Below are 228,666 nucleotides of genomic sequence, written 5' to 3'. Positions count from 1 at the left end.
TGCCTGGTGAAGGGCAGTCCAAGGAACAGAACTGTATATAAGCAGTTAATGCAGTGTGACACTGCATTTAAATGGTTAAAGACATGGTGAAAGTTTCCATCAGCTGGGGTTAACTCTTGCCCCAGTGGGCCAACACTTAACCCCATTCCTGCCACTGTCTGTGCATTGAGGGTGTTCTTTAAAAACTAGAATATCACCTAACTGTACATTATTCTGCATGGTTATTTGACTTGTCATGTATATTTAAGAATATGCAACATATAACTTTATTTTGAAAGTGCCCCTAGGGTTTCAGGATGACATAATTGCACCACCCAACTAATGGCGTTGGTTAATGCTTTAAAGGTTAGGCACAACTGGCAGTTTAGTAGTCCAGTTTTGTTCACAACACTTTAATTTGTGACAGGAGAAAAGTGGGAAGGTAAAGTTCTTCACTTTGGAAATTCATTCAAATATTTATCCTGCTGCGACCCCTGGATGACATTTCGGCTAGTGTATGTGGGAGAGATGTACAAGCTGGTACCTTTTGACTGCTACTGCCTCAGACCACGAGATGTGGTTGAAAGCTAAAATAAGAGCTAGTACGTGGATTTTAAGTTACATTGTTTTTGTATCAAACCACAGTTTTCAAGGTCAAGGATGAAGTTTTGTTGTGTTCATCTTAATGGTGTATATGTGAGGTAGATGTCATCAGAATCATCCAGGATGAGCTGAAGGTCCTCCTTGCACATTAATGATCTTGAAGGTTAACATCTTTGGAGAGCACTGCGTCTACTGACCTGCCTGTGTTCATAAAATCAACAGCCCCTTACACTTGTTTCAGGTTCAACCTTTAACAGTGAGTATCGATAAGAGCAGCTGGTTGTTCTCTGTAACCCACTGTAACCCATTTAAGGTTTTGACTCATTGTCAAAAAAAAAAAAATCACAATCAGAAAACAACAGAACCAACAATACAAAGTGTTTAATTTTATACAAACGATCACAGGTGTAGCAGTTAAATGTGTACTTGAACCTATGTGACAACCAGCTGTCCAGACTGGGAATGATGAGACACTATGCGCTTAGTTTAAAATTCATTGAAGAGGATGATGGGAATGTAAAGCACCGTGTTCCTTCAGTATTCCAGACAACAACTGACAGGAAATTATTTTTTACCTACTGCTAACAGTGGAGAGAGATGTCTCCCTTGTCATTTGCTGTCATGTCACTGTCTGACCATAGGCAAGCAGAAATTTTTACCCCATTAAATTCTGCTACAACTACTGTATTAAAGACAGTAACTTGAAGAGCCAACGGAACACTGTATGACTGTAGGACATCCAGACGGATTACATCAGTGATCATGTTGTGGCAAAGAGTGTGATCAGTCCTTTCGCAAATGACACAATCTCGTTCCCTCCGAGTTTGGATTCTCCATAAACTCTATCCACAAAGGAAATGGGTACCTGTTGTTTGGAAGAAGAGGAAGAAAATTGTTTTTCAGTTAACATCCAAAATCATAGATGCAGGGTCATAACACTGGCTGCCAATTCAGAGGTTAAGGGGAAATTTAAGTAAAACTTAAAGGGATTTCTGGCCAGATTCTCTGTTTTTGCAGCACTTATTGTTGTAACAGAGTATCAAATATCACAGTGAAAGCCTCAACACAGTTTAAAACCCAGGTTCAGATTTGTGGAACTTTTTTTTTTTTTTTTTTTAATTATTTCTGACAACAAAACAAGAAAGGTGATTTAACAGATTTTTCTTCATCCAAATGCCATTACACCAGATCTTTTTAAGCTAGACTTGGCCACACAAATCTGCAACTGGCAGTCTATTTGTTACTGTAGTCCAGGTGAGATAAATCAAACTGTGGGGGTTTTCCAGCTAGACATGGACTGATGTAGTCTGGATGCAGTAAAAACAGCTGTAAAATTATAATTTTTTTGTTGTTTTTCACAAATAAAATGAATGTTTCACGAGCCTGACAAAGGATTTTTAACAGTCTTGCATGTCTATTTATCAATCTTGTCCAGATTTGACTATTTTGAGTAGAGTGGTTATTCAAAAATGTAAGTGAGGTAGAAAAGTAGAATCTAGAGAAATACCATTATTTAAAAGGTATAATATATAACATTTCCACAGTAAAATGTCTAAAATCGACAAGACCCATGATATATTTTGAAGAGTTATCTTTTTATATTATTCAAAATATTTCCAACAATGTTCAAACCCAGAGAAATCTGTAACTTCATTTAACACTACTGTGCGTGTCATTTGGCTGCCTATCAACGGCGTTACATGTACTTTACTCCCTCTAGTTGCCCTAACTTCCAGGGAAACACTGGTAACATCAGATGATGGGTCGTTGTAAATCAGACAATGCCACAGAATTTTTCTCAATAAACAGTAATGCAGCATTTTTCTGTTGTACAGCAACATTTTTTTCATTAATTGCATGCAAAGTTGCAACACCAGTAATCCACTAGAGACCAAATTTACTGATATGATATTTCAATATAGATCCAGCTAAGGATAGACTGATACATCGGCCGGCCGATATACCGGGCCAATATTTGAGTTTTTTACTTGTATCGGCATCGGCCGATACGTGCGTGGGTTCGCGGATTTATTTTTCCCCTGGCACTTTTTTTCATTTGAAAGTATGTGGTTAAGTTGAACAAAGCTGTTGAATCCTACTGTGTACAGTAGCTGCTGTTTTATTTATGCTTCAGCTTAAATATTTGTTTATTTTATAAAGACATTACTGGAAGATTTAAGAGCACTGAACTCTTTTTTTTTATTTGAATGTATAATAATAATAATAATATTCTACCTGTTCTACCTCAACTTTCCATCTTGTTTTAGTATTTTTTACTGTTCAATAAATGTTTCTTATTTTAAACTTGAGACCTGTAATATTTGTTATCATTGTGTCATTTTTTTTATGTAAATTGAGGGAGCAAAAGCAGTATCGGCCCCAAATATCGGCTCAAGAAAATCGGCAGTCCATAATCGGTCATCGGCTAAGGGTGATGGAAAAAAATCGGTATCGGCATCGGCCCTAAAAAATCCATATCGGTCTATCCCTAGATCCAGCTTACTACAATGTGCTACTATGACAAGTGGCTAATTTCAAGGCACAAAGCTAATGTGTGCGGAAATGTTGTAGCAGTTACAGTGTTTTCCATAGATTCATTTATTTGTGGAGGCCCACCACACAAAATCAACACTGACTGCCACATACTGATTTTTCTTTTTTCAGCTCCTTCTTGCCCCACTTTCGCGCCCTCTCTCTCTCTCTTTTTATCAGATCAGAAATCAGACAAGTTAGGAGACAAGCTATACGAGATACGCAAGCCAACGCACTCCCGCAATCCCTCTAACAGCAGCAACAGAAAGTCTGCTGATCTGGCAGGTGGTCTGTGATCAGAACCTTGGAGCTGGCTGAATTTGATTTGCAACAGGGCGCTAACTGAAGGATTGTGCCCCCACAGTCAGCTACCATCACAACTAAAATCCAATTCTGTCGGAAACACCATCCAACACACTTAGTTATTTTTGGTATGATTATAACAGTGCTGGGGTACCCTGCGATTGAATTTGCCACATAATGTTAGCTACAGTAGCTGTATGGGTAGTTGACTCATCTCATGCTAATAGTTTGCAAGTTAACGTTATCTTAGCTAACATTAACCTGCAGCTATTTCATTACAATGAAATGTCATTACATGAATGAACATAACATGAATAAAACTTGAATGCATTTTGTCATTCGTGAACATGATTTATGCCTGAGTAACACTGGATAGATTTTCATCAGCAGTGGTGGCTGTTTAACAATGAAGACAACAACTCCCATGATCCCACACTACTTCATGACATCATCAAATTCGGTCTTTGTAACTGTTTTGATTAGGAGTCCCCTGGCGACAGAAATTAAACATCATGCTTTTAATTTCCCCCCAAATCAGGAGCCAAGTTCAGTGTCAGTGCCGGTCCACATTATGGGAAAAAGGATTATAACAACATAACTATATGTCTACTCAGTAAATATATTTTACCAAACACGTAATTATAAGAATGACTACATTAGGGCCTCACCTCTCCGATTGTGTAGTTGAGCTGTCTGGCACGGACGATCATCTCCATCTGAAAGACGTAACCTTTGGACACACACCGTTCAACCAGACTCTCCAACACTGCCTTCTTATACAACCTGACATCAGTTAGAAAAAAAAAGCAGCGTGAGAAAACACACTCATACATTTCAAAAGTCAGTGGCATTTATTTCACAGCACTTGCACCACTTACCTGAAGCTGCCTGTGAGGTCTGAAGCACCAGGTCTCAACAACACTTGAGTCAAAAAGTTGGCTCCCCGACTGTGAACAAGAGGAGACAGAAAAGAAAATCAAACCTCAGCCTCTGGTCTGCTGTAATCAGGGTCAGTGCAAGATGGATAAGTGGAAATTGAAGACAGAGCAGTGTTGTTGACTTGCAGCTACCTGATGAGTTTCCTGCGCAGGTCCCAGCCGTATACGCCTCCGTTCCCTTGGTATCGAGTACCAGACACCAGGTCGTAATTACCTTCCTTCTGCTTTCTGAAAAACCAGACAAAACGGTCTTAAATTGAGGAATTCTGCACAATTTCTCTTCCGACTGTAGCTAAATATTACTGTTCAGATATTATGAAATTAATCTTGTGTATACAGATTGAAATATGATCCCAAAAAAAAATCACATGATGGAAAATGTAAATTTAGTAACACTTACTGAATAAATTCTGGGATGAATTTGGGCTGAAATAAAAAATGACAAAGAACGATCAAATACCATGCTGTTGAAAAGCAAAGAAATATTTCATCCTTCAAATGACCATTTGTATATTATTACTCACCTCATGTTACAATAAATTCATGAAGAAAACTTTGATTTTTCTCACATAAAAAAAGGATACAAAATCTAAGAAATTTCTTAATGAATGGGAGTAAAAGGGGACTGCATTTAACAACAGCAAAACTGTAACCTAACATCCATTTACAAACACACACAACTTGTAAAATATAATCCAAGTCTCATTATCCAGTCATAAGCTCAGTACTTAAACACATGCATTTTCACTAAAACTTTACTATTGAAACACTTCTGCATAAACAGTGCCATGCACCGACGAGAAGTGCACCTGTGCCATTTGTGTGGAAGTGTTTCAGTATAAAAAATGCATGTGTTTGGGAAGAACTGAGTATATGACTAGATAAATGAGACTTGGATTATATTGTATGGGATGTGTGAGAGTTTGTAAATGGATGTTTTCATATAGTTTTGCTGTTTTGGCTCTGTTTTCTTCATGAATTAAATGTAACACAGGAGGAGAAATTGATATGCAGATGATCATTTTGTGGGTGAAGTGCTCCTTTAAATCATTTGCAGAACCTGTTATATTTCACATTATATCACAGTTACATAAAAGAGTATTTGAAACATTAAAGATAACAGAGAGGAGCGAGTTGACCAGGAAGATAGATCAGATCCAAATACTACCTCTGATGAGAATTTTTCCCCCCTCTATTTTCTGACATTTTATAGACCAAATGATTAATTAATTATTGGAAAAATCAACAGTCAGACTTATCAATGATGAAAATAAATAATTGTTAGCCCTAGAATCAGCCTTCTGTGTTGATGTAAACACACAATGACACAAGCTCCACTCACATGATGGGAAAGATCTGCGTCCATTATGATGATGAAGTTTCCCGTAGCATGCTTCATGCCGTGGATGTAGGCAGTGCCTTTGAAAGGAAACAGGGCTCATTAGAAGTTGACAAAGATTACTACAACAAATACAACAATTTTAACACACACAACTTACCAAGGCCTAATTTTTTCGCTCTTGGCCGCAGAAGCTGAAACACAGAAAACAGAGATTAAGAGTATGTATAAAGAGCTCATGCACCATTCATTTACTAGAGCCAGCATTTACATAGGCAATCTAGAGAGCATAACATTGTAAATCATATTTAATCAGTTATTGTTTCTATAAAGACGTTACATGTTAATTAATTCTAATGCACACAGTTGTGAGAAATGCACTTGTTTCCTCTCAAGGGAGGTGTCTGCTAGGTGGGCCTAGTGCCATCACTGTGGGACTCTTCACTTACGATCTTGTCCTCTCCATATATTTTCTGCAGCTGCTCTGCCACCTCCAAGGTCCCATCTGGGCTTCCGTCGTCAATGACAATTACCTCGTAGTTATATCCACTGTAAACACACCCAAGTTGTAATTTAGTTTCTCTAACGCACGCACACAAAGTTGATAAGTAAATCAAGCTAGCTAGTTAGTTAGTTTGTAAATAACCAATTCCTACTGTAGCCTTGACACAATAAACCTCGGTAGTCAACGTTAAGAGCATCGGGCCGGTTTAGTGACAGCTCATCACTGACAGGTATTAGCTAACATTAACACAGCAGTAACGGTAGTTAGCACTAGCCGAGCAGCTTTGCTAGCTCCCCAGTACTCACCTTTCACCGAAATATTTCACCAAAAGCCACACTATCAAAGGCAGGTTCTCCCTCTCGTTATAGGTAGGTAATAGTATTGAGTATTTGTCCCCACTATCCCGGTTTGGGGGAGAAGTTTTTCGGCTTGCCATGGCGACGTGAACCTACAGTACCAGCTCTGCGTAATGTTAGAGAAAGAGTGCCCAACAACATCCTGTTTGTTATTTTCAAAATAAAAGTGATATCGGTCGTGTAACTGTTGGCAATTACAGTGTCATAATTACATTTTCCAAATAGCTATTCGCAGTTTATTTGCATTAGCTTTACTGACAGATCACGGAAAACCTGTGTAAAACATAAATACTGAACATAGTTAGCTCAGTTTTGTTCCTCTCAAGTATTAGCATTGCATTACAATGTCATTCTAATATTAACATATATCACATATACACAAACACAAATATAAAGTACATTTAATCTAGCACTGTACTTGAGCACAAATTCGAGGTACTTGTAAAAGACTTTCATGCAACTATAGCCTACTTCTACTCCACTACATCAAGCAGGCAAATATTGTACTTTTTATTTGACTGTTACTTGTCAGATTACAATTGTCATACCTGTCCCCCATTTCTCCCCAACTAATTGAAGGATAAAGCGTGCCTTTATGTGTTGAGAAAATCCTCCCACTTCTTTGATCAGCTGGACCATGCATAGTCACAAAGCTGAAAACAGGGCTGTTTTTCTGACACTATGAAAAGTTGACTTTGTAGAGATATGTGGATCTCACAGAACAGCCATGCTACACAAGATGAATATGATGCATTGCTGTAGATTAAACTACCCAACAATATTTGACATGGGCACAACCTTAACCATGTACAGCAGAGAAATGCAACAGTTATATTAATCCAAAGACATAATATATAATAGGAAACATCGACAGGGAACATTTTACTGCACAGTGAGTATTTTTACTGTTGATGTGTTAAGTTAAAACGTCTTTTCAGATCTGAATGGCCTTCTTCCACCACTCGTGTTATAGCATATTAACATTAATGTGATCTCACATCATGATTATAGAAACGTTGGTAAGTGATATTCTCACAAGCTCATTACGACTAACTTCGTTAAAGTGTTGTCTAAAAGTATCTCGCTCCACTGATTTTAACACCATCTGTAACTCACTGCCCTCATTTAATTAACATGGTTGACTTTATTCTGAAAAATAAACTAATATTTCTTCCAAAACCGGAAGTCAGTGGACCACTGAGGGTATTTTAACAAATCCACTGGCTGACAGGTTGGAACTTCCAGTGTGCTCTTCAAAATAGACACCACTGGAAACAGTTCTCTTTCTCCAAAGTTCCAACAAAGGACTATGACATTATATCCGTTTCATTATTGATTCTTTTGGGAGAAAATAAATAACTCTCTTTTCTACAGGGAGGTTGGGAGTCAGTTTTGGCCTCAGAACAGCAGCTTTAAGGCACAGATTCAGTGTCTTGCTTTGGGACACTTTAGAAGTACAGGCAAGTTATTCTGGAAAAAAACCCCACACTTCATTAGACACATATTAATGGAATTTTATTGACAAGATATATAAAAACAAACATCTCTGGCTCTGTCTCTCTCTCTCTCTCTCTCTCTCTCTCTCTCTCTCTCACACACACACACATGCACACACACACATCATGTATTGTTTATCACCCAAACCCCACTGAAACCAGAGCATGTAAACACGACTTTCAGTACAAATAGGTACAGTATAAAATATCATACACGAATAACAGTGTACAGTAAATATAATAAACATTATACAAATTATCATACACATGACAACAGACATTCTCACAGTATCATTTGTACCATGGAACAAAAAGAAGCTTTTACACCATGGATTACGCATTTTCATTATCCTTGAGGCAGTTAAGGTTAGAATGGCAAATGAAATAGGTAGAAATGTAACACAGATAGATAAACTACATGGCATTGATACAGTGCATGAATACATAAACATAGTAATAAAAGGTTTCAGTGCGAATATGGTGTATAAGACAGCACCTGACTGATCCCAATGTGAAAATATTTTCCTTTATGCTATTTTTCTGTTCATAAAAACACTACTCTAAATAAGAAAGCTTCCTACTGATTCTTAGTTTATTTCTCAGCCATTTTTCGTATGTCAAAGAGCACTGTAACAAGAGGACAAAGAAGAGAGCTCCTTCCTGTATTGTTTCCTTTTCTCACACATGATGTGAAGCTTCTGCATCAGTCAGTGACAAGTTCAACACACCAAACCTCTTCAGTGGTGCTTTAAGCTCCATTCCCAGTCTGTCATTCAGCTCCAAAGGAACCATAGTCATTTCACACAGACGTCAGTCTTCCTTACCGTTGCTGCCTGCTTGTTAATATCCACCTAAGGCTGGTAGCCATAATAAGGGTCTTCTGGATGAAGAGAGCAAACACAAAATGAAACATATTAGACCACTTCCACTTTGTATTTGGCAGTGTTGGTAAATTGTTGGGTTGATAAATTAATGATACAAAATACATATGTTTTCCCCACCTTCCAGCAAACACAGGGTTTTGCCAATAAATATGTTTCTAAGTGCTCTGATTAACCGCATTAACTGACCCATAACTTTAAAGCTCACATGACTGTAAGTAACAAAAAGGTTGTCGCTTTACAAATCCAGAGGATTTTCACCTGGGTTTTCAGTTCCTCTCAGCTCTACACAGCTTTTTAACATCTCATTGTTTTGGCTTTATGTTTATTGTTTATGGCCACAGCAAGCAGCTGTTTCTGCTCGACAAACCCACTGTGCACAACCTGCTTGGCACCAAACAGCGGACAGACACAGTTAGCAACTAGATGGTGAACAGAGTGGAGCATTTAACCACTACAGAGCCAGATATTTCCTCCAGGAGTGGATGGACTTACATTCAGCAGGTGGACACATTCACTAATAACGGTATATTTATTTCAACATAAACATGTCCTTTAAAAGACTTACATACCATACAAAATGAACAGATCTCTCTCTCTCTGCACACATGGTTGGTGCTAGAGTGAGAACTGAGAACATGCTGCCTCTTAGAGTGAGATCAAATGAATAATTTGTAAATTGATATGTTATTTGATAGCCTAATTTTTATACAGGCTAGGTAATATTCATACTGGTCTAAATAAACAGTTTGCATTCAGTGCAGTGACCCGGGCCGACACAAGAACTTGCGAGGCAGAAAGCTGTGGCGGTGCTGCTATTTTTTCTTAACAATCAAATATTAGTTTTCACAATGGAATGTCTGTTTCTTGTTTTTTTAAAATTCAATTTTAAAACTGAAATAGAATATTTGTTGACAGCCCTAGTGCTGGCAGTGATTCAGAATGAAAATGTGCAGAATTTAGTGAAGTGGTTTTTTTTTGCCTGTAACATGATACACAATATTTAATAAATATTAAATATTTATTAAATATAACAAAGAAGCATGGTCGTTAAAAATCTGTGAAAATCTGTGGCTCGGTTGTTGGAATACTGCGGGTGCAGATTTCATGTGGGTCTAGTGTTTAGGCAAGTGATTGCTAACACAATCACCATTATAACACATTATCATACATTATACACATTATATCCTACCGGCAGCCAAAAAATCACTTGGTGAAAAGTTGTAAAAGTAATGGTTTATTAAAGAAAATGGACAGAATGGGCTGTCTAAGATGTCTCAGGTAAACGTTGAGTAATACATCTGTATGGTTATATATAACAAGACTTGTGAAACTGTGAAATTCTTTACTGCCACAGAACTAAAATGCTTTCACAACCGAATTGTTTTTCATACTTTTACTGAATACTCATTCTACTTTCCTAATAGGAAATGTCATTAATATGTTACTCAACCTGTAACATTATATTTTATCCACCGCTGCACACACAGTGCCAGGCTCAGTGTGAGCTGCCTCTAATAGACCTGCATCATCATATCTTAATATTAGCAGGCTGTGTGTCACTTGAGTTAGTGGACCTTTCCTGGTAGCTTACCTGTTTGCTGGGGAACTCTGTGGCAGCCTCCACTGCTGTCACACACACCCGGTGGTCCAATCTCGCCCGGCTGTCCAGGAGGTCCGGTGATCCCTGAAGAGCCTGGCTTACCATCTTCTCCTTTGGAACCTGGGATTCCCAGCTTGGACTCACCTGGAGGACCTGCAGACACACAGGATACACAACACACGGATCAAAACCAAGTGTGTGTATTTTTTTTTTACAATGATGTATGAAACACATGACCCTTAGAAAGGTACCTGCAAATCCTTTGACACCTGTGGGCCCCTGGACATTGGTCCCTGCATCACCTTTCCCCCCTGGCATCCCTCTCCTTCCTGTAGAGAAGGAAGAGACAAATCAGCACAGCCAAAAGTTTGTATTATCACAATGGACAGAAATAATTGACAAATTTATAATTCATAAATGCTCCACGAGGTCCTTGAATTATTTTCATTTCAACAAACCCATCATGTATTTACAAGATGAAGTCTTACCCTGTTCTCCTGGATATCCAGCCTTGCCAGGTCTCCCCCTCGGGCCAACATGCCCCTGTGCGCCCCTGGCACCTGGAGGGCCCTTGGGTCCTGGTATACCAGGTTCCCCTGGGGGCCCCACTGGCTCCTCAACAGGAGCTGGCTTACGACTTATCTCGTTAATGAACATGTCAAGCTTCAACACCTCCTCTGGAAAACACACACAACACATAGCATGCACAAAAGAATATGTTTGCATCTGGGCCTTTTTTGAGTTAGGAGTGAGTTCAATATGCAGATATCATAATTGCAGAGTCCCAGTTTTTTCATGCTTGGTAACAGACTACTTACTATGCACGAGTTGCTCACAGGCCTGTGTGACCAGTTGGTAGATCATAGCCATAGACTGAGGCTCCCCCTGTTAAACATCAGCATTATACGCAGTTAAACAAGAGTGAAAGTAAGTATCATTTTGAAATTGTACCTCTGTACATACAGAAAAAAATGACAAAATGTACTACTGCAATAAGAAGGCTTTATTTAAAATAATGTCAGCATTAAAATAACAACAAAATTGTATAGCTATCACCCACCTTCTCTCCTCGCTCTCCTTTACCCCCCGACAGACCCTGTGAAGCAACAGATACATGAGCATTAAGATAAATAACCAGTGCATACAGCCTGCTTCTCCCTGCTCTGCCTAAACCATTTCTCTAACCTTTTGACCTTTTCTGCTCTCCTCATACACTGAAAGTGACCCACAGGATGCCGGTGTGTGTATGTGTATGTGTGTGTGTGTGTGTGTGATCTTTTTGGATCATTCGTCCTGCATTAAGAGTTCAGCTTCAAAAGCACTTAGTTCCAGGCCTCTGCTATAAAACCCAGTAACAGAGGCTTTAAGGGGTTATTCCCACTTCAGCATATGGTGCCAAACGCAGTGCCTCTCGAGCAACTGGCATTTTCCTGGAGTGCACTGAGGTTATTTCCTCAACTGTGCTGCTTTGATGTCATGGTGATTGCCCCAGTGGGAGGAGAGGAGCGAGAGAGGGGGTACCACTGAAAACCCTGCAGCATACTACAGTCCTGGCGCCGTGCATGACTGTGTCACAGGCAGTCAGCTGCCCACCTGCTCAGAGCAGGTTAACAGCTCAGCGCACTTTTGTTCCATAATACTTTGGTCACTTTACTTGGTGGAGGCACATCTAACAAACAACCTCAAGACTTTAATATCTCTAAAATTATACAAAGTCCTTCATTCATGTTTTCTTGTCTCCCTGATTTCATTTAAAGGCGCTGTATGTAAGAATGTGGCCAAAACGGTTACTGCATTCAAATTCAAAATACTGCTGCGAGTTGTGTCCGCCCCCCCTCCCCTACAGATTCGAGGTTGCTGGACAGCGGCACGCTGGAGACTGATTTGTTTGCCCACGGGTGGCTGCCGTGGCAGGGCTGCGTCGCCGCGTCCTTGATCTTCGGTTTTCCAGCGGACCGTTCCAGCAAGTCCAGCTTCTCTGCTGCTAACGCTGCTGCCGGGATACAGCTGAGGAGGAGCCAGCTGCTAATGCTATGTACCGGGACACTGCTAATGCTGCTTGCCGTGCTGCTGTAGCTCAGTCGTAACTGTAACTGATGCTGAGACTCTACTGACTGTGTGACTGGTAGACGGCGGTGGGTGGCGCAACAGGCCAAAACACAAATTCCAAGCATAAACATGATTTGCGGACTGTAAAAATGTTTTTTAAATGTGAATATTCTGGCTGTACTATTGTTGTCGGTGAGATCAGTATGTTATATGAACATAATTCCTTAGTCTCTGTGACATATTAGGAGGATTTTATGACTTATTTCTTTTCTTACATTTCTTACATATAGCTCCTTTAAGTTTTTCAACCAGCTGATGTTATCAAACAGACACAAAAAAAGTTTAATTCTGATTTTGGCATTAATTCCAGCCAGTCAGAATAAAGGTTAATGAGTGATTTTTCCAGCATCATCCAGAAGAGTAAGTAGCCTTTATTGAAGGCTTTTTTTTTTTTTACTGCGGAGACTCTCTTTACAACCATCTAAAGGAAGCAGGTATCTGTTCCATCTGCACTCTCTAACTACAGTGATGTCACTGTGGAGCCACAGTTATACACAACAGATCTGCTGATTACATTTTGTGCAACCAACATCAGACTAAAAATAACCAGAGAAACCTCTCTGCTTATGAGCACATCAAACTTGCTGTTTTGATTAATTATTCTACAGTTTTTAATGCAGTGTAATTCAACAGACAAGTTGGAGATGGATGCATTGAAAACATTTGACACAGTAAAGTCGTAAAACTTCTCCCTCTGCTATTAACTGCCTCAGGACCATCCATTCACGCATGTCCTACCCCAGTGTCTCCATCGAAACCACCTGGTAAAATGTGAAGCTCCACATTTTTAATTATAATATGTATAGATGTGTGGCTGTGATGTGACAGACTGTTCAGTCAAATTTTACACTGGTGTAGAGTGTCATTTTTTAGATTCTAATTCATTTGTGGACTTTTTCCAGAATCATGTTAATGAAACAACATGGAGGTTAAAGAGGCAACTATTTACTTTCTAGATTGTCAGAAATTATTATTGCATGTAAAACACTCTGTAGGATTCAAAATCTGCCAATGGTTCATGGAGGGCTGAGGTCTGTGCTTAAAAGGGGTGAAAGTAGCAAATGTGATTGGACACGATTGTCACAGTCTCTAGTGTATTCTTTCTAATTCCACCCAAGTGTGCTAGAGGTATGGTAGGTGAGCCCTGTCATGAAATGACCAAAAGGCACGCCCCCTGACACACTGCCCATGGTGCACTTTAATGCACCACCTTGTTCACAAAAATGGAGCCCCAAGACTGTAAGACTGAGTTGTGAGATGGCGATAAGTGATAATTAATGTCAGAATAACTTCCATTTCAACTTTGCTAGACATGTCATGTTTGATGTCATTTACAGCAATATAATAAATAATAACTTTTAATTTACATCTGGTACAACATGCATGATATGTCCAAATTCGAGTACAGGAACATCTGTTAAAAAAGGGTCAACATTGGGGTTCACACCAAGACTCCCCTGGTAACTGTCCCTTCAGCATTCTATTAGATTTGGACACTCTTTGTCAAGTCTTGTTCTCTTTTACGCTGCTCTTGTCCTTCTCTCCACATCAGTCTGCATAACTGACTTTTCCACTCAACTCAACTGAAGAACTGGAGTTTGGAAACTTTTGCAAGCCTGCACCAAACCAAGTGTCCCAACATTGAGCCATGTGAAGAAGAGACTCAGAATCTCTCCCTCTCTCTCCTGTGTCATCTCACCCTCCATGTGCTGCCAGCAGTGTTCTCATTTAGTATTAGTAATGATTATACTTGTCAATATCCCATATTCAACTATGCATCACATTTTATCTTCCCTTTGTGTTCACTATGTGTGTAAAACCTTTCCTTGACTTAGTGTGTGGATATAGCACATGGTGTATATCTCTGATCCCTGATCACAGTAAATACTGTCTTCAACAAATAACCAAGTATAAAGAAAAACATGGCTAATGATGCTATTTGTCCCTCTCGTCTTACCGTAGGTCCCACAGGTCCTGTGAAGCCCCTTTCCCCTGGAGGTCCTGGGTGTCCTGGCATTCCTTGGAAACCCTGTAAAATACAAATCAATGGATGTGTAAAACAGCAGACAAATGACAAAACACGACACACAGTCATAGATGCAGATTCCTGAGCTCCGGAAGCAATTTTGTCCATTCCCATATTAAACAGTCTTAGAGTCCTGAAAAGTCCCCTTTCGGTTTTGACCACTCTGAGGTTTCATAGTGTGACATAAAGTATCTGTGAACTGCTGCTGTCTGACCTGGTTGTCTCTAATAAGCATACAGTAACTGTCTCAGCCTCTTCAGTATGAACTAAATACTCAAGTTCATTGTTGTCACTTTATTTTTATAACTATATGGTGATTGGGAGGTCTGGGTGATGGGGTGTTCAGCTATGTCAGGCAGCTGCCATGAAATAATAAATTAAGTAGCAATGCATACAGCACAGGTACATGTACACACTGCAGGTTAGAAAGGGGAATCTTTGCTTCTAACACTATGACAACTGGAGGTCATAATTCAGACTCCACAGGTCATTACAGCAGAAAACAAAAAAGTGACGGACAAAATGAACACCAGCAGTGGTGCTAGATGCAAAGTTTATTGTTGTGTGGAACTACAGTAACATTTGCTTAGAAAGCAGATGGCTGCCCACCTAGAGCCTGGTTCTGTCCAAGGTTTCTGCCTCTTTAAGGGATAGTTTGGATCTTTAGAAGTGGGGATATATGAGGTACTTATCCATAGTCAGTATATAACCTATAGTAGATGGCAGTCAGCATGCCCCCAGTTTGGAGAAGCAGAAAGGAGTACCTGCAAAGAGGCCAGGCTACTGCTGTGGAGGGGGGGCAGCAAAACATGTATTTTAGCCACCCAAAAGTTTCAATATCGCTCTAAATCTACTTTATATTTAGAATAATTTCATAGCTTAACCTTGCACCAGACGGCGCTTTCTGAAAGGAACCTGAACTGAAACTAAAACTTATCTATACTCTCTTCAAGCCAGCAGACTCTTTTGACAGCAACAGCCATTTTACCTTGCTGAAGAGTGAACATAGGAGCTGCTGGTCTCCTGCTGCCTCGATCATTTAGTTAATGTTATTGTATTACTTTCGAGTTTTAAATGGCTAGTTTGGTCACACAATAGCACAAACAAATTAAATGACAGAGGCAGCGGTAGACCAGCAGCTCCTGTGTTTAGTGAGCTAAAAATAACTGTTTTTGTCAGTCAAGTCTGGTGGCTTAGAAGAGAGCAACAGAATGGCTTGAATCTGCAAGGGCTGTCTAACAGCAAGGTAAAGTGGGGAAACAGACAGTGCATTTTTTAGCTGGCTAAAATACTTTGTTGCCACAGCAGTACATTGCTTAGCTTTAATGTCCGTAAACCTACCTGCTTCAACTACTGTATGTAATACACTAGCTATGGATAAGTACCTCATATGACCCCACTTCAAAAAGTCTGAACTATCCCTTTAAAAGGAAGGTTTCTTCTCACTGCTGTCACCAAGTGTGTGCTCATGAGGACATTGTTGGGTCTATGTAAATTGAATTAAAGGGTATGGTGCTAGATCAGCTCTACATGAAAAATGTCCTGAGATAACTTTTGTTATGATTTGGTGCTATATAAATAAAACTGACTTGACTTTATTAAATGCCAATCTGGATTTTACTTAAAATACACTTAATATTTTGGCCTGAGGGTGGGGCTAGAGGAAAGCTCAAAATGTGTTCAAAATGGACTAAATTAATTCTGAGTAGATTGAATGTGTCTCAGTCCATTAGACTTGAATATTCTGTGTGAGTGAGAGTAAATTGTGCCCTGATGGTGGCACAAAAACACAAGGATTCATCCTCTGAGGGCAACACACATCCACAGCAGAGTTCATTGCCAAAGTCTCAGATTTTAGACACAGAGGCTCTGAAATGAAATCCAGTCTTACCCTGGGTCCAGTTATGCCAGGTCCACCAATGTTACCTTCAGGTCCCCTAATGCCCTGTGAAACACATTGCAGAGAGATAAGGACAGACAAAGAGGGAGAGACAGAGAGGGTTACTGCTTCAGCCCAACTGTATGTGGAACTGCTGACATTTACTGATCAAGCAGCTCACCTTGGGGCCTGGAATCCCCTCTTCACCTTTTGGACCCGGAGGTCCTGGTAAACCCTGCAGAGAAAGACATCAGCGAGGTTGGAGAGAGGACAATGAAAGGCAGATGAATGTGTGTATAGACAACAATAAGGAGAAGGACATTAAAAGTGTTTTCTATTCTACTTCTCTATTTTGCCGAGTCCACTATTTCAGTTTAGACTCACCTGGACTCCTGGTCGCCCAGCATCTCCTTTTTCCCCTCTTGCACCAGGCGGACCCTTATGGAAAAATATGACAAGTAGGCCCACATTTCATACAACATACTAGATTCATGAGTCCAGCTTAACAAATTACCTACCATGGTTGATAACACTATACACATGTACATATTCAAAGCTAAGAATGTTACCCACCACTTTACCCTGCACGGACATGCCTCGGGGTCCTATGCTGCCAAGGGGTCCAAGACCTCCCTCAAATCCAGCTTTTCCTGGAGGTCCTACCTCCCCCTGAAACAAAGAAACACTAACTTGAAGAAATCAATGTAGAGCTGCAAGGCATGTCTATAAATAAAACATGCACATTAATGTGTAAATGCCCTGCCAAATTTACATGATTAAAATCGACCTTGTGCATTTTTTTCCGTACATGTGTCCCTTTTAGAATTATAAAAACATTCAAGTGTGAATAAAAGCAGTCACATTCCCAGTAAAGGCATACACAAGAATGCAATGTTCTCATGGAGGATGCTTTTAATATTGTGCCTTGACAACTTTTCAAGCTACATTACATTATAAAATGGCTGAAAGTTGGTCAGACACAGGGATTAGAGGACTGCCCTTGCTCCATGATGAGGATGATATAACAAGAGAACTATTTCACACCTTGGACATTATACAAAACATCTATGTTGTCTAGTCTTGTCTGCCTGATACCAAATATCACACAAGCACTGCAGTTTTATCTGTAATGACAAATCATGTTTGTGGGAAAAAAAACAAAAAAACAAACAAAAAAAAAAAAAACAATGTGGAGTTTTTCTATAACAGAGAGGACTGGAGAAGTTATGTGTGAAAACACTGGCTTGATATTTTGTGTAATGAGACTAATAACTTTATATTTCACTGATAATAATTTATTCTGTCACTCTTGTCTTCATTAATAAAAAGCATGATTTGTTTGACTCTGCCCTCTGCCAGTATTTTTTATTTTCTTCTTATTTTGCTGTGTGCGGGGCGTTCCTGGGCACAGCCCTCAGGTGAGATTATAAAAAGGTAGCGACAAGGTGCCAGACCATAAGCAGCACACGTCCAAGAGGAGGCTATGAAAATCACAAACATAGTGCTGAAAAAATGCAAATACAGCAAGGCAAAACATCAATCTAGGGTTGGCTGTTTACTTTCACTCTTGCTGGCGATACTGTTTACAAACAGTAACCAACAACCTGCACCATATACCTTTAACATACATATAAGGTATTAAGTGATTTTAGAGAGGTCTGTGTGTGCATGTGCCATGTCATACAAAGCCAGAAAAACTGATAAGAGCTGGTTAAATGCAAAAGCAGTTTTGTGCCAAAAGTTGCTCTGTGCTGCCTAATCAGCATAAGCATAGGTTCAGCAAAACCTGTCCTCCGACATTTGTGCAAACACATTCATTTAGTACCAGGAAATGAACAAACAGGTGCGCTTAAGGAAAATGTATAAAATCTGTGTTTGCCCTAGTGCTGGACTTACACCTGCAGGAAACTAAAGCCTTACTAATAAACACCCTGCAACGCTCTCGAACTAAGCCTGAAGAAATATTTCCATCGTACCTTTTGGCCTTGTTCTCCCTTATCACCTTTCTCACCACGAGGACCTGGCTTTCCCTGGGTAAAAGAAAAATAATTAAATGTCAACATGTTATCAAACAGCTGGATCACACAAAACAATGACTCAGCTAACACTGAAAGCCTAACTGAGATCTCACTGTGACATACAGATGGTCCAGGGGAACCCGGAGCTCCGGGGATGTCAGAGGAACAGGTACAGGTGTACGCCGGGGCAGGACATCCCTCTTCATCTCTCTGACACACACAGACACACATTGACAATGAAGACATTAAATGGGCTGTATGCAACATTCAGAACATTAATATAGCAGCAAACCACTTTTTGCTATGTATAGATTTAGTGGAGTAATGGCATCCTGAGCAGAGAATGATGTCACGCTCTTTCTGTGTGTGTTGTGATCTGAGCCTCGAGCCTGCTGTGGTCGTCCATCAGGGTGCGCGTGTGTGAGTTCCTGTAAGTGTGTCCCACTGCCTAGCTCATCACCACCACTCTGCACTATGCTCATACAGTGGTTACCACTGATATCGGGACAATGTCGAAGTGTAGTGTAGTGCTGTAGTCATTGTACTTCATACACTGGTTCACACACAGCATCAACTCACAATACGCCAAGATAGAGTTAGATATATGTAGATATAAATAGTAATAGACTGACCACTCCAGGCAGGTCACAGCAGGTATCGTCTAAAGCCCATGTGGTGTTACAGACGATCTCAAAGGACTGCAGCTGGAACTGAAAACAATGAAGAACAAAGGATACATGTTGAGCACAGGAGGGATGTGTTTTTAATATATGCTCAGGGTGTGTAATTTACTGACAGGACAAACCTGGATTAGAATTGAATTATAGAATAGAATAAAAAGTACCGGCACAGATCCACTATTGGGTCCTCTGGTCTTCACCAGTTTTCCCAGCATCTCAAAACCATCAGTCGGTAGGTTGCCTAGAGGGCGGGCAGGCCTCTCACCAACGCGCTGGCAGTCCACAGATAGGGACACACTCACCTGGCTGACAGACAGGTGAATCTGCCAATCACAGAAGAAAGAGGACGGATCAAATGGAGCCACAAGAGAGAAAAATGTCATGCAATCCTAGATTCTTTTTGACCATGTAGTCAGATTTTCCTGTCACGCACCTGTATTTTTCACCTCGCATTTTCTTTGCCTCACATCTCTCCCTATTACCTTCTCCTACTTTGCTGTTGATCTTCATCATGTGTGTTTTCCTCAGCCCTTCTTGTGACAGCTGCTACAGACCTGAGATTATACTGTATGTGGAGTCTATTTCAAACCACATCTTTCACCTTTCCATCATGCTGTTTCCTTTTTACACGTTGTGACATTTTTGTCTTATTAGAGAATACACAAAAGTGACGAGGTAACAAGGTAGCTAGATGGAAATAAGGATATTCAACCTGATTTTCAAATATGACATCAATGTTTCTTTTTTTTTGCTAGATGACACTGAATGTTTAATTGTCTTGCTCAGTATATTATCTCACCTTGTGAAAACTGCCATAGAACAGTCGGTGGACCTGCGACTGGTCAAAGGTCAGTTCCTGCACTTCTCCCCTGTAGTCCAGACTGAAATACACCAGATGCTTGGTAGTAGCTGTAGAAAACACCAAAACAGAGGCAGATATTCAGTGATAAACTTCTGACTCGTGTGCTACAGATGCCAAAGTCTGCTGCAAGGTGTGTGATCTGGTGGGGTGTAAGGAGCAGACAGAGCCTCTGCTGGGGGTTCACACTATTAACTCTTTTTAAAATTATTTCTTAAGAAGTGCTGTGAAACACAGCTAGTCTACTTTCCAAAAATCTCTAAGGACAGTGAGAGATCTGATCTCAGTTACCCATAAATCCTTACAGAGAGGAGCAGAGAAAACATTTTGAGGCCAAACCCACAGGGTACGAGACAGCAGAGGTCAGTGATGGCATCCTGTGAATCCCCCAAAAACACTATGTTTCTCTATATATCTACATTCTTTATACAGTATCTTGTTAACAGATCTCATAAAAAGACCAAAACAATGAATTAACCCTTCTAAGAAGTATTGTTTGTTCATCCAAGCCTGATATATCTCCATGCCATAGGGTTCCACTGTTTTCCAAAAACTACAAAAGACACATCAATGCATTGTTGCACTGGGTTACCATGAACACACATACTAGTTTATTTTGAGGTGATCCTGTATACGCTGACTTGCAGCCAGAAATACTCATAAGTGCAACAAATGTAGATTAATCCATCTGAAAATAGTCCCCAACAGACTATTTCCTCCTGTTTAAATGTCTGATGAAAACTACATTGCTCAGCTATTTTAGGTACTGACTATACACGAATTGTTTTCACATCTTTAATAGGAACCAGTGGGCTTGGAAATCTGAGTGCCACAGACAAGGTTAGAAAATTCTTAAGCATTTGGTAAATAAATAAATAATTTTACCCCTTTTGTGGATTTTGGCTGTTTACAACACATATCAACTAATTTCATGTTTCATCTGTAGTTAGATTTTATCACAGTGAAATGATCTAACTTGTTTTAAGATACTGAAAAACTCCCAAAGCAACTTTCATAATCACTTATTTTCATTGTCAATTATTGTGCTGATTATTTTCTCAACAAATTTTTCTGCCTGTGAAATTTCAGACTTAGTGAAAAAATGAATTTTCTAAAGCACAAGACCTTTAAATGCCTTGTTTTGTCCGACAAACACTCCAAAATCCAAAGATATTCAGCTTATTATTACATTTGACAAAGACAAGCTGAAAGCCAAAAACTGAGAAGCTTAAATTAAACAATGTTTCGTAATGTTGCTTGAAATAAGACTTTTTATATCAGAATAATTATTTTTCTGTTGATTATTAATCAACTGATTAATTAATCATTTCAGCTCTTTATAAAACCATAACTTAGATGGAAATGTGAAGTGCTGTCCTGCTGTGGATTTCTGCTAAAGGCGGCTGCAGTGCGGCGCTGCTATGTTCAGAAAAAGTGAACCTGAGGCCGTCTTGTTGGGGAGTTGTACCTTGTATTATTTCCATGTGACAAATCAATGATTGACTGATTGAAATTGTTGTCCTAACACGTCATGACAGTTGGTCATAAAGTCTTTTCTGAGAATATGAGACTAAAGGGATGAAAACAGATGCAGAAATATAACTCACGGTCAAGCACCACTCCCATCTTGGGCTGGAAGTCGTTGTCAGTGAGCTGCCAGAGAGCGAAAGGCTCCCTGGGTGTTTCCTGCAAGACGCGAAATGCAATGCTGATGGTGTGTTCTGGAGAGAAACCTGCAGGGTGGATAAACCTGGAAGGAGAGAGGGACATAAAGATAAAATTGCATATTGATAGCTCTGTATCAGTCTTTTGAAGTGAGGTCCTCTTCATCACGCTCATTGACTATATCATGTGTCAAACACGCCTGGCTGTTCTGAGGGAATCCAGTAGACCTCCTTTTACCACTTTAATTTCACTGAAAACCTGGCTCTTGTTTCATCCAGCTACAATCACCTTCAACCAAAGTCACACCAACTCAGCTTGTGTACCAAACAGTTCGGTTTCTATAGAAACACCAGGAAAATGCAGGTCCTGTGTTTAAATACACCATCAACACCTCCAATTATGATCGATGGAGAGGTGCTGGAGCATGCTGAAAACTCTACTAATCTTGGGTGCATTACCAAAGTGACAGTGGAGCCAAGAGCTAGAATTAACAAAGCTAGTAGTGCCGTCTGTCCGCTCCACCCCATCTGGAAGTTTCAAGTCTGAAGCCTCAAGACAGGAATCAGGCATTACAAGAGCAATATGAAGTCTCTACTGCTGTTGGGCTCTGAGTGCTGGAGGATCATCAAAAATGTATTCCACAACACATCTGCTGAAACTGTCACTACATCCATTCAGTATTACACGAGTCAGATAGTCTGTGAAAAAATCACGTTCCTCCTCCTCGTGGTGTTTCTGATAGTATTTGCTAGAATCCACTGTGGCTGAACCAAAACAACCAATCAGAGCTGAGAAGTCTCTAAAGCAGCTGTCAATCACTGCTCATGAACTGCGGTCAAACTGAGCATCGTTGATCAGATATGAAACAAGATTCTGTTAACATATTGCCTTTTTCTCACCTCAAATGTTTTCAGAAACATATTTTAGCGTACTGTTTAGCTATGAAAGTTTGTTCCGGCCGGTGGGCAGTGCATTGTTTTGGCTTGACTGTTTCCAACATGGCAGCCGGGTCACAAGCCCTCTGCGGGTCACAAGGTCTTTCACAGATTATCTGTCTCATGTACTACTGCAGCAGTTCTGGTAAATATGACAAAAGTTATTTTTATAAAAATTACAAACTACAGCTTTAATTGTCTGTTGGTGTTGATTCAGTCACTTTCTGTGACACCCTGATGCCACAGTAGATCTCTAATCAGTGTTGGAGTAGCAGTTAGCCAGTGTTATTCTTACAAAGTGTTTCTTAATTATTTCCTGAGTAACTGCCATTTCCTTAAAATGATGCTGGAGTGAGTGAGCATGTTCCAGTCCTCCATCTTTATGTCTCTTCCTCACATCACTCTCTTTTCATGTTGTGAAAAACAACCTCTGTGGATCCACCATTTTTCTTCACATATATTTGGGACACAGTATTGACTCTTTAACGGATTAGGATTTGATTGCTTTGGCTGTATCTGGAATTTCTTTTATAGCCACAAAGGCTGCATGACATTGCATATTCAACTTTGTAGTATGCATGTAGCATGAACACAGCTGAACAAACACCACTCAATGAAGGTAACCAAGTCTGTATTGAAGGGAATGTTCACTGCACTGCAATCCTTATCAACAGCTATATAGCGGAATGTTAGTAATCATTCAAATATAATTATATTACTTAATATGGGGCTGCATTTATGGTTACTGGTGTATTAATACAAACAAAAATATGAAAAGAAGCAGAGAGTGAATAGAAAGCAGGAGGAGATGATCTCACTTAGTGCTCTGTGTCAGCTGGACGTCTCTATACAGAGTGTAGGTGGGGAGCGTGTTGAAGACAAAAGGCTCGGCTGCCACGCCCTCCACAGACGAGTGAGCTCTCTGAGTCAGACCAAATGCTTCCATCATGTCAAATCCTGAGACAAAAACCACATGACAGGCAGAAAATTAGGTGTATCATTCAACACTACATGGTGACAGTTTATTTTCCAAAATCTGATTTTATCTGAATGAGCCTTTTTTTGCAGTCATGTGAGAGGACAGCTTGCCTCACCTTTAACAATGTTGTTTCTGATGGTGACTTCAGGGCAGACTGTAACACAACAGGGTAGTGTTGAATCATTGTGAACAAGGCAAAGACACCATTGATTTAGAAGATTTTTTGCAGCTGAAAAAAAAATCTGAAAGTCTCACTATGGGCACCTCACTACACTAAAACAAATGTGAAAATTGATGAAGGACCATTTGATAAGATTACATCTCAAATAAGTTAATATGACATACAAAAGCACTGCATCACAATATGTAGCAGACTTACTCATATGAATGAATACAATTAGAATATGATCATGGGTCACCTTCATTGTGGATGGGGTACATTCTGGGATGGATGGGAATTCTGGCAGGAGCTGTGGCTGTAAAAGGAAGAAATAAAACCAGTCATTTAACACACAACTAAAATCTTCAGACTTTTACAGATTTTTCTTCAAGGATTATTCACTGACTGTATCAATCTAAACATACAATTACTTTCACAACTACTGAGTGATTTGATTACATTCCATTGAAAAGCAGCTTAGAAATAATTTATCTATAATCTATTTAATAAGATAATTTAAAAATAAGCAGGTTTTGGCATTTCTGGTAAACTAACTCTACCATCACTGTGATCAGGTCAGACCTGTTGGATGGAGAATGGAGACGGCAGTGCCCTCTGCTGAGCCCAGAAGTGAGTGCACGCTGATGCGATACAGAGTCTCTGGTTCCAGATCAGTGAAACAGTGGCTGCTGCTGGACTCATCGACAGTTTGTTCCTTTGTTTGCTTGTCTATACACAATGCACACACAAACAGACAGACAGGATGCAGATTAACTAATGTAGTTTCTGAGACAGCCATCTGTACCCAGAGTGTGACTGTTACTATGATATTTACAATAAGTTACCTTTAACAGACTGTATGACAATACGATATCCATCGACAGCAGACACAGGTCTCCAAGACACACAGATACTGGAGTGGTCTGACCTGACCACACTCACACTGCTAACCCTCAGACTGGCTGGATGGAGAGACAGACAGACAGATTGGTAAAATGGAAAGCTGATGAGCAGAAAGGCAAGAAATCAGATTTAAAGACACAACAGCCAGAAGAGAACAGCCTCATTTTACATTTGACTTTATGATATTCACCAGGGCCAGTATGTATGAAACCTCGAAGACATAGTCTTAAGAATGGTCAGAAACTAGTACTGAGAAGCTTTGTTTAGAAAAGCTAAGGTGTTGTAAAATAAGGACTGAACTTGAGGCAGTTTATCAGATTTTTTCAGCTCCCTATGGAGCCACAAAATTTCATGATAAACAGACCCTTGGCTCGCCCACGATAACAGAATGGTACCCGAGCCGGACCTGATTGACCATAATAAAATGTGGACCTGAACCTGTACAGGTCCCAGGTCTGGTCTCGCGTCTGGGTAGACCCATGAAGAGCTCTAATTTGATGTGTAAGATGCCCTTGAAGTATAACCATCATTTTTTATATCCTACACTCCTATGTTTCAATATATTGAAGTATGAATACACAAGAATAAAGTTAAGTATATATATTTTCTTTAATCTCCACTAGAAGGTGTTAACTTATAATCACAATATAATGCATTATAACATGATTGTAATGTATTGTAACTATAAGAATTATAACACAGTACAACCCCCTCCAAAAATGTCAGTGAGAAGCAGTTATGAAGTACTTTAATACTTGACCTTATAAGTCATTTTAAAATGCTTAAGACTGTGTTGTGATGATTGTTATAAAGCATTTTACACATATTTTTGAATGTTTATAACAACAATTGTACGGAGCAATAAACAGATTGTAACACATTATAAGTATTTTTATAATGCCTTATATACTTGGGCCTCATAAAAACTGTTGTTGTTGCTGTTTAAAACTCACCAGAGCTATTCTACAGCCCAGTAAATGCACAGCAATAAAGAGCTTTGTATTATGTGAAGATTAGGAAGAAGAATCCCACCAACATGCAGGCATTTCAATTTATTCATGCTGAATCTATCTTGTTATAACTTGAATGATTTCAGCTTTTTGCTGTTATGTTGTGTGGGTATTGGGTCAGAATTTATTTTTGTTGTCAAGTTATCATATTTTTTTCTTGAATATATTTTCTTTGTATGCCCTCTGCCTCTGTGCATGTGATGCTGCCATCTACTGGCAACTCCTTACTAACTTGGAAGACCTCTGGGGTCCTCTTAAATGATGCATGAATCGACCATTTGATGAAGGTGTGCATGGTGAACACTGGGGTGCAAAGTTGGAATATTCATGTTAAACGGTTTATCAATAAAATAGAGTAAAGAAGGGGTCAGACTTGGTAAGTATTCACTTCTACCTACTCCTTGGCAGACATTAAATACTTACTGTGTTCAATAAATATATTTGCTGGGTATTCTTGTTTTGTTTTCCTACTTAAAAAATGAATATTAATTTTTTTTTATGTGTGGAATAAAATTTAATTTAATTCTGATGCACTTGAGGTCAAAGTGTTACCCTGAGCACCTTTACACATACCAGCCCTGGCTTTTGAGAAATGAAATGTCAACATCCTTTTCTTGTCTTCCTGTGCGGTAAGGTAACATGGCAGGAGAAATTATGTTGACTGATATGAGGACCAATGAAAAGTTGATGGCGGGTTTTTATCATATGGACTGTGGCATAGTCAATAACAACAATAACATGTTAACAAAACAAGTGCATATGTTTATTTTTGTTTGTAGTTTAGTTGACTAAACACATGTATATTTTTATTGGGGCAATGTAGTTTTTTTAAGATTATTTATTTGTCACGTATGAAATATATATAGGTGTACTGTGATGTTTTCCCACCGTCTTCTAAGGAAATAGAACTAGTGATATTTTATATGTTCCTTTACCCTTACCTTACCCACCTTAAATATGACCTTTCTTCTTTATCAATCTACCAGTGTCTTACCATTTAGCATAAAATCTGACATAAGTTTAATTTAGTTATTATTATTATTTATTTACTTATTCTTTTTTTTCCCAAAAAGCCATGTGTTTTCTTTCAGTGTCTGACTCACTGGTTTTGCCCTGAGCTGAACCGCTGCCTCCTTCTCTGTTGCGGTACTCAGCAGTGACCAGGATGCTGTAACGTGTATCAGGCTGTAACGACTCCAGCACCACCCGCTTTTCACCACCTTGGACCAACACCTGTAAACAACAAAGCCACTTTTCAAAGTCAAGCTTTTAACGTGACACATCCATCTGTCGACACAGTGACAGAGTTAATTTGCAGTTTTTGGAAGTCTCTGTGACCCCTGGGAGGCACTGTAATTTACTGTCTAACAGGATGAAGGACAAAGCGGTCAAAGAGGTGGCGATTATGGCCCACTTACAGTGCTGTCCTGGGTTTCAGCTGCAGTCAGGGCAGTGTATGTCACACGATACTGAAGAACGTGAGCATTGGGAGGTACCCAGCTGACTACCATGCTGACCGCTGTCTCCTCTGAGACCGATATGCTGGATGGGCCTCCACCAGACACTGCAGGGACAAAATACAATATTACAGATATTCAAACTCACTACAAGGAAATCTTTATTGATGACAGATGAGAAATATGTCCATAATGAGGAGACATCTGGCTTACAACTGGTCTCTGCCTGTGAAACATTAAAAAAAACTAACAGACTGGGAATCTGATGGAAAGCAGTGGAAATGAAGAGCACAGAGCATTCTACAGAAGTTCAAGATAAAGTAATGTATAAATTAGGAAAAGGCTACAAAATATTATCCAAGTGTCTGGATATCCCAGTAAGCACTGCTGGATCATAGTAAGGTAATGAAAACTGCATTGCAACACCCTGGCACTGCCCAGATGAGACTGTCCCTCAAAACTATGTGTCTGGGCAAGGAGACTGTGAGGGAAGCCACCAGCAATCAAACAATCACTTTGAAGGAGCTAGAGTTCAGTCACTGTGAAGGTGTACCAGGAAACCATATCAAGAGGTTCACATAAAACTGGCTTTTATGGGAGGGTGGGTAGAAAGAAGCCATTAATCAAGAACTGGAATATCCGCCTCATGGTTTGACACCTCCACCAATCCTGTCAAGTTGCAGTTTACATCTATGTCTGTCCAGTCTCATACAATATATGGAGTGAAGACTCTTGACGGAATTTAATGCAGGACGTTAGATGTCTTTTTTTAGTGAAATTGAAATTGACATGTATGATCATTTCAGTGAAAAATTTTAAGTGAGAAACCTGCTGTCTTCACTTAGAAACTGTATTTACAGAAGAGGAAAGGAGTGATTGAGAGCTTCATCAGAGAGCTTCATCACATGGTGCAATGACAATCAGCTGAAGCTCCATATCAGCAAAACCAATGAGCCTCTCGTGGACCATTAAAGGAAAAGGGCAGAACACAAAGTTGTAGCCATGACAGGTGACAATACTTAAAAAATGAATGTTGCTGCAAAGTAGCTACAAATTATAAAACATGGTTGCTTCACACATGTCTTCAATCAGGCAGCACAGTAGAACCATACAATAAGCATAGTTTCAAGGTGAGCACCCAAGGTTAGTGTCACCAATTCAGTGTCTGACCAAATGTCTCTTCCTCTGTTCCTGAATTATGATGTTGAGTAATGGCAAGAAAAGTGTTTGCAGAACATTATGATGTCACAGTGGATTTGACCTTTGAACTTCTGGATATAAAATGTTATGTTGCCCTGATGACATCATTTGGAGCCAGAATCTGTGCAGTAGTGATCGCTGCAAGTACTGAGTTCCTGCCCATACACCCATCCAACCAATCATGAGCAGTGCCACTGATAGCAAGCATAGTAACTGGCACAAACAGCTGTCAATCATGACCTCTCGTTTTTAACATCAAATTACTAGTTATAAACAAAGTTAGAAAAACGAACACTCGAACACACATATCAGTGTGACAACAACTACCTAAAATGACAGAAACTATCATTGGGAAAGATGTATTTGATTTTTTAGTTTGGCCCATGTCTGTTCCAGACCCCTTGAAGGGGGCGGAGTTTATGACCTATACTGCAACCAGCCACGGGGGGGGGAGATCAAGATGTTTTGGCTTCACTTTTGGGGAGCTGTATTGTCATTCATCTTTATACATGGGCAATGTATTTAACACAGAACCAGGCAATGTATTCAGCACCATTATTTCCTTTTCTAAGTTTCTGTAGGTGGAGCTCTTTACTTTGTCAGTTTTGCCATGGAGAATATCAATGCTCTTCTGTTACATGCTACCCAGTTCTCTTTCTGTAAATTCAAAACAACCTGGACATGTCAAATGTATCTTTCCTTGTTCACTGAAGGAGTTTCTTTTAAAGAAAACGACATAGCCAGTTCATATTAAGGGACATAATTTATCTCTCCAATGCTGCAGACAGTATTTTAGTGTATTAGTGTATAGTGTGTGATTTTGTTTGTGTATGGGTGTGTGTGACTCACAGGTGCTGTAGCGTATGGCCACAGCTTCACTCTGAGCTCCATCTCCATAAAGTGCAGACAGAGAGATCTGGTACTCCTTTTCGTCCTCCACCCCCTCCAGGATTGCCCCCTCACTCTCACCACTCACCCTCAGCTAAAACAAACAGTAAAGAGCAACACTTCATTTATATCATATAGGCTAGTAATCAATATAACACATTTACTCAGTCTTATACTATCTTTAACGTGCATTTTCATGCTTTATTACGTAAAGTGCTTTGAGTTGCACTTGCTGTGTGAACTGTGCTCTACAAATAAAGTTATTATAATTATTATTATCATTATACACTCCATCCATCTCCACCTGTCTCAGGTCTCCCCCGCTGAGGGAAATCCACTTGATGAGATAAGAGACAACATCATCGGCTGCAGCTTCCCAGCGGACGGTGATATCACTGCCTGAGAAATTAGTCACCCTGAGGTCTGTTGGGGCAGGCACCTTCACTAGGAGAGAAGGAAAATGTGTCAGGAAAAAGAAAGAGAGACTTTAGTCTGATATGATTTTTTTTCATTCACATTTAATTCAATGTTTCCTCTCATTGCTGTGCTGTTACACAAGACTACATCCATTCTTCAAAGGAAATAAAAGATGATGTCTTTGAGCAACTAAGACTTGTGTGTGCATGTGTGTGTGTGTGAGTGAGTGTGTCTTACGTGTGGTGACGTTGCTGGTGAGTGCTGCAGAAAGGCCTTGTGGGTAGTGAGACTGGACTGAAACCAGGTATCTAGACAGAGAGGAAAGGTTCTGCACCAGCACTGAGTTCAGTCCTGTTACCTCCACCTGGAAAGAGAGCAAATGATACTGACTATGGCTGCACTTACATGGTCCATTCACACATAATGAATGTGATTGATAGTCCAAACAAAATTTTGAAAAAGACTGGCAAAGGTCCTGTACTTGGCACTACTATTGGTTTACTGTTGTAGCAACACTTCCATTGGAATGTAATGTGACTGAAGCAAAGTTATATCAAGTGCTTGTGACTGGCAAAGTATTAGAGAAGTGGGTCTTTTCAGATGAACAGCTATGGCTTGACTCAAATAGGTGATGACAGAGAGTAACGGTCTTTTAACTGTGCACACAGGTTAAAAGCCCGGGGGAACAGATAGATAAACATTATAGGGAAACGATATTTGGAGGACTGTTCTGTCAAGTTGCACTCAAGTGTAATCCTTCAGGTACAATAAAACTTCTGATATGGACTTCGGATCTTCAGAAAATAAGGAGTGGAGGTTAAATAATATTAAGGTAGGCTAGTTCCATTTGTTATTTATGACCACTGAATGAAAGAAGAGATTCATAATTGGTGTCAGAAAAATAGTTTACTGTAACACATGTCCTGTCCTGTACGCTGCACATAACAGAATGGCAGTCAGACACTCAGAGCTGTGTGTAAATGAGACACTGTTTGATGGTTAATGTATAACTCATATGATGAAGTACAGACGATATGTTTATACTTAAACAATCAAAGAGGAATTGTATAATGGCTAACATGCTGTGACTCGCTTGTTTTCAGTCTGCTGAGAACAGTACATGTGATACAATCATTGCTTTTTTGGCGCCAGTCATTAGTCTGTTCGTTCAATTGTTGATGTGGCAATACATTTCAAAATTTATGAACCAACATTTTTTCTGTTAGTTCTGCCGTACAGTGTTTTACATTTAGCAGTTACAGTCTTATTCAGATTATGAGTGAAATAAAAGGCTCCATGTAAACACAACTTGTGAGTATAAAAAGAGAAACAAGAAACAAAGGAAAGAATCCATTAAATGATTTTCGGCCCCATTTAAAAGTTCTATAGCACATGGTCTAAAGTGCATGGTGCAAATGCATTTAGGGCTTGTCTAACTCCACTTTGCTAGTTAAATGGCATATAATCTGGGTGCAAAATAAGGGGCAAAGAGGTTGTACTTAAGTCCCTTAATTAATCATAGGTGTGTTTTGATCATAACATGAATTCAACTAATCTGAATGTTGTCTTCCAATTCACCTAGACGAGATGGTGTATCATCTCTATGCAACAGCACAAGAGCTGTTCTTGTGCACAAATTCACACATATCCCACGAAACCATGAGCCAGTAATTCATGAATAGCCGTCATATTGTGGAAAGCTGTGATCACGCAATAAATGTGCTGACAGGAGTGAAGACGGATGCTGAGATTGTTGCAGGAATGAGTCCAAAAACCTGGAAATACCGACTCCCTCGTCTCAGTTAGGTCAGGGTTTTTTTGTTAGCTGCCTGAAATAAGGTCTGTGGTTAACACAAGTTTAGAGATTTCATGTTTTGTTCAACGATACTCGGCACTCTGTTAATTTTCAAACTCACTTTAGATTAAACCATGCCCACTTTTGCATAACGAAAGCTGGCTGCAAGACACCAAGGCTGGATAATTAGCTACCAGCCCACTTCTAGCCAGCATCATCAAAAGAAAGTGCTGATAACTAGCTTGTGCACCCATGGAAGTACTACATGGAGAAGTGAGCAGTTTTCTGCTGAGAGTATCGAATAATAGCAGTAATATCACTGCAGAAAATATTGTGGGGCATTTAAGCAGCAAAACCAAGAACTGTAGTTTTATTCTTGACAGAGGAAACAGAACAACTTTTAGCTTCTGAAATAATCAATGAAATTACGACGCTCCTTGTTAATGTGCCCAGCCTCTCTCTTAATGGGGAGTAGGACAGCAGCTCTGCCACCTTCACATTTTAAAGAATTAATATTTTCTTTATTAATAATTTATTATCTCACCCAGTGGCAAACCATCCATGTGTCCCTGTGTGTTTAACAAGCAGAGTGTATGAGCATGTGATGATGTTTTGGTCAGTAGCAATACACCAACAATGCACCTCACCACACCTCATTTTAAGACCTGCACACAAGTACATTTGCTAATTAAACAACATGGGCACTGGCCGTAAATATGGAAACTGTGTCAATCTGAAATTAGCAATGACAGTTGTGCTGTGCTGTGTGCCACTTCGGCCAGGCGTAAGATAGGGCTCTTTATTTCCTTGACAAGGTGTTGATGCGCAAGATTTAGTGTTGTGACGTTCACGAACGAACCGATTCTATTGAACGGCTCGTTAACATGAACGATGGGAACGGAGTCGCAGCTTTACACACATACAAACAGTTTGTATAAAGGGTAAATCCAAAATAGTGATGTCACTGTCAAAGCAGAGTGATATGGCGCAACCTTGTGGAATACTTACAATGAATCCAGATCAGACTTTAAAATCTAGTCCACACATGTCAAATGAGGTTATAATCAATATTTCAGAATAATTCAAACTCAGATATTGGTGGGATATCTAATTTTGTATTATTTTGTTCCAAATCTTACCCCATCATACCTCCCAGTGATTATTTCCAAGATAAAATGAGTTACCACCAGGCTGGCTTCTTAAAACTTAATAAATATAAAAATCAGTCCAATGAGCCAGTTTTTTGAACGGCTCTTTGAAAGGAACGGCTCACCAAGATCCGGCTCCCCTCAAAGAGCCATCCCATCTCTAGCAAGATTATCTTTGTTAAAAAAAAAAAAAAAGTAGTAGTACTGAACCCACTGAGAGACAAACTGCAGAATTTCAATCAATTCATACACATGTCTCTGAGAGTAAAGGCGCAATCTCAGTTCTAGGGACAGTTAGAGACAAAAGGCTTGTAATTTGACACCACTGTGCCCTGGAAGTTACCTGCTTGACGTCACTGCCGTGGTTGGTGCTGTAGGTGATTCTGTGGCCAGGGACGTCCACAGCTCCAGGAGCCCAGCTCACCTTTAGCATACTGTGGGTGACCATTGGGAACTGAACACTCACTGGTGGTGGGAGAGGGACTGTGGGGAGTGACAGTAGAATAAAAAGTGAGGGATGAAGAGGATGAATGTGATGAAAGACAAATGATTAGGGTACTTAATTGATTTATGAGTGCCACTGAGAAGTTACTGTGCTAGAGATGTTGATAACAGAGAAGCAAGAGGGAATAGTGATAAAGGAAGATCTGTAAGAACTTAAAGGAATATTTCATCCCCCAAACATTTGTGGGGAATGTCTTACATGTGGTGGCAACAGCAGTGACAGGGTCGCTGGGATCCTCATCATACAGAGCATAAAGAGTGACAGAGTAGTCTGTTGCCGGCAGTAACCCTGCCAGCTCCACCACTGTCTGGTCTGCACTGAATTTCTCCTGCAGCAACACAGAAACAAAATGCAAAGGTGGAGTTAGTAGTATGTTAGGATTCTCTCTGCCTGCATTAGTGTGTGGTGAAACAGTAATAATGTAATAAGCCTGCAATGCTATATGTGGCATGTGTACTATATCACATCTGTATTTAAGAGACAGATGACATTAGGCTATCTCCAGTGAGGTGCATACTTTATATTGCAGTTAACACATTGTTCTGAGTACATATCACATGTAAGCTGCTGCAGCATTCTTGCTCTTCTTTGCCCTGTACATTATGTTTTCACCTACCTCCTTACTTGTTGCCGATACGCTTTTCTGTCTGCTGACTACCCTGCTTATTGCTGGCTTATATTAATTTACTTATGATTAAAAATCACATTTGCGTGATACATGTGTAAACCATCATTTGTACCTTTCACTCTCCTCCCTGCACACTCATTCACTGCAGAAAGTAAAAGAGAGATCCAGTTCTCACCTCCTTGGCATCGTCGGGCTCTCCGTGGTTGAGTGCTGAATACAGGATCATGTACTGTGTTGCACCGGGCGCTGCACCCCAACTCACTCGCAGCATGCTGTAAGAGGAAGGAGTCACCTCCAGGTTGGCAGGCATGGCCAGTGGCACTGAAGTGGCACCAAGAGACAGGAAGCAATATAAAAAAGTATATGGTCAATATAGGTGATATTTGATTTTTCTGAAGTACCACACAGTCACAATGAGCAATGGCTTGATGAAAGCAGGGCACAAGTGTCTTGCTAAATGATATACATCTGTTCATAACTGTACATAGGCACAATACAGAGTGAGACTGTACCCTGTTGTGTCACAGACAAGCTTTCTAATCAGGAGCCCAGTTTGCCTTTGCTCACCTCTCCGGGTCACAACCAGTGCCATCATCAGGCCTGGGCGTCCAAAGTTTCAGCCCTGAATGTCTTATAAATAGCCATGGATCTAAATATATAGGTTATATATAGTTTTCAAAAATTAGGTCTAACTTTTTTTAAAAAAAAGCCTTGGATCAAATTATCTGTCCCTCTGTTCATATTTGTATGTACTTAGTTACATTCCACCACTGTTACCATCAATACATGCACTGTTTTTCCTGTACAACTACTGATATTTCTCTTATTACAATTAATCTGGAAAGAAAAAAGTTTTTGAGGGTAATCAAAGTGCCAGAGTGCATACAAAGCATCACAGAGCTTGTCTACCACACACAAAAAATCCTGTGAAAGGATCCCAGACTAAGCCCCCAGTGTCCTCAAATTTTAGAAACACCCCAGAACACCCAAACACTGCCAGAACAAAACTTGCAAAACAGTTAAAAGGGAAATATGCCCATTTTCAAAATTCATACATGCTATTCCCATGAGAGTCCAAAAATATTTAACATGAACAACTCCATTCCAAATCCAAAATCCAGAGTGCCAAATCTCAAATTTGTGATGTTATCATGTACAAATCCTGGAGCTGCTGTACAGATAATGAGCTGGGAAAGATAATAGAAATAGAAGGGGAGAAGAACAGACTTTCCCATTCAAATAAATGTTGCAGGATGGTTAGATTTGTGGGGTGTCTGTGGCTCTCAGCCCCAAATGAGTTAGTTCCTACTGAAAATGCAAATCTGTGAAAACAGATCATGAAAAAATACTAGATGATATCCTCAAACAGGTGGGCACATGAGGAGATGGAGCATTTGTTGGGGACTAACTTAAGCTGCAGACTTTGATGTAACAGTGAGTATTTGAGGCAGCAGGAGGTGCATGTGGGACTAAGACAATATAAACTACAGTGTGTGTTCATGCTAATGATACAGATGTGTCTTTAATAGTTATTGGACATCAATGGAATCTGTCACTCTATGACAGTGAGGAATAAGATACTAATGTAAGACGTGTTAGTAGGATCAATTGGTTTTGGTCTTTTCATGGAATTTTGATGAAAAAAAAAAAAAAAGAATATAATTCCACTCATCCTTTAACTGAAGCCTTTCATCCAGATGGGAAAAAAGGTGCAGAGATGCACCATTGCAGTAATGCAAGTACAAGTGATACACTGACAAACAAAAACGTGTGACGAATGACTGATCAACAAACAAATGAATCCCTTAAAGGGGTAGTTACCTGTAGTGCTATTTATCAGTCTAGATTTTTTGGTGAGGGTTGCAGAATGTTGGAGATATAGGCCATAGAGATATCTTCCTCCTTTCTAATATAATGAAATGAGATGGCCCACTGCTTGTGGAAAAGAAGGCAGACATCTCTATGGCTGATATCTCCAACACATGGCAACTCACACCAAAACAATCTATACTGATAAACAGTTCTACAGGTAAGAAGAAAAAATTGTATTTCTGATTTCGGGGTGAACTGTCTCTTTGAAATACACTATTTAGCAATGATGTCATTCTTACATGTAGTGACAGTTCCTCTGAGTGCCAGGCCAACATTGTTTTCATACACAGGAAAGATTGACACATGGTACAGGGTCTGAGAGGAGAGGCCTTCCAGCAGCACAGTGGACTCTGAGCCAGCCAACACCACCTGGGGACAAAGCATCACTTACAATCAGCCACAAAAATGAAGAGCACTTTTATCATTTAGTATATTGACATTAACTGGTGATGTGAAAATACTATATTCCCATTCCACACAGGACCACACAATTTTTCAGTAACGACACAAATTGTTTTGCTGCCTCTGTCCTCTGACAGCTTTAGCATTGTCTGCTGAAAGAACAGCCTTATACTGTTGCAATCAAGCTCATTTTCCTAGAATTGGGGTATAATGTATAAAACACTGAGGAGGCTGCTGGAATCTGCCATTCTTCATAGTGATGGTCTTGTTTTGCTTGTATCTGTTCATAGGTCTAAAACCTAATGTGATCATAATTCATGTAAACTAAGGTTGTGTTCTGACCTCCTGTGGACTCTGACCCTCGGCACTATGGTAGACCACTCTGTACTGTTGGACTGGCTTAGCAGGACTGGTCCAATGAAGCTTCACTTCTCTGGAGCCCAGTTCAGAGAAACGGAGATCAGTCGGACTGGGGTAGGAGAGGGCTGGGTCTGCTGTGGGTCCAGGCTCCATTCCTGGAGACACAGTCGCAAGAAATCAGCATATTAGACCTCAACAAGATATTTATAATTTGAAAAATGTGCTGCCTTAAAATAAAGTTTGCTTTCACCTATGTGTGTCTGACTAGTTGTTAAGAAAAGACAGCTTAAAGAAAGATAGACAGATAAACTGGTTACGTTTTGAGATGCCACGGTCCTCTATCCTCCCACACAGGATGTGGACCAGTCGCGCCACCAGTTTGCTGAGCAGAGGAAAGTCATTGACATTGTAGACGTTCAGATCCACTGGCTCCGATGCCACTTGTCTCAACTCCGCCTCATCAGCATTCTTTACACCTGAATCCAGCACAGGGAAAGGATGTGACTGGATTGAAGAAAACGCCAAGAAACTGCTAAAAGGTCAAAGTATTGGGCCTGCAAACCACCTCACCATCTCCTCTTTTCAGTCTCACCTACAGCGATGATCTCCACACCAGCATTCTTCAGCCGGTTCGCTGCAGCAATGGCATCATCCTGAGATTTCCCATCAGTCAACAAGACCAAGAAGAACGGTGTGCCTGACCTCGCGCCTGCCTCAGCCCTCATGTTCTCCTCCATGACATGGAGCAGCGCCTGGCCTGGGAGATGCATGCATGTTTAGACATACAGACATACAGTTCATGTACTCTACTGTGTACAGACTGTATGTACTATGTGCATGTATTCTAAAGACAAATGAACGCTAATAGTATCAAAGGTGCACTCTGTGAAGTGTGTTTACCTGTAAATGTGTTTCCTCCCTTATATCTAAAATTCCTTACTGCCTCCAACAGCTGGTCTTTAGTAGTGAAGTTGTTGAGCTGCCATTCTGTGCGGGGGTCTCCGCTGTATTGGGTCAGACCTGGGACAAAAACACATCATTAAACAACATTTTTTTTTATGTTTTTTTGTGGGGCAGACCATTAGATATGTTAAATCCATTATACTTTAAGTGGCTATTTTTTTGTCTTTATCTTTTGTTGCTACATCAGAGCTCTTTAAAACCAAAAGGTAGCAGACAGTATTTTAAAAAGCTCTGGAAGATCAGGAATTGATTGTATTGTATTATGTCACCTTCTAAGAGCAGCAAAAAGAGCATCCCCAGCTGGCCACCAATGTCGTTTTATTGTGATATTTCGTTGAATTTAGATTGTGGCCAAAATTTAATGTTAGAACAACGACTAATGCCAACGTAAATTTGATGTAGAATATGGACGACAGACGACTCTGTTGTTTTGCTGGTTTTAAGTTGTACTGTTCAGTAGCCAAAATCCAATGTCTTCCAAACGTCAGACACCACAGCATCTTTTAGTAGAATAAGCTACGGAGAAAAATTAAACGTATGCACAACGTCATAATGGGTGGCACAGTGATGCATTAGTTAGCACTGTCACCTCACAGCAAGAGGGTTCCTGGTTCAAACCTGAGGTGGGGGGTTCAAAGCCCAGGGTTAAGTTTGTAATAGGGGGTCATAAATATAGCTGTACCTAAGTCATATGAATGACATAATCAATGTTGCAAAGCAGTTGTCTGAAAAGAAAGCCATTACTTACATCATACATGTTGTCACTTCCAGTATAGAGAATGTGAAGTCATCACAACGTGTTAAATCTTTTGGATGGGGGCGCCATCTTGTGAGGAATGCGCTGTTACCTGTGCCTGTGACTGTGGATATGACTTGGCAGTCCAAGGCTGGACTACAGACCTTGATGCACTACCTCCACTTATATATCCTGACAATGTAAACTATTGTTGGTTTTTCTGGACTGAGCACATACACTTTGGTAACAGAGAACATACCTCACAAGATAACGCCCCCCTCCCACACTGCATGACGTACATTTACTTTCTCCATACCCCTTAAAGCCCAAACACAACAAACCGATATCAAAGAATTAGCAGTGACAAAGCTGAGTGTTGCATCGCCTCATGCAGCCTGTGTCTCACCAAAATGTCAAGACAACCAACGTGAACAATAACACAAATAATCCCGAACCATTTCTGCTAAAGAGCTCAATGGCTCAAAAAATTAATCTCGCCTAATACAACAAGTGAGTTTTGATCAGACGCCCTCTTGACTTTAGCAATTTGTTTGCTTTCCTCACTTCCGTTTCTCTTCTTGTACACTGAGCTGAACTGCCAATAAGAGTGATTTCATTAACCAACGGGCTCTGCTGTCTCCAATGACAATTCAGCTTGCTGAACCAGCCGAAAAAAGTCGACAAGGGCCAACTAGTTCCAACTGTATGGGATGCACTGTCAAAACTAGGACGACAGTTCTTACTGACAGTCTGACCAGTGACCGACTGTCAGTGTGTTAAGGCCCTTCAACAGTCTGAAACATGCAATAAGAATGATGAAGAGAAAGATGGTTCAGCTACCACACTCTGATCCTTACCGATCTGAATGTAGTTCGGCCCGATGTGGAAGGGTGTCATCAAGCCCTCCAAGAAGTCCCTGACCCGTCTGAAGTTAGTGCGTCCAATGCTCCAGGAGCCGTCCACCAACAACATGATGTCCGCGGCTGCATCAGTGTCACACTCAAACGGTTTCCTTGGAGACATTCCTTAATAAAAGGAAGCGTAAGGCAAATAGTGTTGAAGTGTTTAGAGCTCTAGAGACATGTTAAATCTATGCCAAAGACCACTGAAGCTCTTCTGGAGGCTCATGGTGGACAGACACTTTACTAAGTCACTTTAAGGTGTTTTTTTTACTTTTATTTGTCCTTCACCCATGCATTAGTACATGTGTAAATGTATGGTTATAAATCCGGAAACAGATGGTTCTGTGCATTTAGGCAGGCAAAAGGTAGGTATAGGTGTTAAGATGATGGTGTGTAAATACTATGTGTACATGTGTCGACATGGTGCATACATGAAAATGAGTGAGTTTCCATGTATGAGAATGTGTGTGTGTGTGTGTGTGTGTGTGTGTGTGTGTGTGTGTGTGTGTGTGTATGTGTGCTCCTTTGGATTATGAGGAGAGAGAAGACACATGTGCCCTGCAGCCTAACGAGATGGCCTGTCATTATCCTTTCCTTAACCTGTCACTCCCCTGTGCAAACACTGTCATCACATCTCAAACCAACACTTACTGCTCTCAAGCCTCTTGTTCCTTAACTCATAAGAGACAAAGATGAGGGTGGCCAGACATTCTTTAAGATAACCTTCTTAACTTCCTGTTTAAAGGGAGTTGTCCTCATTAGTCCCCTTATGTTTTGGCTTATTAAAATAACAAATGTCACTACAAATAGCATTTTAGACTTTAATGTCATGCTTCATAACAGTGAAGAGCAGAGGGTTACCTGTAACCGGCTGGGTAGGGAAGGGTATCTTTCGAGGTTTCTCCTCGGCTGCTTTGCCCTGTGTTGTCCCCTGCTCCTCTTTATTCTCCACCCTAGAACGATCCCGCTCTTTTTCTTTCTTCCTCTTCCTCTTCTCTTTGCTGGTTTTCTCTGGGGCCTCGTCAGGGAGCTGAGACGGGGTTTCTATTGCTGTGGGCTCTGGAGGAGAAAGCACATGGGTGGGGTTACAGTAAGATAAGCAAAGATTGCTTAGGGGTCCTGTTGAGGCTGTGCGTGACAGGAAATCTACTGTTGACATAAGATCAATCTGACTTTAAAAGTAATGGTGAGAAAACATTATTTCTATGTTGACACATTAACATTGTCTTGCTATTTATAGGCTACATCGTTTGCCTTTGCTTGATAGATACAGAATCAACCATCACTACCAAAACCCCCGGCACAGCATCCTTGTGCTCCTTCCATCTAGTTCCAGCGCTTGTTTCCTGTGTTCCACCTACTGTCGCTGGGCTGTCATTACAGTGTGTGTATTTGTCTCTTATGTGTATTTAGAGTAGGCGTGTTGTAAATACAGTACACTGTACTTAGTGTACACGTGTGTACTGGCTTTCTTGTGTGTGTGTGCAACATTTCCATGCCTTGCCCCCTCTCGGTCAAATAGCGTCGTAATGACAGAGGCCATGCAAGATCAAAGCAAAGAGATCAAGCTCTGTTCTAGGTTTTAATGTGCCATATTAAACAGACTGAAATAGTGGGTGGTTATTTCTGGAACAGCCTTGGAGCGGTTCTCATCCAAACAGAAAAGTTTTGTTGATTCATTCACGTCATCAACTGTAGAGATAAGATGTAGTATAAATTGAGGATCAATTTGCCAAACCCCTCTAAGTTCAACAACTTGGCACACCACATATTGTTTTTAGTGTGTGATTGTCTTTTTATTTGAATTTCACTCTGTGCTCCTTGCACAAATTAAATCATTACTTTCAATACTATTATACAATATCAGCACAGACAATGTAATTTGAGACAGGTAATATTCCAGTTGAATGTATTTAAAATATGTAATTAATTACTTGTACAGTATTTTGCTGGGTGGAAAAAAATAAGACGTAACAAAATACTCTAACAGTTTATATTTGTGTATTTGTCATCTGAAACTACTCTATCAACTGTTCCCAGCTGCATTTCAATTGGCTGTTCACTCAGCCAGTGGATGCTTTGACCAGATCACTATGATCAGACCCCTATTGCGGCTAAAATTTGATACCAGTTTATATGGAATGTATTTTTTGTATTTTTTAAATGATAAATTACTTGTATTTTAATGAAACACATTTTCTCATACAATTTTTTCTATTTTAATACATTTGATGATTAAGTATTTGTAATTTATTACAAGATACTTATTGATGTATCTGTGTCTATCTCTGAAGGTAATGAGGTTTACCACATCATTACTCTGCAAGGCTTATTTTAAGTCCCAGACTAGCTATGTGGGGAAAGCTCCTGAGATCTTAAAATCTGCCCAGCCAGCGTATCACTATCCCATGTTGCTCTATAATCATATTTAATTTCATATTCAAGGCCATACTGTGGGACATTTTGATGAATGGGGCTGGATGTTAATTACATCTTATTTTGCCAGATCCTGAGTCATGGTACTGTCATAATACCAAGATGTGTGTGTGTGTGTGTGTGTGTGTGTGTGTGTGGTTTTATTATCTAATGGCATGTGCTACCTGCAGTAGCTGCAGCAGCAGTGGTGGTGGGGTCTGGATACAGAATTGTTGGCAGGCCCAACAGAGCCTCCGTTACATCGTCTAGGTCTCCTGACCCCGACCCGCCTGGCAGCAACTTCTTCCTCTGCTCTCGACTGCCACTGCGGATCATTTCCTCCTCCCGCAGACCCTCCACTGGAAGAGGGAAAGTGCAGCCAAGGTAATTACACGTGAGTAATCTATTTAAAGGTGTGTTAAGGTCAAAAACATTACTACCAGTGGTGTAGAAAATCTGATACTCTTCAGAGAGTCAATCCCATAAAATCAAGCTACATGAAAACATTTATGCATGTTTCAAAACCAACTGTAGATACACCAATATATAGTAAATATGAAGCCCCTTTTACAAATGGCATACCTTTACCATCTAATAATGGCAAACCAAACCAATCCCTGTACATCTGTTAGAACTTTAGAAGACAAGGTTCATAACAAGGCTAAGGTTTAAGTTGGGCTACCATACAGGCCAGGACTTGCACTAAAGCTATTACAAAATTAAACAAACAGGACTGTTTTTCCACTGCACCTGTAACCTAACTCATAGACTTTTTAAAAGACACTGCTCTCACCAGCATCACACAAGGATGCCTGAAGTGAGTGCACAGTATTCAGATTTCTTGCTGACACCAGACCATATTGAAATGGCCTCAATTCAAGTCGAATACAAAAATTACCACTTAGTCTACAGTCAATTTAACGGATTAATGAGGCTGTACTTAGGCACAGCAGTGCTTTGAACTACGTAAATGCTAACATCAGCATGCTAATATCCTCCCAATGACAACACTAACATGCTGATAACAGGTATAATGTTAGAAGAAGATAGACTTTATTAATCCCCAAGGGGAAACTCACTTTTTTTCACTGTTGTCATATACACACAGGCCCAGAATACACACACATGCACACACAGGACCTTTACATGCATTAAATGGAGAGATGTCAGAGCAAGGGGGTTGCCTTGGACAGGCGTCCTAAGCAGTTGGACGGTCAGTGCCTTGCTCAAGGGCACCTCTGCAGTATCTAGGAGGTGAACTGGCACTTCTCCAGTTACCAGTCCACGCTCCATGCTTGGTCCTCACAGGGACTTGAGCTGGCAACCCTCTGAGTCCCAAGCCAAGTCCCTGTGGACTCATCCACGGCCGCCTCATGTTAACCATTTTAGCATGCTACTGCTAACATTTGCTAAACTTGAATTACTGCATCACGGTTGTATGTCTCCACTAATCAGTCAGGTTGCAGTTACAGTTTACATCCATGTCTGTCCAGACTCATATGTAGCCATCACAGCAGACAATGTTTCAAATATGGTCGTTACTACAAATTTTAAAACGTACATGCTTCACACACATCTTCCCCCTGGCAGCACAGAAGATCTATACAATCAGCACAGTTTGAAAATGGGCACCCAAGATTGGTGTCACCAATTCAGAATCTGACCAAATGTCTCCCCTTCTGTACCTGAGTTATGGCTAGAAAAGCGTTTTTGCAGAAAATTTCGATGTCACAGTGAATTTGACCTTTGTCCATTTGGATATAAAATGACATTGCTTCAACATTTTATCCTATTAGACTTTTGTGTGAAATTTTGTCATCATTAGCATATGAATTATTGGTGTATGGCCAAAAATACATTTTGTGAGGTTACAGTGACGTTTGACCACCAAATTCTGAGATGGACACAAGGTCACACTGACCTTTGACCATCAAATTCTCATCAGTTCAGCCTTAAATCCAAGTTGATGTTTGTGCCAATTTGAAGAATTTCCCATGAGAAGTTGTAAAGACACTGCGCTCTTGAGAATGGGATGGACAGACAGATGTACGTACATACGGATGGACCATCAATCCGAAAACATAATGCCTTCAGCCACAGCCATCAGTAGTGCGGAGGTATAAAAATGCAAAGATTAGATCAGGCTGATGGGAATGTCATTTGTTTTGCAGTGCAGGTACCTCTACTCTGTAAAGTAAAAGATCTGAATACTTCTAATGCCACTGGTTATCGTACAGCCTCATGTGTGTACGCGTATTTCAAAGTAACATAACATCATCACAGTGGGTAGAAACACTGTAACAGCAGCATCTGATCAGGTACCTGCCAGGATAATGTGTCAATAGTTGGGTTATTCTTGCTGTCATTTCTGTTACCTCCTGTAACATTTGAGATCAGAGACTCAGAACTGAACATGCTTGAGGTGAAGACAGAGCATGTTTGCTTCATGTTATATTACTTCACTGGTTCTGCTTCACCAGGTTCTGTGTGCAAATCCTTGCCTGGAGTTAAGAGACAAGGTCAAAAACAGCAAATTGAGGGTGAAATTTCAAAGGGCTGAAATAAGTAATGGGCCCAGAGGGGGTTAAAGCAAATGGGAAATGCGACGCATCAGGAAGGAATTCCCAGACTGCCATCATTCCAGCGAGACAGCCGGTGTTACGAATTTCCAAGTTAACATGTTTTTCAGACCTGCCTGGACACGCTCAACTCGACACAGTAACCTACTGGTTCGCAAGCAACCACAGCATATCATACAATCCAATATGAGGCCCAGGTGAGTATCAATCACACCCTAACAATTAAGTGTCAAATGTGAAAGGTGCTCACAAATCAACAGAGAGCTGTGATGGAATTCACAGCCACTGCTGTAGAAAATAACAATGCTTGAGACAGTGACAGAGATCTCTGAAATAACCTGAGGGACAGTAAGTGCCCAGACTTTGATGGTCAATCCAACACAGACCAAATCAAATCAAAAAGTCAACATCATACCATTTCTCTTCTCAGAAATTAACAGTAAACTCAACACTAAGACCACTGTTGTCCTCTCTGCAAGCTGCTTGTCCTAAAACACAGTCACACAGTGTGCGTTAAAAGAAAGCCATTACTGACTGTGCAATTTTGCCAGTAAGGTTACCTTTGTTAGACACAGTGGAACAAATGCTGATGGGCAGATTTACTACCCAGAAACATGCTGAACTCAGCTCAATCTACAGAGTAACTAAAGACAAAACCCACTTTCACCCTGTAATCTAGCTAGAGTAGTATTTATGCCCACTCACTCTGTGTGTGTTGTGTGTCTGTGTACTTGTACTGTAGGGACTTGGAGGAGTCACTGCACACTCTAAGAAAGTGTAAGAATGTCAAAAATGCACCACTTCCTATATTATTACTTTACTGCTTGCCAATATTATCTCACAATACCAACTGAGTAAACAGCACTTCTTTTCATCTCTGTTCAATGTTGTCCATCACATCATGCCTGTGGAGTTTTATGTCACTTTTTAAACCTCACATAAATCTGTAGCTTGTTTTGTGAATTCCATTAAATTTATGCAGATTTTTAAAAGAAATCCTATACTATATCATATCAGATGCCCCATATAGATATGCCATCATGTTCACGCTCGTTCATACACACACACACACGAACAACCTGCTTCATACCTTTTTATTGCTCCACACCCTACATCTGTTTCTCCTGTCCGTCTATATCTCTGCCAAGCTCTCCCGCTCAAGGCACAAACCAGCTTCTTCTTTTTAACAGCATAAGGTTATATATTTTGCAGGAAAAATACCCTAAAATATTGTGATTTTAGAGCCATATCACCCACCCCTAATTCATATAATCTACCAGCAAGACATTTTTTAACTTTTCTTATTTTTCTCTGACAACAGGCAAATACATCTGATTTACTATGATGTGCAAAGTATTCTAAAGTACTGGCAAGTAACCCACAAATCCATAATGGACTGTTTAACCTCAAAGTAAGGTACATTTACCGTCATTGTCTACAATAAGATTGGATTTCTGTTCTTTCAAACACTAAGGCCTTGACCTCAAAAAGCTCTTGAAGGTTATTTGTTCCTTTTGTGCTCATCTTCCTCCCTCCGTCCTCAATCTTCTCCTCTTCAGCCATCCTTTCTAATATCTCCCATCCATCACTCTGCATTTCTTACTGGTGAATCGTCGTTTTGCAAGAAGTTTCTCTGTCGTTCCATTGAGCACAAGGACTTGGAGGGCGTATTCCTGACTGGAGTCCAGTCCCGCCACTGTTGCCCGGCCCCGTGTGGTGGTCAGCATCAGCTCTGGCTGTGGCACCTCTGGAAAAGATGAGCATTTTGGTTGAGAAATGGCTGCCTTGGTACTGTACAGAATTAAATCTTAAGGGAAAGTCAAGGTTTCTGACATCTCCTCAGGTCTTGTTTTTCTGCAAGAGTATCAATAAGCAGGAGAGAGTCTGTACTTATGTTTTGGGTTGAGTTGATTTATCTTTAATGCCATAACATCAATGTAATAAAACCATAACATACATAAAACATAATAACATAAACAGAATACGACATTAAAACATATACTAACAAACCCTTAAAGCACCGCGGGTTTACAATTCAGGATTCAAATAACCTAAACATTAAAATTACACAGACAAACAATTACAAAGAATACTAGAGACCATCTTGCAATGGGATCATGCCAGCCACAACACCAAATAAGTATGTATGGTGCTATGGAACACATGGCATTTGGTGAAACAAGTGAATCCTGTTAAATTTTATTCAATATGCCCGAGACTGCACTGGATCTGTGGACTGGAATGATTGAAGTGATCTGTGACTTACACACCCATCTTTGAACTTCATTTTCATTTCAACTACACACCTGTTATGTTTTGTCTTGCATGGTTGTGATGCTATTGTGTTGACAAAATCTGTCCACAGACAGACAGACAAATAAACACATGGCAAAACACTCAGATCTGCTTCTGTGGTAATTCCCGCCACAATAGGTATCTCCAGGGCCACATATTGCCATGATGACACACACAGACACAAAGGGTGAATGCACTACCAGCCACATACTGTCAAATTGTTGAGGCTAACTAAAAACTAAAAACAGAAGTACCAAAAGGGTTACCATACTTTTGCCCCCCTTGTTTAGACCACACCCATCTTAAAACTCGTCCTTCGTTTACATCTTAACTACACACCTGTAAAATTTAATGACTGCATCTTGCACAGCTGCAATGCTATCATGCTGACAATATCTGTCCACAGACAGATAGACAAACAGACAGACCGATATATACAGACACCTAGCAAAATACTCCAAACAGCTTTTGTGGTAGTTCCCACTATAACAGGTGTCACCATTACCATATTTTGACATGATGACACACAGGTACAGACCATCAGGGTGTAAACAATACCAGCATCAATCTCTTTCGTCTTTTCCATTGGTTTGCTGGCAATTTGAAGAGGTAGTTCCCCACATTTCCCTCTGCTGCAGTCTATGAATCATGTCTTTAGTTTTTCCTATATTAAGCTGAAGGCTATCATCACTGCACTACTTACAAGATCAGACACCTCCCTCCTGCTGATTCATCGAACCCAACTACTGCAGTATCATCAGCAAATCTGAAGATTTCAACTGAGTCAGCACAAACAGATCAGCGACATGAGGAATAAAGCAAGGGAAAAAGGCAGCAACGCTGGCTAACTGTATGTGGCTTAGAGAGCGTTTAACAACTTATTTTTGGTCCTGCAATTACTTTATCACTTTATTCTTTACTTATTCCATTTTGAATGTCCTTAATTATTTTCAATTATTTTTTTTTACAAAGTTCTGATAATTTAATAATTGTAAGATACAGTACAGCTTTGTTATCTTCTTGCTGTCATATAGTGTGTCACAATTTACATTCAATTGTCTTAACAGGACAGATTAAGTGTGAAAGGGGGAAAGACAGGGGATGACAGTAAAGGGCTGCAGGCTGGAACCGAACCCACAGCTGCCGCGGTGAGGACATTTCCTTAGTACATGGGCCACCACTGGGCCACCACTACTAATGGCCCTCCCTCTCTAATCCACAGTCTACTGGCCTTGGATGTCTGGGTAAGATCCGTTTCTACAAACTGTTTTCCCAGGAGTTGAAGCTGCAAAAGTCGACATGTAAGCAATAAATAAGTGAACAAAACAGTCTAAATGTTCAGCATCATGCTGCAGAAATACTGCAGGTCTATATGTAGTTGTACTAATCTGAAGAGTCTATGCTACATTAATATTTTACAGTGTTATAGACAATATATATTATCATGCCCAACCTGCTCCAAGTACCCTAACAGACTATGCATACTATTCTCAGTACTTGCTTGATTAGATTGAATTAAATCCCAATAATTCTTAAAAGTGACAAATGGAATGCACCCTTTCTATCCATGTGGCTAAAATGAGCCTTAAATGCAGACTGTATTTAGATTTATATATTGCATGTATGTTCATAAATCTTAGCAGGGGAGGTTTTCAGCAGCTCTCTGTGTAATTCTTGTAAGTCTTTCTTTTCCATCTGGTCTTTTTCAACGTCTTCTTCTTTTCTATACAAATGATACACCACTTCCTCTTCTGTCCTTCAAAACGCAGATATATGTTGCAACCTTCTGCAATTCTTTTTAATGTATTTTCCAGGATAGTACTGCCATCCCTCTTTAATCTCATCTACACCACCTTTTCATCCTCCTACTGCCCCCCTCCTAGACCCAACACCTCAAGACTCACGTTGGACTGAATTCTTCTTCTAAGCCCCCCTCAGTCTCAGTTTTAGACGTGCCTGGACTTAGCTGCACAGTGTGGAATGGGAGATTAGATGGTGACAGAGAGAAAACAACGTTGAGGAAGAAGTTAGAGGAACAGGAAGAATCATAGATGTGAAGGAGAAGGCGAGGAGAGGGAGCCGCATTCTTATCCAAACCATCACCTGTGAAGCAAGAGAGTTGACACATTCATGGCAGTCTGGATCACAGCAAGATGAAAGGCTCTTTCACACCATATTTATATGCTGCTTCAAACTAGAGAAGAGGGAATTGGGGAAATATGCTGATATAAAAAGTTTATGATCAGACTGGGATTGGATTATAGCCAATCAATTTTAAAATACGCTTCCATAAATGGAAGAAAAATACAATGATTTACACAACTTATCTCTTTTGTAAATCAAATGCAAAAACACAGTATATTTTGATCATTCTTTTAACCAGTTTTAACAAATCAGGATACAGATTTCTCTGAAGTCTCAGCTCAGTATGAAAGGTTATCATGTCTTTTGAAGATAAGCAATGAAGTATTTTATCTGATGTTGCAATGATATCCTATATTTTCTTTTCTTTTGTTGTTATATTGAGCCAGAGGCAGAGCTGCTCTTGCTTATGATGGAATCCATGGTTCCAAAATCAGAAAATCTTAGACTGTGTCCATACTAAATAAAGAGTCTGAGATTAGTTTGTTAAAGTGGAAATAGCCAAGTTTTTGTTTAGATCTATCATTATGAAGTTAATGTTGATGCACAATGTAATGACTATAGAATGCATATACTATAGAACAACTGAGGGTCCAAGTCAGCCCCCAGCAGTAAACGGGAGGGCCGCAAGGTGAGTTAACTGGCTGGCTTGACTGCAGTGTTTGGACTAGACTGGTGTTTGAAACATGAGTGTGGAGCATGCGCAATTCACATGCTTGTTATGTGTACAGTCCACACAGTCATAAAAATCGGTGTGCACACGGATGTCTGCATGGGGGCCATGCTGGTGTTGGATGGGGTTCAGGTCAGGGCTCCGTGAGGGACAGTCAAGTCCCTCCCCAAAAAAAACAGGATTCAAGGGAAATTTTGGTTTATTTCAACCCGTCTCTTGTCCTAAATTTGTTTCAAGTGACTAGTGACATACAGATAATAGCTAGCATGTTAGCCGTTAGCCTAGATACAGCCGTAGCGTCAGACCTGTTAAAACGTAAGTGAACGGGCATCCCTTCAAGTGCAAAGTTAGTCCACTAAACAAGCTTTTTTTCCTCAAAGACCGTCTCATATCGTTAGGATTAATGTTAGAGAACATAGTAAAAACGACATGTAAACGTGTTGTCTTACCTTACCGGTGTGCTGCCATGTTTGTTTACCATCTAGCTCTGCTTTCCAAAGCGCAACCGAAATATATCTCGCCAGCTCTAGATAAAGCCCAGCTGGATACTAACGTTATTCCAGATGGAGGTGTCTAGTCCTCGGTCACATCCAGACCTTGAAAATAAGGCTGCAACCGGTCCCATTCCTTGCAACAGAGGCATTCCTCTTCTGTGGGCACTGGGGCACAGCATTCACAGGTACACCACCAATCTCCAGAGCTACGCAGCCTTGCGGCAGCCATTCCTCCCCTCTCGTCCTCTAACGTTACCTGTTGCGCCTCTCTCTCTCCTCCTCCTCCGTTCAGGCTACTCTCCGGTTCTGCCTTCCAGCTTTTGCTGCTTGTTCAGGCACGCTATGAGATCGCTGCTTGTTCTCGCGATATTTCGGTTGCGCTTTGGAAAGCATTGCTACATTGTAAACAAACATGGCAGCACACCGGTAAGGTAAAACAACACGTTTACATGTCGTTTTCTATATGTTCTCTGACATTTATCCTAACGATATGAGGCCGTCTTTGTGGAAAAAAAACTTGTTTAGTGGACTAACTTTGCACTTGAAGGGATGCCCGTTCACTTACGTTTTAACAGGTCTGACGCTACGGCTGTATCTAGGCTAACGGCTAACATGCTAACTATTATTTCTATGTCACTAGTCACTTGAACTAAATTTAGGACGATAGGAGAGGGGTTGAAATAAACCGAAATTTCCCTTTAACTTCTTTATTATCCCACTTTGTACACAGTGTCATGTTGAAGCAGGAAAGGGCCTTCAACAAATGGATGCCACAAAGACGAAAGCACACAGTTATCTGAAACATCGTAACATGCTGTATCATCAAAATTTCCCTTATTTGAGTGAAGGGGCCAAAGCCAAATAATAATAAGTTCAACACAGGCAGGAAAGTCTCACCTGAGATGGGTCTCACCCGGACCTTGTAGCCCTGAACGGGTCCATCAGCCTCCTTCCACTTCATCTGCAGTCTGTCCTCAGACAGGACCGTCAGCTTTAGACGACCTTGAAATTCACAGAAACAAAGGAAAGAAAACAAAATTAGGTTTTATAGTGTATGAGCCTGTTTACACCTGGTATTAACATGCGTCTTGGGTAATCTGATCACAAGTGGTGCTAAGTAGAAGTGTTAACAACCACCATAACGCATTGGGATCCACCACTCAAACCACTTGCAGGGGTGGTCTAAGTCACATTTGACAAGGCTCAACAGTAAGCACTGCCTGATTGCCTGGGGCAAGTAAAATGTCACATCAGGCTAGTAAAAAACATACACTTGCCCAATAAGGTAAGTGGGACAAAATACTGAATACAAAAACAATTAAATACATAGTGTTTTTTCTGCAGCAGATGACAGAAGTAGCTCTAAAAAAAGAGCCATCCTGCTTCCTTCTCATCTCTGTTGAGAATTGTACTTGCACAGTACTCGTATAAAATGGTGGTTGGTAAAGACAAAGTCTTATCTGCTGAAGCTCAAATGAACATTTTAATTATCTTGGAAACAGGAATTTAGTGGGGGCAGCAGGCTGAGCAAAGCACCTCAGATATCCCTCTACCCAGCAACACTTTCCAGCTCCTCCTGGGGGACCCCAAGGCGTTCCCAGGCCAGATGAAATATGTAATCCCTCCTTTGTGTTCTGGGTCTGCCCCGGGGCTTCCTACCAGTGGGACGTGCCCAAAACACCTCTAAAACACCTCTAACAGGAGGCACCCAGGAGGCATCCTGATCAGATGCCCGAACCACCTCAACTGACCCCTTTGGACGTGAAGGAGCAGCGGCTCTACTCCGAGCTCCCTCCCGATGTCTGAGCTCCTTACCCTATCTCTAAGGTTGAACCCAGCCACCCCACGGAGGAAACTCATTTCGGCTGCTTGTATCCACAATGTCATTCTTTCTGTCACTACCCAGAGCTCATGACCATAGGTGAGGGTTGGGACTTAGATGGACCAGTAAATTGAAAGCTTCGCCTTCCTGCTCAGCTCCCTCTTCACCATGACAGACAGGCGCAATGCCTGCATCACTGCAGAAGCCGCACCAATCCATCTCACGCTCCATTCTACCCTCACTCATGAACAGGACCCCAAGATACTTGAACACCCTTGCTTGAGGCAGTAACTCTCCCCCAGCCCGGTGAGGGCAATCCACCGGTTTTGGCGAGAACCATGGCCGCAGACTGGTTGTATTTCAGTGGCACGCATATGTTATTTGATAACCACAGATAAATAATACAATTTGTGTCTGCAAATTTGACTATGGGCAGGTAGATTTCTGATCTGCCTGTCCATCCAGGCAAGTGAAAAAGTACATTACTGTTGAACCCAGTTTGACAACATAGTTTTTCTAAATACGTCATCAGCGTAGTACGTGGTGGTTGTTTTGGTGACAGCGCCCCAGTGCTCTATAACTTCTGCAGTTTATGACAAGTTGAATGAAGTATTGCGTGACCATTCCTCCTTTTTGCCCTAAGGAGCAAGGCGTGTTGGCTTCTGCTGACAGTGATATCTCCAGCTGTACCGACACAACTGATAACAAGACTATTGAGCATTCTAGCCAGCAGCTACCATGCGGGTAGAAGTAACAACTGTGCATGTGGCCCTTTGACCTTTCAGTGTAAGTAAGGTAGGCAGTAACAGAACCTGAACACAAGTGGTTGGCTGGAAACACATGATAGATGGTAGACACAGATTAAAGTGGCAATGTGTCTCAACTGTCTACTTGTGTTTGTATCACAGAAACATGTTGATACCAGGTGTAAACATGCTCTAAGTGTGTGCGTGTTGACTAGTCAGGGATTTCTGTTCCAGAGAAGAGGAGGGCATGACAGTTGCAGGCTTTTCAAAGATCAAAGAAACAAGCTGTGAAACTCCCGTTCTCCAAGACGGCCTAACCCTTCTCACTTCCTTCTCCCCAAATCAAATCCATCTCTTGTTTCCACTTCATCTACATAATTTCCAGCAGGGGCTTCCCAACAAGTAATGTCTTTCATGTTTCTACCCTTCAGCCCTCCATCCTTCCCTCTCTCCAGCTGCCCCTTCATCCATCAAAGCATGCCCTGTCCTCTCGTCTGGTATAGAAACAGGAACAGGACGCTGGTTTAGGACTGGGGGGTCAGAGGTCATGTCAGAGGAACAGCACAGAGTTACAGTGTGTCAGGGTTTTGTATGTACTATGTGGCAGGGTTATAGATGGAGAGGAGGATGAGGGGGGAGAGGAAAGCGGAAGTGAAGAAGACAGAGGAGTGTAGACATGAACAGCATGAATCACAGAACTTTGTCTTCATTGCTTCTGTGGACGTATGACCCTCAACACTCAACAGATTCTTTTCTGACAACCATGTATGTGTGTATGCGTGTGTGTATGTGTATAACTGTGTGTGCAACTGTGTATTTGGGGCATGGGCCTCTGGAGGGTCCTTATCTTCTTGGGTGCCTGGCAGAAGATCAGATAGGGTCTGATGGGGATTTAGAGACTGGGGTCAAGGTCTAACAGACCCACTAACAACAACAACTTTTCCACAGAGGCGGGGAGATACGCAGACAAGTAGAGTGGCTGTTTTGTACTCCCTGATGTGTGGGATAAGAGCAGCTGGTTGTGGCCATCATTTTTTAGTTCAGCACTGAAATAATAAGCCCTTTGAGTCTTGCCAATTGTTTCTTTTATGCAACGTACAAAAAATTAACTATGAAATAAATATAGAAATTGCAAAATTCTAATAAGTCGGTGAAAATAATTGCAAGGCACTGTCATGAATTGTTTTTAATAACCAGCATCACAAAGTATATTTTAAAAATTAGCATATTAATTAAATGTGTTACTAATTCAATTTAAAAAATCATATCTTTATGATAATGTCATGTTCTTTAATTGCAGTGTAGTATAGCCTATGTGTTAGTATGAGTGATTGTTTCAGCAGTGTGTTTAAATCCTAATGAACTCTGCTAATAGGCTTTGCACATTGGGCCTCCATTTTCATATTCATACCCTAAACCCCTCTTACTTTCTTCTGTGAGGTTTACTCATACAAGTATTTCACGTCTGACTCATTAAACTCTCTAAACTGCACAAACCTGTTGTGAAATGCTAAATTCAGCCTGATGAATGACACCTGTTCATAAGGATGTGCATGTTAATGAGATTTGATTATTAGCATAATTGACCTAAACTGCCATGCAAGGTTGCCCGTTTTACTGTCTTTGTGGGCAAGTTTCTTTGACAAAAATGTCAAACTGTGGAGCTTTAAGTTGTGCTGTTGGAAATCAGCAGACAAAACGATAACTGTGTCAGCAGTGTCAGTGCAGTAGTAATAGAGGCACAAAACAATTAACATTAATAGTAAAGCTGCCAACACTGTGTCATCAGAGCTGTACTGTGACAAACAGGGAATGGTCTGCCACAAAATGTCTTTCTTAAGGATAGTGGTCTGTGACTAATATGAGAGGCAGTCAGAGGATGTGAAATATGCCAATAAAAATCTGCTTTATGGCAATTTAGTACAAGCAGCTCTGGCCTGATGTAGGACTGTAAACAACATAGTAAATGAAATAGCAGGCTAAACATTATGTATGAACTATTACAGTGAAAAATACACCAAAGCAAATATGGGTGCTTGCATTAAAATATAAGAAATGGTGAAATAATTCAAGATGTTATGACATTTTTTATGTTAACCTTACTGGTTATAGTAAAACATTTTCTTTTAAGATACAGCTAGCTAACAAGTTAGCACTGCTAACAGATTGTCTCCTTCCAGAAAGAATAAAGCTACTACATTATTAAATTGCTATGCATTTTCATAACATCTCACAATATGTTTTTGAAATTGTCTGACATTGTATTTGCTAACATAAACGTTACTAGTTAAGGTAAGAGAATTTCTTTTGGGACACAGCTAGCTAACATGCTAGCATCTCGAGCAGTTTGTCTTCTTACAAAAAAAGAAGAATGCTGTACCTGCTTTCTTTATTATTACTTTTCTAGGGATAATATAGTGTTATTAAGTAGGTTTATACCATGTAAGATTTTTTTTAAATTTAAATTGGTTACTTTATGGCACTACTACCATGTTAGCAATGATAACATTAGCTAAATGTAGCTAGTAGACAAAAAATATAACGTTACGTTACAGCACCAAAGGCTAACTACAATAACACAACAGAGATGTCTTTTTTCTAGACTTCACCATAATCTCTAGCTGTGCATGTGACATACTTTCCTATTATTAATAATTAAATGGTTGTAATGGTCATGAAAGGCACTCTACCTTGGCCATGGACCCCTGAAGACAGCAGCAAGACGACACTGAGCAGGAAACACAGCATTAGCCAGAAAGATGATGATGACGATGAAGCAAGGAGGTGCGGAGACATGAGTGGAGCCTAGAAACATGAAAAACAATACTATAAATATTTCATACACTTATTCATTTATATCTAAATACATTTCATTTTTAACACACACACACACACACACACATATATATATACACACATACATACTTAGTTTGAGTTATAACCTGCATCAAATAGCAAACCAACAGACAAAATTAAGACCGACCATGCAACCCAAAGTAGAGCAGCAGAGACACTATCAATGTGCAGCTGGCTGGTGCTTGAAAATCTTGTTTCTCCTGTCAATCGACAGAAAATTAAATGAATAATCACTTAAGACTTTTTCTTCCATTTCCATGATAGCAAACTGCCCATCTCACTTAAGAAGGAGTTGTCATCTTGCAGCATAATTCATAATATTCTGATATTTTATAAACCAAATGATGAATTCAGAAAATAATCAACAGATTAATCAATTATGAAAAAAATATTCTGGCATGGTGCATTTTACTGGCTTTTGCACAGGGTTCATGCCACCGTAACAGAAAAAACAACAACTAAAAAAAACAAAGAAACAAAAACAAAACCCATAACCTGCCTGCTTTTTTTAAAAAAAAAACCTGGCACCAACACATGTAACCTGTCATCTTTTCCCATGGGAACTCTTTTATGGCTGAGTCAGACTACAGGTGCTTCAGTGCTTGTCCCCATTACAGACCTTAAACTTCACACAGCTAATGACACATACACAAGGCTGTAATATTAACAAACAGGCAGCACTTTTAGAGGCCATAAAACTAACACGCCTCTGTCTGAGACCTCAAACATTTAACATGACACACAACGTACACTAAATGCCTCATATGCAAAGTACATACTACATAATCAGAGTGTTAGATGCTTATTCTTTCATGAAGAAAAAGCATTTGCAATCTCTGGATTATTAGTGCAACAGTTGTTTGGAGCCATGAGAGCCATTGTTTTCACTCCCCAATACATTATCATCATGATTCAGTATTATCTGCATTTAAGGGGGGTCACTGATCAAACAGTTAAATGTCAATGACTCATTTTTAGATTTTAGAGGCCTGACTCCAACAAAATAAAGCTAACTGTACTTTATAATTTTGAAGTAGACTGGAAAACTGCAGGAAAATTATTTAAAGTTGTGTGGGCAGATGCTCTTTAGAAAACAAGGGCATTTGTTCTTTGTGAATAAGAACATTGTTCAACAAAATGCCGGCTGGACAAAGCTACAATCAACGGTCTGGTAACTCAGCCATGACACTGGAGTTTACAGACCTGTGACTGAGACAATTGCTAGAAAAAATTAAATTATCCTTGGCTTAGTTAAAAAAGGGTTCAGTATGAAATCATGAAAGGGAAAAGGACGGACAGAAAGCAAAAGAAATACAAACATGTCGACAGTGTAAAACATTTGACAGCTTACTGACAGTGTGATGAACAGACACGAAGAAGCTGAATGTGAAACATGTTTGCTCATCAAAATGCTCTCATGTCATGTCACAATATAGAGTTGTTACTACATGTGCTGGTAGTCAAGTTTTAATTTTTAAAAGGTAGCATTAAATCTGTCCTATCAATCAAATGTTGAATGTTATGTTAGCATAATGCATTCAAGAAAAAGAATCTGCTTTTTTAGTGAATTACCAAGATAATTAGAGTCAGAACTCTGATAAAAGTTTTCATGGGAGAAATATTTGCCATCTTTCTCAATTAAGGAGATGAATATTTTTGTGATAATTATTTCCGTAATTCAAAAAAGCAGGAGAATTTTTTTCTGTCAAAATTTTCCCATAATTCTGAGATAAAGATGTAGGTAATTCAGAAGAACAAGAGCAGCGTTTTTTTCTTCATGATTTGTGATTTTGGATTAGCAGGGAGGGTCGATGGGTTAACTTTGAGATAGAAAATTTGAATCAAGGGCTTAGAGATGCAAGGGCGAAGAGGTTTATATTGTGATACTTTTGTTTCCATTGATTTGTATCTTCATATATTGTTAGTTGTTTCCTGCACAGACCACTTTGGTAATAAGTATTTTTAGTAATATTTAAGTGCTGTTCCCTGGGATTTTTCTGTCATGATACTCCTTTGAGTTACTGAGCTTTTAAATTCCTAATAAAAATCAAATCTAGTAGTATTTTATTCCACATTCAGTCTTTGCTTAATTTACGTGCTTTAACAGATGTTTTCATGAGTTCCTGTCTGAGCCTTCAACTTATATTTTAGACCTCATGACTAGACAGACCACCACTGAGGCGAGTTTAAGAAACACTTCCAGCCTGCCTTAAGGCTTTTCAGACCACCTGATGTCATCATGTACAGTATGTGATGTGACAAGAGCCCCTTTAGTATGTTTTCTCATGTTTTACAAGTACCTGCGTGCCTGAATCCTGCCAGGTCTGAGTTTGGACTGTACTTAAGCGGAAAAGATGGCTATTGTTATGCAATACATAACAATGAATCTTCTTACAGTGGATCTACATGCTAGGGGGATTCTAGAGTCTCTTTTGTTCCCCCGTTTAATTTCTAGATGCTTGCCATTAGGTCACAAAAGCAATACAACTCAGGACAACAGCACTTGGGCTGCACTATCAATCAGTCTTTTTCTTTTATCAAAGTGGCAATGTGACCAAGTACATTATCCATATTGCAGGAGCTGCAATTTTTTGATTAAGGTAAAATGTGTAGAAGCATACCATTGTTAATGAAGCATTGTGGTGCTACAGAGATGACCGGGCCTACAAATCATATTCCAGATGTAAGGAACCGTCCTTGTATGGTACAGAGCCCATCAAAAAAAAATCACACCACCATCATTTTTATATTATTTTCCAGTAAAAACAGAATTCAAAAATTACCATTTCCACTAAAATTGCAACTCAACATCACATTTGCCATCTCTGTCAAATTATGATATTTTTCTTCATATTGTGCAGCCCTAAACAACACTTAATTTTGGACAAGACTGCCTCTGCCAGTTTTACCACCACTGGCTGACTAAATAATACCAGCAACTTGTCCATTATGTTAGCCAAAATGAGAGTCTGTTTGAAAAGAGTCAGTTTTTCCTCTATGCACTGGAAAAAAAAAAATTACATTGCACTTTTATTTCTAACATTTGAGGATCTATCTATGATATTACGACATCCAGTGTAAAAGATGCTATATTGATTATTTAACTCTGATGCTGGTGTCATTATAACTTGAATTTACGTTGTGTCATGTATCATTGGTTTTTGGTGCCTTTATTACCCTTGGAGTGACCTCACCAGGGGAAAAAATGACACCAACGCAAAACAGCTTGAACTCCAATGAACCCAGATGGCCTCCTAATTTTTCTTTGAATAAAGACGCTAAAGTTGACTTAAAAGTGATCCTATATGGTACAGACACATTAAGTAGTATGAAAGTCAGCCACTACTAATTGAAAATCAATTAGTCGCTAGATCTGGAGTGTTTGACGCATAATTGACACAACAAACAACGCGGCGCAGTTATTTAATAAAAAAACTGCGTATCAGCTAGCTTGCTGCTTATAGTTATCCGCAATGCGCAGAGGGCAAGAGAATTTAATTTGTAATTAAACACTGAAAATTACATTTTAATGTGTATAAATTTCGCAAAGAGGTAGTAAATTAGCTCTGTCCCTCCCTCAGGTAGGCTGCTTAAGATAGCTCCGAACAATAGACGGCAACTAGACTTTCAAGATATAAAGCAAGCCTATTTCAGTTTTTTTACCTGTGAACACAGGACCAACAACAAAAACTGCTACACCACAGTGAAACAGATTTTTCTCGGAGCCAGGTGAGGTCTTACCTGGCTGTAGGTGAGTCCACGTTATTCCTTCAGAGAGACTGCACACTGCATTCCAGAGGAGGGATGTCAACAAGAGTCAGTTCCGCTAAACTGTGGAGCCAGCTCCCTTCATCAGGTTGTATCTGAGCTCCTCCGGGTGAAACTCGAGAAGCTGGGCCCTCCTGCTGCTCCAGCAAGGGCGTGGCACTCCGGAGAAGGCTATATAAGCCTCCGCAGCGCAAACAAGACTCGTGTAAGCAAGCAAACCCTGGTATTCCTACGCCCCAATGACCTGTAGCTGTCCCCTGCCATTTGCAGGATATAATCTGTCACTTCTATTGCAAAGAACCTCTGCTACAGTACATGTGTGAAAGCAGTATCTATTAGAGAACACTGGTCTATCTAAGGCATATCTTTTTCCATTCATCAGTGTGTGTTTCCATTATCCCAAACAGCTGTGTTGGAACGTGACCATACTCTGAGGCTACACAGGCTGGCAGGTCAACCAGGTGCAGGGTTGGCACTCATGCAGTGTATGTGTAACCTTATAGTAGTGGGCAAAACACTGGTAGTCTAATCACACACATTAGTTATTCCAGATTTATTATTTTTTCTTTTAATTTCACTTTGTATTGCAACAATGCTAAATTTTACAGAAAAAACTGTCAAAAAAAGGTTCACTTCTTAAATGGCTTTAATCTCAAGTTCTTCAGCTACATAATCACTGACTCAGTTATGATGGATTTTAAAAATAAGTCCTCTTGACTGCTGTGATGTTAACAAGGCACATCGAGGTATAGTCATATACACGTCTCTTCAAATAATAACTAGAGTGACTGGAGACCATAAAGTTTAGATTCAATAAATAGTCTTTGACCCTGCAGCTCAGTACTTGAACTAAAGGGGAATTGCGCCCATTTTCAGAATTTACACGTTATTCCTATGGTCTAAGACAGTCCAAAATTGTAAGCAAACATGAACAACCAAATCCAAAAACTAGAGTGCTAAGACTCAGTTTGTGATGTTACAGAATACAGAGCCAGGAGCTGCTCCATAGACTAGAATGAATTGGGAAAGAAAGTATGGATGACGCTGAGAGCACCCAGGGGAGTTTTAAGTATATGGATACATTTTCTGTTTCAGATCTGAGAACAATACAACAGAATAAAGCTCATTTGGGTATAAAGAAGAAAAACAAACATTCTGTGAGTCCACAAAATCAGTCTCCCATTCATTGTCTATGAAGCAGCTCAAGATTTAATACTTGATGACATCACAAATTTGAGACTTTCTTCTCTGGTTTCTGGTTTTGAGAGAGTAGCTCATGTTCGCTAATACTGATGGAACTTCTCCAGGCCATGAAAATAACACATGGGAATTCTTCATGTAGGTGATGCTCCCCTTTAAATAACTGCTATAGTTTTAGTTAGCAGCCTCTGAAGGAAATTTGATTAAAAATAATCACACTGTGACATGTCTCAATATAAAGACATACACCATAAAAAACACATTCAAAGAGCCTTTCTGTCATCAAACCTGACATTAATTAACTCTTTGGACGTAAAAATTAATCACAAATTAATTTAATGATCAATTTACAATTTCAGCAAAAAGGCCGAACATTCCGTTCATTTGCTTCACAAATGTGAGCGTTTGCTGCTTCCTTTATTTTCTGTGAAGGCCCCTGAATATCTTTGGGGTTTAGACCGTTGGTTGGACAAAACTCAAACGCAATCTGAAGACATAACCTTAGGGTTTAGGAAACTGTGATCGGCCTTTTTCATGTTTTCAGATTTTTTTTTAACCAAAAAATTATGTGATTAATGATAGTTGCTAGTTGCTGTCCTACCGAGCTCATTGATCTATCTGTATTACACTGTTATTAGCTTTGTTAACTTAGCCCACAGGAAGAGCAGCAAAGCCATCTGCAGACACAGGAATCTGGGGCTCTATATTACATCTAATATTAATCCATCCAGTTCATAAACAACAAAAAAACCATCAGAATGCTACATAATAAAAAGGAAAAGAAATAAGATAATCTGAAATGATGTTACCACTGCTCCCACTCTACATTACAGGGATACCGGGACACTTTAAACTATAGTCATTTTTTTTCAAAACCAGACACTTGTATCCTCATTAAATAGTTTCTACATTTCTCCTTCAGTTTCCCAACAGTTTATTTTGTAGGCACCCGTGCCATTTGACAAAATATTACTATTATATAAATACACATACGTACATATTAAAAAGTAAGAGGATATTCCTCCTGCGTGACAAGTATCTAGCAAAGAAAAATGACCCACTACAATTCAAGGTGTCATAGTATCCCTTTAACACCCTCTCTCTTCCCATACATCATACTTTGTTGACACTTGGATGTATTAGCTACATTTTTTAAGCTCCCCTAAGGCAAAAGATTGTAACTTGTGTCAAGTCCACAGTTAATATACAGCGAGCCAATGAGGCCCTGGCCTGGCCCGAAAACATGATTGGTGGAAGAAAAGAGCTGAAGAGGCTGCTCCCTGTTTTTGTGGCAGTGTGTCCAGAACATGACAGTTTTTGGATGCTCTAAAGCTTTGGCATCACCATCCAGTCAGTCTGTTGGAACAGTTGTAAAGGAATGAGCAGTATGAAGACAGTCTAGACTTCAGTGGCCTGTATCCTGGGATGTTAGTGTAGAGTGATTTCTTGTTCCTCATCTTCGTCATTGTATTCAGCAGCTGAATCGTCCCTTTCATCTCCCTTCTGCCGCAGTAATGGCAACTCAAGCTCTGGGCTCTTACTGTTGAGCTGCCTTAAAGACGGTCCCTTATCTGATGGAAAATATCACAAAATAGACACTGTCAACATTATTGTCTCTTATTTCCCCAGCCACGTAATCTCTTTGTTTATTGTTCCTTGAATAGAATATTTGAGCTTCATTGTGCATAAAGAATGTGCAGAGTTTGACAACAGGAGAACACTTATCTGCTGAAGAGGGAAAGTTCCTTTGTTCACCTTAAAGCTTGGGTTGGCAGTTTTATTTGGGCATCATTGGGCAAAAGTCCCATAAACTTTGAGCATGTTGTAATTCATGTGGTCTGAGCGAAAACCAGACTTCTGCATCTCCTCTTGGCTATGTTTTTGGGATTTAGAAAATCTAGCCCATGACAAGGGATCTTGCCCAATCACAGGTCATCTCAGAGAGAGGATATTCCTATTGGCTGTTCTACGAAAGCAGATGCATGTGCACATCCCTTCAGCTTGATTCAGTGGCAGAGAATCCTGCAGAGAAAGTATTCTAGCACTGGCAAAAACTGCCTACACTGCAAAGCAAACCCAAAAAAGGGAGATGGACTTACCAAAAAGATAGTCTGACACTAAACAAAACAAAACACTTGTTTGGATCGGCAAAGGAATGGAGAGAAAATGTTTCTAATACTTCATATTGTTGCTGATGTATTAATTTAGCATTCAGATGACTGGAGTCAAAGGCTCATAGCTGCAGCTTCAAGGTTATGTTAATGTAGCTAATGTTAGGTAGAGCCTCGAATCACAGTGTGTCCATGGCCTCAATCTCCTCGGAGAGGGGGCAGCAGTTCAGTGATGGACCCCCCTGTTAGTGGCCACAGCAACTCAAATTTAGCCAGCGCAAATCCCAGCCCTGGGGGACCAGACGACCCCCCCCCCCCCCCCCCCGCAGGATCAGCAAACCTTTTGTTGCTGCCATGATACAGGTTAGACCTGGCACTGTGGCTGGGTTTTTAAAAAAATATTTGATTGACTCTGGATACGCTGTCGCCAATAGAAAATATAACATAATTATATGTTTATGTAACATTGTATTATGAACAATACTAATGAAATGAATACTTACTTTTGGAATAATACGTCTTGAGTCCCACATGCAATGAAATGCCACACAGACATACAGCGAATCCCAGCCAATTAAGCATGCTCATTTTGTCTCCCATCACAGCTGCTGCCAAAAGCAGAGTACACACCTCCTGCAGGAAAACAAGACAATAAATGGAATGAAATGAAAGGGTGTATTAGATAGGTCTGAACAAGACTAGAACACTGCAACCATCCAAGACATCTGTGCTAAATACCAAACTCATAGAGGAGCACTAATCTGTTGTATTTGTGAATGTGAGAAGATGTAAACATTTTGGACAGAAGTAATAAGCATCATTTCCCAAATAACCTCTAAACCCATTCCTCTTCTTCCCAAACTCTGCATCTTGGGTCCATACTCTGAGTATGCAGCATTGAGGACATAAAGTTATAACTTTGCATGGGTGAACTCTGCCTTATTCACACAAAATGTCTGATCTCTTGCTGTTGAAAAAATGTGCCCTGGCCCTCGCTTCGGTTATTTACTTAAAGAATTACCATCCTTTTTTGCACTACTTACTCTGTGCTCTACATACACTGTAACTTTTTTTCCTCTCTTGTGGAGAAGAATTATAAAGTACCTTAAAGATCCCTGATATGGATAGCGTGAGGCTGGAGGTTCGAGAGACCAGCAGGAACTCTGAGAAGCCTAAACCATAGGCCAGTAAACCGCCGACACTCAGTGTGATGACTGAATACAGGAAAGGTGAGAGCTCCGTCACCCGGAATAACTTTTCTGAGGTACTGAGTCTCAGCCCTGAAAAGAAGACAGAGAGGAGAATTTACAGTGGTGTTTCCATCATGGGTCAATTGCATGTCATTAGTTATATCTGCACGTTTCAGGATTTTCAAATCAAATTAGAAATGACAGAGACACAGTGAAGCATCTTGCCAATGTTAGATCTTTAGCATGCAATGCCAAGCAATTGGATTGCTGACTAACTATGAGCATAATCCTATTAGCACAGTCAGGCTATGGTGTTTACACAGACTCCACCTCACACTCATAACTGCCAAAAATCACATTAAGCACATAACCACTAGATTATTGGAGTGCAGAAAAATGTAGCTGAGAAAATATTATATCTGCAGCTACTTGTTATATTGGCTATGCATCATGAAGCAAGAGTAAAGAAATATAAAAATATCTGAGAATAGGTGATAGATGGGTCTGTCTCAATACCCCTACTTAATAACACCAGGTAGTAGGAAGTCATGTCCCACCTCTGAAAAATGCCAACGTGCTTTTTACTCATCCCATATGTAATTTACACTATCCTTGAACTGCTTCAGAGTCCTTTTTTCACAGCAGACATTTTTAATCGTGACACAGCAGGAAAAGCACAGGTGTAACTGATAACATAAGACATGAACAAGCATCAAGGACTACGTTGACACTTCCTGTTTTAGGAAAATGACCTTTGGTCCATACAGAGGGGTCTGTGAAATCTTTCAATGAAAAATTCTGAAATACAATAATTAAGACTACAGATTTTAGTTTTCTGCAGTGACACGCGATGAGAGACAACAGAGTGAGGATGTCAAACCATAGCTTATGGCTTTACTAACCTTCATTATACAGGAAGAGGGGAAAGAGGCCAAGGAACATAAGAGGTTGTAGGTGGTACATAGCATCAATTGGGTTCTGAAGGCCTGGTGGAGAGTGCAACATGAAAAAGAAGATTGAAGAGGAGCAAACTGTGGTTTCGACTTTTTAAAATCAATTTCTCACAGTAAAGGCAAAACAAAAAAACACAAATTCAGATGTACCCAATAGTCATATCAGAGGATACAATATTATATATTGTCTGACCTTTCTCTAAGCTGCATGCTGAACACTGTTTTAATTGGGGTTATATTAAACATATAAAACATCTATCAATTCATTCAAGGTAAGAGGATTGCCCAGCGCATCACAAAATGACTGGACACTGTCAGTAACAGTATTGGTTGGATCGAGGTGTTTACTGAATGGCTAAAATGCCAAAATGCCGTTATACAGTCAGGTCCATAATTATTTGGACAATGATACAGTTGTCGTCATTTTGGCTCTGTACACCACCACAATGGGTTTTAAATGAAACAATGAATACCTGCTTAAAGTGCAGACTCTCAGCTTTCATTTAAGGCTTTTTTCAAAAATGTAGTATGAACCATGTAGGAATTACAACCATTTCTTCACACAGTCCCCCGACTTTAAGGGCTCATAAGTATTTGGACAAACTAACATAATCATCAATTAAACAGTCAGTTTTAATACTTGGTTGCAAATCCTTTACAGTCAATGACTGCCTGAAGTGTTGGACACATAGGCATCATCAGATGCTGGGTTTCTTCCCTGGTGATGCTCTGCCAGCCCTTTACTGTAGCCGTCTGCACTTCCTGCTTGTGTTTTGGGTGTTTTGCCCTCAGTTTTGGCTTCAGCAAGAGAAACGCATGCTCAATTGGATTCAGATCAGATGATATGACTTGGCCATTGCAGAACATTCCACTTCTTTGCCTTAAAAATGTCTTTGGTTGCTTTTGCAATATGCTTCAGGTCAATGTCCATCTGCACTGTGAAGCATCGTCCAATGAGTTTTGAAGCATTTAGTTGAATCTGAGCAGATAATGGTGCCCCAAACACTTCAGCTTTCATCCTGCTGCTCTTGCAAGCAAGACAAGACTTCACTAGAATAAATACAGAGGGTTTATCACAAGATGCAAACCATTGGTTAGCCTTAAAAATGGAAGGCCAGATTAGAGTTAGTCAAAAACCATCTAAAAAGCCTGTACAGTTGTGGAACAGCATACTATGGACAGATAAAACAAAGATCAACTACCAGAATGATGGGAAGACAAGAGAAGGAAGAAGGGAAGGAACTGCTCATGATCCAAAGCACACCACCTCATCAGTGAAGCATGGTGGAGGTACTGTTATGTCATGGCCATGTATGGCTGCCAGTGGAACTGGTTCTCTTGTATTTATTGATGATGTGACTGCTGAGAAGAGCAGCAGGATGAAAGCTGAAGTGTTTGGGGCACCATTATCTGCTCAGATTCAACCAAATGCTTCAAAACTCATTGGACGATGCTTCACAGTGCAGATGGACAATGACCTGAAGCATACTGCAAAAGCAACCAAAGACATTTTTAAGGCAAAGAAGTGGAATGTTCTGCAATAGCCAAGTCATATCATCTGACCTGAATCCAATTGAGCATGCGTTTCTCTTGCTGAAGCCAAAACTGAGGGCAAAACACCCAAAACACAAGCAGGAAGTGCAGACGGCTACAGTAAAGGGCTGGCAGAGCATCACCAGGGAAGAAACCCAGCATCTGATGATGCCTATGTGTCCAACACTTCAGGCAGTCATTGACTGTAAAGGATTTGCAACCAAGTATTAAAACTGACTGTTTAATTGATGATTATGTTAGTTTGTCCAAATACTTATGAGCCCTTAAAGTCGGGGGACTGTGTGAGGAAATGGTTGTCATTCCTACACGGTTCATACTACATTTTTGAAAAAAAGCCTTAAATGAAAGCTGAGAGTCTGCACTTTAAGCACGTATTCATTGTTTCATTTAAAACCCATTGTGGTGGTGTGCAGAGCCAAAATGACGACAACTGTATCATTGTCCAAATAATTATAGACCTGACTGTACATTCAACATATCTATACCTATTCATTTGTATTCAAAACTGCAACATTAAAATGTTTTAAAGGAACTGGTTTGTTCATCTTTTTAACTATCTCAATCAATTGCGGGTGGATTGCTGCAGGTCTGGAAAAGCAGACAGTCATATTTGAATTTCAGTGTTTATATAGCTAAAATGCCCACGAGCAAAGCATCTATAACAGGACTGCTGTACTTTTATTCATCATCAGTTTGACATGTGACTCAACACTGACCCAGCTCTGCTTTCTGCATGAGGACCTGAGTGAGGGTCCAGCGGATTCCGCCTATGAAGGATGCCAGCAGCACCATGATGAAGCCCTCCAGGTTGAACTGGGTCGACTCATATGTAAACATAAACAGACCACTGGAGATCAGCAGGACCACCAGGATCAGGAATGGGTTCTGTTTGAGTAGGAAAGAAGAGAGAGACAGTGAAAAACAGCAGGGGAAAAGAATTGTAGATGAGAAGTGATGGGAAATCGAGAGGAAAAAAAAAACAGAAAATATAAATAACAGGAAAAAAAGGTAAATACAAAAGAGCATAACAAAGAATGATGCTGATGGACAGAAATAAAGATTGCATAAAATATGAATGGAAAATTCCCAGAACATGGCAAAATAAATATTTTGGCCATGGTACTTTAAATCTGTCACTTACTATGACATACACTGCCTGGCCAAAAAAAAAGTCACCACCAAAAAAAAAAGGTCATACACTCTAATATTTCGTTGGACCGCCTTTAGCTTTGATTACGGCACGCATTCGCTGTGGCATTGTTTCGATAAGCTTCTGCAATGTCACAAGATTTATTTCCATCCAGTGTTGCATTAATTTTTCACCAAGATCTTGCATTGATGATGGTAGAGTCTGACCGCTGCGCAAAGCCTTCTCCAGCACATCCCAAAGATTCTCAATGGGGTTAAGGTCTGGACTCTGTGGTGGCCAATCCATGTGTGAAAATTATGTCTCATGCTCCCTGAACCAGTCTTTCACAATTTGAGCCCGATGAATCCTGGCATTGTCATCTTGGAATATGCCCGTGCCATCAGGGAAGAAAAAATCCATTTATGGAATAACCTGGTCATTCAGTATATTCAGGTAGTCAGCTGACCTCATTCTTTGAGCACATACTGTTGCTGAACCTAGACCTGACCAACTGCAGCAACCCCAGATCATAACACTGCCCCCACAGGCTTGTACAATAGGCACTAGGCATGATGCGCCCATCACTCTGGAACAGGGTAAATCTGGACTCATCAGACCACATGACCTTCTTCCATTGCTCCAGAGTCCAATCTTTATGCTCCCTAGCAAATTGAAGCCTTTTTTCCGGTTAGCCTCACTGATTAGTGGTTTTCTTAAGGCTACACAGCTGTTCAGTCCCAATCCCTTGAGTTCCCTTCGCATTGTGCGTGTGGAAATGCTCTTACTTTCACTATTAAACATAGCCCTGAGTTCTACTGTTGTTTTTCTTCGATTTGATCTCACCAAACGTTTAAGTGATCGCCGATCACGATCATTGAGGATTTTTTTCCGGCCACATTTCTTCCTCGAAGACGATGGGTCCCCACTATCCTTCCAGTTTTTAATAATGCGTTGGACAGTTCTTAACCCAATTTTAGTAGTTTCTGCAATCTCCTTAGAGGTCTTCTCTGCTTGATGCATGCCAATGATTTGACCCTTCTCAAACAGACTAACATCTTTTCCACGACCACGGGATGTGTCTTTCGACATGGTTGTTTAGGAAATGAGAAGCAACTCATTGCACCAGTTGGGGTTAAATAACTTGTTGCCAGCTGAAAGATAATCGCCCATGCAGTAATTATCCAATAGGAGGCTCGTACCTATTTGCTTAGTTAAATCCAGGTGGCGACATTTTTTTTTTTGGCCAGGCAGTGTATAACACACACACACACACACACACACACACACGGATCTAATATTTATATTGCCATTACAACCCTACAGAATGTTTGTGATAACAAAGAGGTTAAAGAATTACTACATATACTTGGAAGAGCAACTGATCCAAATCCTCTTACTGCAAACTTGTGGTATTCAGTGTGAGGACAGTCAATTGCATTGCTCATGTCAGAAGACTCATATTACTTAATTGGAAGCAGGCAACGATGATGATCATCATATTGAGCTGTTTTGGTGTCCCCTCCAGCACTGGTGCCTTACACAATACGCAGAGTGCATGATGCACTTGCCTGTTGTGGCGCCGCTGGAGGCTGGCATGACCGCAGTGTTTTGGGCTGGACTGAAGTGAGGAAAAAGAGATTGGAGCGTGCACAGTTGCCGTGCTTGCTATACGTAGAGTCTGCGTGGTCACAAAAACTGGGTGGTGCATAGATGACTGCAGAGGGTTCTGTGCGGACCCTCGCGGCCATTGGTGGATGACAACATTTACGTCACGCAGACCCTCAACCCCCCCAGGAACAGGTCTGGGCTTTGATGCCAATTTTACGTAGTGGACAAAAGTGGAATTACACCATTTGGGTCCATAACATGATGCTATGGGGGCAAACAAGACATTTTCCCATAGATTTACATTGTGAAAGAGACATCTGTAAATTAGTGGATACATATTTTTGAACGTCACAACATCCACATCCACAGTCTCTAGTGTGCTTGCTCTACAGATCCCACAACACACAAAATCCAGGTAATTTCATACTGCAGAAACTGAGCTTTTTTGGCTTCACATGCAACTGAACAACTTCTGTAGGAATGAACAGGGGCACGCCTTCAATACTGTATCCGGCTCTTTTTATACATCCATGGGACCCTTGCAGACATGCAGAAACTATAAATAAAATTTTAAAAAAAAGATTGTGAGTGGGCTTCATTGACGTAACGCATCCTCTGGCGACCATGTTTGCCTTTCTTTGCTGTCTTCTGATCATGACTGAGAACTGAATTTGACACTATTGACATCACCAGTTTAGCTTTTGTTAGCTTTCCATGGCTTTGTTGCTTCCTATTATAATCTAGCATTAATACAATAGGTATAACACTATGTGTAAATGTTAACTAATTAGGCAGACTACACAGCCCATATTAACAGCAGCCCAAATTACCGACTGCAGACAGAATGTACATGTTATTTTTTCAACTGTTTCCTGATTCTTGAAAGGGAAGGATTTTACAGATGCTCCATTCTTACATGAGAAAATGACTTTGTAATTGTGACTTCAAAAGGTGCTATGTAAATAACTATTATAATTATTATTTAATGCTAGCTTTCCTGTTACTCCTTTTAAATCCAGTGTTTGTATTAATTGTGGCTGTCAGCTGGAGTTCATCATTACTAAATGAGTTCTGCCACTACACCACTACTTGAAACTTTTTTGACATACATGTATTAAGTGTACTCACAGATGGAAAAGACAAAATGAGCCAAGGCACTTTTAGATAATGAGTGAGCTGTGCTTTGTTTTGATGAAGTGTGAGCGGAGTGAAGATAAAATCAATTGTATTGACCACAATGAGAACATAGCAAAGCTTTAGGCACGTTGCCTGACCACTTACTTTCACTACTGCCTATGCAGACAGTTTATCTGATTTAAAATGTCACTTCCTCTGTTACAGCGCAAGGTGCTTACCTTTCTGTTCTTCTTTTGTATCACTTCTTTTATTAACTCCAGAAAACAGAGCAAAAGCTTTTCCTCTTGCATGCACATATAGCCTGCATGCCAACCGCACCGTATTCTATAATGCTGCCAGTATGACAAGGGAACATGAATCAGGTAGAAACTATTCTATAATTCAGCAATGCCATAATTGTTTCTTCCATGCTACTTTAAAGATTGATTTAATTTGGACATTTTGTGGTTGAAATATTATTTCTACACGTGTTTAAAGTTGGGGGAAAAAAAAAAAGGTCACTCACCGGCTCCTCTAGTTTAAAGGCCAGGGAGAAAAACAGGATAAAGAGCACTGCTGAAGACTTGGTCATGGTATACCTTGAATGACACAAAATAAGAGTCACACAAAAGAATAGAACAATCCAATTACTGGGTAAATACAATACTGCTAACCTGAATTTTGTAAATACATATTTGTGGTATCTTCTATGAAAAGAAGGAAAGGCAACAAACTTACAAGCTAATGGTGATGAAGAGGAAGCTCCAATTGGAAAGTCCAATATCCAGTGCTGTGGCTAAAGCTGGGTAATAAGGACAGAGTTTTGGACTTTTAGAAGACAAACACCTTGCAATAAATTATGTTTTTGTATGGCTATGTTGCAACTATCAATTGTTAGTAAGAAGGTAGTTAATCAAGAGATGCTTTTTAATAGTTCATATTTAAATGAGTAGCAGTGAAACTTACAAATTATAGGCTTAAAGCTAGAGAGCTACATGGGATATTTTAATGTGTCTGTCACTGATTAAAGACAAACAGATAACGGGTAATCCTATCTAAAGTGTCCGCACAATGAAAAAACAACACTCCTCTCACCCATCTTAAATTATACCCCTAAGTGTGATGTAATGTCTGTATCAGTATGGACTTTAGTCAAAGTACTCCTCACTGAGAGCTTTGTCAGTCAGTGAACATGATAAGAGCTGACCATCAGCCCCTTTTCTAATTCTCTCTTTTCTGAACACTTTGTGTTGCTGTCTGAACAGTGAGGTAAAAGTCTCCACTAAAATCTCACCTGTGGGAGCCACTTTATAAATGTAATCTGTCCAGCTCAGAACAATGCGGGGCTTCCCTGTCCACCACTGCATGGCCCGTCGCGTCAGAGTCGACAGGCAGAAGATGATGGTGAGGTGAACTAATGTCATGAAGAGGGGATAGTGGAAGCCCTGAAAGAGAAACAGACAGGGTGATCTAGGTTGGCCTAGTGGAAGTAGATTGTGTCTCAGGGTTTTCTCAGGGCCCTGAACCCTGTGACACTAGGAGATGACCTACTTCAATCATGTCCAGAGTTCAGCCTAGGGGCCAACTGTGACCCACAGACTGACTTTAAACAGCCCACGGCTTTTGTTTTAAAATATACTATATGAATAACACAATATTAGTTAATCAAGCAAGATCACTTTGCATATTCTTTTCATTCACCTCACAATATCAGGACTATCATAATGTTTGTAGACATGCACCAAGTAGGAACTATGCTGGTGGACCTAATGTGTTTTCATAGACAGTAACAGAAACAAACAAACAGTTACCAAACACCAGATATATCCTGCTTAACAGTAGACATGACCACAGCACAGAAGAGTAATGTCAAGAGCGAGTGCTGCTACTTTCAGGAGCAGTGGAAAGTTGAATACTTTTTCACTTAAAGATGAAACAGCTGCATTTGTGTCATTTGGATGTGATTTCTTTTGATGATGTGAGAAACAGCTGACCCCCTGGTATTTACACATTATCTGATCCGGCCCAACTGAAAAACAGGTTTAAACACCCCTGGCCTATGTAAGACCTCCTCCAAGACATTATATCGGTTAGCCACATTTGATTTCCATTAATCATCCAAAAGAAATACCCCACGGTGCTTTATGAACTCCTTCACTTACCTTCATCAGCCATTTGTTATAAAAGGTGATGCCTATAGAGAAGACATAATAAAGGAGAACTAATCCAACAGTGCGAAGCCCCCGGCAAAAGAACTGGACAGGGAACGCCATCCAGGGCTGCCAGGATCAGCGGTAGAGAAAGGACTGCTTTTGTAAAACAACCATCACCAAAGTGAATCTGCATCCTTTCCTGACACCCATTGCGAACTGCTTTCAGAGAGGGAGAGACACCGTGAGGAAGAGGAGAAAGGGGGAAGATGGAGAGAGGGAAACAGCGTTAGTGTTTGGCTAAACCTGTACAGTAGTGTTACAGCTGATCAAGTGGCTAGAAAGTTAGTTATCAAAGTTATATACACGCCTGCTGCAATGTTAGCCCAATGGCAACATTAGTGTTAGCTCGAGTTTGACAACCACCATCTGCTAACGTTAAGTAAACTTAAACAACGTTAGCTAACTGTTAAGCCACCATTAAGGTACCCAATGTTGGCCACAGTTAGCTTACAAATTATTAAACAGGAACTGAATTAGTTTATTATCATTAATTAAACAGCCTTGGCCAATATTAGCTGATAAACTGACCAGTACGTGAGGTAACGGTTGCACTTACCAGATGGTTGTTGTGCTAAGTTTGACAGGTCCCATTGTCTACAAATAACGTTATAACCCGTGAGTTTACATATGCTTGCTATGTAAAGCGGAGTTGTATTGTTGATACGGGTTAAATAATGGCTGCTAACTGTATTAAAAATGAATAAGCCTTTACTTCTTGACCCCCAAAGTCTTCTCTGTTAGGCTGACAGTATCACTTGCTTTCTGCAAATAGTTAAAGTGCGCCCCTCATGGTTTCCGCCGGTAGAGAATTTGCGTATCTTTGATTAGTAAAGGAATGACCCGCCCTACTCTGCCTTACTCTGCCTCTGGTTGGCCATCCCATTCCTCTTGTCTAAATCTAACCAATCAAACCAACGAAAGGAAGGCGTACTAACCAATCAGAGGGAGAGTAGGACGGGTCATCCTTTCACTATCCTGAGAAACGTGTCATTCTCTGGCGACACCAACACGCTGAACTCCATTGATGAATCTCTCGATTCTTAGTGGCGATGCATATTTCGCCAATTCAGATCACTTGTAATGAAAGCTAAGACATTGGTCGAAGCATCGTGAACCATTCTTTTATTCGGCATCCACACTGCCCACACAGAAGTGGCATGATTTAATACATTACGACTTTTCTGTGTTGGTTGGTATCGCTTTCTACCGTCCCCGTGGCGTTTTTCCACTAATATAATACACACAAAGCGCAAAAAATTCTAGTAAATGCAGTTTATACACACGCGGATTTAGCTAGCGTAATAACAATTTAGATAGTTGGTGATCCACAGAGACACGAGTGTTTTAAATTGTCTTATTTTTAAACTGAGTTTGGCCCTATATGTCTCCAAACATGGCAGCACGTATCAACAGCAAAGGAACAACAATGCAATATGCCATGAAAGAGACCAACCGCTAGTCATGACAGTGTATATGGCTGTGTCATGTGCACACTTTGTGATACAACATTATTCTGAGATTACTCAGAGGGTAACAGTGCTGGAGAAAAATAACCACAGGGGGGCAGTATTTTCTACAACAAACGTTTGTTCCCCTCACATCACTTCCATGGTCGAGGAAACTCAGGCGGAAGTCAACAGAGAACAGCCTGTTGTGTTGTGTTACTGTGCGGAGCTACAAGGTAATCTTTTCTCTGCTATGCTCTAATTACGTATTATGTGTAACTTAACAGTATAACAAATTAAAGTTTATTTATGTAACTGTCCTATCCATGTATATTTGAGCAGAATGGCGGATGAGGACGAGGAGCCTGGCTTCGATGAGGAGTTGGAGGACGGGTCCAGCGGAGTGGATGTCGGCCACGGGAAGAGAAAGAGGCTTTTCTCCAAGGAGCTCCGGTGCATGATGTACGGATTTGGAGATGACCAGAACCCGTATACGGAGTCTGTGGACATTCTGGAGGACCTGGTGATCGAGTTTATCACGGAAATGACACACAAAGCCATGTCAATCGGACGCCAGGGCCGTGTCCAGGTGGAGGACATCGTTTTCCTCATCCGGAAGGACCCCAGGAAGTTCGCCAGAGTCAAAGACCTACTGACCATGAACGAAGAGCTGAAGAGAGCCCGGAAAGCTTTCGACGAAGCAAATTATGGCTCATAACCACATTTTTAACCTATATCTGTAGTAGTTTTCCATTTCATTTTAATTGCTGTTTAATTGAATTGTTAATTCTCAGACGTGTGTTCTTGAGGAGTTTGTTCAGATGTGACTTGCTGTCCCAAGTCTGTTTTTTGCGACGTGCTGTTTATTATTTTATATAGTGGTATGGCAGTGTCAGCGTGTTGTGCACAACCCTGATGTCATGCTGTCTGGGACTGTCTCAATAAAGAAACTTACATATTTGTTAAATATGCCCAGTCATAAGTGTTAATTTTAATGCCAGAATACCGAGACTGTTAAGAACATCTGGACAGTGACATTTATTACTCAACATCACAAGCACAAATTAACACAAACACAGGCTGCAAAATTGCATTATCATACTGCACTCACGGTTGGATAACGGCCAACTCACTTTTAGTTGCATCACCTAACCTCAGCTCTCAAAATTTTACATGTACCCCAGAAAGTGTGCAGCCAGTGTCTACCTCAGTTTAGCACAGTGTTATAGGCTGTAATGATAACTAAGGTTGTAGCCATAATTCAACTGACTGAAAATGAATTGCCAACTATTTTGATCATTTTTAGTGTATTTTATTATATGAACATCACAGTACCATTCAAATTGTACATTGATGCACAAGAACCAGATGAGCTGTGTTTAGTCTTGGTAGTGAAATGCTTATTTGCAACATCTGTCCACAGGAGGCTTTCTAAAAGTTAAAATAGTTGATGCAGAACAACCACAGCTCCTACCAGCATAGTCTTGGCAAGGTGCTGCCAACATCAGTAAGTTAAAACTTGTAGAAAACGATATCTGCACACTTAAATCTGTTCAGTGTTTCACTTTCTTCTGAGCTTTTGGTCTGTCAGAGCTTCACCAGAGCATACATGAATCAACAATGGACAGGCAGGTAAAAGCTTTAACCACCAGGGTTGTGCACAGGTGGGTTGCATACTGCCAGTGATTAGACTGGGATTGGTTTCATTTACCTGCCTGTCCATTGAAGTGAAGTGTAAGAAAGTTTTGTGTAATGCAATGCAACACTTGCCTTGTGTTGAGGCCTGTATGTTGACTCTGCTGGTGTGTTGATGTCTTCCAACAAATTCATTACGCAGAGATGGAGCATGACCATAGAGACATTTAAAAATAAGCTTTGGGTTAAAATAGTTCATGAAGCTTTTGAAGCTGAACATATTGTATTTTTTCAAGATGTGGCAGTGCTCTTTTTTGTCCATAATTTTTATTGTCTGGTCATACAATCATATGATAGGTTTTATAGTTGATTCAAAGGCTTGTGACCAGGTGCAGCATGATATGATAGATGTGAGATTATCACGGCATGCACATAAAGCTGGGCTGTACTGACGGGCAAACATTGTCTGACAAGTCTGAAGCAGTTAAGATTTGCATTAACTTTTTTGATTAATTTTTAAAAAAATAAAAAAAGGCTAAACTTTCTAGTTCCAGCTTTTTCAGTGTAAATTCTTGCTGTTTAGTCTGCTATAATTGCAAACATAATTTGGAGGTTTCGAGAGTTAGACAAAGCAGGACAGTTAAAGGTGTCACACTTTGACTATGGAAAAGTGACGAAATATTTTACTATTTTCTGACATTTTATAGACAATATGATTCATTGATTAATCTGAAAAACAATCTGCTTAACATTTGATACTGAAAATAGCCATTAGTTGCAGATCTTACAGTAACATTGGAAATTATTTGTGAAAGCAGATTGTACTATTTGTGCTGAGAATTTCACATGCTTAAACCCTTATTAAACTACATGATGACATTGTTAAACCACAGTCAGGGACCTAGCCAGGGCCTTACAAAAATACAAACACAAACAAAAAATAAAAAAGTGTGATAAAATAAAATATTTGTGGTAGAATTTTCTGTGTTGTCTCTATCAACCCCTAAAATACACATCACCTTATGACAGCAGATACCCAAATCAACACCTTAAAAGTCCACAGTATGTTCAGCACAAGATGTAGTGATAAAGACCAAACTGGCTGTGGTTCAAACAAAATGGACAAAAAGAAGAAATAAACAGATTTTATTAATATTCCTCAAAACAAAATTTTTACACAGACCTTAAATATGACAGACCAACTACAAGTGAGCATGTCTTAATTCATTTATTCTGTTCAAGCAAATTACTTCTTTGTACAGTAGTGGTTGAATGAATTGGTCTAAGCAGCAGGTAACAGGCTGCCAATCTATCTAGACTACATCTAGATCAGAGCTGTACCAACAGGAGGGGGCTCAACGCTTGTTAACGCAACTAAAAAGGTGTGTGCAGTGAATTTCCCCATTGCAGCCTTGCCGTCCTGTCACGGGGTACAGCGTCAGCGCAGCATCCATGGGCTGTGTGCATACACAAGCGGGCTGGGGAAGAGTGTAGCCCCTCCGCCCAAGCGACCCCTGCCGGGTGCCCTAGCTGTCTGTTGAGGTTGGCTATAAGGATGGAGAAGAGAGGCAGTAAACCAGGTGGACAGGAGGGGGAGAAGGAGTATGTGTGTGGGAGGGGGGATTTGAGTGGGTCAGTGGGTGTCAGATGTGTTCAGAATGAGGGCTCTAAGGGAGGAGGAGGAATGTCCATTGAGTCTTTCTGGTTTTACTGCACATTCTCCATCATCTTGAGGAATTCTGGAAAAGAGAAGAGAGATGGGATGGTGTTACTGAGATGGGAAGTTTCAGTTACCATGATCATCATCATCAGTGATACCTCAACAAACTGCAAATGTAGGCTACTGTATCCTATGTCACATGAGTGATTCAACTAAAAATCGTCTTTTCTTTTTCAAGGTTGTGTCATTTGAGACAAGTGGAGGCTGAAAACTACTTTTTAATTCACAAAAAACAATCAAACAGGCAACGTTAAACGTCACAAGTATAGGCCTATCATGTATTGGATTATTGAATGGGCCTACTGGTCACAGGCACAGGGACCCAAAGTGTCAGTGGCCCCTCTGATTGATATGTACCGAAGAGACACAAAAAGTCCACAAAAAATGCAAGGGAACTGCTAAGAGACACAAATGTACTACAAAGAGGAGCAAAACAATCACAAGGAGACAGAAAAAAGTCTGTGTGATTCTCTCCTATGTAGGAGAGTTAGAGGGGCCTATTGCATATCTGTGCCCAGGGGCCCATTATCTCATAATCACAACAGAAATACAGAAAATATGCTGCCAAAAATATCTAAAAAAATAAAATAAAATAAAAGATTTTAAAAATGTAATTTTAAATTACTATGGATTCTTTAGTGTGCCACAAACACACTCAAAGTCCTTTATTGGGATTGTTAATAACTGGAAAAGTGACGTTTTTACATTGACCCAACACGTCCCTCGTCGTTATCATCATCACCATCATGCACGTACCGTCAAAGTCCAGCATGCCATCGGCGTTTTTGTCTCCATCCTTCATCAGCTCATCAATCTCATCCTCTGTGATGGGCTCGCCGGAGCTGCGGATGATGAGGGCGAACTCCTCTCTGTCGATGTAGCCGTCGCCGTTCCTGCGCAAAACACAGAAGAGCATGGGAATGTAAACATAAACAAATAATTATATGAGAAAATAAAGATGCAGCTTTCAGAGGATGAGTATAGCATAGCCTACTAAGTGAACCTCGAACAGTGTAAACGTACTTGTCGAACACACGGAAGCACTCTGCCAACTCTTCCTCGCTCTTGCCGGCCTGGTCCTCCTTTAGCAGCCTCACCATCATGACCAAGAACTCCTCGAAGTCGATGGTACCGCTACCTGAGAGTAATAATGAAGCAACATAACTGATTAACAATGGTCAGCCCGAACAGAGGTCAAGTGTCCTGGTGGGACAGTGCGCTCGTCTTTGCGCACAATTTTACGCATGAATTACACCAAAAGATAAATCGGAATTAAGTGACCCCCGATCCGTAACATGTTATGATTATGAAATAATAAATCAAAGCAAAACTAAGAAAAAAGTTGTGTGTTTAGAGAACAAAAATAACGACGCTGGTTGGGTATATAGGATCAATACTCTCTCTCTTTGCGCATCTGCGCTCAAACTTAACCAACGCATAATTACAGTTTTGGTTCCAAATCATGCTAAAGTTACTTGGTTTATTTGAGCTGATGTGAAATAGCTATAAAGTGTCTGAGTCATGTATTGCTTGTGCGTAAAAACACTCATTGCGCACAATGTGCTCGACAGGCCTACTGTGTTGCTACCAGAGACAAACTGTATTATCCGTCGCTCACCGTCCTCATCGACCTCCTCGATGATCTCATCCAACTCCTCTCTTGTCGGGTTCTGGCCCAGCATCCTCATCACGGTACCCAACTCCTTGGTGCTGATATCACCGCCACCGTCGGTGTCAAACATGTCAAAGGCGGCCTTGAACTCTGGAGAAATCAGAGTTGACAGATCGTGGCTCGTTACTCAAAAAGTGGCCTCATTTCTCTGCATTACCTACTAGACGGTTCCTAAAAAACTACATAAAATAACCCCCCATATTTTTCTACAGAATGTAAAACAAATAAAATTTACCTCTGTGTGAATAACTTAAGTAACACCTTCTACCACCACTGTGGCACTATGCCAATCATCCCTTTGATCGTTAAAATCTAAGTAACACTGGGGGTTGATTTCACAAAGAGGATCTGAAATTGTCTGCTTGTTCTGTAGGAGCTCATTCTATATTCTATATTCATTCTAATATATTTCTTTCATATGATTAGTTACTCGTTCCTTTGCAAAGTAACGCCATTGCTAAAGTAACGCGTCACTGTAGCCTGTACTTACCAGCCAGCATTTCCTCGCTCAGGTAGGAGCGGGCCTCTTGTTGCGCGTCAGTCTGGAAGAAAACAGTGGCCACTGTGTCACTTCATCATTCAATACAGGCTTGATTCATCATTCCAGTGAAAACCCTGGATATTGCGTTTATAGTCTCAAATTCATAGTGTCACATAATGGCGACACTAACATTTTTTAATTTCATAAAGGCTGTCCGTTTGATACATAAACAAATATATTACTAACAACACTGTAAATGTTTAAGTTATCATTTTGAAATTCAACGCGTAAAAATGCCATTACGCGCAGAACAGATGATACTATCAGGACTATTACAGGAATATTCTAGAATTTGTTTTTATTGACGTTACTGTGTGATTAATGCTGGTGATGATAACATGCTGTCATAAGTCATGTGTTGCAGGATATAGTTGCTGCGTCTCAAACGGATTCTTGAGTTTGGTGCAAATGAGTCCGGCTATTTCAGGCTCAACACATTAAGCTCGCTGTATATGGCCTGCAGACATCTAATCCTCGGGAATCTGTCGCCTAAGCAGAATCCGCACCTTCCCAGCTGACACCCACACAGCTCCTCATCTTAACTTTCTACCATCAGTACAATTTGCAACAGATACCTGACTAAAATAGAAATCTTGTTGCAATCATTATGAATTCCACTAAAATCAACTAAAAAATATCACACGTTTACTCTACGAATTAATTGTTCAGAAAATAAGAGTCAAATTTAGCCATTTGAAAATAAATCAACAGATAAACATTTAAATCAAGAGAAGGAAACATGCCCCTCAACAATGCGCCTATTGATTTTTAGACTTTGACATGCCTTTATTACTCAATTAACTCCTGATTCACATGCTCTCTTTATTATGGGTTAATAACTAATGGCCTGTTGAGCGACCAACTTGGAATAGTTCAGCGGGTCATTTTGCGGCAATTGCTTTGGTCTTACCATGTTTGTGGATTAGCTTTTCCCCCCCAAATATCCAAGGAAAAACAGACAAGCCCAAAGGAGTGGTGAATCCGTGTGCACCCCAACAGAGACACTAGACGTCAAGTGAAGATTCAGACACACTTTAAACGGGACAGCCAGGTCCCGCCCCCTGCCTCTCACAGGCCTCCAGATTTAGTATCCTGAACTTTTAGGGTTCTGGGGCCACGGCAAGCCAATCACACTTTGGAGAGGAAAAGCTCTTGTTTCTCTAGGGTTAAGAATGTAAAAGAGGTAAAGCTGGAGTTTTTGTGATTCACGTCAAGGTAGGGAAATCTACAGGAAAGAATGGAGATGCAAAGTTAATAATGCTAGGTGTGGGGGATAATGCAAAGATAAACATATTCAGAATATTTCACTGTCATCTGATTTGTCAGAACTGAGAGGAACAGGGGTAGGATGTGAGGAAGTGGAGGAACTGTGACACTCTGCAAAGGATTCACAATGAAAAGCAAAACACACTTGAAGAAAAATCCAGTTAATGCACAAGGTTACTCCCTATATGACCCCGTAGCAGCTGTCAGTGGCAATCTCCCAAAATAACTAAAATGTAACCAAAATCAGTGAAGAAATAATCAAACTAGCACTGATGAGCTGCACGATCGGCCTTGTAAATAGAAGACAGTGGATGGGGAGCCTGTGATTTTAAAGTAGGTTATGGGTTTTGTGATGATGGCGTTTCAATCTGGGCGTGAAACTCAAAACCAAGAGAAAAATGCCTTGGAGCTGGACCCTCATCTCACCCAACCCCCCCACTCTGCCTCCACCCACTATAGCCGCGAATAGTAGGCAGATTTTAGGCTGAGATGGGGACAGGGACACAGGGCAGGCACCCACTCATCCCGCTGCCACATTGCCTGATAAACACAACCTGATGCTCCTTAAATGGTGGGTGGTTCCTGAAGGGAGGGCCTGAGGTGGACGACAGGAGAGGAGGATAGGATGCTGAGGAGGGGAGCAGCCATGAAGAAAGGGGAGGGATGTCGTTTTTGAAAAGTGGTGGGGGGCTAGCGGGCTATATACCCAGAGGGAGAGCTGTGTTTAGCAAAGGGAGATTGAACTCATCTGTTCTGTGACTGCGTCGAGCCTTTAGTGCTGGCCGGCTGCTCGGCCTTCATCTCTCACACTGGGACCACTACACGAAGACCAGTGACAGTTATGACAGATTTAGGCAGAAAACAAATTGGAAGAGATCACTTTAAACTAGATAAGTGAAAACTTTCTGAGATATGACAGCGTTGAATGAGACAGGGAGGTTGGTTTTCGGCACTAACTATGCAAATAGAGGTTGTTCAAAATGCAGCACGGAGGCTATTTGGAAGTTGGGACTGAAATAGGGAGATACAACCAGTTCTAGTTGGGCAAAAAAGTGTAGGAGTGCGTGTGTAATGGTAGGATGTTGGTGGTATAGAAAGTGCATGTGCTTGTGTGTCATTGTGTATGACCACTTTAAGTGTAGCCATGCATGTGTGTGAGGCCAGAGAGACAGCATTGATGTAGAAGTACCAGAAAGGTCACAGAAAGATTATCCAAAAAACGTAGCAGACAAAGATCAGGTGAGATAAGAGGTGTCAGGCATGCATGGCAGAATAATTTGCAAAGATGAACAAGGAGAAAGTGGATTTATTTAGAAAGCACAGAACAGGGTGGAGAAGATATTAAGTTTTGAGGAGGAGGAGGGTGGGGGGTTTAAACTATTGGTGTAGCATTTCTAGAGAGACAGCAGCTGCCAAGGGGACAGCTGGGTGGCCAGCTCAAGGAGGCAGTCAGGGGAGAGGGTCTTCGTCTTAAAAGGTTTGAACGGATATTTATAGAATTCCTCCCAGAGCCCCCTGGGTTTCATATGAGAAGGGGAAGGGGGGGTGGAGGTATTTCACTTGTATCCATTTTGACGTCTCAAAAACGTTACATTCGTAATTGCACTGGCTTTTATAGCATGTAGAGTTTGCTCTGAGCAGATCTCCAGCAGATAGCTTGCTTTGTATTCTCTCTGAGGAAGGGTCACCAAGGAATGTAGAGCTGGCCTCATTACTGGACGTTCTCCATCATCTTCAGAAACTCTGGAGAGAAAAAGATGGCAACAGTCAATCAAGCAACCCACCACCGAACTGTTGAAGTGTGGGCTGCACAGAGTGTGGACAAAACCTGAATGTGAGCTTTGGGTTGGAATCAAATCATGGAGAATGTGATTGTATTGCATAAATGCTGTGTATGTTGAGAAATGCTATAGTCCTGTCTGACATGGCATGCCTCATATTCATTTATATACATAAGGAAGCTGTCCATGTGTGCAGACTTGTTATGGTAGAAATGGTCATCCTTTTCAATTCCATATTTTGTGAGGAAACTGGTATTGTTGTTGAGAGTAACAAAAGGGAAGGTTAACATAATCATTCTGCCTTTTCACAGCACAGAGTGGTGAAATTATATCAAGATCTAGCTTATTCTAGATTGAAGAGGAGGCCAGTGGGGGCCATGACCACTTGATATAACTGATACAATTTCTGGGGGCACCACCAAGAAAAACTGAGAGTTAATGGTCTTACTATCAGACTCTCATCATCAGCATACCTGTGATTACTTTAAGACAGTGGTTCCCGACCTTTTTCTTTAACAGACTCCTTTTCTATTCAATGCACAACAAAAACAGTACAGAAATAAAAAAATAAAAAAATAAATATTTATAGAAACTGTGTTTTCCTCTTCCTTTTGTTGGCAAATGTTCTGTTAGCTCTTTGGTTGTTTCAACTAAGTACTTTTCTAACGCAGGACAAGTGAAAGCTCTGTGAATATAGCCTGTGTTCAGGTCTTCCTTGTATCCTGTGTGTTTTTTAATACATATGTATATATATCTTGAATAACAATCTAAACTTAAAAAAAAAAAACAGGTTGGCAACCGGTGCACCAAGACACATGCTGTATTTATACTAAATAATATTATACAACCAAAAAACATTTTATTTACAGGGACTCATGTAAAGGAATACCTCTGCATTCTAGAAAATGTGCTTATTTGCTCTCTAACCAACATAAGAAGATGAGAGACTGATTCCACTGCAGACACACATATACATATATATACATACATATATATATATATATACATATAAAAGGCAGATATCTTGATGTCATATCAAGCTAGTTGCCAGAGTTAATGTTGGCATTGTGCATTTCTGCAAACCACGGACATGTTACATTTGTACATTTTATATGGAGCAGATATGTTGAAACTCAATGTTTCCTTATGTTTCAGTTTTCATCTTATGTTGTGACAATGCTGTTAACATGTGGTTAAGTTTAGAGACAAAAAACACTTAATGTCAGGAAGAAAATCATGTTTTGGCTTACAAAAACCCGCTTTGTCTACAAACACAACTGGAAATATCCCATCATGTTGTTAAAGAACACTTTTGTTGTTTGTTAGTCTCCACAGTGGTCTGCTGCTGTCTGCTGCTTATAGCCGTCTCACCTTTCTTCAATTAAGCTAAAGCACTGAAAATGTAGTTAGTGGCTCTGAAAGTCCAACCTGTTTTTCTCTCCCTCTGATAATACAGCAAATATTATGAAAGACACTGTGTAGTCCACAGGAGTGAGGAAACGCTTCTTGCTCTATGTAGCTTAATCTTACCATCAAAATCAATCTTTCCATCTTTGTTTGTGTCTGCTTCACCGAACATCTCATCAATGTCTTCCTCTGCAACACTTTCTCCAGTCTGATGGAGGATATCACCAAACTCCTCCCGATCAAGGAAACCATCTCCGTTCCTGAGGATGAAAAATAATAATAAATTCGCTGTGTGAAAAGTAATCTCCTGCCTCGCTGCTCTCTTACATCACCACACAAACACACACTGGACATTAAAATGTGTGCTTTATTTTTAAATTTCAGGTCAATTTTCATCAATATTGTAATTTAGCAGCCATAACTGTGGCTTGTGGCTGAGCTAAAGTCCAACGAAAATAGATTTTTGAGGCCAATATGATAAAATATTTTAGTTTTAAACGGGGTTTAAAGCATCAGAATAGGAAAGATTCCCAAACATAACTTTATTAAATAAATGCATAACATAAACAAACATTTTTGATAAAGACCCTTTAAAATTGGTTGCTAAAGAACTGTGCACAGTATACTAAAGGGGACATTTTGCAGTTAAAAAATGTCAACACCTTATAGTGGACACAATCTAGTTTCACTGTTTCTAAATGACCTCTTTCTGTCCTGCAATTTTCTTGTAGTCAACATACACAGTAGGCCTATACAAAGATGCCACACCAGGATTCATTTTGATTTGTGTTTGTAGCCACCTGGTGAATGTCAGTCCAACATTTATTCTCCTTTTATCTCTGTATTTGGTCTCTACAAACACCTGATTAAAATATGTAACTGTCTGTCATTTGATGCTTGGCAGGTTGTGGGGTTATGTAGTGGGTTTTTCAGTGCTGTGGCTGGAAAACATAATGAGAGGTGAGTGTGTGGGCCAGAAAACCAAAACAATTAGCTGAAAAATGCTAAATTTTTACATGGAGCTGAAGAAAACCGCTGAGTCGGTCATAATTCCACTGGGTTTCTTCACTAGGAATGACCCCTTTCACATTACACATGGTAATTTGATCCAATTTCAACATAAAACAAATAAAACTGAGTGCAGCTTTAAAGTTCACTGTGTAGGAGTTAGTGGCACCCGGTGGTGAGGTTGCAGACTGCAACCAACAGAAGCCTATACTATGTGCCAAACATGTTGTGGAACTATGGTGGCCGAAGCGACAATGCACATGGCCCAATCTAAAGCCAGTATTTGGTTTGTCCATTCTGGGCTACTGTAGAAGCAACATGGTGGATTACTAGGGTATACATGGGTTGTTCTAAAGCAAAGGAAAACATAATTCTTATTTTCAAGTGATTTTTCACTAATGAAAACATAGTTACAAATACCAGTTCTGCCAACAGATGCCCCTAACAACACACTGGACCTTTAAAGCGACTATATTTGATATTTTGTATAATAACTTTATAGAATGACAAAGTGAAAACAATGTGACAGTGTGAAAGGGGTTGGCTGTACTGATACCCTCATAGAAAATTCTCACCTGAATTTGCAGTGCACTTCGGCTGTGTGGAGCTTTTTGGTGGGTCTTAGCTTATTGTTTATCTGTCCAGCCCATAGCTTTATTGTTCTGGTTGACTCTCAGTGACTCTCATAGTGTCATTTTGACCTCAGCAGGCAGCTATTTTCATCTGAAAAGCTGTAATAACCTACTGCACACTAACTACTCAGCACCAAACAGCAAACAAATAAACAAGAACAAACAAACAAATACTCTCAGCAACTATCTATCTAATATAGTGTATTCATTTTTATTACATATTGCACTTTAATTTAGTACTTATTGCACTGACACGCTAATACTGCTGCTCTTAACTTCTCAGGGATGTCTTGTATTGTTTTTAATGTGTGCCTTTTCTTAAATGTTTTTATTTATTGATATAGAGAGAAGCCAACACACTTTCATTGTACATGTTTTGTATAATGACAATAAAGTTTCTTTCATTCATTAATATATCTTTATCTGCTAAGGAGACAAATATTTTCCCCAGGAGTTGGTGGAGACCAAAAACAGAGCTAAAAGAAAATGAATATTGTCCACTGGATATCCATTCACCAGGTAACCAGAAACATGACTCCAAATAAATGTTAATATTGCTTCATAACTGTTGGATTTGTGGATAAACAACTGTTTGCTAACGAGTTAATTTAAAAGTCGAGTGTGTAGGATTTAGGAGCATCTATTGACGGGAATGGGATATAATATTCATAACTATGTTTTAATCAGTTTACAATTACCTGAAAATGACAAATGTTGTATTTTTGTTACATTACAATGAATCATTTATATCTACATGCAGAAGTAATCCTCGTCCATGGTGTCTGTCATGTTGGTTCTACAGTAGCCCAGAGCAGACAAATCAAATGTTGGCTCTAGATAGGGCCATTCTTGTTTTTGCGTTTTTACTTGCAACACATGTCCCTATTGTTTCCTAAATCAAAAATCAAGAGTCCTCCATGGAAGTGCAATGCATTCACATGAGACAAAAAATTATTTGATTTTTTGCTCTATTTTTCTTATATAACAAGATACTCATCTTGGAAGTGTGAGAAAAGTTTTCATGGAAAAAAAAATCTGGAGAATTAATAAGGTTATTTTGTTGATAATTTAGAAAAGCAAGAATTTTGTCTCCATGAAAACTTTTAATTCTGAAATAATAATCTTCATCAGAAAAACAGAGGAACTTTTCTTCTTTGCCTCAAGTAAATGCATTATGCTTCCACAGCCCTCTACATATATTAGTAATCATACTAAATATCCAACAACGGTGAGAATGTAGCAATGCAAAAAAAGGTAATACTTAAAGTGCTAGGATAATTTGTGAAAAATACGTTTTCTTTGCTTGTCAGTTATTGCAAAATGTAGCTAATTTGGGTGTTCATGAATGCATCGTCAATAGTGTCACATACGACTTGTAAATAAAATTGCATTGTTGATGCACTTTTCCAGTGTTTGATGTTTCTACTGGCATTAAAATTGTTGCCTGATTTTAAAATAGTCATATTTATAGGCTATTTAATTTAGCTTCAGTATAACAATACATTTTAGAATGTAGTAGCGTGGGGTGTTTGTATTTGTCTTTCTGTAAGTATTCGGTGTCATACTTGTCAAAAATACGGAAGCATTCTGAAAGTTCTTCTTCACTCTTTCCAGCCTGGTCCTCCTTTAACTGCTGCACCATCATGACCAAGAACTCCTCGAAGTCGATGGTACCGCTGCCTGTGGACAGGGGGGTGGTTAATAGGTGAGGAGGGAGCCAAAGCCAAAAGCAACACACACACACACACACACACACACACACACACAAATTAAGTGGACAGCCTGACCCCTTCAATCATCCTGAAACGTCGGTGCATTAAGAAACAAGATCCGTTGTCCTTGTTTTATTTGTGGATCACACAATGAACTCACCATCCTCATCGACCTCCTCAATGATGGCATCCAACTCCTCCCTTGATGGGTTCTGTCCCAGCATCCTCATCACGGTACCCAACTCCTTGGTGCTGATGTCACCGCCACCATCAGTGTCGAACATGTCAAAGGCGGCCTTGAACTCTGGACGAGAGAAGGAAATGGTTCAAATTCAAAACTGGCAAAACAAAATCAAGAGAAAAACTAATCCTGGATCTTATGCTTGAATGTTAGGTAGGATGACTCATTTACTGTAGTCTGAAAAAGTGATGCTAATGTGATGCATGCATTAAACAATAAAAATGACTAAAGGTAACAAAATTAAACTGGTGCAATTTCCAAGAGCAGTTTTCATAAAACCATGTCCAACTGCTCGTTAAGTGTAATCCAATAACTGTTTCATGTGCTGAAGAGATACAGAAGGACTGACCTGCAATCATCTCCTCCGTCAAGAAGGAGCGGGCATCGCTTTGGGCGTCAGTGGGCTAAAGAGAGGGAGATGAAAAAAGGTGGGAAGGACAGTGGTGGAAAAATGAAGAAAGAGGTAGACAGAGAGGGAGAGAGAGATTATCATGCCTGTCAGCTATTCACCTGCAACTGAATAATAATGTCACTGAACATGTCATTACTGCAACAGAAACAGCAGTCATTATGTCAAGAGTCAAAGAGGATAATAGCATGTCCATCAACTCTCTATAGACTGATCATCTGTCAGTGTGGTACTGGCAGATCTTCCTGTAGACGACATATGCAGCCGTGTATATGCCACACATAAGAAAAAATGATTTAAAAAAAAAAGCAAACATAATGACATGTATGTGGAGAGTGTTAGAGTAGGAGCAAATGAAAAAGCAAATGCATCCGGGGTGCTGTACAAAATAAAAGAAGAAGAAAAAATCTCATTTTTCTGATTATTTCATCACTACAATTCATACACTGTAGACTGTTGCTGCTGACCACTTTTCAAGACATACTAAAACCACTGGTTTCCAATGACTGTAAAATCAAGTTACAAGCTGAATCTTGTTTTACCTATCCATCACAGTTAAACATCATATCTGCCTTTAAAGTCTGACTTCACTATTTTTTTTAAGTTTTATTTATTTTTATTTTGTATATGTATATGTTTTAGCATCAAAACATTTATGTCTGAGGCTTTTTAAAAAACATTTTTCCATGTGAGTTAGGTTTCTGCTGACATTGCTTCTTATTAAGATGTTAATAGTCCTCCTGAAGTATACTGTATACTCCCCCTGAAGTATACAACATGTCAGTAGGTGGCGCTATAACTGTGATTTAAAATTAGTCTGTAGACATCTTAAGGTCGGGACTCTCATCAAATGTCAAATGTGTTAAAATTTTGAAAAAAACTGACCATGAGTTAAGTTACAACAGCTTCCAGTGTCTTTTTGAGACATCAAAATTCGTTCAAAAGTACAAGTAAAAACAAGAACAAGCAATGAACAAACATTTAAGTTAACTGGAATAAAAATAAAAAGAAGACTTTTAAAAAAAATGAAAATCAAAATGATATTGTGTGCTTTCAAAACTAACGAAAATAAAATAAAAATATACAGGAGATGTTTTTAGTTTAAGTCTTAGCCAATTTGGTCAAATATGTCGATATAACAAGCATGAGGAGGCATTGGTGAATATGTTTATTGAGACTGGGATGTCTACTGACTTTGAGTCAAATGCCTTCACAGTGTTGTGTTTGTATTGTTTTACCTATTCTGAAATTCTTAAATCTTGCCCCTGACAAATATCCCCATTATTGTAATTAAACAAAACAAAACAAAACTACAACTGAAACTAATAAAAACTGAACCAGAACATTAGAAAATAATATGCTGAAATGTTCAAACCCACTCTGGAGACTAACTGAAACTAAACTGAATTGGAAACAAAAACTGAAAACAAAGTAAAAATAAAAACTAAAGAACCATACAAAACTACAATAACTGCTGCATATAAACCCCTTAGCCTGCCTAGTTTGTCTCTTTGTGACTGAGCCAAGCCTTCTTTGACAATTGTTTGTTATCTATCTTATCCACCCAGTTTGGAGAAGCAGGCAGGAGTACTGGCACGGAAGCTAAGCTATGTGCTGCTGAGGATGCCATGTTAGTTTGGATCCAATAGTCACACAATAACACAAACTGAATGATCAAGGCAGCAGTAGACCAGCACCTCCTGTGTTCTGTGAGGTAAAATTATAGTTTCTGTTAAAGGAGTCTGGTGGCTTTGAAGAGAGCAAGATAATGGCCTCAGTTCTTCATTGGAAAGAGCCATCTGATAGCAAGATGACGAGACAGAAAAAAGGCAAAAGCAAGACAACCCCCAAAAAGGGAATGGTCTTACATGTGGTGGCCACAGACAGTTGCTCTCTCCTTATCCTTCCTGTCTGATTCTTCTCTAGTTTTGTGTTCTGCTCGTGCCCTTGTCACCACTGGTAGCGTGAGGCAGTACTTGCAGTCCCATCAGGTTGCACAGGTAGTTCAGCTCCTCCAGGATGGAACATCCATACATGGGGTCATAAGGAGGCTTGCTTTGTCCTCCAGCACAGTCTCAAGAGCATGGAGGAGATACCACGAGATCGGCAATTACATGAGGAGAGCTGGACAGGGCGGTAGAATGGCATCAACCCAGCAGCAGGACTGGTATCTGCTCCTCTGTGTGCGGAGGAACAGGTGGAGCACTGCCAGAGCCCTACAAAATGACCTCCAGCAGGCTACTGGTGTGCATGTTTCTGACCAAACTCAGAAACAGACTCCATGAGGGTGGCATGAGGCCCTGATTTCCGCTAGTGGGACCTGTGCTCACAGCCCAGCACCATGCAGCTCAAGTGGCATTCACCAGAGAACACCAGAATTGGCAGGTCTGCCAATGGTGCCCTGTTCTCTTCACAGATGAGAGCAGGTTCACACTGAGCGTATGCGACAGGTATGAAAGAGTCTGGAGACACTGTGGTGAACATTATGCCGCCTGTAACATTATCCAGCATGACTGGTTTGGCGGTGGGTTAGTGATGGTCTAGGGAGGCATATCCTTGGGTTAGGGTTAGGGATCGCATAGACCTCCATGTCACAGCCAGCAGTACCCTGACTGATGTTAGGCACCGGGAAGAAATCCTCAGAGAGACTATTACACGTTGCGCTGGTGCAGTGGACCCTGAGTTCCTCCTGGTGCAGGACAGTGCCTGGTCTCGTGTGACCAGACTGACTGACTGGCCCTCTCATTCCCCTGACCTAAATCCAATTGAGCACCAATGGGAAGTTATGTATCAGTGCATCCGACGCCACCGAGCACCTCCACAGACTGTCCAGGAGCTCATTGATGCCCTGATCCCGGTCTGGGAGGAGATCCCCCAGGACACCATCCACCAACACATTAGGAGCATGGCCGAACGTTGTTGGCAGTGCATACAGGCAGGTGGGGGCCACACACACTACTGAGTCACATTGTGGGCTCTAGTTTCACAGACCGAGCAAGGCGGGGGCGCAGCGCACCTGCGCTTCACCAACTGGGTGTGGCCAGGCGGATTTTGTAAGTTTGGCACACCGTGCGCCCTGGCGAAGCTACTCCTCTTTCCCACCTCTCCTACCGGTGCAAGTCGGAAAGAGGGCGGAGAGAAGGCGTGGAGTGGGTTTTACACAGCCCATTCACATCACACCAATCAAATGAGCCCTTCTCCTCGCCCTTAAATGCGCCACGTGAAGGCGTGATGAGAGTTTACTCAATTCGCCATTGCAGAAGAGAGCAGCAGCGTCAGACGGCCAAATTTCTCCCAGGAGGAAACTGATGTTTTGGTCCGGGAGGTCCAAGCTCGCAGAGTCCGAATATACAGAACTGCGAGCAGACCTCCACGGGCTGATGATGCAAAGGTAGCCTGGGAGGAGGTCACCATAATTGTAAATCAGTGTTGCGTTTCTCTCGTGCACGCACGCTCTCTCTTTCTCTCTCTCTCTCTCTCTCTCTCGCAGTCTCACTCTGTTTCTTTTCTTTTGACTTTTCTAAGATGACAGATGCTGAATATATACTATCTATCTGATGCTGTGGCTGTTTGTGGTTGGCTGAGAGGGATGTGAACTCATTAGTTTGCAGCTGTGTTAATCAAATCAGGTTGGGTTTCCATTCCGTGTGCCAAACGTGCCAAGCGGTGCCAATCCCCTTTGATCTGACATCAGATGTGATGGGACAGTCGATATAGAGATACATTTATGTGCTGATTGCAGATAGTTGCATTGAATAGTGGTTTTGTGGGTATTTATTGCATCGTTAATGTGCCTGATATTCTGGAAACCTGCCTATGAGGTTTTGGTGATGTGTGCGCACTGTCCGCCAGTCAGCCAAACTTTGACTTACTCTGGCTGCGCTCCCCCTGCGCTGACAGTAGACGTGGTTTCAGCTGGTGAGCTTTTAGCGCACCTTCAGCGAAGCCTTTTGGCACGAAACTGTCACTGCGCCAAGCTGGATCTGTCAACATCCCCCCCTGCTGCGCCGCCACACCCATCTCAGCGCACCTCGGTCTGCCAAGCTACCAAACTGAGCGTGCCTCGGGTTGCGCTGCTCGAAACTAGCTATGCGCGGGGTTCGCCACCCTGCGCTGCGCCGGGAAACTAGAGCCCTATGAGTTGCTGTGATAAAAGCCTGTGATTTCAATTTCTTACTTTGATTTTCAGTCAGATTTTGAATCCAGCCTTCAATGGGTTGATGATTTTGGTTTCCACTGACCATTGTTATATAATTTTGTTCTCAACGAATTATGCAATGTAAGTCAGTAAAGATTCTCAACTTGAATAATTTGTAATCAGGATCGGATGTGTGAATTAAGTGTTCCCTTAATTAATGAGCGGTGTACAAGAGTAATGTAAGAAAATATACAGTACAGGCCAAAAGTTTGGACACACCTTCTCATTCAATGCGTTTTCTTTATTTTCATGACTATTTACATTGTAGATTCTCACTGAAGGCATCAAAACTATGAATGAACACATGTGGAGTTATGTACTTAACAAAAAAAGGTGAAATAACTGAAAACATGTTTTATATTCTAGTTTCTTCAAAATAGCCACCCTTTGCTCTGATTACTGCTTTGCACACTCTTGGCATTCTCTCCATGAGCTTCAAGAGGTAGTCACCTGAAATGGTTTCCACTTCACAGGTGTGCCTTATCAGGGTTAATTAGTGGAATTTCTTGCTTTATCAATGGGGTTGGGACCATCAGTTGTGTTACACAGCCGACAGCCCTATTGGACAACTGTTAAAATTCATATTATGGCAAGAACCAATCAGCTAACTAAAGAAAAACCAGTGGCCATCATTACTTTAAGAAATGAAGGTCAGTCAGTCCGGAAAATTGCAAAAACTTTAAATGTGTCCCCAAGTGGAGTCGCAAAAACCATCAAGCGCTACAACGAAACTGGCACACATGAGGACCGACCCAGGAAAGGAAGACCAAGAGTCACCTCTGCTTCTGAGGATAAATTCATCCGAGTCACCAGCCTCAGAAATGGCAAGTTAACAGCAGCTCAGATCAGAGACCAGATGAATGCCACACAGAGTTCTAGCAGCAGACCCATCTCTAGAACAACTGTTAAGAGGAGACTGCGCCAATCAGGCCTTCATGGTCAAATAGCTGCTAGGAAACCACTGCTAAGGAGAGGCAACAAGCAGAAGAGATTTGTTTGGGCCAAGAAACACAAGGAATGGACATTAGACCAGTGGAAATCTGTGCTTTGGTCTGATGAGTCCAAATTTGAGATCTTTGGTTCTTTGTGAGACGCAGAAAAGGTGAACGGATGGATTCCACATGCCTGGTTCCCACTGTGAAGCATGGAGGAGGAGGTGTGATGGTTTGGGGATGTTTTGCTGGTGACACTGTTGGGGATTTATTCAAAATTGAAGGCACACTGAACCAGCATGGCTACCACAGCATCCTGCAGCGACATGCCATCCCATCCGGTTTGCGTTTAGTTGGACGATCATTTATTTTTGAACAGGACAATGACCCCAAACACACCTCCAGGCTGTGTAAGGGCTATTTGACCAAGAAGGAGAGTGATGGAATGCTGCGGCAGATGACCTGGCCTCCACAGTCACCGGACTTGAACCCAATTGAGATGGTTTGGGGTGAGCTGGACCGCAGAGTGAAGGCAAAGGGGCCAACAAGTGCTAAACACCTCTGGGAACTCCTTCAAGACTGTTGGAAAACCATTTCAGGTGACTACCTCTTGAAGCTCATGGAGAGAATGCCAAGAGTGTGCAAAGCAGTAATCAGAGCAAAGGGTGGCTATTTTGAAGAAACTAGAATATAAAACATGTTTTCAGTTATTTCACCTTTTTTTGTTAAGTACATAACTCCACATGTGTTCATTCATAGTTTTGATGCCTTCAGTGAGAATCTACAATGTAAATAGTCATGAAAATAAAGAAAACGCATTGAATGAGAAGGTGTGTCCAAACTTTTGGCCTGTACTGTAGGTTTAAATCAACGTGTTCTTATAAAATAGTTTGTATGATATCGCATGAAAATGGACATATCACGGTTTATGTACAAATTAACGTACCACGAATGATGTTACATACTTACACAGGTTAGATTTAGGCAAGTAGAGTTAAACGCCTGGGGTAAAGTCTCCTGTCGTACAATCCTATGTTTTGTGACCCATCCACCACCCGAGCTTGCCTCCTACTTCCTACACTGGTCATATGATCGCAGCCCTCCTTGTTATATGGGTTATATACAAATTGTGGTACATTACGTTTCACAGGTTTATGTTGGAACTTTGCATGACAAAAGCCTGGTTGAAATATACAATATAAATGCAGTATTATATCATAGTGAATCTCAGTGTGTCTTCACCTAGTTATATAAAGCTTTAATAGTAATTAAATAGCACCATTTTCCACCCCCAAGATCAAATTTTCCAAGCTAACACTTTCCTCTTTCTCCATGCTTATGCTGTCAGTGAAAGGCGTGTGCGGGGGTTGAACAGAGGGGAGGGCATCAGCACTGCAACCTACGTCACTGCTTTTTACTAACAGCTGAGTGGTGGGCATTTCCATTTGTAAAACCTAGACAAGAACGCAGATGGAGGCGGCTTTTAAGTTCCCTGACAGGGCTGGTATCCTTACTGTATCACTGTATTGTGATGGATTACCAATTTCAAGGAGGTTTCTAGTTCTTACAAATTGTTTTTCTGACTGATAAAAATAAATCAATACTTGCCTTGAAGCTTACAAAGCCATTGTTTAACGGGATAAAGCAAATATATATATTCTTATGATCCTCAAGTGGTACACTCCGGACACTCTACCCCCTTATCGTTAAGCCCTGTATCTCCATCGAGCCAGAGAAATCCAAAAGAGAAACCTAAAGCCAGAGACATGACTACCATTGACAAAGTGACAGCCAAGGACTGGAAATAGCCTTATGTCAGGTAAGAAGTCATGTTTAATCCTCTGCCAGCTGTCTGCACTTGTTGATTGATAGTTCTTAAAGGGGAACACCACTCACTGTAAAACATGTTATTACCAGATTTAGGACTTTTGTTTGATCAGGAAGAAGTTTTATACTGTTTTTTAATTTACTGAAACTGTTTTAATCTCTGCTGTTGCTGTCTGAACCCTACATTCCCATGGCTCTTCACACACTTAACATTTTCCTAGTTCATTCTCATATCGAGACCCTATGCTGTATGACATCACAACTTTGCATTACAATGCAAATCATACATCCAATAGGAATCTTTTTTGACAGTGCTAGCTAGTTCATATTCAATCCAAAATTGCAAGAACTGCCACTGGTGCTTTTACCAAGCATTACTTAAATTTGCTAAAAGGAACATTATTGAGAAATGTTGATTAGAGTTCCTTAAAGTATAACAAAGCATTCCTTAAATTGGTATTCCCCTTTAATTGTAATATAGATCCCTGTTCCAAGTTAGTACAGGAAGTCAGTTAATTATTCCCTCTTTGCTTAACAGAACCTCATCAATATCACAACATATAGAAGGTCACACACACCCACTTGTTAGTTTACTCTAGAGTTATTTTTAAGGTGAGACTTGGGAAGGATTTGAGAGGGATTTTCTCAAGGTGAATGTCCCAAATTAGGACACTCAGGAAAGGCAGTATGTCTTCTCAATTTACCCAGCTGTGCACTATCTATCTTTAGTAACTCCAATCTTAATATCAAGCAAAATCACATCAGTCTGGCAAACAAACAGCAAAGAGGAGTTACAGAATTCGATCATGTAAACTGAAGTTTCCAACAGCAGGTTACCACTCAGCAAGCATCATAAAAACAGCCAAAGTGTTTGCCCCAAATTAAAAAAAAATCAAGAATTCCAAGAGTTAAAACACCACTTGTAAAAAAAAAAATTAAAAAAAATCCAGCTGATATGGGTTATCAGCTGTTGGTGAGGACTTGCTGGGTGACTGTGGGTAAACAGAAGTAGTTTGATTTTGCATCAGGTAATAATCTCCATCTTCTGCCATCTGGATTTTATCCTCATCAGTTGAAAACAAAAGCAAATCCTCAAAGATTCATCAAAACTAAATTTCCTTTTCCTTCCCGTATTCTTTTTACCCTCTTCTCAGTTTTCGGTTTCTTACCATGGTGGCCGGCTGTGCTGAACAACAGACACCAGTAAAAACAACAGACGTCTGGGACAGAGAGTCTCGCAACTACAAAGTGGCGTCACTCCCCTACATAAGTACCCTCTCATCCCACTACACTTTTACTGAAAATGATCAGGATTGGGCAAGAGCCCCCCTCCTCAGACAAGAGACAGCCAATCAAATCCAACTTTAGTGTGTGCCCTCTTACAATGTCTTGATGGACATCCCCTTGTGCGGCACACTCTCCAATCCCCCATATTTAGATAACAGACAAGCTCAGTGACATTATTAAAAAAAAAAAAAAATAGCGGAAAAAAAAAAATCACAGTGCAGGCATCGGGCAGCTGGAGGTTATTTTGGCAGAGGATCAACTGAGCATCTCAGTGCAGACGGCACTTGATTTCATACACTGTACAAGAATGGGCACACACACACACACACACACACACACACACACACACACACACACACACACACACAGATTAACACCTCCCATCTATCTGCCCGTCTCCCTGTCCTTGCTGCCGTGAACTTGTCCTTGCACTTATGACATCTGTAACTTAAGAGGTGTGCAAGTAGGCTTGTGATCTCACACAGCTGTACCCCGTCATTAACTATTTTACCTATTGGTTTCTCACCCCATCAACAAATAAACAAACAAAACCCTCTTATGGAGCCACAAACAGGCAACACATAATTACTACGTCAATCAATCGCAAAGCATTATCCAAAAGTGAAAGAGCCAAGAGCCAAAGTGAATCTGGAACTTTATGGTTCTGTTCCAGAAGTAAAAAAAAACTTTGGTAGGTTTGGTAGGAATGGTAGGTTTTTTAAAAACTAATATCATTGTCTATGCAATATTTCTGTTAGCTAGTGGAACAGAGACCAGCCCAAACATGACGTCATGACTTTGGCTATCTCTCTCTATTATATTGCACACTATGCAGATTTCTGCAGCAAATTAAACACTTGCTGTACCGTACGGCAATCCACAAAGTAGTTGTTGAGATACTTAAGTTTGAACCACAGTGGTGGACTGACAGACATCCATATAGCATGGTTACAAAACAAATTACTATTAATAGGACAAAGAATGAGGAGTTTTATTTGTCAGAGAGATGCAATCTAATATCAGATGCACAACTCCAATGACAGACGAGTCAATCCAGAAGTCTCTGCTGATCTTGGTATACACTCTGGAATTTTAAGCAGTGAGGCTCCACAGTTTGTCAATTCTTTCACTGGAAATCTATTTATGCCTGGAGTACTGTCTCACTGGCATGGAAACAAGAGCAGCTGTTACTGCTCATGACTTCTATTAGGCCTCATATCGTCAGATCAAAACGCATGTGCACAAGACATTCAATTATTTAGAGACAATGCTCATTATTAAAAGGCGACAGAAAAAAGTAAAACAAATCTGATCTATGAATAAAAGACATTTCAGTTTCATTACAGAGACAGAGAGTCTTTTCCAGCTGCTAGGAGAATAAAAATGAAAAGAAGCTTCACCAGAATCCTTCTCCCCTGAAGCTGGTCACCAAAGCCAAGGGCTCCACCTGTTCTCTGGAGCCCATGCCCACTTCCTTGGTCAAGGCATGCCTATCAATCAAGGCTGACATCATCAACTCCTCCTTGGAATCTGGCATAGTACCCTCCAGCTACAAACTGGCAGTCACCCCTATCCTCAAAAAGCCAGGTTTGGACCCAGATGACCTTATAAACTACCGGCCAATCTGCAACTTTCTTTTCCTGAATTATGTCCTGTAAAGAGCAGTTGCCGCCCAGCATAATCAGCACATGTCCAACCATGAGGTCTATGAAATCTTACAGTCTAGATTCAGAGCACACCATAGCACAGTACAGAGACTGCCCTAATTATAATCACAAACAACCTCCTCATCACTGCTGACTTCAGCCAATCATTATCCTTATTATCGTCATTCTCTCTCACTGTCTCCCATTCCATATTCCTCAATTGTCTAATACCCTGACCACACCGGTGCAGCTCTCTTCTGGTTCCAGTCATATCTTTCTAACAGAAGACAGTTTATGACCATCAGAGACTGCAGTTCCACCTCAGTCCCAGTCAACCAAGGTGTCCCCCAAGGCTCTGTGCTTGGACCCCCCCCCCCCCCCCCCCCCCCCTTTACCATTTACATGCTCCGCCTTGGTCATGTCATTCATCACCATAGTTTTAGCCTCCACTGCTATGCCAGTGATGCCTAGCTGTACCTTAGCACAAAACCATCCACCCAGCTCCTCCTTAGTCCAATGTCAACTGCCTGCACAACATAACAACATAAATGTTGTCCAACCTACTCAAAGTAAACAGCAACAAAAAAGAGCTCATGGTTGTTGCTTCTAAGTAGCTCCAGAGGTCCGCAACCTGTGTCATTCCCGACTCCACCCATTGCAGTCACACATCAAATCCATCACCAAATCTGCTTCATCATCTGCCTCTCATCTATGTCTTCATCACCTCCCCTCTGGATTTTTGGAGTGAGGTCCTGGAGTACCCAGCAAGACCCAGGCTCCAGTATATACAGAACTCAGCTGCCAGGGCTCTCACCCACACAAAACCCTGGCAGCACATCACCCCCACCCCCATCCACCTTCACTGGCACCTGGTCAAGTCCCATATAAATTCTCCTCCTCATTTATAAATCCATGCCCTCACCCCCTGAGTACTAATCACATGTCCTCCATCCCTATACCTCATCACGGAATCTCCGGATCCTTCGACATGGACCTGCTAAGCACTCCCTACACCAACGTGCAGACTTTCAAAGACAACCTTCAGTGTGGCAGCCCCCACCCTCTTGAACTCTCTCCCAGCAGATATCTGTGATGCATCTTCATAAACTCCTGAGAACCCACCTGTTTATCATGACATATGGACTAAGTTAATCCTGTAACAAAATTACTTTAAACATCAACAGGCTATGTCAAAATGGTTCACTCCATGTGTCTGAAGGTAGTTTTTAACAACCAAAACAAACAAACACAACTTTTGTATTTGGTATTGGCTATAAGACGATCACTCCTCCGAGAACCGTCACCTTAATGTGGTGGAAGAGTTTGAGTGTCCTAATGACCCTAGGAGCTGTGCTGTCGGGGCATTTCGCCCCTGGTAGGGTTTCCCATGGCAGATTGGTTCTGGGCGAAGGGTCAAACGAAGAACGGTTCAAAAGACCCTTCATGATGGAAAATAACAAGAGTTGGCGTACCCGGCCCGGAGGGTTACTGGGGCCCCGCCCTGGAGCCAGGCCTGGGGCTGGGGCCCGTGGGCGAGCGCCTGGTGGCCGGGCCTTCGCCTTCGGGTCAGCAGTGATGTGGGCGCTTAACCGGTCCGTTGTGGTGAAGAGGGAGCTTAGCCAGAAAGCGAAGCTCTCGATTTACTGGTCGATCTACGTTCCAACCCTCACCTATGGTCACGAGATCTGGGTAGTGACCGAAAGAACGAGATCGCAAGTACAAGCGGCCGAAATGAGTTTCCTCCGCAGGGTGGCTGGGCTCAGCCTTAGAGATAGGGTGAGGAGCTCGGACACCCGGGAGGGACTCAGAGTAGAGCCGCTGCTCCTCCACATCGAGAGGAGCCAGTTGAGGTGGTTCGGGCATCTGGTAAGGATGCCTCCCGGACGCCTACCTTGGGAGGTGTTTCGGGCATGTCCAACCGGGAGGAGACCTCGGGGCCGCCCCAGGACACACTGGAGGGATTACATCGCCCGGCTGGCCTGGGAACGCCTCGGGGTTCCCTCAGAAAAGCTGACGGAGGTGGCTAGGGAGAAGATTGTCTGGGCTTCTTTGCTGAGGCTGCTGCCCCCGCGACCCGGGCCCAGATAAGCAGAGGACGACGAGTACGAGTACGATCACAGGTAAAACATCCAGCTCGACAGAAGAGGTGAGTTGAGGGGTTTCAGCCCAAATAATGCTTAATATTTTTGCATTTAGTTACATAAGCTGGAGCACCAGAGCTTAGCCAAGATGTGATGTCAGGACTTTGGTTCTCTATGTAATCAGTATGAATAATACAAAATCTGTATTTGTTGTCTATGAATGATTTAACTACAGTCACATTAATCTGTTTATGGTCACCAGGGAACAGAACCCCCCCCACCCACCCCCCCACACCCCCATCAAAATAAACTGAAGAACCACCAAATGACCATGTTAACAATATGGCAGATGCTGATTTAAATAGGCTACACAGCAGACACAGAGCAAGCTTGGCATTTATTGGGAATTTTGTTTCTCACCACTCCTTTCAGCTCTATGTCGCTAAATGCTCTACTACATTTGTCACCTAGCTGCTGTTTTGGTGCTGAGTTTCACACAGCTTTGTCTTTAAACAGTTGCCTAAAGGGCTTTGGATGAGGCTAAAACATTTCATAGGGCACCATGCTAAAATATGGTGTAACAGTAGAATGTAGCTACTAAGTAAGAGCAATAGTCAGTTATCTGACTCAGTAGCCTAATGTCTGTTATAGAGCATAGACTGCTGTATCTACCAAACAGTTTTTGTTTGAATGAATTTTAAATAATTCAGTGACCAGTGTTTATCATCAGCAACAGGCTACTGGAGGTTGTGCTAAATCATGTAATTGTGGCAAACATATACCAACTGGCATCTGACATTTGGCCTTATGTCAGCAGCCAATAATCAGAGTCTCATTCAGATGTTTGAAGTTACAGTGATACTTTGGTCAAATTTTGGCAGCCCAGTGGTCTCAGATGCATACCTACCACATAACGGCATCGTCCCTGGCTTGAGTCCAGCGGAGGACGTGTTACTTACCTTCTCCCTTACTGTCCCCTCAAGCTTTCCATCTCTCTTGTGATCACTATCCAGTGAAGAAAAAAAGTTGACAAAATAATCGCTGGACTAACTAATGTACAAAAAGAAAAAGATCTGGCCTTTGAACCAGCTTGTACAGCACAAGCATCAAACTTTGATATAAAAATATTATAATAATTTAAGTTTCTTATTTGATAATTCTGCTAATAATGTTTTATAGAAGGAATCTTACAGTCTAAAACAGTTGTTCTGAACTGGTGGGTTGCAGTCCAAAAGCGGGTCGTGGGTCCATTCTGAGTGGACCACAAGTGACCAACAAACGTGTCAAGTTTATGAAAAAACACACTTTGTTTTAAAGTGAAGTGAATTACTGAATTTAAGTGCTGTTTTCTGCTGTAGAGTGAGTGACTAATGGACAGCTACTTGACAGAGACATCACCTTAGGGACATGGCCAAACACCCTGAATGTATTAAATGACCCTGAATGTATTAAACTGTGTGGCTCTTGAACAAATGACTGGGGAGAAATCTGGACACCGTGGTTGGGAGCCACTGGTCTAAAAAATTAGGATGAATTCCAAGAAAGAGCCAGTATTAATCATAGTTTCCAGACATCTTAATGGAGATATGATAACTAACACAATTTTATAATACTGCTGTCACAATGAGAATGTTGAGATTGACTCCAGCGTTGTTTATTCATAAACTTCATTTTGATTTTTCTGTTCAGAAGAAAAGGTGCAGAGGTACAGCTGACATCTCTTGAGGTTCAGTTTAAGCAAAGGACAGGGTTCCTATGTATCTTATAAAAGGGGACCGGATTGTTTTATACTTTGTCTGAGATCCTCGCAGTGAATATCTTACTTTTTCTAATTTAAGAGTTCTCATCATCTCTCTGATCCATTGTATGAATGAAGGAATGAAGCTTTGTTGATTTCCAGTTGAGAAGAATGATCCAGTGGGCCAGGAGACATGCAAATGCAATAGCATTATTCTGATGGGCAGATAAGTTCAGTTCTGATTTGGTGAGAGGGATTCAAAAATACTGTACCTTGGAGATTAGAGCTGCTGGTGATTATAATTAGGGCAGTCTCTTGTGTGCTCTGAATCTAGATTGAAAGGTTTCATAGAGCTCATGGTTGGACATGTGCTGATGGTGTTGGGTGGCAACTGCTCTTCACAGGACATTATTGAGAAAAAGAAAGTTGAAGATTGGCTGGTAGTTTATAAGGTCATCTGGGTCCAGACCTGGCTTTTTGAGCATAGGGGTGACTGCCAGTTTGTCGCTGGAGGGTACTATGCCAGATTCCAAGGAGGAGTTGATGATGTCAGCCTATCTAATGGATAATTTATCGAGTTGACTTGGGGAGTGCAAGGGTAGGATGGAAAGTGCTTTTTGGCAAAGCTCTGGACTTGCAATAATTTTTTCATATGTAGTCAAATGTAACAAAAATAATATTGATAAACAAGTCAGAGAAAAGAACAAGACCCTTTATTTGCCACAACTTAAACACTAAGTTAATTTTTGATGGTAAGAAAAGGTGGCTATATGTTAGTAGAGAAAAAAATGCTTGTTTGCTTACTGTTGAAATGTCCTCTAAATTGATTCCATAACTGTATAATTTACAATGTGGATATCCAGATCTGGAGGTAGTGGAGAAGTCAGGAGTGATACTGGGGAAATTAGGAGGCTAGACTAACCAAGATGAGCCTACTTGGTCAGAAAATGCGATGATCCAGTATAGGAATTTAGATATGTTTGCTGCCAGGAAATAATGTAGGAAATTGGGTAAGTCTACCTTCTGGCTTTGACCTGTGTTATTTTTGTTTAAGGAGTAGTTAATAGATTCTTACTACGATGTCAATATGCTGGATACGTAAAGAAGTTGTGTTTGCCCCAGGAAGTTTTGTGTATTTAGCAACTTTCCCTCTACTCTTGTAGAGATACCCCATCTCATCTTATGCTAATATGCATTTTGCTTCTTCTTACAAGAAGCCTTGATTCCAATCCATATTTACTCCATTCAAATCCATTTCATATTTCTGTGCGACCTATGTGTCAAACTGTTTACATCATGGTCTTGTGGGTATTGGGACGTTGTCTCTGCAAAGCTGCTGTTGAGTTTCAAAGATCATTTTCATTGCTAAGGACCTCAAAGGAAATTCAGTGATACTGTGGACATGTAAAACGCAATGTTTGAGGAAACAATGATTTTATCTCCTCAATTTGTGCACGTCTATTGCTGCTCTGAGTAGTGAGCATGTGGTAAGGTTTTGCCTATGCATGCACATGGTTGGGTTAGGACAACAAAAGTACATGGTTAGGTTTAGACAAAAATAAAGGGTTTGGCTTTACAATCACATGTGAAGTACATGAATACCGGCCTCCCGGAAAAAAGTGGGTGTTGGAGGACCCATCTATCAACCCTTCTGCCCACCCTACTCGGACTTTCGGTGCCTTAACTTTCATTGTTGTCCTGCTGCCTTTCCCTCTGATGCCGCTGGTTGCTGTTAAAGGGGCAATAAGCGAAATCGTTTCACCGCTAGGTTCGCTGTTGTGCACTGCCTGTAGAGCAAAACAAAGTGTGTCATGAGCCACTCCTCCCTCTACCTCTGCTCTCTAACACCCCCCCCCACTCGCCTCGTCTGTGCTGACGAATACCGCAGCATCTCCACGGACTATCACATCCAGACGGTCCTGGTGTTTCTTCCACAGGCTCCGCTTCACTCAGCTTCACTCAGCTGCCCGATATACCTGCTGCTTCCTCCCACATTAACCTGAATAACAAACCAGGGCTCGGTGCTCCGGGTGGATCCAAATGGAAAGCCGCTAGCTGGGAAGCTAGCGGAGGCTAACTGGCTGTGTTAGCAGCTGAGTGAAGTGGAGCATGAGAAGGAAGCACCGGTTAGCCCCCGCTTTCACTGCAGGCAGATTCACTTGCCACAGGGGCGAGGAAATAAAACCTAAACAGCCAACTTAGTTTAGCAGTTAGCTATGTCTTTCACTCACTCTCGGTCTCTGCTGTGTTGAGCTATAGCACTACTCGGCTGCCACGCTAACGTTCCAACTCCAACTGAGCCAGGAGCCGGGCTCACGGAGAAGAGTTGGAACATTAGCATGGCAGCCGATTAGTGCTAACGTCCCCACGCTTCTCCGCCAGGCTCAGTGAGTCGGAGCCAAAAAGCGTGGGGACATTAGCGTTAGCACTAGTCGGCTGCCATGCTAACATTCTGGGAGCCTGCTTCTCGGCTCCGGCGAGCTCTAGTGTGGGGACGTTAGCGTTAGCACTAGTCGGCTGCCATGCTTACATTCCGGGAGCCTGCTTAAGTGTGGGGACATTAGCGTTAGCACTAGTCAGCTGCCATGCTAACGTTCCAACTCTTCTCCGTGAGACAGGCTCACAGGCTCCCGGTTCACGCCAGCTCACGCTACTACAGCTACTGGAGTAGCTTGCAGCTATGGAGCGCTTCTACCAGCTCTTCTAGTCACTGAGCCTCGCCTCCATTTCAGCAAATATATTACATTTATTACAGGTACCATCATCATTGAAGTAGGCAGGGGAATAGCTAAACACAGCCGCCAGGCTGCCCGCCGGGCTACATTTTACAATGCTAATTGCAAATGTTAGCTGGGCTGCTGGGCTACCTAACACAACCGAAACGCCTGACCCATTGCTGGGACCGAGCCGCTAATAATAAGAGCTCCGGACATTAACCCATGCTATGATTGGAACATTAAATTTAACTGAATCGACATAGTGACATGTGCTTAACGTTACTGTAACGCTAATTAAAACAGACATTTGACTTTATGTTGTACCTGTCCAGGAGAAGAAGAGCTAGCTCCGAGTCAGATTGTAGCCCCTTTAGCTCTCGCAGTGCTCTCCACCTTGGAAATGCAAGGCCAATGTTAATCCGGGTTCTGTCCCTTTCTTTATCCAACAACTTCTTCACCAACAACCGTTGTTTCTTTAGAGGTAATGTCAGCTCTCTGCCATTTCCTTTCGAAAATACGCGCTGCCATTGCTCACTGGCTGTAGCCTTTTATAGGTAGGGAGGGCCAAGGGCTCTGGGGGGGGGGCGGTTTCACATGAACGTACATGAACGCGCAGCCGGACCGGCTTGTAAACAATGGGCTGGAGATCAACACAGAGAGAGGGTGTGTGAGGTCATGCTATACTCCAGATGAAATTACACCTCTAGTTCTTCACATAGCAATTTTTTAATTCCTTCAATCTAGAAATGATGAATTTCGCTTATTGCTCCTTTAAATAATAGCAACCAGCTGCATATAGGGCCTAATGCTGATGTGAAAGGACCTCTTTTTTTCGTCAGTGTCTAACGCCCAAAGTCACTGACCTAGCGCTGGTTTGACGACTTTGGAGTTGGCTAAAAACAAAACAACAACAATGGCAGACTGCCGCTCTGTTCACATTTTGCTAGCACTACTTGGTCTAATGACTTCTTTACACTCAACCTCACTATAGCTGCACCACTTCACAGATGAACAGAGGCCTCTGCTGCGCTCAGTGTTTTTGCCCCACCATAGCACCTGCGGTTTAAAGTCCACCAGATTTTGGATCAGGCTTGGTCGAACCAGCAGGTGGTGAAACACTTTCCAGAGTGGGATTGTTGTCGATAAGGAATGGAAGGAAAACTTTAGCAGGTCCAGAGCATCACCTCTATGTTTTAGTGAGCTCCATTTATCCTTATATTGAACGGGAATAAATGGGGATGAAATCTCCAGAAGGTGTTTTGAAAAGGTAATGTTAGCCTGTACACTTTGCTGAAGACAGAGAGAGCATTTGGAGTCATTTTTGCGTCCTAGTGTGGATGGAGATATTATGTAAAACAAGGTTGTGTGGGAAGAGAAAAATTTTAAAATGGAGTGGAAAAATATCTATTTTCTAAAGTATTATTACCTGTGGAGACAGGGCCTTAGATAATAATCTTTGGATGATTGCTTTCCCACTGGAAGCTGCCCCACAATCTTTTTCCTGCCAGACTAAATCATGTGACAGAACACCACACAGCGTGCTGTTCACAAATTAATATGTATTCAGCAGGTACTGACACTTTATGATAAGTGGGATTTTTCTTATGAAATAATGCAGTGGGATCCACAGGGGATTGCAATGATTTGGAGACCTGGAATAGGGGTATGATATGTGATTATTACTTTATTCTCAGCAATTAGTTGTCATTTCAGATTTGAATCCATCATCCCCCTTCTACTTACAATCTGGCTCCTCTAGTCGTCCACTTTATTTTCCTCCCCCTTCATCTCCTTGTCTTTCCTCTCTTGTCCCATTATATCATCACACCCTACACATTCTTCTCCACTCTTTTACTGCTGACCCTCAATACAACCTTATCACCCTTTCACATTTCTCAATCTTTTGATCCACACCATCTCCTCTTTCCATCTTAAACTCATCTCACCCCTCTCAGTCATCACCCCTGCCTTCCCCTGAGGGCCACGGTGCAAGTTAGCGTCCATGCCGTCCAACTTATGTCACCACCTTCATTGAGTGCCTGTTTGGTGCCTGACTGACAGCACCAGCTGATGCTGTGCCCAGCTCAAGCTCTTTCTTTGGTTGCGTGAGAGAAAAGGTTTGGAAGTGTGAGACAATTTTGCGGGGGAGAAACAGAAGACCAAGAGGAAATTGTTTGTCCTTTTTTTTAATTGTTTTTCTCTGTCTTTTTCCTTTTTCTTTCTTCCTCCCCTTGTTCCACCTTCTTCTCCTCTGCCTCCTTCTATTCCTGGACATTCCCTGGGGGAGCAGCTGAACCCTGTAGACAAACACACCCTATATATGGCTGGAGGTATTCCGTCACTCCTCCCCCCCAGCCCTCTATCCCTTCATACTGATCCCTTCTTTGCTTCTCTTATGCCTCTCGCTGCCCTTCTTCTGTCCCTTTTCTGACTGTCCCTTTGCCCCTCCAGGCCAACGTCCATGCATTCTTGAGTTTTTCTGCAAACAGTGTTAAATATTGAACTTGATGCTTTATCGTATCTATCTGACATGAGTTTACAGATTTGCTCACATACTTGCAGTTTATGGAGCTGGGTACCAGGGTCAGTACAACGCCTGAAATGATTGAGCAGCTAAAATGTCAAAGGATAGAATAAGGAAATGTTAAAGCTTTGCTAAATCTTTCAAAGGGCTTATATCACTGTTTATCTTCAGAATGAATTGTGTTGTAATGATAACTCCATTTAAAGTAAAACTTTTATTTAAAACTGTTTTGTTTTTTTAATATCTTATCAAAACTAAAATTAAGGACATATTAGCATATTGAACAAATGTTCTCCCCTGAGCTAACTATATGTTAAATTTTTTAGTGTAGTTTAGGGGCAGCACAGTGGTGCAGTGGTTAGCACTGTCTGGCCAGCTGGTACCGTCCATGTGGAATTTGTATGTTCTCTCTGTGTTCTCCAACTTCCTCCAACAGTCCAAAGACATTCAGTCAGTGTCTTGTAAACCCATAGTGGCTGGGTGTAGTTGTATGCATGACAAATTCATTCAGTCACCACCAGCAGACAGCATGGATATTTGGCCTAGAGGTCAGTACAATAAATAAACAAATGTAATTAGAAATATAAATGTATATAAATAAACATATTATTATAATGTGTCCTAGTTAAAAAGCATAAACCCTGCTGCCCTCTGCACTGCAGTTACCAGTCTTTAACAGCAGGAGTCAGTCTGGCCCTTTGCTTTGATGAGTCAGAAGCACCTTCCAATACACTGTGGGACAGTAGTGTCCATCACGCACTCAGGTTTTTAGGTTGTTTAATTTCTGCTTTGAATACACTTTATTTTGTCGCTTTTCCAGTACAAAGACAGTCCATGCTCAAAAACGATCTGGAACTGATACACAAAATAAACATTCTTTATTATCACATGGCCCTTTTCGGGATCCTTTATAAATCTTTCTAGGTCTCTATCTTCAGATCTATGTTATCTTCAAATAGTTATGTGAGTGAAAGCAAAGCATCTTTCTGTTCTCTTTTCAAAAGCACTGAGGGAACTGTACTGACATGTGGAGCCTTTTTCTTATGAAAATAAAAGCTCAATATCAAACTGCTTTTCTTGTTAGATTTGTGTATTTTGATTATTTTCAATGAGCAGTGTGTTTAATATTTTGTGGGATTTAGTGTAGTCTAGGGATGAGGAATGCAGATTGCAACCAACTGAAACTCCTCCCAGTTAGAATTCCTTCAGTGGTCATTGTTTGGGAGACTTTTACCCAGCCTGTCTTATTTCCATGTCGTCAAATGCCGCCGCTTTGTCAGTGATCTGGGCATTAATACTGAGGCATAAAGGCACCTTTGTACAATATGTACCGGGAGGTGCCATGCAGTTATTGATGCTGTGGCTAACAAGTCCTCAAATACCAGTGCTATGTCAGTGGATGTCATTGTGTGCAAAGGCACCTTTTCTGGCATTATGAAACGCACCAGCGGCAGTTTGTAACACCTCCGGCAACTACTGCAGTATAATGATCAAGATAGTCCCCAAACACTGGACTTTTACCCAGGAGTCCACTGTTGGTGTGAAACCAAAGTTCAGTGGAGTTATTTTAATAACAGCACCAACAACAGTAAACCATGATGGTTTCTTTTTCTAAACCTAACCACGTGCTTTTGTTGCAAGGACATAAACATGAATATGACAATTGTCATAAACAGGGAAATTGATGAATGATGGATGGGTCCAAAAACCACTGACTTTACATGGAAGGCCCATATTCACATCCTGTATGAATGTGAAACCAAAATCTGTTATGTCTTTCTAAACCTAACCACATGTGTGTGTCGGCTAAACATAACCACATACATTTGCTGTTGGAGGTAAAAAAAAAAAAAACGTGAATTCGCTGTGTTGTACTGAGGCAGTACCTGTATTTTGAAAGAGACTGTAATCAAATTGTACATTTCCTGTGAAACAGGAGTGTATCTTGAAAACACACAATGCTTCTAACAGGCTAAAGTTCACATGGAACCATAATGTCAACGACCAACGCACCTGGGATACCTTGCAAGTCATATGTTCATGACTTTCATGTTCTTTCATGCTCGTGTTTATGACATATGTTCAGATCCATGACCTAGCATCAATATGTGACAAGGTTGGAGTAAGAACGTCTTGGTTTTCTGCCATTTTATATGGTTAATATTGTGTAGCATCTTTCAAGTGATACTGATGGCTTCAATTTTTAGGTACCACTTTCTGATGAGTAAGCCCCTGTAAAGGCTTTATAAGTATTCATTAATGACTTTATTAAAGGTTAATAAGTCATTTATGTTTGTGTTATAGATCATTTATATGCTACTAATAATACGTTTCGAAATGCCTCTATTTTCATCATCAGCATCATCATCAGCTAGCTCTTTACTCATCAGGAAGATGACTGTTTGACCACGTAGCTTCTGGAAAAGAGCTGCAGGTCACAACTTATTAACATTTACACCTGCAAAATGAATAGATTACTCCATGAATCATTTTTTTCATGGTTTATTAACAATTTTTTAAATAATTGCAGTTGACTGATGAGCTTTTGTTGATGGCTTATTGGAAAATGAAAATCATAAGACCACTGAGTTTACAGCATGGAAATATTTTGGTAAAACTTGAGCTGGATCGTCCACCTACAGATAGTTTGTAGAGTATGTGAAACATTTCAACAGCTTATTAGTTAAGATTCAACAATTCAGCATGTTTTGTTTGGCTTTTTATTCTGTAGATGTTTAACAGATTATCTGACATCTTATGAACATACCTACATATTCTCAGAATAATTAAGTCCAACTCAAACTATCCATTCAACCTATGCAGCACAGGTTAAGTAAATAGTCTAAGGTGAATGAAATTATTCTTACAATATGTGGTAAACTATCTCATATACTTTATAGATAAATATTGACTTACAAAGCCAAACAGTTGTTCAATCTCAACTAAGAAGCTGTTGAAATGTTAGATACTCTATAAACTATCTGTAGGTGAACTATCAAAATAAAGTGTCACAATATTTTACTTTGACTTCGATGTATCTGAATTTATTTAGTTTTTTATTTAGAATTTATTTATTAGTTTGTTCTGAATTCACCTCTTTGAAATTAAAATCTAAAATTTGTGAACACATAAAAAATTCAGTTTTTGAAACTGTAAAACCAGGAGGTGAGTTCATATCAAATAAAATCATGTTTTTACATTGTTAGTGTAAAAATATTCAAACGCTATGAATTCACTGGCATTTAGATTTCAAAATTAGGTATTTAGGGGTAGTTAAAATGACAGTAGGCTATTTAATTTTGTGCTAATGGCAGTTAACGATGTGTCAGTGAACTTTGAGAGCTCTGAAAGCCTCCAGGGTAAAACGCAGAAAAAACACAAGAGAGTCAAAGTTCAAATCTTACAGTTTCCATGATGGAAGTCAGTTGCGTCGCTTTTCAGTGAGTCTGTGTGAATCTTTCGTCCTTGTCAGGATGCAAGAAGTCCTCAGCACAAGCGATTCGTTTGAAAGAAGGCGTCAAGTTCAACTTGTGAAAAACTTTCTGACCGCAGTCTGTTTTGTTTGTGTTTCAATGAAGATCTTTTATAAGTGATGCACCTGGAGACAACCCATAGCAACCATGGAATCCTTCACGTCCATTTCATACACGTGCGTTTTTACAGTCAGGTTGGTTTAATCAGTCTGCAAAACACCTGAGATACAGTCCATAGCTGTCCATATGTAAAAATGTAGCCTCCATACCTGACTTACTCTATTATACTTTAAAATGCCCATCATCATTCTATTTGAATGTGAAAATTGAGGCAGGCAGATCATGTAATAGGTTAAATTGCGTTTTACCAAATCATTGTGCGTTAGCTGTTGTTTCACTGCGACTGTTTGTATTACGTCCCCCCCCCCCCCCCCTTTTTCAGATTTTTTTACACAGCAGCTGGGCCGATATGTGCGTCTCCACATTAAAGGAGGCGCTGTGCGCATTTTACGCACATGGCGCAGCACCGCTAACTTAACTAATTAGACCTGTTAAAAATCAACAAAAGAATCAGCGAGGATTTGACGGTAATTGACCTTCAGAGCTTTCTACACCGATACACTCAGATTCCAGCTTTATTTCATGAAAACAAGTGGAACACAGCAGCCTTTCTTAAGATGAATCCAGCTCCATTAAAGTTGTCAGGACATTTTTATTACGACTAAAAACTACAAAGTCAATTTTCCCTGATTAAATAAAACATTTTTTTCCCTGTCCTGTCCAGGTTATAATAATATGGAGTTTATAATGGTGTTGCTTAAATCCACACCGTATAACACCAGCTGTGGTGCTTTGCAGTGGGTCTACAGATTCTTAATTTGACCAAGGAGTCTCAGCAAGGGCAAAAGGCCACATTACAAAAATGTTTGTGAGTCAGTTTATTATCATTAGTGTTAATATTTAACACATCCAAATGTCTTTTGTGGAAAAAGTCTGCTGTTATGTTACAAATAGATTTTGGTGTGGATGCTCTGCAGCTGTGGTGGTTCAAGTGGTTCAGCTGTTCATTTGGGGAGACTTCCTGAGGATAGAAGGAAACTGGCAAAGCAATTATTGATCTGATAGTAAACACACACACACAGACTAAAACAGATGGTATAAAATGTTTGCAGCCCTAAGTTTCTGATCATTATCCCTCAAGAAATTTCTCTTCTCTATTAAGTTCATGGAATGATTTTAAGAAAAATGTACAACTCTTGAACAAATTTGATCAAATTCTTTGAGAAAACACCAAAGAACATCAGGCTGATGAGTGATATATTTTTTTCAGGTTTGGCTTCCTGGCCCAGGAGCTGGTGGGTGGAGAGGTCATCAGGAAACTCCCTGCACCTGAGTGGACAACAGCACCTCTAAAGCTCCCTCATTATTTCTCAATCCTCAATTCCTTAATGGTCCCTCAAAAGTAATTTTGATGTAATCTGTTACATAATTGTACAGGATTGGTTGGTGAAAACATACATGTACAAACATCATTGTTTTTGTTTGTTTCACATCTCAATAGGTGAAGACAGAAAGATGAAACGCAACCAAGTGGCAACGAAAAGTAGGTGCTGATTGTTTTCCTTGTGTTTTCACTGATTCCTTGTGGTGGTGATATTCCTATCTCCTCAATAGTTACATTATTTCAACTTTTCCCAACCAACCAATGTTGTTTATTCTGAGAATGTCAATTTCACAACATTAGTTATATAATGGCAGAAAAATGGTTGCCTTTGTACCTTAACAGACAATTTTAATAAACAAATGTTTAAAAGTCAACCTGATCAATCAGCGTAATTTTTCACAACTCACCTATGTGAGCTCCAGGCAGCATTTAAAGCAAATACAAGGAACTTTCACTTTGTGTTGACTTTGATGGCCCCTGTGGAAAAAAAGTGGTAGTGTTTCCTTGAGCACCACCTCTTCATGATGTGAAGATCTTGATCTGGCCAGCATATGCATTTCAATCAGGACAGACAGAAGAATTATGTAAAGATAATATTTAATACAGAATATGAGTGGACAGTCTTTGGCACTTGGACACCAGAGGGAAATATTTTGTGATCGAGAGACATCTGAGCAGCAGCAGGATAAATCCCCCCATGAAGTCCAAACACTGGTGCTGGTGGTGGCTGATGACTCAGAGGCTGCTGACTGCTGAGGTGTATGAGGCTGATGAATCCGTAAAGACTAGGTGGTGATGGAAAGGTGGAAGGCGCACATGACAGCAGCAAGGAAGAACTACAGCAGAGAAAGAACCATATTTAAAATGAGGAGCAGTAAGCTGATAGGCTGACAGAGAAGGTGAGTTAATGTGCTATTGGCTGATTGTGAATCAGCTGATGACTCAATTGACCTACCCAGACAATGACACTTAGAGATAGAGAGTGAGCATACATGCAAGCAGTGAATGGCAGGATGAGAAAGAAACTTACAGCCTGAGCATGAAAAGTACCGTCTTCCTGACTGAACTTTCACTAGAGTTTCATTTGGTTTGGAAGAAAGTGAAAGAAAGATACAACTTATTCTTAATACAGTTTTTTTTGTTAAACACAGCTGGTTTGCAGAACACATAGCAATGAGGTAATACATGTTTTAACAATATAAATTCATATATTGATGTAAAGCCACATTTTGTAATGTATTTCATAAATAAAACAGACATATTACAAACCTGTCTGGAGGAAGTGAAACAATTCTCTAATTCTCACCATCTGTTACATGACCGACTGAAGCAGCATTACACATGTATATGCCACTATTATAATACCTCAGTGACTGAAAAATGGGTCATGCTCAGCTACCTTGATATACATTGCCACAGAAAAATCCTCAAACTCCTAAATCATGGAAAGAGACTGACAGTCCTGTGACTGGTTTTGATGTTTTTACAGCACAAGAATTCAAAGGAGAACTACAGCCAGCCCAACTTCCTCTTCTAGGTTATTCTTCTATAAAGTACAATGCCACTGTACTTCCCTTTGATTCCACTTAATCAAAGGGAAGTCCAGTACCTACAACATTATACTAAATTCACAAAGATCTCTCTGTCAATGAAGTATTGACCTACTGATGTGCCAGGTCGCAAAATGTTGACTCTGAATGTTTTCTTAAATGTTTAACATATTTCACTTGTTTTCTCTACAGTGTCTAATACCAACTAAAGCATGATTCAGCTTCTGTATGGTTATGTTTAAACACTCACAACATTTGGTCAAAGGTACACTATGCAGGACTTATTGCTTACTGTTTGTAAACCAAGCCACCAGGAACAGTGTTGAGCTTTGAAACTAATTTTACATAATGGCCGATCTTGGAATTATAACTTCTAGGTCAGTCACATGATGCCATTGGACCTAAAAAAACTTGCCCCCATTGACTTACATTGTGAAAGAGACATCTGTAAATCAGTGGATTTAGTTTTTGAGCATCAAAAGCCCCATGAAATGACTTGTTTCACTGTCAGGATTTGATCCATTCGGTCCAATAACATTTCAAAAGTCTAGAAGAAGGGGGTCGGTGTATCAAAAAAAAAAAAAAAAAAAAGACTTTGTGCCAAATTAATGTAAGTAGCTATCTACATACTATACTTTACTTTCTCACTTTCAGAGTTTCAGAATTATATTGTGTCAGGTGTCTAGACAACAGATGAATGCTAACGTGTGTCTATGGCTTGGCATTTCAATGTAAGATGTCATAAAGCTATTATGTGAATGTTAGCTTACACTGCTCAGTCAAGCAGTGAGACAATGGATTAACGTAAGCTAGTTGTAGAGATAACACTACATTTTGACATCAGTAAAGCCCACAAGCCAAACAGTTTGGGGACCATTGGTTTAATCTTTAACAATAAAGAGTCATTTATAAGATTATTCAAGTAATATAAAGCTCTCAAATAAATGTAGTGGAGTATAAAGTACAATATTTCCCTCTGAAATGTAGTGGAGTAGAAGTATAAAGTTAACGTTACATAAAATGGAAATACTCAAAGTACAAGTACCTTAAAATTGTACTTAAGTGCAATATTTTAGTAAATGCATTCAGTTACTTTCCACCACAAAATATAGCGTATATTATTTAATTTTAATAGTCTTTTGAGTGGTGGTTTAGTTTTTGATATTAGCTTTTAGGCAACTCCTTACAGTAGTTTTCACTCAGGTATGCATGAGTTTAATCTGGTTGGGTAGTTGAACAACAAGGTGACTCATAGTGCTTTACATAAAAATATCAACATACAGTATCAATTTGGTAAAAATGTAAAAGCAACACAAAGGCAATATAAAAATATTAATAGGCTATAGAAGAAAGAGTTAAAAAGTTAAAATAGAAAAATTAAAACAAAGATACAATAAAATAAAATAAAACAGTTACAACAGAACAAAAGCCACAGTACAGTACATTTGATAGAATCTTTTGCATTAGGGTACTTTGTGCATTAGGGTACTTTGACAACTGAAACATTAACCTAGCTACTACTTAAAGGCATGGACAACCCCAAACTTAAACTTTGTGAGCTGTTTTCTTACCTTGAAAATAAAAATAAATCCTTATTACAGGATCCATATGTTTCTCACTTATGAATTAATGGAATGAGATGAGAGTCATTCTAGCCCAGGCTCCTGAGCCTATAGAGTGAGTCCTATCTTATCCATTCATTTCAATATTGGACCAGTATAGGTTCTACAATGTGGAATGTTGCTTTATTTTTACTATTAGACTATTTTCAAAGTAAGAAAACAGACACATTTAGATTATTAGGTGGACTATGCCTTTCATGTTAGTCAGGCACAGGTCTAGAGCCTGTATGGTAACACATCTGCCTTCCTCTTTGGCATGTTGACCCCCCCCCCCCCCAGTTCAACACAAAACAAGCCCACTCGACGTCACTCTTCATCCCCATCCTCTCCTACAGTGCCTGCCAGTATAATGAAAGACACCCCAAGACTCACTCTTGTTTTGGAATAAGCATTGTCTGCTTAGCATTGTGTATCTCCATATTTGTATTTTTTTGATGCTGTGTCCACCGTGTTCATAGCTTTTTCTTTGGATGTATGCTACATATGGTCTGGCACCTTGTTGTTACCTTTAAAAAAGTCCTTACCTGTGTGCTGTTATTGGCTGGGGGCTACATGCCCTGGAACATCAACACAGCAAAATTAAAAGAAAATAGGAAAATATTTTGTGAAAAAATGTTGTTAAACTTTGGAGCATTATTTGGCCCCCTCTCCGACAAGATAGCATAACATGGTTGGTACCAATGGATGTCTTAGGTCCTTTAGTTCAATATGATGAAAGTGTCTTCACTGTAGCTCTAAAACTTATTTGCTAAAAATGACTCTGCCTCACTCCTCACCATCAGCCCTGTACCCTGGCTTTTCTTTTAGAAGCCCCTTATTTTTGGTGAGGCATTCTGACTTTGCCAGTCAGGCAGCAGTCCCCCTCACATTTTTACATTAACGCATCACACCCCTGACCCCCTCTGTCAGATGGACTGAACCATTTCAAAGTACCTGTGGGGGGATCAGATGGCACATTGAAATGTGTTTTAATAATAAAAAATACCTTTATTTATCATATTAATACATGTAACTTGTTTTGTCAGTGATATAAGTCAGTAAGTATTGTTGTACTTGATCCAAATTAAAGGTCAACCATAGATCTTTGTATGCCCCCCCACCCCCCTTGGCCCTAGGAGGGACTCATCTGTACCCTTTCACCCCAACGGCAGGCCTGATGAATACCGTAAATAGTGTGGCACAAGTGCAGATAGCTTGGTGGTTGGTTAAGAGACACAGAATTACAGCAGCTGTTGAGGTAACAGTAAAGTGACTGGCAATGGCAAGCACCACTTGAAAATCCTCCCTGACATATTATGGCAACTGTGTGCCAAGACCCAGTAAAATATCACTGATTCCACCTTTCAGTTAAAGACAGGTGCATTTAAGGTGCATCCATAATCCATTTTACAGTGCCTCATCAGAGTAGCAAGCCAAACAACCCAGACTGGTTTGGTGCATTCCTGTCAGACATTAGCAGAGCTCCCATTTGACCTATTTGATAATGAACACTTTTCTCTTTGTTTTTATTACCATGGTTTTGAGTGCATGACAAATGCTGATTGGTAAACCAAGGGAAACACATTTCATTATGTATTGCATTTGTTTTAAAGTAAAATACTGTAAAAGTACTATGTACCTAGGCCTGTGAACACGTCCGAAAAGTTTACTGTAATTTATTATCGTAGCTCAAAAAGGGAACAAGGAAGTCAACCCCTTTACAATGCCAGTAAATGCTTTGTTAGTATTCATCTCTACACAGGTGTTTATGAAAGAATGAGGAAGTCCAACAGCAAACACAAAAAAGGAAACACAGAGTCTCACCCAGTCAAACAGGTACAGACTCACACACACTCCACCTTAGGATCTTAAGAAAGCAGCACCTGTCTTCCTCAGAGTTTTTAAATGATTTTCGGTAGTAATGCGCTACACCTGCAATGTCTTAATAGCAACCTGTGAATCATACTGCAGGAACTGGTCTGATAATCAGTTAGATTCAGAGGTTGTTTTTTTTTCTGAACTCCAGGATTGACTCTCCTAAGTATCAATGGATCCTACATTTCTCCGGCATCGGTCTGTCGTTCCACATCCAGTGGACCTTCTATCTGGAACGACAACTCAAAGCTGCTCCGAGAACAACCTGAGGTTTATCTGTGAGTTTAAGCCCCTGCCTGGTCCACTGCAGGTGTCTGTAGATGAGGATTTCAATGTCAATATGGACAGCGAGTCAGTATCAGTCATCCTCCCTGCGCAGTGCAGTGTCTACCAGCTGCGGCTGCGCATCTGTATACAGGTAGGTAAACCCCTTGTGTATGACCTACTGTTCAAATTTGCTTTTTCGGTTCTATTTCTGAAGGTTTTATGCATTTTTAAATATATACACATGCATAGCTGGTCTTTGCCACTGGGTACATCTTAGATTCCCATTGTAGTAGGGGACTGTGAATGGATAGAATAGCCCTTGTGATGCAATGCTAGCCTTGTGGTTTGAGTGATGGCAATGTTAGTCAGTCCACTGCTTTGTATCAAACTGAAATGTCTCAACATCCAGTGGTGGAAGAAGTATTCAGATCCTTTATGGAAAAGTAGCAATACCACACTGTGATACTCAACTACAAGCAAAAGTTCTGCATTCAGATATAGGAGTTTCCCAGTCCAGTCTCAAAGATCCGTACTGTACTGAGGCCAATTGAGTTATAGAGAGGCTGATCTAATCCTTTGTTTTACATCAGTGATCACTCAGTTTTCACTTGCAAAGCTTTCATGCACAGCAACAGAGTGCAGCCTTTGTTAAATCTCTGGTTCCCCGCTTTCTGTCTCTGCTTGATTCTGTGTGAGTGTGTCTGTGTGTGCAAAAACAAAAGCAAAATACAGTATGTTATGTCACTTACTGCAATTACAAGCACCCGTGTCATTTCAGCTCAGTGCGAGACTCCCTTGCCACCACTACTACACGAGGGCAGGACACACAGACTACGTTGTTGTTTCGTGTCTGTTTGATGTAGTTTGTGTCTTTTTTTGTCATTTTACATCTTTGTGTGGCCATTTTGAGTCTCCTCCTGGTTGGTATGTGTTAGTTTGACACATGGGCATTTTGCAAGTGAGGCCAGGGAAACCCCTGACACTTTGAGTGGAACACAGTTCATTCAGGTAACTCAGGCAAAGGATGCACTGAAGCAACAAACTCTGGAGAATACTCTCTTAAACTGACAGAGACATTCCCTCAAAACAGTGACAACGCCAAGAAGACTTAAGAGAAGGTCTGTTATTTTATACTTTATTTTGTAAAATAGATAAATAAATAAACATGAAAGAACAGCTTGGATGCAGGGATTTTTTTCTTAATGCATTGCAGAGCCAGTCAACTGTCAAGCGCAGGCTATACATTGGATTGATTTTAGTGTGCACTGTGCAGCTGTATTATACAGGATAATAGAAATATTGGATTGGGACTCAGTATCGGCAGATTCTCAATATTAAATGCCTCGGACTGGAATCGGGGGCAAAAGAAAATTGATCAGGACATCCATAATTACATATACATATATAATTTGTAAATGTAATAGTCATGCCATGTTACCATGAATTTATAAGGAAAACTTTGTTTTTCTCCCATGTCTCCATGGGAAATGGTGAAAATATTAGATTATTAATTGATTGGGGACCACTTTTAACAACAGCAAAACTATATCAAAACATTCGGTTACAAACTTGAAAGCAACTAAATAGGTTTCATTTTTAGATCAGTTTTAAATTGTACAAGCATCTTGAGTTTATACTAAAGTATAGTACTTGAGCAAATGTACTTAGTTACATTCCACCACTGTTGACAGCTATTGGGGGGATTGTTTGAAATTTGTTACAGATAGTCATGGTGCTAAGGGGGTGAATGTTAATGACCGTTGTGATCCCCTGACTTGTCCTCTTGTGCCACCATGAGGTTTTTGGGTTTTAATGAAATACCTTGACAACTACTGAATGGTTTCCATGAAATTGGGTTCACACATTTATGTCCCACTCAGGATGAATTTTGGATATCCGCTGAGTTGTTATTTAATCCATTATCCGATGAAAATGTTGATTTTCCTAAAACTTTGATGTCTCACCAAATACCTGCAAAACTAAAGACATTGCCACAGCATGTTAAACTAAATGGAGAAAATGGTAAATATTATATCTGTTAAACATCAGAACTAGCGTTTAGTGCCATATGCTATCAACACTTTATGATACAACCTCACAGGGCTGCTTGTGTCCTGTAGACTTTTATAATCAAGCTGTAACCATTAACATTTTCGACTATTTGTTTTTATGCTTTCAGGCACAGGAACAAAACTGCCATCCAGACCCACTTGCAATCCTGGACCCAGAGAAATACACTCTGCTTTATGCCAGGGGGGATGACTGGTATGAGGCCTACGATGACTGTCAGGTTATCAGGACGTTAGACATTCCATGGTCATATGACAACACTGGGCGTCTGTTGGCGCACATAGTGGTCACACCACTTGTGGCAGTTGACTCAGAGGAGAGGAAGAAACAGCAGCAGTGTCTGGCTGAACTGATAGGACACAACCTGGAGAAAGAAGCATCTGACAGGCTTGGTGAGCTCACATTCACCCGCAGAAAACTGGCTTCTCCGAGAAGACAAGAGCTGAGGGATCGGGATGATGAGTTATACGCCACAGAGCCTTGGATAACACACGCCCCCATTCCAAATGACCTACAGGACCAGCTAAACAGAAAGCTTCCTGTCACCCTTCATTATATGAGCAAGCTCAGCTTCAGCATACAGGTGGATTTTAGTGCAACTCCAAGTGTACTTCTTACGGTTTTTAGAAAGGTGATGGCAGATCAGGGGCTTGTTTACGACACTTCTGAAAGACTGGTGTTGAAGGTCTCTGGGAGGGAGGAGTTTTTATCTGGAGACTACCCCCTGAGCAATTTCCTCTGGGTTCGACAGTGCTTAAAAGCCATTCATGACCTCCACCTCTCTGTGGTCCCTGTGTCGCAGGTTGTCAATGAGACTGTCAGGTTTGTAGACTTGCCACTCGTTGATGGTTCCAGTGGCCAGTTTAGCTCCCACGATGACCTCCGCCTTGAAGGGAAGGATCTGGACGACATTTTCATGATATCCTTGTGGGACTGCAACAGAAGACTCAGAGTGAAGCTGCTTGGCTTTGACATCCCAAAACTTCCAAGCAAATGCCCTCAGTCAGTTTATGTAACAGCATCCATACTTTATGGTAACAAGGTTCTCTCTTCGGTGTCCTCAACTCCCAAGGCCTTCGCAGATGAAGTGCTGTGGAATGAGTGGCTTGACTTTGATGTTCTCCTCAGGGATCTGCCACGTGGAGCCAAGCTGGGCTTCACGATTAATGCTAGCGCTGGTGACATCACTCCAGACCGAAAGTCCACAATAATCAAAGACCCCAAGCCGCCACTGCCCTCAGTCACTAAAGCACCAGACCTGCTGAAAGGGAAGGGGAAGGTGCTCTACTTTGTCAATCTCCTGCTCATTGATCACAGGTCAGATTTTTCTTATCAGTTACAACGTTGTGATATACTTCAGTGTCTTTACAGTATTTAGTGTCAAAAAGGGATAACACAGTAACATGCGATTTCCCAGTAGCTGATAAAAAAGGTTGTGTCTTTTTTACTTTCAGTATGTCCTGCAGCTGCCCTTAAAAAGTATATACTATTGCATGCAGTATGCACACAGTCAGGACATACTGTACTACTCTCTCATAGCAGTATGCCCTGAACTTTGACTCTCTTGCTTTCATATCCGTTACCTTGGAGATAAAACAAATGCCAGAGAGCTCTGCTGTTGTTACTTTGCAATGTATGTAGTTTAACTTTTAAGTTAGATTCCAACATATTATCTATGCGACGCTAAAATTACATCTGCAGTTCTTTGTAATTGTTATTTTTATAGTTATGTCCTTCTGTTGTTCGAAATAGTCATGATTATTTTGTTGGCTTAATTAATAATTCTATTATTACTGTTCGACTGGTCATCAGTTACTTGAAAGTTCTGTCAGCCATCAATACGATTTCTGACAACTGTCAAACAGCTGCCAATGAGTTGTCAAGCTGTCATGTGTTTGCAGCTCAACTGATGTGACATATTGACCACTGCACTGTGGATTGTGGGTCAGAATAGCCAAAAAAATATGTCGGCCTGCATACTGCATAATCAGACCAGATGCAGTAAAACGTTCTGGTATTTTTGGCATCCTGCATTTGACATACTATGTATTGGAACATACTAAATCTTTTTCTGGCACACTATATAGTATGGCAGTATGGCCGATGGAATGTGCAGGGGGTCTGCAAACTTTAGGTTGCCAACAGATTTACCTAAAAGGATGTAAATATTTTGCGATTTCCTGTAAATTCTTTGAAGGCTGCTGGAAACTGTCTCTCCTGCTGCTGCCGCCTAATTTGATCCACTTTCCAGGCCAGGCACACTTCATCTCAAATGAGCCTAATGAGTATGAGCAGTAGTCAAATAGTCAGCCTGTCTAGTTGGTTGTGTCCAAAATGAATCACTATTCCCTAATTCGTATTTCCCTGTACAGCGGAATCTATCAAGGTCCCTAATTATTAGTTGTAACTCACTCAAATAAATGATGTGAATTTGGACATTAATCATGGTAGTGGGCTGGAGGAATGTAAACGTTCACATTCCTCCAGCCCACTACCTTTGCTAAGGCAACAAGTGGCAACTGACATTATCCTATTAGCTTAGCAAACAATAGCTATTAGCTTCCCAACAACAATAAACAACAAACAATACTGCAAAAGCCAGCTAACACAAATTTCATTAGCTATATGGCTCCCACTTGTCTACAAGATGATTCCTTTGTGAGCATTATTAAAGTTCATGAATTAGCTTTTCCTAACAAACCCCATATGCATGTTTCTGTTTACTTGAGAAGACCGCCGTTTGGCCTTTTAGCCCAACATACTGCGTGACGAGTGATAAGCGTAGATCTATAATAATAATCACGATAAGCAACAGCCATTGCTGCTGCTGACAACTGTCTATTTGTTGGTTGCTAGGTGATAGAAATTTGCAATGCATAATGATATAGTTTTAATATTGTAGTGAGCACAGATATAGAGAGGTGCAGGAATGAGTCATAAAACCCGGGAATGAGTCATAAAACCTGGAAATGAGTTAGCATTTTTGCAGTCATGGTTTCTTTGCCTCAAAGTCTGTATTTTTGGTTAGATGCCTGAAATAAGGTCTGTGGTTAACATAAGCTTCAACAGACTTTCATGGTTTGTTCTATGGTATAAAATATGTCAGTAAATACCCCACTCGTGAATTTTGAAGTTTTGATGTGTCTCAGGTGGTTGCTAACAAGCAGCTAAATGAGACTTCAGACTTAACATTTATTCACAAGGGAGGTCAGCATAAAAACTGCTCCCATACAGTTAGTAGTTAGTATTGCTACAATCACTGCAAGTATCATAACTTGATAACAGCACTGGTCTGTCACAACTTCATAACAAATCTTTTCATATTGCACACTTATTCATCTCTGCAGGTCCATCCTAAGTCAGGGCCCCTACACCTTGCACATGTGGTCCTACCCAGACCTGGATGATGAGGCCATCACCTACCAGGCAGACAAGCTCTCCTCTGCTACCAACCCAGACATAGCTGACTCCATGGCTATCAGCTTCCTTCTAGACCGCTACAGCTTCCCTGTGGTTCTGCCAAATAGCTTCAGCTCCTCTGAATGCTCCACCAAATCTACTGCTTCCCCCGATGCTCTCTCCTCCTTGCCCCCTTCCAACGTATCCAGCGCAGATTCTTCCTTTCTGAATGTGAAACCTCTCCAGAATTCAGGGACTGACACTGTGTCTCTCAGATCCCCGTCTCCCGTCACCAGCACCGACAAGTCTTGCCTCAGAAGGTTCCGGGAGGAGAGCCTCCGCTACGCCTCCAATCTGCCCCATTATCTGCGCAGTGTTAATTGGATGAACCGTAGAGCGGTTGAGGACATCCACTGGCTACTGGGAATGCTGGATCCTGAAGAACTGGATGTAACAGTGGCTCTGGAGCTGTTAAGCATGGACTTTGCTGATGTGACGGTCAGGAGACTTGCAGTCCAGAGATTGGAGTGCCTGTCCAATGACGATGTATTGAAGTATTTGCTGCAGCTAGTGCAGGTATGTGAATCGAAATAGACAATAGGCAAAAATGTGTGTGCTGTTTGTTGATCTGGAAAAAATCAAGACAAATTCAAAGTGTCTGTGAATGAACTGTGAATATAATAATAAGATTTGAATGTGATTTTGTATTGGAAACCCCTTCCAATATTATGCAATGCAGTGCAAAGACACCACTCCTGTTGCCTCAAAAGTAGTACAGATTTACTTCATCACCAAGTATGTAAATTAAACAAAAAATCCAAACAAATAAATATCTAAATGCATTCATTTGACATAACTGAATAATTAATATCTCAATAACTCAGCTCAAAAAAGTGTGACCATAGCTGGATTACCTCTGAGGCAAAGCAGACAGCTGTCCCAGGGCCCCCAAAGGCCCCTAAAGCTCCAGATCCACTGGCTTTCAGCTCGATTTGGATAATTGACAGTTTGCTAAGCCCCGCCCTCCACAGTTACTATTGCTATACCTGTCAGGTTTTCTGTTCCTGCACAGCGCACATACAGTTCACAATAAATTCGATCATCATCTTATACATTAACTTCCAGGCAGAAAACGCTCATGTCATCTACAAAGAATGGGCAGACACTGCCTCAATTAGTCAGCTTTTAGCCACCTAAAAAAAAATCAACATCAGTTTAAGTGTGCACTATATTTAAAATATTTTCACTGCTTTACCTTGACATCAGACAGCCTTTTCTAACAGGGAACATAAGCTGCAGGTAATGACTGCATTACCTACAGAAACTGAGAGCTGAAATACATCGCAAGAAAAGCTAGACGCTAAACTGTAATAAAAGTTGAATTGTAAATTAACCGAAAATCATAAAAGGCGCATTGCTTTGTACTTTTAAAAGCACAAGTTACTATGAGCAGGCACTTGAGATTTTTTCTTTTACATTAACCAAAGGACTCAAGTGTCAGTGGAGATGTATTGAGAGGTTGTGACTGTGGGTTGGTGTCACTACTTACAGTTTGTCTCTCTGTCCTGTTTATTCATACAGACCCTCAAAGTGGAACCATACCATGACAGTTTCCTCGCTCGGTACCTCATCCAAAGAGCCCTGCGGGTGAGTCATACAGCATGCTAACATTCAGTGTACACATATAAGGATGTTAGTGACACATCCTTTTGCTATTTTTGTTACCATCCCCAACATGTTTATAGCCCACAGATTTCATTTTGCATGTAGAGTCTTAACTTGGTTTTGTAGATGAACGATGAACTGTGTTTACTGACAGTAGTTTTCCAGAGTGTTCCAGAGCCAGTGTTGTAATACAATCAAGAAAGTTTTTAATGCAGTGCAGCCTGAGGGGTCAAAGGTCACAGGCATTTGATGTTGGTTTTCAACCTTGCCCCTTACATGCAGAGATTTCTTTAGATTCTCTGAATTTTTTTTATGATATTATGGATTGCAGATGGTGAAATTTCTAAATTATTTGCCATTGCACATTGAGACTCGCTGTTCTTAAACTTTTGGACTATTTGTCCACGCAGTTTTTCACAAAATGACCATCCATGCTTGTGTACAACTGAACAAGGAAGCCCCTTTCATACCCAGTAATGATACTTTAATCTGCTATTAACCTGTTTACCTGTGGAATGTTCCACACAGTTGTTTTTTAAGCATTCCACAACTTTCCCAGTCTTGCGATGCCCCTATCACAACTTTTTTTATATACAATATGTTGCAGGCATTAAATTCAGATTGAGTATATATTAAAAAAAAAAAAACAATTAAATTTATCAGTTTGAACATTAAAAATCTTGTTTCTGTACTGCATTTAATAAATATAGGTTAAATTGTTAACCTATTCATTGGTTAGGTTGAGATTAGAGTTGAATTTTTGTAGTTGCAACTTCGTCCAGATATACCAGAAAAGACATTTACATTAGTCCTGTAAGAATTAATTTCAACCTGTTGTGATTCAAAGTGGCCTCACAACAGTAAAAATGTGAACTGCAGCTACACCTGTGTCTGTGCCCTTCTCTCTGACTCACTCACCTCAACTGTCACCTCCTTCACTGCAGAGCAAGAGGATCGGCCACTTCTTCTTCTGGTATGTCCGCAGTGAGGTGGCAGGGTGTCCGTACTTCCGCCAGCGCATGGCTGTGATTCTGGAGGCCTACCTCCTGGGCTGTGGTCAGGCCATGCTCGACAGCTTCACCCAGCAGGTCCAGGCTGTGAAGGCCCTAGAGGAGGTTGCTATTATGATTAAGAAAATGTACCCTGACAAGACCGACCTTCCTCCTACAGGTGAGACACATCTGAGAAAGACTATTCTTATGGATTAGAATATTGTGCTTTTACTTTTACAGAATAATAAAGTCAATCCTCCACCGTGATAAGGTGGCAGTTCTTGGAGGGGTAAAATCAAAATTAATATTGTCATCCTTTTTTTCCAACATCAACAGGACTGAGCTGGTTAAATGATGATGACATTCATAAAATTGGGCGACACATGTAGAGACAGATTGAAAGAAAGAATTATCAAAATTGAAGCAGCAGAGAGCAAGACATCATAATATTTGGTTTCTAGTATTTGATCCCACCCTTCCCATAAGGCAACACACCAGCAGATTGAAATGTAAACCTGATGATGGAACCAGAGGAAAAGTCAGAGGATCAACAAAGTCATTTGGATTTATCCTCTGGGCAACATTGATATTTGTACCAAATTTCATGGCAATCCAACCAATAGTTGTCAACTCATCTAACCGAAATGGAAGGAGTCTCTGTCTGTCTGTCCTCCAGTTTTCTTGGCAATCATTCATCTGATCAACTTAGCATTTGTCAGGTGTATTGATGAGGACCCAGAGGAAGTGCAATGTTCGAGCTCTCAAAAATCAATGGGACAAACAGTTTTTATTCGTAGTGCGTTATATACACGCTGTGTAGTGTACTGACGTCCAAGAACACATGAAGAAAGAGAGACCGGAGAGACTGGAGATCATGAACACTTTTGTTCCTGGAAATAGCCTACTCCCAAATAGATAGCTGTTAGCAAAGACGCATATACTCTTGCACAGGGGACGCAGTTATGTCGTGGTATGTTGCTCAGGACCAAAGGAAGTGCAGTGTTGAGTGGTTCTTGGGAAAACTGCAAGCAAGTTAGTTACAAATCTAAAATTACCACTTTGTGGCCGAATGCCTCCTTGAACCAATCAAGTTGTACGTACAGTTTGTGTCCATGTCTATGAAGACATGAATGCTTCACACACATCTTCCCCACTGGCAGCACAGAAAAGCTATACAATCAGCACAGTTTTAACGTGGGCACCCAAGATAAGTGTTAACAATTCAGTGTCAGACCAAATGTCTCTCCTTCTGTTCCTGAGATATGACACTGAATAATGGCAATAAAAGTGTTTTTTTTTTTGCAGAACATTATGATGTCACAGTGATGTTGACTTTTGATCTTTTGGATTTAAAATGTCATCACTTTAATAATATATCAGAGATCGTTGATAAACCAAGACAGCCCACTTTAAATTCATCCCCTTTATCTGTGTCACTTGGCTTTGGCCACTGACAGTGGACCCATTTCTAACAAGTCCCAATCCTTCTATATATTCTGATACTGAAATGGCTTTTTTCAGACAGATAAATCAGGAGAAAATTAACTTTGCTGAAGACATGTCTCTGTTATAGCAACACACTCTCACGAGATCTGGCAACAACTGACATGATCTATCAGATATTTGTGTGAAATGTTGTCATGATTAGCGTATGAATTCCTGAGTTATGGGCATAAACATTTTTTTATGAGGCCACAGTTACCTCTGACCTTTGGCAACCAAAATCTATGTAGTTCATCACTGAGTCCAAGTGAATGTTTGTGGTGAATTTGATGACATTCCCTCAAGGAAGTCTTGAGATGTTGCACTCACAAGAATGGGTTGGACAGTGGACTGCAGACAGATGGACAGACAGCGGTATGTACGTGTATGTGCATACATATGAATGGACTCACAGACGACCTGAAAACATAATGCGTCCGGCCACAGCTAACGCTGTTGCAGGGGCATAAATACAAGTCAAAGCTTAAAGTCTAGAAAAACACCCAATCCTCCTGCTATCAGTGATTGGCTGATAAGCACCACATGTGGAGTTCCCATTAATACACATAAAGAAATCCACTCCACGATAAGTTTGCAAATGTTGGTGGTTGGGTTTCTTCATATTTTAAAGATTTTTTGTTATTTGCCAAGTAACCTGAAAGAAGCCATTTGGTGCGTCAGTAAACTAATTTTCCTAAGTGTATTTTTGTGTTTCTGTCTCTTTAGCTCCCCTCAGGCTTCAAGAGCTTCTTAGGAACTGTAATTTGCCAAATGAATTCCTGCTCCCCTTTGACCCGCGCATCAAAGCTGGAGGCATCCTGGTAAGCCATGCTCGTGCTGTTTGTGTGTGTGAGCAAATTCTAAGTGTGTTTGTGTTGAATAATAGTGTGTTGAAAAAAAAATGTAATGTGTCTTAATTTGATCTTTGCCTGATATGTTTAGTCTTTGTGTGGTTCATCCTAATGCATCTAATGTGGCCCTATTTTACATTTTTGACCACATACTTTCTTCACATAGTGTATATATGTACTTAGTGAGTTTCACCTTCTTATGAAAAGTATATATATATATACAGTACAGGCCAAAAGTTTGGACACACCTTCTCATTCAATGCGTTTTCTTTATTTTCATGACTATTTACATTGTAGATTCTCACTGAAGGCATCAAAACTATGAATGAACACATGTGGAGTTATGTACTTAACAAAAAAAGGTGAAATAACTGAAAACATGTTTTATATTCTAGTTTCTTCAAAATAGCCACCCTTTGCTCTGATTACTGCTTTGCACACTCTTGGCATTCTCTCCATGAGCTTCAAGAGGTAGTCACCTGAAATGGTTTCCACTTCACAGGTGTGCCTTATCAGGGTTAATTAGTGGAATTTCTTGCTTTATCAATGGGGTTGGGACCATCAGTTGTGTTGTGCAGAAGTCAGGTTAATACACAGCCGACAGCCCTATTGGACAACTGTTAAAATTCATATTATGGCAAGAACCAATCAGCTAACTAAAGAAAAACGAGTGGCCATCATTACTTTAAGAAATGAAGGTCAGTCAGTCCGGAAAATTGCAAAAACTTTAAATGTGTCCCCAAGTGGAGTCGCAAAAACCATCAAGCGCTACAACCAAACTGGCACACATGAGGACCGACCCAGGAAAGGAAGACCAAGAGTCACCTCTGCTTCTGAGGATAAGTTCATCCGAGTCACCAGCCTCAGAAATGGCAAGTTAACAGCAGCTCAGATCAGAGACCAGATGAATGCCACACAGAGTTCTAGCAGCAGACCCATCTCTAGAACAACTGTTAAGAGAAGACTGCGCCAATCAGGCCTTCATGGTCAAATAGCTGCTAGGAAACCACTGCTAAGGAGAGGCAACAAGCAGAAGAGATTTGTTTGGGCCAAGAAACACAAGGAATGGACATTAGACCAGTGGAAATCTGTGCTTTGGTCTGATGAGTCCAAATTTGAGATCTTTGGTTCCAACCGCCGTGTCTTTGTGAGACGCAGAAAAGGTGAACGGATGGATTCCACATGCCTGGTTCCCACTGTGAAGCATGGAGGAGGAGGTGTGATGGTGTGGGGGTGTTTTGCTGGTGACACTGTTGGGGATTTATTCAAAATTGAAGGCACACTGAACCAGCATGGCTACCACAGCATCCTGCAGCGACATGCCATCCCATCTGGTTTGCATTTAGTTGGACGATCATTTATTTTTCAACAGGACAATGACCCCAAACACACCTCCAGGCTGTGTAAGGGCTATTTGACCAAGAAGGAGAGTGATGGAGTGCTGCGGCAGATGACCTGGCCTCCACAGTCACCGGACCTGAACCCAATCGAGATGGTTTGGGGTGAGCTGGACCGCAGAGTGAAGGCAAAGGGGCCAACAAGTGCTAAACACCTCTGGGAACTCCTTCAAGACTGTTGGAAAACCATTTCAGGTGACTACCTCTTGAAGCTCATGGAGAGAATGCCAAGAGTGTGCAAAGCAGTAATCAGAGCAAAGGGTGGCTATTTTGAAGAAACTAGAATATAAAACATGTTTTCAGTTATTTCACCTTTTTTTGTTTAGTACATAACTCCACATGTGTTCATTCATAGTTTTGATGCTTTCAGTGAGAATCTACAATGTAAATAGTCATGAAAATAAAGAAAATGCATTGAATGAGAAGGTGTGTCCAAACTTTTGGCCTGTACTGTATAGAGAGAGAGAGAGAGAGCAGTGCGACAAGCTGTCCAACAATTGTTGACTGTAGAGACTGTGAAATTAACATCATGCTGTATTAAATTTTTTGAATAGGGGCGGGCACTATCTTGTGAGGAACATGCCGTGTTACCTGTGCTTTTTATGGTGGTCAAGCAACCGCATTTTGACAAATTAATCACAATAAACATTAACCACATGATGTGGCAATCCAAGGCTGGACTACAGACCATAGAGTTTTAATGATAATTAGATTCCAGACGCCAATACAGCGCCTAGTTATTCCAATGGATTTACTCATCTGGCACATGTGCCAAAAAAGTTGTATAGCTTTACTTTCGCAGTATGCAGCCCACTGAATATGCACTGTAGTGTTTCTCCTGCTGGCTCTGCCTGCAAGTTCCCACTTGCAAACAGCTTTCACACATTTCTTGGCTTGAGGAAAGTTCGACAAATAAAAACCCACTATGGTTTAAAGAATTCAAAATAAAAAAGGTCATGATTAATATCTTGTTTGCAGTTGTAGGTGTCCTGTCAACAGTTTAACAGATGTCTCTTTTACAGCAGAGATGCTTTTTGGGCCGCAGGAGATTTGTTTCTGCAATACTACGAGTAGCCATTGGGAAAAAATTGCTGCACAGCTGATTGGCTTTGCTGGGGTCCTACTACAGACCCCAATGCACTACCTCCACTCGCAAATCCACATATTGTAAACTATCTTGTTTTTGGACTTAAGGCTCATTTGTACTCCCTTTACGCACAAAAATAGATTTGTCCTTTTCAACCGCCCTCATACTTCCATTCATACTTCTTGATGGCAGATATACAGCCAATAGATGGCACCAGAGAGCATGGTCAAAAGTTTCACATCTCAACAAACAAGGCAAGCTGGTTACCCCTGTCTCTCCTGCCTCTCACTTTGCTCTCCTTTTACATCCATCTCCATGTCTTCCTTCTGCCCATTCCCATCATTTTCATGTTCTATTAGCAGGCCAGTGCAGCTACTCTGACCTACAGGAGTCAGAATGTTAAAATGTTTGCTTGGTTGAACTTATCATTTTCCAGGGGATGTGATTACTACATCACAATCAAACAACTCAATAAACATTAAACACCACCACCTCCAAGAAAAGCTCTCTTTTTCACAGTATAACCTACCAGAGTTGTGATGTCTGGTGTCTGTGGCAACTTTTCCGTACTGGCACAGTGGAAGTCATGCATTTACATCAACATGCCAGAGCAAAAGGGGGCAGGAAGGGGGAGAGACCATGGTGACAATCCTAAGAAGTGTCCAAGAAGTTTGATGACAATGAGAGGAAGAATTAAAGTAAAAAAAAAAAAAAAAAAAAGGGAGCAATCGACAGCGAGGAGAAACAAGTATCACCATTGTTGTAGATTTTTTTTGTTGTAAAGCACTGACAGAAAAAAAGGGACGGTGTGTAATTAATCTCCCTGCCAGAAGGGGAGACAACTCCAGCTTTAAACTACCTAATCTAAAGTAATTATGACCAAAATATACCCACTCTGACAGTGATGATGCAGCCTGTTTGTGTGCAGGCCCATGTGCTCAGAGGGATAAATACATATATATTTTCTAAACATATATTTTTTTTAAAAAATCACACGTAGTTACTGATACTGCAGTTTGAAGGCTATAGTCCACATCACGCCTCCACTACAACCCCATACATATGAATTGTCAAGTTCAAAATAAACAAATAAGTTCTCTTTATATCTCTTTCCTCCAGCTGGACAAATGTAAGGTGATGGCCTCCAAGAAGAAGCCACTGTGGCTTGAGTTCTCTCCCATGCCGTCGCCCACCTCTGCTACACCTGTCGGAATAATTTTCAAAGAGGGGGACGACCTCAGACAGGACATGCTGGTCATTCAGGTCAAGGAGATTTTTGACCTTAATTACTCATGTTACTGAAAAAGGAATGCTGGCGTTTATGTTGGTGAATATATTCTACCATGGGATAAAATGAGAACTGACTCGGTGTATCTTCCTGTTTAGACGCTGGTGGTGATGGACTCTATCTGGCAGGAGAAATCACTGGACCTTAACCTTATTCCATATGGCTGCATCTCCACAGGACACAACATAGGTCATTTTCCCATTTATTATTCATTCATTAACCTACGCTATCCAAAAGCCTCTGCTGCAAATCACCAACTGCTTATAAAGTCAATACACCTGATTACACTCTACTTAAAATAACTTAGAATGTTGTCTCTGTTTCCTAATTATTAGTGCCATTTTACATAGTTTTCTTCCGGCAACCTGTAGGAAATAATCAACAAGTCTGCCAACCCATATGACCATATAAGTCATTTGTTTCTACCTCTAATACTACTCGCATTAGGGTTTTCTAAATTACCGCCCCACCAGTGGTAGGAGATCAATACAGCCTCATACCCTAATGACAGAATAGGTCATTTGCAAGTGACTCCTTAAATGACATATAAACTTGTTGATGGTTGCAGTTTAAAATGTTTGTTTTTTGTGAAATGGTCCCATCTGATCCAATTTAAATCTGTGTAATGTTACTGTATAATATTACACAGTTATATGAATATATTATTATCATTATTTAACATTGTCCAGGGGTTTATATCACTTAAGATTTACTTTAATTAATTTAATTAAGTGTGACATGTTGTATGGATGGTGATGTGTCTCCGGGTGGGTTTGAGGGAGGAACACTGAGTCAAAAGTCCTGGGGCAGGTTTTTTTCCCCACTCCACCCCTGATTGCTGGGGCTTCCTTTGTTAGTTGTTACAGAATTGAAGAGGAATGTGTAACTAATTAAGAAATAAAAACTAAATAGGCAATAACAAGTTTGCTTATGCTTAAAAGTATGCTTTCTACAGGACATCCTTAATAACCAGGATGTCCTGTAGAAAGTGATGTGGAGAAAAAATAAAAATTACAGTCAAGTTTCTCTTCAACAGGTATGATTGAGATTGTGAGGGACGCAGCGACCATTGCTGCAGTGCAGAGGAACCATGGAGGAACGAATGGAGCCTTCAGAAACGATGCTCTGTTTGAGTGGCTCAAGTCCAAATGTCCACTCCAGGAAATAGTAAGTAATATAGGAAACATGGACAGGATTCAAAGTCAGGTTTTCAACAAGATTTGGACCCAAAGGAACATGTTATATTACATTACAAATGAAAAAGCACACTCCATTTAGGCCTTCTCCTTTAATGTGTTAAATGTGGCTGTTAAATGTGTTAATGTGGCTAAACAACAGGCTGGGTCACTTTGATTGGTGCAGCTGCCCACAGTCAAACTACTACTGTCTTTAAATACTTTCACTTTTACTTTCCAATGAAACAGTTTTGACAGCTTGTCTTGTGCTATATAAAATACTGTACATGTAAATAATTGTGATGTATGAATCAGCTGCATTTTCATGCTCTGCCACCATACCAATTATGTTATTGCACTGCTGTGATCTCATTTGACCCCAGCACTACAAGACAGTGGAGAGATTTGTGAAGTCCTGTGCTGGTTACTGTGTGGCCACCTATGTTCTGGGTATAGGAGATCGACACAATGACAACATCATGGTCACAGACCAAGGTATACACCACAAAGTTTTGGTTCATATTACACTGACTATTAACTGAACCTAGCTGAGTAAACCTGTCTGCATTTGTATCCATGTAAACAATCCAGATAATGTAGGACACTAAGAAAATGACTCAATGCTGGAAAAGATAAACAGTTAAACAAAACACTGAATAATTGAACCATATGAGTTGACTGACAGAACGTTGATAATTTTGTATTTCTTGGGCATCTCAGGGAACCTGTTTCACATCGACTTCGGTCACATCCTGGGCAACAGGAAGCACTTCCTTGGTGTGAGCAGGGAACGTGTACCATTCGTCCTCACACCTGACTTCCTGTATGTCATGGGCAGGGGCAAAGGGCGCAACAGCCTCTACTTTCAGCGGTTCAGGGTGAGAAGACCTGATTATGTGTGTGTAGGTGTGGTTGTGCGTGTTTGTGTGTTATTATACTGATACTTTCATTCAAAGATAAGGCTAGAGTTGTTTTATACATTTACTGTTGTCAACTAATCCTATGATTAGACTAAAATGTGTTAATAAGTCTGTCAGTGCTGTCCAACTTTCCCACCCTATCTGTGACTCCCAGCCTTAATCTCATAGGTTCCTATTGAAGTCATACCTTTAAAGGTTCAGTGTTTGGTATTAAGAGCGTAAATATAGCAGCAAACCACTATTTGCCATGTAAAGATATGGTACAGTAATGGTGTCCTGAGCAGAGGATGAAGTCCTGCACACTTTGTGTGTGTTGTTGGAGCTTCTCTGTTCTTTGTTGTGGTCGACAGGGCAGCCACACATGCATGTTAGTACATGTGAGTGTCTGTGTGTGCAATCCCAGTGGCTAGCTCAGGTCAAAATAAACCCTTACTTCACAGAGTTAGATGTGAAAATATGCTGTTTTCCCTGGGACTCTCTGCTGTTGCAGGCACCAGACAGGCTGGGTGCTTGCAGTCGCTCCTATTCGACACTGTTAAGTTTATCTCCACCACTCACAGTCAGCTCAGCTGCCTGTTCGACCACACTGACCTCTGGAGGTGCATGAATGCAAAAAATCCTTAGGACAGCCTCTCCAGTATGAGGTTAATGGAAAGATGTGCATCTGTATTTTTGAAGGTATTGAAAATTTTACACTCGGGATTTTCGAATATCCTGGTATACTGTAATACTGTAATAATCCTGTGATATTGCCCAAGCCCAGTTGTGTCTTTTCAACTGCTTTCACAGGATATGTACAGTTCCTGCTCATTAGATGCGTTTTTATGTTTATATTTTTGTGCAACAAAAACATGTGGTTAGATTAAGAAAAAAACATCATCACAAGGAAAGCAAACAGCAGGGTCCTGAGTGAAAGTCTGGGGTTTGTTGGACCCATCCACCACCCCTACCACCTGTTCACTAGGGACTTTTCAGCTCCTTGCATTATTTTGTTACCTGCTGCATTTCAACCTGACGCTCTACGGTGTATCATACCACTGCAAAAGGTGTCTTTTTGTGTCTGACACCAAAATCATTGACAAAGTGGAGGCATACACCATTATTATGTTAATTACATTGAAATAGAAATGAGCACACAATTTCTGTGACAGAACATTTCTATACAGCATAACTTTTATGAGAGGAATGATTTTGTGTGTGTATGTGTATGTGTGTGTATGTGTGTGTGTGCATATGAATAAATGCACTGCAGATATTTGTAAGATAATATTTCTTGCTTCCTACGATTCCTTGCCCTTATATCCTCTGTCTCTGTCCTCTGTTCCTTCTTTTGTCTTTCCCACCTGCCCATATTAGGACACCTGCACCCAGGCATACCTCTCCCTGCGTGCGCACTCTCGTCTACTGATCACTCTTTTCTCCCTCATGCTGCTGACGGGTATCCCGGAGCTGAGTGCTGCAGAGGATATGCGCTACCTGCGGGAGGCATTGCAGGAGGAACAGAATGAGGCAGAGGCCAAGGAGCATTTCCTTCAGCAGATCGCTGAGTGTGAGCAGAAGGGCTGGACCGTGCAGGCCAACTGGTGGATCCACATGGTGGCAGGCATCAAGTAGACTGTTGGGGATTTGAAATCTGAAATCATGATGCTTCAGGCCTGAAGGAGGGGAAATGTAAATTTTTAAAAATTTGTTTTCATTGTTTATTTTTTATGTTATTATTATAGATATGTATTGTCTAGTATCCCTCTCCTTCTCCACAGCTCTTATGTTATGATATGCTTTTAGCAGCAAAGATGCTCTTCAAACTCGCTAAACAGTAAGGGCAAAAACATTACAAGCATGATATCCTTATGGTTACACACTGTACATACATGGGCTGTATACAGTATACTGTCCACGTTACTAATTAACCTACAAGTCACGAGTTTCCTTCACTGACATAATTAGTGCAGTACCCATTCAAAACACGCCCGTTCAGAACGGGCCTGACGCTTGGCCTGTGTGATTGTAACCTGTTCTCATCTCAACACGTCAAATACCGCCGCTTTGGCGCTCAAAATATGACGTGTGACATACCCTTGTGCATCAGTTTTGGATCATCACGAACAGCGTCTCAATTTAGTCTTGTGACATGCATTGTGTCTTTTCAAAATACGTTCACAGGAAATGTGAATGTACAGTTTCTACTCCAGGGGCGTAACTGGGGCCCATAGGGTGGGGGGCCCATAGAGAAAGCAGGCCCTTGCCAGTGATTCAGAATACCACCTCAGAAATATAGCTGTGTTCAAAGAGGAATGATGTTTTTTCTTCTTTTCCCTTTTCAAAATATGCAATGATTTTTGCTTGGTTATATGTACTACGTTGATGTTGTTAAGTCTCTATTTGATCATGTGATGAGACGATACATGCGCAACAGCGTGCACAAAGGCCCATCATAACAGCATGCACTGGGGCCCATGAAGATTACCTTATGCCAAGGCTCAGCTCGTTACTTACATACAGTCTTTTTTAAAATAAACTTACTACATAGGTAAAACACTTTATTATCATGTTTCCTTAAGTTTAGGCAACAAAAATCCCTGGATAGATTTAGGCAACAAAAGCACTTTGCTTGAGGTAAGGGAAAGATGGTGATTTTGGTTAAATGGTTACAAAAAAGCTAATAATAATGCTAATAATAATGATGCTGGAATGGAAGATGGAAAACAAATGAAATAGGCCTACATTGTCATCAACATTTTCTCGATACCTTGTTTCATCAACGTTTTTAGGACTTGCCAGGTGCATTAATCATTATGTCATGTATCCTTTTTTTAAACTGTCCATTTTGAGAAACAATATTATAGGAATGCAATACTAAATCGAAAGAAATAAACGGACCATTTTTACAGCAATTACTGATGTGAATTTTACGTTAGTCTGGTTGATATAAAAATGTGGAGATCAATAAGGTAACATTAATAATGGCCTGCTCCTTGTCATGTAAAACCCCTTCATACCACGATAGGTCTTACAGAGGAGGCACTCAGTGGGACGTGACGAATGGAGAACTACTTAAACATCCACGTGTCAGTGAGAATTGGATGCCATTAACGACGTGGTTAATTCCCAGATATGAGACTGACCAATGGCTGCTACTTTAGGCTGTAATAACGATGCCCTGGTACATAGGTACCCCTATGTACATATGCACATACATACTCCTACCCACACACCCATATGTACATACATATATATATATATATACACACACATGTACATACATGCTCATCTGCATATATCTACACCCATGTACCCATCTAATACGCTATTGAGTTGCATAATGGGAAATGCAAGATTCTTTATTTTGTAGCCTGTCCCAACTTAGGGAATAAAAATAAGGATATCCCAACCTCTTCTGTTTTGATTTTGACTCTTCCTTTTTCTGTCTCTCGCTAGTACAACAACTATGGAAGTACAATCCTACATCACTGGGGTACCTTTTAGTTTGTTTTTATAAAGCATGTAAAAGGTGAAATGAAAGAGTCTGACTTCATTTGTGTTCATATCGCTGAAAGTTGCACTGATTTTGAATCAAATAAAAACCTAAATGATGTAATGCCTCGTCTTTACCATTTCTTATCCTGTATCTAGGGACTTTGTGGTCCCAGAACAAATGTTATTGTAATGCAATTAAGGTCACAAAAGGGGAGTGCACAGTACATGCATGCATAGTATTGGTGCAGAAAGAGGACAGTGTTTGGGGCGAAATGTAGGGAGAGGAGGGGCCAGGGATTTTAGAGCATCGGGGGGTATAAGGGAGGGGTTGGGATGGGCTTCAGAGAAGAGGAAGGGGGTACAGGAGGCAGCGCCCTACACTGTATCTCAGACTACCAGACACAGCATCACTGCCACATGGCCCAGGACCACATGGATCGCTTTGCTGACTGAAACCTCTGCACTCTGTCTGTCTCCTCATTTGTCTGTCTGTCTGTACCATAGTTACATTATCATTATTTTCCTTTATCAAACTCAGTTCATTCCAGATCCTTTGTTTCACTCTCTCTTCCTCTGTGTCCCTTACCTTGACTTAGGTGAGCATTTCATTTAGTTGATAAGACCTAAAGACATGGCACGATCAAGCCCGGAAATGAATGTTCACTGCCTTCATTCACTCCAGCTTGCTGCACATGGTAAGTCCATGCTATCTATAAAATAATCATGCTGACGTGTGTGTTTTTTCATGTTAAGCACTGACCTTTATTAAAAGTTTGTTGCCGGGGCCAAATAAACCAAAAGTTATTCCACTGGATCCATGTTGCTTGGTTACAAAATCAAACGAAGGACCGTTATCTTTAAATATTATTTTAAGGGCAAAACAAGATGAGAATTGAAACTGACAGGAACCCAAAAAGAAGAAATGTATTTAGTGGTGTGTCAGCGTTGGACATTTGGCATCCTGCTACAGCCATTTGTAATCAAGCAGAATGTGACAATTATGCCTATATAGCCCTGGATGGACCCAGTTGTACATTGTTTTTACATGTGAGACTTCTGCATTGAAATTTACTTTTGAATCACATGTATAAGCCTGTTTTGTTGTTTGACCTCTCAAAGACTCTTCTAATTCTCTCCACTGTGCAATGAAGAAGATTTTACTTACCAGTCAGTAAAAGGTGCCACACTGTTGAATAATAATGCCAACCCATATGAGAAAAACACATAAACAGATAAGGTCAACATACATGAATAAACAAAAATTCTCTTTGTTCGATGATGCATAGTACAACAGGAGAAATTATAAGGTTTTTCAGAACCAGTGATTGCATTCGAGGCACATACTGGAGTTTCATAATGCAGTTTTACATAGGGTTTATTAGCAAATTAGCTTCCTTTTATCAATAATCAAATTAACCTACTAAAGGCCGTATCAGTGCTCAGAACAAAGCATGCAACTACTCATGGACCAGAGGTTTGTGCTCATGACAAGATTTAAACAAAATGGTGTCCTCCTAAGCTGAGCTGTAATGTTAGTTAGCTCAGTCATGCTAGGTGAACTAGCAGTAGATGCATGCTTTATTCTGTGTGGTTAAAGTTGGTGGCTGTAGTTTAATAGAAATAAAATAATTCCTATATGAAACTGCTCTCAACAAGATCTGTGGATCATCTTCAGTAACCATGTTGTGATTTCTGGAAAGAGACATTGCTGTTGAGTTTTTCAAATGTATTTTTGGCTTTTTGAGCACCACAAGCTGAGTGCCATCTAGGTCTATTATATTGGAGAGAGGACAGACATCTCTACAGCCAATATCTCCAACACTTGGCAACTCACCAAAACAATCTAGACTGACAAATAGTACTACAGGTCAGAGGGAAAATCTGTATTTTTTATTTTGGAGTGAACTGTCCCTTTAACATAAAAACATTGCCCAATATTCCATAGTAAGAAGATGCCAAAGTATATGGCTCTGATTGTTAAATTACCAATGTTTGTAAAAGGAAACACACAAATCCATATGACTTGGCAAATGTAACCCTGTTGAGCACAAAAGAGAGTTAATGGCACCAAAGATGAACATAACCGAGCATAACTGCATGTTATGATGAACATAAATAATCAATCAAGACATCCCAGATGCAATGCAAAGTAATAGAGTGTTGCAGTGATGATGGTTTTTTGTTTTTGTTTTTGTTTTTTTGGCCAACCAGAAGGTATTGCTCTGGTGTCCTCATCAAAAAGCATAAGGGATTTTTCCATTGTATTTTAGATTACTAGAGAAAATAAGCTTTGTGAAGAAACTTTATGATATTTGTTCAACAAGGTCATCTTCACAACTGAACACCAAAATTTAGGACTTGATTAACAGCAGAGATGGTAAATCTTTAGGCCTGTTTCTTTTCATTTCAAGTCATTCAGCTGGGTGTAGATATTGTGCTTATGCTGGACATGTCTAGACTGAGTGGAACTCAATTATTTATTATTTTTTATGAATCCTGAGTGGAGTGTAGGGAGGGCCCCTTTGAAGAGATGAGAATTTGTCCCAGCAGGGAGGAGAGGAAAAACATTTTCCATGTGGAAGACCGGCATGATTTTTGTTTATTTTGTGTTATTCATTCATATTTATATTTATATAAATTATTCAAATTGCCCATTGTTTCGCGGTCTAATTATAATAACACTGAATGTGAACAATATAACCACCCTCATGAGGAGAGTAAAGTGTATGATAAAATGTTGCTACTCATCGAGGAGTGACTGGGATGATTTCTTCATACAGTGGTGTCTTTTGCATACCCTATATAGCAGTCAAAAATGGAAATCATCTCCTATTTCCCATGTAATGCACTATATTAACCCCCTGCCATTTTTCTTGGTTGTCACTGAGCATGTTAGAAAAAGCTGATAGAATTTTGTTCAAGGCACTGCTGTTCATCCTCACAAAGCCACTATCACACCCGTGATAACAACGTGATCATCCACACTGATGAAAAACGGTCTGTAAGGCAAGCACTGCACACTCCAGCTGTGTCAGCAGCTTAGTTCCTGCAATTTCTAAAGAATCATGACTGGCTGTCAGTGTTTCTATCATTCATCAAATAGCTCTGAAAGTGATCCCACCAATGTTGTTCGTCACTGTCGTCGTTAATGTTGTGGTGTGGACTCCGGTTTTTTAGCGATTTTTAAAACCATATGATTTTATAGTTACAGTTGTCATTCTTGATGTGGACAGTTCTCAAAGTGCTTTCACACAGCCACGCGGTAACTCACCACCTCCTGTCACTTCAGTGAGGGGATGGCAGCAGGGGTGAAGTGGTTTCAAACATGTAGGGTGGGTAGACGTATGAAGCAGTTGCCACTCATGTGATCTCTGGGCAACACTCTTGCAGGTAGGCATTTGTCAAGGCGGTGGCCACGCAGCAGCATGAAAGCAGCTTGAGGACTTGGTTTCAGCAGAGGTAACAGAAACAGAGCTAAAATCTGGGTGTGGGAATAGGGATAATATAGATAAAGAAATATTCCTACCTATATTTTTATTTAAGTACACTTTCACATTTGAAAATTACTCATTTATGTGTCTCAGTCTATGTCTTTGTCTCTTTTAAATGTGCTTTTTAAATTCTGTCATTTGGCATGTCCATGTCTCTATATAGCTGCCATGCTGATGTGCTTGGAGCTGCAGTGGCCCGCAGATAACTAGCTATGACACTGCATGGCATCATTAGTCTTCCTTATGGTGTTGTGTCTCTCATTGTTCACATGACCTTGTAGCAATCCCCAAATAATTAAACTCTAGAGGAGGGGCCTGAGACGGGGAGAAGGCAGGATGGAAAAGCACATGTGCGCATTACATTTGCAGGTCAACAAGTGGACAGAAGGAATGTTGTCTCGAAGTGTGAAGCACATGTCAATGGCAACCCTGAATGAAATAGATAAAAGAGGGGCTGTGCCCCTTCCTTGTTCGGTGGTTTCAGTATGGAAAACACCATTTGAGAACTGAATGGGTCAAGTATTCTAATGAGATAAAACAGCTGCATGTTCTATTCAGAAACAGACCGTGGATAATGAAAGGGAAATTTGTCAAAGTTTCACACCAACTTCTGTGTTTGTCCTGCTTGAAAATTGACCAAATGACCGCTCAGCAGGTGGTGCAGTTGTACTTTTGGCTGTTGGGATGGTTCATGTAGATATCTGAGTAAAAGAGAGAGCAGTCAATAATCTGTCAGATAGCTACAATATGTATTTTTCAAGCTAAATGATCTGTGGCGTGCTAGCATCACAATGGCCAGGAAAAAATATTTATATCAAGTTGTGCAAACCATCACTACTGTGGCCTCCAACCTCAGTCGCAAACAGAAGCGCCTCACACTCGTGGGCTGCTGTGAACACTACTACCTCACAGCATCACTGATTTCCTTTGGTGTTCAGAGTGGATTGGACTTTTCTAGCACCATTTGAAATCGGTTGTGCTGGAAGGGGTTTTCACCTACACTTCATAATGACACAAAATCCCGCAAAGAAAAAAAAGGAGGGGACTTGTTGTACAGCAGTAGAGGTGAAACTGGCAAGACTGTCTATACAGTCTTAAGAAAATATCCATGTATATCCATGTGAGCAATTTGTAACAGGAGCAAACATAACCCAGTTCTATGCAACAAGATTAATGTGTGGGACTGATGTCACTACACGAGTGGTTTTAAAACTTTTTTGTGCCCAAGGCATACCAATGCCCAAGCCAAAATCTCAAGGCATTTATATGCATTCATATCTGTGCACAATAGCCTCTTGAACATGTTTTATCACTCTTATCAAGACTTTAATATTTGTTTCTCTTTACTAATGTCAAATAACAATTGACAACCAACTATTACTCATGAAATATTACTGATGATGATAGTGATACTAATAGATGATACTAATGATTCAAGAATTCATTTTAAACTTTTTAAAATTACATCAAAGCACAGATAAAACATATTTTTAAACAAAACAAAACATTCATAACTCATTATACACATTATAGAAATCACTTTGAAGCTACACAGAGGAATGGAGACTATAGTGAATTACCAGGAATAATACTTCACTCCCTCCTACTTCTTCATTGATTATTTCCTCCAAGCCACTTCTCTTGTATTGTATTGGCTTCTATCTATTTAAAGGCTCTTCACCACTATCCCTAACCCTGAATCATACTCCCACACAGGTTCTTTCACTTATTTTGCTCAGTTAGACACCTCTCTAAGGTGAACCTGTAGGCTGTGCTTGATTGACATCTCCCTTTAAGGCACCTGCACTCCCACGTCTTTTCAATGACACTGGCTGATTACACTTTTAGTAAGGTGGAAGTGAGGTGGAGCTATGCTGGGATTATGTACCAGTAAGTATGATTACAGGGCACCCACCCGAACAGGCGCAACAAAACTAACACAGGCGTGAGGGAGATGTCACTCAAGTGTAGTTGCCCACAGTACGGATAAGAGGTCTCTATGAGCCTCTATGAATATGTTAATGCTTTTTTTGTGATGCTTTTTTTCTTTTGAAATCCACTGTAAAGTTGACTACAGCTGTTATCCTTCAAATATCACTCTTTGAGCCTACGGGTTGGAATACTGCTTCAGCAACAAGGTTTTCTACTCCTTTCTCAAAAGGTAACATGCAAAGCACCACATGGGACTTGACTGTAACTCCCTCACTTATTTTCGCTTAGCATCAGCCTGCTGATATTCCACAAGGAGGAGCTGTTAGCTGCCATGTAGCTTTATTTGCATTCATCATTACCAGTAAGGACACTGCTTTGAACCATCACTGCAAGAAAAGCAAATCTGCTTAAGTTCATGAAGTGAACTTGGTTGACCCGGGTTCAAATGTCAGCAGGAATTTAGGCTTTTTTTGTTTGTTTGTCACAATTTACATTCATTGACTGTTTCATAAATGAAACATCCTCACATTCAGTAGGTCCATTTTTAAAGCTGCTTTAGCATTATCCTTTCTTTCTTTCTTTCTTTCTTTCTTTCAAAATATATAAAATATTAATAAAATTAAGTATTATATTATAATAATTAATATCACATCACACAATATAACTTAAAACATAGCACTCTGGGGCAGTCAAATTAGATTAAAACACAGCTGACTGAAACTACACACACACATACATACTGCCACATACTGTGATGGAATATGATGTTTGCTGGAGATGAATGTACTCTTAATATTTACAACCCAAAAGCCTCATACCTTTCTGTAATCCTCTGGTAGTGGTACCTGCATGTGAACTTTAGCAGCCGTCAGAAACTAGACAGAAGACCTTGATCATTATGCATACATATACAAAAGGCACATTTGAAGTCAGTAAAGAAGGGTCTTATACAAGCTGAAACTATTTAATATGTATGATATGACCCCGTGGTAGACCTTCAGTTTGCCTACCAACAGGACATAATTTGGGTGTTTCAGTTATTACTCTGCAAGCATGTTGACAAGACCTCAAATCAACATAAAAGAAATAGCCTTTACAAGAGTCAAATGTAAAAGCTGAAAAAACAAAACAATGTAAAAAAGGGTAGCTTTACTAAGCTAAGGCATAAACTTGCTTTTGTTTGTCACTGCTTCCAAAGTAATGACTTATTAGTGTTTATTTATTATTTTTTCATATGTGTATTTGAGTTGTATAAGTTGGGAAATAAATAAAATTAATTATTGCTGGTTGTGTTTTTGAGTTTTTCTCTACTGTTTTTGTATGTCTGTTAAGTTCGAGCTGTATCGATATATTAAGTACCGGGGTATTTAGAAATTCAGAGAGTATGATTTTCAATACCATCAAAAATACAGATGCTCCTTTTTCTATTAAACTGATACGGAGGTGCTGTATTGAGGTGATGTAGTGCACAGCATGCGCCACCAGAGGTCAGTCTCTACTGGTGGAACAGGCAGCTGAGCTGAGAAAGATAGCGAGTGGTGGGGATAATGTTACAGAAGTAGTAAAAAGAAAGATGCCGCTGACCCTGTTTGGAAGTGTTGCTACATATACTTTAGGATGACTTTATTAGCCATATGATTTTAGTTCACTGATGTGTCGGTTTCCACCGCTGCAACAAGTGGTCCATCAGGTCCTCCTGTCAGAGGGGAGCTTATTTCCTATCAATTCGTTATTCGGCTTAAGTATTTCAATCCAGAAAGACATGTCTTAATAGTAGGCTAGACAATGACATGGCATACATGCTATAATGACTTCTATCAACAGCAGATAAGCTTTTTTAATTTTTTACACAAATACTGTCATACACCAAATACCCCAGTGAAATGTCAAGAAGGTATGAAGGTATGAAAAAACAGACACCACTCAAGCCTAATGTCTGTGTTGCATAAAATACCGTAACAGACAAACACGTTAAAGGGATAGTGCACCCAAAAATGAAAATTCAGCCATTATCTACTCACCCATATGCCGATGGAGGCTCAGGTGAAGTACAAGCACGTGTGTGCGCTCGTGCGAGACCGTGAGACATCGGCACCGCCTTCATGTGTGTTCAGCTACAGGCTACAATAAGGCTAAAAGCAGAGTTTAAGTGACATTTTTCCAAACAACTTTTTATGTGCTTCAGGACACTTGGATCACTATGGACGAGCAGTATGGAGATATTTTGTGGTTTCAATTATGTGTTTTTGGACGTTTTAATCTGGGGCACCCAGCCTGCATTGGGTGGAGTTGTGCTGCTACCCACTCTCCCCTTGGATCTCCGCAAGGGATGTGAGGACTCTGTCACAGCCCCTTTAGGTGTCTGTCAGGGCCTGTGCTGTATACTCCCCTATCTCTCTCTCTCTGCTCTGATTGGAGCACAGGGCTCTGATTAGTGCAACTCGGGGCACCTGGCCAATTAGAGCCCTGTCTCATCCTCAGAGGCCGTTTACACGTACATGGTGATTTTGATAAACGGAGACATCTTCCTTCGTTTGTGCCCTTCGTTTACACGCAAACAGAGATTTCTCCTCTGAAAACAAGTCTTTCTAAAAACTCCGGCCAGAGTGGAGATTTTGGAAAACTCCGGTTATGCGTTTGTATGTAAACTGAGATAAACGGAGATAGACGGAGATATAGGCAGCTGACGTCACAGTATGCGCCGGAACTTTGCGCCTGTGTCAAAAGTGAGACCTATGTTGCTATGGTGACAATGGATACATGGAAGGCTTGAGCTTCTCGTTACACTGCCACCTACAGGTTTGGCATGCTCTTGTGTATATATACACGGGTAAGTGTAAACGAAGAATTTTTTGAAAACAGAGACGGTGAAATGTCCGTTTATGAAAATAGCCGGCAACGTGTAAACGGCCTTTCAGTTGGTATGGTTCACTCTCCCTGAGGACAGCAGCGTGTTTTTGTCCTGTTGGCTTTACCTTTTGTTTCTTTAAGTTTTGCATCATACAACACTCTCGCAGCACATTTTTCAACTTACAACACCACTACACCACTGACAACTGATTGACACACCTCATATTATCCTTTTGTTGCACATTCAGTTCATCCTTTGTGATTATTTAAATAAATTTAGTATCTTTTTTGTAACCTTTAAACCGTGTGTTTCCTCCTTTTTGATGCGGCCTTTGAGCCAGATCGTGACAAATCTAAAACTTCACCTGAGCCTCCCTCGGCATATGGGTGAGTAGATAATGGCTGAATTTTCATTTTTGGGTGCACTATCCCTTTAAGGCTCAGTTTTAGTAACCTGAGTTACACTCTTCTTGACTCACCACTGTTATTCCCAGTGTTTACAGTATGCAGAATTAAAAGATTGCATGAATTACTCACCTCTGGTGGTATTGATGCATAAACATCAGCTTAGGCTACAGATTTCAGCCAGCTGGCAGCTTGTCAAACAAAAATGAACTTAAGTACAGTAACGGAGGCCAGTTAACAAAAATATTTTAAACCACAAAACAGAGTTAAAAAAAAAAGTTTCTGACTTTCCACCAGAACAATGCTTCTCTCTCCTCTCATACCATTGTCATTTGCACAAGGAGCCAATAAAACTGACCAGAACTTCAAATAAGAACACATCCAAACACACATGCAGGCGCACAGACACACACTTACATAGCAAATTACACAAAAGCACGTGCAGAATGAAAAGAAGAGGGTAACCCTGGTTTTCAACTGTTCATTTTCGCTTTCTGAGTGTGTGGAGCAATCAGGTAACACACCTCCTCCTCCAGATGTTTTCCTGTCCAAAGAGTATAGCTCTGAACAAATTACAGCCTCTGCTTCCAACCAGAATCCTCCTGAAGAGTAACTTCTTTACCTGCTGTTCTGTTCTGTCACAGGTTCTCAATTTCTTCACTTGTTTCACCTCATTAGTTTTTCAGTGTATCTATCAGCTGCCATTTGTCTCTTTTTTCCTTACACTGAACCACTGCTTATCTGTTAGTGTTTTTGCTGATCACTTGTTGCTTGGTTATACAGCACTGTATAACAGGCCTATATTCAATTTCAACCTGCAGAATATGTGCAGTTTTTGTACATGCTGTTAACTGTCATGTTTGTATTACAGGTGAATACTGCTGCACAGAAGTGTTGATAATTATGGATTCCAGCCATTCCTGGGCTTCACCTTGCACCACCTGCGCTGACTCCTGACAGAGTACTTTCCTGCTACTCCTCTCTCTCTCCTTTTTACCTTCACACTCAGTTCAGTTTAGTTCAACCCAGTGTCAGTGTAAACACAGTATTTTCCCCAATGTCTATCTTTCCATTCCTTTTCTATCTCCAGATAACATGTTCTTTGTGATACTCAGTAGTCATAATTCTTTAGAATGATGAACTTAAAGTAATAGCTTACTATACTGGCCACATGTTTGAAGGTCACATCAGACCTTAAAGGGATAGTGCACCCAAAAATGAAAATTCAGCCATTATCTACTCACCCATATGCCGACGGAGGCCCTGGTGAAGTTTTAGAGTCCTCACATCCCTTGAGGAGATCACGTGAGCACGGAGCACAGTGAGGCTAAAAACAGAGTTCATATGACGTTTTTCGAAACAACTTTTTATGTTGGGGCTTCAGGACACTTGGATCACTACGGATGAGCATGTTGGAGATACTTTGTAGTTTCAATTTTGTGTTCTTGGACGTTAGTCTAGGGCGTCGTCAGCCATTAGGTGTGCTAGCCGCTGCCCCCGCCGATCTCCGCAAGGGATGTGAGGACTCTAAAACTTCACCAGGGCTGGCTTCTGTCGGCATATGGGTGAGTAGATAATGGCTGAATTTTTATTTTTGGGTGCACTATCCCTTTAACACACACACACACACACACACACACACACACACACACACACACACACACACACACACACACACACATGTTGATCTCTTCCAAAAGAGACTATCCCTATATTAAGCGGCTACTGGTTGGGGATATGTGATATTTATCAGTTGACTTGGCTGGCACCACATAATGAGCTTGACGATGGAGATTGTCATCATCTCTTGATAGTTCCCATGGTACAAATCCTGTCAGAGATGAGTTATTCCACTCTCTTCCTCCCATGAAGCAAAAAAGAGCTACATGCTATTTTACTTTATATTCTGCACTGCCACTTTCACATGGGCTCACTATGGACAGGAGCAATAGAAAAAAAATATGAATGGGGGGGGACTCAGTGGTAAACTTGAAACAAACTGATCCATCATTACTGCTATTAGCTTATCATAGCAGGCATTATGTAAAACACAGGTGTTTTACATAATGCCTGCTATGATAAGCCTCATTGTGTCTGTTCATCCATTTTTTTTTAGCTTATATCTTGAAACTTTTAAATTTAAAGGAGCAGTGTGTAGGATTAAGGAGTATCTACTGGTAGAAATGGAATATAATATTCATACCTCTGTTTTCATTACTGTATCATTACCTGAAACTAGTATCATTACGTTTTTGTTACCCAAGAATGAGTCATTTAGGCTATATATAGCCTATGTCTACCATCAGAGTGGATCCTCTTCATAAATCTATAACAATACCTACAAACCGGATGCCAAGATGGTGCCTATTCAGTCCTATGGATTTGCTTACCTGGTGCATATACCAAAAAAGTTTCTAGCTTCTGGGTTTACCACTGAATATGTACAGTAATGTTTCCCCTGCTGGCTCCTCCTGGGAGTTCCTGCTGGGCTCATAGACTTTACATTGTGATGATGTCACAGATTTTTAAATCACTTTTCTCGGCTCAAGGAAAGTTTTACAAATATAAAACCACCATGGATCAAAATTCATAATATAAAGAGTCATCATTGACCTTGTTTACAGTTGGAGGTGTCCTGTCAACAATTTAAAGACTTCTCTTTTCTGAGTGTGGTCTACAGGGAAAATGCTTTTTGGGCCAAAAGAAATTTTGTCATTGGCATACTGCGAGTTGCCAGTGGAAAGAATTGAAAGCAGGGCTCAGCAGCTCGGTCCTCTTCCATGGAGTCCACCATTTTGTCTTACAGTAGCTCAGAATGTACAAATCAAACACTGGCCCTATAGTTAAGGCCATTCATGTTCAGTTTTCAGTTCAATTTCAGTTTTGTAACCTCACTGCTAGATACCACTAAATCCCAGCACTAGACCCCAGGTCTTCAACAGGTGGTCCAGGACCACCAGGGGGTCCTCAGAGGTACTGCAGGAGGGCTGCCAAATTATTGTTTGATAATTTCTGATACATTTTTCTGATGCATCTTTTTTTTTTAAATTTCAAATATTAAAAAAGGTCTGAAAATACACATTAACACGAATCTAACACATTTTGCCTTGTGCAACAACTTATCTCTGTAAAAGTGTAATTTACTCTCTCTTTCTCTACCTATGTGAAAAGCAAACACAGGACAGGACTGCAGCCTGAGGCTGATATGGCCCTCTGCATGACAACCTCCATTCATCCTGTGTACTATGTAATGCAATTTTATAGAATATGGGTAGTTGGGTAGTCTCTCTTTCAGCTAAGGAGTCCTTGGCCTGAAAAACTTTGAAGACCCCTTCACTGGACCTTACAGTGAAACCCTTTGTCTTGCTGCCAGGCAAAAAGTGATGCAGTGTAGCAATAGGTTCTCTTTTCTCCATTAAACTGAAATGTATTTCATCATGTAAAAAACAGTGCTTTTGTTTGGTTGCACGTTTGCCTTTAAGAGACTGTTAGGTTTAAGTTAACTAATGAAACAAAGTCTCCATTCAAAACGTTTTGACAGAAAATAAGCCACGTAATATTAATACCTTTTCAGCATCTAGGAACCTGTGAGTAATCTTTAAACAGTGGGCTTGGCCTGACAGGACTGGGTGGGGTGCTGTGGATGAGACCTACCTGCTCCTGTTTTCCCGGGCCAGTAACGTAGCTGCCGGTGACACTTTGGACTCCACCTCCGCCGGGCAGAGCCCTCTACTGTACCGCTGCACACCGGACACCGAGCTCATACAAGCGGTGCAGCCGCTGCGGGACGGCGCGTGTGTGGGTGTGTATATATGTGTGAGAGAAGGCGAGAGTGGGAAAGTTACTCTGTGAGTGTGAGAGAGAGAGAGAGAGGCAGAAAGAGAGGGAGAGAGGGGAGTCGCAGAAAACAACCGAGCAGGTGAGCTCTCCATCTTTTCCTTCCTCCGTCTTTGCTAACATTGGTCTCGAGACCACACCTCAGGCAAACAATACAAAATCACTGTTGTGCGTTACAGTATATTACCGTACTATTCCTGCAGGGGCAGCGGCTTTCCGCGGCTGTCTCTGTAAAGAGAGTTTGTATGACCCATTTTACTGTAACCTGTGCCCCATGATACTTCTGTAATGTTCCTATAAGGATGTAGAAAGGTGACTTTTAACGGACTTTAGCGCGCTTTGTTTTTTTTTATGCTAGGCTAATTTATCTTTCGGGCTGTTAACGTTAGCTTGCTGTCATATTCATGTAACGTTCGTGGACCACTTGTTAGCTAGATTTAAAGAAAATGTTTGTAATCAAAGACCACACTTTGCTTCTTTGAAAGGCTTTTGTCAAAATAAAGACAGTCACAAACGTTAGTATTGACATGATTGTATCATTAAAAAAACAAACAGTAGCAGTTAAATTTGGACAAAGCTGTTGTTATAAATGTCCTGCAGGTTTGGCCAGCCAGACAGCAGGTTGTTCAGTCTGGCCTACAGCCTTGGATATCTGGTTCAGCTGAGTATTGCAGCCTACATATGAACATTTATCTTTACTAAGAGCCAGTAAATCACCAGGAAAATATATATGAATATTACTTCACTTGGATGTATGATCTCCACTATGCAGAGTGATGTATGTGCAGACACTACCAAGGCTGTTTTACTTTAATCTCTTTAAGGAAGAATTGTGCCTAGGCCTACTTTATATCAGCGTTAGGATGTGCATTAATTTTGTGGCCTCCCAACTACTTTGGGGTCCAGTTGTAATCCAGTATATAATCTACACCAGTGTAATGCACATACACTGAGAATGGACTTTACAGTTACAGAAGACAACATGACATCATCCAGTGGTTAAACTTTTTAAATGACGAATACTTGTACATTTATAGGTTCTGGATTTTTCAATGAGGGAGAAGAGAGGAGAAGAAGTTGTTCGATATTTTTTTACTTTCTTTGTGGCACATTTTAGACCAAGTCAAAGAAAAGATCAGGCGTTTTCTCTAACTTGTGATGAAGAAACTAGAATTGAGGTTAAAGAAATACTCCACCCACAAAATGACCATTTGTACATCAAGTAGTCATACTGTGTTACCTTGAATTTGTGAAGAAAATGATTTTTCCCCCATTCCTCAATGGAAAATGGTGGACATATTTGTTTATTGATTAGGGAACATGTTTAACAACAGCAAAACTATATCAAAACATCTGTTAAAAACTTCATATAATTTGTGCAATATAATCCAGGTCTCATTTATGCAGTTGTATGCTCAGTACTCGAACACATGCATTTTCTCTAAAAACAAACAAACAAACAAAAAAACCTTAGTATTGGAGTCTGGAGAGCATGGATAAGTTTCACTTTTAGTTCAATTTTAAATAGTAACACTTTATGGAAAATGCATGTTTGGAAAGTACTAAGCATACAAGTGGATAAACCAGACTTGGATTACACTGCATGAGTTTTGTGAGAATTTCTAAATTGGTGTTTTGATATAGTTTTGCTGTCAAACATGGTCCCCTATCAATCAGTAAATCAATATGTCCATTTTCCATGGAGACATGCATTCAGTGCAGCATGTCATGACTAGCATAACTGATTTACAAATGGTCATTTTGTAAATGAAGTATTCCTTTAAGAGTTGAAGAAAGGATAAGTGATGAATGTGTGTGTGTGTGTGTGTGTGTGTGTGCGTGTACCTGCTCTCTCACTGACACCAGTGGGTCACTCATGGCTGGGGGGCAGATTTCTGACACTGTTGCACACATTCCTACCAGATTAACCAGCAGCACAGATTAATGGAGTGCAGAGCTCAGATTCACCATCAGAAAATGGTTTGAATGATTTGTTTTTGCTGCAGGTGAAGAACAAGGAATTTCATTGAGACAGTGGTGTGTTGTTTCTTCAAAACTTGTTCCCTTGTGCTCACATGATGTAATAAATATATATCTAGGTGTGACCTTGAAAACAGGCTCTCCTAATTGGGGCTTTTTAGGTGAGAGGCATTCTTAGAAACCTAGACAGCTTTATTTTACTATTCAGTGGGGTACAGTTTGAGAATTCTCAGTATTTCTCCTTGAACTTAAGAATGTCATATTGTTATTGATTTCTTTTCACTTGTCAGGGTTATTAGACATGTGTGTTTGGAGGTCCATGTTCCCATGGCCCTTGTAGGTTTAGTCTAGCTTTAATCAGCTCAAGGACCTGGCCTCTTGCCCCATTGTTAAAATCAACTTTAACCTGAAGGGTTAAGAGGATCCACGAGTCACTCAGACTGGTAGAACTGGCTATCTGGGAGAGAGGGACACTGATTGGAGGCTACTTTTCCTCTATTAATTGACTGTACATTGACCAATGATGCTCAGTTGTGATGGCATGTACTGTATGTTCATTTTCACAAAGGACCACATCACAGGTGTTGCATAATTTAGACAAATCAATACTATCTGCTTGCACCTTTTCTTGATACTAGTAATTTCACAAAGCATGCAGCCATGTTTGAGCTTTTGTAATATTTTACCGAATTGTTTTAATGTTTAAAATTAAATGTTCAATTCAGCTTGCCAACACAAACATACACATATAAATATGTAGCCCAAGTGTTAATATAAGTACTTGTAAGTCACAGTATTGCTCAAAAGACAATATTTTATTGTAGGAGCATTTTCCAGACGGAGATATACATTACTTTTGTGTAGTTTGATTGGACCGGCGAGCACGACAGATGTCCCACCTACAGGTAGTTCTGATAAGACAGACTCTGCTATGGAAAGCACATCACATTTTTGACCAAAATATTCTAGTTTGGAGGGATGCACAACTTTGATAACTGTACTATGTACCTGCAAGTGAGGCACACAGCAAGGAAACCAGGATGGCCTGTCAAACATTTACTCTAAGTTAGTCCACTGCATTGATGCCTTGCTCAAACTCCTCCAAAAGCTATTCAAAATTTCTCATTTAGCACAAACACTGTGTTTTGGGTAGTATAGTTTGTCATGTATTACTACCACACCACCAGCTGCCATCTGCTGGCTTCAGAGGCTGGAGTTCTGGTTGATTCGTTGATGTAGTGGCAGTGTCCCCCATTCAAGTCCTTTCCCTTTCGCACTGTGCTCGCCTCAGCACTGGTTCTTCCTTAGTTGCTCAAACTAATGCGCTACAATAGTTTTCTGTAGAAAGTGGAACTGTCTACTCATCTGAGCTCCTCATCATGCTGTTCACTGTTTGTAGTGTCATTACTTTGTTACTTCTATGCCAAATACTTTTTGTTTACTAAGCAGTGTGTCAGTTTTCAGCCCTGAGCATCCAATGATAGCACACACATTAGATTGACTCAGAGAAATGGAGTGTTTATGTGCTGAGTGTAGCTAAAATTTTCTTCTACTGTGATATAGCCATCAAATATATGACAGTTTTTACAGCATTCATGTCTAATCATTTTTGTATTCTCTACTGAGTTTAAAATAAAATAGCTTATGAAGGAAAATCTGTGTGACTCGTATGGTGCAGGTCTGTTGTCAGACATTCACTCATGCGTGTATGTATGTGCACGTTCTGAAAGCGAGACGACCCTTTTTTTTCTTTTCTTTTCTTTTTTTTATGCTTACTTATCCATGTCCACATGCATGCACAATATTGTTTTTCATATTTTAATATTGTTATACACTTCTATTGATATTAGATTGGTATGACAGATAGTTCAAATAGAGGGAAAACTGGACGTTCTGTTAGAATTATTTCATGGAATGTGAGGGGTATGCAGTCAGGTGAAACGTGCAAAGGTTTTTTCTCGTTTGAAACACTTAAAAACAGATATTTCATTTTTACAAGAGACACATCTGCGTACAGTGGACCAACAATATCTCAGTACACCCTGGATAGGGCATATTTTTTACTCAAATTTTAACTCTAAGACAAGAGGTACAGCTAAATTTTAACTCTAAGACAAGAGGTACAGCTATCCTTAGCAGTTAAACGCACCACCAGGAGGGATTCACAGATCACTCTGCAATTCACACTATTAAACTCTAAAATGAAGTAACCTTAACAGAAATGCATACCAGTGCAGATGTGTTTTATTATGATGCATTAGCAATGTGAAGCAAGTTTCACATCTCTGTGAATTGATTTTGATATTGTATTGTAATTATCTGAAATCAGTGGGTAGAAAAATGCATTTAAAAATGACAGCGCCGTTTGTATGAACTGGTAAAGGCTGTCTGTAATTAAAGCTCTAAGTAAATTGGTGTTACATTGCCAGTGGTGTAGTCCTTTAAACATAGGTGTGAATGTTCAGCTGTTGGCATGATAGAGGTATTGTTTTTCTATGTGATGGCTTCTCAGATGCTCCATTTTTGTTTCAGTTGCTCCATTTTTGTTTTTTGAAAGAATTGGTTTAATCTCACTGGTGATTTGGGCTGAGAAGGTGGGCGAAGGCAGAGATCGGGTGGGAGTGTGTGTGTGTGTGTGTGTGTGTGTGTAGAAGGGTGTGCTTCCGTATAAGTGTGGTGTGTATGCCTCTGTGCTTGGATAATCTATACATCAGGAGGCCTTTCTAAAGACCTCTGGCTGCCGTCGGCTACCTTGTGTTCTATCAGTGTGTCTTTGATATCTGAGCCTCTGTCAGGGCCTCTGCAGGCTGAGACACTCATAATCAGGTCCCCTGATATAAATCAACTCCTTGTTTGCAGCACACTGACAAGAAGGATGCCTCTTTTTTCATGTCTGTCTCCTCTGCTCCTTTCTTGTAGTGTCTACAACCAATGATAATTTGCATTATTAGGAAATACTTGATCTTTGTTTTAATTATTTATTAAGAACTTTACCACGTTGCACATTTTAGAGTTTTTCTTAAACTCTGTATAAATTATTTATGCTTCAGTATTCTCTTATCTCACTAGGTTTTTAGGAATTGTGTGTTTCTGTGTTGTTTGTTGTATGAGCAACGTCTAAGACGATTTTCTGTCACGACAGACAATAAAGCTTTTCTGATTCTGAAGTGTAGAAAGTGTGAAAATGGTCAGATTGATATGTTTATATTGTTTACTTAGTCTAATCAGCAGCTGGAGAAGTATCCATTTATAGCCCTAGTTAATCCACTAATAGTTTTAGCATAAATTGGCTATATCAAAATGATTGAATAAGGTCAATTCTTTAATAAATTTGCTGTTAATTGCATAACTTGGTCACTAAAGTAAGAGTTTTCTGTTTGTGTCATTGAGAAAATATTCTTAAATGATTTAAAAAATGCAACACTTTAGTTTTTATAAAAATTTCTGTACGTCTTTTTTTCTCTCTCTTTCTCTATTTCAGCGACCTGACATTTGAAAGCTGCCATATTTTATGTAGAGGAATGGCTGTAAACCTTGGTATTAATTTGACAACATCGAAACACAAACACCCTACAGGGATAATTCCCCCTAAAAGCCAAAAACACATACTTTTCCTGTTACCTGTATTAGGGCTGAACGATATGGAGAAAATTTCATATCTTGATATTTATGCCAGATATCTCGATACCGATACGATACGATATGACTATGGGTTCAGTGAAAACTAAGCATTCTTTATAAAAAATTAAAAAAAAAAAAAAAAACGAGTCCGAACCATTTTCTGGAAGCCCTCTTTAGTGACTGAATACACGGGAATCGTGTAGCAATATGATACGTTATAGCATTTGTAATGTCTTTGTGCCTGCTGGACGTCGATTGGTATGGCATTATGCTACTGAATGCATCGGCAATCCGACCTTGCTTGGGCTTGACACAGGAGGACCCAGATGTCCCTGCTGTGTCTTTTAATGCAAGGCACTGTTCATACAGTCCTCGGTAGCGTTGTTACGGTACCAAAATTGGGACCCACGGTACGATACCAGTGAAAGTATCACGGTTCTGAGTAGTATCAGGATACCACAGCAAAAATGAGGCAGATGTGCCTTTTGTCATTTATAAAAAGATAAATCACTTTTCTATAATACATCAATGATATTTCAATGGAATAAATCACTTACTGACTTATTCATACTTCAAAAACAGCATCAATAAGTGATTAACATAGGGGGGATCAAAATAAAATAAAAAAATAAAATAAAAATCAACCAGCCACCCTCCTCCCCTGACAAGTAAAGAACAGTCCCTTCATAAGTAAAGAACAGTCCCTAAAGAGCGGTGAGATTTGTGGAAATGTTAACGGCTTGTTTCTCCTCTGACACGTCACATACCTGTGTGCCGCTACAGCTCGGCTGTTCCGGTACTACTGGGCAGTCATGACACCAACTTATTCACCTGGAGCCGGGCTTCTTGGTCGCCGGTAGCCTCGCGTCACCAGGCTCTTCACGTACGGCAAAACGCCGGTAAACCACGTTATCTTGCGGCGGCCATAGCGCTCCGCCGTATTCCCGTCTGTGACCCCCGTTCAACCCACAACCGGTAAGTTTCGCCTTTCGTTTCTGCTGCTGGTTGAAATCTTTTTTCACACAGCGTGCTGAATGATTTAATTTGCTCGAACAAAACTATTTTTAGTCGCAAATGTGTTGTGTGTACTAGCAAGTTGCTAGCAGCAGCACGTCTCCCTCGCTCAGGGGGATGTTTGTGATTGGCTGGCTTTGTTGTCGATCCAAGGCAAGCAGGAAATGAGGTTTGTGATTGGCTGAGCTGTACATGCAGGTCAAGCTGGGGAAACTCATGGGGAAATCGTCAATATCGTTGCCTTTTGGGATATTAATATCTTGCATGTTCATATCTCGGTATAGATATGATAATGATATATCGTTCAGCCCTAACCTGTATTGTTAATTATCAGTCTAGATTGTTTTTTGTTGAGTTGCAGAGTGTTGGAGATATTGGCCGTAGAGATGTCTGCCTGCTCTCTGGTATAATAGATCTAGATGACACTCGGCTTTTGGAGCTGAACTACACCCATCAACCATATCACTGCACAAAAGGAAGCATGCATCTACTTATGGATGAGAGGCCCGCGATAGCACAAGACATTAATGGCATCCTCCTGAGCTGAGCCTCCTTCTGCCCGGTGATATGTTTGATGGGTGTAGTTCAAACCAGATTGATAAATGGCTTTACAGCAAAGTAGAAAAATGTGTATTTTTGATTTATGGACGAACAGTCCCTTTAATGTCAAGAGGAATGTGACAGACCTAATTTGGCTTCAAAAAATGCCAGAAAAATGCAGTAAATCATGGGTTTCTCCACACAACGTGAAATGTCTTTTTTTATGTCTGTCAGCTAGTCTGATAAGCTGCAATCACTGCCAATTAACTCTCAGGATGTAACACAAATCTCTGCCTCTGTAAGTGTGTCTTTTCCCCTCTCCAGTGCTCACAAACACACACATTCTCATACAGAGGGGATATTTACAGTGGAAATGGCTGATGGCATGCGAATCACACCACAGATTGTCTCATCAATAACAGGAAATGCAATTTCCTTTTTTTGTGTCACTGAAAAAGTCGGCCAAATGTCCCGCCTTTCTTTGATATCGGCAGGAAACTTCTCTGTGTACTGATTGCCCCTCTGCTTTTCCAATTACAAATGACATCTCTAGTCGTTTCAAGTGCAAATTGTTAGTGCAGGTAAACAGCAGTTCTGGAGTTTCACATACATGTTTAGTCATTTTACAGTTTTCCGACAAGTTCTTTCTCTTCTAAATAGTGAAAATGCCCATATGCTGTCTAAGCTATGATGACATAAGCAGTGTCAGTGTACCATTGCTCCACTTTCATGTTCTGGCCTCAGCTAAAGCTCTGCCTGGCTCATCTGCACCTCACTGACCTTCTCCTCAGGACTTAATGCTGACAACCCAGGGTTGCCCTGTTCACCTCCACCTCTCACCTACTGCTTCTCTGGCTTTCTAGTTCAAACATGAATATGGTAATTGTGTTGGTTAATGTGTCTGCACTGAATGTAATCACCTTAAAGGCTCCTCACTGGCTACTGTCTGGTCATGCCCTTGCGTGAGCCTTTTTGTTGGTCTCTTGGGTGTGTCCCTCTGTGCTTAGTTAAAGATTAATTTCTGTGATAAACCATTTAAGACCCTAAACCATGCAGCTGATTTCATGGAAGATCTGATACAGAGTGTTGTTGTTGGGTGAAATAAAAGGGCATAACATCGGAAAAAACAAAGTGCGCTGGTTGTGCATGAACAGGAATGCACAGACAGACTTTCCTTTCTGTTGTGTGTGTACATAGGTGGTGTGGAACAAAGGTTTAAAAGTTGATGGTATTAGGTGTGTCTTATTTGAGGTTTGGGTCAATAGCAGTGACAGTCTGTTGTGCCCCTCACACTGGAAGATTTAACTCTCTTTGCACACCTGAAATGGAGAATCTTTATCTTTGATGTTAATCTTTGTTTGACTGTAAGATGCCAGCAGAAATTGAGGTATCCAGACAGTATCATGAGATTTCCTTTGGCTCCATAGGTGATTATCTGACAATGTATGTAGTGGATTAGGAAGTTGTTTGAAGGGAAGTTGTTTCCTTGTTTGATACTATGGTTAAATTAAATCCCTTTAATTAAAGATGTGTTTGGGTGTGTGGGTGGTCTCTCTCCACCAAATCAAGCAGATGGTTGATGTCAACCCTGTTGACTGATAGAGAGATAATTGTTTGCTGTGGGATCTTATCATATTAGTTGGTGTCTGCCAGTGCTTTCCCTGTAGAGTTCACGTCATAGGTGTTTCTTCAGGGTTTGTTGAATCTAGTGGCGTAGACTAGGGCTACCTTCTCTGTAAGAGAGTTAGAATCATTAGAACCTACTGAGATGGTGTTTTACCCCACATAATTTAATAAAGCCTAGAAGCAATTTCCACTCTGTCTAATTTAAGGAGAACGCTTATTGTGGTTTCATAGTGTGTTACAGTAATTAGCGACTGTCTGCTTTGACTCATTTTTTGGCAATGCAGTGCAAATGCGTAATGAAGCATCTGGAGTGTTGAAAGAACTGAGTCATTCCCATGAAGAAATGATCACATCTAACTTAAGGTAAAAATAATTCTACATTTTATTTATAGGTGCCTTTCACAACACTCAAGGTCACCTGACAGGCAAAGATAGAGAAAACAACAGCATATAAAAAGTCAACGAGGTAAGGAATAAAGTAACATAAATTAAAAAAATAAATGTATAAAGTAAAATAACAATAGCAAAGCAAGTTTACAGTGAATAAAATTCTGTGTAAATTGTGGATGTGTGTGGCTAGGTTGATGGGAGTCAAACTGAGTATACTATTTGAAAGAGGTGAGTTTTGAGACGGGATTTGAAAGTGGAGAGACAGTATACTTAAAGTATATTCTTATTTTTTGAAATAGACGGAGAGCATTAAACAAAACAATATTTGCAACTTATGCAAGAAGGCTGATTTTCCAAAGTGTGTCAATGTCTTTGTAAACACATTTAATGTAGACTTTTAAATGCTGCTAATATGAAGTGCTTGATTTTCTGAGAATAAATTGTGCAGTTTTGAGGTTTGCACAGCATCAGAGGGTGTGAATTCATCATAGCAGTTCCATTCATTTATTCATCCTTTCATTCTCTGTTGAGGGTCACAGGGGGGCTGGAGCCTATCCCAGCTGACATTAGGCGAGTGGCAGGGTACACCTTGGACAGGTCACCAGACTATCACAGGGCTGACACATAGAGCCATTTCACCAACCTACATGTCTTTGGACTGTGGGAAGAAGCCGGAGTACCCAGAGAAAACCCACACTGACAGGGGAAGAAAACGCAGACTCCACTCAGAAGCCCTTATGAGCCATTGCAGTTCCACTCTGCTTTAATAGTTGTTCACACTTGTTATACATTACATTAAAGCAGTCATTCCATCACTGGAAAGAGATGTACATAACAAGGTTAAAAAGTATGGTACAATTGACTGTTTTTAGGATACTGTAACTGTCAGTGCTGAATGTCACTTTGATACCAGCTTTATGGCTTTGTGTTTTTTCACTGGCGTGTCAAGTTTGACGCCAAACATGCAAGAAAACAGGGTTAGTAAACAGTAGTAAGTAGCATAGAGGCCAGTGAAAATTAGGGGTGTGGGAAAAATCAATACAGCATAGTATCGCAATATTTTTATGTGGCAATATCATATTACAGTTGGAAAAAAAGGAATAAACTGCAATATATCGCAACATATTTAAGATTGCAAAAATTTTGTATCGTGACTTATGTATCGTGATAATATAATATCGAGGATCCTCTGAAGATTCCCACCCCTAGTGAAAATGGTGCTTACTTTAGTCAGTCTGTCTTTCAATCAAAGTGACGACTAATGTGGAACAATATTTGAGTGCTGCTTAGAAGGAGTTGGCCGGACTATGTGGCTGGCATTACAAAGGGTCACAATAGTTAGCGAAAAAAGTGACAAGCCTGTATTGCGCATTGCAGCGGAAACAACAAAAATGATCATGCCCACCCAGTTATCATTGTTACCATCACTGATGATTGGAGATGAAGCAGATAAATACCTGTGACTACTGCAGAGTCATTTGTCCCGGGAATGAATGCAGATTGTTAACTTTGCTATTAAAGAAAAAAGCTACATGTTAGTGGGTGTTAGTGTTTTTTTTTGTTTGTTTGTTTTGTCTAGTGGGAAGGGGACTGTACAGCAATATATACCCCATAGCTGAGTGCAGCAAGTTCTCATCCAGTCTGTTGGCTCAAAGTCGTTTTCGACAATATAGTAAATCAGTAACTGAATTAGGGTAAAGGTGGATCCAGCAAAAGACTCATTCCAAGGTGTGGTAGACTGTGGAAGTGTGGAAGCAATAAAACTAGAAATTAAAGTCACACAGGAAGTAGCATTGATTTATGTCATCTCTATTTCTCAGTTGTATGGTTTTTGCAAGTTTGCTTGGATTTGTTGAGCAGAGCAATAGTATTTAAAGGTGGAACTGACTTTTCAGCTGAGCAGCACTGAAAAGTATTTCATATCTGTGATATCTATTTAAGGTCCCATGCCACTTTCTTATATGACTAGAGTATCGCTGCTGTTGTTTTTTGGTGTCAAAGGTTGGTTTGTAACCAGGTACCTGGTCTTCTTTGATACATGTGTACTTCACCTGTTACAGCTTATAGCTACACACTTGCAGGTATATTTATCACACTGTAGTAAAGCTGCATGCAAGTGAGACACTTACTGTTTATAGTGTATTTAGCAAAGTGAATTGCTCTTTGTTTGTCATTTGCATTTTTTTGTAATTTCTGTTGGTTTGTCTTTTGTTTTTATGCCTTGCATTGTTGAGATGACTGTACATATTTCCCCTCACAGTGGTGCAGGTAGCAGCAGCTCTAATTACTGAGTCACCTGTCTTTATAATCGAAGCGGACTTCTTCCATGAGCTCATCTGTATGATCTGATCCCGTTGCCAGCCCGGCCTTGTTTTACAGTGCTTTAACAGCAGTGTGCCAAGCTGCAGCGTATTAGCAGTGTGTGTGCGGTAGCTCAGTCTGAAGCCCTTCATTTGATATGTACACAAACTCAGACACACAGAGTCAAGCTTATCGTGTTATTGTGTTCAAGGATATGGGAGCCTGGGATTGTTTGGACTAGTGTCTCGAGATTTCTTAGCTTTGTCTGACTGTGCACAGAAGTTATAGTGGTGGAACTGAACTTTCTGCAGGTTTCCTCTTATCTTCTTGTTAGGATTGTGTCTGTGGGCTTTTGCGTCAAAGTCTTTGTTCAAGGTCTAGGCTAACCAGGTGCACTCTGCCCTTTCTCATTTGATTCATTTTAATTGCACAGTATTTTTTTTTACTATAAACCTGGATCTCACCATGTTTCAGATTTCAAGTTTTTATTTATCACATACTCAACAAAGGGCTGGGTGATATGACGACTATGTAGTATATCTATATTTTCAAGCAAGATCTAAATTTAGACAACACCGTTTATATCGATATAGGCTTAAGTTGCGTTACATGACACATACCAGTGTGTGTCTCTCCTCTGCAACACTCCGAACACAAGTAGCTCAAGATGTCTTCAGAATTGAGAAAGCTGGAGTATTAGTGAAATTCATCTGGATTCCTGCACAGGAGGGAAGGGGTAAAGGGGAGTGAACCGGCAGACAAATATGCAGAAGTCCCCACTAAAAAATTAGAAGAAAATATAATTAAGAAATGGCAGGAAAAATGGAACAGAGAAACTAAAGGTAGCCATGCCTAATAATATACAAAAGCAAGTAGGAGAAATGAGAGAAACTATAAACATGAAACTGGTGTGAATATTGTTATATGTAGGAACATGTCCAGTTGTGAAGAGTTTACTTTAGAAGCATGTATTGGTGATTTATCACGGTAGAAAGTGCTGCTATGCTGTGTTACAGTCATTCTCCAGCTGCAGTGATGGTCCAGATACCTGGAGAATGCAGAAATGGAAGACCTGGAAACACTATCCGATCAGAGCAGACTGGGCTTTTTCAGGAGGGGGGTTTAAAGAGTCAGTCACTAAAACTGAGTGCATCAAACAGGTGTTCCACCACAGACAGTATGAGGAAAATAAAGTGATTTTTGAACATTTAAGTTAAGTAAATCTTGTAGTAAAAACCCAAAGTACCTAATGCAGACTGGATTGCCTGCAAGAATATTAAATTTGGATATATTTAAATCATTCTTTGCTCAAGAGTTCCCTCTTTGTCTGTGTGATAACAGTCATTTTGGAGGAGGTGTAACATTTATTCACCAGGAGGATATCTTGGCTGTCTCAGAGGTCAGAATTAAATTACCAAGTACAGAACAAAGTGAATGAGAGTGCAAATGAGAAAAGCTTCCTGCAGCATGTGCATTGAGCCATCTAGCCTAGAACTTGCACCAGTAGCTCCCGTGGCCTCTTCAGTGGTTGGCTGCTCTGTGACATGTTGAGTCAGCCTCTTCATCTCTCTCTTTAGCAGAGGTTGAAGGTCATATCACCAGAGAGCTGTAAATGTGAACGCTGCCTTGTTCTGTCCTGCAGTTTTTTAGTTGCTGAGCCTGAATCACACACATGCATGCCCATGACCCACACATACACCCACACATACAGTACAGGCCAAAAGTTTGGACACACCTTCTCATTCAATGCGTTTTCTTTATTTTCATGACTATTTACATTGTAGATTCTCACTGAAGGCATCAAAACTATGAATGAACACATGTGGAGTTATGTACTTAATAAAAAAAGGTGAAATAACTGAAAACATGTTTTATATTCTAGTTTCTTCAAAATAGCCACCCTTTGCTCTGATTACTGCTTTGCACACTCTTGGCATTCTCTCCATGAGCTTCAAGAGGTAGTCACCTGAAATGGTTTCCACTTCACAGGTGTGCCTTATCAGGGTTAATTAGTGGAATTTCTTGCTTTATCAATGGGGTTGGGACCATCAGTTGTGTTGTGCAGAAGTCAGGTTAATACACAGCCGACAGCCCTATTGGACAACTGTTAAAATTCATATTATGACAAGAACCAATCAGCTAACTAAAGAAAAACGAGTGGCCATCATTACTTTAAGAAATGAAGGTCAGTCAGTCCGGAAAATTGCAAAAACTTTAAATGTGTCCCCAAGTGGAGTCGCAAAAACCATCAAGCGCTACAACGAAACTGGCACACATGAGGACCGACCCAGGAAAGGAAGACCAAGAGTCACCTCTGCTTCTGAGGATAAGTTCATCCGAGTCACCAGCCTCAGAAATGGCAAGTTAACAGCAGCTCAGATCAGAGACCAGATGAATGCCACACAGAGTTCTAGCAGCAGACCCATCTCTAGAACAACTGTTAAGAGGAGACTGCGCCAATCAGGCCTTCATGGTCAAATAGCTGCTAGGAAACCACTGCTAAGGAGAGGCAACAAGCAGAAGAGATTTGTTTGGGCCAAGAAACACAAGGAATGGACATTAGACCAGTGGAAATCTGTGCTTTGGTCTGATGAGTCCAAATTTGAGATCTTTGGTTCCAACTGCCGTGTCTTTGTGAGACGCAGAAAAGGTGAACGGATGGATTCCACATGCCTGGTTCCCACTGTGAAGCATGGAGGAGGAGGTGTGATGGTGTGGGGGTGTTTTGCTGGTGACACTGTTGGGGATTTATTCAAAATTGAAGGCACACTGAACCAGCATGGCTACCACAGCATCCTGCAGCGACATGCCATCCCATCCGGTTTGCGTTTAGTTGGACGATCATTTATTTTTCAACAGGACAATGACCCCAAACACACCTCCAGGCTGTGTAAGGGCTATTTGACCAAGAAGGAGAGTGATGGAGTGCTGCGGCAGATGACCTGGCCTCCACAGTCACCGGACCTGAACCCAATCGAGATGGTTTGGGGTGAGCTGGACCGCAGAGTGAAGGCAAAGGGGCCAACAAGTGCTAAACACCTCTGGGAACTCCTTCAAGACCGTTGGAAAACCATTTCAGGTGACTACCTCTTGAAGCTCATGGAGAGAATGCCAAGAGTGTGCAAAGCAGTAATCAGAGCAAAGGGTGGCTATTTTGAAGAAACTAGAATATAAAACATGTTTTCAGTTATTTCACCTTTTTTTGTTAAGTACATAACTCCACATGTGTTCATTCATAGTTTTGATGCCTTCAGTGAGAATCTACAATGTAAATAGTCATGAAAATAAAGAAAACGCATTGAATGAGAAGGTGTGTCCAAACTTTTGGCCTGTACTGTACATCTTATATGCATGGGCACAAACACACACCCATTCACTTCTTTCTCTTTCTTTTCTCTAGTCTAGTCAAAACAGCAATTGCTCCAACCTTTTGAATTTTTGAATAGAGTTGACCTCCATGGCCCTGTTCTGATGCCTCAACCTCGCTAATATCGCACACCCTTTGTTTTTCAGTTGAATCAAAGGTGACAAAGATGAAACTGCACAAATTCACATGCTGAACTTGAATCAAATTGTGAAATAGAGATATTCCACTAAATTTCAGCACATGTAGTTGGACGCTTTGGGAAATACACCTATTCACTTTCTTGTGTAGGGTGAGATGAGAAGATTGAAACCACTCTCATGTCTGTTCGTAAAATATGACGCTACTGCCAGTTAGCTTAGCTTAGAACAAAACTGTAAACAGCGGGTTAGCAGCTAGCTTGGCTCTATCCCATCAGTGTCAAAATACGCCCACCACCTCTGCTAAAGCTCTGAAATCAACAAGTTATAAAATCTCATTTGTTTAATTGGTACAAAAACTGAAGTTTAAAAATGTCTTGTCTTGTGCTTAGCTAAGCTAACTAGCGGCTTGCATTAGCTTTATATTTACATACCGCTGTTTCCCCTTTTTTTTATTAGCAGTGGCACAGCACCACTGCTTAATGATTAGTGCCACTGCAATTTGAAAATCTCCCCATATGCAATGGAATGGTTGTCTCTACTTGTTGTCTCTAAGCAGCCAGAGTCAAGGACAAGCCAGGATAATAAATCTAACAGCCCCAGATAAGAGTGCTCCGATCAATCAGCCACCGAATGTTATAGAAGACTATTTGTTCTAAATAGTTTGAAGACTGATCGGAAAAGCTGATCAGATGATGGAAAACTCACAAGAGAAGTTCTTTACACACTGCTAAAATAACTGCACTGGTCTTAAAAACTGTAGCCTACACTTAATACTGTTATATTCATGGTTTACTGCTAACCTGACGTCCAGCTCACACACACACTGCACTGAACAGTTCTGTGGAGGCTGCGATATACTGTGATATACTGTTTCTTGACATTGTATGCATGTAGCTATGTTTTGTCCTGTATTGTTCCCACATGACAGACATGGCATCTTTATGTGTACCAGCTCTTTGATATCTTCATTTCTCAAGGACTTGAGCTGTTTTGTCTGTGACTGGAAACGCAGGGTTGATTTGGGGAGACCAGGGGCTATTATCACAATTTTTGGTTTTAATGTCATTACTCAAAAATGTCTTGATTTATTTGGATATTATGTAGGTAACTTGTATTTGTATTAGGTGACATCTACAATTGTGTAAAAATATATGTCTAAAGCTCGTCTCATTTCAGTGAACATGTTCAGTATCGAACAGTGGCACAAAATAAAAGTCAGGCACGTCAGCATGCTGCTGGAAAAACTCTGAGGGGAAACACTGCACAAACACACATGACAGCATTACAAATCTTCTCATCTAACTCTCCATCAGAAAGCAAGTGTCAGTATTTCCCAAAATGTCAACATAGCCCTGTTATGTGAGAGTGCAGTTTCAGTGCAGAGAGCGAGTTGGGGTTGGTCAGAGTAGAGGTGAAGTGTTCATCTGTTGGTTAGCTCCTCTTGCTACGCCATGAAAGTGGTGTTATGTGGTGGTGCTGCACAGAAGCTCTGTGGCCTAGTTTACCCCGAAGAGCCAATATGTGTCCCCGACAGTGTCAGTTCTCGCTTCTTCTTTCCTCTTTGCCTTCTCCAGTGGGTGTTCTCCTCCCTTCATCCTCCTCTCTTCTCTCTCTTCTTCTTCTAACCATCTCTCTCTCTCTCTCCCTCTCTCTCTCTCTCTCTCTCTCTCTCTCTCTCTCTCTGGCCTCCTCTCTCGCTCTTCACTCTCCCTCAGTGTCCAGAAGAAAGGAGTGGTGCATTCCAAAAGCCTAGAGACCATTCCCCTCTTTCAGCCAGTGGCCCTCAGAGTGACAGAGGCATTAGAATAAGAAAAGCTGTCCATTCACCCCAGTGCCCCAGTGACGAGCTGGAGGGAGCAAGGGAGGGCAAAACGGAGGGAGCCAGAGGGAGGAGAGGAATGAAGGGGGGTCCTGCACTCTGTATTCCCATTGGCCGGCGGCGTTCCCTCTGTTTTTACATCGCTGCCGTCAGTTGGGCTTTCAAGTTTGTTTTACACATTCTGGCGCACATACACACCACATATGTGCATGCACGCGTAAATATACACATTGGGGTTCAGGGGCTACTCACGTGCACACTGATACGGGACTCTACACACACTGTCAGACGAAATTGGCGTACGGACTGAGCAGTTTTGACCACGCAGTGCAGAGGAGAGTGAGGTGATCTGTGGCTGTGTGAGTATGAAGCTAGAATTAGTTATAATGCTGGATCGATTATGAATATTTCACTTTTGCTGCGCTGTTTTCTCAGTGTTTTACTTATTTTTTGTAACATCAGCTGAAACTCTCTCTATATTGTTGTAATTTTGGTGGATTAGTTAGTGAAGATTTTTGATTAAAAGTGACCTTATGCTGTCACCACCTCTGTAGGTCACCCTTGGCTAAACTGTAAGCTCTTTTAACTGTTTAGCTGTTAAAATGTAACAATGGTGTCGTAGTTTAACAGTGCAGCGGGTGGTTATTCACTTCTCTTGTAAGTGGCTTGTGGCATTCATTTAAAAAATGTTCACTATTGCTGTGATAACTGAAGCTATTTATGATCATAAATGTCAATATTCAGGTCTCTGAGCGGCTTTTAGATCTCATTAAGTAAAACGCATGAAGGTTATATTGTAATATTCTTGTGTTAAATCATTTACTAGTTGCCCTTCTGCAACAGGCCTGTGGTGGTGTTTAAGTTACTGGTACTAGTGTTAACCCCGATATTACTGCATAAGATCTGTCTATCATTTTATAGCTGGTGTCATCTCTAGGTCACCTGAGTCCTGGGAAGCTTCAGTTTCTGACTCTTTTCCTCTATATTTTTAAGCTTGAATCAATTGCACTTTGTTTTCTTTCTCCATGTTTCTCTATTTCCACTTTTGTTTCCCGCATTTTTCCTCACTTTTGTCCTCGCTCTGTTCTTTCATCTTTAGAAATAAAAAGCCTCTGTTTTAAAAATGCTGTGACAGTGCATGAAGCAGCACTTGAACTTGTATTGAATTATCTCCAGCAGTTATTAATTAACAACTTAATATAATGTGTTGGGAATTTACCAGCAGACCAACAACATTGTTAGACATTGATATTTGATTGAAATTTGGTTGTGACATGGGGTAACCAAAATTTGATGTCAGGATGTCTAATGCCTACGTTAGTTTGCAAGTAATATTGACCACAACTGACGTTGATATTTTGTTGGTTTTAAGTTGTGTTATTAAATGACTAAAATCCAACGCCTTCAAAAGTCTCTTGACATAGAATAACAACATTTAATGATAAGGTATGGGGAACATAACACAACGTCTGCAAAATATCATAATGTTAACGTCCATACAACGTCAGTCACAGTGGTATGTTCTAAAACCATCCCCAGTAATAAAACAGAGAGAACTACAGTAGACTGTATCAAGGGATTTCAGTGTGGATTGGACACAATATCACCATAATCTAAGACTGATATTATAGTTGATTGAATAATTGTCCTTCTATTTTCTAAATAGAAGCATGACCAAATGCACCCCATTTAATTCTCACCTTCTCTGTGAGCTTAAGCATGTGTGTTTTAAATCTAGCCAGATGCCAAGGTATTTGTAATCTGTAACATGTTGAATGTGGGTGCCATTCAAGGAACGGTTGGAGTAGGCATCAACATCACATTTCCTTGACCTTGTGAATAACATAAATTTAGTTTTAGGTTTATTTAAAATCAGTATAAGGTTTTGGGTTTTTTTTTAAGGATTTTCTGCACGCAGTCAAATGCACACTGAAGATTTGATACAGCTTCCTCTATCAGTGGTGCACAAGCATAAAGAATTGTGTCATCTGCATAAAAATGTGCTTTGCAGTTTGCTACAGAGGCACAGATATCATTTATAATGTGAAATTCTAATGTAGTTAGGCATTTAAAATATTGTCAACCTGATTTTCAATCCAACCAAAATTTAACGTCTGTCCGATGTAAGTCTTTCTGACATAATATAGACGTCCGTTGCCAGCTGGTTATAAGCAATGGAGTTTACATTGAAGCTAACCTGAACCATCTAGCAACAATCAACCACCAACAAGCAAGATTAACTTAAACAACACAAATGTGTAAAAAAAAAAAACAAAGAAGATTGGAGTCAGCCTGCTCCCTTGTCTCACACTGACTGGACAATAGGATTATAATGGTAAAAAAGACATGGGACGCATTCCATGTGCTCCAGATGTTTTGTAGCACTCTAATAATTAGTTAATTTCTCAGAGAACATCATATTTTGCTCTTTTTTTTGTAAAAACTATGTAACTACAACACCTACTTCTCTTGCATGCATTTTTTGGACTGGTGGTCTTTAATGCCCCTGATGGGCAATTGGTTTGCAAACAGCAGCCAACACAACCAATACACACCATACAATAGATAAACAAAAGTAAATACATACAAGATTTAATAGATGTCATGATAATCAAATTGCAGTGAGCTACAAAAGCACCAAGAGTCCATCCATTCTTTGTTAAAATATGCAATAGCAACTCAGCTCACAGCTTATTGAAAAACTCATTAGCTGAGGGAACAAATGATCTCAGATATTCTGTTTGATTTGGCCCTGCAGAACATGTTCCTCCTCCCTGATGGCAGCAGTCGAACTGTAGAGGGTAAAGAGGGTGTTCAGAGTCTGCCAGAATGGCCTTTGCTCTCTGACTGCTTTTTACTTAAGCCAATAGATTTTTTTAAGGATTTATTTTGGTGTTAGAAGCAGGAGAATTATCTCAAATCAAAAAGAAACATTTGATCTACTAACAAAATTAATTTAGTTTGAATAGTGATGAAGCAAACTGTGTCCCTCAACGTTAAAGGAAATATTAGCATACAGTTTTACACTGGAAGTTGGGATACAAGTTTATTCAGCCATTATATATGTTACGTATCAAGAAGACAAATACCTTATTGTTGTGGATGCAGTCAACAACTTAATACACATGTAAATCTTTTGAACTGAGTGTTGAGACATTGTAGGGTCCCTCCTCAGTGCCTCTGCTTTTGACAGTGTGAGCGTGGGGCCACATTGACCTCTTATTGCCAAGCAGAGTGTGAAAAATGCTTCCAACAGAGACCAGCTTTAGATCATGAACCTAGATTAATGAGTCAGGTTAAGCTATTTGAGAAATTCTTTAAAATTAAAGACATGACTCGTTTTTTGTTTTTTTGTTTGTTTTGTTAGACAACAAAGCACTTCATTCTCTGAGTAAAATGGCTTATTTAACTTGCAAAAGCAATCCTGGCAGTGAAAACAGTCTTCTCATTTAGTTTGTCCTCTTACCTTCCTGTAACCACTTTTATTTGTTACTGAGGTCAGATTGGTTTAGTGCGTGTGACATGAACAATGTCTGTTCTCACCTGTCAATGTGTGTACCTACACACACAAAAACACACATACCGTACACTGTGGTCTGTCCTATTCAGTGAGCAGATGTCTATGTTTGTGGAGCCTAAGTACACAAGAGGCCTTTTCTCTGTTTGGCATCACAACATAATCAAGACCCTTCTGCCTTAAAGGAAACCATTGACCTACTACATAGCAGCGACAGTTTTCCAGTTATCATCCTGAGTAGTATTCTAGCACCAGCCATTACCACAACACTTTGCAAACACAGTAGTAATAATAATATTTACTGTAAACAAACAAGAACATTGTTAAGACCTGTATCTCATCTGACATTGGCAGATAGTGCATAGCACTTAGGGTTAATGGAAATAATCACTTTCAGTTTCTTCTTAATTTGTTGTCAATTTTCAGAAACATTTGTTGTAGCAATACCTCTTATTTAAAATGTAAACTGCCAATGTTGATAACCTGGGATGAATACAGTGTTTTACTAAATGAAGCTTCCAAAGATGGTATTGTCACTCTCTGAAATATATTGTGTCTGTTTGTTACAGCCAGAGAGACAGCCTGGTGTCTGTGTATCCGGGCAATATGGTACCCATCATGGCTGTGTATGTGAGCCTCCTAATGCTGGGTGAGTACCTCAATTTTGTCCTTGGCCTCTTTTATCATTGCTTTCATATCTCATTCGGGCTGAGGCCACCTGAAATGGAGGTTTTGGTTAAGTTCTATATAGAATTTTGTCATAGTAGATAAAGTATGTGATTTAAGCACGAATTCAACACCTGAACTATTGAAAACCATCGGCTGATCATGAACCAATAAGAAAGCCATCTGGTTAGGCAACCTTTATAGGATAGCAAGATTGGTAACACACATGAGCACTGTGTGTGAATAAAAAGGGCTGTCCCCACATAAGAATTTACATAGTCAAATCTGATTGTTCAAGTCCTGCCTATTGTTGACTGATTGTACAATAATGTTTTTTTGTTTGTTCATTCATTTTCACTCATTGATTCATATTCTCATTTACGACATTGGCTTCCTTCTTTTTTCCACACCAAATAAAACATCTGGAACGCCAAATTAAAAAATTGTTGTCTTGACTTGGAATAAGAATTTATTTTGTAATAGGACACATTACACCCAGTGCTGTTTGTTGTGTTTAGTGGTACATGTGTAGGTGTGTGTGTGTGTGTGTGTGTGTGTGTTTGTGTTTGTGTTTGTGGCAAGCACTGTCCATATTCCTCAAACAGAGAGCTCCAGCCCTAACATAATGGCGATTCAAAATCAGGTGAATAGGCTCTCCTTAGAGTGGTTGCAGGCCGGCAGCAAACACAGGAAACTTAGCTTCTGTCATGAAGAGCATGGACAGTGTCAGGTCAACTGCTGCAGCATCAGACTGCATGGGCATGATCAGCAGAGTAACAGTGATAAGTGTCAGGTCATAATGTCCACGCTGCATGACTATGATTGGACATTACTATCCGCTTGTCATGGGGCGATATGACAATTTCATGTCACAATCATCTTGGCCAAAATGATTGTGATTCACGATATTATAATCCTCAAAATATGTAGGCTATATGTTTAAAACTCTTATAAAGGCACTAAAATATAATAGAATCACTTTACCTTACATTTTGTTAAGAAAAATATATTTTTATTGCATCACAGATAGGACACATCTTTTTTAGCAATAAACAATCTAACAATCTTTAAAAGTCAGGCATTTAAGTCAGGCAATATAAAATATGCCCTAGCTCGATCAAGGTCTTTGAATAATGACAAACAGATAGGTAGAGAAGAAAGAGAGGCGTCCTGTACAGCAGTATTATAGAGAATTACCGTGAGATTCCTATGTCACTCACTCTCTGAACAGCTGAAGTACAAAGAGAAGGATACAAGCAGACCACACCACAAGTTAAACCGCTTTTGCTGTCATGCAGACACAGGCGTTTGATGTCTGGACTACCAGTAAGAGAGTCATTCATTGGCATTTTGTGGCCAAAAGATGGAGACTATAAAGCCACCGCAGAAAATTGACTTTGTGGGCTCTAGTTTCCTGGCGCAGCGCAGGGTGGTGAACCCCACGCAGAGCTAGTTTCGAGCAGCGCAACCTGAGGCGCGCTCAGTTTGGTAGATTGGCAGACCGAGGTGCGCTGAGATGGGTGTGGCAGCGCAGCAGGTGGAGGTGTCGACAGATCCAGCTTGGCGCAGTGACAGTTTCGTGCCAAAAGGCTTTGCCGAAGGTGCACTAAAAGCTCGCCAGCTGAAACCAGGTCTACTGTCAGCGCAGGCGGAGTGCAGCCGGTGTAAACTGAAGTTTTGCTGACCGGCGGACAGTGCGCACACGTCACCAAAACCTCACAGGCAGGTTTCCAGAATATCAGGTACATTAATAATGCAATACATACCCCAAAAAACACTATTCAATGCAACTATCTGCAATCAGCACATAAATGTATCTCTATATCGACTGTCCCGTCACATCTGATGTCAGATCAAAGGGGATTGGCACCGTTTGGCACACGTAATGGAAATCCAACCTGATTTGATTAACACAGCTATAAACTAATGAGTTCACATCCCTCTCAGCCAACCACAAACAGCCACAGCATCAGATAGGGAGTATATATTCAGCATCTGTCATCTTAGAAAAGCCAAAAGAAAAGAAACCGAGTGAGACTGCGAGAGAGAAAGAGAGAGCGCGTGCGCACGAGAGAAACGCAACATTGATTTACAAATGTGGTGACCTCCTCCCAGGCTACCTTTGCATCATCAGCCCGTGGAGGTCTGCTCGCAGTTCCGTATATTCGGACAATGCGAGCTTGGACCTCCTGGACCAAAACATCAGTTTCCTCCTGGGAGAAGTTTGGCCGTGACGCTGCTGCTCTCTTCTGCCATGGCGAATTGAGTAAACTCTCATTACGCCTTCGTGCAGCGCATTTAAGGGCGAGGAGAGGGGCTCATTTGATTGATGTGATGTGTGTAACACCCACTCCACGCCTTCTCTCCTCCCTCTTTCCGACTTGCGCAGGTAGGAGGGACGGAGGTGGGAAAGAGGAGTAGCTGCGCCAGTGAGCACGGTGTGCCAAACTTGCAAAATCCGCCTGGCCACACCCAGTTGGCGAAGCACAGGTGTGCTGCGCCCCCGCCTCGCCCGGTCTGCGAAACTAGAGCCCATTATATCGCTAAATGGAGCTCACTTGTTATGTAGAAGTGAGAGAGAACACTGACAGTCTGACTTTCAAAAAGAAAGGCACTCCATGGTGCTCTGTTCCCACTCTGCACCACTAAAATACCATTTTATATAATTTTTATTTTTTTGTTAATTTAATTTGTAAACACCTTGTTACAATACATTGTAATGAGCCATTTGCTTTGCTTATTGAGTTTGTTCAACAATTTAAAAAGCTTACAGGGAGTGTTTACAGATCAGAGCATTCGAACAAGCAATGCACTGGTATTCTTCTCTATATGGTGGTGAATCAAGCACATCATAATTATTAGCATTATCTTTTAGGGTCCTGTAACCCGTCATTTTGACTGGACTGAAAGGCAACATCAACTCAGGAGAGGAGAGTTTAATTCTCACTTAAAACCTTCACTTCCTGTTCCCTCAAGTAAACACAATCCAGCACAAACATCTGTGTGTTAGAGCTCAATCCTGTGATTAACGTGCATGACATAATGATGGATTAGACCTAATGACAATGTACAGAGATAGTATGAGTCTGTAAGTATTTCCTTTGGCTATGAGTCTACTAACAACAACAACAACAACAACAGCACATTATATTTAAACTTAGTGAAATATTTCACATTTAAAGGCGGCAGCAGGTGTGGCACAACAACAAACACATTCTTTTGGATCCGTCTTTTTGTTCTCATAAAAAAACTGTATAATATAGAAATGTGAAATGTACTTATCAAACTGCAGCTTAACCTATCTCTCACTTTTTTCAGTTCTACCTACAGTATAGTCTCGCTCACCAGATCTTTCTCAAGAAAAGAAAGGTCTGGCTGCGCCGACTCTCACTTTAAGATTGGAGAAAAAAACGCAGCGGGTTTTTTTTTATTTCTTTCAACCAATCACAATCGTTCTTGGAAGGGAGGGTCTCAGTCAGCTTCCATGTGAACTCTTGTGTAGTTTGTTTGGGGTGTGAACGCACTACAAACAAATTACAAGATTTTATAATAGTAGATACGTGATTTCAGCCAACTCATTCTCATTCCCAGGATGTCAAATACCGATGCTTTGTGCTTCTTGGCATCTCATAGCTACACATAGGGCACACTTAAGCCTCTCTATCTGACCCAGCTGAAACACACTGTAACTCGTGGTTGAATTTAAGAATTGGTCGTGGTTAGTTTTAGGTAACAGAACCCCTTAGTTAGGCTAGTTAACCTAACTGAGTTAGACTTAGTGAGGTTAGATCATGTTTTGGGTTAATTAAGTGTGTTTGTTACATAACAGTAATGTTAATGGGACAACATCAGTGCATTACAACGGTACAAAACTTACAAAGCATTACATTAAACACTTTTGGTTTGTTTTATTTGACCCATCTGCCTCCTCTTCCTCCCGCCCTATGAGGATATTCTTGCTCTTTATACTACATTAGTTGCTCTCAGTGTCAAATATTGCAGCGGGTGGTTGATATTGGAGTTAGCTGAAAGCCTGGTGCGTCTGCTAAAGGGTGCCTTTGTCATCGACATCTGTTTCAGCATGAATTTAAAAGCAAAACAACTATTAAAACCATCTGCTGACTGTGAACTGTTCAGGAAGCAATCTTAAGTGATTTGTATGAGCAAGTCGTATCAGGCTTTAAATATAAAAGTATGATCAATTCTTTGTTAGTTTTGGTCTTTTCATAGGAATTATTGACAATAAGAAATGATATAGAATATCACCAGACTTATTTTTTAATGACGTACTCATTTTAGACATTAATTATTGTATTATGTGGTTATGGATCTGCTTATTAAACAAGGTGATTTCTTTCCATGTACAATAAGAGATTTTGTGATTTGTACTTTGGGATTGTCCCATTATCATCAGTAAGCCTGGCCTCCCTAATTGTCCACAGAAGCATCGCCATGCATCCACACTTGACCAACATGGACATTTGTTTCACTCTGCATTAGTTTTCCAGCAGTATAACAGCTCCATGCAGCTTATTAGTAGGTCAGCTTGTAGGATTTGGAAACTGTGAGAATCTGGGGTATTTGTGGAATGTGTAGTAATGATGGGCTACTGACAGCAGGCAGAATGGTCCCTCACAGGTTAATTGGAGGCTGAGGAGCATTTCTGAAATGGGCCACACACAACACACACACACACACACACACACACACACACACACACACGTAGTGCACAGCCACTGTTAAATGTGCTTTATTTAACTGATGGGATTTGTCCCCTGGTCACCTGTGTTTGGGTTTCTCAGGAGACTTAACAGTGCCTCTATCACAGTTAAAGATAAATTATTCTCTTTAACATTAGCCACCCACACACTTTGAACAAGACTGATTAAGAATATTGCACTTGCCTTTCCCAGCTCGCCTACACGCAGGTATCTAGGTCAATCTCTATGTTACTTATTAACTGGAAGAAGACTGTACTTGTGTGTGTTGGGGGGAGGAAACTGCCAACTGAGATTGAGTAAGGCTGCTATACATGTATGAATGAAACAATGAATGGATCAGTGGAGGAATAGATAAACAATGTTAAGTTACCATGAATTAAATGCACCACTTCTTCCAGAGTTTTCACATAAAATTGTCAGCATTTAATGTGAAAAATCATCAGGAAGTGTTAGGTTTAACCTCTAACAACTATTAAAATTAAATTAATATTTGAATACTTTCTAAAAGAACACTTCCATTTGTGACTGTTCAGATAAACTCGTTAGCAGACATGCCCACCCAGGATTGCAAAAAGAAGAGAAAAAGAAGCTGAGTCATTATCAAAGCAACTGCAAAATGTAAAATGCACCCTTAACTGCAGTGCCAATAACGTCTTGGCGCACTCAGCTCCAAAACTTTATGGGCATGTTTGGGCTGTGAAATCATTTGCACAGTATCTTTTGTGAATTGGACCATGAGACCCAGCAGATGCATAAGTGATGCACAATTCTTAGTGCTATCAGCAGTGGCAGTCCATTCTTTGTGAATTTGCACGTCAGACTCCCCTCAGCAACCGGAAGTAATACCTCTACACACCACTGAGCTGTTCTAAAAGACACAAAACTAGTGAGATCATTTAAAATGCAGTGGCTGACTTTTTTTTACTTTAAACAACTTTACAAATCATAGTTTTAATTTGTTTGTTTAGTGGACTGTTCAAGAACTTTTTTTGTTGAATAAATATAGTGGATATTTTGCATATAAACTCGTTTATGTTAATTGGATTTTAAGAATGTAAACTTTGGATTTTTTAAATTTGCTGAGGTGGAGCAGAACCATACAGTTAAAGCAACCCTTACCTTTCTGGAAATTTTACACTTTTCTTTGTTTAGGTTAAAATGCTATTAATACGCTGATAGCACACTAAATTGTAAGTGAATTCCACCAGAGATGAAAACTCATCATTATACCATTCTCATATGGTTCTAAGAAAACTCCAACCAATCATTGCATTCGGACCGAATGCAATGATTGGTCGGAGTTTTCTCCTGTCCTGTCTGTCTTCCCCACGTGGAGGCCTCTGACTGACGTAACCGCTCACGTAACCACCCCCCACACCCTCCACCCCTGAGTCTGAGACAACAAACAGGTTTGTAACAGGGACGCTTGTGGATATAAACTAGTAACAGGGACCCTTGTGGATATAAACTTTTCTCCGTAACAAAAGCAAACAAATGCGGACCACCGCTTCCACCTCCAGCCGCTCCAACAGGGAAATCAGTTGGCAAAAGAAAGAAACGATGCAACAAGAAGTAAATTCATCAGTGCAATACAGTCGCGAGTTTCTAACAGACATTAGAAACTGCTGCAGAGATCTAACGCTACAACCAAGAGAGCTCAGGATGTGTAGCAAGCTTGGCCTGCTACGTCGAGCTAGCCCTGAGACGACCGTGGTTTCACCTGGAGCTGTCCCGACAGGGAGACGCCAGCAGCGCTGTGACAGGACGCGGGAGCGGGGGAAGCGTGGAGGGGTTAGCTAGGCTAAGAGCTAACCCCATCAAACCAGCTGTTCCCAGTGTCCTTCTGGCGGATGTCCGCTCACTGGACACGAAAATGGAATACATCCGACTATGGAGATCCACTCACCAAGGAGTGAGGGACTGCTGCGTCCTTGTGTTCACTGAGACATGGATGAATGAATTTTTTCGAGTTGCCCATTTGTTCGTCCGTCCGTCCCATTCATGTGAATGTCTTGGGCAGTTTTCTCAAATTTGGCACGAACATCCACTTAAAGCCACAGTGTGTAGTAATTTCTCCCATCTAACGTTGAACTCATACATTGCATTCAAACGGATAGCACACTGTAGCGCCTCACTGTTTCAAATATCTATTGCAACAACTGTAGCCGCTGTGTACCAAAAAGCTATGATAACATGATGAAACCATGTCATCCAATACTTCATGGAGTATTTCATTCAGGCTCCTACACAGACACACGCGAGTTGACGCAAGTTGACAAACCCCCTCCTCACCATGCTGGCTGTGTTTACAACTTAAGACTGTTGGGGCGGGTGTAAATTGAAACAAACCAATCACGTCTTGTCTTTTGACAACTGACAAGTGGCTCAACCTCACACACCTCATCCCTCCCTTCGCATCACTGCGCAGCTAACAGCTGTTAGCGGCGCAGCTGTTAGCTGTTAGCCGCTGTTGGCGATGTTAGCTGTGATTGCATTACCTTTCTTCTTCAGCAGCTCTTTCCACCTGGGAAAGGCTACCCTGATGTTGACCCTCATTTTTTTAATTCACCGGTCACGTTGCCTTTTTGATTCCCTTTTGAGCTTTCTTGGCAACGAGGATTCCGTCTCCTGTGATGCTGCATATGCTCAAAGAGTGGGACTTTGTTTCAAATTTGCCAGGGTAGTAGCGAAGCGTCTCATGCTCCTCTCCTTCAGCTTCTCAGTCACGCAGTGCTGGCCTGGCTCTCAACAAAAACGGCGAAGGCGGTGCTGTATGTCCCTTGCTGGCGGGTGTATTCTCAAGATGGCGAAACATTATGGAACCCCCCAGACGACCTACCCGCACAATGTACAAACAAATTCGAAATTCTCCTTTTACGAGAATAAGTCAGATTATTGGTGGAGGTAATAATACACCAATGATGACATATTTATGAATGCAGACATCAATTTTTGCCAATAAACAACTGAAAATGTTACACTTAAACTTGAAGATGAACTGATTACAATTTGGTGGTTGAAGGTTTAAGGTCAAAGGTCACTGTGATCTCACAAAACATGTTTTTGGCCATAACTCATTAATTCATACGCTAATTATATCACAATTTCACACAAATGTCTAATTGGATAAAATGATGAAGTGTTGATGTTTCACATCCAAAAGCTCAAAGGTCAGATTAAACTCAGGAACAGAAGGAGAAACACATGGTCAGATAATGAATCTCAGACACTAATCTTGGGTGTCCACCTTAAAACTGTGCTGATTGTATAGATCCTCTGTGCTGTCAGGATTAACACGTGTGTAAAGCATCCACATTTTTAGGCTATGTAGCGTCTGACGTCAGTGCTTGTTTACTATATTACATGAATGCCGCTGTCACACTGAACGCCCTGCTAAGCCTGAACAAACTCAAAAACTTAACACGAAAAGAAAAAAAAAAATTTGTGGAATTTTCATATTAAACGGCCAAATCTGATTTGACTGACATAATTCTGAGCCGGGCCCAGCCCTATGTGAGGCTTTGTCTACTGTCATGGCTACATGAGAGTCTGGTGAGATATAAACTATAACTGCAACTTGACTGGTTGACAGAGGCATACAGCCACAAGGCGGTAAGTCTAGTTGATTTAATCTGTTAGGTAGAAATAGTGATGAACGATTGCAAGCATGTCTGAACAGAAAAAGAACAGACTGTCATCTGCCAAACATTCAGTATCATGTAAATGACATTCAGTGACTGACATTTGACCCCTGAGAAGTGCAGTGCAGAAACACCACTTATAACCAAAGATGGAAACAAAAACAAACAAAACTTGGATTTGCCACTTGTTATCGACTCTGAATACTGGATGTGAAAACTGACGCATACATTCCTGCTTTCACCTGCACTGCTGTGGCACTGTGCTCTTGCATTACTAATCCAAGATGAGGAAGGAATTTGTAGCCTTAGCCTACCATGTGTCTCTTTGAAGGCCTATTGACAAGCCTTTAGTAGAGAGTGTGTGTGTGTGTGTGTGTGTGTGTGCGCGCGCACAGGTCCTGTGGCCACCATTCTTTAGCCTACAGTCTGTGTGTATACATGCAGAACCAGAGCATGTGTTTGCGTCCACCACGCTCACACCTGGAATATTTTCTCTAATGAATAACATTTTCCACTCTGTCCCTGCATTCCTGCCATAGTGCTGTATACAGGAGAGAGATGCCACAGGGTGTGTTTACCTGTGACTCTTCCACCTATGTGTATCTGCTTTGTGTGCATGTGTGTGTATGTTACATTGCCACGTGCTATGCTCTAATCACACACTGGTAAACCAGCTGGTGTCAAACTACATATACAGTACAACTGGCTTTACTTCAAGTCATACTCACACATCTCAGCCTTGCTTTCTTTTTATGTTCAGTAGTCCTGCGCAAAGAGCACAGTAACTCTTACTGTATGTGTCCATCAGGCATATGTGTTGGTTTGTTGAAAAGATTCCCACCAAGTTCACAATTTTAGCAGACCGCAACATTCCCAGTATGGAAAAGCGCCTCTAAATTAAGGCTGACTTTCTGTCAAACAGAACCTTACCTCCACAGTACCTCATCCATTTAGTGTTTTGGCCTGCATTTCATAGGAGGACACATTATTTCCTCTTCATGGCTTTTATTACTCTGAAAAATGTATTGAAAATAGCTCATAGGTTATGGTGAATAAAAGTGAATCCAGTTTCTGCTCTGCTGAATGGCATTTGAAAGGCATTTTTCACAGCATTAAAATGGCGACTGATAATTTAAGCATCCTCTCCCCTCTGCTGCTACATGTGGGTTATTGTTTTGCTATATTGTCATTTCTACAATAAAATCTGTAGGTGTTCATGTTTAAAAACATCCCACAAACACACTCTAATTGCAAAACGCACATCTATACAATGTGTAAATGGTCTTAATGCAGAAATGTTTTACCAAATGCAAATACAGACACAAATAAAATCCTGAAAGTAATGACATCAGTATGCGACGGCATGCACCACTAACGTAATACAAAGCACACATGCAAATACACATTCTGTCATTCCCTATGCTAGTCAGGACAGGTAAAAAAACAAGTAAAGGATATGTTGCTACAGCCCACACAGAGAGGGGAATGAATACTACTGTCACGTCTCAGATGTCAAAAGCATCTTGAGAAAAATGAGGCTCTTTTCACATGAGTGTGTGCCTAGATGATGTCTTTGCCTTGTCATTATCAACACAAACACCATTCTTGTCTGTGTCTGCACGGTCTGACAGGTTGAGGAAAGCCATCATATGGAGAGCTTTTGTGAATGGCATACATTAAAGTATAGTAGCGACATTCCATGCATGTGTGTGTGGTCTATTTCAAAACACAATCTCAGACATTAATTATAACTGAGGGTAAATTATGACTACTGGGGGTTACGTGCCTAGACAGAGTGTCAGAGGATGTCAGAACACATCTGTTACTGTTTCTGTCACTCTCTCTGAATAGGTAACTCCAGTGTGATAAACTGTGATGATACACAGCCAGGGTAGTTCAAACCGTGGGAGCTGGAATTAAATGGCTGTGTCTTTGTCTTGAAAAAATAAAATACTAACAAATCAGAACCATGAATTTGTTTTACTCTGAAAAGAGAGGGGGAAAAAAGTCATAATATTTATATATTTCGAGAATATTTTTTACAGTGCCATATAGCCTACTCCATCATCAGACACACATTATATTGGACACACAAAATTGCAAAATTATCTGTAATGGCGCCTTCCCTGCTTCCTAACTCCCTACTTCCAGTGCAGTTGCTCAAACCATACCCATCTTGAGCTCCACCTGTATTTTAACCTCAACCAAACATCTGCATGAATATATATAGAGAAATGGATACAGTGTTGGAGGCGGGGCAAAGTTCAACTGCCAAGTATAAAGTTACACAAATGATCGACACTGCTTCTGCACTGTGTGGCCAATAGGGCAGGCGCAGTAACACTGGCAGAGCTGGTTACTTCCAGTTTAGCACTCTGCTAACTTGAGTGAGGATGAAATTATTTAATCCTGCAGCTGTGCTATACGATTTAAATGTTATCAGACCAGATGGATCCAGTTCTGATGGTGAAACGAGCCACTGAGACGTTCAAAAACAATTTTCCACTGATTTACAGACATCTCTTTTGCCATGTAGGTCTATGGGAAAAAGTCTTTTTGGGCCTGATGGCATCATGAGACGGACATTATTCTTAGGGGTGTAAGAAAATATTGACACACTGGGGTATCGCAATATTTAGTTTTGTAGTACTGTATAGATTCTCAAAAAAAACCCTTGATTTTATTTTGATTACTTTTTTTTTTCTTAATTTTATTACCTGAAGAATCCTGCAAGTACTTTTATTTATTTATTTTACTGATATAGGCAGTTCCTTTGCTCAGATTGCACATATAATAAAAATAAACTTTTGTATGCATATAGTGGTGTGTTCTTTATACTATGACAGTTTTCCCAAAATTATATCATAAAAAAATGCACTTTATCACCTTGCTTACAGTATTGCAATTTATCGCAGTATATTGAATTGTAACCCCTGTATCGTCAAATGTATTGTATCGCCAGATTCTTTCTAATACAGAGCCTTTGTAATTCCATAGTTAAGTCAGTATGAAAATTGACTTCAAAGCCTGGCACACTTCCTGAAGGCCTGGAGGGAATTAGATTGAGTTTATCATTGCCAGTCATAATCCAAAGCCAGATGAAGTGATATTACTTTTATTGTTTTGATCATGGCAGGAAGATTTCTGTGTAATTCCATGGTGCCTCATCTAGGGCAGGTTATTTGACCAGTGAGTGAACCCATTGTGTAATGTCATACCTGTAAAGTGAGGTCAGGTGAAACCCGGTTACAGCTCGCAGTCAGTTTCTAAAGTTCTGTTTTCTTGACGGGGGTTGTTTGAGTAGAGGGGTGGGACCACTGCCTACTATTTTCAGCTTTAAGAAAGACACATACAGTACATGCATGTTTATAGGTTTTCCACTTCTCCTAAAATGAGTTTATGAAGGAAATGCATTCTTTAATCTAACTTAATATGACATGCCATTTCGCTTAATGCCAGTCTCTTTCATATGCAGCTTTGTGTCTTTACGTTACATCTTTGAGTTTCAGTTTTGCGGCACTGCCTTGTGATTTATGTTTGGTTAGGGTGTGTTTGATCTTTATCTACAGTCCACAGGTTTATCTTAAAACCCATTTATGTGCAGCTCTGCATGTGCACACCTGCCTCTGCAGTATGTGTAAATATATGTCTCATTTTACTGCAGTCAGTCTATACATTTGCTGTATAGTATGTTCATTACAGGCTGATTGTACTGTGTATTTTCTGGCAGGTTTGTCATCAGTAGAATTGTTAACAGTGTCAGCCGGGCATTGTTAATGCCTCACAGGAATTCAGAAAATCTGCCCCTGTTAAATCTTTTACTTGAACTGGAGCCAAGACATTAATACACACATAGACACTGTGTGTGTGTTGTGTGTATTTATACTCTTTTGGAGACTTTATTACATAGATTTGTACATAAAATTTTAGCTCTTTAATGGTACATATACAAGTTTTTTTTCCCCAGCGAGCTTTGTTTACAATCTAGGACTGGGACAGGATGCTTATCTCCCAATTTGATGCTATCATGATAGTTGGGTGCTGATTTGATATGTGTGGCAGTTTTGAGTATTGCCATTCTATATTATGATTTATTGGGATTTTTGTCAACTTTTTTAACACTAGACCATGGGGGAAAGGTGAATCATACACTTCTGGAGACTGTATATCTTGAGACAAAATTTCAGAAACAATGCATATCTGGTGTATTTATGACTGTTATTTCTGCAGCATTGTATACTGCATAGAAAAGTGGCAAATAAACCAGTAGATGGTTTTTATGGTCTTATTTTTGACAATTTTATTCCTGTGAAACACTTTGTGAGCTTTCTCTGTGAAAGGAGCTGTATTAACTAAACTTTACTTACTTATTCACTAAAATGTGCATGTGCAATAGAATGAATAAGAAATGAAGACTTTTTGAAGTTAACTTATTCTGCTACATTTAGCTGTCCCTGCTTATGAAGCTAGCACAGTGTTTCCTGTACATTTATTTGTGGGGGCCACGACAATATCATCATTGACTGCCACATGTTGATTTATTATTCTCTTTTTTTAAATGTAGAGCTGTGTGCAGCACATTGATTTGCTTAGCCCCTCTATGCCTCTCTCTCTTTCTCCTTCTTTCAATAAGACTGCTGCATTAGGAAACGATTTCTTGGGAGGAGAGCAGGCGGGAGCTCTGGAGACAGACCTTCAGTAGCAGCTGTAGCAAGTCAAATTCAGCCAGCACAAGCCTCAGCAGTGGGGGCCACAGCGAACTTGAGTCTAAGCTGTGTAACGGCAGCAACATAAAGTTTGCTAATCTAGCAGCAAGTTTGCGGTGGCTAAATTTGAGTTGCTAGAGTTGTAGAAGGTCCATATCCTTGGACAATCTGCCATTTGCTACGTTCTTGCTTTGGCTTTGTTCTTCTCGAAACAGATATGACGTCACAATACTAATAGATTATTACAAAAATAGGAGCCTTGCTGTCTTGCCACCTCCACGTTTCAATTGTATCAATTCAGGCAATGAACATTTTATTTAGGGAAAAAAAAACTCTGCTATGCTCGGGTGAATCGATTATTTCCCCACTTCTAATATAATCAAGAAAAAAAAAATCTGTTTCCTCCCCAAATCATTAAATGTTACAGAGAGTGTGATCATGTATTTTATCTTTTTCAAGGAAGTAATCAAGTAATAAATGAAATACTTGATACTATAAATCCTGATCTACATTTTACGGTGGAATGTAATTTTTCAAAAGGTGTCTCTCATGGATATACAGTACAGGCCAAAAGTTTGGACACACCTTCTCATTCAATGCGTTTTCTTTATTTTCATGACTATTTACATTGTAGATCCTCACTGAAGGCATCAAAACTATGAATGAACACATGTGGAGTTATGTACTTAACAAAAAAAGGTGAAATAACTGAAAACATGTTTTATATTCTAGTTTCTTCAAAATAGCCACCCTTTGCTCTGATTACTGCTTTGCACACTCTTGGCATTCTCTCCATGAGCTTCAAGAGGTAGTCACCTGAAATGGTTTCCACTTCACAGGTGTGCCTTATCAGGGTTAATTAGTGGAATTTCTTGCTTTATCAATGGGGTCGGGACCATCAGTTGTGTTGTGCAGAAGTCAGGTTAATACACAGCCGACAGCCCTATTGGACAACTGTTAAAATTCATATTATGGCAAGAACCAATCAGCTAACTAAAGAAAAACGAGTGGCCATCATTACTTTAAGAAATGAAGGTCAGTCAGTCCGGAAAATTGCAAAAACTTTAAATGTGTCCCCAAGTGGAGTCGCAAAAACCATCAAGCGCTACAATGAAACTGGCACACATGAGGACCGACCCAGGAAAGGAAGACCAAGAGTCACCTCTGCTTCTGAGGATAAGTTCATCCGAGTCACCAGCCTCAGAAATCGCAAGTTAACAGCAGCTCAGATCAGAGACCAGATGAATGCCACACAGAGTTCTAGCAGCAGACCCATCTCTAGAACAACTGTTAAGAGGAGACTGCGCCAATCAGGCCTTCATGGTCAAATAGCTGCTAGGAAACCACTGCTAAGGAGAGGCAACAAGCAGAGGAGATTTGTTTGGGCCAAGAAACACAAGGAATGGACATTAGACCAGTGGAAATCTGTGCTTTGGTCTGATGAGTCCAAATTTGAGATCTTTGGTTCCAACCGCCGTGTCTTTGTGAGACGCAGAAAAGGTGAACGGATGGATTCCACATGCCTGGTTCCCACTGTGAAGCATGGAGGAGGAGGTGTGATGGTGTGGGGGTGTTTTGCTGGTGACACTGTTGGGGATTTATTCAAAATTGAAGGCACACTGAACCAGCATGGCTACCACAGCATCCTGCAGCGACATGCCATCCCATCCGGTTTGCGTTTAGTTGGACGATCATTTATTTTTCAACAGGACAGTGACCCCAAACACACCTCCAGGCTGTGTAAGGGCTATTTGACCAAGAAGGAGAGTGATGGAGTGCTGCGGCAGATGACCTGGCCTCCACAGTCACCGGACCTGAACCCAATCCAGATGGTTTGGGGTGAGCTGGACCGCAGAGTGAAGGCAAAGGGGCCAACAAGTGCTAAACACCTCTGGGAACTCCTTCAAGACTGTTGGAAAACCATTTCAGGTGACTACCTCTTGAAGCTCATGGAGAGAATGCCAAGAGTGTGCAAAGCAGTAATCAGAGCAAAGGGTGGCTATTTTGAAGAAACTAGAATATAAAACATGTTTTCAGTTATTTCACCTTTTTTTGTTAAGTACATAACTCCACATGTGTTCATTCATAGTTTTGATGCCTTCAGTGAGAATCTACAATGTAAATAGTCATGAAAATAAAGAAAACGCATTGAATGAGAAGGTGTGTCCAAACTTTTGGCCTGTACTGTACATACACATACACTTCACTACACCAAAGGAAAACTGACTGCACAGGTTCATATCATCAAAAACAGCATTCTGAATTAGTGGCAGCCCTTTAGGACTGAACCTGCCACTTTATGAATCCACCACTTTTTGTATGTAGGAGGGGTTCAATGCTGCTTATGTACTGCCTAACCTGAAAAAGACTAATATATCAGTAGCTGTGCAGTATCACAATCAGGGCATTATTTTTCACATCCAGGAACAGGTGAAAGATTTACGATCCCTGGTGTTCTCACATGTGACACATGTTGTTTTCATGTTTAAATATCTTTGTGACAAAATTTAAGTGGGAAGAACCACTGATATCTCCTGATGCAGAGAATTAGAGGGCATAAGAATGACATCATAATTTAAGACATCAGTTTCAACACATACAATCATACAGGAGCACCAAACTGTTAGCTAAGTGTAAATAAAAATGTCTGTATTTTATGGGAGTATGAAACACTTTGAATGACAAGTATAAACAGGGCTGAAGGTTTCTTGCATCCTCTTTTTTTTTATTCTTTTGTGCCACTTGAGAGTGTGCTCGGGTGATTTTCACTTGATGAATGAGATATGATTTAAATGCCCCCTGTCAATATCTAGTGCATTATATCCTCCAAAAGGAAACAATTACAGCAGCAATTATGTTTTTCTAACACCACGCATATTTCAGTCGCACCATAGAGTGGTACATAAATGAGTGTTTGAGAGCTCTCCACCATCACAGAGTCGTCTGTTTGATGCAGATATGCAGCTTTTTAAGAGGATGTTTGTGATTCCAACTCAAACCAGCCATGCCTACCCCATCATGCCTCAGCCTGTTGCTGCTCTGTTGTTTTCTGCAAATCAACACTATGAAAGACCCTCAGATATCTCTGTCAACATCTCTCATCCCCTATCACTCTGTGCTCTGCTGATTATGGAGCCTCAGTTTTTTTCAGGCTGGCACAGAAGTGGCTTTATTGTCACATGTTCCTTGTATTGTCCAATCACATATGATCACGCCCTTTTTCAAACACTAGGCGGTCTGTATAAACTGATTTTTGCTACTATCCTCAGCGTAGGATAGTAGGCATTGCTGCATCACTGCCTTCTTCCCTAGATGTTTTTCTTCCACAGTCTGTTCATGCAGCTAGATCTATACAGTTTGTATATAGGATTTCACTAGTGGTTGGTACAGTATAAAACCTTTATGTATATGTCCTGATTGAACTGTCTCCACCCTGTCTTAACGACTGCTGAACCTTGTTATGAGCCTTTGAATGTTTGTAAAAAAAAATTGCTCTGTCCACATAGTTTTTCTGTCCATCTTCCACTTTTGCTTCCCCATAATTCATCTCATTGTCTTTCTCTGCCCCCCTGTCTCTCTCACATATCCCTGATGAGGCCTGTTATTCAGAATCAGTGATGCAGACAGAGTGTTTACATGGGAGAGGGAGAGAGTTGGAGGGAACAGGACCAGAACATTTTAGAGAGTTATAGTTAATGTGCTTCTTCGTAGTCCATTAAGGCAATTACTTTCTGGGATGTCAGGCAGTGTCTAAAAAGTTCAGTCACAACAATGATAGAACTATTTTATAACCCACCATGCCTCCTTGTAATTAGACATGCTGTAGTGTTGTATTAAGAAGACTAAGATATAAGTTTGTACTGCAGATGCTGAGGGAACGGGTAGAGATATCATGGCTCAAACATTACAGTACCTCATAAACTGCCTCTCCTCGTCCTCTTGTTTCTATTATGTTGTGTAACATTAAGGGTTCACTACAAAGAGCAAGAGCATATATTAATGATTCCTACAAGGCACATGTGGGATGCACTTGCAGAACTCAGAGCTTCACTGTTACTGTAATCAGTCTGATTTCCAAAAAATCTGATAATGATGTAACTCTGATTTTGTTTACATAAACATCTAAGAATCTTTTTTTTTTTTCAGGAATTGTGACAAAGATATGTACTGAGTGGATCTGACTGGTCAGTGATCAAATTGGTCAGTGCTCTGTGGTGGATGATGTGGAAAACTTTTACTTAAAGTCTATCATTACTTTGAGGGATAACAGAATATATCAGAATGTGTGTGTTTATAACAACACATTTCTGATCAGAGAGGCTCTTGGTGAAGCACGTGTACCTGAACCGAGATTGACCAGAAACTTAAAGTAACCTTAGCCTTAGCCTCAACCTTACAGAGAGTATTCCACTTCATACAGGACGATATTTACTCTTGCCACCCAAACAATATTGTGTAACCCTTGGTCCAGACTATTTACCATGGGAGTCTGGATCATCTACAAGGTCTCCATCTTATCTCAACCTCCAGAAACCCAAAGCAAAGTCTCCTAATATTAAGCATGCCAAGAGTGAAGGACTTTCAAAAGGCCTCTTGGGTAAATTACCATCAGTGGACGGAAGATGTTAAAGTGATACTACAAATTACCTCAAATATATCTTTGGCATTTCTCTTCTACATTTTCCTGTTGTTTATCAGCTAATCTCTGTAAACAGATATCTGCATATATAGGAAGAATCCATAGGCAACAGGGCAAGATTTTGGTATCTTAAGCACTCTGTTTATAGGCTGACTACTTTCAATCACGTTTGAGTGGTGGTGAGCAGAGGCTAAACATATTGTCCAAAATGAAATGGTGCCAGTGATGTTGTTAACTGTAATTTAATCTGCTCCACATCTTTTAAGTGTTTTAAGTGCCTTTACTCGTGGTTCACTTGGAACTTTGTTTGCTTGCCACTCAGAACTGTCAATAAAAGTTGTCATAATGTGGCCGTTTAAGTCAAATGGGATGGATGGTAGAAATGGGAAAGATTGTTATATGTAAAACTTGTGTCAGACAGCTCAAGGCTGATTTATTAAGCATCAAGTTTGACTTATTGCATTGTCAGAAATTTTCCCAGAGTTTTGCCAGTAATTGCAACTTGGATTATGATGTGAACAGAGCCATGTGCCTCTTTGCCTTGGAAATAAAAAATTCTACTGTAGGTATCAGCAAGCTAGTAAGCTAGACATGCTAATGATTGCAGCTTACATTAGAGCAGATAAACATCCTTCTACAACATGCCTTACAATTTTGCGCTTTTGTTTTTCCTCCAAGTTGAGGAACACTACTACTACAGCCCCATGCAGACATGTGGGGGAATGCAAAGCTTGACAGGCCTGCCATACTAAGGTATGATTGGGCTCTCATTGTGGGTTTACTGAATGGTCAGTTACAGTAACTCTTGAATGACATGAAAGCAGCATAAGCTGTGTCAAGCTGTGTTTTCGGGCTGAATTGAAAACGAGTGAAACATGCACAACTGCCATAGTGCCAGTGTCAGATTTTGAATCTGAGCAGAGGTCTAATTAGCGAATATAACACTGAAACCACAGGTGAAATGGGCCTTTAAAGCATGCACTTATTTCTTATAAATTTATGTTGAATATTGTTGGATACCCACATCTAGATCCTTTTTTTTTAACTTTACCTTTGATTCTTACGGAGTTCAGGTGAAATTTTGTTTGAAACAAATTAAGCGACCACCCAACGTATTATTACTGACATGTTTTCACTTTGTGCAGTTGGTAAAGTTGGTAACATAATGAGAAGAATAATTATTGTCTTCATTGTTTCCTCTCTCCACTTCCAGCTCTCAGTGTATTTGGACAGGAGCTCCCATCAGGCCCTCATGGCTGCATGGACGGGAGCTGTTACCCTGCCACGGGAAACCTACTGATTGGACGGGCTGTCAACCTAACTGCCACCTCTACTTGTGGCCTGAACGGGCCGGAGCATTACTGCATTGTCAGCCATCTGCAGGTCAGAACATATATGAACACAAAGTGAAAGCAAAATATAAAGAGCAAGTGCTTACAGTAGTTAATTCAGATTTTCCGTCTATACCCTCCCACTAATAACAGGTTTATCATGCACATTCATCCTATGCACCCTGTATCACATATGATCATATATGATTCACATATATTTTCAGTCTCCATTGACTCTCCCACCTGCATGTTTCATCTCTCTGTGGTTTGTTTGTTCTCTCTTTCATACACTCATCCATCTTCATCCTTCAATCTCCGCTCTTCCATCTTCAACTGTTCATCTGTCTGTTTGTTTGTAGCCCAGTTTCCATGAGCAAGGCCTCCAAACGCTAGTCAGCCTTTCAGTATCCAGGCCCAGGTGTAGACACACATGCCAGCCACACCTTAGTCACACACACACTCCGTCCATCTCTGTCTCCCTGCATCTGTTTCTGTGTCACTGTCTTGACCTTGCTCTTTTTATTCTTTGCTTTATTAAAATTTCTGTCTGTCTTGTTATTGTGTCTTGTTGTCTATCTTGTTGTTATTTACATAATTTCTGGCCTACCTCCTTCACAACGTTATTGTCAGATTGGTGACACGACAACACCACAAAGCTACAATCAACTGAAGTCACTCTTTTCAGGGATGTCAGGATTCCCAAGTCTATGCATCTGTAAATCATATTCAAAATGTGCTCCTTAATACTTCTTATCCTTGCTTAGACAAAACAGATTTTGCTCTGTATTGAAACTAATTCCAGTGATCAGGAACCACTGGTAACCAAAGCAGAATGACTTTTCACGATGCAGATTTGCCAAAATGTAATGAAATACACTTAAAAACACGGATGGGTTTTAAGTTTAAGCGTTCAGACTTTTAGTGAGATTCTTTCCAAATAATTGGAGGTTAAAACTGACTGATGTTCCACACTTATTTTTACCTAGTTAATGGGAAAATGACATGACATACATGTAATATGGCCATGGAAGCTTTCTCTTTTTTAATAGCCACTTCAAAAAAAAAGTTTGTGATCATCAGGGCCTCCTCTCATCACATACTTAACCTTCAGTTTATGAGGAGAATTCATGCAAAATGACCCAATGCCTTTCTGACTATTCAAAACCTCCTGTTATAGTTTCACCATTAATTTTCACCCAAACCATTAACAGTTACACAACTTCTAGAACTGGGGTTCCAGCACAAATCAGGCTTTATTATTTTATTCATTTAGGTTAATGTTACTTTGCACCAGAAAACAATTTAACACAGAGAATGAAGAAATAACTCTTAACAATATCTGCTGTCAACCCAATCACCAAAAAAAATGTTGGCATGATATGTTTCTGCAAAGCACGGATACATTGCATTTGCACGTTATTATGTAGCCGATAAAGCTGTGGTTATGGGTCTTTAGGTTTTGGCTTAAAAAGTGGATTTGGGGGCTGAATGCCTGCTGGAAAAGCACCAATGTCTTGTTGAGAAACAACTGCTTTTTGTGGCACTGTCCCTGCTGGAAAAACAGCGACGAGTCGTGACAAACCCCCACATCTGATGACTAAAAGGCTGCTGGAAAACTGAATCACAGCCGGTTTGTTGTTTGTTTGTCTTGAGTCGTGGTCTGCATTCTCTCCACCATCCAATGACAAAGTCATCTCATACATCACTAGTCGTGGCTTGCAAAAAATGTACATTGCCAACATTTTTCCTTTGGCGACTGGGATGCTGCTATAATTCTTGCCCACTGCCCACAAAAATCCAGATAAGGACTGCATGTATATTATGATTATATTGATAGATATTGCTATTGGTCATTTTTGTATTTTGTATTTTTCACTGTAAATAATATAAAATAATGATGATGTGAATTTTACTGGGGTCTGTACCAAGCAAGCATTTTCCCTTTTGTCTGGAATATGATTTGTAGGCTGGGGCCTCTCCGTAGCACCACAATGCTTCATTTATAATGGTATGTTGTGACACATTTTACTAAAAAGTTGCAGCTCCTGGGATTTGGATGTGCACTTGGCCATGTTGCGATTCAGATTACATTTCAATTAATTGTGCAGCCCCAATCCAAATACAGAAATTTTTGTGAAATAAGCAGACACTGATACAGCTGTAGATTTAGATAGTCGCTTTGCATCACACCCCAAGCTCGTATCCCTGTGATGCAAGACTAAATGCTGCTACAGTCTGCCCGTCGCCTCTACAGTATGCAGCTCTTGTATTCCTTTCTGTCCCTACATGACACGACTGCTGACATGTTCACCATCATGTTGACATTCACCTCTCTCTCTACACTAACATGCATTTCCGTGTACATGTTTGTGCCTGCAACTCCATTGCCTCAGGGCAGGAGTATCCAACAGTGTCAGCTTCCAGCTGAACAAGATTGACGTTGTCTGATTGGTGAGAGGCCCTCTATATAGTGCAGGGCAGGATATAGTGTCAACCTGTTGTAACATGGCTGGTCTGTCTGAAGCTACTTAAGAGGCCCACACCAAACATTTAAATGTCCACGAGTTCATCAGTCATTTGTGTTTGACATAGGTTGTTGTTTCTGTGTTCCTTGTGAGATCGGATTGCATAGTTTTTATGCACATTTGTATCCCAGGAGAGGCAGTGCGTTTAGGGAGTAGATGCCAAGCCCATTGTGTTGAAGACCTTTAAAGGGGCCCTGGTTTGGCCCTTTAGACCTACCTGGTAGAACGGAACTAAAACTGTAACTTTAGACATAAGAAAGTAACAAGAAAAGTGAGGGAGATGGGAAAACAGGGAATGTTAAATGATGAAAAAGAGAGGGATGATGAAGAAGACGTAGTGGAGGCAGAGAAAAGAGCAAAAAGAATGACGGGATAATAAAAAGTGAGATACGGTATTAGCAGCAGTGAAATATCAGTTTCAGAGTTGTAACTGAGGTGGGAAGGAAACTGGACGAGGGATATGGGGTGTACTTTCTTTTAAGCCACCATCGTAGTGTGACAAAGAAGTGTTTTAAAGTCAACATCAGACTTAGATCAGTGTATTGTTGGAGCAGAAAGCCTTATAGTTGAGCTGACCAGCCTTGACTAATGGGAGATAAATAAGAGCTCAGAGGAGGGAGGGTCTTAAAGCCACATGAGTTCACACTAAGCACCAACTGAAACTGACACTACAGTGTCCTTGAAAGAGAAGATAATTAGTAGTCAGATTTATTTTAATTGTATGTACAGTAAAACCAACTTAAAACTCTCTGAACAATAATTAAATGCTTTTTGTCTTTTTTTGTTTTAATTTTTTTTTTTGTTACATCAGCTTCCTGAAAAATACCTGCAATCTTGCTCTTTGATCTCAATTCCTGTAAATGGTATAATTAGGGCTGGGTAATATGGCTAAAAATGTTGAATGAAATTATTTTAAATCAGTTGATATTGGTAATTATCTAAAAAAAAAAAAAAAAGTCAAAATAATTATGTCTTGGGCTGGTTTAAAACAAAACATTGACAAAGAAGTCTTAATTCTGGTCAGTATCATGTCAAAGTCTGTGCAGACACTTTAAAACATTTTGTAAGTGTTAATAATTAATTAGCAGATTACAGATACAGGCAGGAATCTGACTGTTAAAGGCTTTAAAAACAAGCAGTAAAATCTTAAAATCAGTTCTGAACTCACATGTAGTAGAGCAGCAAGAATTGGTGTAATGTGGTCACTTCTCTTACTACAAATGAATAGCCTGGCAGGAGCATTTTGTATGAGTTGGAGTCTTTGAAATAGACAAAACAAAAATATCAACTGTGGTCAGTATTTTCTGTACCACAAGTTTTACACTTACAGTATGTAATTTCTGCCATTTCTCAATCAAAACAACACAACTTTAATGACGTCTTGAAGTAATGTGGGGTCATTTATTGCCAATGAAAGTGTATCTGACGTGACTCAGGCAGAAATCATGTTTATGAACTAGGAATTGTATTTAAATTTTATTCCTGCTACCTTTAGGTATGTTGTGTCATATACTGATGAATTAGTCAGTCAGTTGCGTTAACCTGCTAACTTATCATTAGCATTAGTTGAGTCGATTATACAGCTACTTATGTGGTAATTTTTAATCGTGGGTATGGCTGCACTGTTTTCTGTGGTCAAAACAATCATACCAAAAATAACTTTATGAGTGTGTTGAATGCTGCTGTAACGTTAAAATGTAACCGTGAGCATAAGTGGGCGGTTCCTCTGGTTTATGGCGGTTGGAAACTGGCATTTAATGTGCATTGCCACCCCCTTCTATATCTATGAGGGGTTAATTGAACATTTATTATATCTCTATTAAGGAAAATTTTATCGAGCTAATTATTGTTATTGTTTTATTGTCAAATCTGCAGCAAATACTCAGTGCTGTTACAGAGAGGCTCTCTATGGACGACGCATTGCATTGTGTATTGTGGACAGGCCACTGTGTAGAAAGGAATGTCCTTTTCAGCAACCGGGCCCTGAAATGAGGGTTTGGGCAGATTTATGCTGGGATTAGGGAGGTATAGGTGAAGAAGGCAAACATGCATGTAAAAAAAACCCCACACATTCACTTACACGTACACATGTACAAGTGGGCGTGTGTGCACCCGTGGTCACCCACATACACACACACCACTTCCAGCACACTTTAGGCATTTCTTTTCAATTCTCGGCCGAGTCTCTTTAACAGCCATGTTGTTGTTAGCAGCTTAATCACCCTTGACAACAACCTAATTAAGAAATGCTGCCCTGGAATCCACTGTTTCTCCGTGCCAACTTACCCTCATCTGCCTGTTTAGCCCTCTTTCCCCTCTCCCTGCTCCCCTCTTTGTGCCACCCTCTCAAATGCACCCCTTTTTGCCCTCTCTCAGCATTTCCCTCTCTCCCTGCTGGCCCCCTTCTTTGTCCTTCACCCCTGCTGTGCTGTTTGAGAGCCCTCTTCACTGGATACCCACTTCTCTCACCTGCACCTTCCTTTCTCTAGCTACCCTTTCTAACTTTTCTATCACACCCCTTAAGATTCAAGCTCTTGCTCTTGGCTTAGGTCCCCACATTCTTGTATCTTTTCCCATGCTCTCTGCCTTGGAGCTCTTCCTCTCCTTCTGCTCTCTGCCTTGTCAATGTCAGCTTTTCACCAGCTAACTGTGTTTTCCTTTCATTCGTCCTTTATCTTCCCCTTCAATTCATTTCAGTGCCTCACTATACCCTTCTTGCATCACTCTTATAATTATGAAAGTATACTGACGATCAGTAGACGATTTTTCATTTCTCTCTGACTCACATATCTTATTTTCTACTGTTGTCTCTCATCTCGTCTCCTCGCTGTGTGTTACATCATTCACCGGCTCAAGTGACAATGCTTATTGGAATGCACAGATTTGACTGGCTGAGTAGCAAAGCTGTTGACTCCAGGGATCCCAGCACTTTCCCTGTGCCACCACAAGGTTTACACTTTTAGTTTTAAGTGAAAAATCTCAACAAATATTGGATTTATTTTTCTGGAATTACCTTGTTTACTTTGTTTAGTGCTGATTAGTAAATGTTAGCTTGCTAACCCTATAAACAAAGATGATAAACATGATGAACATTATACCTGCTAAACATCAGCATGTTGACATTGTCACTGTGTGCTTGATTATGGAAGAAATCATAATCACGATTATTTTGATCAAAATTGAAATCACGATTATGCAAACGATTATGCAGCGCATGTGATGACTTATATTGTTTACACGACGGCATGTCATTTTTGTCTCTACATGGTCACGCATTTACAATTCTTCTCTGCTCTCTGTATCGCGCACGGCGGAGTTCGGGCCCGACGTGCGCGCACGCACACACACACACACACACACACACACACACACACACAGACCAACCTCTCTCGGTCTCCCTCTGCCATTTTCCGCACACTGTTTTTGAAATCTTCTACGATCACCTGCCCCTCGCATTATTCATAGTTCACCTACTTGACTGGCTCGTGGAGTGAATAGAGGAGAGGAGGGGAGGGGGCGGTATTGCCCATGCGCGGCTTCCGTAGAAGACAATATAACATCTCCAGGCGTCCGTGACCAAAAATTGTTTCCCCTCGATTTCATTAATTTTGAAATCGTTTGACCTCAAAATCATAATCACGATCACCAGACAATTAATTGCACAGCCTTACTGTGAGCATATTAGCATTTAGCTTAAAGCTCATTTTAAGACTCCCGATGGGTGCAAGTACATTTGCCACATACACAGTGTGGGCACTGGCCATGAAAGTGACAACTGCTTTGGTCTGAAACCCTGCCTGCTGTGCGCTGCTTTGCCCTTATTTCTTGCCCTTCATTCATATCCTCTCACTTGTCTCCATCTCTCCCGCCGTCTTTCTTCCTCTCTTATGCCTCTCCTCTCTCCCTCCCCTTCTTTTACTCCTTGCTTCTCTCCCTACAATCATTCTTCCTTTTTAATCTTTTGACCCAGTGGAGACACAATCCAGTCCCCGCTGGCTTTTGTCCCATCCACACTGGTACTGGCACACATGGGTACATTACCCACATTATTTCAGCTTGACAGATGAAAGCCCTAATCTGAAGGAACAGCTCTATCACAAGGGCTTGACTGACAGTGTAGAACATGTACAAGACACAACCTGCACACTCTGTAGGTGTTTGTAAGGAACCACTGCAAGTTGTTTAAGTTGTTTACAACATCCGCAGGTGGTTTATTACACAGCTGGTACGCCCTTTCTCCAGGATTAAATGTGTGTTTTTTGCCTCGACAGGAGTCTGACAAGTGTTTTGAGTGTAACTCCCAGCATCGCTACGACCCGTACCACCACAGAAACAGCCACCGCATCGAAAATGTCATCTACCTCATGGACAAAAATGAAAACAACACCTGGTGGCAGTCTGTCAACGGTGTGTGTGCTTGAGTATTTACTCTGTAACAGTATACAAGAACATGCTCAGCGTGTTCCTTGTGCTGATTGCCTCTGTCCCTCTACACGTAGGAGACTATGGGAGGGAGTATGAGTTTGTTCTTCTTGTTGCATTGTTGAGAGTTAAATCCTGATTGTGAAGAACTACATTTTACAGGGCTTTACATACAAAAGTATTTCCAAGTCTATTTCAAAATGTTGCTGTTGAGATGAAAAATGGTGAAAAAATTCAAAGACGGATTATAAAGGTCTTCTACAGTCACCCAGTCAAGCAGAGAGTGACTTTAGGAGATGGGACTTTTACATCAATTGTGTTGTTATGACATTGAGTGACAGTTGCTTCCTCCACAGGACAGGAGAATGTCAGCATCAGACTGAACCTGGAGGCTGAATTCCACTTCACACATCTCATCATAAAGTTCAAGGTACAAACAGTTAATTGGATGTATTTGGGTACTTATGTGCATGTGTGTGATTGTGGACCTTTGTTTGAAAAGGCGGCAATACTGTTCGTACTTAAGCATGTCAGCATGCATACCTGACATTCCATAAAGCTTGAATCCATTATGTTACTTTTTGTAAAGCAAACATGAGACAAAAAGTCCTGATAGATCAGTCTGACAGTTTCATATAGTCCACAACACATTTGTTGATGTGACTATATATTCATACATACAACACAAGCCTCACTATAATTCCCATGTTCTATATTATAAAGAAAAATCAACATCTAACACCAAAATACTAGGAGCCTTTGCAGTTGAAGTTAAAAGGACTCATTTCTCTCTTTGGCTCCTCAGACTTTCAGACCTGCAGCTATGATCATTGAGCGTTCAGCTGATTTCGGCCGCACATGGCGCCCCTACCGCTACTTTGCCTCAAACTGCACCAGGACCTTTCCTGGCATTCATGCCAACGGCCTGCACCACATCAACGACATCATCTGTGAGGAACGCTATTCAGACATCGAACCCTCCACCAATGGAGAGGTAAGAAGTAGAGGAGGTGGTGGTGGCATCGATAATAGTAGAGACAGTTTACACTGGGAGGTACAGAGTTTCTTCTTCAGAGTCAAAACATAAGGCTGGTAATATTCAACATTTTGTTGTTGTTAACAAACAAATCCCATATAAAGCAGTAACCAACAAAGCACTAGTCATCTCTGAATACTTTGTGATTCCCCTACCCTGTCCGTGGCACCCAAGCTCATTGGTTCCTCGTCAGAAACTGACTCAGGAAATGTGACAAGGAGGGATTTCTTGCAAGAGATACACAAGGTGACATTCAGAGTGTACCTATGATTCAAGTTGTCTGCACATGGTTCTCAACATTGAGGTGGAGCAGCTAGCAGCTACCAGCTAACGGCTTTCACCAACAGTGTGAGCAGTATTAACAACGGTCACAGTGCTGACAGTGTTAACCTGGGAGGGAGCAGCGACACTTTCCTGATATCAGCAGTAATCACCGACTAAGCAGAATGCAGAGCGGCAGCGCTTAGTTTGTCAGTGGAATAAACACACAGGGAATCATATACTAACATATTCGGATTACAACACACACAGGGAGTGTGACTTCATCCTCTGCTCAGTACGTCATACTCCTGTCAGCTGGTACGGACCATTATGATGACAAATTTATAGATTGATAGACAGATGAAGTATATAGATTTGAGAAGATGTCAAGCAACTTCATGTGTCGCCAAACAGTTAGGAACGGAGCCACACAACTTCCTCTCCACAATGGAGAGCAGGAAGAGGACAGAGTACACAAATGCACAAGAGGCACAGCTCAAGCACACCGTTCACACAGATAGGAGAGAGAGGTCCCAGAGCAGCTGATGGTCCAGCACAGAGAAGCCTGGGTGAAGAGAGAGGACAGAGAGGAGAAACTAGGAGAGAGAGTGAGATAAGCACACAGCTGTTTTTGACACAGAGGATTAGAGAGATGCAGTGATTTCTAGAAAGTTTCTGCTACTCTTGCCAGCAGGACAAACATGGAGCATAGCACTAGGCTTAATAGATTCACTGAGACAGAGACTGACCCACTAGAACAGGTGGTAACAGGTGCAATGCCCAAAGTCATCAGAAGAAGCAACTAACTGAAAGTTATGAGAACAAGTTGAGTTTTAAGGTTGGATTTAAAGGCCTCAACAGGTCTTTAATGAAAATATCAAGGATTTTACTTTTAAAGAAGAGATTGTAAGAAGATAACTCTCTTCACAGAAAGAAGAGGCAAATTCACCACAAAGCACAGAGAGTTGTAAACACATATCTAAACAAACATATAAAATAACTGATTTTCATGAAGGCAAATTGAAATGTGACTCTGATTTGCTCATAATACTGTTTTAATTACTGTATCAACTGAAGCTTAAATAACTGGTTTCTTTAAAGCTCAGGCCTGCCTTTGCAAATTTGTTCAGTTTGGACAGTATGCCTGTTTTTGGTTAACAGCTGTTGTTTTAGTTCGCTATGATCCTCTTCAGTCCCAGACTCTAACAGGATTTCTTTCTTTCTATACCTGCAAAATTCTGGTCTGTTTTCAAGGTCATTTATAAGGTTTTGGATCCTGCTATTCATGTGAAAGACCCATACAGCCTGGACATTCAAGGTCAGTGGACACTTCAGACTCTGAAGATAGATCACTAACAATGTTACTGGCAACACAGCATAGTTTTTTTTATGATAAGCTGAAACAAAATGCTACTTACCAGAAGTATTAACAGCAACAATCAACAATGAACAGCCACAATTAAGAGCTGCTTTTAAAGTAAATAGACTGTATTACCTTTTTGAGCGATGAGTCTAATATACATTTAACATCAGTCATCCAAAAAATGTTTGCATATGAATGGAATTTCAGTTTTTCTTCTTTTTTTTTCACAAATCAGACCTAATGAATCTGTTATTCTCCTTTACAGAACTCCTGCGTATCACCAACCTGCGTATCAACTTCACTAAGCTAAACACTCTGGGAGACGACCTACTGGACCGACGCTTTGATGTCCTGCAGAAATATTACTATGCCATCTATGAGCTGGTGGTCAGAGGGAGCTGCTTCTGTTATGGACACGCCTCAGAGTGTGCTCCAGTACCAGGAGTAGACACCCGGGAGAATGGCATGGTGAGCTTGTGGACATTTTCTAGAAAAAATAATTTTTACAACATCTGTAATCATAACACCATGCCCTGGGACTTAACAGAAATGTGTATATAAGACAAAAAGGGGAGTTTGTGTGAAAATAAAAAAAAACTTCGGCTTGTCTAATTTGTTCAGTACATATTATCATGCCATGATGACTGACAGTGCCTTTATTAACCTTTTTGTTGCATTGTGATCGGCAAGATCCACGGTCGCTGTGTGTGCAAACATAATACAGAGGGCCTGAACTGCGAGCGATGTCGACATTTCCACAATGACCTGCCATGGAGACCAGCGGAGGCAGAGAACCCACACACCTGCAGAGGTAGGAACACACAGACATATGCAGTGTCTCACAAGATTCTTATATGAGCAGGAACTGAGAAACTGTTGCCTGTTACGAGCTGCACTTTTTTTTTTTTGAAGGCTTTGTTACACACTAACATACACACACGCACACACACACACACACACACACACACACACACATATATATATATATATATATATATATATATATATATTCATGATCATCATAAAAACACTGATAGGAATTTTACTCAGTCCTGAAGTCCTGCTGTAAATGTATACATGAGATGCCGTAAAAATACATTTGCAATACATTTCTTTGAAAATATAAGTTTAGTGTAGTAATTTTCGATATAATGTTATGAACTGCTTATAACAATTTTAAGGGTACTGTAGATTTTTTTCTTCCTGTAGAGCAGTAGTTTCCTTCAGAAAAGCCATCCTGCAGTTTCTCCGTGGTTCTGCTACTTTGAATCTTATTCTTTGGAAAACGATATCTCAAAAAGGCATTGAGGGAATTTTTTTCCAATTTGGCACAACTGTCCCCTTGGTCCAGGGATGAACTGAATAGATTTTTGTTGCCAAAGGTCAAGGTCATTGTGACCATGTCTGTCTCATTCTTGTCAGTGGGATATGTCAAGAACACCTTAAGGGAGTTTCTCCACATTTGGTACAAAGATCCACTTTGACTCAACGATGACTTCACGGGTGGGCAAAGGCATACAACAGCAAGGCAGTAATTTTATTTTATTTTATTTTTCAATTTCTTGCTTGCATCTCAAGAGTGCAACTGTAACGGCCACTCAAACCAATGTCACTTTGACATGGCGGTGTATTTGGCCACGGGCAACGTCAGTGGAGGAGTGTGTGACGACTGCCTGCACAATACCATGGGACGCAGCTGTGAGATGTGCAAACCTTTCTACTTCCAAGACCCCAACAGAGATATCAGGGACCCACATGTCTGCATAGGTGAGTCCTTTGACCTTGTAGAAAAAAATGTTTCCAGCCATTATGTGGAATTGTCCACTGCAATAAATGGCATATAAATTAGGTCTGATATTGAGTAGGAAAATCTTATTTTCACTGAAACAATTGGAAAAAATTTGCTAGCTAGTGGGTTGTAACGATTTCATTTGTTTTTTGTGCAAGTGCCAACTCATGGATATTCTTATTTTGTCTTTGACTGAACATACCTTCAGTCTTCAGTTAGGAAAATGCCTGAAATTCTTGAGGTTATCTTGAAGTTATCTCTCTGCTTTGACAGAGTTTAAAATGAATATGAACAACAACACTTCTGTAAGAAAAGATGTAAGAAAATAACAAAAGCACAAACAATACATGCACATACACTCTGCGTACTTCTCTGTCTATTCAAGTTTCCCATTAATATGATTTTGTGTTTGCCTCTCATTCTTCTCCTGCTTTACTTACTCTCTCCATCGAACCTCTGACCTCCAGCCTGTGACTGTGACCCAGTTGGATCACTGGAGGGAGGAGTGTGTGACAGTCACACTGACCTGGACATGGGAATGATCGCAGGACAGTGTCGCTGCAAAGGCAACGTCAAAGGCACGCGCTGTGACGACTGCAAGGAAGGTTATTACGGACTGAGCCAGAATGACCCGCTGGGTTGTCAGCGTACGTATGTGTGTTTGTCTGCCGATGAAAACACCTTGTGTTTGAACAGGGATTAACATGAAATCATGGTGTTTTGGAATATAAAACCAGATAATCTTCTATTAATATCTGTAATGTAAATCTCATTCTTTGTGTATGTGTGTGTGTCTTCATCAGCTTGCAACTGTGACCCCCGTGGCATCATCATGATGGGAGCTCCTTGTGACCAGATCAGTGGGGACTGCTCCTGCAAAAGATACGTCACTGGTCGCTACTGCAACCAGTGTCTGGTAAGGGACAACTGTTAACCTAAAATGTGTTGCTTATTTTTTGTTTTGGATTCAAATATCATATACATGACTGTAACCATCATTTGTATGAAGAAAACCAGAGACAATACAGAGTTGGGCTGTTTGACTGTTAAATGTTACACTTCCAGGTGCATTTTTAAGCAAACCCAGAGCTGTTCTCTCACTCTCTGATGACTCAATTTTGAAGGTGGTTTTCTTTTCATCAGCCAAGGATAGCAATATATCTTGGTGACATTGATAAAAAAAACATATATTGTATAGCAACAACTGCATAAGCTGCACAAGGACAACAGAGCTTCAGACACAGTGCAGAGTGTGGAACCTACACAAAAGACATGACACTGTGCATCCTGGTTTTGAAACTGATATCCATCCCTGCAGCCTGAATACTGGGGGCTCAGTAACGACCTGGCCGGCTGCAGACCATGTGACTGTGACTTCGGTGGAGCCTTCAACAACAGGTATAGATGATAAAATGTTATACGTCTACCTTTAATCATATACTTTTGAGAACGAGGTATCTTGTACTTTCCAAGTCTTTATCAGTTAAAGTTTGCCTCTGTCTGTTACTTAAGGTGTATGATGGAGAACGGCCAGTGTGACTGCAGGAGGCATCTGATTGGTCGACAGTGTTCAGAGGTTCAGCCTGGGTATTTCTGTGCTCCGCTGGACTACTACAAATATGAGGCTGAAGATGCCACCGGACACTCTCCCGGTGACTCTGCACTGCCGGTGAGCATGCTACTGTGATTCAGTGTAGCTCACCAATTCACATTTCAGGTCACTGTGATTCAGACTCATAATAGATCTCCAAAGAACGGAAGCTGCTGTAGTTACTAGCTGCTGGATGAGAGGATGTCACCGTGCAGCAGCCCTCTCGTTCTTTGGTTCCGGGGATGCGCGCTCCTTTACTGTAGACTGTGTGTGCTACAGGGTTAGCCACTAAGGAGACTCTGGCTGCATGGCAGTGACAATCTTTGGCTCGAGGGGTGTGCGCTTTGTGCTACCGACTTAGCTGCTAACAAGAGCCTGTCACTTTGCAGCGGGTCGATCTTCATTTCAGCCCTTTTAGCTGACTTGCCCCCAGTCTCTTAGAGCAGAGAATACTGCTCATTTTTCAGTGAAGGGATATTTATTAAAACATGAAACTGAATTATATTGATATTTAGGGGTGTAAGATACATCAGTGTGGAGTGATGAATCAATTCAATGATCCTATATCATTGATGCAAAGTAAAAAAACATCAATACATACGGTCATCTTTAAGATATTCCTGTATTTTGAACTTCCCATCACTCATCTGTGCCACACTTTACGTCAAAGCGCACCTCCTTCTTTAACATTTAATCAGTGCTAGCGGCCTGGCACCAGGCAGATATTGGTAAGCAGCCAAGAAAGAGACAATGAGAATATTTACTGATATCATCACATATCAATCGCCCCTGAATTAAATCAAATCAAAAATCATATCAAATCGTACCATGACAGACTTTCTGATATCAACAAATATTGTGTTGTTGTCCAAAGTAATTAATATAATACTGAATCATAATAAAACTTGTGATTAATATTCTCTATTATTATTATTATTCTCTATTAATATTCTCATGAAGCTCCTCCCATCCACAGCAAAGAGACAGCCACTGAGACAGGCCTGTTCCTGCTGTCACTGATTCATCTCATCAGTCTGCATCACCATCTCTATCCTCCACCATATCTCTCTTCCACTTTTTCACATTCCTTACTGTCTCTGTCTGCCTCCTTCACCGCCCTCCACCCACCTCCGTCCTCTTCACTCTAAAGAGACCCCCTGCCCCCTTCACTTCCCCATCCAGCCATTCGGGCAAGCTCAGACAGCCTGCACTTACAACATCAGCACTGCAGGAATGTGGAAAAAACGCAAGTATTGACTCAGAATGTTATGAGAATAAAGGCAACAGTGCAAAACATTGTGCAAGAAGAGATAAGTCATTGACATATGAATACTGTCTCCTGTTCAGGAGGGGGAACATGGCTTGTTTAACTGATGCTGGATGGAAATTGAGTGTACATGCTGAGGGACAAAAAAAGAGGAAGAGAATGTGCAGGATACAGTCAAAGTCCTGCATTTCTATAAAGCATTCAAACGCTACAGCTGAAGTGACCCATAAAACTACAGACAGTGCCACAGATACCAACCTGTCACAACTAATTATTGCAGTGTGGTACACACACTTACCAACACATACAAGGCACACACAGAAAAACACACTCTCAGCCTCACATTCTTTGTTTCTCTCTGTCATGCTCTGGCAATTTCAGCACAGCATGGGTCTTTGTGCTGTGTCATGTCATTTTCACTTTTGGAACAAAAAAGTTGGACAGGATGAACCGCTCTAAGTTGTAACAAGTACTGTTATAAAAAGGTCTGTGTATGATCGCCATAAACCCTCCTCTCCTCTCCTCTCCTCTCCTCTCCTCTCCTCTCCTCTCCTCTCAGGGCAAAGTTCGTCCTCAAGCAGAGACTGACTGTGTTCAACACCTCAGCAACCAGCTTAGGAGGCACCGACGTCACCGACGTCTTACCAACTCGCAGCAACATCGGGCAGCACTGAGACGTATCCGCCAGCTTCAACAAACAGTATGATATTTGCTTTGATTGGCATAATGATTCTATTTATGATTTGACAAGGTACAGACAAATCACTCATGGCATATTTGCAGGTACAGAAGTGAACTCTGTTGGTTTCCAACCTTTTTGGCTTGTGACCCCTAAAATATGTCTACTTGGGAGCCCTAATCAAGAATTATGGCCTTGTATGTCATGAGTGTTTCTCCTTTTTGGGTTTGTCTTGTTTTAAGGACAGACAAGAAATATGCAAAATAAGAAAATATAAGTAACTAGTAAGTCATTTTCTGCAACAGATTTTGTCTTCAGTCATCTGGTGACCCCTCAGATTTTACTTGGTCACCCTAGAGGGGTCCTGACCTCCAGTTCGGGAACCACTGTTTTGGTAAACAAAACTGTGGGTATGCTATTAGCTGAGCAGTTTAAAGGTTCCTTTACAAAGCTTAAGCAACTGAGAGGAATGATGTATTCCAGTAAGTTATAGTAGTGATTAAAGTTAGCTAAATCTGTCAGCCAGCAGTACATTTTAGGGTTAAGATCTGCATGATGATCATTTTATCATAACAAATGTATAGCCTATGTATTTGCATGACAGTACAATATTTCTAGGCTTACGTTATTTGTCTGCGGTCATGTGCTGTAAGCACTACTTGGCAATATGAGGGTGCTTAGCCTAATTAAATGCTTGGCTGTCAAGTTAATTATGTCATTTTGAACCAATTGAGCTGAAAGAGAGGTGAATATGGAGTGTAGTGATATTTGGAGTCTAATGTTGTAATCACTACTGAAATTTAGACACAGAGTAAGAGCAAAAGGAGTTGAACGTCACAGTTGTATGTAATGACAGTACCTGAGCACATGTACTAACTGTATTTACTTTTCCTTCATGGAGCTACATGTGAGACCCAGAGTCACTCAGTGTCCAAGCAGGTTAGAGAAAGAGACAATACGAGAAAAAAGGGTGCTTGTGTGTGTGTTTAAGTGTGTTGAGACTCATATCAAAAACAATGATTAATCCAGAGGTTCTCAATTTGACCCCTTTAAAAGGTAGAGAATATTGTAGGAACCCCTCATCTTTGTAGCTTCATTTTTATGTAGACATGTTACATTAAAGCTATTACATTAGAACTATTATAAACTCAAAGATTTAAATATTATGCTTTGAACTAGGTTCCTTTTGTAAAAAAAAAAAAAAAAAAAATTATATCATGATTATTTAAATGGATGAATCTAAAAACTTTTCACGGGCCCCTTGGCTGAGTACCACGGACCCCACTTTGAGAATCACTCATTGCTCAATTCCTCAATAGCCTGGGAACATTACACTGCTAGTGTAGCTGCTGTAGCTGTATGTAGGCTATATCTATGTTGGAACAGAAATTTCATAACTTGTCTGAGCACCAACTGTACTGAGGAAAGGACAGGATGCTCAGTAGAGTTCATGGTTATTTATCACCATTAATTATTCATTGTTTGTAAAAAAAAAAAAAAAAAAAAAAAGTAAAGCTGCACTTCAATGAACAAAAACCTTCCCTTGATTATCATACCACATTTGACCATCTAACAGTATAAATTAATCTTCAGACTTAAAATGATTATATGATTGATTAAGCAGTTCTAGTCATAAAAGCCTCTTTATAGACTTTCCATTCCACGAACCTGAAATACAGAGCAGCCACTTGTCACCCTAAAGGAAGTAGAAAGTCAGGTCAGTAAGGGGAAACAGAGATTGTATGATTATAGTTAGCATATAAGTAAATATAGTATGAAGTAGACATTGTAACAATTAAAAAAGAAAATTATTCTTTGGTAATCTGTCTGTCTCTCTCAGCCGGATGTGAGGACTGTTCATAGAGAGCACGCTCCCAGCCACATGGTAATGTGGACGGGACCTGGTTTTGCTCGTGTCAAAGATGGTGCCGGCCTGGTGTTCACTATTGACAACATCCCATATGCCATGGAGTATGACATCATGATCCGCTATGAACCTGAGGTATGTGATGGTGTGGAGTGTGACATATAAGACTGATGAAAACCTGTTCCTAAATAATAAAGGTCTTTTGAACTGTGTGTGTGTGTGTGTGTGTGTGTGTGTGTGTGTGTGTGTGTGTAGTCCACAGAGGACTGGGAAGCTATCGTTAGCATTACATCTGTACAGCTGCCGTCCAGTCTTCGGTGTGGAAACCTCCTACCAACTGAACAGCTCTACACAGTGATTCTGCCACATCACAACAGGTACTAAAACTTGTCTAACTTATGAAATATGTAAATAGAGACTCTGTAAGCAGTTTTGTCATGAGCTTGGCCCTTTGTGTGTGTGTGTGTGTGTGTGTGTGTGTGTGTGTGTGGGTGTGTGTGTGTGTGGGAGAGAGAGAGAGGGACAGAGAGTGGGGCCATTGTATCCTGTATGTTTGTATAAGTCACTAAAGTCACCCAGGTGTTGATAGGCTTTGTGTTGTTTTATAGCTCAGGAAGAATTGCATCAATTACATTGTTGTCACTTAAACCTGCCCTGGCTTGTGTGCTCTGTATGACTCAGGTCTGCACAGTATTTGTATTCTTATTTTACCGTACCCGCGGTATTTCTTTACTATTGATTCACTGATATAAGGGCAAACATACCAGAAAGCCCATGTAAGAATCAACTACAGAGATAAGAAAGGAAGGCAGCAGCTTTGTTTACTGAAGTTTAGAGAGGGAAAAAATTAGAGGACAGGCAGAGAACGGTACAGTCTGGCAGATCTATCTATATTCCTCCTGACATTTCACCGGTTTATACGGTATATCACAATACTTGTAAAAATACATGTAAAAAAATGTAATGTAAAGGTTATTGTAGCATTTATGTCATTGTCTAGCCTACAATGCTGTGGTGGTGCTGATATGCAGTGACCTACTACTTCAACAAGTCTTACTGGGTTTAAATACTTCTGGCCAATAGAATAATGAATAGATAGAAGATACACATCCTTCTTGTCGCAGGACTCGATAACACTTGTTGCAGCAGCAGATACTGTCACATCAGTGGGCTGAACACATATGATGTGTTAAATAAAATCATGTGGCTAATAAATTGCTTCTATAGTTGACAGTAGTCATTATCAAGATAAAGTTTTATGTGGCAATACTCGGGAGGACGAAGACATTATGTCCGTCCTTCTCATTCTTGTGAACGTGATATCTGAAGAGCACCTTAAGGGATTTTTTTCAAATTTGGCACAAACGTCCACTTCATAGTTCACTGTGACCTTTCATCCGTCTTGTTCTTGTGAATGCAGTATCTAAAGGATGCCTTGAGGGGGTTTTTTGAAATGTGGTACAAACGTTCTCTTGGACTCAAGGATGAACTGATTAGAATTTGGTCAAAGGTCAAAAGGTCAAGTACACTGTGACCTCACAAAACATGTTTTTGGCCATAATTCAAACTGTAAGTGCAACTTGACTGGTTCAAGGCATTCAACTACGAGCCTAGTTCTTTTTTACTACCTTTATACTGTTATCCCCACCACTCGCAGTCACCATCTTTCTCAGCTCTGCTGCCTGTTCCACCAGTAGAGACTGGCCTCTGGTGGTGCGTGCTGTGCACTACATCACCTCAGTACAGCATCTCTGTCATTATAATAGAAAGAGGAGCATCTGTATTTTTGACAGTATTGAAAATCATACCTTGTGGATTTCTCAGTACACTTTTTTGATACCCCCCAAGCCCAGTGGTGTAGTGGAGGGTATACGCAGGAATACTGGGTATACCCACCTCTTTTTCAGACTGTATAGTACAGTATAACCACCTATCAAAATATATGTAGGAGAGCATACTCACTTCCTCCATGGTAACTTACCCTTCTACTTAGTTGTACTCTTACCTCATCAGCTACCACTACACCACTGCCAAAACCTATTGTCCAACCTGTGCAACCATACACCTGGCCCAGGTTCATTGAAGCTTTAGTTTTTTTCCCAGCCTTCCAAGGATCACAGATAATAGAGACAATAGTGTGCCATCAGTATGAGCCATGACTTAGAGACTTCAAAGCAAAGTTTTTTTTCCCAGACCTTTTGACCTGTAGGTAGCTATACTGAAATTATAGGTGTGTTTAATGTCCACTGTACCTGCCAGCTGCAATTTTGAACAGACATTAATGTTCCCCACAGGATGAATTGTAAGAACTTTGATGATCCTTTTAAGTTTTCATCAAGCGTCACCATCAGGTCAAACCTCAACTCTGTCCATTCTTCAGACATTCTTATCAGCCTCATCTCAAACTATTTTTTGTTTAATAGATAATTATATTTCGTGCAGTACACATTTTCATTTTTAATCTGAGTCCAAGTCATTTGACTGTTCTTAAATTACCCATTTTAAGGCTTGTTAGTAGACTCATTTTATCTGCTTGAACAGGAAGATCATTAAAAGCCTGAAATCATTCAGCACCTTACTGACCTCATGTTGATCTTCTGACATTAAAAGCTTATTGCACTGTTGCAAAGTCAACACATCAGACAGATTACTGCAGATTAGACAAGATTAGGTGTTACTTATTTTTGATATTCTTGAAATGAGGGAAGCAAATAGGAGTAGAATATAGGATAAAGAACAGGCAAAGCCTTACACTAAGACTGTTAAGTTTCAATCTTCTGAAAAGCCTTTCAGAGTCTGAAATCATCTGGAACTAAGAGGTCAGGCTCTGCCCGGATCTGGCTGTCTCAGCGGACCGTAGTTTGCCTTCCGTTTTCTTCTGTGGTTGGTCCATCAGCCAAAACCAATTAACAAAGTGGTCCAAAACACAGAGAGAGGGTTGGAAACCAAACACAGGTAGAGAGTGTATCTAATTGCCTCTGGTAAAAAAAAAGTGGTTGCTTTTGAAATAGACAAAAAGTCAGATGTGGAAGTAGAAAATAATCCACCATACCGAGTTGAAATGTACATGTACTGTTTCTCTTAAGTTGAAATTCTTTATTAAATTTCCAGAAAGATAAAAAAGGAATTGTCTTTCATATTGTGTTTCTGTTGTCAATCATCTTGACATCTTGACTTTTTTTTTTTTTTAAATGTTACTATCTTCACTATCATTATATTGACATCTCAATATTTAAAGAGAACAACATAATGGCTGAAGTTTGTCATCGGAAAGGACTGTCTGACAGCAAGGTCGTGGACAGCAATACATTGCTTATCTTCTGTGTCAGTACTACAAATACCTCATACAACCTCACCCCATCTGAACTATCCCTTTAAACAGCAGAAATGGATGGATAGATTTCAGATCTATGTGGGAAAATATAATAAGTATCAGAAATACAAACATGACATAATGAGAACTTTTAGGTACTTTACACAGTCGTTGCTCAAATGTTTCACCAAGTTTGTGTTGTCTTGTATTGTCTCCCTTTGCGAGGCAGACTTTCTCTTGTTTTTTTTCACATGCACCAGCTGCGGATGTTGATACAGGTGTTGTCATACACACCACTTGTGCAATCTGTGCTCTAACAGGAAGAAGAAAGGCGTTTGTGTGCATAAATGAGTAAAATAAATTAACTAAATTAATGAACTGAATTAATTTCAAAGTACCGGTATTTTCCAAATGCAGTATAGTACCATTTGGAATACTCTAGTACCGCGGTACTATTTTAGTACCGGTATACCGTGCAACACTAGTATGGAGTTATGAAACGGGACCGTAAGTGTATTGTAGCCGCTGCTGATTGGTTAAGATTAAGCAAAGGTGATCAAAAGTGACCTTTGACATGAATTAAAATACAGTATACGTGTGCTTTTATCTCTTTGAATGTTTTTTATTTACGGTATGTATTATGTTTTTCCAGATACATCCAGATGCCCAGGCCATTCTGTTTCGAGCCCAGTAATCGTTACGTGGTTGCAATCAGGTTTCAGCGTCATGGGGTCTCACACAGACATCTCACTGCCTTCATTCTCATTGACTCGGTGAGCCCACCACCCTCATCATCCACCTCTGTATCTCTTTGACAGGTAGCAGCAGTGGTGGAATCTATCTAAGTGCATTAACTGAAGTGCTGTACTTAAAGGGGAACACCACCTAAATTAAGAATTCCAGTATGTTGTTTCCATGGCCTGGGAAAGTTCAATCAATGAGCATGAGCTACTCTCGCTGAAAGTCAGAAAGCAGAGAAGTAAGTCTCAAACTTGTGATGTCATCAAGTGTAAAATTTGGAGCTGCTTCATAGACAATAACTGGGAGCCTGGTTGTGTGGACCCACATGATGTTTCTTTTCTTCTTTATTCCCAAATGAGCTTTATTCTATTGTAGTGTTCTCAGTTCTGAAACAGAAAATGTACCCATATACTCAGAACAATGCCCTGGGTGCTCTCAGTATCATCTTGGACATCTTTAACAATTCATTGTCTATGGAGCAGCTCCTGACTTTATATTCTATGACATCACACATTTGAGCTGTAGCACTCTAGGTTTTGGATTTGGGAGTTGTTCCTGTTTACTGATACTTTTGAACTGTCATAGACCATAGGCATAACATGCATGAATTTTGAAGATGGGCGTAGTTCCAGTTTAAGTACAAATGTGAGGTTCTTGTACTTTCCTTCAGTCTTTTCTTTTCATGGCACTTTTACTCCACTACTTTTCAGAGAAAAATATAATTTTACTTTACTACAGTTACTTGACAGCTTTAGTACAGATTAAGATTTTGCATACATATGAACTATGATGTTTTGTTAAAATTAAACTACCCAACAGTTTACACAAGAGCAGCTGAAACAATTAGTCCATTAATGTTTGCAGTCACTTTATCTTTATATGAAAAAATATTTCATGGTTTTAGCTCCACAAGTGTAAGGGTTTGCAGAATTTCCTTTTAATTATTTTAATAATTGTAATTTGTTTTTAATCATTTTGAATTTTATACTATTGGCTGGGCACTGAAGATGTCACCGTTTTCAGAATTTTTACAAACAATAAATCAATAAATGGAGAAAACATTCAGCAGATAAATCTATAATGAAAATAATCATTAGTTTCAGTCTGATAGAAAATAGTTCAAATACATAATTAGAAAAATCAAACCGATAAGTAAAAAAAAAAAAAAGGTAAAATCCTGATTTTAAATTAATGCATGAGTAATAATAATCTAATATCACAGTATAGAACAGTATAATATTTTTCTGCAGTGAGTACTTTAATACTTTAAGTTTGTTTTCTCATTATAATTTTTATAGTTTTACTAGTACATTTTCAGTGCAGGACTTTGACTTGTAACAGTATTTTTAAAGTAGTACTTCCTCTACCACTGGGTAGCAGTACGTTTCAATATTAACATACCCATCTTTAATAAGTAGTTTGCTTTGGCTATGGCTGCATCAGTGCAGATCATTAGAGACAAACCTTCCTGGATTCAGGAAAAGTGTGTGTTAACTCATTGCTGAAGGTTTCACACTATGAGGTTTCCCCCTTGTGGTGGAAAATTACAAATGCAGATGTTGAATATATCTGGGCGTGGGATTAGTTTTAAAATAAGTAAGTAAAAGTCCTTTTAAGGCTCCTTTAAAGAGATTAAGGTCATTTCTGTAAACATGAAACAGATTTTGGTTTAGGTATGTATCTGTCCTGTTTTTACTCACAATGATTCCTGTCAACATAAAGCACAATGCAAGAAAAAATCTTTGGATTGTACAGTTGTTTTCTGTTTTTGAAACCCTTTTTTAAAAGCACTGTCATATTTTTATGTCTTACCTGCAATAGGAAAGTTAGGTTTACTGCCTCCTTGGCTTATAATCCCCACCTATTCACATCCATAGCTACAACTACACTAAAACCCTTCTTTTTAACCTTTATTTTTCCCCCCCAATAGCTGGTTCTGATCCCCAAATACACTGAGCTTCCTGGTTTCCAAGGTAACGAGCCAGAGGCCGAGCAGCGGCGGGACGAGATGACTCGATACATGTGTCTGGATTCCTTTATGATCACACCAATGCCCGCCCTGGCTGAGATGTGCTCCAAACTCATCTGTAGTATTTCATCCATCATTCATGATGGTGCTCTGCGTAAGTCAATACTGTGCAATTCAGAGGATGTTGGTTTAAACCACTGATGGGTCAAATCCTTGATTGCTTTTAAATAATAATAACTGGCTGATTTTTTTGTCTTGCCTTTTATCTGTATCTGTATCCAGCATGTCAGTGTGACCCTCAGGGCTCCATCAGTGGTGAGTGTGATAGGGTGGGAGGTCAGTGTCGTTGTAAGCCCAATGTGATGGGTCGACGATGTGACCAGTGTGCCCCAGCAACCTACGGCTTTGGAGTCAATGGCTGCACCGGTGAGTCTGCTATCTGATCAGCAAAGTCTGTCACATAATAACACCTTTAACTAACATCATCTGTCCCACGAGGTCAAACCAAAGCTGACGTTGCTGATACCTTTTGTCAACATCTCCAAAAATACAAAGAAATTCTATAAACCAGTGTTCTTGTAAGTTATTAATAACATACTCATAACACTGCTTTGTCGCCATCTGTCCAACCCACCAATGACAATGTCTAGCGTATTTAATCACTAATTATTAGATGGCATGTGAACTGAATTGTAGTGTTTATTTTAAAACACCATAATGCCTTTTGTAAAATAATCAAATCAATTTTTAAAATAAATACGTTAGAATAAATTATAAAAACTATTGTTGTAATATAAATCCTACAATATTACACAACTGTAGAATTGAAGAAAATACAAGCAGTCATTCTGCACAAACATGTCAGGACTAAATACGTGTAAGAGTGCTCTTGAGTGTGAGTAGATTCTGTTCATACATAAGAACAAATCCCAAATAAGAAAACACTGGTGAATGTCAGAATCTTTGTGAAAACTGCATACATGGGTAGGGGAAATTTCTTCTTAACAACGTTTGGTGAATGAGGCCTGACATCTGTGTGTGCTGTCCCAGTACATAGCTGAGAGCATCCCCACTGCCTCTTCTCTTACATTCACACACTCAAACAGTGGCGAGCTGGGGTGTAAATCCTTCTGCTTAACAGATGAATGTGTCAGCTGTGTTGCATGTAGCTACACCAGAAATGACACCTGATTTCAATGTATTTATCCAAGCTTGTCAGAGGTGTTGTTTCTCCCACAAAGATGGGTGATGAGTACACTGGTTCAAGCCTGTTCAGTAACAGCTGGGTAATTGAATCATCTGATAACCTACAGATGGAATCTGTGCTTGTTCGTTAACGAGGTTACTTTTTGTTTGTGGACATCACATAATGTGCCTTTTACACATTCTTCTGTGAGTAAACAGACTGTTGGGAGAATGCCTGTCAGATATGGGTTGGACTCCATTACTACACTCTCACTACTGGATTGTTCACGTCAATAGAGGAACTGTATGTAACCCTTTAAATCTTCCCATCCAGCCTGTGACTGCCACCCAGACGGCTCACTGAGCCACCAGTGTGACCCAGTTACAGGCCAGTGCCAGTGCAGGCAGGGAGCCACTGGGCGTCAGTGCTCAGACTGCCAACCAGGCCAGTGGGGCTTCCCAAGCTGCAGCCCCTGTCAGTGTAACGGCCACGCGGACATCTGTGACCCCCGCAGCGGGGAGTGCAGAGACTGCAGGGACTATACAGCAGGACACCTCTGTGAACGGTAAGAATCACTCTGGGTCAGACTTGACTAAACTTCATCGTTGGTCATCAGACTGGTGGTAAATGTCTCCCTCATTTGTTCCAGCTGTGTGAATGGGTTCTTTGGAAACCCAGTGCTTGGTTCAGGTGAGCACTGTCGGCCCTGCCCCTGTCCTGGTAACCCTGGCTCAGATCACTTTAATGGGCACTCCTGTCAAGCTGACCTCTCCTCCAACCAGATCATCTGTAACTGCAAACAAGGCTACACGGGTAAGCTATCCCGCTGCAGTGACATTCAGATATTCTTATATTGTTTGATCACTTTTTAGTATTCTATCGTTAAACTGTCTCTGTCTGATTGATAGTGTGAAAATCATAGAAACTGTAATGATTCTACAATAAAATTTTCACTACCCAACCCTCTAGTTTAGTTTCACATCAATGAAAAGCACTTTCAAAGCTAACAGTCATGCCATATTCTCCCTTTTTCTCTCCCTAGGGCCACGCTGTGCCCAGTGTGCCCCTGGTTACTATGGGAACCCAGAACAAGCCAGTGGGCAGTGCCTCCCGTGCAATTGCCATGGCAACATCGACACCCAGGACCCTGAGTCATGTGACCCCAGGACAGGCCAATGCCTCAAGTGCCTGTATCACACCGACGGCCCGTCCTGTGCCCACTGTCAACAAGGTTACTATGGCAACGCTTTGGCCCACGACTGCAGACGTGAGTGATGACAGCAGAAGTACATCTTTTTGTTGCTGTAACCATTTGCAAAACTCACATTTTATTATTTTGCCCCCAACTTTGTTTTCTTGTAATCCTAGATGACTGAAGCTAATTGTATACTAAATTCCCTGTAAGTTGCCCTAGATATGAACAGCTGAAATCTTAACTGAGCGTTGTAATATTTCATTATTTGTGTGTACAAACAGTTTGTTTTAACCAAAGGGTGTTGTATCTATATGTCCCAGTGGCATGCAACACTTACTGTATCCACAGAGATGAACCATACTGTCTTCTCTCTGTCTGTGTACTGAATATATGTTTCTCTGCTCAGGCTGCACCTGTGTAACTGCTGGTACCATCCAGTCTGCTTGCAGTGATGGACATTGTCACTGTGACCGGCAGACTGGAGCCTGCTCTTGCAGGGAGAATGTTGCCGGCCATAACTGTGATCAGTGTGCTCCTAACTACTGGAACTACGGTCAGGAACGAGGCTGTGAGCCCTGTGGCTGTGACCCACAACACGCCCTGGGCACTCATTGCAACATGGTGAGGAAACATGAAGCATAATGCAAAAATGAACTCCAACAAAAAGACATGTTTTTATTCTTGATCATTAGATATTCTTAGCTGTCTCACTCCCAGTCATTGTCAATCTGTGTTCTACAGTTCACAGGCCAGTGCCACTGTCGTCCAGGCTTTGGAGGCAAACAGTGCACTGAGTGTGAGCAGTTCCACTGGGGAGACCCGCAGGTGCAGTGTCAAGGTAACTCACTTTTTTGACAAATACTAGTGAATAAATAGCACTTGTGAACAGGAATGGTGAGTTTAGTCAGGGAACCAGACAAATCTGCAAGCTCATGTTTTATTTGCTCTGTAAGATGTGTCTGGTTCCCCTCTTATGCACACTTTCCAGTCGACCTGGCCCGCCTTGAGCCAAGCACAACCGCTGATCAAAAATGCAGCAGGTTTTAGATGACGACTGAGAACTTGCAACTTACGCAACTTGTGCAAAATACATGATGACGTCACTTATGGCTCAACCTCGTGCTGGGGACTAGCATAAACCTAATTTAGCCTAATTTAAAGGAGCACCACTGAGGCATTTTTTAAAACATCCAAGATGGCTTCAGCTGATGTGGAGCTTTCTATTTAAAGGTCCTGTGTGTAGGATTTAGGATGTATTGGTAGAAATGGAAAACAATATAGTAAGTAGGTTTTCCTTAGTGTATAATCACCTGAAAATATTATTAGTCGTGTTTTCACTACCTTAGAATGAGCAGTTTATATCTACATAGTGAGCGGATCCTTGTCCACGGAGTCTGCCATGTTGCATTGCCATGTTTCTACAGTAGCCCAGAGCAGACAAACCAAACATTGTTTCTAAATAGGGCCATTTGCATTGTTGCATTTTAGCTCCACCATGACAAACTGAACAGCAGCAGAAAAACACAGACTTTTTTTTAAAAGCGAAACTGTTTTATTCAGTGTTTTTACTTGTTTAAATCAGTGGGTCCATTTGTTTTGGAGAGGAGGAGACCTCTGCAGATAATTACGCTAATGGTAAAAACCCTCCGTAATAGTGAAGACTGAAAGACTTCTAACCTCCTAACTGGTTTATGCTTGCAACACAGGAGAAGTTTCAGCTGTTGCAATCTGCAGTCCTCCCTACTAGATGCCACTAAATCCTTTACACTGCTCCTTCAAGTGCTATTTTTAAACACTTGTTCACAGGTATATTGACATTAAACCGTCACAGCTCACCTCTGCATGCTCTAGTATAATTTAATTTAATTTAAATTAATTTAGTTCAGTTCAGTTCAGTTCAACTTTATTTATCCTATGGGAAATTCCTATACCAGAGAATGCTTCATTACAGTAACACAAAATACCGTAACAGCAGTTAACATGCACTAAAGAAAAAACAATAACAACCAGAACAACCAATGGGTTCCCCAGGTCAGGTCACACACTGGGCCCAATTTTTGAAACAATAGAGTATTAAATATAAGTAAAAATACATAACATAGAAAGTGAACCAGTGCCTAATAGCGTAAGATAGCAGTAAGATAAGTACAAGAGTTATTCAAAATGAACTTAAAATAGTGGAAAAATGCAGACTGCTCCTGAGAGTCAATGGGAAGTAGTATTGCAGAGTTTGAGAAAATATATTGCACTATATTGACAAATGTTGCACCACATTGACAAGTTAAAAAAATAAAAAACAAACCTTAGTACACTGTACTACGGGACAACTATTAAGAGTACATAAATAAGAGGAAAAGGTAATAAAAACACAAGACAACAAAGAGTAACTCTAACAGGCTGCCCTTAGACAGCACTGAAAACAGAAAGGATCAGAAGTCAAAAATGAACTGAGAGGTTCTAGAAAAACTGCCATTTCAAGCTAGAGTGAATCCTCTGTTTTGAGTAGAAACTATGCAGAAACATTTAATGAAGCTGTAGAACAGTCCATTATTGCTTCATGCCAAATCACACTAAAACCAAAATTCTTTTAAAAGAGGACACAGGATCTTCTGTAAATTGATCCAGTCTTGTTCGCCTCACACAATCACTGACTGAGCAGCCGCAGCTTCAGACCTTAGCCTGTGTCTACACAGAGGCCCGACTCCTTTTCCATTAATAATATAATTAAATAACTAAATGATGATAAATCTGGATGACAATGTGGCATCGTAAAACCATTACTATCTGCATCTTTAAGACATTGCTAGATTCATTCTTACAGTCTTTGGACCTGCAGATCATTTTTATGTTTTTATTTTCTGTGTTCTTCCTCTGTCCTTCCATCAGAGTGTAACTGCCATCCTCTGGGCTCAGAGATGGCCCAGTGCGATCGATTAACGGGGGCATGCGAGTGCAGGGAGGGAGCAGCGGGGAAGCGCTGTGATGAATGTGCACGCGGCTTCACTGGCGACTTTCCCAAGTGTGTCCAGTGTCACCCTTGCTTCGAACTGTGGGACGATACGGTGTGCCAGATTAAAAGGGACCTGGAACACATCCAGTATGTTACACAGAAGATCCTGGAGAGCGGGATCACGCCAGGAGTCGGGGACACACGTATCAAAGAGCTTGAGAGGAAGCTGAAGCAAGTGCAGGATCTGATCAGTGCGGAGGACAGTGACAGGATCCACCAGCTGATTGGACAGAGCATCGATGACCTCAGGTGATGATGTCACATAGTGTCTGGATGTTCATTTAGGATGTTAAGCATGATCTGTCACCTGCCACCAACTGCCTGGATGTTATGTAAAATATCCTGCTCTATGTGTTCCAGGGCTGAGATCGCCATGACCGACGGGCGTCTGATGGTCGTCACCAGAGAGCTAAATACAACAGCAGAAGAAGATAGGGCACTGAGGCGCACATTGGGTGACCTAGAGAGAGAGCTGAGGAACGTCAACGCCACTGTGGCTCACAAACGACGCCTACTGGATGACTACCTCACCTCAGGATTTGCAGGTAACTTAATCAAGTAAAGTAATAATGATACATTCATATTAAGTAAACCTCAATCAAGCAACTGCAAAATATTATGAAAGAAATTCTAATATTAGTTATTATTAGGGGTGTCCCCGACAAAGAATTTTCATAGTCGAATCTGATTTGACAGATTTTTCCTTTAGCTGACTAATCATCGAATCATGTTGTTTTCCCCCTCACTGATTTGCATCAGTTTCCGCTCCAGAGAAAAGAGCTAAAACACCCAAATAAACAAATTTAATTCTTCAGTTGGCATAATAAGATAATAATAATAAAAGTAAAAGGGTTCTCATTTTATCTTTATGTTTATTCCTTTCACTTCATCAAGATATGATGCTCTAGATGAGCGCAGACGTGCTGCAGCCTCATCCATGTCTTTAACAGGAGTCGTTTCTGACTCGTCAGAACTTGCCATGTCATTCACAAATAAACATCCAAAAACATCATCAAAAGGTTTAGAAACAGTTTTTCTTCTTTCTGACTTCAAGTTACTTCATTAATCAACTCGGGTTCATACAAGTTCATCCACACGGACCGCGCGTCACCACTCTCAATTGTTTGGCCACGTCGGACAAAAAGTAGCCAAATAAAAAATCTGAGTCTATCAAGAAAACAATCAGCAGTGAAAATCGTTTCGAGACACTGAAACGAATAATCCTTCAAAAAAGTTTGATTTGAGAGCACATACCTCCTCCAAAGTGTTTGTTTATGTGCTCCGCCACCGTAAATCACTGTAGGCCTCGATGCTGCTCTGATGGTCCTGCAGTGCACTCACTCACCTCACTTTATTTGGATCGAGCAACTGGGTGATTTATTCATGCGTAGTATTGATTATGCCTACTGATTAAACGCACACGTCATTTTCAGTTTTTTATTAACAGAAATTAGGCTGATGTTTGTATCAAAATAGGCTATATACCATGAATTACTAGAAAACAAATACATTCTATGTCAAATCAGCAGCAGTGAGCACCCCCATATAGTCAGAATGGTACGGTCTTGTTTCATAACTACATTTTGTGACGGGCAGTCAAATCAGACTTCTCTGAATCGAATCACCGAATCATTGACTATTTGGGGTCACCCCTAGTTATTATACATAAAAGTATAAAAACTTTGGCTTGTTTTCTCACAGATCAGTTTGAGAAAGTGAAGAAATACTATCGGGAGTCAGTGGAGGCCGAGGAGAAATGCAACGCATCAGTGTCCGGGCCTCTCAGTCCTGTGGAACAGTCCAAAGAAACCCGTGCTATCACTGAGGACCTGCTGGACGCCAGTAAAGACAAGTTCCTCCGCGCTCTGGCTGCTCAGAACAGATCATTAAACGAGCTGCAGCAGAAAGCCCACGACCTCGACAAGAAGGTCCATCACCTCAGTCACAAGGTAGGTAGTGTTGGGGATTTCATTTATTCATTATTTCGTCAATTTATCCCAGAAGGTGGAAAAACAGATTGAAATTTTGATTTTCCTTGAGGAAAAAATAGGGAGAGCTGCACTGGGTTAAGACTCTGTGTAGTTGGTTGTAGAAAAAATCAGGTACTCTTCAAGGATGGCGCAGAGTCACTTAAAGATTAAAAACCCTGATGAAGACCCGACATCAGAAACGTGCTGGTCTACACATGTACTAATAAAGGATTTTAAACTACAGTTAGAATGCCTCGGATGTAGTTTTTGACTTCCTGCCCATACGATGGACTTTTTCACCGAGTGAACTGGCCAGTTTTGTTTCGTTTGTTTGTCCCCCCCCCACCCTTTTTTCCCTCTGTTTTCATATTGAGGTGGATAATCTAGTAAACAGCAAAGCTAAAAACAAAAAACATTTCTGTTTTTCTGTTATTTTGTTTTGTGCTGCATGTCTCCACCACGCACAAACAAAGAAAAACATTGAAGAAATGTTTTATCCCCTTAATGTTTTTATTTCTGACTGTAGGTTGATTACTGGCAGCTTCAATACAAATAATAAAATAAATAATATAGAAAACAATGCTGTTTCCACTTTGAGATGTTTTTTCATGAAGAAATACTTTACCCCCAAAATGACCATTTGAATATTAATTACTTTCCACATGTTACATTGAATTTGTGGAGAAAACTGTGTCTTTCTCATATTCCTCCACAGTGAATGAAGAATCCAAAAAATTACCAATATTGTTGATGTACTAAAGGCATCGGTGGCTGCGTTTAACAACAGCAAATTTATATCAAAACATCCGTTTAGTCTCATTTATCCAGTCGAATGCTCAGTACTCAGTCCAATGGGAAACTAAAAGTGAGATTTATCTATGCTCTGTTCAAAGCCAACCAAAACTGTGATTTTACCTTGCTGAACATGGGTAGCAGCTGGTCTACCGTTGCCTCAATAGGTAGTGCCCGTTGTAAAGGGCTGTCTGATTGGTAAGTGCTCAGCATATTACTGGATAAATGAGACCTGGATTATACTGCACAAGTTGTGAGAAAGTTTTGTTGAATGTTCTGATACAGTTTTGCTTTTGTTAAATGTGGACCCCTATGACTTCAATTCATCAAGAATTTTCTCCATTTTTGGATTCTTCATTCACCATGGAGGTATGTGAGAAAAACAAATTTTTCTTCACAAATTAATCATAACACAGGCTGAGTGATTCATATACGAATGGTCATTTGGGGATAAAGTATTCCTTTAAATTTGTTTCTGAAGGTATGTTTTGTTTTGTTTTTTTTCTCTGAATGTATTTTTAATCCTTTTCTCATTCCACTGACCCAACTATTTCATGTGATTGATAATGCACTGGTGCTCCCTCCAGGTATGTGGTGGTCATGGCAATGGCAGTGTCAATGGCAGTTGCCCAGACAGCCAATGCGGAGGTGCTGGTTGCCGTGACGATCAGGGCAATCCTGTATGTGGAGGAGAGGGATGCAACGGGACAGTGAGCACCTCTGTAGCAGCACTGAATCTTGCCAGGAATGCCACTAACAGAGTGAACGCTGCCGATGAGGAGCTGCAGAGTGTGGCGAGAAAGGTCATTTTCATTGAATATAGTGTAGAAGTGGTGGTGTACTCTCTTACCTGCTATGACTATAAAGTATAACGTCTTTCTGTTGACATCTTGGTTTCCTGTCTCCAGCTCCAGGATATCGCCTCTCTGACACAGGACGTGAAGAACCAGGCGATGAACACACTGGAGAAAGCCCAGAAAAAGAAGGACCACTTTGAAAACAACAACAAGAAGCTCAAAGATTTCATTAAGAAGATCAGAAATTTCCTCACTGGTATATGATAATAATAATTATCATCATTTCCATTGTGGCAGAAATTATTTTCTTGTATTAAATTAGATGTTGGTGACTGAATTTTTCCCCTTCATCCCTTTGTTGTCCAGAGGAGGGAGCAGATCCAGAGAGCATAGAGAAAGTGGCTCGGCAGGTGTTGTCCATCACCCTGCCGGACAACATGACTGCTCTGGACAGAATGGTCATGCAGATAAAGACCAGCCTTTCAAACCTCACCAACATTGAGGGGATCGTCAACCAAACATCGCAGCACATCAGCACAGCCAAGGAGCTGCTCAACAAAGCTAAAGATGCCAAGTAAATAAGGCTTCTGTTTTTCTTGTTTGCTTTTTAAATTAAGACCACATTTGCCTAAACCATCTTGCTTGCTGTCAGAAAGAGCACAGTTGCTCAATTCACAATTCTGGTGTGAGACACCAGCTCAAAGCTGCCTGAACAAATACAACACACATTGGGGGTGCTGCTGGGAAGCTGGTCCATGCAGCCATGCATCTCCACAAACACTGGACATCGCAAACGAGTTAGACGTTATTTCCCTTGTGTGCTGAAAATGATATATTGCAAATTTTGTATCACTTTGTACATCTGCTATGTAGAGCCCCTCTCCTCACCCTTAAATGCGCCGCACGAAGGCGTAATGAGAGTTTACTCAATTCGCCATGGCAGAAGAGAGCAGCAGCGTCACATGGTCAAACTCCTCCCAGGAGGAAACTGATGTTTTGGTCCGGGAGGTCCAAGCTCGCAGTGTCCGAATATACGGAACTGCAAGCAGACCTCCATGGGCTGATGATGCAAAGGTAGCCTGGGAGGAGGTCACCACAATTGTAAGTCAATGTTGCGTTTCTCTCGTGCGCATGCGCTCTCTCTTTCTCTCTCGCAGTCTCACTCTGTTTCTTTTCTTTTGACTTTTCTAAGATGACAGATGCTGAATATATACTCCCTATCTGATGCTGTGGCTGTTTGTGGTTGGCTGAGAGGGATGTGAACTCATTAGTTTGCTGTGTTAATCAAATCAGGTTGGGTTTCCATTACGTGTGCCAAACGTGCCAAACGGTGCCAATCCCCTTTGATCTGACATCAGATGTGACGGGACAGTTGATATAGAGATACATTTATGTGCTGATTACAGATAGTTGCATTGAATAGTGTTTTTTGTGGGTATTTATTGCATTGTTAATGTGCCTGATATTCTGGAAACCTGCCTGTGAGGTTTTGGTGACATGTGTGCACTGTCCGCCGGTCAGCCAAACTTTGGCTTACACCAGCTGCGCTCCGCCTGCGCTGACAATAGACCTGGTTTCAGCTGGCGAGCTTTTAGCGCACCTTTGGCGAAGCCTTTTGGCACGAAACTGTCACTGCGCCAAGCTGGATCTGTCGACACCTCCCCCTGCTGCGCTGCCACACCCATCTCAGCGCACCTCGGTCTGCCAAACTACCAAACTGAGCGCGCCTTGGGTTGTGCTGCTCGAAACTAGCTCTACGCGGGGTTCGCCACCCTGCGCTGCGCTGGGAAACTAGAGCCCAACAACTTAAAATTCATGTGAATCAAATGATGTTTGTCACACAAGGCCTACTTCCTGTTCCCAGTAAGTGGAGCAATTGAATTGACTCAGTATTTGCAAGTAGATGTAGTCAGGCCAGAACTCAAGCATGATAAATTTCGGGCAGACTGGACAACATACACTGAGGTTACAGTAACTTCCTACCATGAAAACTCAAGATTTTTTCTGTTTTTCCCTTTTACCATAGAGTTCAATTTTTAAGTTTTGACGGTGTCTCTCATGTTGGTATTTTTATTTGACTTGTTTTGTTTTTTTGAGTGGCAGTGATTTTATGTTTGTGTAGAAATGCTACACAAACTAAATTAAGGTAAACCTTACCTACTATATTGATTACGTCATAATAATAACAACAACCTTTTGTATTTGTCTAATTTCTGGTGACATTGTGTAGGAGCCGAGCAGAGGGAGTGAAGGATACAGCCAATCGTACCCAGCAGGCACTGGATGTGTCTGAGAAGGCCATACAGAAAGCACGAACAGCCCTGAGCGAGGCCAGAGACAACCTGAACAGCACAAGGAATGCTACAGATGAGGTACAGCAAGCTTGAAAATTAGCTGTGTGTTTGATATCTTATTTGCTGTTTCACATACTCTACCTAGTTATAGGTTACAGGCAATTGAACCACCTGCTTGTGCTTGCTTTTCTTTCCAACATCAACATACTACATTCCCCTATTTCCTCGTTCATCCCCTCAATTCTTAACCTTTTTTGTTTCACTCCTGTCTAGGTGAATGAGAGGCTAACACAGCTGCAGGATAAGCAGATGGATGTTATGATGCGTTTAAACAACCTCTCCATGGAGGTAGAAGCTCTCAGGAACAAGACAGAGCAGAACAGACAGATGGCAAAGGACGCCAACGCACTGGCTAACAACGCCACCAACCTAGCAACCTCACTGAAGCAGGTGTGGGCAGATTTTTTATGATTTTATTTAAAACAATATATGTCATGCCTGTCCCAGAATGGATAAAAGGGAGCTGATATTGTCGACAACATCAGGATTTTTTTTATGGTAAATAAAGTGGAATCATAACTAATATTATCGCATTGTCTCTCCCAGAGTCTCAACGACACAGAGAACAGGTACCGGGAGCTGCAGAGGAAGGTGGACTCTCTTGGTGGAGAGTCTGGAGATCTGAACAGCATCAACCAGAAGGCCAAGGACATGAAGAAGGAGGCAGAAGACCTCTTAAACAAGGCCAGCAAAGGGATAGAACAACTCAGGAGTGAGTACATGAAGCTGTTCTCAGGGCTGACTGTCCTTTAATTAGGTGGACTGCGTACAGTAGGGAGGTGTAATGAAACAGTTAACCTCTCCTCATCTGTTCTACTGTCAGGATATAGTGACCGCTTCAGTTAAGTTGTTTTTGTAAAAGTTACCAATTGCAGCTTTGTTGATTCCTGTGGATACTTTGATTATCCATTGATGGTATTCAGCTGTAGAGATTCCCCTTTTGTTTCCTATTTTGACTTCTCTTCCTGTCCGTGGTTGCAGAACTGGAGAAAAAGTTCAAGAATAACGAGCAGCGGATGCAGAAGCAGCGCATGGAGCTGGACGGGCTGAAGGAAAACGCTACTCTGGTGCGGGATGAGATCCGGGAACAAGTGCAGAAGTACAGTAACTGTGTGTGAGGATGCTACAGTTCCCTGTTTACCATTTGCTGCTGTAGTTCAGAGCAGAGTTATGACTGATGCTGTGACCGGGACAGAAAAACGACATCAACCATAAAAACAAAACCCTGCTTGGGCACCTCCAATCTTTCACTGGTATATTAAGTTTTACACATTACCTGTCAAGTGTTATATCACAGAAATGCCTTCCTCTGTCCATGTACTGTACCACTTTTTGACACTGTCCTGTATGGTGTTTATGTCTCTAAGCTATTACATCAAGTGGATGACCTGTGGAGAGTATTCGTTTCATTGTATAGGCTATGATAATTGATTACATGAATAATAAACAGAAGAAATATATCAGAATATGCTATCAAAAAAATTGATATTTTGACCAAAAGTGCTCATAATATTTTGTGTGTTTTGCTGTAATTTGATCACATGAGTATGATATTTACGATATGACATTCCTATTAAGAAATATGTTTGATTTTTGAAATTTAAAGTTGTGTTTATTTTTATTACAAAAGAAACTCTTGATTAAATTCATATAAATACATACACAAGTATTCTTGTAAGCAAAATTCATTCTGAGCTGTGATGATGGAGACAAATAAATTTGATACTGTTTATGTATCACATCATGTGTCCCGTTTGTGTGTGCAGAATTTACAATATGAAGTTTATGTTTTTTAGCACATTTGCATCAGTAAATGTTGTTTTAATGTCATGGTCACAAGGGGGCGCCATATGTTTAGCAAGTGTGTTCCTCCTGTCTTCAGCCTCACCTATGCTCTCTTTGACTCTGTTCTTGCACCTGTTAACTTTTCACAGCACAGTTTGACATGTTATAGCAGGAAAAGCACTGGTGTAATTGATAAAAGTAACTGCATTCTATTAAGGTGAGTGATGGATAAAATGGCTGCTTGCACATGAAAGGGTTGATCATGATGATGACCCCGCAGAGAATTATCACCTGACTCTCCAGCTCCCCTCAGCCGACTACTTCAACTCAAGAGTTTCTCAGCATCTCTGGGGAATTTCCTGCGCCTTTTCTTCAGAGTCTTTAAAGATAGAATGAGATAAATATGAGATAAATGTCATGACTGAGGGGTTGTGAGCTAATTAATGGGGTAGGAAAGGAAGAAAAAAAACTAAACCTCTGGTGTACTGATTTGTATTCAAATCCTGGACTTTTCTCTAAGCTTATTTTTTCATATATATAATTTTATCTCTTCGGGCCTCAAACAACTTATCTGAAATGTGACGAGGAGCCAAAACGACATGACCTTTTTGTTGTGAGGGTCAGAAGCCAAAAGGTTGAACCAGTGGTTTAACGCTGCATTTGTGGTGTCAGAATGATTAAAAAAAATTGGTTCAGACCAGGAAAAAAATCCCATGCTCCCTTGAGTCAGAACAACTTTGAAAGTCAATTGATTGTAATAAACTTTTTATCAGTTCACATATTGCATGTCAGTTTTTTGCTCAAATGTAATGTGTAATATGGTGTTTGATTGTAACTGTTATTGTCCACATAGTTAGTTTTGTTAGTTTTGTGTTAGTTTTAATACCCGTAAGGTTAAGTTATATTTCAGTAGTTCTAGGGGATGAACTGATGCAGGAACAAGTCTGGGACAAAATGACTGTACTATAAAGCTTCAAACTGTTATCAATGTGTTGTTTAAATGCTCTGAGCAATAACATAACAACACATCTTCCTTTTAACATCCATGTTGTTTCCATATTATGACTTAAAGCTCAGGAACACACCAAGTTCAAAAGAACGGATCATCAGAGGAGCACATGAATGCAGCCTAATCTTTTTCTGTAAATTCTTAATAAAACCAGTAACTATGTCTGTGAAATTAAAGGAATGTTTCTGTCTGAAATGTAGTGGAGCAAAAGTATGATCTAACATAAAATGGAAGTATGAAATTGTACTAAAGTAGCCTACAGTACTTGAGTAAACAAACTTAGTCACTCTCCACCAATAGTTGAAGACCTCATATTCCCAGCAGAGGTCTGATTGCAACAACTGAAAACACCTGTGTGGATGTTGAGGGTCCCTGTGTGTGTGTGTGTGTGTGGGGGGGGGGGGGGGGGGGCAATCATCGCTAACATGTTGACCACAAGCTCTGTTCAGTCATAGGTTCCTCAGCCACATATCTATATGTACATATGTGTGGAGTCCCATTCATTCCCCTGCTGTTCTCAGGATGAAGGAGCTGTGCTATTCTCTGTTGGGCTCTGGCACTGGATCCTGAGCTCTAACAAAGAGAGGCTGTCCTCTGGCAGTGCAGGGAATGTGTAATATGACAGAGATTTACAGCAGGCTTTGTTCTGGAGACCACAGCACCTGTACACATCTGACATGCTGTGTTATAGAGAGTGATCCCAAAGAAAAAGGTGATTTGATGACATGCTCTTAAAATGTGATAGATTGCATTCATATGTTTTGTCTAAAGCCTTCAGAAGATCCATACACTGAATCAGATAAAAGCTACATGAAAATAGAGTCTGTCTCTGTTCCCCACTGTATGACTGCAAGCAGCGGAGATCGTCTCAACCACCTGTTTTGAGACTGAGCAGGCAGCCTGGGGATCTGTGATCTGTGCGCGCCCACGGGCTGCTCACTGGTTGCAATCAAAGGGAATCTAATCCGTCCAGCAGGGAGCGCGCATTCCTGCTCCCAGACACACACAGGGGCTCGCTGGAAAACATGAGCTGGGTTTGCTGAGGAAAACCTGCAGGTCTCCCTGAAAAATATTACATTAGAAAATGACACCAATGATAAGGTAATTGTAAAGACATGGAACAGAGTGTCTGTAAGATATCATTTTATGTACCTCATATCAAAGCCTGCTTCATGTTTGCCTCATATATGTGTTTTTTTCTCTCTATGCAAAGTTACTGAGAGAGACAACTATACTTTTTTAATCAGGAATTAGCCCACCACCCTCTAAAATATAAATGGTACAATGTAATCCTTCCTACCATTTGATAAAGCACATTTTTAGTTATGATAAATTGCTGAAAAACAAGTTGTGGCCTAAATTAACCTGAGAGCCAGCACTTGGAGTATGTTTTTGGCCCAAAAAAACGCCCTGCAGTTTTCAGAATTGCACATTTCTAAGTGGCCTGCTTTCATGAAGTCAGTGTGAAATGCATAAAAATCTTTCATTGACATGTGACCTGTTGTGTATGTCTACCAATGGGCTGAGATGACAATTAATAGTAAAAGTTAAAGCCTAATGCAGTTTGCAACCTGGACCCTATTTCCCAGTGTTTCTGTGTCCAAGTGACTCATAGGAGCAACAGTTTTTGAAAGAAGTCCAGTACTGAGAGAGAGTGCTGCAGCCAGCAGCGGCAAAACAGGCTGTAATGTAACCACTCGGGACAGTTATGAATGAACCATCACTTTACGTCCACTAAAGTGCTTGTTTTGCCACTGACAGGCTCAAATAATTATTGTAAGTATCTGACAACATAACAAAAAGCACCTCTAGCGAGGTAGACCTACTTGTTAAAGAGTAAGATCCTTTTTGTTGAACCAGAAACAGCCCCAAATTTGCTATCACCAAACCCACCAGGCTCCATTTCAACAAATAGTAATTATAGCATGATTAGAGCCAGCATATATCTTTTTACATCTGACAGGATGAATTAATGGTTCAGAGTTGGTGTCTGTTGGAACAGTGGAAAGACAAATCACGACGGCTTTAGTGAGATTTATCTTCTCCATGTTGACTTTGAATGAAGTATGTTTTACGATGATAAAATTGCTGCTTATTTAAATTGAATCAGGTGAGTGTGCTGATAGCTACTCTAGGGCTGTTTCTGGTTAAACAAAATGGTCTATCTCTGTAGGGATCCACCAGAAAAAAACAACAAACTGTTGAGCTGTTCCACCGAAACACTGACGAATAAGTCTGATCTAGTTCTATAAAGATTGCAGTGTCCATAGAGGTGGCCAGATGGAGCCACTGAAAACCTTGGGTGGCACACCAAAACCAAAATCCATAACTGAATTCCAAGAATTTGCTGATGCTGTTTAAGTATATAGGCTAGTTAAAAACTATGTCAATATGCAGAGCTAAGGAATCGCATACTGATGTATTTTGGTTTATTGTTCTACAATTAGTACTACTGATAATCTGATGTGCATAGACTAACACCGGTACAGTTAATAATTTGAAAGAGTACATTGACTGTCAGGAACAAAACATTACCTGGGAACAGGCCCACTTAAGTTTCGGGGAGACATGTTGGTACCCATAGCACCCATTTCTTTCAGATATCTTGAAGTGAGAGTTTAAGGGACCCCTTTGAGAGTGGCCATGCCAGTTGCTCCCCCGCCAAAATTTAGCCTAAATGTGGACTATTATTTAGTCCCTTTCCTGTCAAGCTATGTCGACATGGTTGGCATCATTGGGTGCCTTACGTTGTCTAGTTTTACAACATACCACTACCATCTTGCTAACCTACACAACCTCTTAAAGACAGTATAATAAGCCTCCAGTTATTTTCACCGGGGGGGCTAACATGTGTAGGCCTAATCATATCTGTTACCGTAGGGCA

The 228,666-nt window shown here is 40.5% G+C and overlaps 8 protein-coding genes across 12 annotated transcripts; 3 read left to right on the top strand and 5 right to left on the bottom strand.

Annotated features, from left to right (window-relative positions):
- Positions 1–947: 947 nt before the first annotated feature.
- dpm1 (dolichyl-phosphate mannosyltransferase subunit 1, catalytic) lies at positions 948–6,676 on the bottom strand. The gene is made up of 9 exons (XM_033628351.2): positions 6,505–6,676; positions 6,144–6,243; positions 5,855–5,888; positions 5,698–5,774; positions 4,756–4,781; positions 4,488–4,583; positions 4,296–4,364; positions 4,086–4,200; positions 948–1,447 (listed from the first exon to the last, which is right to left on the bottom strand). The coding sequence occupies exons 1-9, from the start codon at positions 6,633–6,635 to the stop codon at positions 1,343–1,345; spliced, it is 753 nt and encodes a 250-aa protein (XP_033484242.1). The 5' UTR covers positions 6,636–6,676; the 3' UTR covers positions 948–1,342.
- A 1,372-nt stretch (positions 6,677–8,048) lies between these two features.
- col20a1 (collagen type XX alpha 1 chain) lies at positions 8,049–58,921 on the bottom strand. The gene is made up of 42 exons (XM_033629259.2): positions 58,795–58,921; positions 54,888–55,002; positions 50,527–50,631; positions 45,629–45,772; positions 41,632–41,805; positions 39,893–40,090; positions 38,987–39,154; positions 37,331–37,450; positions 37,023–37,187; positions 36,748–36,906; positions 36,413–36,585; positions 35,908–36,037; positions 33,972–34,117; positions 33,367–33,496; positions 33,007–33,146; positions 29,958–30,084; positions 29,608–29,747; positions 29,265–29,397; positions 27,177–27,322; positions 26,862–26,991; positions 24,691–24,807; positions 24,428–24,574; positions 24,105–24,161; positions 23,801–23,839; positions 23,525–23,663; positions 21,714–21,856; positions 20,047–20,156; positions 19,412–19,570; positions 19,200–19,277; positions 18,691–18,777; positions 18,526–18,579; positions 17,123–17,218; positions 16,934–16,987; positions 16,731–16,784; positions 16,562–16,615; positions 14,602–14,673; positions 11,596–11,631; positions 11,354–11,420; positions 11,024–11,212; positions 10,787–10,864; positions 10,527–10,688; positions 8,049–8,931 (listed from the first exon to the last, which is right to left on the bottom strand). The coding sequence occupies exons 2-42, from the start codon at positions 54,991–54,993 to the stop codon at positions 8,903–8,905; spliced, it is 4,755 nt and encodes a 1,584-aa protein (XP_033485150.2). The 5' UTR covers positions 54,994–55,002; positions 58,795–58,921; the 3' UTR covers positions 8,049–8,902.
- Positions 58,922–59,449: 528 nt separating this feature from the next.
- slc35h1 (solute carrier family 35 member H1) lies at positions 59,450–72,687 on the bottom strand. Of its 2 annotated transcripts, none has more exons than XM_033629262.2 (10): positions 72,452–72,687; positions 71,845–72,054; positions 70,977–71,127; positions 70,421–70,484; positions 70,209–70,281; positions 66,546–66,714; positions 64,225–64,308; positions 63,237–63,412; positions 62,636–62,765; positions 59,450–61,592 (listed from the first exon to the last, which is right to left on the bottom strand). In XM_033629262.2, the coding sequence occupies exons 2-10, from the start codon at positions 71,953–71,955 to the stop codon at positions 61,450–61,452; spliced, it is 1,101 nt and encodes a 366-aa protein (XP_033485153.1). In that variant the 5' UTR covers positions 71,956–72,054; positions 72,452–72,687; the 3' UTR covers positions 59,450–61,449. The 2 variants fall into 2 exon arrangements, with proteins under 2 accessions (XP_033485153.1, XP_033485152.1); XM_033629261.2 differs by having other exon boundaries at positions 71,845–72,051.
- Positions 72,688–73,436: 749 nt separating this feature from the next.
- taf13 (TATA-box binding protein associated factor 13) lies at positions 73,437–74,307 on the top strand. The gene is made up of 2 exons (XM_033630256.2): positions 73,437–73,576; positions 73,683–74,307. Exon 2 carries the CDS (start codon positions 73,684–73,686, stop codon positions 74,056–74,058), a length of 375 nt encoding a protein of 124 aa, XP_033486147.1. The 5' UTR covers positions 73,437–73,576; position 73,683; the 3' UTR covers positions 74,059–74,307.
- Positions 74,308–76,104: 1,797 nt separating this feature from the next.
- tnnc2.2 (troponin C2, fast skeletal type, tandem duplicate 2) lies at positions 76,105–79,959 on the bottom strand. The gene is made up of 6 exons (XM_033630255.2): positions 79,819–79,959; positions 78,858–78,909; positions 78,314–78,457; positions 77,719–77,833; positions 77,452–77,588; positions 76,105–76,714 (listed from the first exon to the last, which is right to left on the bottom strand). The coding sequence occupies exons 1-6, from the start codon at positions 79,819–79,821 to the stop codon at positions 76,683–76,685; spliced, it is 483 nt and encodes a 160-aa protein (XP_033486146.2). The 5' UTR covers positions 79,822–79,959; the 3' UTR covers positions 76,105–76,682.
- Positions 79,960–81,462: 1,503 nt separating this feature from the next.
- tnnc2.1 (troponin C2, fast skeletal type, tandem duplicate 1) lies at positions 81,463–95,629 on the bottom strand. The gene is made up of 6 exons (XM_033630254.2): positions 95,491–95,629; positions 87,305–87,359; positions 86,875–87,018; positions 86,568–86,682; positions 83,486–83,622; positions 81,463–81,917 (listed from the first exon to the last, which is right to left on the bottom strand). The coding sequence occupies exons 1-6, from the start codon at positions 95,491–95,493 to the stop codon at positions 81,886–81,888; spliced, it is 486 nt and encodes a 161-aa protein (XP_033486145.1). The 5' UTR covers positions 95,494–95,629; the 3' UTR covers positions 81,463–81,885.
- A 2,050-nt stretch (positions 95,630–97,679) lies between these two features.
- LOC117258808 (phosphatidylinositol 4,5-bisphosphate 3-kinase catalytic subunit gamma isoform) lies at positions 97,680–136,442 on the top strand. Of its 2 annotated transcripts, XM_033629959.2 has the most exons (16): positions 97,680–99,374; positions 111,118–111,249; positions 111,349–111,390; positions 116,145–116,218; positions 116,409–116,675; positions 118,704–119,911; positions 121,942–122,569; positions 123,575–123,640; positions 124,603–124,828; positions 126,859–126,953; positions 130,587–130,730; positions 130,854–130,944; positions 131,792–131,922; positions 132,314–132,425; positions 132,651–132,808; positions 134,207–136,442. In XM_033629959.2, exons 5-16 carry the CDS (start codon positions 116,430–116,432, stop codon positions 134,462–134,464), a joined length of 3,363 nt encoding a protein of 1,120 aa, XP_033485850.2. In that variant the 5' UTR covers positions 97,680–99,374; positions 111,118–111,249; positions 111,349–111,390; positions 116,145–116,218; positions 116,409–116,429; the 3' UTR covers positions 134,465–136,442. The 2 variants fall into 2 exon arrangements, with proteins under 2 accessions (XP_033485850.2, XP_033485849.2); XM_033629958.2 differs by lacking the exon at positions 116,145–116,218.
- Positions 136,443–148,690: 12,248 nt separating this feature from the next.
- Positions 148,691–224,727, top strand: lamb2l (laminin, beta 2-like). Of its 3 annotated transcripts, none has more exons than XM_078170277.1 (35): positions 148,691–148,807; positions 169,727–169,806; positions 188,744–188,913; positions 195,658–195,793; positions 196,165–196,238; positions 196,614–196,802; positions 198,360–198,423; positions 198,734–198,936; positions 199,159–199,279; positions 200,047–200,235; positions 200,725–200,904; positions 201,061–201,173; positions 201,576–201,655; positions 201,770–201,926; positions 203,675–203,815; positions 205,635–205,796; positions 205,917–206,038; positions 209,627–209,747; positions 211,646–211,838; positions 211,967–212,110; positions 213,204–213,435; positions 213,520–213,683; positions 213,913–214,137; positions 214,472–214,686; positions 214,807–214,903; positions 216,952–217,324; positions 217,436–217,620; positions 218,777–219,024; positions 220,425–220,640; positions 220,746–220,890; positions 221,001–221,208; positions 222,865–223,006; positions 223,202–223,378; positions 223,535–223,700; positions 223,970–224,727. In XM_078170277.1, the coding sequence occupies exons 2-35, from the start codon at positions 169,764–169,766 to the stop codon at positions 224,104–224,106; spliced, it is 5,532 nt and encodes a 1,843-aa protein (XP_078026403.1). In that variant the 5' UTR covers positions 148,691–148,807; positions 169,727–169,763; the 3' UTR covers positions 224,107–224,727. The 3 variants fall into 3 exon arrangements, with proteins under 3 accessions (XP_078026403.1, XP_078026402.1, XP_033485231.2); XM_078170276.1 differs by having other exon boundaries at positions 148,713–148,924; XM_033629340.2 differs by lacking the exon at positions 148,691–148,807 and adding an exon at positions 165,773–165,999.
- The last annotated feature ends 3,939 nt before the right edge of the window (positions 224,728–228,666 follow it).

This window comes from Epinephelus lanceolatus, chromosome 8 (assembly GCF_041903045.1).
Source record: "Epinephelus lanceolatus isolate andai-2023 chromosome 8, ASM4190304v1, whole genome shotgun sequence".
NCBI classification, from domain to species: Eukaryota; Metazoa; Chordata; class Actinopteri; order Perciformes; family Serranidae; genus Epinephelus; species Epinephelus lanceolatus.
Note: the sequence above shows the minus strand (reverse complement) of the source record. Positions and strands in the feature narration are given on the sequence as shown.

Bases quoted from the DNA above. Each gene is read 5' to 3' on its own strand.
- LOC117258808 (XM_033629958.2), top strand. From the start codon at position 116,430: ATGGATCCTACATTTCTCCGGCATCGGTCTGTCGTTCCACATCCAGTG. The intron at 124,829-126,858 runs GTGAGACACATC...CTGTCTCTTTAG, and splicing joins GACCGACCTTCCTCCTACAG to CTCCCCTCAGGCTTCAAGAG. The intron at 130,945-131,791 runs GTCATTTTCCCA...TCTCTTCAACAG, and splicing joins CTCCACAGGACACAACATAG to GTATGATTGAGATTGTGAGG.
- tnnc2.2 (XM_033630255.2), bottom strand. The intron at 77,834-78,313 runs GTGAGCGACGGA...TATTACTCTCAG, and splicing joins CGAGGAGGTCGATGAGGACG to GTAGCGGTACCATCGACTTC. The intron at 77,589-77,718 runs GTACGTTTACAC...TGTTTTGCGCAG, and splicing joins TGCTTCCGTGTGTTCGACAA to GAACGGCGACGGCTACATCG.
- tnnc2.1 (XM_033630254.2), bottom strand. The intron at 86,683-86,874 runs GTGAGTTCATTG...CCCTGTCCACAG, and splicing joins TGAGGAGGTCGATGAGGATG to GCAGCGGTACCATCGACTTC. The intron at 83,623-86,567 runs GTATGACACCGA...TTTCATCCTCAG, and splicing joins TGCTTCCGTATTTTTGACAA to GAACGGAGATGGTTTCCTTG.
- taf13 (XM_033630256.2), top strand. From the start codon at position 73,684: ATGGCGGATGAGGACGAGGAGCCTGGCTTCGATGAGGAGTTGGAGGAC.
- dpm1 (XM_033628351.2), bottom strand. From the start codon at position 6,635: ATGGCAAGCCGAAAAACTTCTCCCCCAAACCGGGATAGTGGGGACAAA. The intron at 4,584-4,755 runs GTAAGTGTTACT...CTGGTTTTTCAG, and splicing joins TTCATCCCAGAATTTATTCA to AAAGCAGAAGGAAGGTAATT. The intron at 4,365-4,487 runs GTAGCTGCAAGT...TCTTGTTCACAG, and splicing joins CTGCGCAGGAAACTCATCAG to TCGGGGAGCCAACTTTTTGA.
- col20a1 (XM_033629259.2), bottom strand. From the start codon at position 54,993: ATGTCTCCGCACCTCCTTGCTTCATCGTCATCATCATCTTTCTGGCTA. The intron at 39,155-39,892 runs GTAACCCTCTGC...CCTTTTATTAAG, and splicing joins CCCTACCCAGCCGGTTACAG to GAATGTCTCCAAGGAAACCG. The intron at 20,157-21,713 runs GTGAGTTATATT...TGTTTTCTACAG, and splicing joins GATGGGAGTGGTGCTTGACC to CTACTACCAAGCATCTGGTG.
- slc35h1 (XM_033629262.2), bottom strand. From the start codon at position 71,955: ATGGCGTTCCCTGTCCAGTTCTTTTGCCGGGGGCTTCGCACTGTTGGA. The intron at 63,413-64,224 runs GTTAGTAAAGCC...TCTTCTTTTCAG, and splicing joins CCTCTTCCTGTATAATGAAG to GGCTGAGACTCAGTACCTCA. The intron at 62,766-63,236 runs GTACTTTATAAT...GTTTTCCTGCAG, and splicing joins CCATATCAGGGATCTTTAAG to GAGGTGTGTACTCTGCTTTT.
- lamb2l (XM_078170276.1), top strand. From the start codon at position 148,818: ATGTGTGAGAGAAGGCGAGAGTGGGAAAGTTACTCTGTGAGTGTGAGA. The intron at 198,424-198,733 runs GTCAGTGGACAC...TCTCCTTTACAG, and splicing joins ATACAGCCTGGACATTCAAG to AACTCCTGCGTATCACCAAC. The intron at 214,138-214,471 runs GTGAGTGATGAC...TTCTCTGCTCAG, and splicing joins TTTGGCCCACGACTGCAGAC to GCTGCACCTGTGTAACTGCT.